A 288,358-nucleotide genomic window follows, 5' to 3' on the forward strand; every position below is an offset into this window, starting at 1 on the left:
GATTTCCCAGAAGTCTGCCAATGCAGGCTGTTCTTGTATAATTTCAAGTTGTGTTTCTAGAGTGCCGGACTTTGTGGCTGAGAGCTGGTCACCTGCCCGCTATGAACATCCAGATGGTATCCTGACAGATATACGTCAAGGAACCAGACAAATCCTTTACCCCCTCACTTAGGAACTATATTAGGTGCACTGCCCTGCTTAAGTCTAGGAGTGGTTGTTGCCCAGATTTCGCTTGCTGAAGTATCTTACACAACCTAATTTGGATTGAAAATAAATTCACCTTACAAACCCACAATTAAGATACCCACAAGCTGCTGAGTGAACGAATTAACCCTATTTGTCAAATTATCAAACAAGAAGTCAGACAACAAATCATGCACGAACAATTGTTTTTTGAAAAGATCAAAGTTATCACTACTTTAACAATTAAAAGATATAAATGATTATAGACCGGTTAACCTAGCAATTTGAATAACAAATAATCAATAGAGTTACTTAATTAAATAAATAACTGGTTGAAAAGGCAATTCAGTGGTGTCACCATAATTCAGCATTAACTTGATCGCTGATTATCAAATTATATATGAGAGTAGCATCTGAGACAGAAAAATTGGTGAGATGAAATTAGGATTAATTGCTTAGACATCATCATAGGCAGTCCCTTGAAATCGAGGAAGACTTGCTTCCACTCGAAAAGTGAGTTCCCAGGTGGCTGTACAGTCCAATGTGGGAATTACAGTCTCTGTCACAGGTGGAACAGACAGTAGTTGAAGGAAAGGTGAGCAGGGAGCTTGGTTTGCCGCACGCTCCTTCCGCTGTCTGTGCTTGGTTTCTGCATGCTCTCGGCGATGAGATTCAAGGTGTTCAGGGCCCTCCTGGATGCTCTTCTTCCACTTTGGGCAGTCTTGAGCCAGGGACTCCCAGGTGCCGGTGGGGATGTTACACTTTATCAAGGAGGCTTTGAGGGCATCCTTGAAGCATTTCCTCTGCCCACCTGGGGCTCGCTTGCCATGTAGGAGTTCCGAGTAGAGTACTTGCTTAGGGAGTTTCATGTCGGGCATGCGGACGATGTGACCCACCCAACGGAGCTGGTCGAGTGTGGTCAGCATTTCGATGCTGGGGATGTTGGGTGGGTGAGGACACTGACATTGGTGCATCTATCCTCCTTGCAGAGGCAGCGCTGGTGGTACTTCTCCAGTGCTTTGAGGTGCCTGCTGTATATAGTCCACATTTCTGAGCCATAAAAGAGGGCAGGTATCACTACTGCCCTGTAGACCATAAGCTTGGGGTCAGAGTTGAGGTCCTGGTCTTCAAACACTCTCTTTCTCAGGTGACCGAAGGCTGCGCTGGTACACTGGAGGCGTTATTGGACCTAGTCAGCAAGGTCTGCCCTTGCTGATAGTAGGCTCCCGAGGTATGGAAAATGGTCCACGCTGTCCAAGCCATGAATTTTGATGACCGGGCGGCAGTGCTGTGTGGCGGGGTCAGGTCCTTAGACAGCTGACAAATTAACAGTGTTGGATAGTGTAATGTATGCAACTGTGAGTATGCTCACAGGTTGGTTGAGCTGTTGAGTTGTGAGTGGCTTAGCCAGTCACGTGATGTTCACAAGGCTCAATAAAACCCCAGCTAGTTGGGTTCAGGGGGTCCACGATGAGGCAGCTGTTTGAACTGGTAATGTGTAGTGTGATTGTTAAACCGTTGCTAATAAACCAACTAGTTCTTAATAGCAATGTGTTGCTATGAATTCTTAAGCAAAGAACCCATGCAGCAAATACATTACAGACAGCCAGTCTGTTGAATAGAATCTGCGTGCTGATGATGAGTAATGCTTCCAGAGCTTACGGCAATGCCCTTATGAGAAGTGTGGTTGACTTGATCATCTTCCTCCCCTGGAATGGTGGTGTTAGCTTCTGAAATGTCGAGTCGATAAGTTTCTTCGGTGGCGGAGTTAGTTGTTCCACTCAGATCCCCTGCTCCAGGTGAGACCACCTTACACGAGTGACTGTTAAAGAAAAAAAAAGTTAAGGGAGGAGAAGTATAGAGGTAACAGAGGTAAAACTGATATATCCTTACTATGCAGTATAAATGCTCACGAGGCCCATACTTGAGAGAAAATCACTCTGTGACCAGTTACCTTTATTACCAAGAACTCAAGACACAGACGATGGGTGGAGCTTCCAGTTTTATACCGGAAAAGTCCAGGTTAGCAGTGTCTCCCACAAGTTCGCCCCCTGTGGTTAGTGTTCTCAAGGTGGACAACTTAGGTCAGCTTATATATGGGTTACAATGACAGTTGAATACATGACATCACCTCCCCCCCAAAGTCTTATTGGGATCAGAGGTTAAGTCTCTCTGATGGTTTACTCTCCCTTGTAGAGCGCCTGAGGCTCCGGTTGTTGGGCACTGGCCTGAGTGTCTGCTGTTTGCGGTGCCTCAGGCCTGTCCGGACTGCCCACAGTGACTGGGCTCTCCTCCACTTGGTTCCGGTGTTCGGTCACCTGTGGTGGAGTAAACTCTGCTTCTACTATGGGATTGCTGAACCTCCTTTTAGTTTGATCCATGTGTTTGCGGCAGATTTGTCCATTGGTAAGTTTAACTACCAAAACCTTATTCCCCTCTTTGGCAATCACAGTGCCTGCAAGCAATTTGGGCCCTGCAGCGTAATTAAGGACAAAAACAGGGTCATTGACATCAATACATCGCGCCCTCACATTCCTGTCATGGTAGTCATATTCTGACTGATGCCTGCTCTCAACAATTTCTTTCATAGTGGGGTGTATAAGGGATAACCTGGTTTTGAGCGTCCTTTTCATTAGCAGCTCTGCGGGTGGAACCCCTGTGAGCGAGTGTGGGCAGGATCTATTGGCCAACATGAGGCGTGATAAGCGGCTTTGTAGGGAACCCCCTTGGATTCTGAGCAACCCCTGTTTGATGATCTGCACTGCTCGTTTGGTCTGGCTGTTTGAGGCCGGCTTGAACGGTGCCGTTCTGACATGGTTGATACCATTGCCTGCCATGAAGTCCTGGAATTCAGTGCTTGTGAAGCACGGGCCATTGTCGCTGACCAAGATGTCCGATAGACCATGGGCGGCGAACATTGCCCGTAGACTTTCTACCATGGCAGAAGATGTGCTTGAATTTAAAATGGCACACTCAATCCATTTGGAGTAGGCGTATACTACAACCAAAAACATTTTTCCCATTAAAAGAACCTGCGTAGTCCACAAGGATGCGTGACCATGGCTTGGCGGGCCAGGACCAGGGGCTAAGGGGGGCTTCCCTGGGTGCTTTGCCCAGCTGAGCACACGTGTTGCACCTGCGAACACAAAGTTCCAAGTCTGCATCAATCCCTGGCCACCAAACGTGTGACCTGGCAATTACCTTGACAATGACAATGCCCGGGTGCTCATTGTGAAGTTCTCTGATAAACACCTCTCTGCCCTTCTGGGGCATGACTACTTGGTTTCCCCACAGTAGGCAATCGGCCTGAATCGAGGGTTCATCCTTGCGTCTCGGAAACGGTTTAAACTCCCCGTACGTGGCTGCCCAGTCCCCATTCAGGATACATTTCTTAACTAAAGACAGTAGCGGGTCTTTATTTGTCCAGACTTTAATCTGACGGGCTGTAACAGGTGAGCCTTCGCTTTCGTAAGCTTCAACAGCCATGACCATCTCAGCATCATGCTCAGCTGTCACCTCAGTGGTGGCTAGTGGTAGCCTACTGAATGCATCGGCACAGTTTTCAGTGCCCGGCCTGTGACGAATTGTGTAGTCATAGGCGGCTAACGTAAGTGCCCACCTCTGTATGCGGGCCGATGCATTCGCATTTATGGCCTTGTTGTCGGCCAAAAGGGACGTTAGGGGTTTGTGATCCGTCTCCAGCTCAAATTTCCTGCCAAACAGGTACTGGTGCATTTTTTTTTACTGCATATACACATGCTAGTGCTTCCTTTTCTACCATCACGTAGCCCCTTTCTGCCTGGGACAGACTTCTGGAGGCATAAGCTATCGGCTGTAACTGACCATTGACATTCACATGCTGCAACACACACCCGACCCCATAGGACGACGCATCGCACATTAAAACTAGTTTCTTACACGGGTCATATAACATTAACAGTTTGTTGGAGCATAACAAATTGCGTGCTCTATCAAAAGCCCTTTCCTGGCTGTCCGCCCAGACTCAATCGCGACCTTTGCGTAGGAGCACGTGTAGCGGCTCTAACAGCGTGCTCACTTTGGGAAGAAAGTTACCAAAATAGTTCAGGAGCCCCAGGAACGAATGCAGCTCCGTCGTGTTACGGGGTCTGGGTGCTCTCTGGATCGCTTCCATTTTGGACGCAGTAGGCCTGATCCCGTCTGCTGCTACCCTCCTCCCCAGGAATTCTACCTCTGGAGCTAAGAAGACGCACTTCGCCTTTTTCAGTCGCAGCCCTACCCAGTCCAATCTGCGTAGCACCTCCTCCAGGTTGTGGAGGTGTTCTTCAGAATCACGACCCGTGATGAGGATATCGTCTTGAAAAACCACCATCCTTGGAATCAACTTGAGGAGGCTTTCCGTATTTCGCTGAAAGATCGCAGCGGCCGAACGAATCCCGAACGGACATCTGTTGTACTCAAACAACGCCTTGTGTGTCGTGATGGTGGTCAGCTTCTTCGACTCACTCGCCAGCTCCTGGGTTATGTAAGCTGAGGTCAGGTCCAATTTTGAAAAAAGTTTGCCACCGGATAGCGTCGCAAAGAGATCCTCCGCTCTCGGTTCCGGTTCTAGTCTTGGAGTGACACCCGATTGATGGTGGCCTTGTAATCGCCACATATCCTGGCCGTCCCATCCGCCTTGAGCACTGGCACAATCGGGCTCGCCCAGTCACTGAATTCGACTGGTGAGATGATGCCTTCCCTCAGCAGGCGGTCCAATTCGCCTTCTATCTTTTCTCGCATCACGTACGGCACCGCTCTGGCCTTGTGGTGTACTGGCCTGGCATCCGGGTTTATGTGAATAACTACCTTGGTCCCCATGAAAGTGCCGATGGCGGGTTGAAATAATGAGTCAAATTTGTCCAGGACCTATGAGCATGATTCTCGCTCCGCAGAAGAAATTGCATTGACATCACCCCATTTCCAGTTCATGACAGCAAGCCAACTCCTCCCCAGTAGTGTGGGACTGTCCCCCAGGACAATCCAGAGTGGCAACCTGTTCTCCGAATCTTTGTGGGTCACGACTACCATGGCGCTGCCTAGCACCGGAATGATCTCCTTTGTATATGTCCGTAGCAGTGCGTCAATCGGCAAGAATTTTGGCCTCCTGGCCTTGGACACCAACAACCTTTCAAACTATTTGATCCTCATCAGGGACTGGCTGGCCCCCGTGTCTAGTTCCATTAGTACTGGGATGCCATTGAGGAGCACTTTCATCATTATCGGTAGCATTCTGGTATATGAACTTCAGCTTCCAGCGATTTCCCCCAGTATTCATTTGGCCTCATAGGGCCCGTCCTCCTCATACATCAACCTGGCTGCAGGCTTCCTGCACATATGCGCCAAGTGACCGCTGACGTTGCAGTTTCCGCAGGTATATTGCTGATACCTGCAAGCTCTGGCTGGGTGTTTGCTTCCAAATCTCCAGCATGAGCTGAAGGCCCCATTACCAGTCGATCGTCTCTAACTGTCTCTGTAACTGTCCTTGAGCGCACTATTAACAGATGTTGATGGCCCCATTACTGGCCGCATTGTCCATTGCGATGGCACGAATCGCCGTTCAGCTAGCCATTGTCTCTGCTGAATTCCCCCTTTGGGTTTGACCACATGCTGGGGCATGTCCGATTGCCCTTGTCTGCCTAGAGAACTGTGTGCCGCGTTAACAATGTTGACTCCCTGGTCGTTTGCCGCATTTGAGCCAAGATTTTTGCCATAATTCATTCTGGTCTCTTCCTCCCCTGAGATAATTGTCTGGGCTATCAGAGCCGCCGCTTCCAAGGTCAAGTCTTTGGTCTCAATCAGTTTCCTGAAAACCCCAGTGTGCCCGATGCCCTCAATAAAAAAGTCTCGCAGCATCTCCGCTCTGCATGCCTCTAGGAAATTACATAGGCTCATCAGTCGCCGGAGATCTGCCACGAAGTCTGGAACGCTTTGCCCTTCTCGCCGCCGGTGCGTGTAAAACCGGTGTCTCACCATGTGCATGCTGCACACCGGTTTAAGGTGTTCCCCGATCAACTTACTGAGCTCTTTGAAAGTCTTGTCCACCGGCTTCTCTGGTGCTAGAAGGTCCTTCATCAGCGAGTACGTTCTGGATCCACAAACCATCAGGAGATGAGCCCTGCGTTTGTCGTCCGAATCCTGTCCCAACCATTCCTTAGTGACAAAACTTTGCTGTAGTCTCTCAATAACATCGTCCCAATCATCACCAACACAGTACCTTTCTTCTGTACTGCTAGTGGCCATGCTCGTGTGGTTTAAATTCCAGTTTCTCATCGCCAATAATATGTCCTTGCTATACAGTATAAATGCACACGAGGCCCATACTTGAGAGAAAGTCACTCTGTGACCAGTTACCTTTATTACCACGAACTCAAGACACAGACGGTCGGTGGGTGGAGCTTCCACTTTTATACCAGAAAAGTCCAGGTTAGGAGTGTCTCCCACAAGTTCGCCCCCTGTGGTCAGTGTTCTCAAGGTGTACAACTTAGGTCAGCTTATACATGGGGTACAATGACAGTTGAATACATGACAAAAACCTACTAACATTCACAAGTCATTTTTAGCTGACATAACTCACACCTTGATCTCAGGTGTAGCTGTACAATCTGACTTGTATATCCTCTCTTACTCTCTTGTAATGTAGAGGTAGTTAAAGATTACTACAGAAGAGTAGAGAAGACAAAGAGAACTTATTTATAACTTTAAAAAGTGAGAACATCTGAGAGGTATGCCAAGCACCCTCTTACATACCTTAAATTCAAAGAAAAACCCTGTTTTATTCAACTGACCAGTCTGGGGAATATGTATCAGGAGATTTTAGCTCTTTACTTCACCTCCCCTCACATTTTCTTTAACAAAGGTTCTTACACAATATCAGATAAGGCACGACTTATTTAAGCCACCCCACTCCCCCATATTCACTTTAATCACTGACTCCATTTTGTGTGGCCACCTTAAGCTGAAACTTCATTTTGAGAACACATCTCAGGTAATTTATGGACCATTTTCCCTACACCTCTCATCCTGGGACTTTATCTATTGCCCAGAGAGACCTAAAGGGAGACGGGTAAAATAACAAAAAATGGAAAGGAAAGTAAAATAACTAAAGTTCTATTTTTTCCCTGAAGCTGTTTTTCTATAAACAAGGACAAGAATGCGGGGCACTTTTCAATAATTGACAACCCATGTAAATAGGTCAGCAATTATATAGGTCAACTAAATATAATCAACAGCAGCTTTGGCAGCAGTCACGAAAGCATTCTACAACATTCTCCAGAATATTATCTTAAGCTGTTTCCTCTGATCAAGCCCTGTGTCATTTAACTGTAACATATACAGAGTATTGTACCTATAAATTGACTCCAGACTTCTCCAAGAGCAATGAGTGCTGACAATAATTAGGCATTTCCCTGTATTGTTCCGGCATATCCTTAGTTCCTTTGCTGAATATTCCCACAAGTGGAATTGCAGCATGGTAACTTGATTATGGTGACATTGCTTTTATCATCTCGGCAATGTCAGGTATATCACACTACACAATTAGCTAAACAATGTTGCGTTGCAGACGCTCCTTAAAACATACAACTTTGATCAAGCTTTTGGTCACCTGCGCTAATTCCTACTTATGTGGCCTGATATCAATTTTTTTTATCTCATAATACTCCTGCGGAGCGCCTTGGGACAATTCATTACGTTAAAGGCACTATATAAATACAAGTTGTTGTTGTTGTTGTTGTAAACTCTGCCTCCATATAAGGTGTTGAAAACTAGGACCAGTTGTTGAGGAGAATTAGATGGAAAACAATAGGGGCCGAAATTTCCCTCTCCTTAAGGCCTGTTACCACCACAAAGCGGCGGCCACACTACGGAGTGGATTGGCCGCCAGCTTTTCATGGAATGGCTGCTGCAAGCCCAATTGCCCTTCCAAGTTTTCCCGGCTGTACCCCAATCCCCGCTCCCCCCATCGCTCCCCTGCAGCCGATCCGCGGTAAACGCGTCATCACCGTGAGCACCGCCGATCGAACCCCCCCCCGGCACCACCCCCCCGTGCCAAAACAAGCTTTCACCAGGTGGGCCAGTGAGGCTGTGGTCTTCTGCAGCAGCAGTGCGGCTTCCCTTAAAGGAGAGGGCCTACTGCCGCTGCTGCCATGTTTTTCTTTGTCGGCCGACTGCCCTGTCGGCCCAATTATTATGCCCCCGGGTTCGGCCGGGCCACCAACAGGCAGCCTGGCACCCCCTCTTGGATGCCAGGCCTGCTGGCCCAGCTGAAACCCTCCCGGGTGGCCCAGTAGGCTGAAGTTTTAACATTGCAAAGGCTCTCCCCTTTAAGTGAAGGGGAGAGCCGTGGTGTCGTGATGACGTCATCGGGGTGGTGACTCTGCTCCGCACCCAGCTTCCACCCCTCAGTTGCTGCCACGCCGCGTTCCGCCCCTCAACTGTTGTCATCACCCCCATTAAGACCGACTTCCGGATCCAAGCAAAAAAGAGCAGAATTTTGCTCTCAAGAGGCGACCTGAGCCACAGCTGCTGTAAAAAACATTCAAATGCGGTGCGCGCGCCCGTTTTGGGGCAGGGCAATTTTGACCCTTCGGACCCCGACCAAACTCAAATAATTGGGATTTTTTTGTTGTTTCTTTTCCCACTTACAAGTCAGGGGTATGGGACTACCAGTGATTTAAAAATACCTAATTATTTCATGCATTACCCATTTTATTAAATGAAATATCCTTGTTAGTCTACAATAATAATGCCTAGATGTTGGAGTGCAATGGAGGATTGTACAAATGGTTTTTATTGTGGTCATCATTGTGAGGGACGTTGAGGAATAAAACACTTTTGGCGATCAATGTCACCAAAGAATAAAGCTGCTTCTCACCTGCCCTAACAATGTGTCCTTATCTTTCATTGCACCAGTGTGACCTTTTTATATAATTTCTCTCACTCCCCATTCTTGATCAATTTAGTGCCAATTGATGCCAAATTATGAATGGATTTGTGCCGTGTTTCCATGTCCACCAGGATATGCACTGGCACTGTCTGAACATATACTGCTTAAGATCCCTACAGTCATCATAGAGTGTTTAGCGGGGCTTCTAACTACGCTGAAAGGTAGTTGTTGATGTTTGGAAGAAAGGTAGCTGTAACAAGAAGGTCTGTTGACCATTTAATCTTACGTTGAAAATGAGACTGGTCATGCAGCTAAATAGTTGGAGCTGAATTATACTAATATGGAGAAGCACTGTTGAGAGAACCTTTAAAAGGATCCCATGACATATTTGCAACCATTTAGTCTGATTCACCCAGGCAATATATTTTTCTTCAAGATTTTCTTGCAAGGAAGTTGCAACTATTGTTGACAATAGGAAATGTTGATCAGGGTAAATGTAAAGGTTTATATAAATATAAATAAGAAGGAGGGAGCTTAAATGGCATTATACCAATGCATGGATTATCAGGAATAAAATATTAGAATTAGGGACAGAGGAAGCGCGAGAACATATTGATCTTATTGGTATTTGAAAAATGTAGCACACAATGGACAATTGATGGAAAGTGCAGAATACTTTGCACAGGCTCATCAACCTAGGTGAAGTGGCATTTCTAGCTGTATTGTTTATGGAAATCAACACCAAAAGGCTGATAAATACAACAGTGGATGTGAAATTTCAGAGGCAATTTAGCTAGAAATTAACTGCCAGCTCCTATCAATCACCAACTCAAGGTGAACAGCTAGTCAGTATGGTTTGCAGGGTTTTTGGGGCTCCATAGTACTGGGACCTTCGTACAACAATAGCAATACTTATGCTGGCTGTCCTTCATTATCTTATAAAAATACTGACCATTTCAAAGAGAGCCCAGATTTGATTAACTGAATGGAAATGAAATTCTGACGATTGCTTTTAAAGTGTTTTATTTTGATTCAATAATGAATTCAAGTACCATATTGATTACAACCATCAGGCCAAATGGTTCTTAGAAACTTCCACTTTTCAGATACAAGCAAAAGTAATCAGTGTCTCAGCAAAGGAACATGCTTATTAATAAGGTGTTCATTAACTAATAAGTACTATGGGCCCAAGTTTCCACATGATTTGCGCCTGATTTTTAGGAGCAACTGGTGGAGAACGGACTATCTTAGAATCGCAATTCTCCACATTTTTTTTTCTGCAGTTCTAGTCAGGTAGAACAGTTCTACTTTGGAACAGAATTTTTTCTTCAAAAGGGGGCGTGTCCGGCCACTGACGCCTGATTTGAAAGTTTCCACAGTGAAAACATACTCCAAACTAAAGTAGAATGGAGCAAGTGAAGATTTTTGTAGAACTGAAAAAACCTGTTCTACACATTAAAAAATCAGGCGCAGGTTACAAATTTGGCGTCCAGAACGAGGTGCGGAAGGGAAGTCATTAAATTCTACAATAAGTCCTTATTTATACTTATACAAATATTATACAAATAAATCCAACCTGAATAAATATTTATAAGCAAAGAAAAAAGATTAAATAAACCATCTTCCTACCTGTGTGAAAGTGCTTGAGGCATAGAGAATGCTGCAGTCAGCCTGAGGCGCCCGTTCTTTCCCGCGGGGGGGGGGGGGGGGAGGCGCCCATTCTTCCCCGCGGGGGGGGGAGGGGAGAGGAGGCGCCCGTTCTTTCCCGCGGGGGGGGGGGGGAGGCGCCCATTCTTCCCCGCGGGGGGGGGGGGGGAGGGGAGAGGAGGCGCCCGTTCTTTCCCGCGGGGGGGGGGGCGGAGGCGCCCATTCTTCCCCGCGGGGGGGGGGGGGGGAGAGGAGGCGCCCGTTCTTCCCGCGGAGGGGGGGAAGGAGACAGTGAGAAGGCTGCAAGAAGCCTCAGTGCTGATGTGCTGATGGCAATGTGCTTTTATTAAAAAAATTTTCAAAAATTAAACAGCTACAAAGAACTACAAAAATGGCCGAGTGCCAATGTTTTTTTCACACTGAGCATACGCGAACACTCCAACGCGCACGTGCAGCGTTGCCGGCAGGAAAAAAACTAATTTAAATAGTACCCGCCCCCTCCCACTTACAAAATCGGCGCGAGTGTAGGCTCCGCCCCCCCTGGGCGCCGCGCCAGGCAGACATGGAGCTGCAGAACGCTCCAGAATCGCGAGGTTTTTTTAGGCACTGTTTTAGGCGCGAAAAACGGGCGCCCAGCTCGGCGCCCGTTTTTTATCGTGTGGAAACTTGGGCCCTATATATGGGAACAGAGAAACGTGAAGTGGAAGAATCCATGGGGACTCTCATATGTTAATCAATATGAATCAATGTATTTCTTAATTGAGCCTGACAAATGTCTCCATGAATGGCTGAGCTGCCAATTGCGAAGCTTCTGGCCTACAGCCAGTGACAGCCGACAGGAGCGGAGGAAAGAATGTAGCACTTCCTTCCAAGCACTCAGTCTTCACCAACGCCTTTGAGTAAAAGGTCACTTCAGCAATATCTATTTGTTGAAGGATAATCACAACACAATCTACTTTTCTCTCTTTCAAAGTTGCAGTGGCCAATGACCAGAAAAAGACACTTAAGGGTTTTATGTTTTCTGTACTTCTTTTCACTTTCACCATTAAACTCACTGGAAGGGAACCTACAAATAGCCCATGAAAATACATTCTCAATTCATTTGATGAAAATAAAATATATCTTCTGCCAATTTATTAATAACTATAGCATTATTATTTATTTTTATTACCTACCTTAAGCAGAATTGTGCTGAGGAATGTTTCAGAAGGGAGATTTTACTTTGCATATTCTGGTTGAACCCTATTATATCTGTCTCACTTTATCAATCTTGAGCTATTGCCATTTTATAATATGTTTTTTTTTCCACCCATCAGTCTCATTTCAGGCACGTCACAAACTGTGCTAACTCTTTCACCATTGGGTCATCCTTTTACTCCTGTGAGTTCAAAACAATAAAAGTGTCTAGCAGCAGCATAAAGAGCTTCTTCAAATGATTCCTACATTGGGCTCAAAATAGGAGTTGATCTGTTTTTTTTGGAGCAACTTGATTTTTCGGGAGTATCTTAAAAATCCCTATTTTGCACATTCAATTTGTGCAGTGTAAGTGAGTTAGTTAGGATTATTTTAGTTTAGTTTAGTTTATTTCAAAAAGGGACGTTACCAGCCACCTACGCCCGTTTTGGCCATTTAGGCCACTTTGGACAGCTAATAGTTATTCCAAACTAACTTAGGCCAGCGTATGTGACCACTTGTGGCCGAACAGAAACCCTTGCAGAGAGTTAAGAAATCAGCGCAGGTAGGTACATCGGAGGCCAGCAGAACTTAATGACTTGATAAAAGAATGTAAATAGGATCAAACAGCTATACAGGACATCATATGACAAACTTTCCAATGTTAATTTACAACAGAAGCATTCATGGAAGCTTAAACTACAAAATAAAAGAAGTAAAGAGACAAAACATATTTACATAATTTTTCAAAATATCCAAATAAAAAATAGAAGTACCTCCTGCTCGTAATTCTCCCAGCCGCCTAAGTTCACCCACCATCAGCCCGCCCCTTACAAATAACCCTACCTCCCTGGGTCGGGGATCAGAACAGCACCTGGGGTCAGAGAACGGATATGTCTGGGGATCAGATCTTCCCTAGAGGTCGGGGATCGGACTGCCTGCGGAATTGGAACCCCCCTACCCCCATGGGACCGGTGATGGAACCCACCCTGCAGTTCAGAATTCCTTCCCCCGACCCCCCCATGGGATCAAAACTCCACCCCGCCACCCCTGCACCCCCCCCCAACCCCGCCCCCCCAGGCTTGGGCCCTACACCAACCTGCTTGTTGTTGCCTTCTAGCCCGGGAAGGCAGTGGGTCGGCCTGTGCGCAGGCCACTCGGCCCGGGATAGGGGCGGGATGCATCGGGTCCCACGCTGCAGCACGCACACAGAGGCTGGAGGCAGGAGTTACTGCGCATGCGAGCACACTCCAATGCGCATGTGGAGAGCTACCAGAACTGTTTCTGGCGCAGGGCCCTAGCTCCGCCCCCCAATCGACTGGCCACACCGCGCCAAGCCCCGGGAGAGGCAACACAGCGGCCAGAATCGGGGGACATTTTATTGGCACCCTTTTCAGCCCATAAAGTCGCCGCATTTTTGGTGAGTGTGCCGATTAAAGGGTTGGGCCAATTTTGAGCCCATTAGGTGGAGAATTATTTAAATAGTTATTTAAAACAGCTGATCAAGTGAACATAGGAGATTGAAAGGACAGTTTGAACATTCTCAACCCAGAAAAATACCAGTACAGCCTAAATCATCAGTCAGGGACTGAAAACACACATGTAAACAGAATAATCTTCAATGTACGTATAGAATACAGCACCAGTACATGAGACAGACGCCAAGCAATAGGAAAGTTTATGTAAAGACATACACTTTATACAGTTTCTGCTCCTCATTTAAGGTGCTAAACAAATAGGAGCTGCTCCATCCTCTGACCAGTTGCATGATTTTCTAATAGCAAAAGGCACGGTAAACATTCAACATTTCCAGTTCGAGACATTGAAACATGTACGAAACTACACACATCAAACCACCCCAGACACATAGGAATCACTTTAGCTGATGTGTACATTTCTCCATCCTCTATCCACTCAGGTCTACTGTTAGCCTATTTAAAAAACAACTCAAAACACACAACATTCAGTTTGATCGGAAACAACTGTGATTCCCAAAGTTCAGAGTAACATCTTTTCATATTCAATTCATGCACCCAGTGATATGGAATAAGTTGAATGCATCAATGAAGTGTGACTTTCCATATAGAAAAAAAATTAGAGACACCTTATTTTTCGACAATTATACTGTGAATATCACTGAATAAATTGCCTGAACTGGAAGTGTTGCAAAGGCAAATAGGCAATACCGCTATCTGGTCCCTATCACATCCATTCTCTGAATAAAATAATGTATTTTACAATTTATATTAAATGAATACTCTATTTTGTATTTAATTTATGCTATAACTAATTTAGCAATGTTTGAAGCTGTTAATAGGAAAAGCTCCACATTCCCTAATACATAGGGCTTGAAATTCAGTTGGAGGGTTCTTAAGGCGCTGATGTCGGATGGTCACTAAATTTAGCACCGGAAAATGGTTATCAACGCGAGTCACAAAATTCAGTGGTTGGGCCCTGACAGTGGAGTGGTGCGCTAAGGGAAGCGTTCCACACCTATCTTAGGACGCTAGGCCGGGTAAGCAACTGAATATCCCTTGCTAAAGAGCTGGCTTCATAGAGCACTAAGACAGGCCTCTCTGCAAAAAAAAATCGGAACAAAAGAGACGAAAAAGATTCCCTATACAATACTCACCCCAAATAAAGCTAAATTGCAAAAAAAAAAACTATCAATGACACTTACCTCATGCAGTCATTCCTTCCCTTGGCGCCCCAGGACAGCTCTGCACACCAGCTTTCTCTGGCGGTGCCACTACGGGGCACTACGGGTGCAGCGCAAACCAAATATTGCACCTGTGTCGATACTGGGAACGTTGCACACCGCGCTATGCTCCCGGACAATACTCCTCAGCGCCGTGGGTATCGGCACACTGAATTTTCCGAACGCCGCTAATGCCGGCGCTCATGGCTGCAAACACTTTAGTGCCCCTTAACGCCCCTGCAACCAAATTTTTCCCTCTTAGATTCTTTACCTTGCTGACCGCAAGGATATAAGTTTTGGTCTTCAATGTGATGTGGGCCTCATGCAATCACCTGCATTCTTGCTTAGGTTCAGCTTTCTTAAACGGCATGCTCAGCACCTTCTTGGTTTTAAAATTGTAAATATTAATAGTTTACTCACACACAAAATCCATTACCACGATATCTGAACCATCTGCTGATGTGGGTGGGAACATCATGCTCTTAGCAAGGCTTTATTTTCACCACCAGAATGGAGCACTGCTGCTGCTCCATCTACTGTGCATTCTGGGAAGGATGACATCACTACCACCAATTTACAGTCTTTTATGCTAAACAACTTTGCAGCTCATTGAAAATAAAACTTTTATATGTGTAGCACGACCAGAAAGAAAAAGCTATTCACAGTGATGTCATCTTGCCCAGACTGTAGGAGGATGACATGATTTGTAAACTAGCAGATGGATGGATTTATTCACAAATCAGGAACACCTGTTCAAACCGTTTGACACAATACTTGTTTGAGAGTGTTAGTCAAATCCAATATTCCTTTTTTTTATTTTAACAGGATAAATTCCTCTTCAAAGCACTGTAGCATTAAGCTTTCCATTCCATAAGAATCTGAAATAAGCAACATACTGATGTTCAGCCTTTCATATACTGAATGGAATGTAATTAAACAAATCGTAACCAGCTCATGATATTAACATGTTCTGCTTTGCTTCATGGCACTTCTCCAACATGAAATTCGAAGAGCTGTAAACTTTCATTTGCTCTGTAGTATACTGACCGCACATACTTCTCTCAGGAAACGTTATCGTGAAGTGAAAGAGACAATTATTATTTCATTATTCTGGATTTTTAAAACTCCATCTCCATGTGCGGTATGTTTTCCATTTTAGGATCTTTAAATTCTTGAATTAGTCTTTGAGAGATTGTGGCAGCAGCTCAAAGCTCGAAGCATCGAAAGCAAGAGGAGAGGGACGACCACACAAAACGGAACCTGTGTCAAATTGTTAAATGACTGCAGTTCTAGATCTATGAGTTTGGGGGATGGCATTGATCTAAGTGCATTTATATAGAAGACAGTGCAAATTCTGAGGTGCTCTCAGCCCAATAATGGCACAGTTCTAGCGACAGGGAACGGGTGGAACCCAAACTTTCTAGGTTGTTGCCCCTTCGACAACTATAGAGGTAATTACAATTGGGAGAGAGGAGTGGCAGGTGCTTGTTCTGTCCACTCCCCTTGTGTCCCATCACTGATTTGGGGTGTGTCTGGGTTCATTCCCAAGTTGCCCCAAGAATCCTGCCAGTTGCACACGATAGGCCCAGTGGGACCCAGGCCTGTTGAAGGTTTGAATCTATTGCTACTGTAATGTATGCATCTGGGAGTATGCTCGCAGGTTGTAGAGCTGTTGCACCCAGGCCGCCTGTAATTTCTGCGGTCTAGAGGAGTCTGTGTTCCATGTCTACGTTGAATGTGCGAGGTTGCAGCCCCTCTTCCAATATTTGAAAGGGCTGCTCCTCAAATTATGATTGCACTTCAGTCCCACGCTCCTGATCCTTGGGCACCCTGTGCGGAGGGGAGCGGGCTGGTCGGAGGGCCTCCTCGTGGGCCTGCTCCTGCGCATGGCCAAGGTGGCCATTAACCGGTCCAGGCAGCGAGCGGTCGAGGGGGTCGTTCAGCCCACCTGACTGCCTCTCTTCTGTGGTTACATCTGAGCCAGGGTGTCCCTGGAGATGGAGCACGCGGTGTCCACTGGTACGCTCGTGGCCTTCTGCGAGAGGTGAGCGCCGGAGGGACTGGAGTGCATCATCACCCCCGACAACCAAATTTTAATTTGAATTAAGTTACTGTCAAAAGTTTAATTTGTTTAATGTGTCAGTTTTGGTGCCCACCTCCCCACCCCCTCTTTAATCAGGGGGCACTTGATTTATATTTGATTTACAAATGCAACCAAAAATAACTGTAGAGCTGTTGCATTGTGAGTGGCACAGCCAGTGATATGATGTTCAGAAGACTCAATAAAACCTCAGTCAGTTGGGTCTAGGTCTTCCACGATGAGGTATGCAGTTGTGAGCCTAGTGGATGAATTGGTAATGTGTAAGGTGATTGTTAAACCTTTGTTAATAAACCACCTAGTTCTTAATAGCAATGTGCTGCTATGAATTCTTAAGCAAAGAACCCATGAAGCAAATACATTACAACTACCAAGGTCTACCGTTCAGAAAACAAAGATAAAACAACAGTACACCCTTATCTTTCTTCAAAGTGACCTCTAGTCTCCTTTGTCTCCCCCTCCCCATCCTCAGGGTGGCAGATGCGCCACACATTGCGTGGATAACTGTTGTACCAATACAGGTGCAGCCACCCTCTCCTATTATTCAAATGACTAGTGGGTGTCAGCTCTGTGCGTTACAACAAGAAAGGAGGCAAACACTATCTTAGTGTGTATAGCCTGAGAGATACAGCATAAGTCCCAAATAGTAATACAAGTGGTGATTTTTAATTTGGCGGCCTTGGGGTCGGGCGGCATGAGGAGTCCTCACACTGCCTGCCCAAAGTCACTGGTGAGAGACCAGAGACATTTTACAGTAGGGTCTTATTTCATTCTCAGCAGTGAGCTGCAAGCACAGCACCAGTGCTCAGGTGAAGATTTGAACCTAACCCACCTGATGGAATTCGGATCGTATACCTGTGTTAAACCCCACCCGATTTATGCTCTATTGAAGTCAAATCGGGCTTTAAATCTGCATCTCTCAAGCTGTATACATTAATACCCTTTAAAGCCATTGTCCAGCCATTAAAAAGGATCCTTTGATCTGCTATTTGTTTCCGTAGACTGATTATCCATCCTTTTGTGAAAAGAGCATAGCTTTCATTTTAAACCTGGTATTCAAACCAAAATCCAAATTAAATACAGAAATGTGTCATACACAGAATTCAATATCAGTATTACTCAGAAACCTTTTGTCGAGGGCCACAATCTCAACCAACATCTCACTCAAAGACCATGGAGTAATGGAATGTAGATCTACACCTCGGATTGCCCACACAATCTTGCTTTCAATCATGCCATGAAGCGCAGGCAGCGGAAAGAGCGTGCGGCAAACCAGTCCCATCCACCCCTCCCCTCTATCTGTCCCAACTGTGACAGAGTCTGTGGCTCTCGTATTGGACTGTTCAGACACCAAAGAACTCACTTCAGGAATGGAAGCAAGTCTTCCTCGATCCCGAGGGACTGCCTATGATGATGATGATAAGGGCAGTAGGCAAGTGAAAGCTGGGAACTTCCCTGCAGGGAAAAGAAATAAAAAATGATGGCTCCAAATTTCCTCGGGGATTCTGTCAATTCCCACCATAACTATGGGAAGAGTCCAATGAAACCCACTGGAAAATAGCAGAAGCCCAGTTCTATTGAGCCTCCACCCTTTCCAGTATTTTCAAGCAGTGGTGTAAGGGGCAGAACCTTTACTTGCCAGGCACGGACTGCCTATGTCAGGCATTCCTACTTCCCCAGTTCATTTGGAACATAGCACAACACTGGAGATTTATAAACCCATTAGAAGAGATACACTGGCTTCCAGATGGGTGGAACTGGGGCCCATTTAGTTTGGGGGGTGGGGGGGGGGGCTGGGGGGAGCCAAATCAGGGAAGTGGTCTAGACCACAAAGACTGGAATTCATTTTTACAAAAAAAACATGATCCTTTTGCACAAACTACTTGGAGATTCCGTGGGATCTGGGTAGAGCCTAAACAATGACACCGCCATCCCCCCACCCTTCGTCGCCCCGAAAGGGAGCTGGTTGCCACATCTCGTGGCTGCATGGGGCAGATGGACTTTAGAGATACACCCATAGTGGCATGTTCACCCGTTGGTCCCATGCAAATGAGGTGATCCCCCACTGAACCCGCAAACTCCAAAGAGGTCAGTGCTGGACGGCAGAGATGGGCACAATCCCTGTGTAATTGTTAGGATCATGGCCCGTGGATTTTCAGTGTCCATACAACCAATAGTTCTGTTTTATTAGGCCCCTCTCAATCGTTGTATAGAAGGTGAGCATTTCCTTGCCACATTTTGTTGGACAGCAAGAAAAAGAGAGTTTCCAGCACTGAAAGCCAGCTGTCCTCAGTTGGACAAGATGTGAACAGAGGCTGAGGAGCACATGGAGCATGAGATTTGATGAAAGCCATAGGTGTAGACTGAGTGGCCCACACAATGGCTCTCAGACTCCCACATGGTGAGTACCATTGTCTATTCTGAGATCTGTAATATTTCACTGAAATGCATTCAATTATTGATTTTCAAGACCAATTGTCGACACACTCTGCAAAGTAACACTGATCAACTGCTTAAATCCAACCATTTTTCTTATTTTTATTGGTGAAGTAACTTGGGATAATTCTTTATATTAAAGGTCCTGTATAAAAGCAGGCTGTTGTGAAATAATTTAATAAATGATTGAACTGGTATTAAGAAAGAACTTGCATTTATACAGTGCCTTTCATGTCCTCAAGTTGGACCAAAGTCCTTTCGAGCCAATGAAGTACTTTTGAAGGGTAGTCACTGTTGTAATGTAGGAAACGTGGCAGCCACATTATGCACTGCAAGATCCCACAAATAGCAATGAGATAATGACCAGATAATCTGTTTTATTGACATTATTTGAGGGATAAATATTGGCCAGGACACCGGGGAGAACTCCCCCATCTCTGTAGTGCAGATTCCCAGGAAGCGGCTAAAGTGGCGTGCGACCCATTATGCTAATGGCTGCTTCACCACTGGGTTGACCAGACGAAGTGCCACCCACTGCAGTTCCAGCAACACAACAGCTTGCCAGGAATTTCTAGTCCGTTATCTTCAGCACGCCAGTGCTGTCCAATGTTGATATGTTCTTACTATACAGTATAAATGCACACGAGGCCCATACTTAAGAGAAGGTCACACTGTGACCAGTTACCTTTATTACCAAGACCTCAAGTGATGAAGATGGTTGGAGCTTCCCCTTTTATACCTTAAAGTCCAGGTTAGGAGTGTCTCCCACAAGTTCACTCCCTAGTGGTCAATGTTCTCAAGGTGTACAACTTAGGTCAGCTTATACATGGGTTACATAAGAACATAAGAACATAAGAATTAGGAACAGGAGTAGGCCATCTAGCCCCTCGAGCCTGCTCCGCCATTCAACAAGATCATGGCTGATCTGGCCGTGGACTCAGCTCCACTTACCCGCCCGCTCCCCGTAACTCTTAATTCCCTTATTGGTTACAATGATAGTTGAATACATGACATCACCTCCCCCCCCAAAGTCTTATTGGGATCACAGGTTGAGTCTCTCTGGTGGTTTACGCTCCCTTGTAGAGCGCCTGAGTTGGGGCTCCGGTTGTTGGGCGCTGGCCTGAGTGTCTGCTGTTTGCGGTGCCTCAGGCCTGTCCAGACTGCCCACAGTGATTGGGCTCTCCTCCACTTGGTTCCGGTGTTCGGTCACCTGTGGTGGAGTAAACTCTACGCCGTGTTCGTCCTCTGCTTCTTCTATGGGGTTGCTGAACCTCCTTTTAGTTTGATTCACGTGTTTGCAGCAGATTTGTCCATTGGTAAGTTTAACTACCAAAACCCTATTCCCCTCTTTGGCAATCACAGTGCCTGCAAGCAATTTGGGCCCTGCAGCGTAATTAAGGACAAAAACAGGGTCATTGGCATCAATACATCGCGCCCTCGCATTCCTGTCATGGTGACTGACTCCTGCTCTCAACAATTTCTTTCATAGTAGGGTGTATAAAGGATAACCTGGTTTTGAGTGTCCTTTTCATTAGCAGCTCTGCGGGTGGAACCCCTGTGAGCGAGTGTGGTCGGGATCGTGATAAACGGCATTGTAGGGAACCCCCTTGGATTCTGAGCAAACCCTGTTTGATTATCTGCACTGCTCGTTCCGCCTGGCCGTTTGAGGCCGGTTTGAACGGTGCTGTTCTGACATGGTTGCTTCCATTGCCTGCCATGAAGTCCTGGAATTGAGTGCTTGTGAAGCACGGGCCATTGTCGCTGACCAAGATATCCGGTAGACCATGGGCGGCGAACATTGCCCGTAGACTTTCTACTGTGGTAGAGGATGTGCTTGAATTAAGAATGTCACACTCGATCCATTTGGAGTAGGTATCTACTACAACCAAAAACATTTTTCCCATGAAAGGACCTGCATAGTCCACATGGATGTGTGACCATGGCTTGGCGGGCCAGGACCAGGGGCTAAGGGGGGCTTCCCTGGGTGCGTTGCCCAGCTGAGCACACGTGTTGCACCTGCGAACACAAAGTTCCAGGTCTGCATCTATCCCTGGTCACCAAACGTGTGACCTGGCAATTGCTTTCATCATGACAATGCCCGGGTGCTCATTGTGAAGTTCTCTGATAAACACCTCCACTGCCCATCTGGGGCATGACGACTCGGTTTCCCCACAGTAGGCAATCGGCCAGAATCGAGAGTTCATCCTTGCGCCTATGAAATGGTTTAAATTCTTCTAGGCATGCCCCGTACGTGGCTGCCCAGTCCCTACTCAGGACACATTTCTTAACTATTTCTCCAGACTTTAATCTGACGGGCTGTCACAGGCGAGCCTTCGCTTTCGAAAGCTTCAACAGCCATGACCATCTCAGCATTATGCTCAGTTGCCCCCTCAGTGGTGGCTAGTGGGAGCCTGCTGAGTGCATCGGCGCAGTTTCCAGTGCCCGGTCTGTGCCGAATTGTGTCATCATAGGCGACTAATGTAAGTGCCCACCTCTGTATGCGGGCCGATGCATTCGCATTTATGGCCTTGTTGTCAGCCAAAAGGGACGTTAGGGGTTTGTGATCTGTCTCCAGCTCAAATTTCCTGCCAAACGGGTACTGGTACATTTTTTTTACTGCATATACACATGCAAGCGCTTCCTTTTCTACCATCCCGTAGCCCCTTTCTGCCTGGGACAGACTTCTGGAGGCATAAGCTACCGGCTGTAACTGACCATTGGCATTCACATGCTGCAACACACCCAACCCCATAGGACGACGCATCACACGTTAAAACTAGTTTCTTACACGGGTCATATAACGTTAACAGTTTGTTGGAGCATAACAAATTGCGTGCTCTATCAAAAGCCTTTTCCTGGCTGTCCCCCCACACTCAATCGCGACCTTTGCGTAGGAGCACGTGTAGCGACTCTAACAGCGTGCTCAATTTGGGAAGAAAGTGACCAAAATAGTTCAGGAGCCCCAGGAACGAACGCAGCTCCGTCGTGTTACGGGGTCTGGGTGCTCTCTGGATTGCTTCCATTTTGGACGCAGTAGGTCTGATCCCGTCTGCATCTATCCTCCTCCCCAGGAATTCTACCCCTGGAGCTAAGAAGATGCACTTCGCCTTTTTCAGTCACAGCCCTACCCGATCCTGTCTGCGTAGCACCTCCTCCAGGTTGTGGAGGTGTTCTTCAGTATCGCGATCCGTGATGAGGATATCGTCTTGAAAAACCACCGTCCTTGTAATCGACTTGAGGAGGATTTCCATATTTCGCTGAAAGTTCGCGGCGGCCGAACGAATCCCGAACGGACATCTGTTATACTCAAACAACGCCTTGTGTGTCGTGATGGTGGTCAGCTTCTTCGACTCACTCACCAGCTCCTGGGTCATGTAAGCTGAGGTCAGGTCCAATTTTGAAAAAAGTTTGACACCGGATAGCATCGCAAAGAGGTCCTCTGCTCTCGGTAGCAGGTACTGGTCTTGGAGTGACACCCGATTGGTGGTGACCTTGTAATCGCCACATATCCTGACTTACCCATCTGCCTTGAGCACCAGCATGATCGGGCTCGCCCAGTCACTGAATTCGACTGGCGTGATGATGCCTTCCCTCAGCAGGCGGTCCAATTCGCATTCTATCTTTTCCCGCATCACGTACGGCACCGCTCTGGCCTTGTGGTGTACTGGCCTGGCGTCCGGGTTTATGTGAATCACTACCTTGGCCCCCATGAAAGTGCCGATGCCGGGTTGAAATAATGAGTCAAATTTGTCCAGGATCTGTGAGCATGATACTCACTCCACAAAAGAAATTGCATTGACATCGACCCATTTCCAGTTCATGACAGCAAGCCAACTCCTCCCTAGTATAATGGAACCGTTCCCCGGGACAATCCAGAGTGGCAACCTGTTCTCCGAATCTTTGTGGGTCACAACTACCGTGGCGCTGCCTAGCACCGGAATGATCTCCTTTGTATATGTCCGTAGCAGTGCATCAATCGGCAAGAATTTTGGCCTCCTGGCCTTGGACACCCACAACTTTTCGAACTGTTTGCTACTCATCAGGGACTGGCTGGCCCCCGTGTCTAGCTCCATTAATACTGGAATGCCATTGAGGAGCACTTTCATCATTATCAGTGGCGTCCTGGTATATGAACTGTATATATGTTCCACATGAACTCGCTGAACTTCAGCTTCCAGCGATTTCCCCCAGTATTGATTTGGCCTCGTAGGGCTTACATCGGACCCGTCCTCCTCGTACATCAACCTGGCTGCAGGCTTCCTGCACATATGCGCCAAGTGACTGCTGACGTTGCAGTTTCTGCAGGTATATTGCTGATACCTGAAAGCTCTGGCTGGGTGTTTGCCTCCACACCTCCAGAATGAGCTGGAGGCCCCGTTGTTGGAAACAAAAGGTCCATTACCAGTCGATCGTTTCTGACTGTCTCTGTAACTGTCCTTAAGTGCACCATTAACAGGTGTTGATGGCCCCATTACTGGCCGCATTTTCCATTGCGATGGCATGAATCGCCGTTCAGCTAGCCATTGGCTCTGTTGAATTCCCCTTTTGACTGCATGCTGGGGCATGTCTGATTGCCCTTGTCTGCCTAGAGAACTGTGTGCCACGTTAACAATGTTGACTCCCTGGTCATTTGCCGCATTTGAGCCAAGATTTTTTTATACATCATTCTGGTCTCTTCCTCCCCTGAGATAAATGTCTGGGCTATCAGAGCCGCCGCTTCCAAGGTCAAGTCTTTGGTCTCAGTCAGTTTCCTGAAAACCCCAGTGTGCCCGATGCCCTCAATAAAAAAGTCTCGCAGCATCTCCGCTCTGCATGCCTCTGGGAAGTTACATAGGCTCGCCAGTCGCCGGAGATCTGCCACGAAGTCTGGAACGCTTTGACATTCCCGCCGCCGGTGCGTGTAAAACCGGTGTCTCGCCATGTGCATGCTGCTCGCCGGTTTAAGGTGTTCCCCGATCAACTTACTGAGCTTTTCGACCGTCTTGTCTGCCGGCTTCTCTGGCGCTAGAAGGTCCTTCATCAGGGAGTACGTTCTGGATCCACAAATCGTCAGGAGATGAGCCCTGCGTTTGTCGGCCAAATCCTGTCCCAACCATTCCTTAGTGACAAAACTTTGCTGTATTCTCTCAATAAAGTCATCCCAATCATCACCAACACAGTACCTCTCTTCTGTGCTGCTAGTGGCCATGCTCGTGTGGTTTAAATCCCAGTTTCTCGCCAATGATATGTCCTTACTATACAGTATAAATGCACACAAGGCCCATACTTGAGAGAAGGTCATTCTGTGACCAGTTACCTTTATTACCAAGACCTCAAGTGATGAAGATGAGTGGAGCTTCCCCTTTTATACCTGGAAGGCAGGTTAGGAGTGTCTCCCACAAGTTCACCCCTAGTCGTCAATGTTCGCAAGGTGTACATTTTAGGTCAGCTTATACATGGGTTACAAAGATAGTTGAATACACGACAAATGTACTGTGTATCCTCCCTCAATATCCTTTCTTAAATGATGTCTGATTTGATACAAGGGGGAGACCAAATAGCAGTGAATTACAAGGCAGCGTAATCCCAGAGGTCAGATGATGTCAAACTGTGTGTTTGTCAGCTGTACAGCGAGATTGGATTTCTGCCTGTAATTTACTGATGGCCATCTAGCATCACTTATATATAGTGGATGATAAATCATTTTTTTTAATGACTAGTATTAATGTAACCAGTTTGATGTGATCTTCACTGAGCTCCCAGATGTGACTTTCAATGATGTAGATCCTCACAAGATGCTAGTAAAACAAAAACAAAAAAAAATCACTGTACTTACATACAACAATGTTACTCAATCTATTTCCCTGATGAATAACACGCTCGTCTAAATAAAATGAATCTCTAACATATCGAAATCTTAATTAGTGTCCTTCCTTAACTACCAAACAGAAGTTGACAGCAGGCAATTAAATATGAAATACTAAACACAAAGTGAATCCTCTGTGATGCAAGGGATGTGGAAATGAGTTAAATGAAAGACAAACTGTCTTGAATCTCTCAAAATAAAACACAGGACTCCCAATCGCTGCTTCTATTGTTGGAATGGTTTCCCTACTGTTTGAAATCTTCGGAGAGTTGCTGCTGTCTCTGATTACCCAACCCCTCCCCATGAGAGAGAAAGAGAGAGAGAGACTGAAAGCATGATGAATTGATTGCACAGTGCACACAAGCAGAATATTTGCAATCTTATCCTTATCATCTCAGTCAGGAAGCATCATGATTTCATCTCACAATATCAGCCAGTTCTGCATGTATGTGATTGCCTGCAGATTTTGATTAAAAAAAACAAAAAGATCTATTGTCACTGATCAATAACATAAGCAAACAACAAAGGAAGAGTCACAGGCAAGGGGGGCATTGTCAGGTGAGGCCGTGGACTAGCTGCTATGCGGTGACAGATTGCCAAGAAAGGAGAGCCAGACTTAAACAACTGCACTTGAAAGAGAGTGCAGTGACTCTGAGCTGAGGGAAGCCCGAAATCCAGAATGAACGTTGCAGCCGGTTGCTTTTGACTAACCTCCGACCCCACCATTGATGCCAGCATAGTCTGTGTCAGGTTGGGCTCGCTAATGACAACAGCGAGCATCTGAGCTCAGCTGTAAGGGCTGTCCGCTGGCTTTTGTATTGCCTTTCATCTGGATGTGGACTAGAATGGATTAACAAGACCACTGGGGAGAACGCAGCCAATTAAAATAGAAACATTAAAACATATTTCAAAGATTTACTGAGATTACATTTCAGACCGCAATAAAGCTACAGCCCTGACTAGAACCAGCCAACTGCAAACAGGTACAGAAATGTTCTTTGTTTTTATTCAAGCTTTTTTTGTTTTACTGTGCTGTAAAATCTGTTCCTCCGCTAACTGCTAGAGATTGTTGCCATGGTGATTTGTGTGTAGTTATTGGGTGCCAAAGTTTATCCAAGTAAGATACAGCAGCTATCAGTAATGTATACAAGGCACATGCAATTTTACTCGGACTTTGCCAACAGTCGAGGGAAAAAAGACGGCGGAGCTCTGGATCATTTACTATCACAATCTACAATCTGTGCCTGGGTGAATTTATATTGTAGCCGGAATCAAACAACTATTACACCTATTTGGTGACTTCCCTCGACCAGTGCTGTTCGCCGTGTCTGATCTTTGCAAGCGCTGCCTGATGTGATGCACAAATTGGAGGAATCGGTGTTTCCTACCTTACAGTATGTTTAAAATCAGTCTGTAGTTTCCAAAAAATATCTGTCGGTCTCTGTGGTGATGCTAATGTAACTGGGATGGAGTGACCTTTACTTGCATTGTTTTTTTATTCAGAGGCTTCTATTAACTTCATTACAATTCCATTTGAAATATAATTAGAATAAATGAAAGACATAAGAGGAATAGGACAAAATACAAATGCATTGCTATTGGAGAAGAGCGGGGAAGACCCAGGATCTCTTGTGTGTCGGTATATACATAACGATGTTCAGTCTAAATAAGAAGCAGACAGAAGGATCAAACTGTTTAACCTGGGGGAGGGGGGGGGGAGGTTGATATTTTATTAACATCAGCTATTTTAGTGCCCATTTTTGGTCACCAAAGTGGTGCCAGATTTGAAGCTTTATACCATGGATTTAATACTTCGAATCTTTGGTGTCTGACAGAATGTGGGCACACTGCGCAGACAGTGACACAGTGGGAGAATATCCTGTCTTGTTTTAAATGATTCTCTATACTATCCACTTAATGGAAAGTTTGATCATGCTCTTGAAAAATAAATATTTAATAGAAACTCATGTAGGATCTCCTCCAGGTCACATCTGGCGACCTGCAAGCTATTTTCCATGCTGAGGCTGGCTGATCCTTAACAAACTCTTATTATGGAGTGCATTGAGTAGGGAGGAGGATATTAACAGCTGCTCTCATGGAAACTGTCTAATTATTCCCTTTCATTGCAGAAAGTTCAGGCTCATTGTTAGTCCTGAGGTCTGGTAGTCGAAGTAAATAATTGAGGACTTCCAGAGTATAATAGTTTAAGTGATACCCATGTTTTTACATGTGACTAAACATTCAAAGCTCCTGCCACAGACTACAGCTTAATGAAATAACACAGGTGAGTGGGGAAGCAGATTAAAGATTAGATGCGTAGCAGGAAGAGGTTTTGAAATCCTAAAACAGTACCACTTGTAGATCCGAGCAGCCAGTAAAACCAAAAAGCCACTATTGTTTTTTTAAAGATGTTGCGCACATGTTATCCTTCACTTGGAAAGTTCCTGATCAAATCACTAATGCTGCAAAATATATGGCAACTTGTGATACTAAAAGGCAAGTGTTTATTATCTAATGGCAAACAATTCAAATGTTTGCTAAACATTTGTTACGGCATTATTGTATTTATGTTTTTGTGTCAATTAATACTTTGTTTTTCAGTTTTCAGTTTTAAAGATCAAAGTGAATGTAAATCTCACATTTGTAATATCTAGCAGTGTTTAAATTTTATTCAATACAGCTAACCTGTAGCCATTATAGTAGTACTGGACGACCCCTGCAACTCTGAGCGAAGGTTTTTACAAAATGTCTTCCTTAAATCCGTAAGCTGCAACCAAACAATGAGGTCATTAGTTTACAATGAACAAAAACAGATTAGTCCTTGATAGCTATGACAGATTAAATAGCATTCAGTAATAAGCGCATATTGCAGCCTAGAGCTCAGAGATGTATTTTCTGCTTTTAGTAATTCATAGTACAAGCTGGTGAAAACTAACAATTCACTCACGTTTAGCACTGTAAGGCTCAGATGTGTTTGAATCTGAATTCCTCTCTTGCAGCACGCAAAGGGTAAACAATAATGGTTCAGTTATCTAATACAACAAGATTTGTATCTGCCTCAGTGCACATATCAGATAAAAATAAAAGAAAGTCATTCACATTCAGTTTAATCCACTCCACAACCAGTATTTTATTTGTATCTTCTTGGCTGTTGCACATATCGCCTGTAAACAAGTAGGTTATGTGACTGCTGCAATAGATCGACCTATATCTGGGACAACAACAAGCTGTGTTGGTAATGGAGAAGCAGTGGCTAACTTTTCTCCAATGGGTACATTGCCTATAACAGTGTACATTGCCTGTGCAAATGGTGGAACACTCCTGCATCATAAGCATGTGATCCTGATATCAGGGTCACTCATTGTGGGCATGTATGTTATTTGCAGCAACTTTTACAATTGAAAAATCCAAGTGATGGGCTAAGACCTCGGCCAGGAATTTCCTCGGAGCTGCTATAAATTTGTCAGAAGCATGCCGGAAACCCCATTTATGTGTGTAAGCAGGATTTGCCCCACACTTCCTGGCAGAGCGGGAGCATCTCCGAAGAATCTCTGGGCCCCAGAAATGAAGAGAGTGGGACTGAAGATGAGATCAATCAAGAAGTCGTGTTGGATGGCACCAAACTTGGTTTTAAAAACCTGTAGATAATAACACAAAGAAAAGAGTGAGGGAGGTAAGCAGTATCACAGTTTTGGCATCTTGAGAAAGAGTGGGGAGATGAACCTTAATTCCAACATGGAGAGGTAGGGGAAATCAGGAAAAGTGAGATCGATGGTTTCTCCGGAGCTTAGCACAAATTACACAAGAATTGTAATAAGAATGACCATAACAGTATTGATAAGATACAGGCAAGAAATGTAGACACAGAGGTTGTGTGTTTGAAGTGAGAGAAGGTTTATCAATATGATAAGTTTTTCTTCTATCTTGTTCAGGAGTATGAGGAGCTTCCCTGCATATGGAAGCAATATTCAACTCAGGTGTATTGTTTTGGCATTTACCTATAATGCCTGAACTGAATTTTGTTAATTCATAATATTTCTATAATAATATTAAGGTTCAGTATTCCGTCTCATCAATAGCCAACAGCTGGAAGCTAGGCTGGATACTTTATTGTATTGGAATGCTAATTCGTAGACAAAGGAGGATCGTTGTGTATAATCTCAAGCACTTCATGGTATTCTGACGAAATAGTTCCCTAGTGACTCTTAAATTGACAGCTTTGTAATTACTTATTTATGGCAGTTTTTGTAGCTTTGCAACCATGGAAAAACTGCAGTACATTGGTCAGCTGAAATAGCTAGTCACTGCCAAGCATCTTATTCCTTCAGAAATGATTGTTTTCAATCAAAGTTGCTGGCGAGCTATTTTGGTTTAATTGAATGATGAGAGATATATTGTTTGCCCACCATTTTAGGGATGGAGCCCTCCGTGGCCATACCCTATCTTAAGGGGCTGTCTCCTTCTCTCTTTATAGCAAGAAGGGAAAATAACTGTGGCATGAAAGAGAACAAAGTTTCTTAGAGACAGTTTTAGTGATGTGCTTACACACACTGACACTGGATATACATAGCACTACATAGCAACACCCTCATGTCACATGCTATCTACATACACAATTGGAAATAGTACAAAACTGGTAACTCATCTAAACAGTGTCCAAAGTAAATTATCCCACATTTCTATCTTTTCTGTTCCATACTTTAGAACAAAATTTGACTGAGATTTGAAACTCCGGACAAAGTAGCTGTCTGTTTTTCCTTTTACTGTACTATCGGGGGCTGCCTTCATGGATAAAATCTTTTTTGTTCAGTTGTAAACAAGTGACTCACATTGACACTCATCATTGCGCCCCTGGCATGTGCCAGAAACTCTGCATGGCTCCTTCTTTTGTTCTTCACCAAACAAAACATGATTCACAAAACAACTTATCATTAAGATAAAGTACCCTATAGTCATTTTTTGCCTTTTCTATCATCAAAGAAGGAGCTTTGAAATAACAAGATCCTGACTGGGAAAAGTAGCTAAAGTAATAATGCACCATGATTGGTAACGTCTTGCTTGCAAGTGATAAAATCCTGTAGAGTAAATGTTTCCAGTACCAGTTAGTTTTTTTAGCAGCATGTTTTTAAAGGTAATAGCAAGGGCAGCATTAACCTCAGTCAGTGCTTATTGTTATAATCTTTTTTTAAATGTTTTTTTTCTTCTAAGATGTGTTCTTCTAACTAATCGTGTTGCATTTTGGAGCACCAATGCATGCATTTAGCAGATTCTCTCCTCCCTCCTCACCACTGAGTTGCCGGTCTCTGCTCAGACATTTCAGGGGACTGGTGAGGAAAAGCTACACGTCTCCTTCGTGGGCAGAGGGAAGAATTAGAATCATCACTGTATTGCTCTCACTAACCATCTTGTGACTGGCTTCAGGATGGCAATGACAGAAGCCTGAAGGAAGTTAAATTACCCACCCTCTCAGCGATGATTCATCCATAGAAACAGGAGATTCAAATAGGGAAAAGTGAGAAAATGATTTGACAACAGTAAACTTCACAAAAACGTCATATTTTTATCACCTTTCCACCATCTGTCACTAGTGGCTGAGGTAATGAAGCCAGACCACTGAAGGTTTGCTTCCAGTTTCTAAAGGATTATTGTCTTTGCGTAAAAGTGTTTGGTAACCCTTTGTTTCATTTGAAAACATGCAACGAAGTAATGTAAATCATGTTGAAGTACGCCATAGTGTTACTAGCAAAGAGAATAATTGTAGTGAAAATGATGCACAGCTTTTCCTACTCTTTGCCTTCCCCAGATTAAAATAAGAGTTTGCCAAACATTTTTTCCATGAGTAAAAGTGTCCAGTTAAAAACAAACAAACGAAAATGAATGGCAGGAAAAGGCCAACTTGTCCATCAAGCCTGCCCCACACTTATGATAGCTGAAACATCCTAACTAGACACTTCCTATGCGCCTCCCTCCCCCCCACCGGCAACGATGTCATCTCCTGAGAGAGACAATGAACAAAGAAAAGCTCGCAGCCATTAAGGTGGTTAAAAAAATCTCTGGAAAATTGTTCTCCAACCCCCTCAGGTAATCAAAACCAGTCCAGGAGATCATGTGGACCACGTGTCATCTGTTAATCCACTATATGATGTGATCTCTGCCCTGGTCAAGAACCGGTCCAGCTCCCCCATGAAGGCAGGCAGATAGTCAACCCATCCCACCAGCTGGCAACGCACTCCAAACCCAACACACCCAAATAGTGATATAAGGCAAGCTGCTGTGGGCTGAAATAGTTTACACGAGTTCCCTGAGGCAACAACCAAAAAAAAACACATAGGAGAAAAAAAAAATCACCATATCAAAGTACTCAAAACCAGATTTAAAAAAGAAATAAGGTTGTGGTGTCCCTGCACCGTACTACAAACTCACACGAGGCATGTACTGCAGACCCAGTCACTACGTGACCTTAACCTTTATTCCCAGAACCAAGGAGTCCTGACCCTGGGTGGGACCTCCCCTTTTATACCTGGAAACCCAGGTGAGGAGTGTCTCCCACAAGTTCACCCCCTGTGGTCAGGGTGTGCATTTCTAGGGTATAGGTACAGTGTACAGGAGTTGCATGAAGGTTACAGTTACATGAAGATTACCATTGCATGATGGTTACATACATGACAGCAGCTCCCCCCTTACGTCTTTTTGTGTCAAAGGTTAAGTCTTTCAGGTGGTCGACACTCTCTCATGGAGCGCCGCAGCTGTGGCTCTGGTGGCTGAGCCTTGGCATGCGTCTCTGTCACCTGAGGTGATTCCGGCCTGTCCGGGCTGGCCGAAGGGACTGTGCATGCTGTGGATTGTCCTCGTTGCTCGTCCACTGGCAGTGGTGTGGGTGACATCTCATGCTCTTCTTCAGGTTCCTCCGTGTCTATGCTGAAACTTTTCTTTACTTGGTCCAAGTGTTTGCGGCATATCTGCCCATTGTTTAGTCGGACCATTATGACCCCATTCCCTTCTTTGCCAATTACGGTGCCCTCAAGCCACTTGGGTCCCAAAGCATGATTAAGAACAAATATTGGGTCATCCATTTCTATACACCTCCCCCTTGAGTTTTGATCATGGAACTCGGTTTGGGACTGGCGCTTGCCCTCAACAATGTCTGCCAGGGCTGGGTGAATGAGGGACAGCCGCGTTTTAAGCATGCGTTTCATGAGGAGTTCTGCTGGCGGGACTCCCGTGAGCGAGTGCACGCGGGACCTGTAGGCCAGCAGGAGGCGCGATAGGTGGTACTGAAGAGAGGGTCCTTGGATGCGTAGCATGCCCGGTTTTATGACTTGGACTGCATGTTCCGCCTGGCCATTGGAAGCCGGCTTGAACAGTGCTGTCCGGACGTGTTTGATCCCATTGCCCAACATTAACTCCTGGAATTCATGGCTGGTGAAACACGGGCCATTGTCGCTGACCAGGATGTCCGGCAAGCCGTGGGTCACGAAAACCGTACGCAGACTCTCCACTGTGATGGATGTCATGCACGAGTTTAATATGATGCACTCGATCCATTTTGAGTATGCATCGACAACGATCAGGAACATTTTCCCCATGAACGGGCCCGCATAGTCTACATGAATACGTGACCATGGCCTGGTGGGCCAGGGCCACGGGCTGAGTGGGGCCTGCCTCCCTGGGGGCATTGCCCAGCTGGGCACACATCGTGCACCTGCGAACCCAGTGTTCCAGGTCTGAGTCAATCCCCGGCCACCATACATGTGACCGGGCAATGGCCTTCATTAACACGATGGCAGGGTGCTCGCTGTGGAGTTCCCTGATGAATGCTTCCCTGCCTTTCTGGGGCATGACTACCCGGCTGCCCCATAGCAGGCACTCGGCTTGGATGGAGAGCTCATCCATCTGTCTCTGAAACGGTCTGACCTCCTCAGGGCACGGCCTGTGTGCGGGCGCCCAATCCTCAGTCAGGACATATTTCATTATCATGGATAGGAGGGGGTCTCTGTTGGTCCAGAGTTTGATCTGGCGGGCTGTGGTGGGGGAGCCTGCAGTGTCAAAAGCCTCAACGGCCATGACCATCTCAGTGCTTTGCTCCACTGCCCCCTCAGTGGTGGCCAGTGGGAGCCGCTGAGCGCGTCAGTGCAATTTTCGGTGCCTGGCCGGTGCCGTATGGTGTAGTCATACGCAGCCAGCATGAGAGCCCATCGCTGTATGCGAGCTGACGCATTGGCATTGACAGCCTTGCTGTCAGACAACAGTGATGTTAACGGCTCGTGGTCCGTCTCCAGCTCGAACCGTCTACCGAAAAGGTACTGGTGCATCTTTTTCACACCGTAAACACAAGCGAGTGCTTCCTTTTCGACCATGCCGTATCCATGCTCTGCCTGGGAGAGTGACCTGCAGGCATAAGCCACCGGTTGGAGTCGGCCGTTGTCATTACCCTGCTGCAACACACACCCAACCCCGTAGGACGATGCATCGCACGTTAAAACCAGTTTTTTACAGGGGTCATACAAAGTCAACAGTTTGTTAGAACACAGCAGGTTCCTCGCCTTATTGAAAGCCCGTTCTTGACAGTCCCCCCCAAAGCCATTCACAACCTTTACGCAGGAGCATGTGTAACGGCTCCAACAATGTGCTTAAGTTCGGCAGAAAGTTCCCGAAATAGTTCAAAAGTCCCAGAAACGATCGCAACTCCAACGTGTTGCCGGGCCAGGGTGCCCGGCAGATTGCCTCTGTTTTGATTCAGTGGGCCAGATCCCATCTGCAGCAACCCTCCTGTCCAAAAACTCGACCTCTGGGGCCAAAAACATACACTTGGCCTTTTTCAGCCGCAAGCCTACCCGGTCCAGTCAGCATAGCACCTCCTCCAGGTTGTGGAGGTGTTCCTCGGTGTCTCGACCCGTTATAAGGATGTCGTCTTGGAATACGATTGTTCCAGGAATGGATTTGAGCAAGCTTTCCATGTTCTGCTGAAAGATAGCTGCCGCCGAACGAATGCCAAACGGACACCTGTTGTAGATAAATAATCCCTTGTGCATCGTGATGGTGGTCAGAAGCTTGGATTCTTCAGCCAGTTCCTGAGTCATGTCGGCCGCAGTGAGGTCCAGCTTCGTGAACAGCTTGCCACCTGCCAGCGTGGCAAAGAGATCCTCCGCTCTCGGGAGCGGGTATTAGTCTTACAGCGACACTCGGTTGATGGTGGCTTTGTAGTCGCCACAAATCCTGACCGAGCCATCTGCTTTAAGGACAGGAACGATGGGACTTACCCAGTCGCTGAATTCAACGGCCGAAATTATGCCCTCTCTGAGCACCCTGTCCAATTCACTTTCAATTTTCTCACTCATCACATACGGCACCGCTCTGGCTTTGTGGTGCACTGGTCTGGCATCCGGAGTGATGCGTATCACTACTTTAGTTCCCTTGAACGTTCCGACACCGGGTTGAAACAGTGACCCGAATTTTTGTAGGACCTGTGAGCATGAACTTCGCTCCACAGATGAAATGGCGTGCACATCCCCCCCATTTCCAATTCATCTCGGCTAGCCAACTGCTCCCCAAGAGCGCGGGGCCATTTCCTGGGATGATCCAGAGTGGCAGCCGGTTCTGTGATCCATTATGCGTTACCACCAAGTTTGCACTGCCTAGCACTGGGATGATCTCTTTGGTGTACGTCCGTAGTTGATTGTCAATGTGTTCCAGTTTGGGCCTGCTAGCTCTGTGTGGCCATAGTCTCTCAAATTGTTGGGCGCTCATAAGTGACTGGCTATCTCCCGTATCCAGCTCCATGCGCACCGGGATGCCATTCAATAAAACTTTCATCATCGTGGGTGGAGTTTTAGTGTATGAGCTGTGGACGTCGGCCACGTGAACCTGCTGAACTTCAGCATCCATGGCTTTTCCCCAGGCATCATAATGCATTGCAGACCCCTCGGCTGGTTCCTCTGTCTCGCAGATTAGCCTCGCCACAGCCTTTTTGCATATCCTGGCCAAGTGTCCACTGACGTTACAAATCCGACAGGTATATTGCTGGAACCTGCAGCTTTTCGCAGTATGTCTACCCTCGCATCTCCAGCATGAGCTGAGATTGTTGTTAACAAAGGGACTGTTACTAGGCATTCCTCTCTGCCCATTTGGTTGTTTCTAAGCACTCTGATGGTGGGTGTTAATGGTCCCATCACGGGACACATTGTTCCTCGTGATAGCGTGAATTGCCGATCCCCTTTCCATTGTCCCTGTTGCGGGCCCACCCTAGAGTCTGTTGCTGCCTGGGCGGTTTCGAAATGCCCTTGCCTGCATGTGGGGTCCCTAGCTGCATTCACAGTGTTAACTCCCTGGTCCATCGCCACGTTGGGACCAGGGCTGCACGCGTAAATTAGCTTGGTCTCCTCTTCCCCTGCCATGAAGGTCTGATCTATCAACGCCGCCCCTTCTAAAGTCAAGTCCTTGGCCTCTATGAGCTTCCTGAAAATCGCGGCATGATTAATGCCCTCAATGAAAAAGTCCCTTAACATCTCCCCCCTGCAGGCATCTGTGAACTTGGAGACTGGCCAAGCACTGCAAGTCCGCAATGAAGTTCGAGATGTATTGTCCCTCCCGACGCCGGTGTGTGTAGAACAGGTGCCGGGCCATGTGTACGCTACTCGCCGGCTTGAGATGCTCACTGATCAGCTGGCTGAGCTCTTCAAAGGACTTGTCCGCTGGCTTTTGGGGTGCGAGCAGGTCTTTCATCAGCGCATACGTCTGTGGTCCGCAGCTGGTCAGTAGATGCGCCCCTTGCTTGTCAGCCACTATTCGCTCCCAGTCAGTCTTTCATGACAAAGCTCTGCTGGAGTCTTTACACAAAGTCGTCCCAGTCCTCACCCTCCCAGTAACGTTCCTCTGTGCTACCGGTGGCCATCCTCGTGGTTCGGTGATTCCCGTTTCTCATCGCCAAATGTGGTGGCCCTGCACCGTACTACATACTTACACGAGGCATGTACTGCAGACCCAGTCACTACATGACCTTAACCTTTATTCCCAGGACCAAGGAGTCCTGACCCTGGGTGGGATCTCCCCTTTTATACCTGGAAACCCAGGTGAGGAGTGTCTCCCACAAGTTCATCCCCTGTGGTCAGGGTGTACATTTCTAGGGTATAAGTACAGTGTACAGGAGTTGCATGAAGGTTACAGTTACATGAAGATTACCGTTGCATGATGGTTACATACATGACAAAGGTCATAAATGTCCCAGTTGGTAAATGCAGAGCCAGTATGAGCCTGGCAGACTCAGTTGGTCCCAGCTCCCATCCCTGGATAGTGCCTGGCCAAGCTAAGTCCGATTGTGGTACTACCATTGGCTTCAGTGTCCCTGAGCTAGGGAAGGGGGTAAAAAAATAAAATCGGCTGGGTTTCTGCTCCCGATTGCTCGTGACCTGCCTGGGAAATGCATGTTTGTGGACATTAGCCGTGGGCAGATTCAGGCTTAGCCGTGTCACCCTGTAGGGTTGAACAGACGTATCAATGAGAAAAAAAAGAATATCTAGAGGGCTGAGATTGTTTTTTTGTACAGATCAATGGTGTCAGGGTATAACGATGGTAAGTTACGATCCTATAATACACATTTTTTAATCAGTCAGCTGTCAGGCACAATACATACCAATGCTTTAAATCTTTCACCACAGTTTTCTTTGTCATTACCTCCAATGTGTCCGTGATTCCAGGAAGACGACAGATGACATCGTTACTGCAGTTTTGCGAAGTGAGCAGGGACTGTAACAAGTGGCATTGCATCACTAGTGTGTAGTGAATGTGTCTGTGGCATTCAATCAGGCCAGTTACTGGGTCAGATATGCAAGCACTTGCAAGCAAGGAAGATTAGAGCTTCTACTACAAAAGGGAGCCTGCTTCCATGAAAGATTTATTGGTTAAAGTTGTTAAAGGACGTACATAAAAATGATCTGCATAAGACCTGACAAAGGGAGGCAAAGTAGAGGCCACTCGGAGGAGAAAAGAGAAAAATCAGCAGATGAGTCACCTCAACCAACATACGTAGAGTGTTTAGAATATGGATTCAGATCAGCATCATCAGAGGTCACCATTAGTCCTACTTTCACCATTTCATTGTAGAGGACAGTGGAAGCCTTGAGAAGGAACATGTAGCCGTGGGCTTAACAATATAGCAGCACTCAAAGGAGGTGAGCATCAGGCCGGAAGAGATTAGGTAATGAAGAGGTTAATACAGCGTTGCAGAGATTAGTAATGGGCAACACTGGCAACTTGCATTTATGAATGTAGGAAAAAGTCAGAAAGCGCTCCACAAAAGAGTAATAAAAATAAAATGAAGGTGGTGCCAAAAAGGGAGATATTGGATGGGGTGACCAAAGTTTGGTTCAAGAGGTAGGCTTTAAGGAAGGTGGATACGTGGAGTAATTTATGGAGGGAATTCTAAAGCACGAGGCCTAGATGGCTGAAGACATGGCCACCAATATTAGGGCAAAGGGAGCAGTGATGCAAAAGAGGCCAGAGTCAGAGAAACAGTGAGTTCAGATGGTGTAGAGTTGGAGGAGGTTATAGAGAAAGGTAGAGGTTACGCCGTGAAGACATTTAAATACATGGATGAGAATTTTAAATTTGTGGCATTGGGAACCAGGAGCCAATGTTGTTCAGTCAAGTACCAGTCAAGTACAGGGGTGGTGGATGAGTGGGACTTGGCGCAGGGTAGGATATAGGCAGCAAAGTTTTGGATGAGCTGAAGTTTGCAGAGAGTAGTGAATGAGAGGTTGGCCAGGAGATCATTGGAACATTCAAGCCCGAAGGTGACAAAGGCATGGATGAGGGTTTCATCAACAGAGTTGCTGAGGTAGGGATGGAGGCAGGCAATGTTTCATGGGTAGAAATAGGTAGTCATTGTGGTACAGAAGATAGCTCAGGGTTGAATAAGATGCCGAGGTTAAGAACAGCCTGGTTCAGCCTGAGACAGTGGCCAGGGAAGGGGATAGAATCAGTGACAAGGGTGGCGGCTGAAGATGATGGCTTTGATCTTCCTAATATTCAACTGGAGGAAATTACAGCTCATCAAAGAATGTACATCAGACAAGCAGTCTGACTACACAGAGGCAGTCTGTGGGTGATGTCAGCAAGAGGCAGCATGTAGATGAGGAAGAAAAGGGGGCCAAGGATAAATCCTTGGGTGACTCCAGAGATAACAGTGTGGAAGTGTGAAGAGAAGATTGGAGATAATCTGGCTATGGTCAGATAGGTAAAAGTGGACCCAAGCAAGGGCAGTCTGACTGACCTGGACAATGGAGAAGAGGTGGTGGAGTAGGATGGTGTGGCCAAATGTATCAAAGGCTGCAGAGAGGTGAGGGATGAAGCACCACACTCATATCACAGGGAATGCCATTTATGACTTTGATTAGGTCCATTTCTGTTCTGTGGGAGGGGCGGCCAGGGCCAGAAACCTGACTGGAGAGATTCAAAGAGAGAGCTGTAGGAGCGATGGGTGTGGATTTGGGAGGCGACAACATGTTTAAGGAGCTTGGAGAGGAAAGGGAAGTTGGAGATGGGACAGTAATTTGCAGTGACATGGGACTAAGAGGAGGCAATGATAACAGTTCTGAAAGAGAAAGGGACAGTATCTGAGGAAAGGGAACTATTTCCAATGCTAGCTAGCATGGGGACAAGATGGGAAGTTGAGTGGTTAGCATTTTAGTGGGAATGGGGTTAAGTGAGCAGGAGTTTTGAGGGAATCATGAGGCCCGAAATTGATGAAGGCCTCCGCCCGCCCAAGTGCCGCCCAAAGGACCGCCGGTGGCCACCGAGGTCCCTGATGGTCCTTTGGACGGGATATTCATGAAGAAGGTCTCTCGAAGGTCAGCAGGCAGCAAATGAGCAACTTACGGCACCAATTTGGGCAGCAGCCAGCGGGAGCTCCCAATCTCGACACCAAAGGCGCTTGCCGCCCAAGTGCCGCTGAGGATGGAGGCGGGGTCACGGAGGGTCGAAGAGCTGGAAAGAAAAAGCATCAACAAAAAAAAAAATCTGAAGACCTTCAGGGGATCCCATCCAGGTAAGTCCCTGTAAAGAAATAAATTACATTGGTCTGGAAATCGCGGCCTCCCCGGGTCCGTACTGAGTGTCTAAGGACCCGGGAAGGCATCAGAAAAGCCAGTTTTCAGCGTACAATGCGCATGCGCTGAAAACCGGCTTTTCCGATTTGTCATACTGGAGCTTGACAGATCCAACGCATATCGGGTGCGAGGACATTTACAAGGGCAAGATTGCGGGATTTACCCATATCTTGCCCAGCAAATGTCCTCAAAATTCTTGCGCCTGATAAAAGCAGCGTATAGCCTACTTTTACAGGCGTAAGAGTTTAAAAACATACAAAATATAATTAAATTACATTTTAAGAACACATATTATTTTTTAAACCCCTGCCCAGTACGTTACATTCATTTTTTACCATAATTTAAAAAACTTTTAAAAAATTCGCAAAACAATGTTTTCTCAGATATTTATTAACTTTAATTTCAATTAATTTTAATTATGTGAGGTGTGTTTTTTATTTTTTATTTATATGTGTTTAGTGTGTTTGGTTTTTTTTCTCATTAATATCAATGAGAACTCATAGATATGGAGTTCTCATTGCTATTAATGAGAAAGCTGTGGAATACTGTACCTCATTGGCTGAGCAGTCACACATGACTACACCTTCTGCATGGGAACCTGGAGGACGGGAGGGGGGTTCGCAGCGCAGGAAGAGAAGGCTTCCTCACCAGAATCCCACGCTCCTCCCGGACCACCAGGTAAATTCGTAGAAATGTTTCAGGTCGGAGGCAATTGCCCGCGGGAAGCCTCCGACCGCAATTTCAGCCCCAAAAAATTCACTAACCTTTTTTTCAGCATCTTCCTACTTACTGTCGGGGACAGACCAGCCTCCAGCCTGTGGTCCACCTCCGTTCTACCGCTGACTCCCGCCCACATGAATATCGCATCTCGGCGGGCGGGAACTCAGTTGCGCGACTCGGCCGTCCGCTGATGTCGGCGGGCGCTTCCCAGTGGCTCTCCCGCACGCTCCAGGCCACATCGAAAATGGCACTGGACGGATTGAGCAGAGGAATGTCGGTGGCAGTCGGCGGCAGTGGGTGGTAAAGCTGTCAATTTCAGCCTCGTGTAATATGAAATCAGAGTGCATGGGGAAAGCTAGGAGAGAAACTAATGAGAGATGGAGGTTTAGAGCTGGGTCAGGAGCTTTGAGAGGAGGTTACATGGAGAAAATAATGTGGAAACAGGATTGGTTGTGATGGAATGTATTAGACAATATTAACATCTGGCCCAGTCAGGAACAGGCACTTTTATTATATATTCAACAGTTCTGAAGTTTCAGGGTGGCTAAGTATCACAGCTCTTGATCAGAAAGGTTGTATGTTTGATTCCCTAGTGAACCTGACATTATAAGTAAGTTGGGTGAATTTGTCCACTTCTGTGGCTTAAAATGAAATGTGTGGAAAAGTGAGATGTTCTCTCTCAAGGTAGAGAGGGAAGAAAGGGACTTGAACCAGCTCATTATTTTCCTTCTCCTGCTGCCCAATTGTGGCAAGCAATGACCATGATTGTGGTGAAGCCCATTGCTCAGAACATCCCACCTCAATCGGACAAAGCATAGAAATATACACCATTTACATATAAAATATAGGCAACTTCCGAGCTGACCTTTGGATGGTCCTTTTATTTCTTTGTCACAATCCAGGCATAAAGACATCATTTTTGTAATTGGGCACAACAATCCTCGCTGATAACCTACATCAAACTCCCGGGCCACTGGATGTGATTTAATTTAATTTAATTGTACAGTTTAATTTTGCTGTTTGTGTAACTTGGTATTTGTTTGCACAGTAAGGGACTTAACAGAAGACTGTTCCTTTATAAACAAACAAGCAGCAACCTATTTGGTCATACCTAATTTAAGTGCTAGTTTGATATTTGTAAATGTATAAATAACATGCAGATAGTGAGAAAAGGAGACTGCTGGTCACTAAGTACATGACATTTCTATTCAGTACTCCCTGGGTATCATTCTGGCTAAGGATAATTGCCCAGAACAATTATTCAAACGATTGTTTTCAACGTGACTTGCTCAGGACATTATTTACAATCTTCCCCTAATGGCTCAGTTAATAAAGGCACTGAGCAAAGACACCAAGAAGTCCCAATGCTCAACTCCTGTCCAGGCTGTGTTAGTTGATCTAAGGTAGCGGCAAGGGTATTACAATTAGCCTAATACCCCCGTCAGATATTGTTTGATAATGCTTTTGTGAAGCGCTTTGGGACGTTTTGCTGTGTTAAAGGCTCTATATAAATGCACGTTGTCGGTTGTTTTCGGGAGAGGAACATTCTTCCAGGGTACCTGATTGTTATCTTGTGATTCCAGTTGGAAGGTGCATATTTATAGACTGCAGGTAAAGACAGGGTTTGGCTCTGAGCAATCCTGTGAACACTCCTCAAGATTCACACAAGAAGAATTACTTGGGTGACGTACTGAAATCTAACCAGAGCCAATGGAACCCAACTCCAGCATGAGTCAGTACTTCCACAGCAGAAGGGTGAAACTTGGAGAAAATGAAAACAGCTTATTTTTAAAAAAACACTACTAATATTGTCAGTGTGTAAGGGGTATCATCTCCTTGCAAAACTGACAAATTGTAATGTCTGTAAGCTTGTAATGTTTGTAGCTCCACAATGTGGATGTGGACATATTGTGTACTGCAATTGCAGAGTTAATCATTGAACAGGACCAGGCAGATTTCCGGAGGCTTCCGAGAGAGCTGCCTGCCATGTAGGGAGTTGTGTGTGCTTGTGCTCTGTGACTATATTACACAAACCTTCTGTCTTATTTGTGGATTGAGAGAAACCATGTATTATGTCTGTCACCCGGCCATGTGATGCATTTCAATTTGATTTATATCATCGCGTTGAATGATTGGTCAACTTTTTTAGAGTGGTTTTCAAACACATATCTTTGATGCAATGGGCTAGACACCTCTGCACCCTGGTTAAAATGCAGCCCAGACTAATAGGATGAAAGTTTTCTCTATTCACTAGCTGTACGGGGTAGAAATTGCCCCCCGCCCAAAACAGGGTGCTGCCACCCCTTTTCGATGGTTTTTACCGCAGCTGTGGTTCAGGTCACTTCTTGAGCAACATTCAGTTCTTTATTGTTTTTTTTTCCTTGGCTCCGGAAGTCGCTCCTAAAGGGGGCGGTGACAACACCTGAGGGGCGGAAGTTGGGTGACCGCCACGATGGCGCCATCATGGTGCGCATCACCACAGCTCTCCCGTTCACTTAAAGGGGAGAGCCTCCGCGATTTTAAAACTTCGACCCATTGGGCCACCAGCGAGGGTTCTGGCCCAAAGGGATGCCAGGCTGCCTGGCCGAACCCAGGGGCATAATTGTCGGGAAAGAAACAAGTTTTGACACCGCCGGGCGGGCCAAAGCATTTCTGAGGGGAATGGCGTCGTCAGGTGGGGGGGGTAGATTGGCGGTGCGCACGGTGATGACGCGCTTAGCGCAGATTGGCAGCAGCAGAGCGGTAGGGGTAGGATCGGGGCACCGCTGAGAAAACTCAGGAGGGCATTAGAGCTAGCAGAGGCCATTCAAGAAAAGTCGGCGGCCACTCCACTCCACAGCCTTAAGGAGAGGGGCAATTTCGGCCCCTAAGAGTCCTACGTGAAATGAGTTTGGGCAACCTCAATCTAGTTCCCAGAAGCCACAGGCCTACAGCTCAAAACTGGCCTAATTAAGCACTACATTGAAAATCTCACTCAAAAAGACACAGGAAGTGGAAAAACATTACACTGGTACCCAAGGAGGCGGACTCCTAACATGGTGTTAAGGGATATTTGGGGGACAAAGTAGAGGGAGCTGAACTGGGAGCATTGACGCTAACATTGAAACACTAACATGGCTCATCTTTGTAATTGTTTTTTAATTCATGAAAATTGTATCTCTTTAAAAATAAATATAAGGCATGTTGCTTTAAGGTACTTTTTAAATCTCAAATGAAACTTTATTGAGACTAGACTCCCAAGTATAATGTCAACCTCATCACTGTGGACCAGTACCTTATTCATACCTTTTAAGGGAAAGAGGCCATATCACATACCCATTGGATGAAATGGTCCACTGCATGTTCATTGAATAGAACCCTATTTATAGGGCACAGGGTTGAAAGTGAATAATTACAAGCTTAACTGCTTTACTTCTTGTGCTGAAATACTAAACATAAATAATTTCTAACCTCTGTAACTGGAATGACATTTTAAGCTATTTATTCTGTCAACTGACCCAACAGCACATTATATCTGTGCTAATTAGTCATCTATTTGACCTGTACTGTATTCTCCTCTTGTAGGGGTGCTACCTTAGAAACCTTACCTTGAGATAGATATTCTCAACAAATAAATATGTACAGGAAGGACATTAACTCAATGATTGGAGTTAATGGACTAGAACATGTGTAGCAAAACCAATATTTTAGAATCATGACTGTAAACAGAAATAAAGGTAACGGATTTTTTAACCTTAGAATAATTCCAAAAAAGCAATTGCTGCTGAGAGGAATTTAGCAGAAACTGAGATGACTCGACAAGCTGTGATAGCTTAGCTTCGCAGGAGTTGTCATATCTGCTCAATGCAGAAAAACAAATGATTGAAATAAAAACAGAAAATGCTGGAAATGATTAGCAGGTCAAGCAGCATCTGTGAAGCGAAAAACAAAGTTAACGTTTCAGGTCGATGACCTTTCTTAAATAAATGATTGGTGTGGCTTTATTCTCATTGGTATATCTACAGAGCCCACTTTGTTGGTTAGTTTTGAAAACTCTTGCACATTGATTGGTTGATAAGGAAACGTTTGTTGTGTACCGTGAGATTTTCATTAATATGTGGTGAAAGGAATACAGGTGTCAGGTGTTTAAATTCTGAGCATGTTATATAATGCCCATATAGAATGGTAATTGCCTCTCATGGGTTTTGTCTCATGACCTGAACAGTGGTGTAATAATTCCAGCCGCGTGACCTATAAATAGTCTGCTAAGTCTGCCAAATAACATGAAGTGGACCATTTCATTCAATGTAACATGACCCTACTTTAACACTAAATATAGAGAAAATATACATTGATGGTCAATAAATAACCTGTTTAGAATAGAATCATAGCATCATAGAATGATTACAGCACGGAATGTGGCCATTCGGCCCGTCGAGCCCATACCGACTCTCAGCTAGCCCCACTCCCCTGCCCTTTCCCCGTAGCCCTGCAAATGTTTTCCCTTCAGATAATTATTAAACTCCCTTTTGAAAGATAAAACTGAGTCTGCTTCCGCCACCCTTTCAGGCACTGTATTCCAGATCTTAATCACTCGCTGCGTAAAAAAATGTTTTCTTCGGGATCAGTGCTGGGCCCCCGACTATTCCAATCTTTATTAACGACTCGGAAGAAGGGACTGAGTGTAACGTAGGCAAGTTTGCTGACAATACAAAGATGGGAGGAAAAGCAATGTGTGAGGAGGACACAAAAAACCTGTAAAAGGACATAGACAGGCTAAGTGTATGGGCAAAAAAATTGGCAGATGGAGTATAATGTTGGAAAGTGTGAGGTCATGCACTTTGGCAGAAAATAAAAATCGAAGAGCAAGTTATTATTTAAATGGAGAAAAATTGCAAAGTGCTGCAGTACAGCAGGACCTAGGGATCCTGGTGCATGAAACACAAAAGGTTAGTATGCAGGTACAGCAAGTGATCAGGAAGACCAATGGAATCTTGGCCTTTATTGCAAAGGGGATGGAGTATAAAAGCAGGAAGTCTTGCTACAGTTATACAGGGTATTGGTGAGGAAACACCTGGCCTGGAATACTGTGTACAATTTTGGTTTCCTTATTTATGAAAGGATATACTTGCTTTGGAGGCAGTTCAGAGAAGGTTCACTAGGTTGATTCCGGAGATGATGGGGTAAACTTATGAGGAAAGTCTACTCCTTCATTAGGGATAGTGTTAAATCCAAGGCAGAGGCATATAAATTGTCCAGAAAAAGTAGCAAACCTGAGGACTGGGAGAAATTTAGAATTCAGCAGAGGAGGACAAAGGGTTTAATTAGGAGGGGGAAAATTGAGTATGAGAGGAAGCTTGCTGGGATCATGAAAACTGACTGCAAAAGCTTCTCTAGATATGTGAAGAGACAATGATTAGTGAAGACAGAATCAGGTGAATTTATAATGGGGAACAAAGAAGTGGCAGACCAATTGAACAAATACTTGGGTTATGTCTTCACGAAGGAAGACACAAATGACCTTCCGGATGTACTAGGGGACCGAGGGTCGAGCGAGAAGGAGGAACTGAAGGAAATCCTTATTGGTCTGGAAATTGTGTCAGGGAAATTGATGGGATTGAAGGCTGATAAATCCCCAGGGCCTGATTGTCTGCATCCCAGAGTACTTAAGGAAGTGGCCCTAGAAATAGTCGATGCCTTGGTGATCATTTTCCAACAGTCTATCAACTCTGGATCAGTTCCTATGGACTGGAGAGTAGCTAATGTACCACCACTTTTTAAAAAAGGAGGGAGAGAGAAAATGGGGAATTTTCGACGGGTTAGCCTGACATCAGTAGTGGGGAAAATGTTGGAATCAATTATTAAAGATGAAATAGCAGCGCATTTGGAAAACAGTGACATGATCAGTCCAAGTCAGCATGGATTTATGAAAGGGAAGTCATGTTTGACAAATTTGCTGGAATTCTTTGAGGATGTAATGCACAGGGCGGATAAACAGGAACCGGTGGATGTGGTGTATTTGGACTTTCAAAAGGCTTTTGACAAGGTCCCACACAAGAGATTAGTGTGCAAAATTAAAGCACATGGTACTGGGGGTAATGTATTGACATGGATAGAGAACTGGTTGGCAGACAGGAAGCAGAGAGTCGGGATAAACGGGTCCTTTTCAGAATGGTAGGCAGTGACTAGTGGGGTGCCGCAGGGCTCAGTGCTGGGACCCCAGCTATTTACAATATACATCAATGATTTAGATGAAGGAATTGAGTATAATATCTCCAAGTTTGCAGATGACACTAAGCTGGGTGGCGGTGTGAGCTGTGAGGAGGATGCTAAGAGGCTGCAGGTTGACTTGGACAGGTTAGGTGAGTGGGCAAATGCATGGCAGATGCAGTATAATGTGGATAAATGTGAGGTTATCCACTTTGGTGGCAAAAACAGGAAGGCAGAATATTATCTGAATGGCGGCAGATTAGGAAAAGGGGAGATGCAACAAGACCTGGGTGTCATGGTACATCAGTAATTGAAGGTTGGCATGCAGGTGCAGCAGGCGCTGAAAAAGGCAAATGGTATGTTGGCCTTCATAGCTCGGGGATTTGAGTATAGGAGCAGGGAGGTCTTACTGCAGTTGTATAGGGCCTTGGTGAGGCCTCACCTGGAATATTGTGTTCAATTTTAGTCTCCTAATCTGAGGAAGGACGTTCTTGCTATTGAGGGAGTGCAGCAAAGGTTCACTAGACTGATTCCCGGGATGGCAGGACTGACATATAAAGAGAGACTGGATTGACTGGGCCTGTATTAGAAACATAGAAACATAGAAAATAGGTGCAGGAGTAGGCCATTCGGCCCTTCTAGCCTGCACCGCCATTCAATGAGTTCATGGCTGAACATGCAACTTCAGTACCCCATTCCTGCTTTCTCACCATACCCCTTGATCCCCTTAGTAGTAAGGACTACATCTAACTCTTTTTTGAATATATTTAGTGAATTGGCCTCAACAACTTTCTGTGGTAGAGAATTCCACAGGTTCACCACTCTCTGGGTGAAGAAGTTCCTCCTCATCTCGGTCCTAAATGTCTTACCCCTTATCCTTAGACTGTGACCCCTGGTTCTGGACTTCCCCAACATTGAGAACATTCTTCCTGCATCTAACCTGTCTAAACCCATCAGAATTTTAAACGTTTCTATGAGGTCCCCTCTCATTCTTCTGAACTCCAGTGAATACAAGCCCAGTTGATCCAGTCTTTCTTGATAGGTCAGTCCCGCCATCCCGGGAATCAGTCTGGTGAACCTTCGCTGCACTCCCTCAATAGCAAGAATGTCCTTCCTCAGGTTAGGAGACCAAAACTGTACATAATACTCCAGGTGTGGCCTCACCAATGCCCTGTACAACTGTAGCAACACCTCCCTGCCCCTGTACTCAAATCCCCTCGCTATGAAGGCCAACATGCCATTTGCTTTCTTAACCGCCTGCAGTACCTGCATGCCAACCTTCAATGACTGATGTACCATGACACCCAGGTCTCGTTGCACCTCCCCTTTTCCTAATCTGTCACCATTCAGAAAATAGTCTGTCTCTCTGTTTTTACCACCAAAGTGGATAACCTCAGATTTATCCACATTATACTTCATCTGCCATGCATTTGCCCACTCACCTAACCTATCCAAGTCACTCTGCAGCCTCATAGCATCCTCCTCGCAGCACACACTGCCACCTAACTTAGTGTCATCCGCAAATTTGGAGATACTACATTTAATCCCCTCGTCTAAATCATTAATGTGCAGTGTAAACAGCTGGGGCCCCAGCACAGAACCTTGCGGTACCCCACTAGTCACCGCCTGCCATTCTGAAAAGTACCCATTTACTCCTACTCTTTGCTTCCTGTCTGACAACCAGTTCTCAATCCATGTCAGCACACTACACCCAATCCCATGTGCTTTAACTTTGCACATTAATCTTTTGTGTGGGACCTTGTCGAAAGCCTTCTGAAAGTCCAAATATACCACATCAACTGGTTCTCCCTTGTCCACTCTACTGGAAACATCCTCAAAAAATTCCAGAAGATTTGTCAAGCATGATTTCCCTTTCACAAATCCATGTTGACTTGGACCTATCATGTCACCTCTTTCCAAATGCGCTGCTATGACATCCTTAATAATTGATTCCATCATCTTACCCACTAGCGATGTCAGGCTTACCGGTCTATAACTCCCTGTTTTCTCTCTCCCTCCTTTTTTAAAAAGTGGGGTTACATTGGCTACCCTCCACTCGATAGGAACTGATCCAGAGTCAATGGAATGTTGGAAAATGACTGTCAATGCATCCGCTATTTCCAAGGCCACCTCCTTAAGTACTCTGGGATGCAGTCCATCAGGCCCTGGGGATTTATCGGCCTTCAATCCCATTAATTTCCCCAACACAATTTCCCGACTAATAAGGATTTCCCTCAGTTTCTCCTCCTTACTAGACCCTCTGACCCCTCTTATATCCGGAAGGTTGTTAGTGTCCTCCTTAGTGAATACCGAACCAAAGTACTTGTTCAATTGGTCCGCCATTTCTTTGTTCCCCGTTATGACTTCCCCTGATTCTGACTGCAGGAGTTTAGAAGGATGAGAGGGGATCTCATAGAAACATATAAAATTCTGACGGGACTGGACAGGTAGATGCAGGAAGAATATTCCCAATGTTGGAGAAGTCCACAGCCAGGGGTCACAGTCTAAGGATAAGAGGTAAGCCATTTAGGACCGAGATGAGGAGAAACTTCTTCACTCAGAGAGTTGTTAACACCTGTGGAATTCTCTACCACAGAGAGTTGTTGATGCCAGTTCGTTAGATATATTCAAGAGCGAGTTAGATATGGCCCTTACGGCTAAAGGGATCAAGGGGTATGGAGAGAAAGCAGAAAGGGGTACTGAGGTGAATGATCAGCCATGATCTTATTGAATGGTGATGCAGGATCGAAGGGCCGAATGGCCTACTCCTGCACCTATTTTCTATGTTTCTATGAAAGGTCGAGTAGTTTGGGCCTCTACTCATTGGAATTCAGAAGAATGAGCGGTGATCTTATCGAAACGGATAAGATTATGAGGGGCCTTGACAAGGTGGATGCAGAGTTGATGATAGGGGAGACTAGAACTAGGGAGCATAATCTTAGAATAAGGCACCGCCCATTTAAAACTGAGATGAGGAGGAATTTCTTCTCTCAGAGGGTTGTAAATCTGTGGAATTCGCTGCCTCAGAGAGCTGTGGAAGTTGGGTCATTGAATAAATTTAAGACAGAGATAGACGATTACTTAACCAATAAGGGAATCAGGGGTCATGGTGAGCGGGCAGGGAAGTGGACCCGAGTCCATGAAGGGGATCAGCCATGATTGTATTGAATGGCGGAGCAGGCTCGAGGGGCCGTACGGCCTACTCCTGCTGCTATTCTTATGTTCTTATGTTGCCTTTCGTTCTTTTCCCAATTGTTATGTATTTAATCCTTTGTAACTGCATTACGCCTGACCACCAGAGGGCCCACCTGTTGGAGTCCCAAGGGATCGCAGCATCCCTTGGGAGCACAGTATATAAGCAGGTCACCCACGAGGTACCTGCACTCTGGAATCTTATTAAAGGAGCTAAGGTCACACTTGCTCATTACACACAGTACTCAGTCTCACCATTTATTATGAGTGTAACAATTGGCGATGAGGTAACGAACAACTGCATGAAAATGCAAAGAACAGTCGGCATCTTGGAGAAGTTCTCAGAAGGAGATGATTGGGAGGCCTTTGTGGAGAGACTCAACCAATGCTTTGTGGGCAACGAGCTGGAAGGGGACGAGAACACTATCAAACGAAGGGCGATCCTCCTAACTGTGGGGCAACAACTTATGGCCTCATGAAGAATCTCCTGGCCCCGGCAAAACCAACAGAGAAATCCTACGAAGAATTGTGTATGTTGGTCCGGGAGCACCTAAATTCTAAGGAAAGTGTTTTGATGGTGAGATATCGGTTCGACACGTGTCAACGATCGGAGGGCCAGGAAGTGGCGAGCTATATCGCTGAACGAAGGTGCCTCGCAGGACATTGTGTGTTTGAGGGATTCCTAGAACAAATGCTCAGAGACTTTTTTGTACTGGGCATTGGACATGAGACAATCCTTCGTAAACTGTTGACTGTAGAAACTCCGAATCTGAGTAAAGTCATAACGATAGCCCAGGCATTTATGTCCACCAGCGACAGCACCAAACAGATTTCAGAGAACAAAGAAGTTTCGGCCAGTACAGTGCATAAAGTAACGTCGGTTTTGAGCAGAAATGTACAGGGCTGAACGTACACGCCAGCTGCTGTGACCCGACCTCAATTGACCCAGAGTCCGCCATCAACTGTTAATGTGAGGCAATTAACACCCTGTTGGCGGTGCGGAGGTGATCATCGGCCCCATCAATGCTGCTTTAAGCACTATGCGTGCAATGGTTGCAATACAATGGGACACCTCCAACGAATGTGCAGGCGAGCTGCAAATCCTGCAAACCACCACGTTGCAGAGGAAGATAGATCGACAGTGGATCAGACTGAATTGGAGACTCGTACTGAGGAGGCAGAAGTGTACGGGATACACACGTTCACGACAAAAAAGCCCATCAGCAATGTTGAAAGTTGAACTGAACAGCATTCCAGTATCTATGGAGCTGAACACGGGGGCAAGTCAGTCCATAATGAGTAAAAAGGCCTTCGACAGACTGTGAGGAAAGAAGGCACACAGGCCCAAACTCAGTCCCATTCACACCAAACTAAGGACTTACACCAAATAATTAATCCCTGTAATTGGCAGTGCAGAAGTCAGTGCCTCCTACGAAGGAGCAGTACATGAACTCCCACTGTGAATTGTGCCAGGGGATGGCCCTACGTTGTTTGGCAGAAGCTGGCTGGGAAAAATCTGCTGGAACTGGGTTGACATCCGAGCGCATTCGTCCGTCAATGACGCCTCATGTACCCAGGTTCTAAGCAAGGTCCCATCGTTATTCAAGCCAGGCATTGGAAGCTTCTCGGGGGCGAAAGTGCAGATCCATTTGGTTCCCGCTACGCAACCCATCCACCACAAGGCTCGGGCGGTACCGTACATGATGCGTGAAAAAGTGGAAATTGAGCTGGACAGGCTGCAGCGTCAAGGCATCATCGCGCTGGGCCAGTCCGATTGTCCCGGTACTCGAGGAGGACGGCACGGTTAGAATTTGCAGGGACTATAAAATAACGATTAACTGTTTTTCGCTGCAGGACCAGTACCTGCTACCCAAGGCCGACGACCTATTTGCGACTCTGGCTGGAGGGAAGACGTTCACTAAGCTGGACCTGACCTCGGCCTACATGACGCAGGAGTTGGAGGAGTCTTCGAAAGGCTTCATCTGCATCAACACGTACAAAGGTCTGTTCATCTACAACCGGTGCCCGTTTGGGATTTGGTCGGCCACTGCGATCTTCCAGCAGAAAATGGAGAGCCTGCTAAAGTCGGTTCCTTGCACAGTGGTCTTCCAGGATGACATATTGGTTGCAGGTCGGGACACCATGGAGCACTTGAAGAATCTGGAGAAGGTCCTTAGTCAGTTGGATCGCGTGAGGCTCAGGTTGAAACGCTCGAAGTGTGCTTTCCTGGCACAGGACGTCGAATTCTTAGGAAGTAGAATCGCAGCAGACGGCATCAGACCCACCGACGCCAAGACTGAGGCCGTCAAGAACGCGCCGTGACCACAGAACGTGATGGAGCTGCGGTCGTTCCTGGGACTCCTTAACTATTTTGGGAATTTCCTACCTGGGTTAAGCACCCTAGTAGAACCCCTACATGCGTTACTGCGCAAAGGAGACATTTGCGTATGAGGGAATTCACAAGAGGCTGCCTTTAAGAAAGCCAGAAAACTATTGTGTTCTAACAAACTGCTTGTCCTGTACAACCCATGTAAACGATTAGTGCTAGCTTGCAATGCTTCGTCATACGGGGTCGGGTGTGTGTTACAACAGGCTAACGAATCGGGGATTTTGCAACCAGTTGCGTATGCATCCAGGAGTTTGTCCAAGGCCGAAAGGTCCTACAGCATGGTTGAAAAAGAGGCTCTGGCATGCGTTTACGGGGTAAAAAAAATGCACCAGTACTTATTTGGCCTCAAGCTCGAGCTTGAAACTGATCACAAGCCGCTCATATCGCTATTCTCGGAGAGCAAAGGAATTAATACCAATGCCTCTGCCCGCATTCAAAGATGGGCGCTCACGCTGTCGGCATACAACTATGTAATCCGCCACAGACCGGGCACAGAGAACTGCGCAGTTGCTCTCAGTCGGCTACCATTGTCCACCACCGGGATGGAAATGGCACAGCCAGTGGACTTGCTCATGGTCATGGAGGCATTTGAGAACAAGAAGTCCTCCATTACGACCCGCTAGATCAGAATCTGGACCAGCTGGGATCCTTTACTGTCCTAGGTAAAAAAACTGTGTCCTCCATGGGAACTGGTCCAGTGTCCCAGTGGAGATGCAAGAGGCGATTAAGCCGTTCCACAGACGCAAAGACGAGTTGTCCCTGCAGGCGGACTGTCTTTTGTGGGGCAATCGCATGGTCTTGCCAAAGAAAGGCAGAGACACATTTATTTACGAACTGCACAGCACCCACCCAGGCATCGTAAAGATGAAAACCATAGCCAGATCTCACGTGTGGTGACCAGGTATCGACTCAGATTTAGTCATGCGTGTGCCAGTGCAACACTTCCTCTCAGTTGAGCAATGCACCCAGACAGGCACCGCTAAGTTTGTGGTCGTGGCCATCCAAACCATGGTTGAGGATCCATGTAGACTATGAGGGCCCATTCCTAGGCAAAATGTTTTTGGTTGTTGTGGACGCTTACTCAAAATGGATTGAATGTGCAATAATGTCTGCAAGCGCATCCACGGCCACCATTGAAAGCCTACGAGCCATGTTTGCCACGCACGGCTTGCCTGATGTCCTCGTCAACGACAATGGCCCGTGTTTCACCAGTGCTGAATTCAAGGAATTCATGACCCGCAACGGGATCAAACATGTCACATCTGTCCCGTTCAAGCCCGCATCTAACGGCCAGGCAGAACGGGCAGTTCAGACCATCAAGCAAAGCTTGAAACGTGTGTCAGAAGGCTCCCTGCAGACCTGGTTGTCCCGCTGGCAACTCAGCTACCACACCAGACCTCACTCACTCACCGTGGTTCCCCCAGCTGAACTGCTCATGAAAAGGACGCTTAAAACAAGGCTTTCTCTTGTCCACCCTGATCTCTGTGATTACATGGAGGGCAAGCGGCATCAACAAAGTGTGTACCATGACCGCGCAAATTTGTCACGCGATATTGAGATCAATGATCCTGTGTTTGTGCTCAATTATGGACATGGTCCCAAATGGCTCGCTAGCATGGTCACAGCCAAAGAGCAATGGACAAACCCACAGAATACAGTTGGACCAAATCAAATTGCGGTTCACCAACAGCTACGAACAACCCGAAGAGGACACCACCAACTTTGACCTTCCAACACACACACAAGTAGCAACTGACATCATAGTTGACCAAGAAACTGAACTGATCATCCCCAGCAGTCTGGCAAGGCCGGCTGCCCAACAGCCCAGTGAAGAGCTGACCAACCCACCCACAGCAGCATTTGTACAGAGACGACCAACAAGGCAGCGCAAAGCCCCAGATCGTTTCACCTTGTAAATATGTGTACTGTTGACTTCACGGGGGTGTGATGTTATGTATTTAACCCTTTGTAACCTGCATTACACTTATTGTGTTCCAAACACAGATGAGGCTGCACACAAGAAGGTTTAAGCAATAGTGACCTCAGTCTTTAATAAGACACTCCAGAGTGAGGAACAGGCCTTAGGGGCCGGCTTATATACAGTGCTCCTAAGGGATGCTGGGATCCCTTGGGACTTCAGGGGATGAGCTCCCTGGTGGCGGAACATGGGAGTGCATGCTTTACAGAGACACAACATCACTCCCCCCCGCAAAGTCAAAGTGAAAACTATTTACAAGGTGAGGCGGTCGGGAGCCTTTCTTTCCCTGGTGGACCGCTTCAGTACAAATGCCTGTTCTGGTGTGTTGGCTGTGCCTTCGCTGGGCTGGCGTGTTGTTGGCCCTGCAGAGCTGCTGGGTGAGCCTGGCCTTGCTGGGCTGTTGGGCATGATGGGTTCAATTTCCTGGTCTGGCGTGGTGTCGTTGATCCTTTGGCTGTGTGTTGTGGGCTCGAAAAAGGTGGTGTCTGCTGTGGGTTGTTCAGGGCAGTCTGTGAACCGCTGTCTCGTTTGGTCCAGGTTCTTTTTTGCAAACTTGTCCATTGTCTAGTTTGACTACAAACACCCAATTCCCTTCTTTACCCGCGATCCACTTGGGACCATGTCCATAGTTTAGCACATACACAGGGTCATTCAGATCAATTTCCCGTGACACAGTGGCGCGACCATCGTTTACATTTTGTTGCTGCCGCCTGCTCTCTACCTGATCATGCAGGTTGGGGTGAACCAGCAAGAGTCTGGTTTTAAGTGTCATTTTTTCATGAGTAGCTCAGCGGTGGACACCCCTGTGAGCGAGTGGGGTCTCGTGCGGTAGCTGAGCAGTACTCGGGACAGGCGGGTTTGGAGTGAGCCTTCTGTGACTCATTTAAGGCTCTGTTTGATGGTTTGTACTGCCCACTCTGCCTGCCCATTAGAGGCTGGTTTAAATGGGGCCGAGGTGACATGTTTGATCCCATTGCGGGTCATGAATTCTTTAAATTCGGCACTGGTGAAACATGGCCTGTTGTCACTGACCAGTATGTCAGGCAGGATGTCCGTGGCAAACATGGCCCTCAGGCTTTCAATGGTGGCGGTGGTGGTGCTTCCCAACATTATTTCACATTCAATCCATTTTTGAAAAAGCATCCACCACCACCAGGAACATTTTATCAAGAAACGGGCCCGCATAGTCGACATAGATCCTCGACCATGGTCTGGAGGGCCAGGACCACAAACTTAGTGGTGCCTCTCTGGGCGCGTTGCTCAACTGAGCACATACGCTACATTGCCGTACACAGGACTCTAAGTCAGAGTCGATACCGGGCCACCACACGTGGGATCTAGTGATCGCTTTCATCATTACTAAACCCGGGTGTGTGCTGTGGAGATCCGAGATGAACGTCTCCCTGTCCTTCTTGGGTAGCACTACGCGGTTACCCCACAACAGGCAGTCTGCCTGAATGGACAGCTCGTCCTTTCACCGCTGGAACGGCTTGATTGGCTCTTGCATTTCAACGGGGATGCTGGCCCAGCTCCCATGCAGTACACAGTTTTTTACTAGGGACAGCAGAGGATCTTGGCTGGTTCAAGTCCTAACCTGGCGAGCCGTGACAGGTGATTTATCATTTTCAAACGCTTCCATGACCATCAACAAGCCTGCGGGCTGCGCCACCATCAACAAGTTTGCAGGCTGTGCCATTTCCACCCCCGTGGTGGGCAATGACAGGCCAGGCACAGGTTCTCTGTGCCTGGCCTGTTGCGAAAAGTATAGCTTTATGTTGATAACGCGAGTGCCCATCTTTGTATGCGGGCTGAGGCATTAGTATTTATCCCCGTGTTTTCAGTAAACGGGGATATGAGAAACTTTGTGATCGGTTTCCAGCTTAAATTTGAGGCCAAATAGGTACTGATGCATTTTCTTTACCCCGAACACACACGCTAATGCCTCTTTTTCAATCAGGCCTCTCAGCCTTAGACAAGCTTCTGCAAGCATAGGCGACAGGTTGCAACTACCCCGCAACGTTAGCTTGTTGTAAGACACACCCGACTCCATACGACAATGCGTCACATGCCAGCACAAGTCTTTTACACGGGTTATACAATACAAACATAGAAACATAGAAAATAAGTGCAGGAGTAGGCCATTCGGCCCTTCGAGCCTGCTACACCATTCAATATGATCATGGCTGATCATTCACCTCAGTACCTCTTTCCCGCTTTCTCTCCATACCCCTTGATCCCTTTAGCCGTAAGGGCCATATCTAACTCCCTCTTGAATATATCCATTGAACTGGCATCAATGACTCTCTGCGGCAGGGAATTCCACAGGTTAACAACCCACTGAGTGAAGAGGTTTCTCCTCATCTCAGTCCTAAATGGCCTACCCCTTATTGTAAGACTGTGTCCCCTGGCTCTGGACTTCCCCAACATCGGGAACATTCTTCCTGCATCTAATCTGTCCCGTCCTGTCAGAATTTTATACGTTTTTATGAGAGCCCCTCTCATCCTTCTAAACTTCAGTGTATAAAGGCTCAGTTGATCCAGTCTCTCCTCCTATGTCAGTCCAGTCATCCCTGGAATCAGTCTGGTGAACCTTCGCTGCACTCCCTCAATAGCAAGAATGTCCTTCCTCAGATTAGGAGAACAAAACTGAACACAATATTCCAGGTGAGGCCTCACCAAGGCCCTATAGAGTTGCAGTAAGACCTCCCTGCTCCTATACTCAAATCCCTTGGCTATGAAGGCCAACATGCCATTTGCCTTCTTCACCGCCTGCTGTACCTGCATGCCAACTTTCAATGACTGATGAACCATGACACCCGGGTCTCGTTGCACCTCCCCTTTTCCTAATCTGCCACCATTCAGATAATCTGCCTTTGTGTTTTTGCCACCAAAGTGGATAACCTCACAGTTATCCACATTATACTGCATCTGCTATGCATTTATCCACTCACCTACCCTGTCCAAATCACCCTGCAGCCTCTTAGCATCCTCCTCACAGCTCACACCGCCACCCAGTTTAGTGTCATCTGCAAACTTGGAGATATTACACTCTATTCCTTCATCTAAATCATTAATGTATATTGTAAGGAGCTGGGGTCCCAGCACTGAGCCCTGCGGCACCCCACTAGTCACTGCCTCCCATTCCGGAAAGGACCCATTTATCCCGACTCTCTGCTTCCTGTCTGCCAACCAATTCTCTATCCACGCCAGTACATTACCCCCAATACCATGTGCTTTGATTTTGCACACCAAACTCTTATGTGGGACCTTGTCAAAAGCCTTTTGAAAGTCCAAATACACCACATCCACTGGTTCTCCCTTGTCCACTCTACTAGTTACATCCTCAAAAAATTCCATAAGATTTGTCAAGCATGATTTCCCTTTCACAAATCCATGCTGACTTGGACCGATCCTGTCACTGCTTTCCAAATGCGCTGCTATTTCATCCTTAATAATTGATTCCAACATTTTCCCCACTACTGATGTCAGGCTAACTGGTCTATAATTTCCCATTTTCTCTCTCCCTCCTTTTTTTAAAAGTGGTGTTACATTCGCTACCCTCCAGTCCATAGGAACTGATCCAGAGTCGATAGACTGTTGGAAAATGATCACTAATGCATCCACTATTTCTAGGGCCACCTCCTTAAGTACTCTGGGATGCAGACAATCAGGCCCCGGGAATTTGTCAGTCTTCAATCCCATCAATTTCCCCAACACAATTTCCCGTCTAATAAGGATATCCTTCAGTTCCTCCTTCTCACGAGACCCTCGGTCCCATAGTACATCCGAAGGTCATTTGTGTCTTCCTTCGTGAAGACAGAACCAAAGTATTTGTTCAATTGGTCTGCCATTTCTTTGTTCCCCATTATTAATTCATCTGATTCCGACTGCAAGGGACCTACGTTTGTCTTCACTAATCTTTTTCTCTTCACATACCTATAGAAGCTTTTGCAGTCAGTTTTTATGTTCCCAGCAAGCATCCTCTCGTACTCTATTTTCCCCCTCCTAATTAAACCCGTTGTCCTCCTCTGCTGAATTCTAAATTTCTCCCAGTCCTCAGGTTTGCTGCTCTTTCTGGCCAATTTATATGCCTCTTCCTTGGATCTAACACTATCCTTAATTTCCCTTGTTAACCACGGTTGAGCCACCTTCCCTATTTTATTTTTACTCCAAACAGGGCTGTACAACTGTTGAAGTTCATCCATGTGATCTATAAATGTTTGCCATTGCCTATCCACCGTCAACCCTTTAAGTATCATTTGCCAGTCTATTCTAACCAATTCACGCATCATGCTGTCGAAGTTAGCTTTCCTTGAGTTTAGGACTCTAGTTTCTGAATTAACTGTGTCACTCTCCATCTTAATAAAGAATTCTACCATATTATGGTCACTCTTCCCCAAGGGGCCTCGCACAACAAGATTGCTAATTAGTCCCTTCTCATTACACTTCACCCAGTCTAGGATGGCCAGCTCTCTAGTTGGTTCCTCGACATATTGGTCAAGAAAACCATCCCTAATGCACTCCAGGAAATCCTCCTCCACCGCATTGCTACCAGTTTGGTTATCCCAATCTATATGTAAATTAAAGTCGCCCATGATAACTGCTGTACCTTTATTGCACACATCCCTGATTTCTTGTTTGATGCTGTCCCCAACCTCACTACTACTATTTGGTGGCCTGTACACAACTCCCACCAGCGTTTTCTGCCCTTTGGTATTCCGCAGCTCCACCCATATCGATTCCACATCATCCAACCTAATGTCCTTCCTTACTATTGCATTAATTTCCTCTTTAACCAGCAACGCCACCCCGCCTCATTTTCCTTTCTGTCTATCCTTTCTAAATGTTGAATACCCCTGGATGTTGAGTTTCCAGCCTTGGTCACCTTGGAGCCATGTCTCTGTGATGCCAATTACATCATATCCATTAACTGCTATCTGCACAGTTAATTCATCCACCTTATTCTGAATACTCCTCGCATTGAGACATAGAGCCTTCGGGCTTATCTTTTGAACACACTTTGCCCCTTTAGAATTTTGCTGTAATGTGGCCCTTTTCGTTTTGGGCCTTGGGATTCCCTGCCCTCCACTTTTACTGTTCTCCTTTCTATCTTTTGCCTCTGTCTTCCTTTTATTTCCCTCTGCCTCCCTTCATAGGTTCCCGTCCCCTTGCCATATTAGTTTAACTCCTCCCCAACAGCGCTAGCAGCTTGTTGGAGCATAAAATGTTTCTGGCTTTCTCAAAAGCAATTACTTGGTTTTTTTCCCCATACCCAGTTCTCACCTTTGCACAATAACACATGTAGCGGCTCTAAAAGTGTGCTTAACCCTGGTAGGACGTTACCAAAATAATTGAGGAGTCCCAGGAATGACTGCAGCTCCGTGACGTTCTATGGCCTGGGCGCGTTCCTGATAGCCTCTGTCTTTGCGTCTGTGGGCCGAATGCCGTCCGCCGCGATCTTTCTCCCCAAAAACTCCACTTCTGTTGCCATGAAGACGCATTTCAACCTCTTCCGCCGCAGCCCTATGCAATCCAGTCGCTGGAGGATCTCCTCCAGGTTTTGTAGGTGCTCGGTGTGTCCCGACCCGTGACCAATATGTAATCCTGAAAGACCACCGTGTGTGGTACCGACTTGAGTAGGCTCTCCATGTTTCTCTGGAAGATCGCTGCAGCCGACCGAATTCCAAATGGGTATCTGTTGTAGATGAACAGTCCCTTGTGCGTGTTGATGCAGGTGAGGCCCTTCGAAGACTCCTCCAGCTCCTGCATCATGTAGGCCGAAGTCAGGTCGAGCTTGGTGAATGTCTTGCCTCCTGCCAGCGTCGCAAATAGGTCATCTGTCTTAGGTAGCGGGTATTGGTCCTGTAGCGAGAAACAATTAATAGTTACTTTATAATCGCCGTAAATCCTGACCGTGCCATCACTTTTGAGTACAGGAACAATCGGGCTGGCCCACTCGCTGAATTCCACTGGGAAGATGATGCCCTCGCATTGCAGCCTGTCCAGCTTGATTTCCACTCTCTGCCTCATCATGTGAGGTACCGCTCGTGCCTTGTGGTGAATGGGTTGTGCCTCTGGATCCGCACCTTCGCCCCGGAAAAGTTTCCAATGCTTGGCTCTAAAAGGGAAGGAAATTTGTTAAGAGCCTGGGTACATGAGGCCTCATCGACATGTGATAGCGCTCAGATGTCATCCCAGTTCCAGTGGATTTTGCCCAGCCAGCTCCTTCCAAGCAGTGTGGGGCCATCGCCCGGGACAATCCAGAGTAGCAGTTCGTGCAGCGTGCCCTCGTAGGTGACCTTGACCATGGCGCTACCCAGGACAGTGATAAGCTCTTTGGTGTACGTTCTCAGTTTCGTGTGGATGGGGCTCAGGGCTGGTCTGAATGCTTTGTTGCACCACAGTCTCTCAAACATCTTTTTACTCATGATGGATTGGCTAGCGCCAGTGTCCAGTTCCATGGCTACGGGTAAGCCATTCAATTTTACGTTTAGCATTATAGGTGGACATTTCGTCGAAAATGTGTGCACCCCATGTACTTCAGCATCTGCCTCCTCTCTCTGAGGCTCGAAATTGCTTTGACCCCAATGGACTGATATTTCTCTGCCACATGGTTGTTAGCAGGTTTTGCAGAGCTTGCAGCTCGTTTGCAAGCTCGTTGGAGGTGCCCCATTGTTCCACAGCTCTTGCAAACATACCCTTTGAAGCGACATGAATAGGCTGAATGGAAGCCTCCATAACGGCAACAAGGTGTGAATTGCCTTGCATTCATCCTTTTTTGGAGACTTTGAGTCATCTGGGCCACCTGAGGCCTGCTGGCAGTTGCAAACTTGTGGGTTCTGCCCTGTACATTTCTGCTCGCAAACACAGTTCCAGTTAATTTATGAACATTGCTTGCACTTGTGTGCTGAGAGATTTGTTTGGTGTTATCACTGGTGGACATAAACGCCTGTGCTATTGCAATGGCCTTACTGAGGGTCGGTGTCTCTACAGTCAAAGTTTTCGTAGGCTGGTCTCATGGCCAATCCCCAGTCCAAAAAAGTCTCTGAGCATTTGCTCCAGGTAGCCATCAAACTCACATTGTCCTGCAAGTCGCCTTAGCTCGGCGACGTAGCTCGCCACTTTCTGACCTTCAGATCGCTGGCATGTGTAGAACCGATACCTCACCATCAGCGCACTCTCCCTCGGGTTAAGATGCTCCCGAGCCAGTGTACACAGCTCCTCATATGACTTATCTGTGGGTTTCACCGGAACCAGAAGATTCTTCATGAGGCTGTAGGTTGGTGCCCTGCAGACTGTGAGGAGGACCGCTCTCCTTTTTGCAGCGCTTCCTTCTCCGTCCAGCTCGTTGGCTACAAAGTACTAGTCTAGCCATTCGACATAGGCTTCCCAGTCCTCACCCTCCGAGAACTTCTCCAGGATGACCACAGTTTGCTGCATCTTTGCGTTGGATTCGTATTCTCGTCGCCAGTTATTGTATTCCTGACACAGATGAAGCTGCACACAGGGAGGTTAAAGTAACAGTGACCTCAGTCTTTAATAAGACACTCCAGAGTGAGGAACAGGCCTTAGGTGCTGGCTTATATACAGTGCTCCCAAGGGATGCTGGGATCCCTTGGGACTTCAGGGGATGAGCTCCCTGGTGGCGGAACATGGGAGTGCACGCTTTAGATACACAACAACACTGACCACCAGAGGGCCCACTTGTTGGAGTCCCAAGGGATCCCAGCATCCCTTGGGAGCACAGTATATAAGCAGGCCACCCACGAGGTAGCTGCACTCTGGAATCTTGTTAAAAGAGCTAAGGTCACACTTGCCCATTATACACAGTACTCACACTCATAATAAATGGTGAGACTAACACCAATCACCTTAAATCTGTCTCCTCGGTTCGTGACCCTTCTGCCAATGGGAACTGTTTCTCTCTATTCACCCTGTCCAGATGCCTCATTATTTTGAACACCTCTATCAAATCTCCTCTCAATATTCTCTGCTCCAAGGAGAACAACCCCAGCTTCACCAGTCTATCAACGTAACTGAAGTCCTTCATTCCTGGAATCATTCTCGTAAATCTTTTCCGCACGTTCTCCAAGGCCGTCACATCCTTCCTAAAGTGTGGTGCCCAGAATTGGACACAGTACTCCAGTTGGGGCCGAACCAGTGTTTTATACAGGTTCATCATCATTTCTACATGTTTGTACTCTATACCTCTATTTATGAAGCCCAGGATCCTATAAGCCTTTTTGACTGCTTTCTTAACCTGCCCTGCCACCTTCAACGATTGATGCACACATACCCCCAGGTACATCCACTTTAGGATTGTACCCTTTAGTTTATATGTTCTCTCCTCATTCTTTCTACCAAAATACATCACTTCACACTTTTCATCTACCACATGCCCGCCCATTTCACCAGCCTATCTTTCTGTCTTCCTGAAGTCTATCACTCTCCTTCTCACTCTTCACTATTCTTCCAAGTTTTGCGTTTTCTGCAAGTTTTGAAATTGTGTCTTGTACACCCACGTCCAAGTCATTAATATATATCAAGAAAAGCAGTGGTCCTAGAATTGACCCCTGGGGAACACCACTGTATACCTTCCTCCAGTCTGTAAAACAACCGTTCAACACGACTCTCTGTTTCCTGTCACTTAGTCTTTTTCATATCTATGCTGCCACTGTCCCTTTTATTCCATGGGCTTCAATTTTGTTGGCTAGCCTATTATGTGGCACTTTGTCGAACGCCTTTTAGAAATCCATATACACTACATCAACCCTCTCTGTTACCCCATCAAAAAACCTCAATCAAGTTGGTTGAACACAATTTGCCTTTAACAAATCCGTGCTGGCTTTCCTTAATTAATCCACCCCTATCCAAGTGACTATTACTTTTGTCCCTCATTTCTGTTTCTAAAAGCTTCCTCACTAACAAGGTTAAACTGACTCACCTGTAGTTGCTGGGTTTATCTTTACTCCCTTTTTGAACAATGGTGTAACATTTGCAATTCTCCATTTCTCTGGCATCTGTCCCGTATCTATGAAGGATTCGAATATTATGGCCAATACCTCCGCGATTTCCACCCTCTAATCCCTCAGCATCCAAGGATGCATCCCATCTGCCCCTGGCAATTGATCTACTTTAAGTACAGCCAGCCTTCTTTATCTCTTCTTTATCAATTTTTAGCCTATCAAGCATCTCCACTACCACCTCATTCATTATGTCTATGGCAGCATCTCCTTCCTTGGTGAAGACAGAGGCAAAGTACTCGTTTCGTACCTCAGCCGTACCCTCTGCCTCCAAGCGTAGGTCTCCTTTTTGGTCCCTAATCGACCCCTCCCTTCCTCTTCCTCCCCATTTACTATTTGTATGCCTATAGAAGACTTTTGGATTACTGTTTATGTTGGCTGCCATTCTATTCTCACACCCTCTCTCTGCCCCCCTGATTTTCTGTTTCACTTATCCTGACCTTTCTATATTTAGCCAGATTCTCAGATGTATTTGCAACCTGGCATTTGTCATATGCGCTCTTCTTCTGCCTCATCATATTCTCTATCTGTTTCCTCATCCAAGGAGCTCTGACTTTAGTCACCCTACCTATCCCCCTCATGGGAATGTACCTCAACTGTACTCAAATGATTTCCTCTTTAAAGGCAGCCCATTGTCCCATTACAGTTTTGCCTGCCAATCTTTGATTCCAGTTTACCCAGGCCAGATCCATTCTCAGCCCACTGAAATTATCCTTCTCCCAGTTAAATATTTTTACTCTAGATTGTTTCCATAGCTAATCTAAACCTTATGATACTGTGATCACTGTTCCCTAAAGGTACACCTACTGACACTTGCTCCACTTGACTGACCTCATTCCCCGTTACCAGATCCAGCAATGCTTCCTCCCTCATCGGGTCGTAAACATACTGCGCAAGAAAGTTCTGCTGAGCACATTTCAGAAATTATTCCCCTTCTCTGCCCGTAACACTATTACAATCCCAGTCTAGATTAGGATAGTTGAAGTCCCCCATTGTTACTACTCTATAGTTCTTGTACCTCTCTAATTTCTCTGCAAATTTGCTCCTCTATATCTTTCTCACTATTTGGTGGTCTATAGAATACGCCTAGTAGTGTAATGGCACCTCTGTTATTTCTTAACTCTATCTATATAGATTCTGTCCTTGACCCCTTCAGGACATCCTCCCTCTCCAGCACTGCAGTATTCTCTTTAACCAATATTGCCACACCACTTCCTATTCTTTCCTTCCCTATCTTTCCAGAACACCTTATAACCAGGAATATTTAACACCCAACCCTATCCTTTTTTGAGCCAGGTCTCCGTTATTGCCACAACATCATGGGCCCAAGTTTCGGGCCGCGCCTAAAACTGCGCAGCCCGGACCTGGACGCCCGTTTTTTGCGCCAGAAAGTGCGCCTAAAAAAAACTTACCTATTCTCCGGCTCCCTACAGGTCCTCTGGCCCTCGGCGCGGCGCAGCACGAGCTGTGGGGGGGCGGAGCCATGTCCCTGCGCTGAAAACAGTGCCGGAACCTCTGCACATTCGCGCTACAGTGGGCATGTATGTGCAGTAGCTCCAGGCGCCCAAAACTGTGGGAGGGGCCCGAAGCACGCAGCCCCTAGCCCTGGCCGAATGGCCTCACTGGGGCTGCGTGGATAAGGCTCCTCCCACCCGACCGGACTCCATCCGACCCCCGCTCTCCCCCCCCGCCCCCCCCGGACTTCCGCGACTCTTCCCCCCCCCCCCCCCCAGACCTTCACGACTCTCCCCCCCCCCCCACCACCGAGACCCGACGCCACCTACCTGCAAATCCAGCCCGAAGTCTTGGGCCCGGCCGTTCAGCCTCCTTCTCTCCATTCCCCCCCCCATCTCCTTCCCTCCCTCCTCTCTCCTTCCCTCCTCTCTCCTTCCCTCCTTCCCTCCTTCTCTCCCTCCGTCCCTCTCTCCTTCCCTCCCTCCTCTCTCCTTCCTTCCCTCCCACCCTCCTCTCTCCTTCCCTCCCTCCCTCCTCTCTCCTTCCCTCCCTCCCTCCATCCTCTCTTCTTCCCTTCCCTCCCTCCCTCCATCCTCTCTCCCTTCTCCCCCTCTCCCCCCTTCTCCCCCTCTCCCCCCCTTCTCCTCCCCCCTTCTCCTCCTCCTCCACTCCCCCTCCTCCCCCAACCCCCCTCCTCCTCCTCCTCCCCCCTTCTCCTCCCCCCTTCTCCTCCTCCCCCAACACCCCTTCTCCTCCTCCCCCAACCCCCCTCCTCCTCCCCCAACATCCCTCCTCCTCCCCCACCCCCTCGTCCTCCACCCCCTCTACCTCCCTCCTCCTTCCTCCCCCTCGCCCCCCCCACCCCTCTTCTCCCCCTCCCCTCGCTGTCAGAAACACAGACACTGACAGACAGAGAGTGAGAGATACACACACAGACAGAGAGATAGAGACACACTGGGGGGGCCGTCCCAGCACACTGTTGGAGGACTCCCGGTGCTGCAGTCGGTAAGTAGAAAATGTTTTATTTATTGATTTTTTACATTTTTTTTATTTTTTATTAATTTTTTTTGATTGATTTATTGGTTGATTTATTGATATATTTATCATTTATTATTGATGATGGCTCTTTATTTGTAAAACTGAAGTGTTTAATGTTTGTAAACTTCCCTTTAAACCCCCCCATTCCCTACGTCTAATTTGTAACCTACGCCTGATTTTCTAAAGTGTAGACAAGGTTTTTTCGAACGTACAAAAATCTTCACTTACTACATTCTAAGTTAGTCTGGAGTAAGTTTTCACTGCCTAAACTTTGAAAGCAGGCGTAAGTGGCCGGACACGCCCCCTTTTGAAAATAAAATTCTGTTTCAAAGTGAAACTGTTCTAACTGACTAGAGCTGGAGCAAACTGAATGCCGAGAATTCAAATTTCTAAGATACTCCATTCTAAACCAGTTGCTCCAAAAAAACAGGAGCAACTCAGGCCGAAACTTGGCCCCCATATTCCGATGTGGCAATTTGTGCCTGCAGCTTACTTACCTTGTTTACTAGGTTTCGTGCATTCACACACATACACTGCAATCCCATCTGAGACCATTCTATATTCTCTCTTATTTGGATCCCACCTAATGCCTTACTATTTCTTACTTTATTGCTCTCTGCCTCCCTCAATCCTTTGAGCACTTTATTTCCCCTTGCGAATGTTACATCCTGGTGCCCATCCCCCTACCAATTTAGTTTAAACCCTCTCCAAAAGCACTAGCAAACCTCCCCGCGAGGATATTGGTCCTGGCCCTGTTGAGGTGCAACACGTCCGGCCTGTAGAGGTCCCACCTCCCCCCGAATCGGCCCCAATACCCAATAGGTCTGCACCCTATCGAATCCCCTACCACTATTGCTCTTGCACTCTTCTTCCTCCCACCACCGTCCCCCGCACACTCCCCCTCACATGCCCCAAGTACAGCTGAGCCATTCATGGTGCCGTGGACTTGGCCCTGGCTGTATTCCCCAGAAGAACCATTGCCCTCACCAGTGCTCAGAACAGAGAGCGAGATGCACTCAGGGGACTCCTGCACTACCTGCCTGGGCCTCCTTTTCTGCCTGGCGGTCACCGATTCCCTCTCTGCCTACACACTCCTTATATGTGGGGTGACCACCACCTGAAATATGCTATCCATGAAACTCTCAGCCTCACAGATGCAGCACAGTAACGCCAACTGCTGCTCAAGCTCGAAACCCCAGAGATTGAGCTCCTCCAGCTGACGACACTTCCTGCACACGTGGTTGTCTGTCCTGGATTTCCCACATGACACAGGATGTGCACTCCACTGGAGCGAGCTGCCCTGCCATTCGACTATTAACTAACTTTACAGAAACTTAAGACTATGATGTATCGAATTCAAGTTATTGATATAATATAGTATTACAGTTGCTAATTTAATATAGTAATAACAGTTACTAATCTCGAAGCTTTTGGTTTATCACTAATCAACTGTTTAACCCCGGCCTCTAACTTGAAAAAAGAAGTGTGACCTTTACCAACCAGTTACCAGCTATTCTGTGACGTCACTCCTTGTTTTTTTTCAAATCGTCGCTCAGCTCCCTTTATGCCTCCACTCCCGCTCAGCTCCCATTCCCTCCCGCTCCACTCCCGCTCAGCAACCATTCCGCTCCCGCTCAGCTCCCGCTCCCACTCCCACTCCCACTCAGCTCCCGCTCAGTTCCTGTCCACACTCTTTTGTTTGCTGAGCTGCATGTCTGCTCTCCCCATATGCCCAGTCTCGGCTTATAATTGTAAACAGGAAGATGCTCAACTCCCCAAGATCAGATATGGTTTACAGCAATTTAATCCCAATATTCACAATGGGATCTAATTTTGGAAACATGTTCTTTGATTTTAAATCTATATTTATCCCATCACTATTTTTAAAAGTTATTTATCTCTCCTTTTTAATTGCTTCACCCCTTGCACTATGTGCCATTCTCCAGACCTAGAGGTCAGATAGGTAACCTGTTCCTTGGCCTCTGTCAATGAGGCTCTGTGATCGGCCCTTTAAAAAGAATACCTGTGGGAAAATAACAGTCTCCATGAGTAAAATTGGGCATTTGCAATATGAGAATAACAGACACAACTTCCTGTTCCCTCCTTTCACAGCTCCACAATTCACCCCATGCTCTGGAATTCCCTCCCTAAACCCCTCCACCTCTCATCTCTTTCACCAAGTCTCTTTGGCCTGGAGTCCATTTTGTTTGTCTACATCACTGTGAAATGCCTTGGGATATTTTTCCATATAATTGCAAGTTGTTGTTACTGTTGCCTACCTGGAATACTGTGTACCACTGGGCTGCCTAATGCAATGCAATGTTTTATAAATTTAGCACATCATTTAATTACTACAGGTTTAATTCACGTATACTTTCCATTGCTGACAATTTCCCTTCAGTTCTTGTTTTTTTAATAGGGTTTAATCGTAATGTAACACATGCTCACAGATCAGTGTACTTAATCAAATGACAAGCACTAAAATGAATTAGAAGTAAATTAACAGAATAAGTGCCTTTAACATTCATCCACACAGAGGATTATTAGATCAGAATTTGCTGTAGCATTTGCCGTTAGTTTGGCATGCCCCTGCACCCTTTTGTTCAAAATAATTTTGCTCACTAAGTTGCTGAAAGTGCGAGCTGATAACAGTGTACTCATCATTACACGCAGTCCCTCAAAATTGAGGAAGATTTGCGTCCACTCTAAAAGTGAGTTCTTAGGTGACTGAACAGTCCAATACGGGAATTACAGTCTCTGTCACAGGTGGGACACAGTCGTTTTAGGAAAGGGTGGGTGGGACTGGTTTGCCGCACACTCCTTCCGCTGCCTGCACTTGCTTTTTGCATGCTTTCAGCGACGAGACATAAGGTGCTCAGTGCCCTCCCGGATGCTCTTCCTCCACTTAGTGTGGTCTTTGGCCAGGGACTCCCAGATGTTGGTGGGGATGTTGCATTTTATAAAGAAGGCTTTGAGGGTTTGAAATGTTTCCTCTGCCCAACTGGGGCTCGCTTGCCGTGTAGGAGTTCCGAGTAGAGCACTTGCTTTGGAAGTCTCGTGTCGGGCATGCAAACAATGTGGCCCGCCCAACGAAGCTTGTCGAGTGTGGTCAGTGCTTAGATGCTGGGGATGTTGGCCTGATCGAGGACATTAATGTTGGTGCGTCTGTCCTCCCAGGTGATTTGCAGGATCTTGCGGAGACAACGCTGGTGCTATTTCTCCAGCGATTTGAGGTATCTACTGTATATGGTCCATGTCTCTGAGCCATACAGGAGGGCAGGTATCACTACAGCCTGGTAAACCATGAGCTTGGTGGCAGATTTGAGGGCCTGATCTTCGAACACTCTTTTCCACAGGCGGCAGAAGGCTGCGCTGGCGCACTGGATGTGGTGTTGAACCTCATAGTCGATGTCTGCCCTTGCTGATAATTGGCTCTCGAGATATGGAAAGTGGTCCACGTTGTCCAGGGCCACGTCATGGATCTTGATGACTGGGGGGCAGTGCTGCATGGTGGGGTCAGGTTGGTGGAGGACCTTTGTCTTACAGATGTTTAGTGTAAGGCCTATGCTTTCGTATGCCTCGATGAAGATGTTGACTATGACTTGGAGTTCAGCCTCTGAATATGCGCAGACACAAGCATTGTCCAATGAGGGGAGCACAGCATCTGGGACCTGAGTGAAAAGGCCAAGCAATTAGCTTTAAGGATTGGGAACTAAACAGCGGATGGACTGAGAAGGAGAGGGAATTAAAGGGAGTGAATTCAATGTCAAATCAGGTACAGAAAGAGAACTATAGAGAGGTAAAGAAAGATTGGATTAAGAGAGAGAGAGAAAAGAGAAACAGAAAAGAAAAGAAAGAAAAAAAATTAACATTTTTAAAATCTCCTAAAAACATTTCTCAACCTGAGGAATGAGACTCCATTCTTATAATAGTTAATTTACAGTGCCACCTTCCACCTTCTACCTTCCACCTCTTGCCTCAATTGCCATCCCTATTCCACAGCGCCAGCCTCCCTCTCACACTCTGTGTTGTATATGCTATGGATGTACTCTATGTGTAGTCACTGTGAGATTGTATAAGGTGGAGACTTGTTTATCTGATGTACCATCAATAAGGTTCACATCGTGTACATACATGCTGGCACCACTAGAGGGTGCAGCTGGTGGAGACCGGGGTTTCCTGCCCTAGTGGCAGGGCCCTGTATAAAAGGTTGATTGACAGTCATTAACACTTATCACATCATTAAAAGGGTAGTTTTGCTTATAACTACTAGCTCTAAATATCTGAGGTGGCTTTAGTTCGCATCTACCATGCAAATTCAGCACATTCCTGCCATGGCCATGGTGAGGCAGACAACGAGATGCTGTTTTTCCGAAGCTAACGGTGTTCCACTTGCACCACCTAAACAACTACCCAATTTCTGCTCCATTCCCACCCACTGCACTTATCCAGCTATAACCTACCCGCTTAAACCATTACTAAACCTTCACTCCACATCAGCTCCAGCCCAGTCAATGGCTCCAACTACCCCTGAAGCAGCAACTATCTCTCTCACACCTCGAATCCCTGCCCGCCTGCTGCACTCATTCCTCACCCGACTTTCTTTTGTTCCCACTGCTCTACCTTCCACCTCTTGCCTCAATTGCCATCCCTATTCCACAGCGCCAGCCTCCCTCTCACATTCAGAGTACATCCATAGCATATACAACACAATGTGTAGTCACTGTGAGATTGTATAAGATGGAGACTTGTTTATCAGATGTACCATCAATAAGGTTCACACCATGTACATACATGCTGGCACCACTAGAGGGTGCAACTGGTGGAGACCGGGGTTTCCTGCCCTAGTGGCAGGGCCCAGTATAAAAGGCTGCACACCATGCTTGCACAGCACTCTGGAGTTTGGAATAAAGGACCAAGGTCACTACAGTTCAAGTACAAAACATTGCCTCGTGGAGTCATTCATAAGTACACTATAGACATAACACTCTGCACCAATGTTCCCTCTAATTTTTTTTTCACTTCAATGAGCTGCACAGTTCATTCAAAATCCCGTGCATATGCGGTCTTTCCATTTAAAAGCCGGCTCACCGGCTGCGCGCGACATGCAGAGCGCCTGCGCGGGTTAAAATGAACGCCACGCCACGTTCCTCCCTGTTATGGTTCTCCCTCTCATCTCCCACAACCAGATCCATCTCACCATCATGGACCTCCACCATGCCCGTGCCTGCTGTGCTCACCTGCTCCATTACTGCTCCCCCTCTCAGCCCACCACCAAGCCGCACTGACGCACCTTCCAGATCACACTTTGTTACAGATGCAAAGCATCTCTTAATTAAAAAAAACAAAACCAGTTATTTTCTGTTAGGTCCGTCCACTGCATTTAGGGTTAGGGTTAGAGAGCGACAAATTTACAGCCAGTTACATCCACTCTCTATTTGGCCCTCAGAGTTCACAAACAGCTACAATTGTTTAGATTTGCAAATTTAGATTACTTCCCCTCAGGGAATATTTGAGCAGTGGTCAGGTTCCACACTCCAGACCCCAGATCGCAAACAACACCACAGTAGTGTGACACTGTCATATAACAAATATCTCCATTGATGAGGCAGTCAATAACCTATTTGTTATTGTGACCTTGTCACTCATCAGTAAGGATGCTAGTTCATCGTAAATTATTTCAGGAAATTCTGGGATTTTTACTGATGCCTAAGGGATCATATCCTACAGTTTTCCATGAAAATCCCAAGTCAGTCACCTTCCTTGTGAGTTACCCTATCAATCTAATTGATAAAGATGATATTATGGCCCTGACTATGAGGGCTTCCATCCGACAGGATCAGGTTGGTAACGCCCCAAAAGTCACTTACTGCCCCAGTCCTGTTCCTACACAATGGCACTTTTGTTGAGACCTTCACATGTATGTTCCAGGTGCCCACCTGTTTCAAGCAGGAGTCGACTTGTAATAGGCTACTCCGGGTCCCAGGACATACATACATTGAGGTACAAATGGGCAAAGTGTGCATCGGGTATGCTCTATATATTGGTACCAGGCGTTGAGCAGCCTAACTGACTATTCTTAAAGAGATTGCCGAAAGCTGCTCTGAAAAAGCTAAGTATTACATTTATTAGAGCTTTTCATGAAGCCAGGAGAAACATTCTCCTCCTGGCCCCACAAAACTCCTTCATCCTGATGCCCGGCTGTTCAACACCCCTTCCCCCAGTGATTGTCATCCCTCCGACCCCCACCCCATCCCTGTCAATAACATGCCACTTCCTGCCAGAATTCATGATCCCCTCCCCCGCAGCTCGCCGGTAGTAAAAAAAAAAATGAAGGTTGGCCCTCAAGGACTCTCGCAAGGACTTTGGATGTTCAAGCACACCTCCCCCCGAGCACCCAAAGTCTGCTCAGTTAAAATCACCACTGGATGTCACAATTGTCTAATCTTAAAAATATAAGAACATAAGAAATAGGAGCAGCAGTAGGCCATACGTCCCCTCGAGCCTGCTCCGCCATTCAATAAGATCGTGGCTGATCTGATCTTGGCATCAACTCCACTTTGCTACCTGTTCCCCATAACCCTTGACTCTCTATCGTTCAAGAATCTGTCTATCTCAAACTTGAATATATTCAATGACTCCACAGCTCTCTGGGGTAGAGAATTCCAAAGATTCACGATCCTCAGAGAAGAAATTCCTTCTCATTTCCATCTTAAATGGATGACCTCTTATTCTGAAACCCCGAGTTCTAGATTCCCACATGAGGAGAAATATCCTCTCAGCATCTACCCTGTCAAACCCCTTCAGAATCTTGTATGTTTCAATAAGATCACCTCTCATTCTTCTAAACTCGAATGAGTACATGTCTAACCTGTTCAACCTTTCCTCACAAGACAACCCCTTCATCCCAGGAATCAACTTCGTGAATCTTCTCTAAACTGCCTCCAATTCAAGCATATCCCTCCTTAAATAAGAAGACCAAAACTATACACAGTACTCTAGGTGTGGTCTCTCCAACACCCTGTGCAGTTGTAGCAAGGCTTCCCTACTTTTATACTCCATCCCCCTTGCAATAAAGGCCAACATTCCATTTGCCTTCCTATTGACTTATTGTACTTGTATGTTAATGTTTTGTGTTTCATGTACAAGGACACCCAGATCCCTCTGTACCGCAGCATTCTGTAGTCTCTCTCCATTGACATAATATTTTGCTTTTCTATTCTTCCTACCAAAGTGGATAAACTCACATTTTCCCACATTTTACTCCATCTGCCAAATTTTTGCCCACTCACTTAACCTATCTATATCCCTATGTCGATTCTTTGGGGCCGAAATTCAGCCCCGCCAGAAACGAGCACACTTACCATTTTTGATCATTCCTGGTGGATTCAAGGTCTTCTCATGAAATTCAGCTCTTTTGCTTTACTTTTCGAGTGCGGCAGAAGTCGGTCATAATGGGGGTGGAAGTGGGGGTAGCGGAGTGTTCAGCGCTGTCAGTCATCAGCATAGCTGATGACGCTTGTGCGTCACCACATCTCTCCCCTTCAATTAAAGGGGAGAGCTGCTGCGAGCTCTGTGATTATTTTAGTTAGGTCCACTGGGCGACCAGTGAGGGTTTCGGCCAGGCCGTGCCTGTTGGCGGCACGGCTGAACCCGGGTGCATAATTGTCGGGCTGATCAGGCAGTCGGCTGACAAAAAAAAGTAAGATGGCAGCAACGGCAGTGCACCCTCCCCTTTAATGGCAGCCGCACTGCCATTTTTCACTCACTGCAAACACAGTGCACTGACAGAAAAAACAGTCAGGGGCACCAAGCGGCGGCCGCAAGATTTTATAAGGTGAATTTTGCTTGCAGGGCGGGACAGCGCTGGTGCGCACTTTGACAACGCACTTACCACTAGGGCGAATTTCGCGAGCAGCGGCCATTCGACTAAAAAATCAGCGACCATTCGACCCCGCTGAGTGGCCACTGTTTGCCGACAGTAACGGGTCTTATCGGGAGGCTGAATTTCATATAAGAACATAAGAAAAAAGGAACAGGAGTAGGCCATATGGCCCCTCGAGCCTGCTCCGCCATTCAATAAAATCATGGCTGATCTGATCGTGGACTCGGCTCCACTTCCCCACCCGCTCTCCATAACCCTTTATCGTTTAAGAAACTGTCTATTTCTGTCTTAAATTTATTCAATGTCTCTGAGGCAGCAAATTCCACAGATTTACAACCCTCTGAGAAAAGAAACTTCTCCTCATCTCTGTTTTAAATGGGCGGTCCCTTATTCTAAGATCATGCCCTCTAGTTCTAGTCTCCCCATCAGTGGAAACATCCTCTTTGCCTCCACCTTGTCAAGCCCCTTCATAATCTTATACGTTTCGATAAGATCGCCTCTCATTCTTCTGAACTCCAATGAGTAGAGGCCCAACCTACTCAACCTTTCCTCATAAGTCAACCCCCTCATCCTCGGAAATCAACCAAGTGAACCTTCTTTGAACTGCCTCCAAAGCAAGTATATCCTTTCATAAATATGGAAACCAAAACTGCATGCAGTATTCCAGTTGTGGCCTCACCAAAACCTTGTATAGCTGTAGCAAGCCTTCCCTGCTTTTATACTCCATCCCCTTTGCAATAACATCCAAGATACCATTAACCTTCCTGATCACTTGCTGTGCCTGCATACTAACCTTTTGTGTTTCATGCACAAGTACCCCCAGGTCCTGCTGTACTGCAGCACTTTGCATCTTCCACACAACTTGCTTTCCCACCTATCTTTATATTGTCAGCAAACTTGGTTACATTACACTCGGTCCCTTCATCCAAGTCATTAATATAGATTGTAAATAGATGAGGCCCCAGCACTAATCCTTGTGGCACCCCACTAGTTATTGTTTGCCAATCTGAAAATGACCCATTTATCCCGACTCTCTGTTTTCTGTTAGTTAGCCAATCCTCTATCCATGCTAATATATTACCCCCAACATCATGAACTCTTATCTTGTGTAGGAACCTTTTATGCGGCATTAATCGAATGTCATTTGAAAATCCAAATACACATCAACTGGTTCCCCTTTATCCAACTTGCTCATTACATCCTCAAAGAACTCTAATAAATTTGTCAAACATGATTTCCCTTTCATAAAACCATGTTGACTCTGCTTGATTGTATTGTCTCTTTAAGGTTGTTCGAAGATATCTAACAGCAGTATTGTTTGACATCTGTAACTAAGTCTTAGGGCTGGAAATTAATCAAAAAAACGCTATGGACTCCGCTATTAAGAACGGTGAAAAATTCATGAAAAAATGGAAAAAAATCCACCCGGCAGGAAAAATCAGCGTTGTACGAAGATGCGCGGTGGAACACACGATCCTCGTCAACTTTAGTCCGAGGCCGATTACCACTGCAAGTTGCGCCTAGGGAGTGGAAAACACCAAAAATATTTTTCCAAGAAACAAAAAATAAAAAAATCGCAAAACATTCACAAGACCCTTTTCTACTGAATCGCTGCAAAAGAATTAAAACAAAAAACGTTAACTTACCTTTTTGCAGGGCTCATACCTACTGCCGCTCCAAGGACTGTTCCGACTGGTTTTTGCCCGCCGCTTTTTTTTTCCATCTACGGGTCACCGCTGTGACCAAACTCTGGCAGTGGCGGTTTTTCCAGTGTTGCACGCCGGCGGTCCGCTCCCCAGTGGTATTTCAAAACACCCAGCGGAACGCTTCCATGAATTTCCCACCGGGTGGTTTTCCACCCAAAACAAAGAAATACCACCGAAAAGCAGGGCAGGCTGATGAAATTCCAGCCCTTACACTAGTTTTGAAAACTGAAACCAAGAAACGAGTTGTGTTTAATTTTCATTCCGAGTTTCTCTTAATTTCTTTCTCTTGTGCTCTCACTGCTTCTGATATTTTTGATCACATCTCAGTCTCCCAGTTAATATCTCTCCCAGTTCCTTTCCTTTCCTTTCATGTTCTTTCTCTAATAATTTTCCTTTATGAAAGTCAGCTAAACTTGCCATGTGCCGTCTCTTGTTCCCTCTGTGATATTATACCTGATTCAAAAAAAGAAAGCCTTGCATTTATGTAGTGCTTTTCATGACCAGCGGATGTCCCAAAGTGCTTTCCAGCCAATGAAGTACTTTTTGAAGTGTAGTCACTGTTGCAATATAGGAAATGGTATTTCCCCACGTAAGGATGATAACGGTTAGCTAAGTACGATCTCTCTCTTTGTAGGATCTAACTGGCTTCATCGTCTAGCTGATATGTTTTGCATCAACTACGGGAAATTGAAGATTTGGAATGCAAAATTAGCCCAGAATGACTGATGAGTCAAGTTCAAATAGAGCTGCTAATCTATAATTTTCAAATCTCTTTCACTCTGCACAGACCTAAATTCACTTTTGCAATAATTTACAAAAACTACAAAGCTTATTAACTACAGAGACATGCAGAATGAACAGCTGTGTATTGCTCAGTATGGCTTTTCAAGAAATGAAACAGAAAAAAGTATGAATATGATCAGGCAGAGAACCAATCTGACAACAGGCAAAGGGCAAGGTCCATTAACGATGTGCTTTTAGATCAGAACCCTATGTGTGGTTAAGTGACAATCATGTTAAGTGCAAGGGATCAATGAATGCGATGAGTTTAAACACCTGCAGAGACCAGAGTTGCCAGCAAAGAGGATGGTTGAGATAGTCCAGGCTAATGTACCAGCACTCTCTGCTTGATACCAGGGGAGAAAAGCCACTGAGACATTAAACTAATCGATACATGCACAATTTGGAGGACAACAATGGCACAGAATAGAGCCACTGGTAGCACTGAGCACAGCCAGCTCACAGCATTTGTGTCATTTTATGCTCACTTTTTATTGCAGGTCTCTGATAGCATTGCCCATATTGAGTCAAAGGATGCACTGTTTGTAATAATATGGGCGTTTATGCCATGTGGAGATAAGATTGGAGCCACTGATTTACAGTTACTGAAGAACTCAAATTCCATTTTTATTAAATAGCATGCTGGGGGTTTTACGGGTGCCTTAGGGATTGAATTCCATGCCTGTGGAATTATTGCCTTTGGTTTTATTTTATCAAAACCATAAATCAGTGGCCTGTATTTTATATACTAATCAATCTCTCATGACGTTGTACACAGGGAGTCAAGAGCAATTTGAGTCGTCAGGAGAACTGGGGTTAGTGGGCAGGGAATCAGGGGAAAAATTGCACAGTCATTATTCAGTTCTCATTTTAAAGTCATACATTCTGTCCATTTTTTTTATATAGTCCTTTGATTTTATTTGAGAATTTTTAGTTAAATATCAACATTTATCGCAATTTGGAAAGCGTTGGTAGGAGTAAGCAGAGTTTGATGCCTAACAGCAATAAGAGGAGGGGAGAGCATGCATTTGATAGCTAGGGGTCCAAGATCTGGTAGAACTCCTTTGTAACTTCCGAAGTTAACCACATTGGCTAGGATTTTGCCGGCGCTCAGAGGGTGGGTTCGGAGGCGGGGCCGCTGTCAAAATATAAAAGATTGACAGCAGGTTGGGATCCCGCTGTGAACCCGCCTCTATGTCAGTTTTCCAAGTGCCGGGTCTGCTTTACAGACCCAAAAATAAGTGGCGGGTGAGCCAATTGAAATGGTTAAGACCTTGTAAAAGGGGTCTTAAACAGCATTTTACCATCTACTTACTATTTTTCCAGTTTTTTCACGAGGTTCCCGATGCTCGGGGATCACGTCAGGTAAGTAGGTCAGGTTTTCAATTACTCTCCATTCTTCTGAAAAAGTGACAGCTACAAAAGTGATATAAAAGCTCCCATTTCTCAGCTGCTCACTTTCCAATGTTAGAAGCTGGAGCCTTCAGGATTTGTAACACATTTTTGAGCTTTGTGCAGCTTGGAAGTGTTTGGAGTAAACTTTCTATCCACTGTCACCTCCTTGGAATAACCTATCTCACCACTGACAGATCGCTTCTGTCATCTCAACTTCAGCTGCCATCTATTCCAGCAGATTCAGTGCCCTTGACAAAAGCTCACCTTGGTCCTCAGAATCCCACCACGATCAGCCCCAACAACAGCATCAGCAGGGACACTAGCAACACCAACAACACCAACCTTCTCCACAATCACCTGACGCTGCACAGGGCACAGGGCATCAGCACCCGACCACAATGCTGCCTGGGAGGCCAGGGCTGGTCTCACCGTGGCCAGATTTACTTCACTTGATGCTATACACCCTGGCTGCCACATGATTGGCCAGGCTGGCACCACCCACGCCAGCACCATAAAGCATCCCTGCAATGCCCAAGCCATTCCTTTCACACTCATCACCTTTGCAGGGGGTACCGTTATGTCTCACCATTCACTAAGCCACCTCCAAAGGTGCACACAAATCTGTCCAAGAAGGCAAAGTGTTGAAAATAAAGATTTCAATGTGTGACAACACATTAACAGAAACTTTACATGAACATTCGCTAAAAGACCCAAGTGCCTACCCTTGTGTGTTGTTAGTTGGTATGATTGGACAAGGATAAGGGTGAGTGTGAGGGGTGGCTAGTGAGATGGGAAAGTGATAATGTAGATAGAGGGGGATGGGTGGAGGTGCAAGGTAAGTTGGTGTAAGTAAGGATGTGCAGGAGTAGGGTAGGGAAGGCAGAATGTGATGTGATGAGTGGTACAGCAGGATGAGGTTGAGTGTGGCTTTACAGAAACGTTTCGTGATCTACTGAGATCATTGAAAGGTTTGTGCCACTGCAGCCAGTTCCTCCTGACAACAACCCTGCTTGTGCCCTCCTGTGCAATGTGCAACCAGGCTGCATTGGTCTCCTGGGGAAGTCTCTTCCGCCCTTTGAAAGGGAAGAGAACATCCCTGTGTGCTGTAACTCCCTCCATCATGGAAGAGCCTGTGTGCAGCTGTGCACCTCTGTGCAGAGATTGTCAGTGTTTGCAGCACTTCAATGCTGTAGAATACTGGCAGCACAATGGTCAAAATAAAGATGGCCATAGTCCCTTAAAGGAAACCGGCTGATGACCCATCATCAAATGACATCATCAGACCCGTTTCCTTGTCATTGGATGGGAACCTCGATGGGCGGGCTTAACAAGCTCCATCAGAGGAAAATTGTGGGGATAGCCGGCATGGAGACAGGAGCGGGGTTGGAACCCATCCCCCGATGTCACCCGCCTCACTCCCGACCTGGTAGGCGAAATCGCCGCCATTAAATCTAGGGGAGAATAAAAATTGAAAAAATTAGCGGCAGGTGCTAATATTTTTCAACTTAAAAAAAAAAAATCAGGGTTTGCGTTCCAGGAAGGAAGTGGAGCGCTAAATCAAGCATTCCGTTTCCCTCCTGGTGCGCAACAGGCCACAGGCGGGGCGGTACTTGTGCAACCCTGCACAATGGGCTGTGCAGCGCTGCCGCGTTAGGCACCTCCTTCCCTCCCTTAAAGGGAAAGGCCATCGGTACAGGCTCTGCAAGGAAAGGACTTACCTGTTCCCCGACAGCAGACACAATCCGGCCCGATCAGACCGAAGCAGCCGAGTGCCAGGCTAATCGATCGGGACAGAAGAGGCTTGAAAAAAGTGGAATTACAATATTGCAGGAATTGTTTTTACTTACCTCGGCCACCTCGCCTTTAGGTTTCACCCCTGAAGCACCTGACTTCCCGATGAATGCCTCTTGCAGCTTCTGGTGTTTCACCCGGCGATGCTGTAGGGGGTGGAACTGATGTGCATGGCGATGATGTCCCGATCTCCGGGCGAAGGAGTTCAGGGCGCAACATCCTTCCACCGTCGCAAACCTCCCGCCGAATTTAGCGGGAGTGGATCATCTCGCCGCGCCTGGAGGCGATAACAGGAGGTGCGAAGGAGGCCAACTTCTAGGCCTAATTGGTGTTTTGTGTTTGGTTCTTGGACGTGTATTTCTGTGTCTGTTTATCTCTCTGCATCTCTCCATTTGTCTGCCTCTCCCTAGCTGTGCGCCCCTCTATATCTTTGTCTCTTTTTGTTTCTCGCAGCTGTTATTAATTAAAATGTTTACATTTTCTGTCAACAAACACAAGTGCTAATCATATGATAATTAGAGGCTTTGGTTGTTTTCAAAATTCAATTAAATGTTTTAAAGTCAAATTAGGATGAGGAAAGACACTTTGTTTCTCCATCTCGGTCTCACTCTCTCTCCCTCTGTCTCCTCTATCTCACTCTCTGTACCTCATAGGTGTCAGTAATTAGAATGTTTACATTTTCTAACTAGTCAACCAAATGCAGGTGATTATTAAAGGCGATCTGTTTGCTTTCAAAATACAATCATTTGTTTGTATTTAAAATGATTTGAATTAAGATCAAGAAACTGCATCTCTCTCTCTCACTCTTTCAGCTTCTTTCATACTTTTTGAAATGTATTGTGTATTTATCAATCAAACACGAAATAAAGCTACAAGTGTGTAATCAGTACAACCAGACATGATTTTACTCTCGTTCACATACACAATCTCTTTCTTTAAAAAAAAACACCCACAATATAAATATACATTTAATCTGCCAGAAGCTTTTGAAATTTGTCCTCTAGCTTTTTTCCCAAGCCAGCGAAATAGATTTTATTAGAGGCTGAGAAAAGTGAACTATCGTTGGTTAGCTTCAACGGGAACAGTAGCGTACTGGTTATGTTACTAGGCTAGTAATCCAGAGGTCTGAACTAATGATCCAGAGGCATGAGTTCAAATCCCACCATGGCAGCTGTCGAATTTAGATTCAGTTAATTAAATTAATCTGGAATAAAAAAAGCTAGTATCAGTAATGGTGACCATAAAACTATTGGATTGTCGTAAAAACCCATTTGGTTCACTATTGTCCTTTAGAGAAGAAAATCTGTCGCCCTTACCCAATATGGCCTCTATGTGACTCCAGACCCATAGACATATGGTTGACTCTTAACTGCCCTCTGAAATGGCCTAGCAAGCCATTCAGTTGTACCAAAGTGCTACAAAGAACAATGGTTCACAAAGGCAGCTCACCACCACCAGCTCAAGGGCAATTAGGGATGGGCAATAAATGCTGGCCTTGCCGATGATGTCCACATCCCATGAACAAATAAATAAATACTGCTGATGCATCCTGGGAAGCTGTGCATTGCACATGTTAAGACTATAGAACTGCTTTCAGTGAACAGAGATACCACTCTGGGCCTAAGTAGTAAGTCCAAGCCTGGCTTTTGGGAGTGGCTGAGACCGCCAATTAAAAACTTTAATGAAGTTATTACAAGACACAAAAAACAATGGGCCAGATTTTACATTAGAACTGACAGTATTTACCGTTATTACAGACTAAATCAGATAGCAACTTCCGACATCTGCACATGCCCATTTAAACATGGAAATCCGTATGTTAGTGTCAGAGATACCCAGCTCCTCCACAGGCTGTGCTGTAACAGTCCTTGCTGATAGACTTGGCACTGAAATCAATGTAATGGTGTGAATTTGTGGTACTTACCCATTAGTTGCCCACTAAACACGTCAGAAATGGTTAGGGCTGTTGCATTCAGGAGTAAGTGAATTTTTAATGCATGATAAGTGATAATTGCTGCTAAATAACTTCTCTGTCCCTGAAAATTCCTTCAATTAAATTTTTTGTACTTTTTCTGATTTATATCGAATTTATACGTCCTGGTTTATATTTCCTGGTGTGTGTCTCAGTGAGGATTATTCATTTTGATTGATTGAAGAGCCTCGCTGTTTCTTGACCTGCTCACAGATGCCATTGATCCCTGTAGAGGGCGCCGAGCTGGAACAGATGTCCGATGACACCAAGGGGGAGAAATTGGGGGGTGTCCCGTTGACTTTTAAAAGTTTGGAAAATTAGCGGCAGATGGTAATGTTTTTAAACTTTACAAAAAATTGGCATTTGCGCTCCAGGAAGGAAGTGGAGCGCTAAATCAAGCACTTCACTTCCTTCCTGGAGCGTAATCGGCAGCAGGTGGGGCGGTGAGTGGAGCAGCGCAGCACACTGGGCCGTGCAGCATTGCTATATTGAAATGCTTCTTCCCTCCCTGAAAGGGAAGGGCCATCACTGCAGGCCCTGCAAAGAAAAAAAACTTACCTTCTCCACGACACCAGCTGCGATCCCGCGCATCAGCCCAGCACTCCAGCAGGGTGTGGGGCTGATCAATCGCAGGCAGAAACCCGTGAAAAAACCTGTAAGAGAGAAGATAATTTTTGTTTTACTTAACTCAGTCACCTCGCTTTATGCGTCGCCCTGAAGCGGCCGCCTGCCCGGCGATGTTGCAGGGAGCGGAACGCAATTTTGTGTCCAGGGCGCTACCGGGGCGATGCGCACGGTGATGACATCACAGTCTCAGGGCGAAGGAGATCCGGGTGCAGCGCTGTACCGCCGCAAAACTCCCACCGAATTTAACGGTAATCACTGCACTCGCCGCGCCCGGTCACAAACCTATTTACACCCCGTTATCGACCCCCAGCAGTGCTAATGGGAGGTGCAAAGGAGCCCAATTTCATCCCCTCAATCTATCCTCAAAAATTCTGTAGACAGCTTTCAGTATAGTGAATGGTGAGTACCATTCTTTCGCCGCTGACCACAGAATTCTACCCAATATATTCAACAGTGCCTCATAAATACAAGTGTCCTCAGTAAAATACACCCGTACAATCACACATACATTACCACAATCATTTTCTTGTATGCGCATAGCATATATATAATGCCTGTTCACGTAGTATATGACTTAAGCATGTACTTAGCATGTGGACATGTACATCAACTAAAAATTACATGTTCATGCCCATGGAGTTTTCACACCGAGAGACATTAGCATGAGCTCCACTCATTACATCACATGCATTTATTTACAAAGCCATCCCAGATGGGCAGCAGATGCGGACCAGGATTACATATGGCAAGAAACATGTCCTGCACTGGTGATTCCCACTTTGCCAGTCCCAATACATGTAACACTGTGCCTCTAATCAAGACCAGTTTAATCGTTTCCCTTGTCAGTTACTATTACAAGGTTGCTTTTGAAGCCAAAATTAATCAAAAGGGATTTTGAAAGAATAAAGCTTCCTCCAGAGCACAGGATTCTGAATATATAATCTAGCCAAGATTAATTAAAATACATCAAAGAAATCTTGTCAAAATATATTTATGGAAGAAAACATTTTCATAACACATTTGTTTTCAAGCAGATCAACAATGATTATATTACACACACAGGATGATGCCCTTCTTTGTTCCAGTTTTCAGTATTATTTATCTTTTCCTTATTTTGGCTTACATATTCATGTTTTCAATATTTCAGCTTATTTTTGCCCATTAATTAGTTTCAGTTTTTTCTTGCCTCGGTTTCTGATGCTTGTATCACAACTTGTTTTACTTTTTAAAAAGGAAAGCTAATGGTGTCGCTTGTTTCTAAAATGCTTTTATATATTTCACTTCTTTCAAATGGTTTTGTCTTGCTTCTTATTTTTGTTGCTGCTGAGTTTTTATTCCCGTCACCCCTACTATATTATAATTAACAACTCTGGGCTCGAAGTTATTTTCTGTTTTACGGGGGGTCTTGGGCGATAGCACAAACTGGACAATAACCAATCGGCAGTTTGATTTACACCCCGCCAGATGTATTTTTCCATTGAACCCAATGAATAATAAAATTGGGCAATGTGCAATTAGAATCACAAAATCATAGAATGGTTATAGCACAGAAGGCGGCCATTTGGCCATTCAAACCTGTGTTGGCTCTCTGCAGGAGCACTTCAGCTAGTCCCACTCCACCGCCCTTTCCCCATAGCCCTGCAATTTTTTTTCCTTCAGATACTTATCCAATTCCCTTTTGAAAGCCGTAATTGAGTCTGCCTCCACCATCAAGATATTACTAACCAAAACGGAGCTTTCCTATCACAGCCACAATTTGCCCTTAGTTCCAAATCTATGTCTCAGTCAATAATCTTTTATGAAATATGGCAGTAGGGACAACAATGACTGTGTGACTGTGGCATTTGTATTTATACCTATCATGACAAGGATTTCTCTTTAATATATAAAATAACCACATGCTGTTACAGTCTGGAAACTTTCCTTTCTGTTTCTCAAGTGCTGTCATATGTATACTGATAGTCATGGTCAGAATTCAATGGAAACACTATTCGCCCCTAAAACATTTATTGGCTAACATAACTGGTTATTTATGAGCATTGCTACCATTTGGATGGCGAGTATGATTATCATGGCTTCCCATGATTCTTGGTGTTGTAAGTAAATATTTGACAAGAGTTGTGAAGATAAGCAGCAATGGGCCAGCTCAACAAATAGAGAAAAGGTTTGCAGCCAATAGAATCTTACAGATTGTCAGCTCTCAAGAAATTCAGAATATATATATCCATCGACGTGACAGGACTGCTCTAATGTAGATCCTTAACTCAGACCCTTTCTTCGTCCAATTGAACATTTTTGAACACAATCCCCTTAACACTTAGGCATTTATGTAAATGCCAAGAAATGCATTAAGCTGATAAAAACCATTTCACCTCTGTTAAGTTAAACAATAATGGATGCACATGGGCAACTTTTTGTCAGATCAAGCATAGGATGGGTCACTAAAAGACTGGTCTTTCTTAATTATCTAATACTTCAGATCATGAATCTTTCAAAATCATCGTTAATTTGATAAGGCTGCCAACTCTATTACTACTATCAATATTTTTAATAATCGTTAAATTCCACAATATGCAAATGTCTTCAATCAACCAGCGGACAGCTATGGATTGAGATATGAATGTTGGTATTGAATTATGGCTGCTAAATCAAATCCCTACTTATCCTCATCTGCTCTAGGCAGGGTATAAATATCTATAGGTTAGAATTGCATCTGCAGGTCAAAGGTAAAGGAACGAGGAAGCTTCCTTCTGGCTTCTGAGATACTGCAATTATATAGGGCCCTGGTGAGACGGTACCTGGAGTATTGTGTACAGTTGGGTCTCCTTACCTAAGGAAGGATATACTTGCCATAGAGTGTGTGCAGCGAAGGTTCACCAGACTGATTCCTGGGATGGGGGGATTGTCCCATGAGGAGAGATTGAGTAGACTAGGCCTATATTCTCTAGTGTTTAGAAGAATGAGATTTTAGATCTCATTGAAACATACAACTTTCTTACAGGGCTTGACAGTGTAGATGCAGGGAGGATGTTTCCTCTGGCTGAAGAGTGTAGAACCAGGGGTCACAGTCTCAGAATAAGCAGTCGGCCATTTAGGACTGAGATGAGGAGAAATTTCTTCACTCAGAGGGTGGTGAATCTTTGGAATTCTCTAACCCGGAGGGCTGTGGAGGCACAGTCGTTGAGTATATTCAAGGCAGAGATAGATAGATTTTGGGATATTAAGGGAATCAAGGGATATGGGGATAGTGCAGGAAAGTGGAGTTGAGGGAGAAGATGAGCCAGGATCTTATTGAATGGTGGAGCAGACTCGAGGGGCCGAATGGCCTACTCCTGCTCCTATTTCTTATGTTCTTATGTTATTATACCAATTTAATGCAAACTAGCACTGAATAATGTACATAATTGTGCTGTCAGTTGCACCCATTGGAATCCAGATGGAGACTGCCCAAAATACATTTTGCATAGAATCCTTTAGCCAACAGAGACTAGAGATTTTTTATTCCATCGGTCTGTGGAGAATTCAAACCCAGAGATGAAAGGACAGTACACTACCAGGCCACAGAGCCCTGCAGTTCCAAATTTGATTAATTAGGAATTCAATAGAAGAGACATGTGTTGTAAATAGTTTGCTTGCTTGCTGGTTGTGATTATACTGCTGCTATTTGATTGAACTGTGGAGCCATTCCATCTATAATTAATACTGAAATACTGCTAATGATGCCATGGAAACAGTTGTGCAAATATACTCAGAGCTTTTCTGATCAGCTGAAAATTTATACCACCCTTAAAGAATATCATTTGGGAGGAGAGTTCCCTATATCACTACCTGTAAGCAAAAACACAGAATGATCAACATCTAACTTCAATAAACATCAATGTTGAGGCAGACTGATCATGTTGTACTGCAATGAAAGAGACCTGATGTTGCTTCATACTGCAATGTACAATATTGACCATTTTCAGCCTTGCTAAGCCATATTGGAAAGAATGGTGTTTTGAGAAGAAGCAGTGACAGAGATTACCATCCCACTGAAATGAATAAACCAGTCGGTCAGAAAGAAACAGATTGAATGACCTTACATTAATACTGACTGCGATCACGAGTGCGTGAGACTCGACAGAACAAGTACTTTAGCATTACAGTATAAAAGATAAGATGCAATACTGCATTTTCAAGGGACTTTTAGCGAGGCTCAGTTTCTGACAAAGTGGCACATGTTTACCACTGTAAGTTAATGTCATTGTTTCACCAATCATATTGTTGCATGATTTATGGTTTATGGGCAACAAAAACCCTTTTAAAAGTAGTAAAACTGAGCCGCACACTGTGCTGAATTAGCTGATCTCGGCTAGGATGGCAGTAGAACTGCTACTGTAGGCCTCAGAGGTCCTAGGCTAGTGACAAGAAAATCATAGAGTTCCTGCTCCTACAACCCCTGTAGGAAAATGTGCATGTGCACGTTGGGTGCGGACAAAATGGGCTCGGCTGATGCTTCTTCTCCACCACCCTGCACGTGAATAGCCAGCAAACACTGGTGTTTAGGCTTATATGTGAAGAATAGCCGCTTAGATTGGTAGTCCAACATGAGTAAGCTCACTCAGGGAAGGAGAACACTAGAAAAATATAAAATGCAGAATTAATCCACATAAGCACCAAAACGTTTAATCCATAAGCAGATCTTATTGTGTCCTGAACTGAACGTTATGGATAGTAAGCAATGGGAGCAGAAGTTCCCAACCACTGAACTTAAGTATGTATGAATGTCAGCCCAATGGCGTCATCCCTGTTTTCATCTCTATCACTTGATGAATGGAAAATAGGCCCCGATTTTAATTCTGGGGATTGCCTGCTCAGGCTGGAGTTAAAATTACAGCCTTGCCTCAATGATGTCATTGGACCGCAACATGCATATGTACAGAAGGACCTTGCTGGCTCCAGGCTCATGTCCTTGCTGCCTAAATTGCAGATGTTGCGATCATGGCGGCTTTCAGATAGACAAGAGCCAGAGCGATTTTAATTGCCCACCCGCCAGGTTTCTGCTGAGCGAGTAGGGTTAAAATCACCCCTAATCCTAATTTCTTTATGTTTCCTCCCCACAATTGCCATGGAAACAGAAGGCTATGCTTCTTTTTCACTAAAGAGAGAGCTCCAGCTATGAAAAGCATGAGAGAGTCCAGGCTTTCGTATGATTAGAAAAAGAAAAAAACAAACCCTCAATGAGTTAATTTCCTAATAGCTAAACACTGTTAGCTATCTGTTGTACCTTCAGTTCATTCACAAAATGCTAAAAGTAACCTATAAACAGCCAACCTTTCAAAGTAACCAATTCAATCTGAAGTACAGTAAACACTTGTTAACAGGCACCCTGTTGATGGAATATTCAGTTAAATTGAGCATTTGTTCAGCCGATTACGCATTCTTTACGCACGCTAATGGAAAACCTGCTGCTTTATAAGAACGATTTAGACTTGGGGGTGGGGATGTTGCAAACGAGAGACGGAATATTCAATGTTCAGATGGATTTGTTATTGCCGTGTGATCCTCAGCACAGTCTATCTGCTCCTTACCCTCAGCCTAGTTACCTGCATGCATGATTACAGTTTATAGAAGAGAATAGTTAATAGCAACTAAAAGCTACAAAACATGCCTAACTTCAGAAATGAAACAAACTGTAAGATAGAAAATATGTTACTGCATGGAGCAGAAATAGGTCAAATTGACATGAAGCAAAGCTGCATTGTCATTATAATGTGGCGTGGAGTAGGCACGGAGTCCGGTGTTAGCTGAGACAAACCTGCAGTATTTACAAACTGTCATGGTGATACAATGTTGTCCATCTAGTACCCATAATTCTCTGCAGCACATTCCACAATCAAAAGCCACATTCCAAATGTCAATGAACATCAAGTAACTAGTGTCATATATGTAACCTTCATGTAATAACACTGCAATACTGTATATACTTGAGAAATGCACACCCTGACCACAGGGGGTGAACTTGTGGGAGACACTCCTCACCTGGTCATCCAGGTATATAAAGGGAGAGTCCCATGCAGGGTCATCACTTCTTGGTCCTGTGAATAAAGGTGCAGGTCACAGAGTGACCTTGTCCATAGAATGTGCCTCGTGTGGATTTGTGGTATTGTGTAAGGACTTCACAGTGGCGACGAGAAACAGGAATCAACGACTCACGAGAATGGCCACCAGTAGCACAGAGGAACGGTACTGTGTTGGTGAGGACTGGGACGATTTCATTGAGAGGCTTCAGCAGAGTTTTGTCACGAAGGACTGGCTGGGCGATGCAGCGGCCGACAAGCGAAGGTCTACTGACCAGCTGTGGATCTAAGACTTACGCGCTCGTGAAAGACCTGCTAGCACCCGAGAAGCCGGCGGACAAAACCTTTGAAGAGCTCAGCAAGCTAATCGGTGAGCACCTCAAACCGGCAAGCAGCGTACACATGGCCCGACACAGATTTTATACCCAGCGACGTCGGGAAGGTCAGAGCATACCGGACTTCATTGCGGACCTCCGGCGCTTGGCCAACCTCTGTAAGTTCACAGATGCCTGCAGGGGGGAGATGCTAAGGGATTTCTTTATTGAGGGCATCGGTCATGCCGGGATTTTCAGAAAGTTAATTGAGACCAAGGACTTGACCTTGAAAGTGGCGGTGTTGCTGGCTCAGACTTTTATGGTGGGGGAGGAGGAAACCAAGATAATATACGCGCGCAACTCTGCTTCCAACGTAGCGATGGATCAGGGGGTCAATATCATAAACGCGACTCAGAGCCCAGCAGGCAGGCAAGGGCAGTTTGGCACACCTCAGGCAGCAATAGACCCCAGAACAGGTTTTCAACACAGACAATGGCAAACTGAACGGACATTTACACCATCCCAGTGGACAATGCGTTCTGGGATGGGGCCACTAACACCCACTAATAGGGTGCTCAAGAGCAGTCAAAGGGCCAATCAGCGAGGAATGCCTGGTAACAGCTCTTTTGTTCACAACAATGGGAATCTCAGTTCATGCTGGAGGTGTGGGGGCAGACATGCTGCCAGGACTTGCAGGTTTCAACAGTTCGCCTGCAGAAATTGTAACCTCACTGGCCATTTAGCCAGAATGTACAGGAAGCCTGCGATCAGGCTAATTTACGAGGCGGATGGACCAGAAGAGGGGTCTGCGAGGCAGGATGATGCGTAGGGCAAATCAATGAATGCTGAAGTTCAGTGGGTTCATGTGGCAAACATTCATAGCTCATATACCAAAACGACACCTATGATGATGAAGGTCCTATTAAACAGCATCCCGGTATGCATAGAGCTGGACACGGGGGCCAGCCAGTCACTCATGAGCATTCAACAATTCGAAAAGCTATGACCACTCAAAGCCAGCAGACCCAAACTAGAACGCATTGAGACTCAATTACGGATGTACACCAAATAAATCATTCCAATGCTAGGCAGTGCAATGTTGGCTGTCACAGACAATGGATCAGTGAACCAGCTGTCGCTCTGGATTGTCCCGGGCAATAGTCCTGCACTGTTGGGGAGGAGCTGGTTAGCTGAGATGAACTGGAAATGGGGGGATGTGCACGCAGTGTCATCTGTGGAGCGAAGTTCATGCTCACAGGTCCTACAGCAATTTGAGTCGCTATTCCAACCTGGAGTCGGGACGTTCAAAGGTACCAAAGTAGTGATTCGCATCACCCCGGATGCCAGACCAGTGCACCACAAAGCCAGAGCTATGCCGTATGTGATGCGGGAGAAAATTGAAAGTGAATTGGACCGTTTGCTGAGAGAGGGCATCATCTCGCCCGTTGAATTCAGCGACTAGGCAAGCCCCATTGTTCCCGTCCTAAAAGCGAATGGCTCGATCAGTATCTGTGGTGACGACAAGGCCACAATCAACCGGGTGTCCCTACAAGACCAATACCCACTTCGGAGAGCGGAGGATTTTTTTGCCACGCTGGCAGATGGCAAGCTGTTCACCAAGTTGGACCTTACTTCAGCCTACATGACCCAAGAACTGGCCAACGAATCCAAACTACTGACCACCATCACCACGCACAGGTACCCATTTGGCATTCGATCAGCGGCCGTGATCTTTCAAAGAAACATGGAAAGCCTGCTCAAATCCATTCCTGTTCCAGGACGATATCCTCATCATGGGTCGGGACACCAAGGAACACCTCCACAACCTGGAAGAGGTGCTACGCTGACTGGACCGGGTAGGCCTGCGACTCAAGAAGCCTAAGTGTGTGTTTTTGGCTCCCGAAGTCGAGTTTCTGGGCAGGAGGATTGCTGCAGATGGGATTTGGCCTACCGAATCCAAAACAAAGGCAATTCAACGAGCGCCCAGGCCCTGCAACACATCGGAGTTGCATTCATTTCTGGGACTCTTGAACTATTTCGGGAACTTTCTGCCGAACTTAAGTACATTGTTGGAGCCGCTACATCTACTCCTGCGTAAGGACTGTGATTGATTTTGGGGCCACTGTCAAGAACGGACTTTCAATCGGGCGCGTAACCTACTTTGTTCAAATAAGTTGTTGACCCTGTACAACCCCTGTAAGAAATTAGTTCTGACATGTGATGCATCGTCCTATGGGGTTGGGTGCATGTTGCAGCAGTACAATGCGGAGGGGCAACTCCAACCTGTGGCTTATGCCTCCAGGTCACTCTCTCAAGCTGAACGTGGATATGGGATGGTTGAGAAGGAAGCACTCGCATGTGTCTATGGGGTGAAAAAGATGCACCAGTGCCTTTTTGGCAGGAGGTCCAAATTAGAAACGGACCACAAGCCGTCAACATCCCTGTTGTCAGACAGCAAGTCTGTCAATGCCAATGCGTCAGCTCGCATACAGCGATGGGCTCTCACGCTGGCTGCGTACGACTACACCATCCGGCATCGGCCGGGCACTGAAAATTGTGCTGACGCGCTCAGCAGGCTTCCACTGGCCACCACTGAGGGGGCAGCGGAGCAAAGCGCTGAGATGGTCATGGCAGTTGATGCCTTTGACAGCGCAGGCTCCCCCATCACAGCCCATCAGATCAAAATCTGGACCAACAGAGATCTCCTTCTGTGATGTATGTTGCACTCAAATCACTGACTCCACACAGTCTGATGTTGTAGTAACTGCTGTGACCTTAGTCCTTTATTGTGCCTCTCAGGTGTGGTGGGCAGCCTTTTATACTCTGTCTTGCAGGTACTTTCAGATCTCCCACCACAGCACCCTCTGTGGCGCACCATTGTACTTATACATTTAATGTACCTGGACAATACATAACATCTCACTCTCCCCCCCACCAGTTCCAAAAGCCATTGCTGGTAACCTCGGCCTTGTTCGTCCTGGTTGATTTGTGAGTGTGAGTCCATGACCATCCACTTCCCTCTTCTCCCCCATGTGGAAATTATGCTTGCGATCCGGTGCAAGCATGTGGTGTTTGCAGTCCTTACATGGGTGATGAAGTACACGAGCATAACCGCCAACAGAAAGCAGGTATACATAGACAGTACATTTGTATGGTACATTTAATATGTGGTACAGATGTTATGTCAAAAGGTTGCAGGTACACTGAACAGTTATTTAATCCCAGCTCCTCTGGGTGAGGTACGGTGGCAGTATACTGCTCCTTTTTTACCCGAGGTAATGGGCTGCGCTGAGACAGGGTATCGCAACTAGTGCGTTGCCTCTGTCCTCAGAAAGTAGTCGCCTTGGCGGCTCATCTGCAGCCACTGAACCATTGCATCAATCACATAATTCGAAAATCGCATTAGCCCATTAGTCATGTTAGTCACAGATCCATTACCCTTTTACTTGTACTTCGTGGTATTAACTCTTTTCATAATTCATATCCATTATTTTAAACACAGCAACCATTCAGCATTAAAATATTAACTCTTATCATAAGTCCATCATCCTACATTCACATTGCTCATTTAGACTCACGCTTGCCTTACAAAAGTCTCTTTGTGGGGACCGCCAATGGTGTAAGATCCTTTTAAGACTCCCAGGTGCACTTCCCTTTTAAGACACCATCTTGTGTTTCCCACGAGGCTTCCACTGGGTGGTGCCATTTTAGTTGCTCTGCTTGCCTTTCTCTGCAGAACTCTGCTGCCACGAGGCTCGCCACTATCTTGAGCTCGCTGGCGAAGAAGGAACAGAAGGAACAAAGAAGAAAGAAAGAAGAAAAACGGCCAAGAACAACTTGATCTTGACTCTGGAAGAAGTGGTTCCCTGGACTCGATCAGTCATAGTCCCTGTGAGAGCGGCCTCCGTAATTGCTGCCGGATCCGCCGCTCTGGCTCGCGTTCTCCCAAGTCACACCAGCCGCCGCCATAGCCTCCGCCGCCGCTGTAGCCTCCGCTCTTGTCGCTGTCCCCGCAACTGCCGCCCCTCCTGCAGCCACCATAGCCGCCTCTCCTGCAGCCGCTGTAGCCGCCTCCACCGTAGCCGCGACCGCCGCCCGACTTTTCCTCTGCGTGGGCCCCCGGATTTGTCGGCCATCAATGGATCTCCTGCTCATCGCCCGCAGCGCGTCGCCAGCCCGCACCCCAGCGATCGGCCCGCACCTACAAAACTGCTCTTCCAGGGTCTGCTCGTCTGTGTGGGGATTTAGACTGCCGATGAACTGCTTCTTTCTCCTCCAGCTCGATTGGCGCTGCTTTTTGGGAACCCGGGGGACAGCGGTCTGTGGAGGAATGAAGTCTTCCCAGCTCCCATGGACCTTCCCCATCCACCTCCTGCCTAGTAGTGTCGGCCCATCGCCTGCAATGACCCACAAAGTTAAACCGTGCATCTCGCCCCCATGAGATACCTGCACATCCGCTCTGCCAAGAACAGATATCAGTTCCTTGGTGTAAGTACCCAGCTTCACCGTGACCGGGACCAGCTTGGGTCGTGCAGCTGGGTTGACCCACAGTTTATCAAAAGTTTCCTGACTCATCAACAACGGACCCGATCCAGTGTCCACTTCCATACTCACTGGGACTCCGTTAATCATGACTTCCATAATCACTGGGGGCGAATCGTCGGTACACGTGTACAGTCCAAACGCCTCATCTTCTTCTGCCTGCTCCTCGTTGGGATCCTCTACCATCTCCTCAGCCACACGGTGAGTCAGGTTTCTTTTGCACATACGCTGAAGGTGGCCTTTCGTGTGGCAGGTATTGCACGTATACTCCACAAACCTGCACCGGTGAGCCCCATGGCTTCCTCCACAACGCCAGCATGGTGCTACTCGATTAGCCCCCCTCGGCGGAGTCTGAGTTCCAGGACCCCGAGGTCCGTGCTCTCTGCCCTGGGCAGAGCCACGTTCTGCAGTTTTGTCTGTGGCGGGCGCTATCCTGTGAATAGTGCCTGCCAGGTTCGAGACTGTGTGGATCATCTGTTTGGTGCTGCAAATCGAGGTCATAAATGCCCTGCTGATTGTGATGGCTTGCTTCAGGGTGACTGTAGGTTCAGTGGATAGCAGCTTGTGAAGGAGACCTTCATGGCCAATCCCCATAACAAAAACATCTCACAACCCCTCATCAAGGTGTGCCAAAGTCACACGGCACCGCGCGTCTCCTGAGGTCCGCAGCATATTTGGTGACATCCTGGCCCTCAGGTCTGCACTGGTGGTAGAATTTGTGCCTGGCCGTGAGGATGCTCTCCTTCGGTTTCAGTTGGTCACAAATGAGTGTGATCAGCTCCTCATATGACTTGTCCCTGGCGCTCGCGGGTGCCAGCAAATCCCTGACGAGACAGTAAACCTCATCGCCACAACTGGAAAGCAATATCGCTTTACGCTTCTCTCTCAGTGCGTCTGTGCCCCCATCAGGTCGTTTGCCATAAAGTAGTACTCGAGCCTTTCTGTAAAGGCCTCCCAATCATTGCCCACCGTAAAATCCTTTAACGAGCCCAGAGTAGCCATGGTTGAGTGAAGCTCGTCCGTGTCCTCGTCGCCAATGTGATGTATGTAGCACACAAATCACTGACTCCACACAGTCTGGTATTGTAGTAACTGCTGTGACCTTAGTCCTTTATTGTGTAACTCCAGAGTGCCTCTCAGGTGTGGTGGGCAGCCTTTTATACTCTGTCTTGCAGGTACCATCAGGTCTCCCACCACAGCGCCCTCTATGGCGCACCATTGTACTTATACATTTAATGTACCTGGACAATACATAACACCTCCTATCTCTGATTAAGAAATGTGTCCTGACTGAGGATTGAGCGTCCGCACTCGAAGCATGCCCTGAGGAAGTCAAACCATTTCACAGGCGGATGGATGAGCTCTACTATGGGGCTGCCTACTATGGGGCAACCGGGTAGTCATGCCCCAGAGGGGCAGGGAAGCTTTCATCAGGGAATTCCACAGCGAGCACCCAGGCATCGTGCTGATGAAGGCCATTGCCCGGTCACACGTTTGGTGGCCGAGAATTGATTCAGACCTGGAACACTGTGTTCACAGGTGCATGACATGTGCTCAGCTGGGAAATGCCCCTAGGGAGGCCACGCTCAGCCCGTGGCCCTGGCCCACCAGGCCATGGTCATGCATTCACGTAGACTACGCGGGCCCGTTCATGGGGAAAATGTTTCTCATCGTGGTTGATGCGTACTCGAAATGGATCAAGTGCATAATTTTGAATTCGTGCACAACATCCACCACTGTGGAGAGTCTACATGCAGTCTTTGCGACCCATGGTTTGCCGGACATCCTTATTAATGATAATGGCCCATGTTTCACTAGCTACGAATTCCGGGAGTTCATATCGGGTAATGGCATCAACCATGTCAGGACAGCACCGTTCAAGCCGACCTCCAATGGCCAGTCGGAACGTGCGGTCCAAATCATTAAACAAGGCATGCTCAGGATTCAAGGTCCCTCCCTTCAATGCCGCCTATTGCGCCTCCTGCTGGCCTATAGGTCCCGACCGCGAAGCTCCTTATGAAACGTACACTCAAAACTCGGCTGTCCCTCATTCATCCTATCTTGTCCGACATTGTTGAAGGCAAGCGCCAGTCCCAAAACGAGTACCATGACCGTAATTCAAGGGGGAGATGTATAGAAATTGGTGACCTCGTATTTGTTCTCAATCACGCTTTGGGGCCCAAATGGCTTGAAGGTACTGTAATAGACAAAGAGGGGAATAGGGTCATCATGGTTAAACTTAACAATGGGCAGATATGCCGCAAGCATCTGGACCAAATTAAAAATGGTTTAGCATGGACTCTGAGGAACCTGAGGAAGATCATGAGATGGTATTCACACCACCGCCAGTGAAAGAGCAACAAGAACATTCAGCAGCATGCACAGTCCCGGCGGCCAGCCCGGACAGGCCGGAATCACCACAGGGGACAGACATGCAGGCCAAGGCTCAACAGCCAGAGCCCCAACTGTGGCGCTCCACGAGGGACTTAACCTGTGATCCCAATAAGTCGTTGGGGGGGGGGGGGCGGGGGGGCGGAGGTGATGTCATGTATGTAACCTTCATGTAACAACACTGCAATACTGTATATACTTGAGAAATGCACAGGGGGTGAACTTATGGGAGACACTTCTCACTTGGTCATCCAGGTATATAAAGGGAGGTCCCACGCAGGGTCATCACTTCTTGGTCCTGTGAATAAAGGTTCAAGTCACAGAGTGACCTTGTCCATAGAATGTGTGGATTTGTGGTATTGTGTAAGGACTTCACAACTAGAACGACCGCACTTAATCGAGATTATATGGGCAAGATATCACAGCATTAACTGAAACAACATATAGAAGCAGTGACTCACTGAGATTGCTTTAGCCCCTCAATCGCAGCAGTCACTTCAGTGTTTATTTTTGAATCAGTTTTGCAGATGTCTGGGACATATATTAATCACCTGGAAATCCGTACTGAGTGTCTACGGACCCGGGAAGGCATCGCAAAAGCCGGTTTTCAGCCCACAATTCGCATGCGCTGAAAACTGGCTTTTCCGATCGGTCAAGCTGGAGCCTGACAGATCCTCCCCATATGTGGAGCGAGGACATTTGCAAGGGCATGATTGCGGGATTTACCCATACCTTCCCCAGCAAATGTCCTCAAAACTCTTGCGTCTGATAAAAGCAGACACACAGCCTACTTTTACAGGCGCAAGAGTTTTAAAACACACTTAAAACATAAACAATAATATTTTAAAAACACATTTTTTTTCAACCCTGCCCACTAAGGTAAGTTTATTTTTAAGCTTAATTACAAAACTTTTTTTTAAATTAGAAAAATATATATTTTTTCTGGCATTTATTAACTTTAATTTCAATTAATTTTAATTATGTGAGGTGTGTTTTTAATTTTTTATTATGGTGTTTAGTTTGTTTGTTTGTTTTTTCTCATTAATAACAATGAGAACTGGCAGATACGGAGTTCTCATTGCTATTAATGAGAAAGCTGTGGAATACTGTACCTGATTGGTTGAGCAGTCACACGTGACTGCACCTTCTGCGTGGGAACCTGGAGGACGGGAGCGCGCTTCGCAGCGCGGGAAGAGAAGGCCTCCCCACCGGAATCCCACGCTCCTCCCGAACCACCAGGTATATTCGTAGAAATTTTTCAGGTTGGAGGCAGCCGCCCGCGGAAGCCTCCGACCGCAATTTCTGGGCCAATATTGCGTTAATCTCTAGCTAAAGGCTAATTCAAAAGCAAAATATTGCGGATGCTGGAATCTGGAATAAAAACAGAAAATGCTGGAAATCTCAGCGGGTCAGGCAGCATCTGTGGAAAGAAACAGAGTTAACGTTTCGGGTCGATAACAGTCAGTTCTGATGAAGGGTCATCGACCCAAAACATTAACTCTGCTTTCTCTCCACAGATGCTGCCTAACCCGTTGAGATTTCCAGCATTTTCTGTTTTTGTTCTAGCTAAAGGCTGTTGATTTTAAACTTGTATTTTAATTTTGAGAGTAATTCTCCTTTGTCAAATTTCTCTACTCCCCTCTTCACCCAAAGGTTTGACTCCTGAGTGGCACACAAGGCTATGGATTTCTTATGTTCTCCAGTAATGTAACACAAGTGACTATTTGTGGCCTTGACAGTCAGGCCCTGAAAATCCATGGGGATTCTATCACTCATTCTCCATAACTCTTAACAGACCAGCAGAGCCATTTGTGCCATTTCACTGGCTCCTGTCAAAGTTAAGATGGGACACTGGCAGAATCCGCCCAGAATTTCAGGGCCTCAGTATCTATGAGCTACTTGACAAAGGTGACCTTCACCCTCAAAGCCAAAACTATCCTCACTCAATGGTCACACGTCCATTTCCAGCGGGAAGATCTGGATAACAATCAGGATTAGGAACACTGGCTGCCTTTTCCCTTTCCTAACCTCAGGGAGTTGAAATCAAGTAAAGCACCATTACCACTGGTATAGCTGAGACCAAACAATTTGTATTAATGTACAGCGGCCCCTTTGGCTAGGCTCAAAGCCACACTATTCATTTTTCAAATGGCATGTTTCAATGACAGGTCAATCGACTTAACTGAAAATCCAAAATCAATGAGCTTTTTGTACTCAGACTTACATAGCCGTGGGGCCAACCTCAAATTACTGCATTGAGATTCAAAAGGATGTCAGGTCGGATTCTCAAAAGCAGAGGTTTTCTTTCCTCCAAACGTACATTCCCCAGCTCCTGAGACACAATATACAGAAAAACACATTTCATTACAGCAGCTGCTGCTTTCAGTTGGAAGTTAAAATGATGTACGAGAAACACACAGAATCAAGGAGGCAGAGAGATGCTAATTTATGCTAATAATGCTTGACATCATCTAAAAGTCATTGTGGTTGATTTCCATGCATACCAGGGTGTTATCTCGTCCTTGTAGAGAAAAAAAATTAGGGTTGTATATGTGACATTGGATAGAACTGCAGAGCAACTGAAGCAATGAATGAGGATGGCGTAGATGCTGCAAAGAATGCCATTCCAGAGTTGGACAATCATCCTATCCCTGTGGTATACTGACACACACACCACACACACATAAAACAGGCATAAATATGCCAACAATCTGCAGACTGACTCACCTTACTTCACTAGACTCCACGTTACAGTGAAGTCCAACAGCAGTATCTGAAGGGAGTTCTCCAGGTGTCCTGGCCAACAGCTTTCCCTCCATCAATTGGTCATTCTTCTCAGTGCTGTTTGAAATCTTGCCATGTGCAGAATGGCTGCTGCATTTGCCCGCACAACAGTCACCAAATTTCAAAGTAATTCAGTGTGAATCAATTCCTCTGAGAAACATGCAAGTCTTTCCTTTTCCCAAATTTTGTGATTCAACAGGTGAGTATTCAGAATGGGAACAAATCTTTGGACGTTCCATCAGCGTTCCGCCATATCTCCAGCAGAAACTCCCTCAAAATTGGCAGAGACTTGCTTGGTCTGGGTTTCCGCTACACCTGGGATTTGCTGTTTACTTTGTAATGGGCGGAAGCTCCGTCCATCCCTTACAAAGCAAATTACAGCAAGGGAGCAGAGCTAAGGTAAGGCCTCCATGCAACAGGAGCTCTCACTCCTGAGGCTGAGTTGAAACTGAAAGACAGCACACCCTGTGAGGTGAGGATTGCTGGCCTCCACTGACGGGGACCAGGCCAGACAAAGTGACTTTGATCCCCAGAGTGAGTGTTTCAAAAATATTCTCACAGATCAGCCTTCTTACTTGGGAGGCCATAGCCAGGATGATAAAGGGGCCTAGACCAAACCCTTCTCCCCCACAGGGCGAATGGGTGATGGAGTTTCAGGCTGACACTGGCAGGGAGGTGCCGGATATGTGTCTGAAGTGGCAGTGATTTCCGCCTGGCCCACAGTAATGAGGTGCTCCCACTGATACCACAAACTTCAGTGGGGTCAGTGCTGGAGGGAACCAGCTGGCACAATCCATGGATTTTCTGGCTACATCATCATTTATTTGAAGTTGTCAATTAAAAAACTATTTTTCATGAAGCATTGTTGCTTTAAAGTCCCTTCAGTCCAAAAGCTAAGTTTTCCTTTAATTTTGCGTAGATAAATCATTTGTAAATGTGTTTTGAGGGCAAGGCATCTGTTTGCACAACTCAATAGATCCTGTCATCAAGGGAAAATGGAAAAGAAAATAGTTTCTCCTTCAGAAAAAATGTCTGATCATAACATTCTGTTGTTACAGCAATTTTGGTAATAAAACAAATATTGTGTCTTTTGGAATGCAAGGACTCGCCAGTCATTTACATTTGTAGTGCTAATATTTTAGATTTAAAGGATTACATTATAGCACAATGTTTATGCCAAAAAAAACCCAGAGCTGCTGTAGCTGCCCTTCAATGTTCTGCATCAATCCACAGTGTCCACATAAAATGTCGGCGGAGAGTTACACTCACCACTTGTCCAACTCTACAATGTTCTCCCAGTCAACACCACCATCTATCCCTTGGGCACCAACGTTTGAATGCAGATTGGCCACATATTGAGCCAAGCTTGCTGCAGCACACATTAGGGTTTTGGGAGATTGGCTATCCTTTCCTACCCCAGTACAATTTCTCCACCAGAAACCACTGAGGTTAGTTTTGTTGCAGTTGTCTCTTGCTAGAGCCTGTTATTATTCCACCTAATATGCAGCATAATAATCAGGTGTGAGTATGAGATTATAATCTCATCATGCAAGCATGAAAAGAAGTGTGAGAAAAGACCATCAAATCTGTCTCATCCAGTTGGCAGTGAACCCGCACACATTGTTTACCCATCCCTTGGAAATATCTCCTGGAAGAGGCAAAAAAAGTAGAGAAAAACCTGCAGCCAATTGAGGAAAAAACTCATAGATTCCTTGGCTGACTCACTAGGACAATCAAGTAAGACCCAGGAGATTGTGATTGCCCATAACTCAACACAATCACAATTAACTAGCAACCTACTTTATGTAACTGAAACTGTCCCTTTTCTCTCCAGAACCTGTCCACTTCTCTTTTAAATGACTACATATCACAACAGTTGGTTCCAGAGGGAATGACTCTGTGAAATGAAATACTTCCTGGCATTTAGCCAACTCTTTGTCGATGTATTTTGTAGGTACAACCTCCACTCCGATCTTCCATTTCAAATAGCCTATCCGACCTGGTCCCTTCAGTAACTGAAAGCTGAAATACAATGAACACTATTGCTCAGGTTCTCTGCTACATAGAAATCAGACATCATTTAGGTGCTAGACTAGGCAGACGCAACTTTAAATAGCCGCAGCAGGCAATTTAAAATATGGGTTAAAATCATTATTTTTGATCTTTCTCAATTTCGCTACTGTTGTGCTCTCTCCTGTGGGGGTTCCATTTTTGCACCCCCCCCCCTCCCGCCCCCCAAATTCTAAAGAGGTCCAAAGGGAATTTCTACTGGGAATACCCCTTCATCTGCAATTCTTGGAGGAAGAAGAGGAGATAGATCAAACTAGTGAGGTACAATAGGAGGTATATAGTACGCACCCAACAGTACCCCTACTCCAAAATATAGAGACTCAGGAGCAGTGCTTGATTAAGCTGTGCTTCACAAGGGGAGCCATCAATGAGCTGCAACACATGCTGCAACTATCTCCACTCTAAGCACCACACTGTCAGCGACGTTGGAGGTCAATACCGCCCTGAATTTTTGTGCCGTCACTCATTCCGGGTTGATTCTGGAAGCATCAGTAGCATTACTCAATTGACTGTGCGTAGATGGAGAACGCAAGTCACAGGTACATTATTTGCTTAAGCTTCTCCCATGAACAACCACAACAGCATCACAGAGCATTTCAATTTTACCCACTGACAGGATTTTCCAAAGTACGAGCGGCTGGGATTTTCCATCCAGTGGCAGGATAGTGGTGGGACATTGAAACTTTAGAACCTATTCTCGTGCTCATTCAAGTCCTGCATGGGTGGGGAATGTGTGTGGGGTAGCTGGCTGCTGCCTCTCAATGTGAGCCTCTTGGAACTCGGCCCTCGTCTCATGGCAGCTAAGTCTGGAGAGGAACCTGCTGCAAGCTGCATCGGTGGCAGGGCGCACGTGTGCTGCTAACATTATGTGAACATATTTATACTATGCTGCTGGCACTGGCCACCGATCAGCAGGAAACCAGGCCAAATAGTCTGAATCACATTCAGCAAATGCCTGAGAAAAGGCTGTCAGCAACTCTCAGAAGCCTGAAGAGACAGCCGTCTCCAATCTGGTGCTCCACAGGTTTAAGGGAACAGTTTGACCATCCGTGTCAGAAGCTAAGACTTGGGTTTAGGACCTCTGTGGTGCAGGGTGGCCTGTGGTGCTGCGAAGCCATTCACCATGGTGCCACAGCTGCTGACGAGAGACTCCACCAAGTCCTGCCACTTGCTATACATTCTGGCAGACGATCTGCAGTTCCTGCACATACGTGTCATTCTCTGCAAGCACCAATCTTTCTAAAGCAGGACTGGATGCAGGTCCTGAAGCTCTCCAGCCGAGGGCCACTGCCACTTAATCTTCCGGTGAAGAATGCCAGCCCTCTCAACTTCTACTCCAGTTCCTCCTGCCCACCCATGCATTGTGCACCATGCTGTGTGCTCCCCACTGGCACACTGTCTCAGAGAGGTGGAAGTCTCTGCTTGATGTTTGGCAAGAAGATGAATGATGGCAAGTGCTATATATTTTCCAAGTCAGACACCATCTTGACTGGAGGAGAACTTGGAGGTGATGGTGTTCCCACAACGTTGCTGCTCTTTTTCTTCAGGGCTGGCATGGGCCATCAAAGTTAGTTTGGTCACTGTAAAGTCCTTACTCTGCAGTATGAAACCACACGAGGCACATTCTGGGGACAAGGTCACTCTTTATTCACAGGACTCCAAAGACGATGACCCTGCTTGGGACCTCCCTTTTGATATCTGTGTGATCAGGTAAGGTGTGTCTCCCACAAGTTCACCCCTTGTGGTCAAGGTGTGCATCTAGGTTGAGTGTATACAGTAATACAGTGGTGTTACATTGTGGTTACATATATGACATCCAAAGTTTTATTGGGATCATAGCTTTCGTCTTTCAGGTGGTCTACGCTCCCTCGTGGAGCACCGCAGTTGGGGCTATGGTTGTTGGACACTGACGTGAGTGTCTGTCACCTGTGGTGATTCCGGCCTGTCTGGGCTGACCGCAGGGACTGTGCATTCCTCTGATTGCTCTTGTTGCTTGTTCACTGACGGTGTTGTGAGCTCCATCTCATGGTCTTCAGGTTCCTACGTGTCGATGCTTAACCTTTTTTTTAAACTTGGTCCAGATGCTTTTGCCATATCTGACCATCGTTGAGTTTTGCCACGATGACCCTATTCCCCTCTTTGTCAATTACAGTGCCCTCAAACCATTTGGGCCCCATGGCATGATTGAGGATGAATACAGGATCATTTATTTCTGTACATCTCCCCCTCGAATTACAGTCATGGTACTCGTTTTGTGACTTGCGCTTGCCCTCAACTATGTCGGTCAGGACTGGGTGAATGAAGGACAACCGAGTTTTGAGTGTCTGTTTCATTAGTAGCTCTGCGGGCGGGACCCCCGTGAGCGAGTGCGGTCGGGATCTATAGGCCAGCAGGAGACACGATAGGCGGCATTGTAGGGAGGGTCCTTGAATCCTGAGCATATCTTGCTTAATGATTTGGACCGCACGTTTCGCCTGGCCATTCAAGGCCGGCTTGAACGGCGCAGTCCTGACGTGGTTGATGCCATTGCCCGACATGAACTCTCGGAATTCGTAGCTTGTGAAACATGGGCCATTATCATTAACCAGGATGTCCGGCAAGCCATGGGTTGCAAAGGTCGCACGTAGGCTTTCCACGGTGGTGGATGACGTGCATGAATTCAGAATGATGCACTCGATCCATTTCGAGTACGCATCTACCACAATAAGGAACAATTTCCCATGAACGGGCCCATGTAGTCAACATGAATGCGTGACTGTGGCCTGGTGGGCCAGGGCCACGGGCTGAGCGGGGCCTTCCTGGGAGCATTACCTAGCTGGGCACATGTCATGCACCTGCGAACACAGTGTTCCAGGTCTGAGTCAATTCCCGGCCACCATACATGTGACCGGGCAATGGCCTTCATCAGCACATTGCCTGGGTGCTCGCTGTGGAGTTCCCTTATGAATGCCTCCCTGCCCTTCTGGGGCATAGTCCAGATTTTGATCTGGCGGGCTGTGATGGGGGAGCCTGCGCTGTCAAAGGCATTGACAGCCATGACCATCTCAGCGCTTTGCTCCGCTGCCACTCAGTGGTGGCCACTGGAAGCCTGCTGAGCGCGTCAGCGCAATTTTCAGTGCCGGGCTGGTGCCGGATGGAGTAGTCATAAGCAGCCAGCGTGAGAGCCCATCGCTGTATGCGGGCTGATGCGTTGGCATTGACAGCCTTGCTGTCTGACAACAGGGATGTTAATGGCTTGTGGTCCGTCTCTAATTCAAACATCCTACCAAAGAGGTACTGATGCATTTTTTTTACACCATAGACACATGCAAGCCCTTCCTTCTCGACCATCCCATATCCCCGTTCTGCTTGAGAGAGTGACCTGGAGGCATAAGCCACAGGTTGTAGTTGACCCTCAGCATTGCCCTGCTGCAACACGCACCCAACCCCATAGGACGATGCATCACATGTCAGAACCAATTTTTTACAGGGGACGTACAGGGTCAACAACTTATTTGAACAAAGTAGGTTTCGCGCCCGTTGATCGAATGCCAAACGAGCACCTGTTATTAACCTGTTATAAACGAACAGTCCCTTGTGTGTGGTGATGGTGGTCAGTAGTTTAGATTCATCGGCCAGTTCCTGGGTCATATAGGCTGAAGTGAGGTCCAACTTGGTGAACAGCTTGCCGCCTGCCAGCGTGGCGAAAAGGTCCACCGTTCTCCAGAGCGGATATTGATCTTGTAGGGACACCCGATTGATGGTGACCTTGTAGTCGCCACAGATCCTGACAGAGCCATCCACTTTTAGGACGGGAACAATGGGGCTCGCCCAGTCGCTGAATTCAACAGATGAGATGATGCCCTCTCTCAACAGCCGGTCCAATTCATTCTCGATCTTTTCCCGCATCACATACGGCACCACTCTAGCTTTGTGGTGCACTGGCCTGGCGTCCGGGGTGATGTGTATCACTACTTTAGTGCCTTTGAAAGTCCTGACACCAGTTTGGAATAGTGAATCAAATTGTTGTAGGACTTGTGAGCACGACCTTCGCTACACAGATGACATTGCGTGAACATCCCCCCATTTCCAGTTCATCTCGGCTAACTAGCTCCTTCCCAACAGTGCGGGACCATTGCCCGGGACAATCCAGAGCGGCAGCCGATTCACTAACCCATTGTGTGTGACAGCTAACATTGCACTGCCTCGCACCGGAATGATTTCTTTAGTGTAAGTCCGTAATTGTGTCTCAAGACGTGCTAATTTGGGTCGACTGGCTTTAAGTGGCCATAGCTTCTCAAATTGCTGAACGCCCATGAGTGGCTGGCTGGCCCCCGTGTCCAGCTCCATGCATACTGTGATACCGTTTAACAAAACCCCCATCATCATTGGTGGCATTTTGGTGTATGAACTGTGAATATTCGCCACATGGACCCGCTGAACCACGGCGTCCATCGATTTGCCCCAAAAGTCATCCTGCCTCAAAGAACCCTCTTCTGGTCCATCCGCCTCATATATTAGTCTGGTTGCAGACTTCCTGCACATTCGAGCTAAATGGCCACTGAGGTTGCACAGTTCCTGCAGACAAATTGTTGAAATCTGCAAGATCTAGCTGAGTGTTTCCCCCACACCTCCTGCATGAGTTAAAGTTTCCATTGTTGAACATTCCGCGCTGACTGTCCCTTTGACTGCTCTTAAGTACCCTATTAGTGGGTGCCAATGGCCCCATCCCGGGCCACATTGTCCACTGTGATGGCGTGAATGTCCATTCAGCCTGCCATTGTCTCTGATGAAGTCCTACTCTGGGATCTATTGCTGCCTGGGGAGTGTCAGACTGCCCCTGCCTGCCTGCGGGGCTCTGAGTCGCACTGATGATGTTGACTCCCTGATCCATCGCCACATTAGAGGCAGAATTGCACGCGTATATTATTTTCATCTCTTCCTCCTCCTCCACCATGAAAGTTTGAGCTATCAACGCCGCAGCTTCCAAGGTCAAATCCTTGGTCTCAATTAATTTGCGGAAAATTCCCACATGACCAATGCCCTCGATAAAGAAGTCCCTTCGCATCTCCCCCCTGCAGGCGCCAAACGAAGTCCGGTATGCTCTGTCCTTCACGACGTTGGTGGGTGTAGAATCTGTGTCGGGCCATATGTATGCTACTCGCCGGTTTGAGGTGCACCTCGATCAATTTGCTAAGTTTTTCAAAGGTGTTGTCCGCCGGCTTTTCGGGTGTTAGTAAGTCCTTCGTGAGCGCGTAAGTCTTTGGTCCGCAGCTGGTCAAAAGATGAGCCCTTCGCTTGTCGGCCGCTGCAACCCCCAGCCATTCTTTCGTAACGAAGCTTTGCTGAAGTCTCTCGACAAAATCGTCCCAGTCTTCCCCAACACAGTACCATTCCTCTGCGCTACCGGTGGCCATTCTCGTGTGTCGTGAATTCCCATTTCTCGTCACCAATGTAAAGTCCTTACTCTACAGTATGAAACCACACGAGGCACATTCTGGGGACAAAGTCACTTGGTGACGACTCTTTCTTCACAGGACTCCAAAGACGATGACCCTGCGTGGGACCTCCCTTTTTATACCTGTGTGATCAGGTAAGGAGTGTCTCCCACAAGTTCACCCCTTGTGGTCAAGGTGGGCATCTAGGTTGAGTGCATGCAGTGGTGTTACATTGTGATTACATACATGACAGTCACAGTGCATCCTGTAGATACATACTGCAACCACAGTGTGCCGGTGGATTTAGTGACAGGGCGCCAATCAGGTAGACTGCTTTGTCTTGGATAATGCTGAGCTTCTTTGAGTGTTGTTGCACCCACACCCATCTAGTCATGTGGTGAGCAATCCATCACTCCCCTGACTTGAGCCTAGAAGATCGTGGAGAGGCTTTGAGGGGCCAGGAGGTGAGACATTTGCCACAAAGCATTCAGCTCTTGTAGCCACGGTATTGAAATGGCTGTTCCAGTTGAGCTTCTGGTAAATGCTGACCCTCAGGATGTTGCGAATGGAGCTCGGTGAGTGGTGCAGTTGAAGGTCAGGGGGAGCTGGTTAGGGCTTCTCTTTCTAGAGATGTTTATGTCTGGCACTTAAGTAGCATTAATGTTATCTGCCACTTGTCAGCCAAACCTGGATATTGTCCTCTGGCATGAGCTGCTCCATTATTGAGGTGGTGTGAATGGAGCTGAACACTATAGAATCATCAGCAAACAAAAGCATTCCTATCCTTATTACGGAGCGAAGGTTATTGATGAAGCAGCTGTAAATGGCTGGGCCAAGGGCACTATCCTGTGGAATTCGAACAGCAATGCCCTAGGGTTGCGATGATTGACCTCCGACAACCACGACCATCTTCCTACATGTCAGGTGTGACTCTAGCCATTGGGGTTTTTTCCTCTTGACCCTCGCTGAGCTCTGTTTTGCAAGGGCTCCATGATCCCGTACTCAGTCCAATGCTGCCTTCATGATATCTTTGGTATTAAAGCCTGCTTACACCCAAATTATTCCTCTTTCAATTAATTAACTTCTGTGCACCGAGGATGCCATATGCCTGCTTATTTGTTTAATTGTATTCATAATGTGAAATAATGTCTGGCTTCTTTGTTTTTATATGGTGCAACATTTCAATACAATTTCTGTAATTTGCTGTAAAGCTAAAATATCTATAATTTAAAATATACATTTAAAAAAAAAAATTAATTCATCTGAATGCATTTTTCTTTGTTGCCTCAGTGAAAGGTGTTCATTAGATTCAGCTCTGATTTTTCTCCCTTTCCTCTCTATTGAAATTTATCTTGTGGTCTAGTAGCAAGGTCCTTTATACTGTGGTTGTGATTTTATTAAATGCCGGTCTCCACTTGGCACAGTTATCATTTTATTGCTAATGGTGAGTGTATATGGCTGGTGTTAGTGTGTGCCATGTACTAGCCTGTTTGTCTGATATGTGGATGTTTGTCTATCGGTCAAGTCCACGGCTTCTGATACAGATGTTCCATCATTGCATTCAGTGCTTTATAGCAGGTAATCCAAGCAAGGCTATGAATGGATTTAAATAGAAGGATGAGAATTTAAGATTTGTAATCTTGGAGGATTTGGAGCTAATATAGATGAGTGTGAATAGGGGTGAAGGGAACTTGATGCAGGATCGGGTATAGATAGGTATAAGAACGTAAGAACATAAGAATTAGGAACAGGAGTAGGCCATACGGCTCCTCGAGCCTGCTCCACCATTCAATATCATGGCTGATCTGATCATGGACTCAGCTCCACTTCCCTGCCCGCTCCCCATAACTCCTTATCCCCTTATCGTTTAAGAAACTGTCTATTTCTGTCTTAAATTTATTCAATGTCCCAGCTTCCACAGCTCTCTGAGGCAGCGAATTCCACAGGTCCACAACCCTCAGAGAAGAAATTTCTCCTCATCTCGGTGTTAAATGATTCTAAGATTATGCCCCCTAGTTTTAGTCTCCCCCATCAGTGGAAACAGCCTCTCTGCATCCTGCATCAGAGTTGAGGTTTATGGAGGGTGGAGGATGAGCGACCAAACAGGAAAGCATTGGAATGGTTGAATGTAGAGGTGACATAGGCATTATTGAGGGTTTCAGTGGCAGATGGGCTGAGCTGGGGTGGAGGTGGCAAGTGTTGTTACATAGAAGTAGGCTGTCTTTGTGATGGTAAGGCTCAAGGTCAAACAACTCACTAAGGTTGCAAACAGACTGGTTCGGCCTGAGGCAGTAGTTAGGATGGCAAGGCTAGCAGTTTGTAAGCAGGGGCCAAAGAAAATGACTTAATTCTTCCCAATGTTTAGCTGGAGGAAATGATGATTTATTCAAGACTGCAAGTCGGACGTGTAATCTAATAGCACAGAGGCAGTGAAGCGGTTGAGATAGAGAGTGAAGAAGTAGAGCTGGGTGTCATTAGTGTACATGTGGAAGCTGATACCATGTCTACCAATGATGTTGTCAAGGGGCAGCATGTAGATGAGGACGAGTGAGCAGCCAAGATGGATCTTAAGGGGGTTGCCATGCTAATGGTGTGGAGATGGGAAAAGAATTGCTAGAGACGCGTTGGCTATGATTGGATAGGTAAGAGCGGAACCAAGTGTGCAGGAAGTACCACCGAGGAGAGGAGTTGGAAGGGAATAGTGTTATTAACCGTGTTGCTAGTTTTCTTCTATTCATTCCTGGAATGTGGGTGTTGCTGGCTAGGCCAGCATTTATTGCCCATCCCTAATTGCCCTGGAGAAGGAGATGGGGAACCGCCTTCTTGAACTGCTGAAGATACCCCCACGGTGCTGTTAGGGAGAGAGTTCCAGGATTTTGACCAACAACGATGAAGGAATGGCGATATACTTCCAAGTCAGGATGGTGTGTAACTTGGAGGGGAACTTGCAGGTGATGGTGTTCCCATGCGCCTGCTGCCCCTGTTCTTCGAGGTGGTAGAGGTCGCGAGTTTGGGAGGTGCTATCAGGGTGCTGTCGAATTTGCAGAGAGGTTGATGAAAATAAGGATGGATAATGCACCTTCCAACAATGTAGCACACCCTCAGTGCTGCACTGAAGTGACAGCCTTGGTTGCATGCTCAAGCCCTGGAGTGGGAGAGTCCGGAGACTTGTGACTCAGAATTTAGAGTGCTACTAATGGGTCATGGCTGACACCCTAGAAGTGCTTATAATGGTACTGAGGCATATGCTGAAGAGACTTGGTTAATTGGAGTGATAAACAATAAGAATAAAATTTCACATCAGACATTTTACTTTTCTAATTTTCTAGTGGTAAGAGTGTCATTGGCATAGACAGCTTTGATAATAAAGGCCTGGGATTGTACAATTTTGTGATACGATGTCCCAGGGGCTGAAATTGCCCTCTGACTCAAACGGGGCACACTTACCGGTTTGTTAAGTGTTTTCTTGGAGCGGAGAATCCGGCAAATTTCAGCTCTTTATTTTCTTTGCAGTGGAGTGGACATGGTGTCGTCAGTGGGGCGGAAGTGCGGGCGGGTCGGAACGGCCATCGCTCCTAGCCATCAGCGCCATGCTAATGATGTCAGCGCGATGTGGCCATGCCGCATTGCGTTCACGCGTCACAACATCCCTCGCCTTCAGTTAAAGGAGAGGGCTATTGCAAACTCTGCAGCCATTTTAGTGGAAAACACAGGGCCACCAAGGAGGGTTTTGTCTGGGCCAGTGACCCAGTACCTTAGAGGGGTGCTGGGCTGCCTGTTGGTGGTCCGGCCAAACCTGTGGCCATCATTGTCGGGTCGACCTGGCAGTTGGCGGACAATTAAAATAAATGCGGCCGAGGCAGTGCGCCCTCCCCTTTAAGGACGGACGCGCCGCCCAGCCACAAGAAGCTTCCCATTGGGAAAAGCTGTCGTGGGCACCGAGTGCCAGCCGATCCGCTCCCACGGGGCAATTTCCCACGTGGGACGGAAAGGGGATCGCCGCCAGTCGGTAAGGGGTCGGCGACAGTTGGTAAGCTGTCGGCGCCGGCCGGTAAGGGGTCAGCGTGTGCCCGACGGGCCAGGCAAAGGATCGGCGTGGTCCCGTACACAGCTCCAAAAATAATGGAGGGCAATTTCAAAATGGCGGCTCCTCCATGCCGAGCGAATGGTGAGTCCATACCGACCTATGGCCACCTCGTTGAAGCGGTCACAAGTCTTATAGAAAGGGGCAATTTTGGCCCCCCAGAATCTTAATCCCAATTTTCTTTGGGCCGATTTTCAGCACCTCACCGCCCACTGTCGCCAACATTCCTCCTGAAGATCTGCCCAGTGTCTTTTTCGGAGTGGCCTGGAGCAGGCGGGAGGGGAGAGCCGCCGGGAACCGCCTGCTGACGTCAGCGGACGGCCAAGTGGCGTAACTGAGCTCCACCCGCTGAGCTCCCAAATACCTGCGGGTGGGAGTCGGCGGTAGAACGGGAGTGGACTGCTACATGGAGGCTGGTCTGTCCCCGACAGTGATTATGAAGAACCTGAAAAAAAGCTAAGTGAATATTTTAATACTTTTTTTCAACAGCGACTTACCTGTATGGGGTCCTCTGAAGGTCATCGGATATTTTTTTATTTTTTGCTGGTTTTTTTCAGGTCTTCGACCCTCCGTGAGCCCGACTCCATCCTCGGCAGAACTTGGGCGGCAAGCGCTTCTGCCGCCGAGAATGCGACCTCCCGCCCGCTGCTGCCCAGATTGGCAGCGTACATTGTCCATTTGCCACCCGCCGACCTTCCTCATGAATATCCCGCTCAAAGTACCGTCCGGTACCTCGGCGGCCATCAGCAGCACTTTGGGAAGGTGGAGGCCTTGCTGAAAATCAGCTCCTTTGTATTTTATCATAAGCAGACTTGTGTCACCTATCCTGATTTCCAGCTTTAATAACTATTAATTAACAGGCGCTAGACTTACGGCACGTCATCACCCATTTAGCATATAAGTGCTGAGATTTAGGCTATCACCCATATTTAATGAAAAATCTTAACTAGCCCAGTTATCGCTGGCCCAACTTTCGGCATACAGGAATGAGCTACATTGTCGGCAAGCGTTACTTTTGGCATTTCGCCCATAATTCGCCCAAATGATCGTTCGCCCAAAAAGACGCTGAAGAAAAGCTGACTCACCTGACCTTAACCCGGCAGTGTGGATGTCACGGAGGATCTTTAATAAAAGGCTGCGTGAAGTGGTTGGGAGGAGAAGTAATTTGTGAATGATTTTAAGGACGTTTTGAATCTTGCCAATCATCTAATCACTGTTTTTGTTGAGGACAATTTAAGAAGACAGATTAGGGCATTTATAGTGATTTATAGTGATGGGGCCTGTAATTTGTCAACCAGTATTGATGACTACTCACATGCTGCAGAATAGAGATGGGAGAAGGTTCATTGGGCACATAATGCTCTTCAATCAAAAGGTGGCAGACTGCTGTGGAGGAGGAGACGTTACACCCAATGCATTTACAGGGATAAGCGATCATACCTGGACTTGTCCAATAACACGCGCATTAGGAGGCTGCGATTCCGAAAGGAGGTCATCAGTGAGATATGCCAGCTCATTAAGGGAGATCTGTAGCCTACCAGCACCATCAGGACTGCACGGCCCATTGAGGTTAAGGTTACTGCAGCACTTTCCTTCTACGCCTTGGACTCCTTTCAGGCCTCAGCTGGTCACATTTGCGGTATCTCTCAGCACGCCACACACTGCTGCATTCGACAGGTGACTGAAGCCCTTTACACACCCAGGATGGATTTTATAAACTTCCCTATGACCAGGGAGGCAAAGAGTGAGAGGGCTTTGGGATTCTCCAGAATAGCAAACTTCCCCGAGGTGCAGGGAGCAATAGACTGTACGCACATCGCCCTGCAAGCACCTTTTCAGGATACAGAGGTGTTTCACAACTGAAAGGGATTCCACTCCCTGAATATGCAGTTCGTTGTCAACCACAAGCAAATAATCATGGCAGTAAATGCAAATTTTCCAGGGAGCATCCATGATGCGCACATCTTGCGTAAGAGCATTGTCTCTAACTTGTTTAAGAATCAGTCACAAGGTCACGGTTGGATGCTGGGGGATAAAGGATATGACTTGCCAGCTGGCTCATGACCCCCCCCCCCCGCCCCCCCAGCCCCCGCGTAAGCCCCAGACAGAAGCCGAGAAGCGCTACAATGAAAGCCATATAGCCACACACAATAGCATCGAAAAGACGAGTTCTGAAGCAGTGCTTCAGATGCCTGGACCACTCAGGAGGCAACCTACAATACCACCCTGAGCAGGTCGCTGAGTTCATTGTGGTGTGCTGCATGTTGCATAACGTAGCTATCAGGAGAGGACAACAATTGCCAGATGGGACTGCCAGTCCACCTCAGGAGAGAGGGGAGGCAGAAAAGGAGGATGAGGATGATGACGATGACGAGAACCTCGGGGTGGACAATCAGCCTGGCGATGAACCCATACCCCACCCCCCACACCACTGGAAAAGCCCCGTAGTAGTTACACAGCTGCAAAACTGTTGTGTCAGCAGTTCATAAATGAATGCTTTGCATGAAGTTACGTTGGTGACAGTTACAGTTGCGTTATGTTTCATCCTTGCCTGGCCATAGCTACTATTTGCAACCCTTGTATTGATGTTTTACCTTATGTTATTAGAAGACACTTCACAACAATTGTAAGGTTGAATACATTTTTTAAATAATTTAACAACTGGTCTTAACTTATTTTTAACATATATAACACCAAACCCCCCCCCCCAACCCGCAACAATGAACAACAATTTTTTCACAAGAATATAACGAGTACACCCTCTCACCATCCCCAATAGTCAACAATCAACACATTTTAAAAAATAATAACAACACAAATAATATACAGCCCCCTCCACTCCCTACTTGCAACCACGCATCCCTCCTCTAACTTGACTCCGCCTCATTGTAACCCCCAGTTTCCCACTTAATACCCTAGTAACGGGACCAAGATGTCTTGCAGCAGAGCACCTCAAGGGCTGCTGCTGTGGGGTGTGGAGGGTGAATGATCTCAGTGGATCGAGGAGAAGACGTTTGCAAAGAAACATCTTCCAAGTCAGAAGGAAGTTCTTCCTCCTGTCTCGCATCTGTTGTGGTGGTTGGTGGTACGGCACCTTGGGGTGCAATGCCGTATTCTCAAACTAACGCGTGCCGCAAGGTATCAACAGAGTCGGTCGTTCACCCCATTGCCGCAACCATCTGCCCCACACCCTCCGATATTCTGGCAGACAGTGTGGTAACGTTGCCTGTCAACCCACCAAGTGCCTGAAGGAGCTCTCGATCCATGTCGACACTTGCCTTCGACAATGACACCGTGTCCTCATTTGCATCTGCCCATCGCAGCACGTGCCTACCTCATCGACTCAACCTCCGTGAGGTCGGCGTGGGCACTGGACGACTCGGAGTGCCCTGCTGCAAGCTGCTTGGCCCCGTTACTTCGTCCGTTGAGGATGACGTGGCCGCAGGTACCACAGATGAGATTTCGGGCTCATCATCCTCCTCCTCCTTAGTTGTATGTTCTTCTTCACCAGTGGTGAGCACGACCTGCAGCGGTACTGATGTTGCTCCAGGGGCCTCCCGTTGTGCCTGGGGAGCTGGAAAACATTACTGAGGTTAGTAGAAGAGAAGGGGAGACATGAGAATGCTTGCGTTGTACAGGCATATGTAAGAAGAGCAGCACTACTGCAATAACTGTGAACGAGCGAGGTTACATATGATTAACATGAGAGTACAGAAGAGTACAGAAGCTGCATGCATAACATTACATCATTCATATATTATAAGCAAATAGCATTAAATTACTTTAAATTACCACTGGTTTACCGCTGCTTTACACATTACTCACGTGGCGCAACAACGAGATCTGCACCATCATGGGTGGCAGAACGATTATGCCGACGCACTATTGCTACGGCAGACTCCTCGATCAGTGAGAGGGTGCAGGTCAGCAGGCCCTCCTCCGGTGTGCATCCGTTCCGCCTGACTCTTAGATATCTTCCTCTGCAAACGTGACAAGAGCATGGCATAAGCTAATTGACTAGATACTATTACGGGAACACAACAGATATTGTAATCCACAATTAGTCACCCCACATGCTATTCATCATTAATGTTAACGTTATATGCTAGTATGGTTTGTATCTAATGGATGCATGTTTATAACATCTATGTTCAGAGAAAATACTTAATAAGATTGTGTTTAGGAACTAATGCTTGACACCAAACATCTCGCGTACAATCTCCAGAAAAGGCCCCATCCACGGGCCGTGCCATTTGGCGTCTGAGGGGAGGGAGGCTGTTTATTGGAATCGATGGCGATCCCTGTTTGGGAGGGGTGGGTGCAGGCGGATCAGGACTGCTAGTGAGCTCGGCAATGAGAGGACCATAATGGGAGGGGGCACCGTGTCCCTGGGCTGTGCTCGGAGATCTCCGTGTGCCTGGAGTTAATGTCCCAAAGTGTCCCAGGGCAGACAGTGAGCCAGGGCAACTCTCCCCCAGTCCAGGCTTGGTCACTGTGTGACTGACAGCAGCCGGAGAGATTCACAGTCTGGGTAAAGCTGACCGGACCCCTCAGTGCTCAGTCGTGCCCCAACCACCAGCCGAACCAAAAAGGAGACGGTGCCCAAGTTGCTCACAGCAAACAAGCAGCGATAAAATTTAATAATTCTCCATCTAAACTAAAGTGGTAGAAATGCCGAGTGTTTAGAAACATAGAAACATAGAAAATAAGTGCAGGGGTAGGCCATTCGGCCCATCAAGCCTGCAACACCATTCAATAAGATCATGGCTGATCATTCCCTGAGTACCCCTTTCCTGCTTTCTCTCCATACCCCTTGATACCTTTAGCCATAAGGGTCATATCCAATGAACTGGCATCAACAACTCTCTGTGGCAGGGAATTCCACAGGTTAACAACTCTCTGAGTAAAGAAGTTCCTCCTCATCTCAGTCCTAAATGGCCGACCCCTTATCCTAATATTGTGTCCCCTGGTTCTGGACTTCCCCAACATCGGGAACATTCTTCCCGCATCTAACCTGTCCAGTCCCGTCAGAATCTTATATGTTTCTCTGAGATCCCCTCTCATTCTTCTAAACTCCAGTGTATAAAGGCCCAGTTGATCCAGTCTCTCCTCATATGTCAGTCCAGCCATCCCTGGAATCAGTCTGGTGAACCTTCGCTGCACTCCCTCAATGGCAAGAACGTCCTTCCTCAGATTAGGAGACCAACACTGAACACAATATTCCAGGTGAGGCCTCACCAAGGCCCTGTGCAATTGCAATAAGACCTCCCTGCTCCTATACTCAAATCACCTAGCTATGAAGGCCAACATACTATTTGCCTTCTTCACCGCCTTCTGTGCCTGCATGCCAACTTTCAATGACTGATGAACCATGACACCCAAGTCTCGTTGCAACTCCCCTTTTCCTAATCTGCCGCCATTCAGATAATATTCTGCCTTCGTGTTTTTGCCACCAAAGTGGATAACCTCACATTTATCCACATTATACTGCATCTGCCATGCATTTGCCCACTCACCTAACCTGTCCAAATCATCCTGCAGCCTCTTAACGTCCTCCTCACAGCTTACACCACCACCCAGTTTAGTGTCATCTGCAAACTTGGAGATATTACACTAAATTCCTTCATCCAAATCATTAATGTATATTGTAAAGAGCTGGGGTCCCAGCACTGAGCCCTGTGGCACTCCACTAGTCACTGCCTCCCATTCCGAAAAGGACCAGTTTATCACGACTCTCTGCTTCCTGTTTGCCAACCAATTCTCTATCCACGCCAGTACATTACCCCCAATACAATGTGCTTTGATTTTGCACACCAACCTCTTATGTGGGACCTTGTCAAAGACCTTTTGAAAGTCCAAAGACACCACATCCACTGGTTCTCCCTTGTCCACTCTGCTAGTTACATCCTCAAAAAATTCCATAAGATTTGTCAAGCATGATTTCCCTTTCATAAATCCATGCTGACTTGGACCGATCCTGTCACTGCTTTGCAAATGCGCTGCTATTACATCCTTAATAATTGATTCCAACATTTTCCCCACTACTGATGTCAGGCTAACCGGTCTATAATTAACCTGTTTTCTCTCTCCCTCCCTTTTTAAAAATTGGTGGTACATTAGCTACCCTCCAGTCCATAGGAACTGATCCAGAGTTGATAGACTGTTGGAAAATGATCACCAATGCATCCACTATTTCTATGGCCACTTCCTTCAGTACTCTGGGGTGCAGACCATCAGGCCCCGGGGATTTATCGGCCTACAATCCCATCAATTTCCCCAACACAATTTCCCACCTAATAAAGATATCCTTTGGTTCCTCCTTCTCACTAGACCCTCGGTCCCCGAGTATTTCCGGAAGGTTATTTGTGTCTTCCTTCGTGAAGACAGAACCAAAGTATTTGTTCAGTTGGTTTGCCATTTCTTTGTTCCCCATTATAAATTCACCTGAGTCCGACTACAAGGGGCCCAAATTTGTCTTCACTAATCTTTTTCTCTTCACATCTCTAAAGAAGCTTTTGCAGTCAGTTTTTATGTTCCCGGCAAGCTTCCTCTCATACTCTATTTTCCCCCTTCTAATTAAAGCCTTTGTCCTCCTCTGCTGAATTATAAAATTCTCCCAGTCCTCAGATTTGCTGCTCTTTCTGGCCAATTTATATGCCTCTTCCTTGGATCTAACACTATCCTTAATTTCCCCTTGTTAACCACGGTTGAGCCACCTTCCCTGTTTTATTTTTACTCCAGACAGGGATGTACAATTGTTGAAGTTCATCCATGTGATCTATAAATGTTTGCCATTACCTATCCACCATCAACTCTTTAAGAATCCTTTGCCAGTCTGTTCTAGCCAATTCACGTCTCATGCCGTCGAAGTTAGTGTTCCTTAAGTTCAGAGCCCTAGTCTCTGACTTAACTGTGTCACTCTCCATCTTAATAAAGAATTCTACCATATTATGATCACTCTTCCCCAAGGGGCTTCGCACAACAAGATTGCTAATTAGTCCCTTCTCATTACACATCACCCAGTCTAGGATGGCCAGCTCTCTGGTTGGTTCCCTGGTCAAGAAAACCATACCTAATACACTCCAGGAAATTCTCCTCCACCACATTGCTACCAGTCTGGTTAGCCCAATCTATATGTAAATAAAGTTGCCCATGATAACTGCTCTACCTTTATTGCACACATCCCTTATTTCTTGTTTGATGCTGTCCCCAACCTCACTACTACTGTTTGGTGGCCTGTACACAACTCCCACCAGCGTTTTTTGCCCTTTGGTGTTCCGTAGCTCCACCCATACCGATTCCACATCATCCAAGCCAATGTCCCTCCTTACTATTGCATTAATTTCCTCTTTAACCAGCAACGCCACCCCACCACCTTTTCCTTTCTGTCTATCCTTTCTAAATGTTTGAATACCCCTGGATGTTGAGTTCCCAGCCTTGGTCACCCTGGAGCCATATTTCCGTGATGCCAATTACATCATATCCATTAACTGCTATCTGCGCAGTTAATTCGTCCACCTTATTCCAAATACACCTCGCATTGAAGCACAGAGCCTTCAGGCTTGTCTTTTTAACACACTTTGCCCCTTTAGACTTTTGCTGTAATTTGGCCCTTTTTGTTTTTTGCCTTGGGTTTCTCTGCCCTCCACTTTTACTGTTGTCCTTCCTATCTTTTGCCTCTGTCTCCCTTTTATTTCCCTCTATCTCCCTGCATAGGTTCCCATCCCCCTGCCATATTAGTTTACCTCCTTCCCAACAGCACTAGCAAACACTCCCCCGAGAACATTGGTTCTGGTCCTACCCAGATGCAGACCGTCTGGTTTGTACTCATCCCACCTCCCCCAGAACCGGTTCTAATGCCCAAAGAATTTGAATCCCTCCCTTCTGCACCACTCCTCAAGCCACATATTCATCTGAGCTATCCTGCGATTCCTACTCTGACTAGCACGTGGCACTGGTAGCAATCCTGAGATTACTACTTTTGAGATCCTACTTTTTAATTTAGCTCCTAGCTCCCTAAATTTGTCTCGTAGGAACTCATTCCATTTTTTACCTATATCATTGGTACCTATATGCACCACGACAACTGGCTGTTCAGCCTCCCTTTTCAGAATGTCCTGCACCCGCTCCGAGACATCCTTGACCCTTGCACCAGGGAGGCAACATACCATCCTGGAGTCTCGGTTGCGGCCGCAGAAACGCCTATCTATTCCCCTTACAATTGAATCCCCTATCACTATAACTCTCCCACTCTTTTTCCTGCCTCCTGTGCAGCAGAGCCACCAATGGTGCCATGAACTTGGCTGCTGCTGCCTTCCCCTGCTGTATCATCCCCTCAACAGTACCCAAAGCGGTGTATCTGTTTTGCAGGGGGATGACCGCAGGGGACCCCTGCACTATCTGCTTGCACTGCTCTTACATTTGGTCACCCATTTACTATCTGGTTGAGTACCCTTTACCTGCGGTGTGACCAACTTGCTAAACATGCTACTCACGTCATTCTCAGCATTAGAAATGCTCTAGAGTGAATCCACCCACAGCTCCAGTGCCGCAATGCGGTCTATCAGGATCTGCAGGCGGATACACTTTCCGCACACATAGTTGTCAGGGACACCAGAAGCGTCCCTGAGTTCCGACATAGTACAGGAGGAGCATAACACGCGTCCGAGCTCTTCTGCCATGATTTAACCTTTCGATAAACTTAATTGGGCAATAACAATGCTAAAGGTTTCTTACTGGTAAAGAAAAGAAAAAGAAAAGCTACTTACCAATCACCAGCCAATCACTTACCCCCTTGGCTGTGACGTCACCTTTCGATTTCTTTCCACTTTTTTGCCTCCCTGCTGCAGCTGAACAAGCTGGGCCTTTAGTAGGCCATCTCGATCTCCCCGCTCAGCCTCCTCGACGAACGCTGCTCGAACTCCCGAGCCTCCCGACTCCTGGGCCTTTAGTAGGCCGCCTCGATCTCCCCGCTCCGCCTCCCCGACGAATGCTGCGGTCTGTCTGTTTCCAGTCATTCCTTTGGTCCCAATTTTCAATCAAAGCCATTAAATAATAATTAATACTGTCGATTAAGTTTAAGGCACTTCAGCAAAATTAGAGTTAAAGGGCGCAGGTTCCGACCCCAGTTCAAATCTTAATAGGGAAGCTACCCAAGATTACCTAACTTAATTACAATCTGGCAGATTTATATTCTAATTAATGAGTTAGTGCATCAATACAATTATAAATGTAATAATCTAATACGTACTCTTGCCGATGCGACAAGACTGTTCCAGCGCTTGCAGCACTTGTCTGCCTCACACCTATCATGGGCCACAGAAGAGACAAGAGCAGTGATATCCGCCCATATATGTTGATAAATCTGGGGTGGAGGTTTCCCACGCCCACCCCGGGTTAATTGGCCCCACCGAGTCTCGACCTCATTCATTAAGGCCTCATTAGCTTCTTCTGAGAAGGCGTTCGCACTCCTTCTCCCTGCAACCTCCTCCAGACTCTCTGCCAACTCCTCATGGGACATCTCCATCATGTAGATTGTTCACAGCTCCTGCAAAAAATACCTCTTCGAAAAGCTTCCATCTCTCTCTCCCTCCCTTTGCCTTCTGAGCATGCGCAGATGACCCCTGACCTCCCGAATCGTGGGAAAAGCAGGAGCGGGAGTCAGGAGGAAGCAGGAGCTGGCCATGGGAGGAGCCTTATTCACGCAGCCCCAGTGAGGCCATTCGGCCAGGGCTAGGGGCTGCGTGCTTCGGGCCCCTCCCACACAGTTTCGGGCGCCTGGAGCTACTGCACTTGCGTGCCCACTGTTTTCAGCGCAGGGACCTGGCTCTGCCCCCCTACAGCTCCTGCTGCGCCGCGCCGAGGGCCAGAGAACCAGCAGGGAGGTGGAGAATACGGAGGGTTTTTTTAGGCGCACTTTGTGGCACGAAAAACGGGCGTCCAGGTCGGGACTGCGCCGTTCTAGGCGCGGCTCAAAACTTGGGCCCTATATAATGAGTCTAGCAATGGAACAAAATCCCCATTCTAGCCCCACTCCACCACTGAGAAAGTCCGATAGAAACACAGTTTTCACACATAAACCTTTTGCAATTTGTTTTTTCACTGATTCTCTGGCCTGTGTCACCCAGCAACACTGTATCATTATACCCAAGATGTAAACTGAAAAATAACACCACATTATCCACTGGTAGGATGTCACTCAATGTCCTGGTTTATAAATTAACAGGAGGATTTAATATAGGTTCCAGAAATGGTCATTTGCGATTGAGTTAGACCCTAAACATTTTACAGTTTTCACGCTTTCCAATTGACAGTTATCTTTCACAGCACAAAATGCAATGTTATCCTCAATCATTTCTTGCTGATCCGAAAAGTGATTAAATATTGAAGAAATCAGGATAGTTTTTCACACTTAAGAATTGATTGACAACTTGAAATGAGTTCAAGATTGTTGGTCATATTCATTAACTCCGCATTGTCTGCATAAATCTTCATTCATTAGATTAATGTTACGAATGAGAAAGATAGATTGTATGTCTGCCTGTCAGTCTATCAGAATATTAAGAAATACAGTCGGATGGTGTAGTGATGCTGACTGTTAATGCTCAATAACATCAGGCAGGGATGGATCTGGGTCTAAGACCCGCTCCACTCTGAGTCATGTCTAGTGGAGATTGCAGAGGTCACCCCTTGTCCATCCCGCACACGCCCCCTCCGGCAGCCACCTACAGCAGACATTGGCAGTGCACTGGGACATTCCCACTGTACCGGTACCAGGTCAGATGGAAAAAGGACAAAGTTGCAGGATTAAAATTGATGATACAATTATCATGTGGAAAGATGTTCACTTTGTGTGTCAGTAATCATGAAGAGTTCTTCACCAGTATCTGGAGCCAGTGGTTTTTAAAACTTTTGAAACTGTGCTCAAATAGTAACAATGAACTTGGTATCTGCACTGTGTTGTAGAACAGAAACGAGGTCAAGGGGAAAACTTTCCCCTCAGATAGACTTGCCAATCCTTAATCCAACTGTGGCATGCAGGCAATCATCCATTTGTACTCCAACAAAAACTATCTGATCATAATATGAGTCTCTCAAAACTTAAGCTCTTGCAGCCTAGAAATCTCCCAATTTAACCTTCAATTTCTCTTTTTGAGAGTTTCCCCCCCACCAATCTTCTCCCTTCCCGTCCCCTTCTATAGGCTCTTGACTTATGCTGTTGTATAATTCAATGTATGCTGGACACCTTCTAGTTCCCTGCTCAACTGGCCATATCAAGTGGCCATTCTTCATCAGCAAGCCGAGTCAGTAAGTTGGCAGGGTATTTAACAGTAAGGGATAAGGGGTGGTGACTCAAGCTGGAGTACAGTTCCACAGCTATCAGCAGCCTTCTGGTGCCTCACACACATAGCGATGACTGAGTATAAAAACTGGCTGCTAAAAGCTGATGGTAGAATTTACTTTAATGGCCTGTAATTTGCGGTCAGCAGAGAAGCAGAGGCGTTCACCGCTGGCCCCGAAGAAAGCCGCCCACAGAGATCTCGTCTTTTTTGACATTCAATTGATTTCAGCGCTCTATAATGGAAATTCTTAGTGTGATACTGTAGTGACATCAACAAGCTGTTTAAGCAGCCAATCACATTGACAAATTCTCACAGACAGGAAACCAGGAATTGAGAAGCTGCTTTTATCCAGACTTTTTAAACATGTAACAGAGAGTGAAATAAAGATTAGTACTTTCACATGGGGATAAGGTAGAAGCTGAAAGCTTAAAAGTTTTAAAATTTGTCATTTTTATCAAGAGAAATTCGACACTCTACAAATAAAAAATTAGATTTTTAGGGCTAGAACATTTGTTTACCAGTCACTATACTGTTAAAATCTTAGTTACACCTAATCCAACAAGGCCTAACATTTAATGGGGTATTTAACAGTGATATTACTATGGAAAAGCCCAAGTTTTCATCAGTTTCACTGTTTTCCCTGATTACACTGATTGCCGACTATGGGGGGCACAGCGCAGCCTGTGTTGGAGCTGTGAATGACTGACCACAGCTTCAGGATACCGCATTTAGATGCACATGTGCTACATCCTGAAGTTGCGGTCAGTTTCAGAGGGGTAATGACGGCGAATGCTGACAGTTTCGCCATCATTACCCACTGCAAATTCCGGGATATTATTTATTGTGAAGAGCTTTGTTTAAAGATACTCCCATTCAGTAGGCTTTCTAAATGATGGCTCTGGTTGCTGATAGGCTGGAAACTTAATATTTCTGAATCTTACCATTTCCTTCCAGTCACATATGTGAAAGTCTTTGTTGAGATGCCTCACTATTTGTCATTGATGTATTCAATAAATATCTAAGTATGGACAAACCTACATAAGAGAGATTATATAGATGGATCCTTCCACTCAACCTATCATTCCTCATGTCATAATTGTGAGCTGTAGACAATGCCATTTTGTTTCTTTTAAGTTCCGATGTCAGGGTACACACTTAATATTCTAGACCACTTGTAAGGATGTGGGAATGGAAATATTATCTATAGAGATCGTCAACCATACATTACTCCCTCCAGGAATTCAAAGCACTTCAATCCGAAAGAACATCTCAATGTTAACAAATTGAAGAGCGACACCATTGCCAGGTGCCAACTCTTGTTTAATTAATGTAGAAGTTCTTTATAAGCAACATATTTTGCGATCGGGGCCATAGCTTTTATGGGAAGAACAATGTTAAACCAACCATAACAAGCTTAGTAATCCTACAGGTTCTTTGGAAATGCTCCATCTGTAATGCTGTCTGAAAGAAATGGCATGCAATTTTCTGCACCTGCCTTAAGACAGAATCAGCTAGGTGCAAGTACTGAATGGGATTCATTTTCCCTCGCCACCCAAGATTAGTGATGGAAATTTGGATTTTGAAGGTTGATGAGCTTCTAAGTACACTAACTAGAGGGAATTGCATGCACCCACTTTCTGGCTTTACACAAGTTAATCCTTTAGCTGGCACCGATCGCAAGGGAATCTTATGTTCTTTTCGCTGGTTGCACAGATTAGAGAAGATGACTTTCCTTCCATATTCTGCTTTAACTCCAATTTATGGAATGTGTTGCTGTCAACTGAGGATATTGCTAATAAAACTCAAAAATTCTGTACCCTAGCTAATTTTACTGGACAAGAAATTAGAAATGTTATGAAAAAACAAGCAACAAACGTTGACAACACAAATAGTTGCTTTACAGCACCCTGCAAAAATTGTTATTAAAATGGGCCAATTTTGTCTTTTTTAAATTAATTCAATGTATGTAATATTTAATACGAGTGCAGCTGTTTGCTGGAAAAGATCCTAATGCTTTCAGTTGACTTTTTGTATTGACAATAAAATATTTACAAATTTTTATTTTTAATGTGACAAAGTCACAGTTTTGCAATGTAAAGATAAACCCTGGGTTCTATTCTTCACTGTTAACCGTCTTCATAAACCCCTCTCCCCTGTCTCCACCCTCAACTCCGACAATAAGTGTGAGGAGCTCATGGACTACTTTGTCTCTAAGATTGAGACCAGGTTCAGCCGCCTTTGCCTCTTCTCTTCCTTCCCCTAGCCCACCGGGCCAAACTTCCTCTAAGGATCCCACCTGCCCTAGTCCCAACCTCACATCTTTCTCCAGTTTCTCTCTGATCTCCCCTCATGACCTCTATAAGCTCATCCTGTACATGAGACACACTTCCTGCTCCCTTGACCCTATTCCCACCAAACTGCTGACCACCCAACTTCCTTTTCTGGCTCCCATGTTAGCTGACATTGTTAACGGTTCTCTCTTCTCAGTCACTGTCCCTTTCTCCTTCAAATCTGCCATCATCACCCCTTTCCTCAAAAAACCAACCCTTGACCCCACCATCCTTGCAAGCTACTGCCCCATCTCCAACCTTCCTTTCCTCTCCAACGTCCTTGAACATGTTGTCGCCTCCCAAATCCGTGCTCATTTTTCCCACAATTCCATGTTTCAACCCCTCCAATCCGGTTTCTGCGCCTGCCACAGTACAGAAACGGCTCTCATCAAAGTCACAAATGACATCCTTTGTGACTGTAGCAAAGGCAAAATATCCCTCCTCGTCCTTTCCTTGACTTATCTGCAACTTTTGACACGATTGACCACTCCATCTTTCTCCAATGCCTCTCCACCATTGTCCAACTGGGTGGGATTGGACTCATCTGGGTTCCATTCTTATCTTTCTAATCTTAGATAAAGAATCGCCTGTAACGGCTTCTCTTCTCACCCCCGCAACGTACCTCTGGTGTCCCCCAAGGATCTATCCTTGGCCCCCTCATACTTCTCATCTACTTGTTGCCCCTTGACGAGATCATCCGAAAACACAGAGTCAGTTTCCACATGTACACTGATGACACCCAGCTCTACCAGTTATAATGGGTGACTTTAATATGCACATGGATTGGGCTAACCAAACTGGAAGCAATACGGTGGAGGAGGATTTCCTGGAGTGCATAAGGGATGGTTTTCTAGACCAATATGTCGAGGAACTAATTAGGGGGGAGGCCATCTTAGACTGGGTGTTGTGTAATGAGAGAGGATTAATTAGAAATCTCGTTGTGCGAGGCCCCTTGGGGAAGAGTGACCATAATATGGTGGAATTCTGCATTAGGATGGAGAATGAAACAGTTAATTCAGAGACCATGGTCCAGAACTTAAAGAAGGGTAACTTTGAAGGTATGAGGCGTGAATTGGCTAGGATAGATTGGCGAATGATACTTAAGGGGTTGACTGTGGATGGGCAATGGCAGACATTTAGAGACCGCATGGATGAACTACAACAATTGTACATTCCTGTCTGGCGTAAAAATAAAAAAGGGAAGGTGGCTCAACCGTGGCTATCAAGGGAAATCAGGGATAGTATTAAAGACAAGGAAGTGGCATACAAATTTGGCCAGAAATAGCAGTGAACCCGGAGACTGAGAGAAATTTAGAACTCAGCAGAGGAGGACAAAGGGTTTGATTAGGGCAGGGAAAATGGAGTACGAGAAGAAGCTTGCAGGGAACATTAAGATGGATTGCAAAAGTTTCTATAGATATGTAAAGAGAAAAAGGTTAATAAAGACAAACGTAGGTCCCCTGCAGTCAGAATCAGGGGAAGTCATAACGGGGAACAAAGAAATGGCGGACCAATTGAACAAGTACTTTGGTTCGGTATTCACTAAGGAGGACACTAACAACCTTCCGGATATAAAAGGGGTCAGAGGGTCTAGTAAGGAGGAGGAACTGAGGGAAATCCTTATTAGTCGGGAAATTGTGTTGGGGAAATTGATGGGATTGAAGGCCGATAAATCCCCAAGGCCTGATGGACTGCATCCCAGAGTACTTAAGGAGGTGGCCTTGGAAATAGCGGATGCATTGACAGTCATTTTCCAACATTCCATTGACTCTGGATCAGTTCCTATCGAGTGGAGGGTAGCCAATGTAACCCCACTTTTTAAAAAAGGAGGGAGAGAAAAAACAGGGAATTATAGACCGGTCAGCCTGACATCGGTAGTGGGTAAGATGATGGTATCAATTATTAAGGATGTCATAGCAGCGCATTTGGAAAGAGGTGACATGATAGGTCCAAGTCAGCATGGATTTGTGAAAGGGAAATCATGCTTGACAAATCTTCTGGAATTTTTTGAGGATGTTTCCAGTAGCGTGGACAAGGGAGAACCAGTTGATGTGGTATATTTGGACTTTCAGAAGGCTTCGACAAGGTCCCACACAAGAGATTAATGTGCAAAGTTAAAGCATATGGGATTGGGGGTAATGTGCTGACATGGATTGAGAACTGGTTGTCAGACAGGAAGCAAAGAGTAGGAGTAAATGGGTACTTTTCAGAATGGCAGGCGGTGACTAGTGGGGTACCACAAGGTTCTGTGCTGGGGCCCCAGCTGTTTACACTGTACATTAATGATTTAGACGAGGGGATTAAATGTAGTATCTCCAAATTTGCGGATGACACTAAGTTAGGTGGCAGTGTGAGCTGCGAGGAGGATGCTATGAGGCTGCAGAGCGACTTAGATAGGTTAGGTGAGTGGGTAAATGCATGGCAGATGAAGTATAATGTGGATAAATGTGAGGTTATCCACTTTGGTGGTAAAAACAGAGAGACAGACTATTATCTGAATGGTGACAGATTAGGAAAAGGGGAGGTGCAACGAGACCTGGGTGTCATGGTACATCAGTCATTGAAGGTTGGTATACAGGTACAGCAGGCGGTTAAGAAAGCAAATGGCATGTTGGTCTTCATAGCGAGGGGATTTGAGTACAGGGGCAGGGAGGTGTTGCTACAGTTGTACAGGGCCTTGGTGAGGCCACACCTGGAGTATTGTGTACAGTTTTGGTCTCCTAACCTGAGGAAGGACATTCTTGCTATTGAGGGAGTGCAGCGAAGGTTCACCAGACTGATTCCCGGGATGGCGGGACTGACCTATCAAGAAAGACTGGATCAACTGGGCTTGTATTCACTGGAGTTCAGAAGAATGAGAGGGGATCTCATAGAAACATTTAAAATTCTGATGGGTTTAGACAGGTTAGATGCAGGAAGAATTTTCCCAATGTTGGGGAAGTCCAGAACCAGGGGTCATAGTCTAAGGATAAGGGGTAAGCCATTTAGGACCGAGATGAGGAGAAACTTCTTCACCCAGAGAGTGGTGAACCTGTGGAATTCTCTACCACAGAAAGTTGTTGAGGCCAATTCACTAAATATATTCAAAAAGGAGTTAGATGTAGTCCTTACTACTAGGGGGATCAAGGGGTATGGCGAGAAAGCAGGAATGGGGTACTGAAGTTGCATGTTCAGCCATGAACTCATTGAATGGCGGTGCAGGCTAGAAGGGCCGAATGGCCTACTCCTGCACCTATTTTCTATGTTTCTATGTCTATGTTTCTACCTCACTACCACTTCTCTTGACCCCTCCACGGTCTCTAAATTGTCAGATTGCTTGTCCGACATCCAGTTCTGGATGAGCAGAAATTTTCTCCAATTGAATATTGGGAAGACCGAAGCCATTGTTTTCGGTTCCCGCCACAAACTGCGTTCCCTAGCCACTGACTCTATCCCTCTCCCCAACTTCTGTCTGAGGCTGAACCAGACAGTTCACAACCTTGGTGTCATATTTGATCCTGAAATGAGCTTTCGACCACATATCCGCAGCATAACTAAGACCATCTATTTCCACCTCCATAACATCGCCTGTCTCCACCCCTGCCTCAGCTCATCCGCTGCTTTAGCCCTCATCCATGCTTCTAGACTTACCTCTAGACTTGACTATTCCAACGCTTGCCTGGCTGGCCTCCCACACTCTACCTACATAAACTAGAGGTGATCCAAAACTTAGCTGCACGTGTCCTAGATCACACCAAGTCACGCTCATCCATCACCCCTGTGCTCGCTGAACTACATTGGCTCCCGGTTAAGCAATGCCTCGATTTCAAAATTCTCATCCTTGTTTTCAAATCCTTCTGTGACCTCGCCCTCCCTATCTCTGTAATCTCCTTGAGCCCCACAATGGTGGGCGTGTTTTCTGTTCCCTAGGCCCTGAGCCTAAACCTCTCTGCCTCTCTTTCCGCCTTCACAATGCTCCTTAAAACCTACCTCTTTGACCAAGGTTTTGGTCACCTGTCTTAATTTCTCCTTATGTGGCTTGGTGTCAAATTTCCTATCTTATAATACTGTGAAGCACCTTGGGACGTTTCACTATGTTAAAGGCGCTATATAAATACAAGTTGTAGTTGTTTTTCTACCTTACAGTATGACATTCATTGCAAAGAATCAAACTAAAAATACCTCACAGTTTAGCAAAGTTTCATCATGTAATGGAAATGCGAACACAATCTCAGAGCATTTAAGTGCCAACCTGGCCAAATTGAATAGTTTTAAAAGGGTTCCATTTTCATGAAAAAGTGTTTGGAAAACCTTTTTTTTTCATTGAATTCCAAAGCCATATACAATGATATAAATCATACCAAAATTCATCCTCATATCAGTTGGGCATTCAGCCATCAAGTTGAAAAGGGCACATGGCTCTTTTTCATCTCTAAACAAAAAAGGGTTGCCAAATGCCACCGAGGCAAAACGCAAATTACTGCAGATGCTGAAAATCTGAAATATAAAGAGAAATAGCTCGAAACACACCACTGGAAAGTCAGCCTCTGGGGAGAGGACATTTCAGGTGTGGCTCTTCTTCAGAACTGAAAAATAAGTGTTCGAGGCCAATGGCATAGCTATCAGAGTGAAAATGAGGAGGGAGGTTGAAGTGGTGAGTCACAGGTAGATCAAGGTCAGATTTGCAGATAGAACGAAGATGTTCAGTAAAGTTCATTGGCATTTGGTCTATCCAATGTCGGAGAGACTGCATCTGAATATTTTAGCATTTTTAACCATTTTTCTACAGTAAAAACTTGGAAAAGGAGTTAAGTTGAAATGTTTGTATTAAATCATGGTGTAATCAGGCATTAAAGGGTTTTGAGGTGATAGGTAGTTAAGGTGCTAATGAGCTAATATTGATCTTGTTTCCCTATAGACGATAAATAATAATTAGTTAGCTTGGCTCAATAATTGCTCATCAGCACACACACATTTGGTTGGGACATTGCTGGTCCCTGGTGTTCAACAGGGGTCTGGCAAGACTTCCCTACTGGCTATAAACAGTTAGAGATAAAATACCGACACGACTCCAACAGTCAGTCAGGTTTATAAATGAGAAAACCATGGGCTGTAATTTGCAGCCCCTATGGGCACATGCGAGGTGCGCGAAAACCCAGAATTTGCCCAACTTCTGCCCTATGAAATTCTTACGGCTGGTAAAAGCAGGCGTAAGGCTTTTTTTTACCAGCGTAAGAGTTTTAAAAAACATAAAAATACTTTATTTCATTCACTTAAACATTGCAACATAAACGTGCGATCTGATGAGGGTGAGACTTGGGTGGGGGAGGAGAGATATGGAGAGTGACAGAGAGAGAGTGAGAGAATAATGTAAGTAGAAAGAGAGAGATTGGGGAACAGTGACAGGGAGAAAGAGATGGAGGCGCAGAGAGAGAGAGATGGGAAAGATAGGCAGAGCGATGGAGGTAGAGAGAGAGACACCAACCCATTTCCAGGGGGCGGAATGTCAATTTAAATATTATGAGGGGAGAAGCCCCTTTTTAAGCTCCATTTTGTTCTTAATTGCATGTGGGTGGGTTTCACACAATTTGGGAAACCCAGCAGTTACGTCAAGGCAAGGACTGCTGGATCCAGGAGGTAAGGGACCCTACCTAACCTACCCTCTGCGATCAGAGACCCCGATACGAGACCTCCGATCAACCCCCACCAATGATGCTGAAACCAGCCACAATCCTCTGGTGGCCGGCCCCGATCTTCTCGTCACCCACCCTGATCATCTGGCCCTATCCATACTTCCTTTCCCCTCGCCCGATGCTCCGGCCCTAATTCTGTCACGCCTTCATCTCTGCCCGACACCCCCATCCTTTTAATGGCATGGCCCGACCCCCAATCGCTGGCCAACCACCCCATCAACCCTCATTTTAGTGGCACAGCCTTATCCCTGATCTCTGCCCGACCCCAATGCTTTTCCCAGCTCAATCCCTGATTGCTGGCCGATTCCCGCCCCCCCCCTCCCCGATCCTTTTCCCAGTCCGATCCCCCATTTCTGGCCGACCACCCTCCCATCATTTTAACGGCCTGGCCCAATCCCTCCCTCCCTCCTCTGTGCAGCTACAGGCCTACCTGTCTGTAGCCAGCCTCCCTCTCAATCTGGCTGGCTGCGGGAGGGAAATCGAGCTCTCGCATGCAAATCATGCCCTGCTGTTAAAGTCAGCAGGGCCTACGGGAACCCGTTCTCTTGGGTTTCCCACCCGTATCGAAGTCTCTCCCCTGCCCCCATGCTACCTTCCTCCTCAAAATTCTGGCCATAGTTTTTGTAAAGAGCTGTGACCCATTAAAGTTGGTGAGAAAGTTAATGGCAAACAATGGATGTGCGCAGAACATTACCGTGAATGGATCAATATACTTGGCTGAAGGTTTAGGTTGTAAGGACACGTTTTAATTAATAATTCTCATTAAGAATGAAAACAATTGGAATTATGAGGAGGTAAAATACTCTTAAACTCAGCCTGTTAAACAATAATACAATGATAGAAATGAAATTTAGTATTGCTGCCTTAGCTACGACCTCACAAACTGCAGAATAATTAGTGAATAACGGAAAATGTTGCCCTGCATTAGGTATTATTTATTATAATAGTTTTGTGCCTCAGCATCCTCAGTGAAACCCAATTGAATCCAGCACTGTATATCACTCAGTCACGAGGATAAGTCTGGTTGTCAAATCTGTTCCAGCTTTCTGATACTTAATTCAAACAGATGCTGTCAGTTAGACTTCATGCCTGTAGTAATAGGCTGCCGTGCACTAAGGCACCAGATGGGTAGAGGATAACTGCTGCCGTTGTGGCAATCTTTGACAGCAAAGTCTCTAGATGAGTTCAGCCACTAAGGTAATGGCAGAGCTAAATATAATTTTCGAAGAAGAAGCCAAGTTCATTAACTAACCTTATGGTTTCCAATCTCTTCATCAGTTTGAGGGATAGGGGTATCTTTTTTAAAAAAAATGGAAGGACAGTCAGAACTTTCAAAAATAACACGACACATGAATAAGGTGATGAAAGGTGTCAGAACAATTTCTTGACATTTGGGGAACTGTATTTCAAATCCATGCCAGACTGAAATAATCAGTCTCCTTACTGCGTGGGACTTAGTGCCACAGGAGGTCACAGCAACGTTCTTTCATTTGTTGGGACTAGCTTTAGATTCAGCCCAAATAGCAGGGGGAAAGGACTCCTCCAATGTGGCATTGGAAATGCCTATGCTGATGTGTGATCAAGAGTTAAGTGAACGCTTGCTGCTTCTTCATAGAAGAGAGGGAAACATTGAAAACCAGTGAAGATCAGCATTGGTAGAGGCCTGGACACAGATTCTCCACCTGACCCGTCAGCCAGGGTATAGCGTGTGCTGCAGATAGACCTCAAACCTTTTTAATCAAATGGACTGGGCATGGGGGAACGAAAGGGATAACAGCCAATTAGTAAAAGAAGAGAACTTGCATTTATATAGCACCTTTAATCATCTCAGGATGTGTCAAATTGTTTCAAAGTCACTTTTGGCTGTTATAATGTAGGGAAATGCAGCAGCCAATTTGAGTGCAGCAAGCTCTCACAAACAGCAATGAGATGATACGCAGATAGTCTGTTTTAGATGGTGTTAGTTGAGGGATAAATGTTGGCCAGGACACTGGGAGAACTCCGCCACTCTTCTTCACAAGTGCCATGGAAATGTTTATGTCCACCCGTGAGAGCAGACACAGCCTCAGTTAATGCCTCACCTGAAAGACGGCAACTTCAGCGCTCCCTCAGTACTGCACTGAAGTGTCACCCTAGATTATGTGCTTAGGTTTCTAAAGTGAAGCTGGAGCTGACCTCCAGCTTCAAAAAAACTGACAACTCAAAATCACTTTTATTGAATTATACAAATGAACAATGTTTGGCACTGATGGATTTAAAATTACTGAAGAGTGCTAAAAGCATGAAATTTAGGCCCCAAAATTCTCCAGGAATTCCGCTGCTCTCCGGCAGTAACTCTGACAGGAGTCTGGCCAAACCCACCAGAAAACAGCAGGGACCCAGTGTCGCCTGCTTGCCACTGCTTTTGGGCTTCACTGATGTGTTTCATAAGAAATGGAACCTATGTCCCCTCCACCACCCCTTACAATGTAAATGTAGTCTGGGAGAATGACCCCCTGTGCCGAGAGCTCCCTCTTGCCGGGCTCAATCGGAACATCTTTGCAGAAAAGTACATTAAGTGGGATGAGCCAAATGTCCTACAGGGAAGCGGCCTGGACATTTTCTTTAGGAAAAAGTATGATCAGCCCCCTTGCACACGGGGCCAAAAGGGACATTGCTGGGGTCTGCGTGTGGCTGGGAAAACCATACCCAATGGCAGGAGGGCAGTGGTGTCTCTAGCTGTAGGTGCACTTTACCCACCTACCCCCAGCCTTCAGATAGACCCCACAATTACTGGTAAAGTCAACATCGAGGGATGGTTGGGCATGCTTCGGTTACATCTTGATTTTAAGGTTGGTCTGGGATAATGCTCTCCCAGAAAATGCTGATTTTTGACACCTGATTTGGTGCCTTTTCTGGCATTTCAGAGGTAGCTGTAGTTCTGCATTTAATTCTGTATGTAAATTTCAGTGTCATTTCTTTTTAATTAAATAAGACCCATCATTACTCCAACTCCGCTCCCAATTTTAATTCCAAACCCTGCTGATTCTGCAATTGTACAAATAGGAATGCACAAATAAAGCTGGTTATTGCAGGAGTCATCCTGTTTATTGTAAAAAATAATCAGCTGGAAAAAAATAACCTTTTGCATAAGACAACAGCTGGGAATGCCCCACAAAGGTACTTTGAGGATAATGAAAAGCTTTCAAAGGCTGCATCTTAACAATTTATTTGGAGAGAGATGCTAAATAAACACACCTATAACTGCAACTCTGGGAAAACAGCAGGTTTTAAACATTTCTGTTTCAAGATGGTGTGTAATTAACAATGGGAGACAGTGCCTTTTAACTGATTGAAGCGGTGCACAAATTGGCTGCCACGTTTCCTACATTACAACAGTGACTACACTTCAAAAAGTACTTCATTGGCTGGAAAGCGCCTTGGGGCGTTCTTAGGTCTTGAAAGGCACGATATAAATGTCTTTTCAGTCATACCTTCCATCTGCCTGATTGATTCCAGTAGCCTTCAGTCTGACCCTCCAACCAATCTGATTAGTTTTTACAGGCACCAGTCCTTGCTTCCGAATGATCTGATTGGTTTTAACACTCTCCAATCTCTGCCTTCCAAATTATCTGATTGGTGGATTCAGACTTGGCATCATCAAGTGTCCCATCATTAATTACCACCTATAGCCATTCCTGCATCTCTACTGCTTCTAAAACAAACATAGTCACCCTTCAAGGATGCGCAGACTTAGCACAAAAACAGCTGCAGCAGCACATCCAATAGTTGTTGCATTACAAAAAATATATTTTTTTTTCTGGATAACTGATTAATTTCTTAAGATAACATTTTAAAAAATTATATTTTAGTACAGGCACAATCAGTGAGGGCACAGAGTTAGTCCCATTGCCCATCTTTTGATTCCAAACTCCTAGTGAAATAATATGTAAAGAACCTCCATCAAACAGGTTGCATGTCTTGTAGCTCACTGGATCTCAAATTAGAAGAGAAACTTTTAGGTACGATTGATCACAGCCAGACCCGCTGAACCCTCACCGAATCAGCTGTAATAAAATTCCTCATGGAAAATTCGCATCACACAGTCTCACTCCCTAGAAAATGAGAAGCAATTCCTTAGCAACTGTTTTAAGATACGGGTGGCGATCAGACATGACTGAACTCCCGAAATTGGCTAATGAACAATAAGATGTGAAATGCAAGGAAATTAAAGAGGCCTCATCATCATGAAAAAGTATTTGGCCAAGCATGTGACACAATGATGTCAGGTTGTCTCACGGCTTTTCAAATCTCTTCCCAAAATGAATTATCAAAGCACTTTTGATGGTAGCCGCTAGGGCTGCTGGATTGTGATTTGACTGAGGTATTGTACATCACACTTAATTTGTTTCAAATCAAAATTCAATTATAAAATAAAGTGACTGAGACAGAATAATATTCTATCCCTTAAGATCTCTCATACTGTCATCATTGATATTCATCAATCCAGACAGAAGAGTCATCCTTTCCTCCCCTCGCCCTTGTGCATCCAATCGATCGAGAATTGCTAAAAAAAAATAGCAAAGTCAACAAGATTGCAGGATTTTCGAGATATCAATAAATTCATACAAACAGCCCATTAGTGACAGGAGAAAGAGGTCCTCCATTGTACATGAATTGTGCTGTTGTAATTCTAATTCCTCATCCAGCAATACAATTTCCTGCGTACAGGACTAGGAGTCTTGACTTAGAATTTTTATCAGTCGACTGCAGAGCAACACAGAACACCTTTCATTTGCATGAAAATGCAATTGGCAGTAGAAACTTTTAATCGTGGCTATTTTGGAAGAGATGGTTCCGTAAAGTTCTGCCAACTTTAACAGATGCATTGCATGGCTGAGGTTACCTCGCTGTTGGAGATATTCCTTCAATCAGACTATTTTTAGTTGAAATATAAGGGGGCCGAAATTGCCCCTTTCTATAAGGCCTCTGGCCACCTGAAAGTGGCGGCCACGGTTTGGTGCAGAATGGCCGCCGAGTCTCAGTGGCGGGGTTGCCATTTTAAAAATTGCCCTTCCTCAGCCCGCTTTCCCGCCGTGGTGTGCACACGCTGACCCCGTACCAACCGGCGGCGACCCCTTCCCGAAATTGCCCCTTTCCCAGAATTGCCCTGCGCGAGCGGGGCTGCCGCTGGTCGGTGCACCCAGCAGCTTTTGCTGTCGGTACACTCTCTGTGGCTGGGCGCGGGGCTGCCCTTAAAGGGGAACTGCCGGCGATGCCATGTTATTTTTTTTTTGTCGGCCAACTGCCAGGTTGGACCAACAATTATGGCCGCGGGTTCAGCCGTGACACCAACAGGCAGCTTGGCAGGCTCGCTGGCCCGGCTGAAACCCTCCTTGGTGGCCCAGTGTTTGCCACGAAAATGGCTGCAGAGTTCTCAGTGGCCCTCCCCTTTAACTGAAGGGGAGAGATATTGTGACATTATCAGCGCGGTGCTGATGACTGGTTCGGGGATGGCGGACTCGCTGCAAGGGCACTTCTGCCCCACAGCCGCCACAACTTCCACCCCGAGCCAAAAAAATGTCAAAGTGCTGAATTTCTCCGGTATCTCTGCCCCATGCACTGGGACGGAGAAATCTTTCAAACACAGTAGCTGCACCCCGTTTGAGGCGGGGCTCAATATTGGCCCCAAGAAAGCCCGATGAGCCGCCCAATGGGCACCTGGTGTTGCATTAGATCCTCTCGATCTACCGGAGTTCATCCATCTAGAAAGGTAAACCTACATGGGGAAACATTTCATTGCGCACTGTTTGGGGGCAGTAACACTCGCCTCCCAGGAGAAATTGGGGTTACCACCCCCGAAAGGAAGTGGAGCGCAAAATAATGCACACCGCTTCCTTTCTGGGGCGGTAGCGGGGCGGATGCGTCAGGAGCGGGGCGCAGCGCTACGCACTGGGCCGCGTAGCGCTGCAGTGTAGGAGGGGCTCTCCCCTTCATTAAAGGGAAGGGCCCAAGCTGCAAACTCTGCAGTAGTGAAAGGGGAGCAGAGGTGCTAGAGTGCCGTGCTGACCGACCGCGGCACGGACCCAGCATTCAAAGCACCAATGGGGCTTTTTTTTAAAATGGCACACACCTCCCCTTTAACTTGCGAGCGGCCGGCCACCATGTATGCGCCCCCTGAAGCTGTCGCTGGCATCTCCCGGCGCAGCTTCAGGGAGTGGTACCCAATTTAGGGTCCAGGGCAATAACAGAGCGCTGCGCACAGTGATGACGTCGCAGCGGAGCAGGGGATTACGGATTACCGCCACCGCTAAAGTGCCTTGTAATTTAGCGGGAGTCATTAGCGGCGCTGCACACAGGGGCACTAACGGGTGGTACAAATGACCCAAATTTCTAGGCCACAGTCTCCCCTTCCTCCACTACAGTATCCACTGTTTTTTCAGAAAAAACAATTTTAGATTAACAAACTTCATCTTTAACAAATGTCTTTCATTTACGAGCCGACGTTTCCAGCAGTGGTGGAAGGACAGCAATCCGGAGTGAGGCCAATGGGCTAGGAATTATTTTCCACCTTATTGGCTATCCTAGCTGTGATCAGCTAACTCAGCACACACCAGGAATTAGACCTGACGTCTCCTGAGACTACAGCTCCAGCCTCTACAACTCTTTCTGGATGTCTATTCTAATCGTTGTTCAGGAGACGCCAGGTCTAATTCCTGGTGTGTGCTGAGTTAGCTGATCACAGCTAGGATAGCCAATAAGGTGGAAAATAATTCCTAGCCCATTGGCCTCACTCCGGATTGCTGTCCTTCCACCACTGCTGGAAACGTCGGCTCGTAAATGAAAGACATTTGTTAAAAATGAAGTGTGTTAATCTAAAATTGTTTTTTTTGAAGCGAAAGAAGAGCTGCAAGTCATTTTCATCATGGTAACATCATGTGCAAGGGATGCTATGACATACTTTGACCTGATTTGTGTCACTGTTCAGACTATTTGGAGGGCAGGTGTCAGCGGGTCACAGGCAAGGAGACATCTGCCTATCGGTTGCTAGGCACGTTTTTCACCGCGAATAAAGAGCACCTTACAATATTCCAGAGTGTCTGCCCTGTTTACCCCAGACCCACTAGTGTTAAGGAGATGGTGGAAAATCCATCTCAAAGTAAATGGGGGTCCATTTTAAAATAAACAACAACAAATGTCATGTGAACACATGGCTCAAGTCTCGCCCTGCTGAAGACTATGGACTCAATTTTCCCCAAAAGTTTTTTTATTGGCGTACTTGAAGAGTTACGCCCGTTTTTTGGGGGTCTAAGTACGCCAAAAAAAAAAATTCTAAGTTTCCCCGTTGGATTTCTTAATTTTGGCGTGGCCTAACCTGTCCTTTAGTTTTGGGGATGGAGCCTTGATCTGCGCCAAAAAGATCGGGCTGCCACAGTAACCAGGGACAGACAGAATGCGAGCTGAGGCTGCAAAGTGAAACATACAGCCAGCTCCCAACACATTAAAACACATTAAAATATATTACAGAAACTTATATGCCGGTCCGCTCCCCCACCCAACATCCCCAAAAATGGCATCCTGGTCCCGGTCCCAGTCCCGATCTCTCCCGGTCTCTCTCTCTCCCGGTCTCTCCCAATCTCTCTCTCTCTCTCTCTCTTACCTGCGCCGATTTCCTTACCTGCGCCGATTTCTTTAATTCTCCAGAAGATTTTTCTGCAGAGGCCACATACGCTGGCCTAGAAGAACTGGAGCAACTCTCAGCTGGCCAAACTTGCCTAAATGGCCAGATTTGGTGTGGGTGGCAGGTTACACACCTTTTGGCTGAAAAAAAAACTTACCTGAAAATATCGTAATTATCTGAGTTAAGCTGGTGCAAATTGATTGAGGAAACTGTGGTTTTTTAACTTAGGCCAAAAAAAGCAGCCTTCTCCAAAAAAACAGCACAAATCACTGAGGAAAATTGAGCCCTGAATGCTGTCGGTAAAGTTGGGTCGTCTCTTCCCGTTCTTCATCAGCACAGATCCACAGCGCAAACTGCACCTACATTTGGCACAAAAGTACCAAGCTCACTCAGCGATGTCCCAGGTCGGCTGGTGTGACAAACAGAACAATGGCAGTGGGGTCACTCTTCTGATATTCCAGCTGAGCCCCATTGTTGGGGGCAGGCAAACAAATATAATACTTGATTCTGACACCGGTTGTCCAAAATGGAAAACGTTCCATTTTCCCAGTTATTATTCTTCATCTTAAGGAGCAAAATAAATTCACAAAAGAAAGTTAGAGATAGAACCTTTATTAAATGATGGGGTGGTCATAAGGCCAACCCACACACAATTACCTATTCCATGTTCCATAGTAAGTCAATACAGCCAATATCAGTGACAGTGAAGATAGTTTCAGTCAGCCACCCTTACTACAGGTAGAACTAATTAAAATGCACACACAGAGAATGATTTAGAGCTTGACAAATGATCAATTGGTATCTAGTCCTGTCACTACGTGCAATCAATTACACAGAAAAACAAGTGATTACTGACCAGTTTCCAAAACAAATTAGTGTTATATCCATAAATACCTGTTCACCACACATATCCACATCTTACAGAATCATGTGTCATAATCATGCTTAACCGTGGAGTGCTTTTCACTCCAGTATATCAGACATTGGGGCCGAAATTCAGGTGCAATAGAAAGCTGGCGCACCTATGACTTTTTAGCTGTTAGTCACCGCTGGAACTCTTGGTGCAGTGAGTAGATCCACTTTCAGGACTTTAAAATTTTTTCAAAGTCCTACAGGAAGTGGATCATAATGGGGCGGACCTTCGAATCAAATCCAGGCTGACTGGCTGAAAATGGGTCGGTGGGGCCGTCCACCGCTGTCAATCAACGTGGTGACATCACAGCGTGTGTACGTCACCACGCTCTCTCCCTTCCGTTAAAGGGGAGAGATTCAATCATTTTTTCACTTGGCCACTGGGCCACCAGGGAGTGTTTTGGTCGAGGCAGCAGCCTGGCACCCAAGAGGGGTGTAAAGTCCTGTCCCCTCAGTACAGATTCACACGAGGCACATACTGAAGTCAAGGTCACTCAGGACCTGCACCTTTATTACACAGCTCTCGAATGCCACAGCCTGAGACCTGTCCTTATATACCTGTCTGGGACAGGTATCCAGTGTCTCATGCAAGTGCACCCCTGGTGGTAAGGTAAGCTTGTGGTTACAGATCATCTCTGGTTACAGTCATGTATAGCATGGTAAGATATAGTTATGTACAGTAGTGTGAGATACATGACAAGGGGGTGCCAGACTGCTTGTTGACAGCCCAGCTGAACCCGGGGGCAGTATATTGCCGGCCGATCAGCAAGTTGGTCGGCAAAAATGTTTGCATTGCGGCCGCGACAGTGGGCCTGCCCCTTTAAGGACCGCTGTGCTGCCGGGCCTCACTCAGTCTTCAGAGGGTGCACCGGCAGAAAAACCTGTCGGGGGCACCGCGCGGCGGGGAATCGGCGGATCAAGCTGAAACTGGATAGGTAAGTATTTATTTTATTTTAATTTGGCGGTGTATCTACTTGGGTGGGATGGGGTCCAGGCCGAAAAATCCCCGAGCTGAATTTAGATCAGATCGGCCTGTTGATTCCTGAGCGGCGGCCATTCGATTTTTAGAAATGGCCGCCGCAAACGTGCATTAACGGGTCTCTTTGAGACCTTGAATTTCGGCCCCATTGTCTATTCCAGGCAATCCCCACATAGGTTACGCTGACCTTGTTTACTGTGAGTGACGGTCCCCTGTGTAATGGCTCAATCGGTCTGTACAGAACCTGTGCAATATATTGACAAGGGCCAGTTACCTCTAGATGTTCTGCTTTGACCAGTCTGTGATGTTGTCTGTGAAAGTCACTGATCTTTTTAGTTTTGACAAACCAGACCTGCCATATTTAATGATCTGATTAGAACACAGAGATGCTTGCCTGATCATCCAGGCAACACATTGAACAGCTTGTGTCACTCCCTGCACAATGTTTCCATCAATGTCTGTCCCTATCCATGTAATGCTCCAATAGATCCTGATGTTCCCCATGTAGTGCTCTACTCAGCATCTGACACTCCTTCTGCAATACTCTTCACCTGTAATACACTGATCACTACCTGATAGTCTCTAGGCCATACTCTCATCACTAACTGATGCCCCTGTGTAATATTTAGGACATTACTTAATGCAGCCTATGAGATCTCTGATCACTCTGATCCATGTAATACTCTACGGGGCCGAAATTCAACCTCCCAAAAAGGCCACTTACTGTCAGGAAGTGATGGCCAGGTGGCGGAGTCGAGCGGCCGCCGACTTCCAGTCCAATGGCCGCCACAATCAAAATTTAGCTCGGGGATTTTTCTGGCAGTCATCACTTCCGCCCCGCTGCTGCCGACCATCCTAAGCGTGTCATCAAAGTGCACACCGCCAATCTCCCACACCTCCATTGCACCTCCCGCGAAATTTAGCTGCAAAAATCCATGCTCTGCCGCACGGTGCCCCAGATATATTTTTCTGTCAGTGCACCTTGCTTTTACGCTGTGAGCCATGGCAGCATGGTGGCTCTTTAAGGGGAGGGCACCCTGCCGCGGCCGCCATCTGTTTTTTTGCCGGACAACTTCCAGATCGGCCGATCAAATATGCCCCTTGGTTCAGCCGGGCCGCCAACAGGCAGCCCAGCACCCCCTCTTTGGTGCCAGACCGCTGACCCAGCCGAAACCCTCCCTGGTGGCCCACTGGACCAATGTTTCATAATGCCGAAGACTCATCCCTTTAAGTGGTGGTGACACTCACGTATCATGACATCATCTCTGCACCAGTGCTGATGGACAGCGGCAGAGACTTGGTCCCACCTCCACTTCCACCCATCAAGAGTACTTACCGCCCCACTTTCCGCCCCCATTATGGTTCCGGTCCACTGCAAAAAAAAGGACAAAGAGCTGAATATCGATCAAGAGTCGACTTCATCCTACCCGGCAGTGAAAACATTTCAGCCCCTACATGTTCTACAAGTAATACTTGGATCGGTAAATTACATTTGTACAGAGTTTTTCACAAGCCCAGGATATTTGAAAACGTCCCACAGATAATGGTAACCCCGAATTATGGTCACTATTGCAATGTAGGGAAACCTGAATGTCAATTTACGCACAGCAAGGTGCCACAAATAGCACTGAGGTAAATGACCAGATAATGTGTTTTAATGATGTTGATTGAGGGATAAATATTGGCCAGGCCAATGTTTGACCTCTCCTGCTCTACCTGATGCTCCCCATGTAATACTCTAATCAGTATCTGATGTACCTTGTGTCATGCTCTGAAGATTCTGATTTAAAGGTTTGCGGCCTGTCCTATATAAAGCTTTAATCATTTGTGATACTCTCTGTACTTTGGTCTGATCTGTACCATAGAGTCCCTGTGCAGTGCTCCCATGAGTCTGTCATGCTTTCTGAAGAGTCTGTTTAACTCCCTCTGATTGATAGTATGAGTCTATGCCGAGCTGATCTGTCCCTCCAAGGTAAAAATGAAATATTGGCCACTGTATATCAGGAGTTAGCTCACCAGTGATTGTTTTAACAAGAGCTGGAACTATGATTGGGTGACAAGACCCTGTTATACACACATTTTCTCCTTGATTACCATAGCCACTAGATCCTTTACCCCATTTACTGATACATTATTAAAAACCAGTGACTAACTTAAACATCAACAGATTAAAAAAGTTCAAGACTGCTAACAACAGAGGAACATTATTCTGAGTTTGACTTTGGTTTGATCAGTCTTGGAGGTACTGCCAGAATCTTTATAATTGGACAAGTAAAATTCTTGAGTTTTGAATGAGCTTCTCAGGAGAGTGCCACAGCCCATGATCCAGGGAGAAGCAGAAGATGATTAATAGAGACACACAACATAGCTGCAGAATCTGGTTCATTCTCACTTCCTACTTTAGTTCACCTGATCCCATCTCACCTTGCCTGGTATTTTTAGTGCCTGGGAGCTATCGCATGACATGAAACAAAATGACATTGTTGGCCCAGAAACTCTTAACCTGTTGTCAGTGATAGCTAGATGGCTGAAACATATGACAGCAGGTACCTGACAACTGTATCACTTCAAGAACATATCTAGTTTATACTTTGTGCCACATCCCTGCTTTTACTTGACTTACTGTTTTCCAATTTTCACTCTGGCTTATCCCCTCCTCCCCTGAGGGTGCTGACTCAAATTGAGGTACAGTTCCATGGGTGCTGCCCATCAGCCCTCTAGCAGCTCCTCAAAATAGCCAATTTGTGCCAGGGCAGATTGTTGATAGGCATATCCGCACATCCACATTGTCCAACAGGAGTGAACGGATAGCATTCAGGTGTGGCAATTCTGGCTAGCTTTCATCCATTTGTCATATATGAGGTGTCATAATAGCAAGATTAAGTTAAAAATATCTGTAACAAGGACAGAAGTATTCCACTGCTTGGTACTGGCATCCCTCACATTAACGAGTGAAAAAGAAAATCGCAAAAAAACAACAGATCATTCTGTGGATTCTACAGAATGTGCAACCTGAACTAAATCAACATCCTCGGTCCGATTGCATTGTATTTTAGCTGCCTGTAAATGAGGTTAAAGGAGTTGTGCATCTTCATTTGGGTTACTGACAGAAGAATCACTAAAGTCACAAAAGAGATAAGCAGCAATCTGCCAATAAAGATATACAATAGTTCCAGCCACCAGAAGTCTCTGCTAATCAGCTCTAAATTGCTCCTCCATAAACTGCCTGGAGTGACCTGACAGTTGTTAATTTTGCAGTTTGAACATTTCCAGACAAGATAATGCAGATTGCACTGGAATCAGCCACTACTAGCGCAAATTTAATCAAAAGCTGTATAAAACGTCCACATAAAACTAAAACAATACAGATTAGAAAAAAGCAAGACACCCTGGGGTGACAACTAAGCGGTATTATAACCATATCATTTGGACAGTTATAAATCAGCTTTGTTTGCCCTTGTGGATTACAGTGTGACCCGAGTCCCTCAGTGTTTTATTAATCTTTACTGAAAGTATCATAATTTTTCCATTAGTCGCTCAACAAATTTGCACCACAGTCATTCGGAATGACACCTGTCACTAGCAAACGAGGGACTCAAAACAGACCAAAACCACCAACACAAACCTTACAAAACAAGTTAATTAGGTGGGTATCATTGCAAGATACTTTTATGGTGCCATCTTAACAATGAGGTTACTGCCTTATAATCACTCTTGAATAAGCAGTAATCTTCTTGTAATTGATTAAAGTATCCACTATATTATTGAAACTATGCTTATTTTTTCTAACTTAAGTAGAGTTATTCTCTTGTTTCTCTGTTCAGGTCACCATTTTAAATGTGGACTGGCTCAGCAGGTGTTCCTGCCCAAGTGTAGCTTCACCTCGTTCCCAGGTAGTCGAGTCTCCACCAGCGTGATGATGTTCCTAGGAGTGTACCAGTGTACCTGATCTCACTCTACATTTATAACACATGGCACATAAGACTCATAGGAGCTTATGATAAACCAGTGTAACTTAAATAATCAGGTTATCATACAAGAATGGTCTGAATGCTCATCCCAAATATAACATTCCATGGCCGCGAAATTCTCCGTAGTAGCGCTGGCTGTTCAGGCCAGTTTTCTTTAAAAAGTGGCAGCCGCCTCGCTTCCAACCGCTTCTGGTGCGGGACACGGCCGCTGCCATTTTGGCGAGGTCAGCAGCGCTGCCGTTACCCGCACTTACATCTCCAATGTAAATATGCAGATTGTGATGTCAATCGGTGTGCAAAGCCTGATTTGACACACGTCGCCCTACGCCATTACACCCTCTCCTAACCACACACTAAAGAATGGTGTCCATGAAACTGCCGGATTGTCGGAAAAGCCCACTGGTTCACTAATGTCCTTTATGGAAGGAAATCTGCCGTCCTTACCTGGTCTGGCCTATATTAGATTCCAGACCCACAGCGATGTGGTTGACTCTTAACTGCCCTCTGAAATGGCTGAGCAAGCCACTCAGTTATACCAAACCGCCATGACAAAGTCAGCACTGTGGGAGTACTTTCACCACACAGACTGCAGCGGGTCAAGAAGATGGCTCCCAGCACCTTCTCAAGGACAATTAGGGATGGGCAATGAATGCCAGCCATGCCAGCAACACCCACATCTCTATGAACGAATACATAAAAAAACCCTCTGTTACTGTCCCTCACAGTGCTGAAATAAAATCCACCACAAAGCTATCGTTCCAATCCAACTTTATCCACATATGCATCCAATATTACATCAAAAAAAACAACTGATCACCTTTGTGCATTCCTTCCCTTAGTGACTGTCTTGTGTGTGCCTTTGCCTATCCTAGTGCTGTCACACAGTGCTGCCCGAGTGGCTGCAGCATGGTTGGTGCAAGGTTGCTGACTTACAGTGGGGGACTCTGCAGATGGCCTTGCAGGTTGACTTGGAGAAGCCTGTGGCTGGGAATGCGGAATTGAGTTACAGTGTTTCTTCTTCTCCTCCTTCTTCTTTCCTCTCCCTTTTCTTGGTCAACCACTGGCTGAGCAGGCTGGAATACTTGGTTGTCTGAAATGAGGAAGGCACAAGGATAGGGCTGTGCTGAGGGAAGGGTGGGGAAGCAAGAGCTGCATGCTTACACCATACACAGCTTGTACATCAGATGAGATTGTGGGATGAGGAGGAAGTGGGCTGTGAGAAGGAGGATAACATCCGAGTATACCAGCACCTTGAGTCCTGTCAGCCCTGCCGCTGGCCAGGGACTCAGCCTTGCCTCTGCCAAGAATGACCAGCACCGGCTCCTCCAAGGGGATGAGGTGAAGCTAGGAACGTGAAGTGTGTCTTATGTTTGGTAGAGATTGTTGGTAGGTGAGTGATTGGGTGGGGGTGGGGTGCGGGGGAGGGGTGGGGGTCGTGCATTGAGCAGTGTGTGAGGCTAGTGGTGCATTTAGTAGCAGACAGCTTTTGAAGATGCATTCACTGACCTTGACCACTCATCTGAGGACCTGAAACTTCTTTGGCACTTGAGCCAGGTTCTGGGGCGACACTGCTGGCATTGCAATCTGTTCCCATGAGTTTTAGGAGCTGAAGACTGCCTAGTTTGGAATGATTGTAATGGTTTTTTTTCAGCAGGCAGTTCACCTTTAAGGGCTAGTGACTGCCTATTTTGAATGATTTTACATTTTTTTCAGAAGGTCTAAAGGGCTCGAGACGGCTTTCTAAAATGCTAGCCTTGCTTTAAGAAAATGCAGCCTTGTTCCAGGGACGCGACATTGAGCCTCCTGCTGAACGCACCGCCTGTGTCATGTATGTAGACCATGTATGCTAACTGTATATTCACATAAGGTGTGCTACCAGAGGGCACTGCAGTGGGAGACCTGAAGGTCACCTGCATAGGTGTGCAGGGCCCAGTATAAAAGGCTGCCCACCATGCTTGTGCCTCACTCTGTAGTTACAATAAATGGGACTAAGGTCACAACAGTTCAAGTACAATACTAGGCCTCGTGGAGTCATTTATAAGAGTATTCATCATCATAGATAGTCCCTCAGAATCGAGGAAGACTTGCTTCCACTCCTGAAGTGAGTTCTTTGGTGGCTGAACAATCCAATACGAGAGCCACAGACTCTGACTCAGGTGGGACAGTTGAGAGAAGGGGTGGGTGCGACTGGTTTGCACGCTCTTTCCGCTGTCTGTGCTTGATTTCTGCATGCTCTCGGCATTGAGACTCGAGGTGCTCAGCGCCTTCTCGGATGCACTTCCTCCACTTAGGGCGATCTTGGGCCAGGGACTCCTAGGTGTCAGTGGGGATGTTGCACTTTATCAGGGAGGCTTTGAGGGTGTCCTTGTAGCGTTTCCGCTGCCCACCTTTGGCTCGTTTGCTATGATGGAGCTCCGAGTAGAGCACTTGTTTTGGGAGTCTCATGTCTGGCATGCAGACTATGTGGCCTGCCCAGCAGAGCTGATCGAGTGTGGTCAGTGCTTCAATGCTGGGGATGTTAGCTGAGTGAGGACGCTGATGTTGGTGTGCCTGTCCTCCCAGGGGATTTGTAGGATCTTGCGGAGACATCATTGGTGATATTTGTCCAGCAACTTGAGGTGTCTACTCTATATCGTCCATGTCTCTGAGCCAGACAGGAGGGCAGGTATTACTACAGCCCTGTACACCATGAGCTTGGTGGCAGTTTGGAGGGCCTGGTCTTCAAACACTCTTTTCTTCAGGCGGCCGAAGGCTGCACTGACGCACTGGAGGCGGTGTTGGATCTCGTCGTCGATGCCTGCTCTTGTTGATAGGAGGCTCCTGAGATATGGGAAATGGTCCACGGTGTCCAGGGCTGCGCTGTGGATCTTGATGACTGGGGGGGGGCAGTGCTGTGCGGTGAGGACAGGCTGATGGAGGATTTTTGTCTTATGGATGTTCAGTGAAAGGCCCATGCTTTCATACGCCTCAGTAAATACGTCGACTATGTCCTGGAGTTCAGCCTCTGTATGTGCACAGACGCAGGCATCGTCCACGTACTGTAGCTCGATGACAGAGGTTGGAGTGGTCTTGGATCTGGCCTGGAGACGGCGCAGGTTGAACAAGTTCCCACTGGTTCTGTAGTTTACGACGACATGCAGGCCGTGCTCCTTACCAATGGATCCATCACAGATCCAATTCACGCCTGGACCAGGGTCAAACAGGGCTGCATCGTAGCCCCAACCCTCTTCTCAATCTTTCTCGCTACCATGCTCCACCTCACAGTCAACAAGCTCCCCGCTGGAGTGGACCTAAACTACAGAACCAGTGGGTAAGAGTATTAAAGACATAACAACTGCCGATGAGATTACAAACTTTCACGCAAAAATGATTGACGTTGGTGCATTAGAAAAGTTCTCAGAGGGTGAAGATTGGGAAGCCTTTACAGAGCGGCTCGACCAATATTTCGTAGCAAACGACCTGGTAGGCGATGATCTGGCCACGCTGGCAGATAAGCACAGAGCTATCCTGTTGACCAGTTGTAGGCCTGTGGTCTACGGCCTTGTCAGGGACTTGCTTGCACCAGAGAAAACAATGACCAAGTCATACGAGGAGCTGAAAGTGCTAATTCGGAATGCGGGTCATGTATGTATGCATTCTAAGTCAAGTATGTAGATCATGTATACTAACTGTATAGTCACATAAGGTGTGCCACCAGAGGGCACTACGGTGGAAGACCTGAAGGTCACCTGCATAGGTGTGCAGGGCCCAGTATAAAAGGCTGCCCACCATGCTTGTGCCTCACTCTGGAGTTACAATAAATGGGACTAAGGTCACAACAGTTCAAGTACAATACTAGACCTCGTGGAGTCATTCATAAGAGTATTAAAGACATAACAGCCTGAAGCAGCGCGTTCATCACTGGGCTGTGCGTTTGAATGATTTAAATTAGCAGGCAGCACTAAAATAATATGCTGCCTGTGATTTTTAAATGGGCATAAGCAAATCTCGTCCCACAGTGCCACTGTCCATTTTCGGGCCTTATTGAATTTCTCGGCCTAGATTTCTTACATCTAATGCTTTCAGAGTGATTGCTTCTGACTGTGACATCTCAATTTTAAAAAGCTGAGTATATAAAATTGTGCAAGTCACTTTTATATTGAAGAACTATTATCAATAGCAGATACATAGCACTTCCACGATTGATAGCACTCGCTAATATAAAGCAGGGGACTTCTATAGTCTCAAGCACATTGCACATCCAGATTATCTGATACTCATGAATTGTCTTTGGGTGTCCACTTTTTCTCTAAATGCATGGTGCTGGATCCCATTCTGTCTTTAACTAGTTAAGGGTCTCCATCCTTAAATAAATATTTTGAAAGCTATCCATTTAGTCCAACTCCTCACTCCTTCCCTATAGCTCTGCATTTATTTCCTTTTCAAGTATATATCTAATTCCCTTTTTATAGTTGTGGTGTCCCTGCACCTTACTACAAATTCACACGAAGCTTAAATTGCAGACACAATCACTCTGTGACCTTAACCTTTATTCCCAGGACCAAGGAGTGCTGACCCTGGGTGGGACCACCCCTTTTAAACCTGGAAACCCAGGTGAGGAGTGTCTCCCACAAGTTCATCCCCTGTGGTCAGGATGTGTATTTCTAGGGTATAAGTACAGTGTACAGGAGTTGCATGAAGGTTACAGTTACGTGAAGATTACCATTGCATGATGGTTACATACATGACATCACCTCCCCCCTTATGTCTTTTTGTGTCAAAAGTTAAGTCTTTCAAGTGATCATCGCTCTCTCGTGGAGTGCCGCAGCTGTGGCTCTGGTGGCTGAGCCTCGGCATGCGTCACTGTCAACGGAGGTGATTCCGGCCTGTCCGGGCTGGCCGCAGGGACGGTGCATGCTGTGGATTGTCCTCGTTGCTCGTCCACTGGCAATGGTGTGGGTGACATCTCATGCTCTTCTTCAGGTTCCTCCATGTCTATGCTGAACCTTTTCTTTACTTGGTCCAAGTGTTTGCGGCATATCTGCCCATTGTTTAGTCTGACCACTATGACCCTATTACCTTCTTTGCCAATTACGGTGCCCTCAAGCCACTTGGGTCCCAAAGCATGGGTAAGAACAAATACCGGGTCATCCATTTCTATACACCTCCCCCTTGAGTTTCAATCATGGAACTCGGTTTGGGACTAGCGCTTGCCCTCAACAATGTCTGCCAGGGCTGGGTGGATAAGGGACAGCCGCGTTTTAAACGTGCGTTTCATGAGGAGTTCCGCTGGCGGGACTCCCGTGAGCAAGTGCGGGCGGGACCTGTAGGCCAGCAGGAGGCATGATAGGCAGTACTGAAGGGAGGGTCCTTGGGTGCGTAGCATGCCTTGTTTTATGACTTGGACCGCACGTTCCGCATGGCCATTGGAAGCCGGCTTGAACGGCGCTGTACGGACGTTTTTGATACCATTGCCCGACATAAACTCCTGGAATTCATGGCTGGTGAAACACGGGTCATTGTCGCTGACCAGGATGTCCGGCAAGCCATGGGTCGCGAAAGCCGTACGCAGACTCTCCACGGTGATGGATGTCGTGCACGAGTTTAATATGATGCACTCGATCCATTTCGAGTATGCATCAACAATGATCAGGAAGATTTTCCTCATGAACGGGCCCGCATAATCTACGTGAATACGTGACCATTGCCTGGTGGGCCAGGGCCACGGGCTGAGTGGGGCCTCCTTGGGGATGTTAACAGCTTGTGGTCCGTCTTTGGCTCGAACCGTCTACCAAAAAGGTACTGGTGCATCTTTTTCACACCGTAAACACAAGCGAGTGCTTCCTTTTCGACCATGCCGTATCCATGCTCTGCCTGGGAGAGTGACCTGCAGGCATAAGCCACCGGTTGGAGTCGGCCGTCATCATTATCCTGCTGCAACACACACCCAACCCCGTAGGATGATGCATCGCACGTTAAAACCAGTTTTTTACAGGGGTCATACAAAGTCAACAGTTTGTTAGAACACAGCAGGTTCCTCACCTTATTGAAAGGCCGTTCTTGACAGTCCCCCCAAATCCATTCACAACCTTTATGCAGGAGCATGTGTAACAGCTCCAACAATGTGTTTAAGTTCGGCAGAAAGTTCCCGAAATAGTTCAAAAATCCCAGGAATGACCGCATCTCCGACGTGTTGCTGGGCCTGGGCGCCCGGCGGATCGCCTCAGTTTTTGATTCAGTGGGCCGGATCCCGTCTGCAGCAACCCTCCTGCCCAAAAACTCGACCTCTGGGGCCAAAAACACACACTTGGCCTTTTTCAGCCGCAAGCCTACCCGGGGTCCAGTCGGCGTAGCACCTCCTCCAGGTTGTGGAGGTGTTCCTCGGTGTCTCGACCGGTTATAAGGATGTCGTCTTGGAACGATTGTTCCAGGAATGGATTTGAGCAAGCTTTCCATGTTCCACTGAAAGATGGCTGCTGCCGAACGAATGCCAAATGGACACCTGTTGTAGATAAATAATCCCTTCTGCGTCGTGATGGTGGTCAGAAGCTTGGAATCCTCTGCCAGTTCCTGAGTCATGTAGGCCGAAGTGAGGTCCAGCTTCGTGAACAGCTTTCCACCTGCCAGCGTAGCAAAAAGGCCCTCCGCTCTCGGGAGCGGGTATTGGTCTTGCAGCGACACTCGGTTGATGGTGGCTTTGTAGTCGCCACAAATCCTAACCGAGCCATCTGCTTTAAGGACAGGAACAATGGGGCTTGCCCAGTCACTGAATTAAATGGCCGAAATTATGCCCTCTCTGAGCAGCCTGTCCAATTCACTTTCAATTTTCTCACGCATCACGTACGGCACCGCTCTGGCTTTGGGGTGCACTGGTCTGACGTCCGGAGTGATGCATATCACTACTTTAGTGCCCTTGAACGTTCTGACACTGGATTGAAACAGTGACCCGAATTTTTGTAGGACCTGTGAGCATGAACTTCGCTCCATAGATGAAATGGCGTGCACATCCCCCCATTTCCCATTCATCTCAGCTAGCCAACTCCTCCCCAAGAGCGCGGGGCCATTTCCCGGGACGATCCAGAGTGGTAGCCAGTTCTGTAATCCATTATGTGTTATCACCAAGTTTGCACTCCCCAGCACTGGGATGATCTCTTTGGTGTACGTCCGTAGCTGCGTCTCAATGTGTTCCAGTTTGGGCCTGCTAGCTCTGTGTGGCCATAGTCTCTCAAATTGTTGGGCACTCATAAGTGACTGGCTAGCTCCCGTGTCCAGCTCCATGTGCACCGGGATGCCATTCAATAAAACTTTCATCATCATGGGTGGCGTTTTAGTGTATGAGCTGTGGACATCAGCCACATGAACCCACTGAACTTCAGCATCCATGGCTTTTCCCCAGGCATCATCCTGCATTGCAGACCCCTCGTCTGGTTCCTCTGTCTCGCAGATTAGCCTCGCTTCAACCTTTTTGCATATCCTGGCCAAGTGTCCACTGATGTTACAAATCCTACAGGTATATTGCTGAAACCTGCTGCTTTTCGCAGTGTGTCTATCCTCACACCTCCAGCATGAACTGAGATTGTTGTTAACAAAGGGACTGTTACCAGGCATTCCTCTCTGATTGCCCATTTGGTTGTTTCTAAGCACTCTGATGGTGGGTGTTAATGGTCCCATCGCGGGACACATTGTTCCTCGTGATGGCGTGAATTGCCGATCCCCTTTCCATTGTCCCTGTTGCGGGCCCACCCTCGAGTCTGTTGCTGCCTGGGCGGTCTTGAAATGCCCTTGCCTGCCTGTGGGGTCCCGAGCTGCGTTCACCATGTTAACTACCTTGTCCATCGCCACGTTGGGACCAGGGCTGCATGTGTAAATTAGTTTGGTCTCCTCTTCCCCTGCCATGAAGCTATCAACGCCGCTCCTTCTAAAGTCAAGTCCTTGGTCTTTATGAGCTTCCTGAAAATCCCGGCATGATTAATGCCCTCAATGAAGAAATTCCTTAACATCTCCCCCCTGCAGGCATCTGTGAACTTACAGAGACTGGCCAAGCGCCGCAGGTCCACAACGAAGTCTGAGATGTTTTGTCCCTCCCGACGCCGGTGTGTGTAGAACCGGTGCCGGGCCATGTGTACACTACTCACCGGCTTGAGATGCTCACTGATCAGCTGGCTGAGTTCTTCAAAAGGACTTGTCCGCTGGCTTTTGGGGTGCGAGCAGGTCTTTCATCAGCGCATACGTCTGTGGTCCGCAGCTGGTCAGTAGATGCACCCTCCGCTTGTCAGCCACTGTCTCTTCCAGCCAGTCCTTTGTGACAAAGCTCTGCTGGAGTCTTTCCACGAAGTCGTCCCAGTCCTCACCCACACAGTAATGTTCCTCTGTGCTACCGGTGGCCATCCTTGTGGTTCGGGATTCCCGTTTCTCGTCGCCAAATGTGGTGTCCCTGCACCTTACTACAAATTCACACGAGGCATGTATTGCAGACACAGTCACTCTGTGACCTTAACCTTTATTCCCAGGACCAAGGAGTGCTGACCCTGGGTGGGACCTCCCCTTTTATACCTGGAAACCCAGGTGAGGAGTGTCTCCCACAAGTTCACCCCCTGTGGTCAGGGTGTGCATTTCTAGGGTATAAGTACAGTGTACAGGAGTTGCATGAAGGTTACAGTTTCATGAAGATTACCATTGCATGATGGTTACATACATGACAATAGTTGTTATATTACTAATAATATTAAGCGCAAGAACAAGAACCAGTAGATGTTAAAATGAATAATCCTTGCAATTGTTTGAGTCTTAAATGAACCTCACTAGCAAGGCTGAAGCTTTTTTGATGTGTGTATGTTATTTACCCATAAATACATTTAGTGAGTTGCAATGGATGCCATATGATCTGTATTTAATTCCCCTTCCAACATCCCTGCAATGCTGAATTTTGCATTCTGCGTGCCATCCAGACTTTTAATGAACAGGACCATCACAGAACACCTGCTGACTCAGACAGTAAATGCACTGCATGCTGTGGCAGCCACTGACGTAAGGTACTGTGCAGCTGCCAGTATGCTTGGAAATGTACACAAGTATGAATCAACACTTTCAGGAGAGGAGAAACCATTGTGAGTGGGTGAAGAGATAATCAAATGTGCGACTTAGATTTTAAGAAAAATGTTGCAATAAAACATGAGATTATATTATTTGAATTTAGTGTTAAGTGGGCACCATCAAAAATAGTTTAAACATGGTCATCCTTCGCTGATATTACTCTTCAGAGCTCCAGGGCGAGTGAGGCTTAGAATGTTATTAATGGCTTCAATAATTCTTTTAAAATGAATCTGTAAACAACTTAAGCAGTCGTTGCAAATTTAATAAAACAAATTGCTGGTCACAACTGCTCTGTCATCTCATATTTTCTAACTGGCTTCTTTGAGAATCAAACTGTGAAGTAGTTCATCTGCCTTTTTGTAAATTAAATTCTTTCAAATTCACTCTTCTTGTCTTGAAGGGGAATATATTTGACATCATAAAAAACGAACCCTGTCTGCTGAATCCGGGGCTCTCAGTATAATTTTCAATATTCCCTTTTTGAAGGGCTTGAATGCAGGAAGTACTTTTAGCACCAACAGTCAACAGAAAATAACAAATAACAATAAAATTGTGCCTTTAACATAGTAAAATATCCCAAGGCACTTCACAGAAGCGTAATCAGACAAAGGTTTGACACCGAGCCAAAGGAGGAGATATTTGGTGGGGTGATTAAAATCTTTGATAGTCTTAAAGGAGGAGAGAAAGGTGCACAGGTAGAGAGGTTTAAGGAGGGAATTTCAGAGCTTAGGCCCAGGACAACTGAAGGGCAGTGAGAGAGGGGGGGAATGCACGAGAGGCCAGAGTTGGAGGAACGCAGAGTTCCTGATGGATTGTGGTTTGCAGGGAGGAAGTTACAGAGATAGGGAGACCATTTGAACACAAGGATGAGAGATTTAAATTGGAGGCATTAGGGGACTGGGAGCCAATGTTGATCAATGCACACAGAGGTGATGAGGGAGCTGAACCTTGTGCAGGTTAAGATACGGACGGCAGAGTTTTGGATGAGCTGAAGTTTATGGAGGGTGGAGGATGTGAGGCAGGCCAGGAGACCATAGGAATACTCTAGTCTGGAGGTGACAAGAGCATGGAAAAGTGTTTCAGCAGCAAATGGGCCGAGGCAGGGATAGTGACAGTGATGTTACAAAGGTGGAAGTAGGCAGTCTTAGTGCTGGGGAAGATATGAGGTTGTAAGCTCAGCTCAGGGTCAAATACAATGCTGAGGTTGCAAACAGTCAGCTTCAACCTGAGACAGTGGTTCAAGAGGTGGATGGAGTCGAAGTTTGTGGTGGAGTCCAAAGACGATGGCTTCGGTCTGCCTAATGTTTAGCTGGAGTAAACTGCAGCTCATCCAGGACTGGATGTTGGACAAACAGGCTGACAACACAGAGGCCGTGGAGGGGTTCGAGAGATGTGGCGAAGAGATAGAACTAGCTGTTCTAATGACATCTGGAACCTGATGCCATGTCTTCAGATGATGTTGCCATGCAGCAGCATGTAGATGAGGAATGAGAGGTGGCCAAAGATGGATCTTTGCGGCACTTCAGAGGTAATGGTGCCATTGCTGGAGATATTCTGTCTATGATTGGATAAGTAAGAGTGGAAGCAAGCGAAGGCAGTCCCACTGAGCTAAACAACGGAGAAGAGACATTAGAGAAGGATGTTTGGAGTTGAAAAGCAGGAAAGTTATGCTGAACTCATATTGAACCTTGGTTAGAGCACACTTAGAATACTGTGCACAGTTCTGGTTCCCATATTATAAAAAGGATACAGAGCCATTGGAGAGCTGCAAAAAAGATTTACATGGATGATACCAGAACTGCGAGGTTATAACTATCAAGGAAGGTTGAATAATCTGAGCCTGTTTCTCAAGAAAAGAGAAGGCGGAGAGGTGACGTGATAGAGGTCTTTAAAATTATGAAAGGATTTGATAGGATGAATGAAGAAAAGATAGTTCCTCTGTGAGGAGTCCAAAACTAGGGGCCATAAATGTAAGATAGTCAGTAATAAATCCAATAAGGAATTCAGGAGAAACTTCTTTACTCAGAGAGTGGTTAGAATGTGGAACTTGCTGCCGATGTTCCCTCCAATTTTTATTTTAGGTGCACAGTCCCTTTGTTTGCCACACGGCCGGGCGGCGCAGTATCTTTTCCAGCATTACAGCTGGCGAGCGGCTGGGGCATGACCTCCCGATCACTGCACCATAGAGTAGTTGAGGCAAATAACACAGAAACATTTAAGGGAGAAAGGAACAGAAGGTTATGTTGATAGGATGATACGAAGTAAGGTGGGGGGAGGCACATGTGGAGCAAAAACACTGGCATAGACTGGTTAGGCTGAAATTCCTGTGCTGTAAATTCTATGTGATTCTATATAACATATCAAGGGCTGTAGAATTGAGAAGGATGAGGAGGGACAGTGCACCATAGTCACAGCGGTTGTCATTTGTGACTTTAATTAGTTCTATTGCTGTGCTGTGGCAGGGGTGAAAACCTGTTTGGAGAGATTCAAACATGGACCTCTGAGAACATGTGCGTGGATTTCGGAGGCAATAACATGTTTAAGGACTTGAGTAGAAAGAGAGGTTGGAGATGAGGGCGGTAGTGTTCATGTACGGAGAGGTCAAGTCAGCAATGTTACTCCCGAGTTGGGTACAGCCCAGATTAAAGGAGAGTAAAACTCTTTCTTTTCAATTCCAACACTTTAATAGTGACTTCTAATGTACCAAGGTGACATTTCCATTTCCTCCATCAGCTATCCATGTGCTTGTGTGCAAGCTTAAAGATTCATGATATAGCCTAAGAATGGATAAGAAATTGATTTAAGACTAGCAATCACCTATTAGAGGAGTCATGTCAGGCAATGGGGGTGGCAACAGAAGTTATTTGAAACCCCGGTTTCTAATTTACATCCACGACTTGGATTCAAAGCTTAGTGCAAACTGATCAAATTCACAGATGATACCAAACTCATGATGGGAGGGGTGGAGAGGAAGAATTGAATCTGAGCAGGTGGCCAGGGACTTACAGAATGTGTTACACAAAATATAAGTAGATGGAGGGTGACATATGAAATCTGATGCCGATAAATATTACATTTTGAATAGAGGAAGAAAAATGAGTATCATGTATACTTCATGACGGATGTAGAGATAGTAAAGTTGAAAGAGTTCCAGGGCTATTAGTAGATTTAGTGCTTAATGCGTCCAATCACAGTGGAGCAGCAATCAGCAATGTCAGTAGAGTGCTAAACTATATATTCAAAGAAGAGTACAGGTCAATGAGGTAATGCTCGAAACGTACAGTGTTCTGGTCAGACCACACCTTATATATTGTGTCAAGCTCTGCTCATCAAGATACAGGAGCGACTGGAGAAAGTAAATGGAGATGATTGAGCGGACACCTCACATACGTATATAAGACAGTAAATGGTGTAGAAAGGGTAAATCTGGAATGGTACTTCAAATTAAACCATTAGAGTTGGAAAGGGGCCACAGGTTCAAACTACAAAAGTAGAAATTTAAGACTGATACCAGAAAATTCTTCTTCATAGAGTGGTTAACGAGAAGAATTAACTCCTAGGTCAGCAGTAGAGGCAAAACTCTAGAATCATTTTAAAATTGGCTGTAATGGGGGCGGTAAGTTTTTCCTGAATGGGTTAGCTAGGACAGGTTAAATAGCGTTCCTCAGTCATATCTATCTTATGATAGGCAGTCCCTCGGAATCGAGGAAGACTTGCTTCCACTCCTGAAGTGAGCTCTTTGGTGGCTGAACAGTCCAATACGAGAGCCACAGACTCTGTCACAGGTGGGACATATAGTCGTTGAGGGAAGGGTTGGGTGGGACTGGTTCACCACACGCTCTTTCCACTGTCTGCGCTTGATTTCTGCATGCTCTCGGCGTTGAGACTCGAGTGCCCTCCCGGATGCACTTCCTCCACTTAGAGCGGTCTTGGGCCAGGGACTCCCAGGTGTCAGTGGGGATGTTGCATTTTATCAGGGAGGCTTTGAGGGTGTCCTTGTAGCATTTCCGCTGCCCACCTTTGGCTCGTTTGCTCCAAGTAGAGCACTTGCTTTGGGAGTCTCGTGTCTGACATGCGGACTATGCGGCCTGCCCAGCAGAGTTGATCGAGTGTGGTCAGTGCTTCAATGCTGGGGATGTTAGCCTGAGTGAGGACGCTGATCATCCAATAGGAACTTGGCTGAAACAGTCCAATTTGTTTTCTTACATCCGCAGACTGTTAAAACTACTGCACTATCAAGATATCGACAGAAGCTGTTTAAACTTGAATATAACAGCAGGTTGATGATTACATGTTGCTTCTGATTATGGAGAACCACAATCCCAACCAATACTTTTCTCAAGGGTCACCCTCGGGAATGTTGCAACACTCTGCACCATGGAGTGATGGGATGCAGGTCTGTACCTGCCATTCCCCACAAGGTGAGCCCCTGACTTCAATTGGGCCACTTTGGCCAGTTGCAATGTGGAGACCAGGCACTTTCCCCACAGGAAGGAAAACACAACTATTGGAGCTACAGTTCTTTGTAATACAGCCATTTCACTGGCAGCTTGGAAGGTGGCATAACCCTGCCTCCCACAGCATTTTCTGGCTTTTTTTTTGCTGTAGAACCACACTGTATCTCAGCTCTGTTACTATCCCAAGGCCATGAATGCAAAAATGGCTGGGCTGTTAAGGTTTAGAGGTTTGCTTTCTTACAGATTTCAATTTAGGCTTAAGTTAGATGAAGGAATTGATCCCTGACTTCATGAATGGCAACCAAGAGAGCTATATAAGGGATAAGCTCAAAAAAACCTTCAAGAATTAATCTGCAGTTAGCAGAGGAAGATTAATAGCTATTAGAATAAGGTAATGGAGGTTAAGAAACTGGTTAAGAGGGTTAAATTAGAAAATGAGATAGCAGGGAACATAAAATGCAGTGTGAAAAACTTTAAAATATATATTTGTACCAAACAGGTTGCTAAGAAAATAGGTTTGGGAACGCGCTGAAGGATCCCAAGGGTTGTACGATATCAAGTGATCAACTGACTAGCAGAGTTTCTTAGGAACCAACATTGGGGCTAGTGCTGCTTGCAGTGTAGATGAAAGATTTGGAAGTGGGGACAGGAAAGAAGCAGTGACAAAAAGTTCACTGATGGGGGGTTGCAAATAGCAAGCAAGAAGCAGTCAAAATACAGAAGGATTTGGATAGACTGGGATTCCAGGTAAATAAGTGTCAAATTCCAGTTAATGTGAATGAGATTGGGGAGGAGAATAACCATTGAGAGTATGAACTAAATGGTGTTAGTCTACAGGACACAACACAGGAACTGAGTGATCTGGGATACTGATGAACAAATGTCTGATAACATCAACAAGATCCTGGGGTTGATAGAGAGAAGGAATATAGCAGACATCCCATGATGAGTTTGTATAGAGTATTGGTTTATCCACTGCTGAAGGTTTGCATAAAATTTCTAATCTGTACTGTGGTGAGGATATCTTGGCTTTGGAGAGAGTACAGTGAATGGCAAATACCTTGATACCTGGGGTGTGGTCTAAACACTACTGGGAAAGGCTATTGAAATTGGAAATGTTGATACCTAAGAAGAAAGGCTCAGTGGAAATGTTACTAAAATATTAAAAAACGTTTGATACTCTCCCAAATTATAGGATACGTGGGCTCAAATTCACAAGAGAAAGGGTGAACAGACTATTTAGATGTAATGACTTTGTACATCGGGTGGTGAATGTGCCGAGGGAAACAGATTGTGCCTTTGAATTTAAGAGGTTGCAGGCTGGATATTTGTCAAAGGAAGTAACTGAATTAAATGAAAGGTAGGACAGTTAATTTGGACTCTTCTATTCTTTTCCATCTTGGTGGTGTCCTGCATATTGGACATTGATCCTTAACCCGAGGTTTCAAAATATACAAAGCAAAGATGTTACCAACATCATACTGTTTCCCTGTGTGCTCAGTGAGCTAACACTGCCCATTGCATTAGATCCTGTCACCGAGTTAAAAGCACACTTTCTGCCAAGATTTCTGTAGCAACAACCAAATGTAGCACAGCTATTGGTTATTGCCATGGAAACATTTGATTATAACACATATGACAATAAACAAGAACAAAGGAGGTTATTAAAATGAATGCTCGATTGCAACATTATGATGTTTATGTGGCCCTTTGTGTGGTCTGCCATTTATTCAGCAACAGTACCTCTAGAAGATTTGATGTGCAGAGTTAGCAATGTGTAAAAATTTGTTGTAGGAAAAGTATCAGAAGTGGTGCCACAGGAGGAGAAAAATTCTCATTTTGTATTATTTCTTGTCAGAGCCCATTCTCCAAAGCACAGACCCTCTTCCTCAAGTTAAAAGCTACATGGAAGGAATTCTGAAGTTTCCCTTCAATTGAAGGATGTGAACAGATGTGCTGTTACTAAGCGAAAGCCACTGGTTGCAATTCATTGCACAGACACTTGCGTCAATTTTTTCCCCCAGGAGGTAGTCTTGATGTGCCTCAGTATACTGACATAAAAAATGGATTCACATCTGCTGTTTGTTCTATTGTTAATCCTAGTTGATGAGTGAACTCCTCACATGCACACATCATAGCAACAGAGCATGTTTAGCTTGTTAGTATCTTGAAAGGTACATCTTATTGTGAGGAGAGGCTAAAGTGCATTTGCTTTCTTCAGTAACAGGTAGACAGCTGTCTTCATGAATGAAATTACATCAATTTATAGATACACCATGCACAGAGGGTCACTCAATATAAATAATCAACCTGTTGTAACTGCAATAAATGAATCATTTCCCAGTCCACCACATCAAGGATAACACAAGGATGGAAGTGTATTACAGGCTATTTTTCTTGATAAGAAAACAAATGGATGTCCACGGCATCCTTTCTTTAGGGCTAACATTTTTTTCAAACAGCTCTCAATCTTAGTAAGGCCACTGAGTAATGTGCTGAGTGGAAGCCAGATATTCCTCTACAATGAGGGAGAGAGAAGTGACACACTGCGCCATACCCAACCAAGGTATTTCTACAACATGCTAATGGAGAGCAGCACTGACAGGTCACCAGCCTGCATGCTTGGCTATGGAATGGTTCCTGGTACCAGCAGAATCTAAACAAAGACAAAAAAACACATGAACAGGAGACAATAAATAAATATATCCAAAATGTAGACCCAACCAAATGCTATACATTGACTAATTCACCAGTGTGTTATTTAACGCTGGATAAATATCATCTCCAAATATTATTTTCTCTGATATGAATATCAAACAGAAATAAGTACAAATAATACTCAGGAGTTTCTATTAGGTAATACATGGTAATAAGTGTAAGGTTGATGTGATTAAGATTCAGATGTGATGCGATGTGATTCAGCATGTGGTGACGTCACATCATCACAGAAATGTGAAGCCTTTCCAAAGTAACAAACAAATATTATTGTTTAATAGTAGCAGTAATAGTGGTAGTAATGTTAGTTAGTTCCAGGGTATTTTAATTGATTGAATTAATCACCGTGGTTGCGATGAGAATGTTTGTTACAAAAAGCATTGTGGGTTTTATAACAAGCGAACATGTTCTGTTGTACCCATAGATTGAGAGATATAGTTCCATAAAGATTGTATATTATAGAGTAAACAATATAAAGAAAGATATAGGTACAATAACCATATTATTCCTTTGTGTTTCATTACATTTTATGTGCAATCAGGAGTCACTTTACTGATGCCGCACAACAGATTAAACAGCAACGCAATCTCTTTATAAAGCAGTCAGGTGCTTAAGTACTCAATTAGAAGTGGAAAATGAATTATGACTATGTGATCATCATTTTTAATAAATCATCTCCTGTGCTTACAGTCAATGAAGCTGTCAAGCATGTCCTACTCTGAGTTAGAAAATCAACATGTAAAATGCAAAGGATGAGGAAAAGCCAATTAGTCCATCTAAACTCACCCCTCTAGTAAATTAATGGCTGTTGCAATTTTTAGGCCATGCTAGATATTTCTCTTATGTTCAGTGCATACTCCTGTAAGTGTACCCAGAGTTCCCGACAAACTGACTTGTGCCCTTATACACACAATATTTGGCAATCTAGCATTGCTCAGGGTTGACGGGAACAGAATGCTCTTGTTACTGTAGTTTGATCACTGAAAATGACTCACGTCCTCTTAGTTTACCGATAACAAAAGAATAACCACTCTGCCAGACTTAGGCTACACTCTACAAATCAGTTTATTTAAGTAATAAAGTCATAAGTAAACAGCAGCAAAAGATAAACGGCTGACTCCACTAGTTTATAATATTTAATTTACAACTCCTTGCTTCAATGTCTCTTCAAGTAACAGTGAATGTGGACCAGCACCTGTGATATAAATTTTATATGTGAGGTTGAATCTCTGATGGAGTGACCTCTACACAGGCTGCAGTACAGTAGAGTGCAGAGCTGCTGAAAAGGCTCAAAAGTTGCCCTTTATATTTCTCTGTTGGGGCTTGGTGCAGTCAATCAGCACATCAAAAGGGGTTGGTGGTTATAGTTACTACAACAAACCCAATACCAGTGGCAGGAGGGCAATTGGCACTGCCTCTTCTCACAACTTTAAGAAATAGGAACAGGAGTAGGCTATTTGATCTCTCGAGCCTACTCCGCCATTTAATAAGATCATGGCTGATCTGATCATGTACTCAGTTCCACTTCCCCGCCCGCTCCCCATAACCCTTTATTCCTTTATCACTTAAAAATCTGTCTATCTCCACCTTAAATATATTCAATGACCAAGCCTCCACGGCTCTCTGGGGCAGAGAATTCCACAGATTTACAACCCTTTGAGAGAAGAAATTCCTCCTCATCTCTTTTAAATAGGTGGCCCCTTGAGACTATGCCCCCTAGTTTTAGTTTCCCCTATGAATGGAAATAACCTCTCTGCATCCACCTTGTCGAGCCCCCTCATTATATTGTATGTTTCGATAAGATCACCTCTCATTCTTCTGAACTCCAACGAGTATAGGTCCAACCTACTCAACCTATCTTCATAAGTCAACCCCCTCATCTCCAGAATCAACCTAGTGAATCTTCTCTGAACAGCCTCCAATGCAAGTATATCCTTCCTTAAATATGGAGACCAAAACTGTACGCAATACTCTAGATGTGGCCTCACCAATACCCTGTACAGTTGTAGCAGGACTTCCCTGCTTTTATCCTCTCTCCCCCTTGCAATAAAGGGCAACATTCCATTTGCCTTCCTGATTACTTGCTATATCTGCATACTAACTTTTTGTGTTTCATGCTAACTTTCTTAAACTATTTCCCAAAAGACTATTTTCTAATGTGACTGAGTTCATGGAAGTTATTGATAGTATCTGATTAGCCCTGCCTATTTTAAAACACAAATTGTCAGTGCATTTTTTAGTACAGTTGAGACCAACCAACCCTTACAGCACAGATATAACAAGTCAGAAGGAATGACTTTAAAGTGATAATCTCATAAGTTTTAATAATAATTAAAATATATATTACAAAGATTGCTATGATATTAAACAGAACATATTTCAATTTATCACAATGACACCTAATTGTATTTTAAATAATCCCAATGGCCGGAATGTTGTCTCCCTCAGCAGGTCTGGTGTGGGCAGTCAGCGTGGTGGGTCAGGACCCTGCTGCAGGCTCCATCCCACTGCTGAAAAAGACTTCCCCATAATAGGGCCTATTAAGTCCACCCAGCGCGTTACCCGGCCCAATTAAATGGAGCGGGTCTGGTGACGTCACTTATGACGCATTTTCAGCTGGGATCTTTAAAGGAACCGTGACCACATTAGATTTGAAGTTTTGGCTGGACAACACTGACAATGACTGCACAGAGGCAAAGGGCTGCACTTAGGTTCTCTGATGACTCCCTCCATTTGCTTCTGAAGGAAGTCAGAGAACGCAGGGAGGTCCTCTTCCCTTTCAATAGGTGGTTTCAGAGGACCTCCCTGCGTCCTCTGAGACCAAAACTGCCTGGTTACAGATTGCAGAGGAGGTCACAAGCAGGGATGTGTTCAGGAGGAGCTGGGTGCAGTGCCACAATTGTTTCAATCATCTCATTAAATCACAAAATGTTAGTACAAGCCACACTCAACTTCATCCTGCATTGCTTCTTATCAAATCCCCATCACTCTGCCTTCCATGCCCTACCCCTGCACACCCTTACTCACACCAACATATCCTGCACTTCCACCCATCTCTTTCTCTCTATCTATGTTATCACATCCCCATCTCACTAGCCATCCCAAACACTCACCCTCATCCTAGTGCAATCATACCAACTAACAACACACAAGGGTAGCCACTTGGGTGCTTTATCCAATGTTTATGTAAAGTTTCTATTAATGTGTTGTCAAACATAAAAATCTTTATTTTCAACACTTTCTGGTCTTGGACAGATTTGTGTGCACCTTTGGAAGCAGCTTAGTGAGTTGTAGTGAATGTTGAGACATAACAATAGCCCCCACAATGGTCATGAGTGTGAAAGGAATGGCTTGGTCATTATATGGATGCTTTACGGTGTTGGTGTGGGGTGGTGCCAACCTGACACATCATGTGGCAGTCATATGGGTATGCAGCATAAAGTTTACTAAATCTGGCCATGGTGAGGCAAACAAGGGCCCCTCCGGCTTTGTGAGTGTGCAATTTAAAATTGTTGTGGGTAGGATCGGAGCGAGAGCCAGCGGGTAATCTCCCGCTACATTTAACTGCCCCCTCTGTCCGATTTCCAGCGGGCAGGGGGGGTTAAAACGCCCCAATATGTCAAGATAGTAATTGACAGTGAGCAAGCCATCAGCCGCACAGTGAGAAACAAAACTTCTAAAAGATTTTCTTCAAGCGTAAAGCACTGTGTGAAGATACAAACGGTTATTTCTACTGCCTCGGGTTAGCTTTTATACTCATTACTTTCTAAGTTCATCTGTAAATAACGCCCCTTCTCCTACTTTTCTTCCTCGCCCCAAAGAATATTCAAAAAATATACTTATGTGTGGTACAGTTAAGAACACAAGGACATGGTAATTATTCGGGGCTGTCCATGCTGTCAGTGACTGTGGAATAACACCTACTTCGTTAGTGCTGCCGAGATTGACCCCTGTCTCAATCCGCCAGACGATAAACAAGCAGCACTATAGTGAGGGCTGCCTGCAGCGGTTACACCGGCACAGGACAGCATGTCCACTCAAAGCAGTTCTTGGATCAAGGCAGAATTCAAAATGCAAAGTTTTCCATGGATGTTAGGAACTTTTCAGCGATGTGTACCACCAAGGGATTTTGTAGCACGCCTCTCGATTTCTACCACACGGGACCCCAGGGATCGGGGAGGTGACTGAATTGGGAATTTCGGTCAGATCCCTGAAGGTTAAAACCTAATAGGTTCACAAGGCTTGAAGACATAATGATCTGGGTGGAAATTAAATCAGGTCCAAAGGTGCCACATCAGGGAACTCAGCATTGCCATTTTTCATTTTGTAAATGTGAATTTTTTTTAAAGAAAATATTCAGGATGGTTACTTCCTTCACTAAAAAGGTGAGAGCAAATTAGAGGAAGACAGAAGTGAATGAAAACATGCAGGAAAACATCACAAGTCATTAAAAAATGAACTATACAAACCATACATACCAGCAAAAGGTACTGTGACAACTCGATAGGCTTATCTTTATTTTAAAACTTTGTTTAAGTATACAAACTCTTCTTCCTCATATGTCAGAGAATTTCACAATCCGATTGAAGTCCTACTCTTTTTTTTGTTCACGGAATGTGTGCGTCGCTGGCAAGGCCAGTATTTATTGCCCACCCCTAACTGCCCTTCAGAAGGTAGTGGAGAGCTGCCTTCTTGTGTGAGGAGGACTTTGCAGGGTCGACTGGTCTGGGTGTGCCTTTGTTGTGCCCAGCACCTAGGTCGATGTCGGGTGGACCGTCCAATTTTATTCTTAGTCTAATTCATTTGGTCTCAGCCTGTCCAGACTGGAAGAGATGGTGGAGCCCAGAGCCCGCATGGCTCCAGTATGAATGCCCATTGTGGTGGCCACACCCTTCATGGATGATTGCAAAATTTTGATGCCACCCACCAGAACTTCTGACAAGTTGGTGGTGGGCTCCTCCACAGGATCCCAATGTACTGAGGAAGCTCTGTGGGAGGCAGTTCAATACATTGAGCAATTGGTGGTGTACAGAAATCATCCTTTTAAACAATATGTCCTTGAAATCTGCATTCCTGTCCTCTGCGTTGGAGCTAGGACCCAAGCTTGCCCTTAGGCCTTTCCTGGACCGTCCTTTCAGCTTATATCTGCTGCTGCTCACTTATGCTCTGTGAATCACCCAGTGCAGACCCTCTATAGTACGTGAAGTATCAATTTCTTAGCTCATGTTTGAGAGGGTAAGAGCAAGTGACAATACATCTTTGGTAGGGTTAACTTTGCGAGTATAATGGATGGAGACTTCTGATAGACCAAGAAAGAGGCAAGAATATTAACGGTCAGCATGTAGTAGCAGGGGTAAGCACTAGCAGATAACTAACAACATTATACACTACCAGGTTGCCATGCTGAATGTGTAAGAGAGTTCAGTATGAAGAGATAAAGAAGGGAAGCTGCTCTCCCTTTGCTAATGATGTCAATGGCAGCCTCCTCCATCAGTGCGAGCACTTGCATTAGGGCAGGACTCTCCTGTATGTGCAAGATTTTCCTGCAAGAGTGGAAGTGGCTTTGAAGAAGTATGAGGCAGTGTACTTGATGAGAGAAAACAGCGGCTGTGGGAAAGAGAGAGAAGTATTTTTGAAGTCAGGTGCAGGTCGGGAGTGTGCAAGTGCAAAGTGGTGGTGTCTTGTTATTGTGACAGAGGAGGCAGGAGAAGTGTGGGGAGGGAAGGTTCGGTAGTGCTGCAGCTAAAGTAGGGTGGTGCATGGCTGTGCAGGGAGTAAGGGAGAAGTGAAGGAGTCGTTAGGGGATTATTACCTTCAGAGCTCTGGTGAGGTCATTAATTTTTCCTGCTTTGCTGCCAGGTCCAGGAAACAATGCTCGTGGCATTTACCTGATCTGCCACCTCTCAATTGCTGCTGAGAAATTTGTCTGGGCACCCAATGCATTACTGGGGAGGAAGTCCTTCTTCCCCCTGCTCACTTGTACTTCATTGGCTGTAAACACTTTGGAACATCCTGAGATCCTCAAAGGTGCTATATAAATGTAAATCTTTCCTTCTTTCTTTCCTCCTGCTCACTTGCTCTATGAGCACCTCCACGGCATCATTCGAATACCTATGGGCCCTGGCTATAGTTATCTGGTCAACAGAATGTGAAAGATGTGATAAGTGAACTTTCCATTAAGAGGTGCAAGCTGCTTTTAAATAATGGCAACCCCACGAGAATTCTGCCCTCCCAACCAGCACAGCAAGCTGCCTATAGGGAGTGTGATTAGCGCTGAATATTACAATGAGGAGAATGGATTGGGATGCCCACTGACATCATTGGGCAGACAGAGAAGGCTGCCCATTCTATGTGATATACGAAAATCAATCCCACCATAACTGGCACTGGAAGCTCACTGTTGCGGCTGTCATTGGAACATAGGAACAGGAGTAGGCCATTTAACCCCTCGAGCTTGTTCTGCCATTCAATTAGATCAATCTGCAAATCCAGAGAGTAAGGAGGGAGAAGAAACAAAATCAAGGATTCTGTTATTTCAGCTCTTGTATGCATTTAAATTTAATTCTCATAAGGAACGAGAGATATTTTCAATGAGTTATCAAACACCTTCAGATAAAACTTGAGAATTGTCATTTGAGGAATTTTTAAAGTAAAGGAAAGTGGATTCCTACAATAAGTTGAGTGTGGGCAGAAGAAAATGGTTTGTGCTTTTTCCATAAGATTCTGCTTCACCAATATCCTGCCCTGTTTCTGATATGGCTGCTGCCAACTGTACAGGGAACGGAATGAGAGTCAGGAGTTAGGCTGCACTTTAAATGTTCACAATTTTACTTCTTACGAGACTCCACAAGAGCAGTAAAAAGAAAATGACCAAAGGATGGAGTAAAACCAATTTATATTCATCAATTTTTAAAAATCAAATTAATCTTACATTCCCATTGAGAGCAAAGTCCACACACAGACACAAACATTATCTTCTACTGTTAAGCCTGATATCAGTGGAGGATTCATCAATTAACTTTTGTGAAGTGACAATTGAACTTGACAATCAATCAAAACTGAGCTGCTCTTTCATTGACATATAATTATAATTATAAATGATTTCTCCTGCTCCAGCAACCAGGGAAATTATGATTTAGTGTACAGACCAAAGTCAGATAAAACGGCATGCAGTTTTCGTGTTCATTTTAAACTCCTTCGTTAACAGACAACTTTATCAAAAACCTTCTCTCATCCCGCAGTGGCTTAATGGTTAAATGAACTGCTCAATCTGGTATGCTGAGCCGTAGGGACAAGAGAAGTTCCGGGGTCCGTGTCTGGTCTGGGCCCAGTTAGCTGATATCTGCAGAGATCACAGTAGCAGTGCTACGACAGACCTTAGGATATCCAGGCCGGAAAGTGGAAATTCATCCAGCATTTCCACTCCTGACCTTTCTCCAGTGATCCCAGCTGGAAAGTGCCTTTAGATGCCGACTGAGACCTGGATCAGACCCAGCTGTGTTACTCTTATAGTTGAGTAGGCTGCTTACACTCACATGTTAAGATTAGCCACTCAGGCAAGGTACCCGAGAGCAGCCAGAGGAGAAAAAACAAATAACTTCATTCTCTAATACACTATGATCTAATAAGGTGCTACATAAACGCATTGAAACTTCGCAACCTGCTTCAGACAATTACTTCTTTTTGAAAAGCAGTGACAATTATATAAGAAAAATATAACAATCATTGTACCATCTATATAATTAAAAGTCTTGCTTCCAACAGGCGTCCATCATGTCCGTCTTTCAAAGGTGTTGCATTGCAAAGTGTCAGAAAGCCAGAGGGCAAAAAATTGTTAATGGCTCAAAACGCCATGTATTTATTCAATGACCTATTGTTACAAATTTAGGGTACTGCCTCAGGCATTCTCTCTGGTACAGCAGTGCGACTCAGTCCCATATGAGTCTGAGCACCTTATATTTAGGGATTTGCATGTAATGCCAATATTTAACTGTATGATAGCTTAACCTAGCAGTGTAACATTAGTACCACTTTGTGACATGAACCAGATACTAATGTCTGTCACCGAGTGCCTCTTCAATTTCTTCAAAGCAACAACAACAACAACTCACATTTATATAGTACTTTTAAAGTAGTAAAATATCCCAAGGTCCTTCACAGGAGGGTTATCAAACTAAATTTAACACCAAGCCACATAAGGAGAAATTAGGACAGATGATCAAATGCTTGGTCAAAGAGGTAGGTTTTAATAAAGGAGGAGAGGTAGAGAGCCGGAGAGGTTTAGGGAGGGAGTTCCAGAGCTAGGGCCTTGGCAGCTGAAGGCACGGTCGCCAATGATGAATTGAAGAAAATCGCACAAGAGGCCAGAATTAGAGGAGCACAGAGATCTCAGAGTGTGGTCGGGCTGCAGGAGGTTACAGAGAGAGGGAGGGTTGGGCCATGGAGGGATTTGAAAATAAAGATGGGAATTTTAAAGTCAAGGCGTTGTGAGACCAGGAACTAGTGTAGGTCAGTGAGCACAGGGGTGATAGGTGAACAGGAATTGGTGCGAGTTAGGACATGGGCAGCAGTTTTATGATTAACTCAAGTTTATGGAGGGTGCAAAGTGGAAGGCCAGCCAGGAGAGCATTGGAATAGTTGAGTCTAGACATAACAAAGGCATGAGGAGGAGTAGCGTCGAGTCGGGAGGCCTACAAGAGGCCCATCAGCAGCAGTCGGGGAGCGGGAGAGCAAGGAGGCGGAGCAGTGTCGAGTCAGGAGGCCTACAAGAGGTCAGCCGGTGCAGCTGCAGCAGGGAGAGAAGGCAAAAAAGAAGTAGAAAGAAATAGAAAGGTGACATCACAGCCAAGGGGGTAAGTGATTGGCTGGTGATTGGTGAGCAGTTTTTCTTTTTTCTTTTTCTTTTCTTTATCAGTTAGTAACCTTTTAGCATTGTTGTTGCCAAACTAAGTTAATCTAGGGGTTAAGTCATGGCAGGAGAGCTCGGACACATGTTATGCTCCTCCTGTAATATGTGGGAAGTCAGGGACGCTTCTAGTGTCCCTGATGACTACATGTGCGGGAAGTGCATCCGCCTGCAGCTCCTGTCAGACTGCATTGTGGCACTGGAGCTGCGGGTGGATTTACTCTGGAGCATCTGCAATGCTGAGGATGACGTGAATAGCACGTTTAGTGAGTTGGTCTTACCGCAGGTAAAGGGTACACAGCCAGATAGGGAATGGGTGACCAACAGGAAGAGCAGTGGAAGGAAGGTAGTGCAGGGGTCCCCTGCGGTAATCCCCCTGCAAAACAGATACACCGCTTTGGGTACTGTTCAGGGGGATGACGCATCAGGGGAGGGCAGCAGCAGCCAAGTCCATGACACCATGGGTGGCTCTGATGCACAGGAGGGCAGGAAAAAGAGGGGGAGAGCTATAGTGATAGGAGATTCTATTGTAAGGGGAATAGATAGATGTTTCTGCGGCAGCAACCGAGACTCCAGGATGGTATGTTGCCTCCGTGGTGCAAGGGTCAAGGATGTCATGGAGTGGGTACAGGACATTTTGAAGAGGGAGGGTGAACAGCCAGTTGTCATGATGCACATAGGTACCAATGGGATGAGGTCCTACAAGATGAATTTAGGGAGCTAGGAGCTAAATTTAAAAGTAGGACCTCAAAAGTAGTAATCTCAGGATTGCTACCAGTGCCACGTGCTAGTCAGAGTAGGAATCGCAGGATAGCTCAGAAGAATACATGGCTTGAGGAGTGGTGTAGAAGGGAGGGATTCAAATTCCTGGGGCATTGGAACCAGTTCTGGCGGAGGTGGGACCAGTACAAACCGGACAGTCTGCACCTGGGCAGGACCGGAACCAATGTCCTAGGGGGAGTGTTTGCTAGTGCTGTTGGGGAGGGGTTAAATTAATATGGCAGGGGGATGGGAACCTATGCAGGGAGACAGAGGGAAGTAGAATGGGGGCAGAAGCAAAGCATAGAAAGAAGAAAAGTAAAGGTAGAGGGCAGAGAAACCCAAGGCAAAAAGCAAAAAGGGCCACATTACACCAAAATTCTAAAGGGGCAAAGGGTGTTAAAAAGACAAGCCTGAAGGCTCTGTGCCTCAATGCGAGGAGTATTCGGAATAAGGTGGACGAATTAACTGCGCAGATAACAGTTAACGGATATGATGTAATTGGCATCACGGAGACATGGCTCCAGGGTGACCAAGGCTGGGAGCTCAACATCCAGGGGTATTCAACATTTAGGAAGGATAGACAAAAAGGAAAAGGAGGTGGGGTGGCGTTGCTGGTTAAAGAGGAAATGAATGCAATAGTAAGGAAGGACATTAGCTTGGATGATGTAGAATCTGTATGGGTGGAGCTACGGAATACCAAAGGGCAGAAAACGCTAGTGGGAGTTGTGTACAGACCACCAAACAGTAGTAGTGAGGATGGAGACAGCATCAAACAAGAAATTAGAGATGCGTGCAATAAAGGTACAGCAGTTATCATGGGCGACTTTAATCTACATATTGACTGGGTTAACCAAACTGGTAGCAATGCGGTGGAGGAGGATTTGCTGGAGTGTATTAGGGATGGTTTTCTAGACCAATATGTCGAGGAACCAAATGGAGGGCTGGTCATCCTAGACTGGGTGATGTGTAATTAGAAAGGACTAATTAACAATCTTGTTGTGCAAGGCCACTTGGGGAAGAGTGACCATAATAAAGTAGAATTCTTTATTAAGATGGAGAGTGACACAGTTAATTCAGAGACTAGGGTCCTGAACTTAAGGAAAGGTAACTTCGATGGTATGAGATGTGAATTGGCTAGAATAGACAGTGGATAGGCAATGGCAGATATTTAAAGATCACATAGATGAACTTCAACAATTGTACATCCCTGTCTGGAGTAAAAATAAAACGGGGAAGGTGGCTCAACCATGGCTAACAAGGGAAATTAAGAATAGTGTTAAATCCAAGGAAAAGGCATATTAATTGGCCAGAAAAAGTAGCAAACCTGAGGACTGGGAGAAATTTGTAATACAGCAGAGAAGGACAAAGGTTTTAATTCGTAGGCGGGAAATACAGTATGAGAGGAAGCTTGCTGTAACATAAAAACTGACTGCAAAAGCTTCTATAGATATGTGAAGAGAAAAAGATTAGTGAAAACAAACGTCCCTTGCAGTCAGCATCAGGTGAATTTATAATGTGGAACAAAGAAATGGCAGACCAGTTAAAGAAATACTTTGGTTCTGTTTTCACGAAGGAAGACACAAATAACCTTCCGGAAATACTAGGGGACCGAGGGTCTAGTGAGAAGGAGGAACTGAAGGATATCATTATTAGGCGGGAAATTGTGTTAGGGAAATTGATGGGATTGAAGGCCGATAAATCCCTGGTGCCTGATAGTCTGCATCCCAGTGGACTTAAGAAAGTAGCCATAGAAATAGTGGATGCATTGGTGATCATTTTCCTACAGTCTATCGACTCTGGATCAGTTACTATGGACTGGAGGGTAGCTAAGGTAACACCACTGTTTAAAAAAGGAGGGAGAGAGAAAACAGGTAATTATAGACCGGTTAGCCTGAAATCAGTAGTTAGGAAAATGTTGGAATCAATTATTAAAGATGAAATAGCAGCGCATTTGGAAAGCAGTGACAGGATCAGTCCAAGTCAGCATGGATTTATGAAAGGGAAATCATGCTTGATAATCTTCTGGAATATTTTGAGGATGTAACTAGTAGAGTGGACAAGGGAGAACCAGTGGATGTAGTGTATTTGGACTTTCAAAAGGCTTTTGACAAGGTCCCACACAAGAGATTGGTGTGCAAAAATCAAAGCACATGGTATTGGGGGTAATGTACTGACATGGATATAGAACTGGTTGGCAGACAGGAAGCAGAATGTCGGGATAAATGGGTCCTTTTCAGAATAGCAGGCAGTGACTAGTGGAGTGCCGCAGGGATCAGTGCTGGGACCCCCAACTTTTACAATATACATTAATGATTTAGATGAAGGAATTGAGTGTAATATCTCCAAGTTTGCAGATGACACTAAACTGGGTGGCGGTGTGAGCTGTGAGGAGGACGCTAAGAGGCTGCAGGGTGACTTGGAGAGGTTAGGTGAGTGGGCAAATGCATGGTAGATGCAGTATAATGTGGATAAATGTGAGGTTATCCACTTGGGAGCAAAAAAACGAAGGCAAAATATTATCTGAATGGCGGCAGATTAGGAAATGGGAAGGTGCAACGAGACCTGGGTGTCATGGTTCATCAGCCATTGAAAGTTAGCATGCAGGTACAGCAGGTGGTGAAGAAGGCAAATGGTATGTTGGTCTTCATAGCTAGAGGATTTGAGTATAGGAGCAGGGAAGTTTTACTGCAGTTGTACAGGGCCTTGGTGAGGCCTCACCTGGAATATTGTTTTCAGTTTTGGTCTCCTAATCTGAGGAAGGACATTCTTGCTATTGAGGGAGTGCAGCGAAGGTTCACCAAGGATGGCAGGACTGACATATGAGGAGAGACTGGATTGACTGGGCCTTTATACACTGGAGTTTAGAAGGATAAGAAGGGATCTCATAGAAACATATAAGATTCTGACGGGACTGGACTGGTTAGATGCGGGATGAATGTTCCCGATGTTGGGCAAGTCCAGAACCAGGGGACACAGTCTTAGGATAAGGGGTAGGCCATTTAGGACTGAGATAAGGAGAAACTTCTTCACTCAGAGTTTTTACCTGTGGAATTCCCGACCGCAGAGAGTTGTTGATGCCAGTTCATTGGATATATTCAAGAGGGAGTTAGATATGGCCCTTACGGCTAAAGGGATCAAGGGGTATGGAGAAAAAGCAGGAAAAGGGTACTGAGGGAATGATCAGCCATGATCTTATTGAATGGTGCAGGCTCAAAGGGCCGAATGGCCTACTCCTGCACCTATTTTCTATGTTTCTATGTTTCAGCAGCAGATAAGCTGTGGCGGGGCAGACGCGGGCGATGTTATGGAGGTGGAGGTAGGTGTGCTTGGTGATGGAGAGTATATAGAGTCGGAAGCTCAGAAGATTGCAAACAATGTGGTTCAGCCTGAGACTGTGAACAAGGAGAGGGAAGGAGTCGATGGCTAGGATCGTAATTTGTGGTGGGGACCGGAACCAATGGCAAACACTAAGAGCAAACACTTAGTGAGACAGGGCCACCAGATATGAATTGTTAAGTTGCTTTACTTAACAGTGAGTGAATGTATGAGAATGATTGTTATGATCAAATTCACTTTATTCAATCAGTACAACTTGCCTTTGCACAATAATACAAAAATCATGAATATGCTATGCTTCCCAACATCAGTGGGTCATCTGGACAAACACAGTGGCTCAAAAATTCTACAGAGGTTCTACTCGTCTCCCATTGTAACTCGGAATTTACAGCAAGATAATGTGAGAACTTTCATGGAATTTCAGAGCGAATAATTTTCAACTACTCACAACCGGCTCACATTCGTTACTAGGTCTGATTCCTCTCACAACTTTCTTTATATAAAAAAAACTGACCATCTTTGCAGCCTTTTTTGCAGACCACCTGCATCTTTGCATAATGTTTATCTCCCTCTGTTCACAGCCAGAAATGGATCAGAGACTTTCCAACATAATAGATGTGAGGTGTTTATCAATGGATAAGAATTGTTCATTGTTTACAGTCCTTGATGAAAACAACTTACTATTAACCACTTCTCATCTAAGTTCTATTTTTTTTCTAAACTTGTGTGAATACATTTTGCCTTAAAACACCCACATTTAAACATCAGTCTCATGTTTTACAAAAATTGTTCTGTGGAAAATTGTCAAAAAATTTCAGTATGTCTCCAATCAAAAGTCTGATTTTCTAAATGGGAATAACTCAAAAGATAATAACAAGGAATGAGCAACCAGCAGAAAATCAAACAATCATATCCCTCAATATTCTTTCAGACTACAATTCACATGTCAGCAACTACCACAAAATTGCCTAAATACATTGTTCAACTGATTTCTAAAACAATCACACTGATTCATCTGATGATTTCCTTTTTTTCAGGTAAGTGCATTTAGCTGGAAATAACAGTTATATCATTACAGACTGTAAAATTGTTGGGCGAATTGTATTACAGATACTGGGGGTTAAATTAGATAGCCCCCGAAAATGGGCACGGGGATCGCGATTAACCTGCACCCATTGCTTCCAATGCAGGTAGCACGCCAACTTCGTGCTGTCTGCTAATTTGCATGATTGGTGCGTGTAGCCAGCATTAAACACTGTTGAGTGGCTGCATGCCTCAGCTGGGGGCCCAACTTTGTGCAAGGCTAGCACCCTTAAAGCTAGCCTGCTCTACTTAAAGCCAGCCTGCACCTCTTAAAAGGGAAGTGCATTCTGGCTGGAGCAGGTGCTGGAACTGTTTGTGGAAGAGCGTCTGAGCAAGAAGAAGAGTGAATTATGCCGCAACAGAGGAGAGAGCGTGCTCCAAGGTTCTCTGATGCCTTGGTGGAGTTGGTGGAAAGGAAGAGCAAGGTCCTCTATCCATAGGGGACTAGGAGGCCCTCCAGACAAACTCTGCGAAGGCATTGGGAGGAGATAGATGTGACGGTCAATGCAAGAGTCAAGCTCCGAGGACCTGGATGCAGTGCCGCAAGAAGTTCAATGACCTCACATGAGTGGTCAAGGTCAGTGAATTCATCTTCAAATGTCATATCCTACCAGCTGCACCATTGGCCTCACACACTGCTCAATGCATCGCACCCCATCACTCACCTGCTAACAATCTCTATCAACCATGACTCGTACCTAACATTCATAGCTTCATCCCACCCTCACACATTTACCACTTCTGCAAGTCTCACACCCACATCTCTCAACTTACACACACTGCCACCAGACTGATTCCCGGGATGGCGGGACTGACCTATCAAGAAAGATTGGATCAATTGGGCTTGTATTCACTGGAGTTCAGAAGAATGAGAGGGGACCTCATAGAAACGTTTAAAATTCTGACGGGTTTAGACAGGTTAGATGCAGAAAGAATGTTCCCAATGTTGGGGAAGTCCAGAACCAGGGGTCACAGTCTGAGGATAAGGGGTAAGCCATTTAGGACCGAGATGAGGAGAAACTTCTTCACCCAGAGAGTGGTGAACCTGTGGAATTCTCTACCACAGAAAGTAGTTGAGGCCAATTCACTAAATATATTCAAAAGGGAGTTAGATGAAGTCCTTACTACTCGGGGGATCAAGGGTTATGGCGAGAAAGCAGGAAGGGGGTACTGAAGTTTCATGTTCAGCCATGAACTCATTGAATGGCGGTGCAGGCTAGAAGGGCTGAATGGCCTGCTCCTGCACCTATTTTCTATGTTTCTATGTCTATGTTTCTATGTTTCAACCATGGCAGATACATTACCCAACCAGTTTGCACACACATCTCTCTGTCTCCTGCAGGATAAGTTGGCGCATAACTGGAGGCAGCGGGAGCTAATGGTTGGGGCATAGCTGCAAGACCTTACTCTGATGGAGGAGATGGTGGTCACCATCATTGGAGTGGCTATCACTGAGGCAGTGGCCAACGGCGGGGCTGAAACCATCGAAGATGACATGATCCTCATACCTAATCCTCCTGCTCACATCTCACTTCCTCCTTATCCCACAATTTCTTCTTATTTACAAGCTGCAGATGGTGTAAGCATGCACCTCTTGAGGTTGTCCTCCAAGGCCTTCTGCCATCTCCTTCATTGAAATTCAGCAGCCTTCCACCAGTCATGCTGCAGCCACTGGGCTAGCACTGCGTAGGAGCACTAGGACAGGCAAAGACACACAGAAGACAGGCACTAAGGGAATGCATAAAGGTGATTAGTTGACGTTTGTATGCAATATGGCATGGTTTGATTATAAATTCGGTTTGGAATATTTATTTTGTGTTGGCTTTTATTTTTACATTGTGGCCAACTGGACGTTGTGATGGTCAGTGACAGAGGGAAGGTAAGATGTAGGACTGCTGGTGAATGGGAAATTGGAATTGCGATTACTGGTATCATACTCGGATGAGTTTGTCACGGACAGCCTGGACAGAAAGGGGCTGTCCAGGTTGCCTTCTCCCTTCCTCTTCCTCCTGCTCAGCTGCTTGCTGTATATGGCCTCCCCGTCCTTCTCCTCTCTCTGCCATCAGCTTGACCTGCTCTGTGTCACCTCTGCTCATTCTCCCTGTCGCGCTGTAGGCCAAGGGGAATGCCTACTGCAGCATCCATGTCTGGGAGCAAGTGGCCTGTGCAGAATCCTTGAAATCAGGATAAAGTCCTTCAGCATCTGCTACATCACACCCTGTAGACTTTAGAAACTGTAAAGCACTCTAGAAACCACCAAATATTTCTACAATCGAAGCAAGAGCCTGTAAAAATCAATCAGCAACCACCCCATAAGTACTTGATGATACTTTTAAATAGCAGTGGTGGGGGGTGCTTTCTGCAGCTGAATACATGCTCAGTTGCATGTGTTTAAGGGAGGATGTTAATTGGAGCGTTGAGCTCCAAAATTGCAGTGCTGACAACAAATCAGCATTACACGATGATTGAAATCACGATCTGCCTATTCTGCATACTTGCAGTGGACGCTCCGTGCCCACACGCTAACACACTCACCAAGATGGTGTCATGTATTCAACTATCATTGTAACCCATGTATAAGCTGACCTAACTTGTACACCTTGAGAACATTGACCACAAGGGGTGAACTTGTGGGAGACATTCCTAACCTGGACTTTCAGGTATAAAAGGGGAAGCTCCACCCACCTTCATCACTTGAGGTCTTGGTAATAAAGGTAACTGGTCACAGAGTGACCTTTTCTCAAGTATGGGCCTTGTGTGCATTTATACTGTATAGTAAGGATATATCATTGGCAAAGAGGAACGGCTAGCTGAATGGCTGTTCATGCCATTGCAATGGACAATGCGGCCAGTAATGGGGCCATCAACATCTGTTAATGGTGCGCTTAAGGACAGTTAGAGAGACAGTCAGAGACGATCGACTGAAAATGGACCTTTTGTTTCCAACAACGGGGCCTCCAGCTTAGGCTAGAGGTGTGGAGGCAAACACCCAGCCAGAGCTTGCAAGTATCAGCAGTATACCTGCAGAAACTTCAATGTCAGCGGTCACTTGGCGCGTATGTGCCGGAAGCCTGCAGCCAGGTTGATGTACGAGGAGGACGGGCCCGATGAAAGCCCTACGAGGCCAAATGAATACTGGGGGAAATCACTGGAATCTGAAGTTCAGCGAGTTCATGTGGAGCACATATACAGTTCATATACCAGGACGCCACCGATAATGATGAAAGTGCTCCTCAATGGCATCCCAGTATTAATGGAGCTAGACACGGGAGCCAGCCAGTCCCTGATGAGTAGCAAACAGTTCGAAAGGTTGTGGGTGTCCAAGGCCAGGAGGCCAAAATTATTGCCAATTGACGCACAGCTACGGACATATACAAAGCAGATCATTCCGGTGCTCGGCAGCGCCACGGTGGTCGTGACCCACAAAGATTCGGAGAACAGGTTGCCACTCTGGATTGTCCCGGGGGATGGTCCCGCACTACTGGGGAGGAGTTGGCTTGCTGTCATGAACTGGAAATGGGACGATGTCAATGCAATTTCTTCTGTGGAGCGAGTATCATGCACACAGGTCCTGGACAAATTTGACTCATTATTTCAACCCAGCATCGGCACTTTCATGGGGGCCAAGGTAGTGATTCACATAAACCCGGACACCAGGTCAGTACACCACAGGCCAGAGCGGTGCCGTACGTGATGCGGGAAAAGATAGAATGCGAATTGGACCGCCTGCTGAGGGAAGGCATCATCTCGCCAGTCGAATTCAGTGCCTGGGCGAGCCCGATCGTGCCAGTACTCAAGGCGGATGGGTTAGTCAGGATATGTGGCGATTACAAGGCCACCATCAATCGGGTGTCACTCCAAGACCAGTACCCGCTACTGAGAGCGGAGGACCTCTTTGCAACGCTATCCGGTGGCAAACCTTTTTCAAAATTGGATCTGACCTCAGCTTACATGACCCAGGAGCTGGCGAGTGAGTTGAAGAAGCTGACCACCATCACGACACACAAGGGGTTGTTTGAGTATAACAGATGTCCGTTCGGGATTCGTTCAGCGAAATATGGAAAGCCTCCTCAAGTCGATTCCAAGGATGGCGGTTTTTCAAGACGACATCCTCATCACGGGTCGCAATGCTGAAGAGCACCTCCACAACTTGGAGGAGGTGCTACGCAGACTGGACCGGGTAGGGCTGCGACTGAAAAAGGCGAAGTGCGTCTTCTTAGCTCCAGAGGTAAAATTTCTGGGGAGGAGGGTAGCAGCAGACGGGATCAGACCTATTGCGTCCAAAACGGAAGCGATCCAGAGAGCACCCAGATCCCGTAACACGACGGAGCTGCGTTCGTTCCTGGGGCTCCTGAACTATTTCGGTAACTTTGAGCACGCTGTTAGAGCCACTTCACGTATTCCTACGCAAAGGTCGCGATTGAGTCTGGGGGGACAGCCAGGAAAGGGCTTTTGATAGAGCACGCAATTTGTTATGCTCAACAAACTGTTAACGTTATATGACCCATGTAAGAAACTTGTTCAAACGTGCGATGCGTCGTCCTATGGATTCGGGTGTGTGTTGCAGCATGTGAATGCCAATGGTCAGTTACAGCCGGTAGCTTATGCCTCCAAAAGTCTGTCCCAGGCAGAAAGGGGCTACGGGATGGTAGAAAAGGAAGTGCTAGCATGTGTATATGCAGTAAAAAAAATGCACCAGTACCTGTTTGGCAGGAAATTTGAGCTGGAAACAGATCACGAACACCTAATGTCCCTTTTGGCCGACAACAAGGCCATAAATGCGAATGCATCGGCCCACATACAGAGGTGGGCACTCACGTTAGTCGCCTATGACTACACAATTCGGCACAGACCAGGCACTGAAAACTGCGCCGATGCACTCAGCAGGCTCCCACTAGCCACCACTGAGGGGGCAACTAAGCATGATGCTGAGATGGTCATGGCTGTTGAAGCTTTCGAAAGCAAAGGCTCACCTGTGACAGCCCGTCAGATCAAAGTCTGGACAAATAAAGACCCGCAACTGTCTTTAGTTAAGAAATGTGTCCTGAATGGGGACTGGGCAGCCACGTACGGGGCATGCCCTGAGGAATTTAAACCATTTCACAGGCGCAAGAATGAACTCTCGATTCAGGCCGATTGCCTAATGTGGGGAAACCGAGTAGTCATACCCCAGATGGGCAGATAGATGTTCATCAGAGAACTTCACAATGAGCACCCGGGCATTGTCATGATGAAGGCAATTGCCAGGTCACATGTTTGGTGGCCAGGGATAGATGCAGACCTGGAACTTTGTGTTCGCAGGTGCAACATATGTGCTCAGCTGGGCAATGCACCCAGGGAAGCCCCCATTAGCACCTGGTCCTGGCCCGCCAAGCCATGGTCACGCATCCATGTGGACTACGCAGGTCCTTTCATGGGAAAAATGTTTTTGGTTGTAGTAGACGCCTACTCCAAATGGATTGAGTGTGCCATTTTAAATTCAAGCACATCCTCTGCCACGGTAGAAAGTCTACGGGCAATGTTTGCCGCCCATGGTCTACCGGATGTCTTTGTCAGTGACAATGGCCCGTGCTTCACAAGCACTGAATTCCAGGACTTCATGGCAGGCAATGGAAGCAACCATGTCAGAACGGTACCGTTCAAGCCAGCCTCAAATGGCCAGGCAGAACGAGCAGAGCAGATAATCAAACAGGGGGTGCTCAGAATCCAAGGGGATTCCCTACAAAGCCGCTTATCATGCCTCCTGTTGGCCAATAGATCCCGACCACACTCGCTGACAGGGGTACCACCCGCAGAGCTGCTAATGAAAAGGACGCTCAAAACCAGGTTATCCCTTATACACTCAACTATGAAAGAAATTGTTGAGAGCAGGTGTCAGTCACAATGTGACTACCATGACAGGAATGCGAGGGCGTGATGTATTGATATCAATGACCCTGTTTTTGTCCTTAATTACGCTGCAGGGCCCAAATGGCTTGCAGGCACTGTGATTACCAAAGAGGGGAATAGAGTTTTGGTAGTTAAACTTACCAATGGACAAATCTGCCGCAAACATGTGGATCAAACTAAAAGGAGGTGCAGCAACCCCATAGAAGAAGCAGAGGAAGAACACGACATAGAGTTTACTCCACCACAGGTGACCGAACCAAGTGGAGTAGAGCCCAGACACTGTGGGCAGTCAGGACAGGACTGAGGCACCGCAAACAGCAGACATTCAGGCCAGCGCCTAACAACCGGAGCCCCAACTCAGGCGCTCTACAAGGGAGCGTAAACCACCAGAGAGACTTAACCTGTGATCCCAATAAGACTTTGGGGGGAGGTGATGTCATGTATTCAACTATCATTGTAACCCATGTATAAGCTGACCTAAGTTGTACTCCTTGAGAACATTGACCACAAGGGGTGAATTTGTGGGAGACACTCCTAACTTGGACTTTCAGATATAAAAGGGGAAGCTCCACCCACCTTCATCACTTGAGGTCTTGGTAATAAAGGTAACTGGTCACTGAGTGACCTTCTCTCAAGTATGGGCCTCGTGTGCATTTATACTGTATAGTAAGGATATGTCAGATGGCATCTGGCGTGGCTCACACCAGAAATATACATACGTGCTGTGGACACCAGTTTGGAGCCAAAGCAAAACTCCTACCAACGAAAAAACGGGCACTACAGAGCCGAATTTTGTGGCTATTATATTGGACAGACCTGCATTTTTCACTGTGAATAAAATATTGATATTTTCCCAGGGTCGTTATGTAATTTATTCCTTTAGTAAATATGCTGTACTACAGCAATGGATATATCTCTGTCACTTTCTTGTTGCAGAAAGACCATGGCAAGTAAGGGTACAACGTCCCGAATCCGGAGTTCTAGAAACCGGAATTGTCCAAAAACTGGATCGCTGAAGGAGTCGTCCGGAATCCGGAACTATTTCCCGAAAAATGGCCCTTTTTATTTTAAACGGCGCATCATGGAGTCGTCCAGAATCTGGAAATATGTTCCGAAAACCGGACATTTTTTTTTTAAATGGCGCAAATTCAGACCTGAGATTCGTCTGAGCCTTTCAGAATGCCCCACGACCCCTTCCCACATGCGACCTGAGCCCACCAGACCTAACCCACGTGTGACCCGAGCCGACCACACCTGACCCACCTACTCCTCGCAATCAGGCCCTACCCAACCTGACTCAAGCGCTGTGGTGTTTTTTCCAATTTAAAGGTCTTGTGAATTTGTGTTGTTTGCCATTGCAACCATGTCAAAAAGGTCAACAGATATCCCAATGGGTAATACAGGTAGTGCAAAGAGGAAGCATAATTCATTGTCAATTGCCAAGAAAGTGGAATTACTCCAGAGATTAGATAGAGGTGCTTCTGTGAGAAGACTGAGTCAGGAGTATGGTGTTGGAATGACCACCCTTTATGATATAAAAACACAGAAAAACAGATCATGAAGTTTTATGCAGAATGTGACATTCAGAAAGAAATGCGTAAGAGAAAAACTATGCATAAGCCTAAAAGTGATGAGTTGGATCGAGTAATGATAGAGTGGTGGCGACAGAAGAGATGTGAATAGATTCCTTTGTCTGGCCCAATGGTGATGCAAGAAGCCAAGATATTCCATGCCGACCTGGAGATTGAAACTCCATGCGAGTACTCTTCAGGTTGGCTAAACAAATTTAAAAGGCGTCATGGCATCAGGCAATTGAACAGCCTCAGCAGATCGTGAGGCAGCTGGAGGTTATATAGATGAGTTTGTTAAACTAATTGTTGATGAAAATCTTTCGGCTGAGCAAATCTATAATGCTGACGAGACAGCACTGTTTTGGCGCTATGTACCGAGAAAGATATTAGCAACAGCAGAAGAATTACAGCCAGCAAAGGTAAAAGACACCAAAGATAGACGTCGGCGGCAGACGGGAGCAGCGTCGAGGAGGTGCGTGGTGAGGCCTATAAAAGGCGTACCTGTGCAGCTACAGGGAGAAGGCAAAAAAGAAGTAGAAAGAAATCAAAAGGTGACGTCACAGCCAAGAGGGTAAGTGATTGGCTGGTGATTGGTGAGTAGTTTTTCTTTTTTCTCTTCGATATCAGTGAGTAACTTTTAACATTGTTGTTGCCAATTTAACTGTATCTAAGGGTTAAGTCATGGCAGGAGAGCTCGGTCACGTGTTATGCTCCTCCTGTACCATGTGGGAACTCAAGGACGACACCAGTGTCCCTGACGACTATATTTGCAGGAAGTGTGTCCACCTCAAGCTCCTGACGGTCCGCGTTGCGGAGTTGGAGCTGAGGGTGGATTCACTCTGGAGCATCCACGATGCTGAGAATGACGTGAGTATCACGTGTAGCGAGTTGGTCGTACCGCAGGGAAAGGGTCCACAGCCAGATAGGGAATGGAAGACCAACAGGAAGAGCAGTGCAAGGAAGGTAGTGCAGGAGTCCCATGTGGTCATCCCCCTGCAAAACAGATACACTGCTTTGGGTACTGTTGAGGGGGATGACTCATCAGGGGAGGGCAGCAGCAGCCAAGTTCATGGCACCATGGCTGGCTCTGCTGCACAGGAGGGCAGGAAAAAGAGTGGGAGAGCAATAGTGATTGGGGATTCAATGGTGAGGGGAATAGATAGGCATTTCTGCGGCCGCAACCGAGACTCCAGGATGGTATGTTGCCTCCCTGGTGCAAGGGTCAAGGATGTCTCGGAGCGGGTGCAGGACATTCTAAAAAGGGAGGGAGAACAGCCAGTTGTCGTGGTGCACATTGGTACCAACGACATAGGTAAAAAAAGGGATGAGGTCCTACGAAACGAATTTAAGGAGCTAGGAGCTAAATTAAAAAGTAGGACTTCAAAAGTAGTAATCTTGGGATTGCTACCAGTGCCACGTGATAGTCAGAGTAGGAATCGCAGGATAGCGCAGATGAATACGTGGCTTGAGCAGTGGTGCAATAGGGAGGGATTCAAATTCCTGGGGCATTGGAACCGGTTCTGGGGGAGGTGGGACCAGTACAAACCGGACGGTCTGCACCTGGGCAGGACCGGAACCAATGTCCTAGGGGGAGTGTTTGCTAGTGCTGTTGGGGAGGATTTAAACTAATATGGCAGGGGGATGGGAACCAATGCAGGGAGACAGAGGGAAACAAAAAGGAGGCAAAAGCAAAAGACAGAAAGGAGATGAGGAAAAGTGGAGGGCAGAGAAACCCAAGGCAAAGAAAAAAAAGGGCCACTGTACAGCAAAATTCTAAAAGGACAAAGGGTGTTAAAAGAACAAGCCTGAAGGCTTTGTGTCTTAATGCAAGGAGTATCCGCAATAAGGTGGATGAATTAACTGTGCAAATAGATGTTAACAAATATGATGTGATTGGGATTACGGAGACGTGGCTCCAGGATGATCAGGGCTGGGAACTCAACATCCAGGGGTATTCAACATTCAGGAAGGATAGAATAAAAGGAAAAGGAGGTGGGATAGCATTGCTGGTTAAGGAGCAAATTAAGGCAATAGTTTGGAAGGACATTAGCTTGGATGATGTGGAATCTATATGGGTAGAACTGCAGAATACCAAAGGGCAAAAAACGTTAGTGGGAGTTGTGTACAGACCTCCAAACAGTAGTAGTGATGTTGGGGAGGGCATCAAACATGAAATTAGGGGTGCGTGCAATAAAAGTGCAGCAGTTATAATGGGTGACTTTAATATGCACATAGATTGGGTTAACCAAACTGGAAGCAATACGGTAGAGGAGGATTTCCTGGAGTGCATAAGGGATGGTTTTTTAGACCAATATGTCGAGGAACCAACTAGGGGGGAGGCCATCATAGACTGGGTGTTGTGTAATGAGAGAGGATTAATTAGCAATCTCGTTGTGCGAGGCCCCTTGGGGAAGAGTGACCATAATATGGTGGAATTCTGCATTAGAATGGAGAATGAAACAGTTAATTCAGAGACCATGGTCCAGAACTTAAAGAAGGCTAACTTTGAAGGTATGAGGCGTGAATTGGCTAGGATAGATTTGCGAATGATACTGAAGGGGTTGACTGTGGATGGGCAATGGCAGACATTTAGAGACCGCATGGATGAACTACAACAATTGTACATTCCTGTCTGGCGTAAAAATAAAAAAGGGAAGGTGGCTCAACCGTGGCTATCAAGGGAAATCAGGGATAGTATTAAAGCCAAGGAAGTGGCATACAAATTGGCCAGAAATAGCAGCGAACCCGGGGACTGGGAGAAATTTAGAACTCAGCAGAGGAGGACAAAGGGTTTGATTAGGGCAGGGAAAATGGAGTACGAGAAGAAGCTTGCAGGGAACATTAAGACGGATTGCAAAAGTTTCTATAGATATGTAAAGAGAAAAAAGTTAGTAAAGACAAACGTAGGTCCCCTGCAGTCAGAATCAGGGGAAGTCATAACGGGGAACAAAGAAATGGCGGACCAATTGAACAAGTACTTTGGTTCGGTATTCACTGAGGAGGACACAAACAACCTTCCGGATATAAAAGGGGTCAGAGGGTCTAGTAAGGAGGAGGAACTGAGGGAAATCCTTATTAGTCGGGAAATTGTGTTGGGGAAATTGATGGGATTGAAGGCCGATAAATCCCCAGGGCCTGATGGACTGCATCCCAGAGTACTTAAGGAGGTGGCCTTGGAAATAGTGGATGCATTGACAGTCATTTTCCAACATTCCATTGACTCTGGATCAGTTCCTATGGAGTGGAGGGTAGCCAATGTAACCCCACTTTTTAAAAAAGGAGGGAGAGAGAAAACAGGGAATTATAGACCGGTCAGCCTGACATCGGTAGTGGGTAAAATGATGGAATCAATTATTAAGGATGTCATAGCAGTGCATTTGGAAAGAGGTAATATGATAGGTCCAAGTCAGCATGGATTTGTGAAAGGGAAATCATGCTTGACAAATCTTCTGGAATTTTTTGAGGATGTTTCCAGTAGAGTGGACAAGGGAGAACCAGTTGATGTGGTATATTTGGACTTTCAGAAGGCTTTCGACAAGGTCCCACACAAGAGATTAATGTGCAAAGTTAAAGCACATGTGATTGGGATAGTGTGCTGACATGGATTGAGAACTGGTTGTCAGACAGGAAGCAAAGAGTAGGAGTAAATTGGGGAATTTTCAGAATGGCAGGCAGTGACTAGTGGGGTACCGCAAGGTTCTGTGCTGGGGCCCCAGCTGTTTACACTGTACATTAATGATTTAGACGAGGGGATTAAATGTAGTATCTCCAAATTTGCGGATGACACTAAGTTGGGTGGCAGTGTGAGCTGCAAGGAGGATGCTATGAGGCTGCAGAGCGACTTGGATAGGTTAGGTGAGTGGGCAAATGCATGGCAGATGAAGTATAATGTGGATAAATGTGAGGTTATCCACTTTGGTGGTAAAAACAGAGAGACAGACTATTATCTGAATGGTGACAGATTAGGAAAAGGGGAGGTGCAAAGAGACCTGGGTGTCATGGTACATCAGTCATTGAAGGTTGGCATGCAGGTACAGCAGGCGATTAAGAAAGCAAATGGCATGTTGGCCTTCATAGCGAGGGGATTTGTGTACAAGGGCAGGGAGGTGTTGCTACAATTGTACAGGGCCTTGGTGAGGCCACACCTGGAGTATTGTGTACAGTTTTGGTCTCCTAACCTGAGGAAGGACATTCTTGCTATTGAGGGAGTGCAGCGAAGGTTCATCAGACTGATTCCCGGGATGGCGGGACTGACCTATCAAGAAAGACTGGATCAACTGGGCTTGTATTCACTGGAGTTCAGAAGAATGAGAGGGGACCTCATAGAAACGTTTAAAATTCTGACGGGGTTAGACAGGTTAGATGCAGGAAGAATGTTCCCAATGTTGGGGAAGTCCAGAACCAGGGGTCACAGTCTAAGGATAAGGGGGAAGCCATTTAGGACCGAGATGAGGAGGAATTTCTTCACCCAGAGAGTGGTGAACCTGTGGAATTCTCTACCACAGAAAGTTGTTGAGGCCAATTCACTAAATATATTCAAAAAGGAGTTAGATGAAGTCCTTACTACTAGGGGAATCAAGGGGTATGGTGAGAAAGCAGGAATGGGGTACTGAAGTTGCATGTTCAGCCATGAACTCATTGAATGGCGGTGCAGGCTAGAAGGGCCGAATGGCCTACTCCTGCACCTATTTTCTATGTTTCTATGTTTCTATGACTGTGCTTGCTGCTGCAAATGCGGCTGGGACACGTAAGTGTAAACTTATGGTCATCGGGAGGTTTGAGAGTATTGCCAGTGCATTATTATGCTAATAAGAGAGCATGGGCAACCAGGGTAATCTTTCTGAACTGGTTTGAGAAGCATTTTGTTCGCCAGGCGCATGCTCATTGCACGGAAGCTGGCCTTGAAGAAAACTACAAAATATTCTTGCTGCTAGACAATTGGTCAGCACATCCCGATGCTGTTTCTAGTAAAGGATAATGTCCATGGAATCTATTTACTTCTTAATGTAACATCACTGCTACAGCCAATGGACCAAGGAATTTTGAGATCAATTAAATGTCTCTACAAAAACAAATTCATGAGGTGTTTGCTTAGTGCTGTGAACAGAGGCATGGAGATAAAAGCGTTCTCAAAAGGTTTCTCTGTGAAGGACATGGGCAGTTGCGGATGCGTGGGATGAGATAACTATAGACACCTTGAACAATGCTTGGCATAATCTCTGACCAGCAACTATGTTTAGTGAAGATGATGACAATGCTGATGATGACTGACTTTGAAGGCTTTCATGTGTCCAGGGAGAAGGAAATGATTGCTGAACTTTTAGAATATTCAAAAGGGCTGACTTGTAAAGCTGCGCTAGCATTGAATGAAGACAATATCACAGAAGTCATGGACATAGACAATGATGCTCCCGTTGTGCATGCAGAGACAGATGAAGAAATTATGGGCATGGTTTTGCATCCAGAGGAAAAGGATGAAAACAGAGAGGATGACGATGCTGATGTTGATAATCAAGTCAAAAAGGTGTCCATTGACAAAGCAATCAGTCTTTGTCAAAAATTAATTAATGACCTTGAGCAACGAAACTACATAAGTGAAGAGGAAATAATGCAGGTGTATAAAATTCAGGAACAATTAATCAAATAAAATCCCAAATTACTTAAACAATTAAAATTTTTCGATATGTTTGAAAGGGTATCACAGCAGAGTACCCAAGACCTACATCCTACAACTACACCAGCAATTTCCACATTTGAAAATCCTATTGTTGGCCCATCTTCAGCTCCAGACATCATAGCTAAGCCCTCTACCGCAAGCACAACTTCCAGCCAATTGTAATCTGTACCTATTTCTGTGCAGCTTATTTAGGAAGTGGATTATAGCAAGGAAGAATATTATTCTTTATACATTACAGGGTACCTGTATTCTGTTTCATACCTGTACTCTGTTTACCAAATGAAAACCTTTATTTATTATATTTCATGCTTTGAGTACATTCTATTTCATATTTGAAGTATATTTTAAGCTGTACATACCTTTTCAAAGATAAATCCAAAAAAATACGCAAACCGGCACCGCCTGGCCTGGCCTCGAGGTTGCCGGATTCGGACCGTCGGATTTTCTGCTCCAAATTCCAGAAATGTCCGAAACTCGGCCCAAGGGTTTCTGGATTTGGGACGTCGGATTGTCTCTGAAATCCGGAAATACCTGAAAATTGTCCACATGGTTGCCGGATTTGGCATGTCGGATTTTCTTCTCCTAAATCCAGAAATACCCAAAAATTGACCCAGGGGTTTCCGGAATCGGGATGTCGGATTTCTTCTCCGAAATCCGGAAAAGCCCAAAAACTGGAACGGCCTCGGTCCCACGGTTTCTGGATTCAGGATGTTGTATCTACATCAGAAACTGCACTCCAGTGCCAGGACCACCTGTGAGCAACGTCACAGGAGAGCTACTGGTGTGTTACTTAAGTCTCTGTATCAAACTCTATAAAATAGCCTCTCTGTAACTTTGTGCAGTGTTTGCTACCATTCTTTTTCATGGCTTCTTCTGCGATAGAGAACCCACATAAAAGCCTCTCTGTGACATGCCCTTCTGTGCTACATCAGCAGCATATGGCTATCAGACATCAAAGAAAAACACACATATTCGCTTTCATTTCAGCACCTAAGGTTCAATATCTATCAGCAGCGTTTGAGCATATGTAACACTGTATGTCCATTTGATGAAACACAGATTAATATCCTCATAGAAAGATTAATAGCCAAATGCACTGCACAGTGGAAGCTTTAATATCTAATGTGCAAAAGGTTGTACTATGCATCGCCAATCTATGTATGAAAGGCAGGTTTTGTAATTCAAGTTCCTCGCGTTAACTTCCTACCAGAACTAGTGTTTTATTCTCAGCCATTAGTTTGTTTCAAAGATAAAAGAACTGGTTTTGTTTTAATGGCCCCTTCATCAAATTTTGTGGTGGCGGGAGGGGGGGGGCATGAAGAGAAGAGGGGAGAAGCCCCTCACAGCGTGAATGGATTGCAAATGCACGAGCAGTGCTATGAAATGTGTGGCGAGCAAGATAAGGTTTGGAAGCTTTTATTTCTAAAAACGATTTCACCTGGTGCTAGCCGAGGAAGCAAAAAATCCAATGTTGTGAATACATCTTGAAAGGGATCTCAGTCTGGCACCAGGATTACAGAATCTAGGCAAGCTCCCTGAACACAATTGATCACGAGACCAGTAACTGTGTAACGAAACAGGGCAATTAGAGAGGTGCATGCTCTGTGGGGAAGAGGGACAGCATGCTAGCAAGAAAGATTTGGAAAACACCTCGATATACTCTCTGCTGGGAGGAAGGGAGTGGCACAATAACACTATAATGTTCCACACTGCATTGTGTGGTCACTGGTTACTCAACATCCCTTTACCCTTGAAGGAGATATTTCTTTAAATGGAATATTTTAAGCAGATTAACTCTCCAATGTTCTATTAGTTTGTAGGAAGCGATTAGACTGTGGTTGATTATGATTTGCTGCTTTCTGTAATAATCTAACTGTATTCACACTATGTGCACTCTAACAGTATTTAAATGAAATTATCTTGACCTTCAGCAGTTCAGCCAGCACAGCCAGATCCCAACCCTGCTACAGCACAACATATTTTTCCTGTCAGAAGACAGACGCAGAAATGATATTTAGAATAATACGGTGTTTTTACCACACAGAGAATTAACATTTGCTTTTGTTGTTTATCCCCTAACCTTGGCTGCTATGGAAACCTCATTAATTATAATTGGGTTCCTGTGACAGATGATTATTTTTCACCCTGTTAATCCAGATGTGCATAATAGATATTAATTAAATCAGCCCACTCAGTCGAATAGCAAACCCAGGCACATTCTGATCCAGCAAACTGCTCTCCGCCATTCCCATTTCTACAACCTGATCTCATACACATTCTCCCTGCTATTCCCATTCCCCTCCACCTTGCTTTCTGATTAAAACTCCTCCCCATTGATCCCATGAGATCAATCCCTGTCGCTGCATTAACTGATCCTACTCACATCCATCCTGTATAAATCCGTTCCTCTGCATAAAGTCCTTGCCCAATGTTCCTATTTACTCCAGTTGTGTATCAATCCCAGTGGTGCATTTTCAGGCATCAGCTGGCTCTGGATAGTCCCCCAGGCTCATCTGGAATTGCAGGCCAAGTTAATCCGAGACACTAATAACTCCTCCCTATCACATCATGTTACCACAACAAAACATGCCTGGAGTAAAGCAAACCTGAAATAGTGGGTTTCCATTGGGCAAGAAACTTGAAAGTGTATGTTTTAAACATATATATATCTGTAAGTTTATTTTTTTCCACATAGACATTGGGAAAATACTTTGAACCGAAGTACTCCAAGCCGAAAATATTCCCCCAGACAATCTTACCCATTAAGAACACAGCTTACTGCAGCGAGTTTAAAAATTAAAGAGGTATCATTCTCACTATGGTGCAGCACGTTCTGAGATCCTTCTTTGCCGCAGGTCTCGTGTGATGTTCTTGTGCTGAGTCTCAGATTGTTGTTGAGTCTGCTGAATGGAGGTGCTGGTGCCTTGCTTTGGGAATAGGGCACATATGTCCACTGAAAGAACTTGGAAAGAAAGCTGGTCCCAGACACAGTGACCGAGTAAGACGGATGGGGTTTTTAAATTTCATTGCCGTTTTCTGCGTAATTTCAGGGCAAGTTTTCTTTGGCAGTAAAATGGGGAACCAGCTGTATACGCGCATTTTCTGCCCGAAATCGACCCCCTCCCAACAAATTCCCTTGTAGTTTCTGGCCCTTCCTGTAATCCACCTGTCAAATCCTGAATGAGCTCATGTATACATAAATATATATATAATATAACTTGCGAAGCACTTGAGGTAAATTGCACTCGGGATTATAAGGCACAGCTGTTGCCAGGGTCAGCTGAGACAGGCAAAATTAAGTTTATGAGCCTGAAGAGTGTGGTGAGTATCCATAGTGATTTCTGCAGCTGGGAACTTCATGCAGCAATATTTTTAGCTGTCTGCCTACACAGATCTGGACTTGTTTCTCGCTGCTTCTGACAGTGTATAACTACCAGAGATTGTCACACCCTCCCCCACCCACTGCAACAACTTCTCAGGAGCAGCTTTGGCACTCATAGGGGCAAACCCTTGCTTGCCATCATCATGGAGGAAGTGGCGGGGAAGGTGCAGCACAGAATGGAGCAAAGCAGAGTCAGGCAGAATTTAAGGAGAATTGACCCCAGCAGATATTACCACCACCCTCTCAGAAGAATATACAGGTTCTGTGAGACCTTAGTGCGAAGATGTGCCAGGAAAGAGTGAGCTTCACGAAGAGGCGATGGGGGAGCTGTGCCACCAACTGCAGGAGGACCTGCACTCGTGGTCATTCATCCACACTGCACTCTCTTGTGGCTATGAAGGTGACAACCACACTCCACTTTTATGCACAGGCTCATTTCAAGCAGCCATGGGGGAATCTTTGTAATATCGGCCAGTGTGCAATCTAGACATGGATTCAACAGACAACGGACACATTTTACAGGAGAGCTGGGGAATTCATCACCTTTGGCATCACAGCAATGCAGCAGCCTTTTTATGGGCTTTGCTGGTTTTTCCAGGGTCTAGCTCTTCTTCCTCCACCTGTGCCGCCCCATCCCCCACCCCCTCCATTACTGTGGTGGATCTGCACAGAAGGAGGGTACAAGCTGGGAATGGATGCGCATTAAGGGGATTAAGGAGACAGAGAAGGGGGTAGAAGCTTGTGGCTGTGTGGTGCTTGACAGAGATGCCAGCAACTGTGAGGTATTCAGTCACTAATCTGGCACTAGAAATATGCCCCTGACCTCACCCCCTCAATGGCAAGATTGGTGTGCCCACACCATGAGTTCTATGGCCTTCTCCTTGTGGACGATGAATTGTTTCAGGTTGGCAAAGACCCCTTCAGTGGCCTACCTCTCACAGGGATTGTGCATCATTTCCTCCTGCATCAAGATTGAGTGAATTACATAGAAAATACAACACAGAATCAGGCCGTTCAGCCCAACCAGTCCATGTTGGTGTTTATCCTCAACATGAGTTGAATAAGTTGGGGTCGTTGCTCTGATATAGCCAGAGCCAAGTGCCTTAGTCGGCCTGACGGAAGATATCGGGGGGAGGGGCACACTGGGAAGCTGGGGGCTCATTCAGGAGGGACTTGCCTGGGATAATAACAAGAGAGATGGGAGGTTGGGGAATAGTGATAAGTGGGAGGAGCAATTGAGGGAGGCACAATGCTGGAAAAGAGGGAGGATAAAGGAGGTGTGGTTGGACGAGAAGTAGAGAAGATGAGAGAAGGACACAGAGTGGCTGAAAAGGAAGAATGGGAGGTGGGAGAATCTCGGGGCTGGAATGGCAGCCAAAATTTGCATGCAAAATGTGGTTTGATCACACCATCATTTACATGTAATTTGAATATGTACACTGCTACTTGGCAGACATGTTCAAGACCTGTCAGAATTCCAGTGGATTATTGGGCAACTGGCAGAGACCAGCTGGCAGAATGGCACCGCCATCAATGTCACCCCCCCCATCCACCTTTGATCTGCCCTAAATTGGGCACAATAGACAAAAGTCCTGCATGGAGCATATGCTCACCCACGAGTTCCTGCAGAGACCCCCTGTCCTGTGTTCCTCTGCTTCAACCACCTGGCAGATCAAAGGTGGGTGGGGGTTGACATTGATGGCGGTGCCATTCTGCCAGCTGGTCTCTGCCATTTGCTTCTTTACTCCCATGCATGAGTTCAGATACATTCACCCAAGGGGAAGGGAATTAGACAGTGTCAGTGAGAAAGTGGCACCAGGTGATTCACAGCACACAAACAAGTTAAAGGAATGGGAAGTGGGTGAGAATGTGCCACCTTCCCAGTGGAGGCTGAGGAGAAGGCTGCTCCTGGCTTTGGAATCGTGGGACCCAGAACTCGTCATGAACACACAATGGATCTAAAATTGCTAGTTCAAGATGGTCTAGCAACACGGAGTATCTAATATCCATCCTGATGTGTTCTTATTCCATTTCAGTAAAATCATGAATAATTACAGTAATAGAATTATGTGCCATTAAGACAAGGAGAGCATTGGGGCCAACATTGAAGGCCTCCACAATTTAGATATATATATAGTCCCTTATGATACCTGTGCATGCTAAAACAATTAACACTGCAGTGAGGCCCCAGAGAGCTGCCACTGTTTGTGGAACCATACCTTGGAGAGATAAGTGGAGAAAATTGAGCAAAGAATATTCTGGAGCTGAGGTTGAATAAAATGGAAATAGCACACCCGTGTTACTGATTCAACAAACACAGAGAAATTGTGACTGTTTCATTATGATCTTTGTATAATTGAAATGATTTGAGTTGCATGGTGGTAGTACCATTTGACAGCTCTAACGGCAGCAGGTTACAGTCTGTTACAAGGCAGTGACACATTGAGGGGTTCAGGTGAGTGTTAGACATCAGTGATTGAGTACACTGCATAATGATAAGTAACAGAAATCCTGCCTGATCTTTTTCCTCTCAAGCCCAGAAGCATAATTATAGCAACCCCAACATTCCCTGGGACAGGAGGAGGTCAGCTAACGTAGCACAAATTGGGGATTGAACCAGGAATCTTATTGGTCCGTATAGCTCGATTCCACCTACAGCAATTACCAATTAAAAGAAAGAAAGACTTGCATTTATATAGTGCCTATCACAACCTCCGGATGCCTCAAAGCGTTTTTCAGCCAATGAAGTACTTTTGGAGTGTAGTCACTGTTGTAATATAGGAAACGTGGCAGCCAAGATCCCACAAACTGCAATGTGACAATGGCCAGATAATCTGTTTTAGTGATGTTGATTGAGAGATACATATTGGCCAGGACACCGGGGATAACTCCCCTGCTTTTCGTCGAAATAGTGCCATGGGATCTTTTATGTCCACTTGAGAGAGCAGATGGGGCCTCATTTTAATGTCTCATCTGAAAGACGGCCCCTCCATAAGTGTAGCGCTCCCTCAGCAGTGCACTGGAGTGTCAGCCTAGGTTTTTTTGTGCTCAAGTCCCTGGAGTGGGACTTAAACCCACAACATTCTGACTCAGGTGAGTGCTACCCGCTGAGCCCCAGTGGACACATTGAGCATTGCAGCAGCTCTTTAACAGGGGCTCTTTAATAGTTAGGGGAAGACATATTCTTGTGGTACAGGTATTCTTTCATTTGAAATGTAACAGAACAAACTAATGATTTGACTAGCGGTACGACAAAGAGGCTAACTTGCATAAAACATGGATGGGGGAACAGGACTAAGGGGTGCCCGATTACCCAGTCAGAACCAACACGAAAGATGGGCCCTGAATCTACCACGGCCTTGTTAGATTATAACTTTGTTCAAATATTGATTTATAAGCCATGATCGTTTAGTCCCTTGGCAGTTCTGTAACACAAAGAAATGCAACAGGTGGGTACTTTATTTTCTGTGTCAGAGTGTGTCCAAACATAATTACTTGATACTGTGATCAGGACAAAGTGCCATGTGTACAGACAGGAAACAGATGTTCTGTTCAAGCAGATCAGCAGGTCTCTGAAGTATTTTTTTTAAAGAGGCTGTCATTTTAAGTACTGCTGACAGAAACTGAAAGTTTCTGATTTTAGAATGAAAATGTTTTCAGTGCTTCATGGTTGAGTGCGAGTTATTAAAAATGAAATCAAATCCTTTTAATTTAGACCATTTTTCACAGCTTTAGCACATTAAAGCTGTTATTAGTTATAGTGCCACTGCTTAAGGTGATAATATTGAGCTAAAAACAAAGTATTACTTTAATATTAAAATTGTGAAATCTTGTTTGATTTATATGTACTTCTAGAGACACAGATGCTGTCTCCAGTTTAAAAGAGACATTGTTATCATGTTGGGGAAGATGGGGGATGCGGATGAGAGGATGTGATAAAGCTTAAAGCACCCTAAGTTAGCATGTGTCATGTGTTAAAGAATACCAACAATGGATATACCTGCATACAGCAATGGTACCATCCAACACAGTAATATCCAACAGAGCAATGACACGATCTAACACTGAGCTATCCAGCAATGTGATGACACTGTACAGTAAGCATTGACTGGTGATACTAACTAAACACAGCATAAGCAGTATTTCACATATTGGTATCCAAACCAATGATACCCAAACATAGTGGGGGTAATGTTAACTTTGGGCGATAGTGCATAACTAGTGAATCAATGGGAATGAAAAAGGGGAGAGATGTATAACGGGCAGCAAAAGAGTGACATTTTACACTGTTGCCCAAAGTCAAAATGACCCCCAGTGTGAGCAGTGTTTCACATAGTGATATCCAACCACAAGGCTGGCAGGATTCCAACATCATTGCAGTTTTATAAATTGATAAATGTGGGTGAAAGGCCAAGGCCCACAATGCAGGTCCCCACCAAGGTCGGAAAGAGTAAATAGAAGATTGGGTAAAATTCCTTTAAATTTCATTTATACTGCAATTTCCTCGTTTCTCTTCTCCCCCTTCCTCCCTCCACCACCCCACCCCCCCCCCCCGTCTCCAGATTGAACAGAATGTCAAGAATGATGGGCTGTAACATTCTATGACAATACCCAATCGAACTAATCTGGAGAATATAAATGGTCAGTACTAATTGGGTACTCGTGATGGCTCTTTTCCAGGATTCAGGGTCAATGTGGTTAGTCTGCAGTAGACATCACAGGATCAGCTTTGACTCCATATATACTCATTATCCAGGCTCACACATGAAGACTGGCAGCTTGAGTGACATGCAAAAGAGCTGACATCCATGGAAACATACCCCAACATGAGTCAGCATATTTGGGAGAGGAAGGGGGATTCCTCTCCTCCTCAAATTTATGTAGGAAGTACTTTACATCGAAAGTACTCCACTGTGTAGTAACCTAATATTTTAAAAGCCCATAGCAGTACCCACTCTACAAGGTGCATTACCTATTGCACCAGGTAAGAACATGATGATTTTTTTTTAAATGACAGATTTTGAGGATGAATCTAAGCTTGAATTGTGATGGTCGTTAGAGGACACCAGGCACTGGGTGATATTTCTGAAAGTGATGGGAGTAGAAGACTGAAAAAATATCAATCCCTTGTTTCCTCTTTTCCATCCCTTGTGTGACATCACCATAGGAATTTCACTAAATTAGCCATCAATGACAGAACACAGAGGATGGTTGGTGCAGGGGTTGGTGCCAACACCATGAATGTGAAATGGGTAAGCTTTCCATTTCTCAATGGTAAGATCCCATTAATGAACTCAAAATTGACAACCCCATTCAAAAACAAAGAAAGGACGAGGGTGGGCTAAACCTTCAACACTGCCCTTTCACCTCTGGGACCCATATTGGAATCCAGCCGATAGGATGAGTCTCCTCTGTCTTCTGCATATAAGAAGCTCATATGTTAAATGCATTTGGCAGACAACTCCCTTTTTGGTTGCACCAAATTGGCAATGCCCCACTGGTGCTATAGGGGGTGCTCTTCTGCAGGTGAGTTAAAGACAGTTAGCTATAATAGAACATAAGAAATAGGAACAGGAGTAGGCCATATGACCCCTTGAGCCTGCTCCGCCATTCAATAAGATCATGGCTGATCTGATCATGGACTCAGCTCCACTTCCCCGCCCGCTCCCCATAACCCCTTATCGTTTAAGAAACTGTCTATTTCTGTCTTAAATTTATTCAATGTCCCAGCTTCCACAGCTCTCTGAGGCAGCAAATTCCACAGATTTACAACCATCTGAGAGAAGAAATTTCTCCCCATCTCTGTTTTAAATGGGTGGCCCCTTATTCTAAGATCATGCCCTCTAGTTCTAGTCTCCCCCATCAGTGGAAACATCCTCTCTGTATCCACCTTGTCAAGCCTCCTCATAATCTTATATGTTTCGATAAGATCGCCTCTCATTCTTCTGAATTCCAATGAGTAGAGACCCAACCTACTCAACCTTTCCTCATAAGTCAATCCCCTCATCCCCGGAATCAACCTAGTGAACCTTCTCTGAACTGCCTCCAAAGCAAGTATATCCTTGCGTAAATATAGAAACCAAGACTGCACGCAGTATTCCAGGTGTGGCCTCACCAATACCTTATATAGCTGCAGCAAGACTTCCCTGCTTTTATACTCAATCCCCTTTGCAATAAAGGCCAAGATACCATTTGCCTTTCTGATCACTTGCTGTACCTGCATACTATCATTTTGTGTTTCATGCACAAGTACCCCCAGGTCCCGCTGTACTGCAGCACTTTGTAATCTTTCTCCAATTAAATAATAACTTGCTCTTTGATTTTTTTTTCTGCCAAAGTGCATGACCTCACACTTTCCAACATTATACTCCATCTGCCAAATTTTTGCCCACTCACTTAGCCTGTCTATGTCCTTTTGTAGATTTTGTGTGTCCTCCTCACACATTGCTTTTCCTCCCATCTTTGTATCCCATCAGCAAACTTGACTACGTTACACTCAGTCCCTTCTTCCAAGTCGTTAATATAGATTGTAAATAGTTGGGGTCCCAGCACTGATCCCTGCAGCACTCCACTAGTTACTGGTTGCCAACCAGAGAATGAACCATTTATCCCTAATCTCTGTTTTCTGTTAGTTAGCCAATCCTTTATCCATGCTAATATATTACCCCCAACTCCATGAATTTTTATCTTGTGCAGTAACCTTTTATGTGGCACATTGTCAAATGCCTTTTGGAAGTCCAAATACACCATATCCACTGGTTCCCCTTTATCCACCTTGCTCGTTATATCCTCAAAGAACTCCAGCAAATTTGTCAAACATGATTTCCCTTTCATAAATCCATGCTGACTCTGCCTGACCGAATTTTGCTTTTCCAAATGTCCTGCTACTGCTTCTTTAATAATGGACTCTATCATTTTCCCAACCACAGATGTTAGGCTAGCTGGTCTATAGTTTCCTGCTTTTTGTCTGCCTCCTTTTTTAAATAGGAGCGTTACATTTGCAGTTTTCCAATCTGCTGGGACCTCCCCAGAATCCAGGGAATTTTGGTAAATTACAACCAATGCATCCACAATCCCTGCCGCTACTTCTCTTAAGATCCTAGGATGCAAGCCATCAGGTCCAGGGGATTTATCTGCCTTTAGTCCCATTATCTTACTGAGAACCACCTCCTTAGTGATTGTAATTGTGTTAAGTTCCTTCCCCCTATGGCCCCTTGACTATCCACTGTCAAAATATTGTTAGTGTCCTCTACCGTAAAGACTGATACAAAATATTTGTTTAGAGCTTTTGCCATCTCCATGTTCCCCATTACTAATTCCCCAGTCTCGTCCTCTAAGGGACCAACATTTACTCTTGCAACTCTTTTCCTTTTTATATACTTATAGAAACTCTTGCTATCTGTTTTTAATAGAGGGGGCTTTATGCTGTAGTTATCCCACCCTATACCTGACATCAGATGCCAAAATTGGAAAAGTGTTCCAATTCCCCAAATTTACTCTCCTCATTTTGATGTCCATCCAAAAAATGAGAGAAAAGGCAGTGAACTGTGACCTAGATGTGTGAGTGGGAGTTGATGTTTTCATGGAAATAAACAACAGGATCCACAGAGATTACTTTATCAGAAAATGCCGGATGATTGCTTACATTAATAATAACGTCATTACACTATAAACAGGATTAACTATGCTGTTGAGAATCGCATCTCGCATTCACTGCATTTCTGCTTATCTGCACCATGCAATGTTCAGACTCACTTCCTGTTAACCCAGTCAGGGTTCAATGCCCTCTTGAACTTTTACAGTGTGCTTATCTTTCCTGTCATGCAACTTCTTCCAAAAATGATTTCCCATCAACAGTCCTGAACTGGGAACAGTATTTGGATTAACTTGGACTTTGGGTCCCTCACTTGGATTTGTCCAATCAAACACTTGGGTGGTCAGAATCGGAAGTGCAAGAAAACCAGGATAAAACTCAATGGGAAACAAGGAGAACTTGGTTGCTAAGGAATCTTGACTCTCCTAGAAAATGAGTGTATAATCAAGAAAAAGCTTGCTGATTGATAAGTGACTCTTCTTACCTATTATAACCTCTCTCCATTGCAACCTCTCTTGTTTTTCACTATCACTACTATTATCATCACTGCTCCTCTGAACTTTGCTCTTTCATTCCTCAACAGATCCAAAGATACTGTTACATGCTCTTTCTCCTCCTTTCAGTCCCACTGTGTTCAAATCAAGACTCATTACATAGTCTTTTGCTCTATAACTCATTTGTCTCTAGGATCACAAAACTATGGAACTACTTCCCTCCCTCAGTCTTCCGTTCCTCCTGTAAACTTCAGGCCTCTATAACAACAACAACTTGCATTTATATAGCACCTTTAATGTAGTAAAACGTCCCAAGGCCCTTCACAGGAGCTTTATCTAACAAACACCAATACTCAGTTTGGGTTCCGCCAGGACCACTTGCCTCATTACTGCCTTGGTCTAAACATGGATAAAAGAGCTGAGTTCCAGAGGCGAGGTGGGAGTGACTGCACTTGGTCAAAGATGTAGGTTTTAAGAAGCAACTTAAAGGAGGAAAGAGAGGTAGAGAGGCGGAGAGGTTTAGGGAGGGGAACATCCAGAGCTTAGGGCCTTGGCAGCTGAAGGCATCGCTGCCAATGGAGGAGCGATGAAAATCGGGGATAATCAAGAGGCCAGAATTGAAGGAGCACAGAGATCTCAGGGATTGTAGAGCTGGAGGAGATTGCAGAGATAGGGAGGGGCAAGGTCATGGAGGGATTTGAAAAGAAGGATGACTACAACTCTTATCAAACTTGGGCCTTAGATGTTCAATAATTTTTTAAAAAGAGGCCACCATAGAAAATTGATGTCTTGGATGGAGTGCAAATATAATAACAATATTAGATGGGTAGGAATCCTCCCTATGGTTCTAATCCCTTCCAATTGAGAAGTATCTAGCCTGTCCTCAGAGCCTGCTGATAGTAGAATGCTAGGATTGAGATTGATAACTCAACATGTGGCTGAAATTGCAGATACATACTTACCATGCTCTTGTACTGCCTGGGCTACAAAGGCACTTGCAGAATGTACCTAAATCTGAAAGCAATAGATATTTAACAAATTGGCCATTTTATCAAAGCAGTAACTGTATATTACTGTTATTGCCGCACTTGTGTGAATGGTTCCCATACTCACACAAGAATGACCTGTCATTATGCCAGGTTACCAGAAGTGTGATACATTCCAATAGTCAGCTGGCAGGCATTTCTGCAGCTGTAATTGAATAGTTCCATTGACATCAAAACCACAAGAGAAAAAAACCTGAACCGTTTATGAATGCCTGCAGAACTCCAGAGATTGAACTAAAGGCATAAAGCTAACTGCCAGCTATTTGCCATTGTAGAGAACATCCACTAATTATAGTCTTATGTTTTCCAAAAAATAATAATTTGCTTCTTTCTCAATGTGCAGGTGCAGTGAGCGCTGTTGCACTTAAAGCAGTGTAACGTATACATTACTGCCAGCACCTGGGGATATGAGGACATTATATATATAGGTTTTTCCACCCCTTAGCAAATGCAGACAAACTATTCAGTATATAATTTTTTTTAAAACAGAGTTTGGTGTTAGACTCCTCCCTTAGTACTCAGAAGCTTACAATGAAGCTTTAGGAAAACTCATCATGATGTGGCATTGACCACATGATCAATTATTAGCTGGTTCTACAATTGAGTGTGTATCCAAATCTAAAAGCTTAAAATAGCTCCAAGCTGCTAAGAATGCTCGAATGGCTCCCTTCCTTTGCCGGATTGGCTGACTGTGCGACTGCCATTGTCAAGGGGCTGTACAGAGAAGAGCACAGCAACGCCAGTGGCAATAATGAGTGTTGGTAACTATGCTTGCTCTCTGTGATTAAGTTACTGTCAAGACTGGCAGAACCCATTTATCCACAAAGTGCTATTCATTAAAAAAACTCAGAGTCAATAGCTTTAAACTTTTCCCACTCTGTTGGGAGTTTTGCTGCCAAATAACCCAGTTCTCTGGAACAATTTTAAAGTGTATTTTTTGATAGACTGAAATGGTGTTTATTCATCAGGAACAATTTAGCAGTCATCGGATCGGATAAGAACTGCCGCAGGGTTTAAGACATAACTCTTAATTACAGTGCAGTAAAAGCAGCAGTTTTATCCTCATACCCAAAAGGGGCAAGATGATGACAGGCTGTGAAGTCTACCTCACCCTTTTCAATAGCACAATTTGTTTTGTGTGAAAGTGTTTACACAGTGTACCATAAACAGAAAATGCAGGAAATACTCAGCAGGTCAGGCAGCGTCTGTGGAGAGAGAAAGAGAGTTAATGTTTCAGCTCTTTCATCAGAACCCATTTCGTCAGAACTTGCTTTTATATAATGGCTTTTACTACCTCAGGATGTCCCAAAGCACATTACAGACAATTAATTACTTTTGAAGTATAGCCACTGTTGTAATGTAAGAAATGCTGCAGCAAATGTGTGTAGCCAGGTCTCACAAACAGCAATGAGATAATGACCAGATCATTTGTTTTTATGATGTTGGTTGAGGGATAAATATTGGCCAGGACTCCCCTGTTCTTCGAAATAGTGTCATGGAATCTTTTACGGCCACCTGAGAGGGCAGACGGCAGACTGAAAGACGGCACCTTCAACAGTGCAGCGCTCCCTCAGTACTGCACTGAAGTGTAAGCCTAACATTTGTGCTCCAGTCTCTGAAGTGGGATTTGAACCCAGAACCTTCTGACGCGGGCAAGAGTGCTACCATTGAACCACGGCTAACATCAAGATCAGATCTTTGAAACACTGCAGCACTTAATGTTAGAGCTTATTTCCTGATCTGAATCATTCTCAATGGTGAGGAAGGTTCTAAGTTAAGAATGTGGAATCCCTTGCTGCATATGTAATTCAATGTTTACTGAAAACATTTGTTTCTCCATGGGACTGATTGCTAATAGATCTCTTTACAATTTTAATACTGATTTGAAATAGCTGAGCAGATTGTTCTTTCTGAATTCAATTATTCAATCAGGCAGTTAGTTATGTGACAAGCAGCTGGCCTGCATATGTAGCATTGACACTGATACATTTAAAATAAATAATTAAGACCTAAGCAGGCTATACCTCTCTCTACAGATGCTGCCTGGCCTGCTAAGTGTTTCCAGCATTTTCTGTTTTTATTTCTTGAACTAACCTCTCCTGTTTCCAGCTTAAATGTGTAATTATGGCATTATCAATGGATCTTAAAACAAAAGTTCTCTTTATTCTGGTGTCCCTTGGCGACGCTCTGAACAGCAGCAAGAGTGACAGTTGGCCATGTTGACAGATTCTGCGAAGGAGATAACTCTCTAGCAACAGTCACATGAAAGAAAATTGAAAAATGATCAGCTTTTGCCCGCAGTCCATCACCGTGGCAACAGTTGTCTTTCTGTTGCTTACAACAGCAGGTAGGAAGTTTAATGCGATTCATGAACATTTGTTTTTGTTAAAGGATGGAACATGTCTCCTAATGGAAGGACATGGGGGAAGAGAGACAGAGAGAGGGGAGGGCTTCAACATAGCTGTACAAGTTATAATAATATCCACAAAATGTTAGAATCTCCACAACGATCGAAGAAAGGGCTAAGATGTAAGTTTTAATGAATAGGAATAAAAGGTGGGGGCAGTAATATTTAAATTTTCACTTCTTTTGAGGGCAGTAGAATTTTGAAGACATGTTTATAAAAAAATGACCATTAATAAGTTAGTGCTAAAGTGCCCCAGCTTAGAAAGCCTTGCACCCCAAGTACATTATACCCTGGGGTAGAGCACAAGCTAATGCCTGCATTTCGGGTGAGTTGGAGAGCAGAATCCAGGTACTGCTCCACAGTGAGGAAGGAAAGTCACTGAAGACAGTCTCAGATACCACAACAGCCATTTAGAAAGCAATACTCCAAAAGCCTGGAAGCAAGTCAGTCAGATTTCTTTTACCCCTCCTTAAAGAGGGAGCCTTATTCTCAAAATGACTGTTTAGAGGATTATTGTACACTACAGTAGACTTCCTAACCAAAAGACTAATATTACTGTTAGACTCTTGAAATTATTTTGATCAACCTAATGTGTCAACCAGAACATTTGAAGAGATTCTCTCTCTATACTTTAAATAGGTTCCCTAAGCCTTGTGACATCAGAAGACAGTCACAGCAGCCCAAAGCCTTTTGGCCCATTGAGCACAAACACAAAAAGTTAGTGTAAGACATGCGACTAATTGTTAACAATTCCAGTTTTAGGTGTCCGAAAGCTTTAGTGGTTGACAATTGAATCAGGTGACTCCAGGTATATTATTTTAACAACAGATCATATCATCAAATGCCAGTTAGTAATGCTGCTCAAAGGATTTAGTTTTAGAGGAGCCTGCACCATGAAGCAGCGAATATGATGCATCAAATTTGGGGAAGAACCTGTAAATCGCTGTCTGATCTGGAGGAAGGGCTTTGGGCCCCGGAGAATTGTGCAGGAATGAACAGGTGTTACACCTATTAAGGTTGTATGGGAAAGAGATGGAAGAACAGCTGGCGGTTCAGTGATTGATGGAAGAAAGAGCCAGCATATCATGAAGGGAACAGGCTCTCTGAAAAGTGGAATCATGTTATAGCTGCTGGAAAGGACAGAGTATGATGGGGGCTAAATATGTAGGTTTGTAGGTGAAGACAAGGGGGCCCTGTCATTGTGGTGTGAGGGATGGTATCACATCTCAGGATTTTTTTACCATTTTCCACAGAAAGATCTTAGAAAAAAAATCATCACTTTAAAGAATGTGCTTTAAAGCACATTATACTCATTCAAGTTTTTTTTAATGACTTTCAGATGATAGATAGCAAAATGCTAATAAGATTGCTTTGATGTTATTTAGTCAAGGGTTGTATGTAATAAGCAATTCATTAGCTTGTCCTGGTAATTGGTAAACAAATGGTTTCATGTGCCATGGAAGGACAGCTGGAAGTTGAATAATATCCACAAAATATTAGAAGAATTTAACATCACCTTAACATGCACCTAACCGAATCCAGTGTTTTGCTTTCTTTGAACAGTAATCTCAGCACATTTCCGTGTTTGTGAGCCTTACGCAGACGTCAAAGGACGATACCACTTTGGTTTCCACTGTCCACGCCTATCGGACAACAAAAGCTACATGTTATGTTGTCACCATAACAGCACGACCTTCAAGTACTGCTGCAACGAGACGGAATTTCAGGCAGTCATGCAGATGAACATGACGACGCAGGCAGACGGGTACATGCATAAGTAAGTACTAGAGTTCCCGAGTCCAACCGGCCTCATTTGATCCTGATTAAAAAATTGCATAAATTAATAGTAGAAGGAGTACTGTATTATTTACATGCAGCAGATGAAGTAGGGAACATGAGCCTTGATTTTGGTCACCAGTGTATATTGGGAGGATAGTGTGCACAGCAATCTCAACACCCACCGCTGGTACCAACGAGACTCAACCATTTTGATTGTTGGGTTCCAGTTAAATTCAATTGGCCAGTTTCGAACACTGATGGGTTGGTTGTCATTGTGGGAGAGGTGGAACCCCAGCGGGGCAGCCACAGAACATGGGTTAAAGGGAAGGCCTAGGTTGATCTGAGGGTGGAGGGAAAGGAAGAGCATTATTGAAGGTTGTAGGCTTATCAACACCCTTCCCCAAAAGCAATACAAATTTGGATTTCATATCAGTCTCATTCTTAAAAAAAAAAAAATTGATTCAAAAGGTTTAATCCCTGGTCTGTGTTGCTCTCCATTCGTTGGCAGTGAGGTACATTGGCCCTGTGCCAGGGAAGCTAAATAAAAATTATCCAGGTTTCCCTCACCGATTTGGTATTTATTGTTGAAAATGTGCATATGGACATTATATTCAGTCGTGAACAGCTCAGTTGTGATGACTGTCCCATTATTGAATAGTAGTAGTATAGTATTAGACAGTCCCTCGTGTCGAGGATGACTCGTTTCCACACCAAAAAAAGATGAGTTCACAAGTGTTTCCATGAGGGACCTGACATTCCAGGTCCTGAACTACATCTTGAAGGGTGGAAGATGCCTGTGCGTGAATTCTTTTTACCGTGGGGTGGCCGTTCCACACCAGTCCCCACACGGGCTTGACAGAGCGAAGTCTTCATCCAGTGGCAAGGGTTAACCAAGACCAAGCTCCACAGCACAGGCCTAGTATGCACACATACTCCTACTGTCCTTGGTAGGTCGCTGTGTGGGCCTCAAGGCCTCATTGCTGGCCCGTGCTGCACCTTCCCTGGGCCCCGACCCCGACCCCGCTGTTGTTATACGCTGCGCCGCTCCTGGACCCCGACCTCCGCCGCTCCTGGACCCCGACCTCCGCCGCTCCTGGACCCCGACCTCCGCCGCTCCTGGACCCCGACCTCCGCCGCTCCTCCACTCCGACCCTCCGATTTTTAGCGCAGACACGAGTGAAAACAGGCTTGGGCGCCGTTTTTGTGCAGTTTGGGGATTTTGGCCGTCAACTGCCAACAAGTTCCGGAAAAAAAATACCTTCTGCGAACTTAAGCAAATCGGCGTGGCACACAAAAGGACATTGGGGCGAGGCAAAAGAAGACAAAGTAAAGTACAAAAGCATGGATTTTTTTGACAGGATATTCTGAGAATCCGAGTTTTTGGAGCAAGACAATTTAATAAACACATGTATAAATTTTTCGGAGGGAAATGGTATAAATCTGCTAGGTTCTTTTTCACTCAAATCGCGACTGTCCCAACACAATCATTGTTGGCCAAGCTCCAGGCACGAGTCGGGGGAGTGCCTGCCGAGCAGGGTCGCGGGCTCAGCCGGACACAAGCACCAGAGCCCGGGCTGCTTTTGAAGCTGAGCATTTCAAGCTTCAACTGGGGACGTATGCTCGATCTCGCCATCCATTGCTGCATTCGCCAGGTAACTGCTGCACTGTATACCAAAAGGAACCAGTTCATCACTTTTCCTATGACTATGCAGGCAATGCGAGGCAAGGCTGTGGGGTTCTCCAGAATTGCTGGCTTCCCCAGGGTACAGGCTGCCATTGACTACCAACATTGCAAGATTCCGAAGTTTACCGCAACAGGAAAGGGTTCCACTCCCTAAATGTGCAGTTGGTGTGCGACAATCTGCAGTGGATCATGGCAGTGGATGCCAAATATCCTGGTACCATCATAAGAGCATATCTGCAATGTTTCAGTAGCTGCCAGAAGGGCAGAGCTGGTTGCTCGGGGACAAAGAGTACGGGCTCACCACCTTGCTTATGACCTCCACACTGAGCATCAATACAATATGTCCCACATAACGACATGGAGCATCACAGAGAGGACAATTGGCATTTTAAAGCAGCGTTTCTGATGCCTGGACCACTCTGGAGGCTACCTTCAATACTCTCCTCACCACGTTGCTCAGTTCACTATCGTGTGTTGCATGCTGCACAACTTGGTCATCTTGAGGGGACAGGTACTGGACATTGAAGATCTTCCTGAAGGGAGAAGGAGGGATTCGGATTTGGAGGATGCTGACGAGGAGGAGGAACAGTAGCAGGAGGAGGAACCAGCTCAAGCCGCAGAAAGACGACGGAGGAGGGTGGGACAACCAAGGGGACCTCTGGCCAGTGCTAGAGACTTGCGTCAGTGGCTAATCCGTGAACGTTTTTCTGCCTGAAGGCTAAAAGGTGGCACGGGTGATTATAGTGTTAGACCATGTTGACTGTTCACACTTGTTTGCACTTTTAATAATGTTGTGTTGGTTTATGTTGGTTAAATTCACAAAATAATGCACTGATTCTGGTTAAATTAAAAGAATAGGTTTATTAGACATTTGTACATTTACATATCAGTGGAAACATTCTCTCTGCATCCATCTTGCCAAGCCCCCTCATAATCTTATATTTTTCGATAAGATCGCCTCTCATTCTTCTGAATTCCAATGAGTTTATATCAAACTTTAAAATTTTCAATTAACATGCATCAAACTTTAAACTTCTTGCAAACTTTAACATTTTCAATCAACAAAACTTTATTGTATCAAACTTTTCTATTAAAACAAGTAACAACAAGATACAAATATCTCTCCTCCCCCTCATTCAACGACCAATAGCGCGTAGTGCCCCTCTTGCCCATGCTGATGCCTCTACCCTTAGCTCTATTTGTTGGTGCAGCAGGCTTCCTCGGCCCCCCGCGGTGAGACCAAGGTTATATTTTTTTGTTTTTCGTTGGTGGGGGTGGACAGGGGCAGACCAAATAGATACCTTTCTGGAAGGCCTAGGTTCGTCTTCGTCTTTTTCAAGCTGTGGGTCACATAGAAACATAAAAACATAGAAAATAGGTGCAGGAGTAGGCCATTCGGCCCTTCGAACCAGCACCACCATTCAATAAGATCATGGCTGATCATTCCCTCAGTACCCCTTTCCTGCTTTCTCTCCATACCCCTTGATCCCCTTAGCCGTAAGGGCCATACCTAATTCCCTCTTGAATATATCCAATGAACTGGCATCAACAACTCTCTGCGGCAGGGAATTCCACAGGTTAACAACTCTCTGAGTGAAGAAGTTTCTCCTCATCTCAATCCTAAATGGCTTACCCCTTATCCTAAGACTGTGTCCCCTGGTTCTGGACTTCCCCAACATCGGGAACATTCTACCTGCATCTAACCTGTCCATCCCGTCAGAATCTTATATGTATCTATGAGATCCCCTCTCATCCTTCTAAACTCCGATGTATAAAGGCCCAGTTGATCCAGTCTCTCCTCATATGTCAATCCTGCCATCCCGGGAATTAGTCTGGTGAACCTTCGCTGCACTCCCTCAATAGCAAGAATATCCTTCCTCAGATTAGGAGACCAAAACTGAACACAATATTCCAGGTGAGGCCTCACCAAGGCCCTGTACAACTGCAGTAAGACCTCCCTGCTCCTATACTCAAATCCCCTAGCTATGAAGGCCAACATACCATTTGCCTTCTTCACTGCCTGCTGTACCTGTATGCCAACTTTCAATGACTGATGAACCATGACACCCAGGTCTTGTTGTACCTCCCCTTTTCCTAATCTGCCGCCATTCAGATAATATTCTGTCTTTGTGTTTTTGCCACCAATGTGGTTAACCTCACACTTATCCACATTATACTGCATCTGCCATGCATTTGCCCACTCACCTAACCTGTCCAAGTCACTCTGCAGCCTCCTAGTGTCCCCCTCACAGCTCACACCGCCACCCAGTTTAGTATCATCTGCAAACTTGGAGATATTACACTCTATTCCTTCATCCAAATCATTGATGTATATTGTAAAGAGCTGGGGTCCCAGCACTGAGCCCTGCGGCACTCCACTAGTCACTGCCTGCCATTCTGAAAAGGACCCGTTTATCCTGACTCTCTGCTTCCTGTCTGCCAACCAGTTCTCTATCCATGTCAGTACATTACCCCCAATACCATGTGCTTTGATTTTGCACACCAATCTCTTGTGTGGGACCTTGTCAAAAGCCTTTCAAAATTCCACTGGTTCTCCCTTGTCCACTCTACTAATTACATCCTCAAAAAATTCCAGAAGATTTGTCAAGCATGATTTCCCCTTCATAAATCCATGCTGACTTGGACCGATCCTGTCACTGCTTTCCAAATGCGCTGCTATTTCATCCTTAATAATTGATTCCAACATTTTCCCCACTACTGATGTCAGGCTAACCGGTCTATAATTATCTGCTTTCTCTCTCCCTCCCTTTTTAAAAAGTGGTGTTACATTAGCTACCCTCCAGTCCATAGGAACTGATCTAGAGTTGATAGACTGTTGAAAAGTGATCACCAATGCATCCACTATTTCTAGGGCCACTTCCTTAAGTACTCTCGGATGCAGACTATCGGGCCCCGGGGATTTATCGGCCTTCAGGTCCCATCAATTTCCCTCTCACAATTTCCCGCCTAATAAGGATATCCTTCAGTTCCTCCTTCTCACTAGACACTCGGTCCCCTAGTACTTCCAGAAGGTTATTTGTGTCTTCCTTCGTGAAGACAGAACCAAAGTATTTGTTCAATTGGTCTGTCATTTCTTTGTTCCCCATTATAAATTCACCTGAATCCGACTGCAAGGGACCTACGTTTGTCTTCACTAATCTTTTTCTCTTCACATATCTATAGAAGCTTTTGCAGTCAGTTTTTATGTTCCTGGCAAACTTCTTCTCGTACTCTCTTTCCCTCCTCTTAATTAAACCTTTTGTCCTCCTCTGCTGAATTCTAAATTTCTCCCAGTCCTCAGGTTTGTTGCTTTTTCTGGCCAAGTTACATGCCTCTTCCTTGGATTTAACACTATCCTTAATTTCCCTTGTTAGCCACGGTTGAGCCACCTTCCCCGTTTTATTTTTACTCCAGACAGGGATGTACAATTGCTGAAGTTCATCCATGTGACCTTTAAATGTTTGCCATTGCCTATCCACCGCCAACCCTTTAAGTTTCATTTGCCAGTATATTCTATCCAATTCACGCCTCAAACCATCGAAGTTAGCTTTCTTTAAGTTCAGGACCCTAGTCTCTGAATTAACTGTGTCACTCTCCATCTTAATGAAGAATTCTACCATGTAATGGTCACTCTTCCCCAAGGGGCCTCGCACAACAAGATTGCTAATTAGTCCTTTCTCATTACACATCACCCAGTCTAGGATGGCCAGCTCCCTAGTTGGTTCCTCGACATATTGGTCGAGAAAACCATCCCTAATACACTCCAGGAAATCCTCCTCCACCACATTGCTACCAGTTTGGTTAGCCCAATCAATATGTAGATTAAAGTCACCCATATAACTGCTGTACCTTTATTGCATACATCCCTAATTTCTTGTTTGATGCTGTCCCCAACCTTACTACTACTGTTTGGTGGTCTGTACACAACTCCCACTCGCGTTTTCTGCCCCTTGATATTCCGTAGCTCCACCCATACCGATTCCACATCATCCAAGCTAATGTCCTTTCTTACTGTTGCATTAATTTCCTCTTTAACCAGCAATGCCACCCCACCTCCTTTTCCTTTCTGTCTATCCTTCCTAAATGTTGAATACCCCTGGATGTTGAGTTCCTCGCCTTGGTCACCCTGGAGCCATGTCTCCGTGATGCCAATTACATCATACCCGTTAACTGCTATCTGCACAGTTAATTCGTCTACCTTATTCCGAATACTCCTCGCATTGAGGCACAGTGCCTTCAGGCTTGTCTTTCTAACACACTTTGCCCTTTTAAAATTTTGGTGTAATGTGGCCCTTTTTGCTTTTTGCCTTGGGTTTCTCTGCCCTCCACTTTTACTTTTCTTCTTTCTATCTTTTGCTTCTGCCCCCATTCTACTTCCCTGTGTCTCCCTGCATAGGTTCCCATCTCCCTGCTATATTAGTTTAACTCCTCCCCAACACCCTGCGGCACAATCCCTAGTTTGGTCTGGGAATGATTTGAGTGGCAGCAGTTGATGCCGCCAATTGGTGTTGTTGAGTGACAACCTGGGTATGTTCCCTTATTGGAGCAGCTACCTGCAAATTTCTGTCACATATGTCAGACAATTTCCCCATCAGCTGTCCTGACAATGCATCAAGTGCATCCACCATTCCCTCCCTAATCTGCCCTGCCAGTGGTGGTCCTATTCCTCCAGACAGTGTTGCTACTTCTCCTGACAGTCCCCGCAATTTCTACCCTCACCTCACCCCTGGTGTCTAGGAGCGACCTGGTTAGCTGCATACTTTCCCCACTCATCCCGATGAGCTGTACCATGTCTACCTGCTCTTGTGGTTCAGCTATCCTTTCCACCCTACTTCACCATCTTCTACCTGTGCCTTGTTTCTCGACCCTATTGGGCATCCCTCCCACAGGTGTGCGTTGCTGGACCACATTGGGACAAGCGTCCTGATCCATGGGCTCCACCAGCTGCAGGTCCAATATTACCATCTGATCAGTGGGGGGATCTTCATGCTGGCCTTCATCCAAATCGTCCTGCTCAAAATCAGGAAACAATTCTGGACTCTCTTCTGGATGTCCTTTGGGTGCTACTTCTGCTGGTACTTCTGCTTGTCCTTCTGGATCACCTTCTGCCTCTTCCTAATGCGCAGCTGCCGTAAAATGTATCGAAAACATCCAAGCTAGCCCACACAGTATTTAGCCAACCCACAGTGCAAATTGCATGGCTTACCCCATCTCTTTGACCTGGGCCCAGCATCCACATTGGTGGTGGATCTTCTCCAGTGAGCTTTAATCAGATCCTCTGTTCCAGCTGGCTCAATTGCAGCTTACTTGGTGGACACCCACCAGTACGATTCCTGTGGTTCCTGATCTTTGCAACTGCATTTTTCAACTGCAAAGATGAAAATAGAACTTTTTAAAGAGAGAGTCCTTTTGTGTGGTGGCCACACATACTCACACACACATTTACAAATGTCATTGCAGTGCACACTTACTTTAACTAATTGTCCTAGGTCCTGCCACTTGTTTTTCAACTGCCCGCCGATTCTCCGGGTGATAACTACTGCATTGTACTCTACAGCTTTTTCCCCCAAAGTTGCCAGCAGATTCCATTTCCTCTCAAAGCTATCTACCAGGGATACCACTTCGTGTGGGAGAAATTAAACGGCCCTTCCTTCTCCCCATTCGAATCCATCTTCCATTTCCCTCTCAACCATGTTTTGCAGGTTTTAATGCTCAAAAGTGCAGAAAGATCCAGCCAGCACGATCTGATCACAAAAGGGTGCTTTAAATATGTCTGATCCAGACCAGGAAGTTTATTTTTTCACGCATGCCCAGAGAGTTAAAGCTCCACGCCCCCACCCCCAGACAACTTCAGACAGCATGGCATCAAATTCAAATAATTGTTTGGTGAAAGTCCCAATTTTTCTTTTTCTGACACGAATGTACAAAAAAAAAATCGACGTTAATATGTGTGGGCGCCAAAAATGCAGCAAGTCGAAAAGAGGGGCTATTAGACCCCCAAACAGTCAGAGGGAGATAGAAGAGCAAATATACAGGCAAATTTCTGTGTATGCAAAAACAATAGGGCAGTAAAAGTAAGGGATTTCAACTATCCTAATATTAATTGGGATATAATTAGTACAGAGGGAGCAGAATTCTTGAAATGCATTCAGGAAAACTTTATTAGCCAGAATGTACAAGCCCAACGAGAGAGGGGGAAGTTCTGAAATTAGTTTTAGAAAATGAAGTTGCGCAGGTGGAAGGCACAGTGGGAGAGCATTTTAGTGGTCGTGACCATAATTCAGCATAAGGACAAAGATAGACAAGGTGTAAAGTTTCTCAATTGGGGAAAGGCTAATTTTACTGAGCTGAGATGTGATTTAGCAAATGTGGATGGGAAACAGCTACTTGAAGGTAGATCTGTGTCAGAGCAGTGGGAGGCATTGAAGGAGGAGATAGTGAGTGTCCAGAGCAAATATGTTCCCATAAAGAAAAAGGGTGGGACTCCTAAATCTACGGCTCCCTGGATGTCAAGGAACATACAGATACTAAGAGCTCAATAGTACTGAATGCCTAGAGGGGGGCAGAAAGTACAGGGATGAAATTAGGAAAGCAAAGAGAGGGCGTAAAAAAATATTGACAAATAAAATCAAGAAAACACGAAGAGGATTTATAAATATATAAAGAGCAAGAGAATAACCAAGGAAAGAGTAGGGCCTATTAGAGACCAAAAAGTTAACCTATGTGTGGAGGCGGACGTGGGTATGGATCTTAATGAATACTTTGATCCTGTCTTCACAAAAGAGAGAAACGATGCAGAAATTGTAGTTAAGGATGAGGAGTGTGAAATATTAGATGGGATAAACATAGAGAGAGAGGAAGTATTAAGAGGCTTAGCATCTTTGAAAGTAGCTAAATCGCCATGCCAAGATGAAATGTGTCCCAGGCTGTTTAGAGAGGCAAGCGAGGAAATAGCGGAGGTTCTGGCCATCATTTTCCAATCCTCTCGTGCTACAATTATGGTACTACAGGTCTGTTAACAATGTGCCATTGTTTACAAAGGGAGGAAGGGTTGACCATATATTCATATTTTATACAGTAATTACAGGCCAATCAGCCTAACCTCGGTGGTGGGAAAATTACTGGAAAAAGTTCTGAGGGACAGTATAAATCATCATTTAGAAAGTCACTGATTAATCCAGGACAGTCAGCATGGATTTTTTAAGAGAAGGTCATGTCTGACTGATTTAATTGAATTTTTTGAGGAGATAACAAAGAGGGTTGATGAGGGTAATGCATTTGATGTAGTCTACATGGATTTTAGCAAGGATTTTGACATGGCAGACAAGTCACGAAAGTAAAAGCCCATGGGATCCAAGGCAAAATGGCAAGTTGGATCCAAAATTGGCTCGGAGGCAGGAAGCAAAAGGTAATGGTCGATGGGTGTTTTTGTAACTGGAAGGCTGTTTCCAGTGGGGTTCCGCAGGGCTCAGTGCTAGGTCCCTTGCTTTTTGTGCCATATATCAATGATTTAGACTTCATTATAGATTAAGAAGTTTGCGGATGATGCAAAAATTGGTCATGTGGTTGGTAATGAGGAAGAAAGCTGTAGACTGCAGGAAGATATCAATGGACTGGTCAGGTAGGCAGAAAAGTGGCAAATGGAATTCAATCTGGAGAAGTGTGAGGTAATGCAATTGGGGAGGGCTAACAAGGCAAGGGAATACACAATAAATGGTAGGATACTGAGAAATGTCGAGGAACAGAGTGCATGTCCACAGATCCCTGACAGGTAGAAAAGGTAGTTAAGAAGGCATACAGGATACTTTCCTTTTATTAGATAAGGCATAGAACACAAGGTTATGCTTGAACTGTATGAAACACTGGTTAGGCCACAGCTACAGTTCTGGTCACCACATTACAGGAAAGATGTAATTGCACTAGAAAGGGTACAGAGGTGATTTACGAGAATGGTGGCAGGAATTTTAGCGATGAGGAAAGATTAGATAGGCTGGGGTTGTTTTCTTTGGAACAGAGGAATCTGAGGGGAGACCTAACTGAGATGTATAAAATTATGAGGGGCCTAGATAGAGTGGATAGGAAACATCTATTTCCCTTAGCAGAGGGGTCAATAATCAGAGGACATAGATTTAAAGTAATTGGTAGATGTTTTAAAGAGGATTTAAGGAGAACTTTCTTCACCCAGAGGGTGGTGGGGATCAGGAACTCACTGCCTGAAAGGGTGGTAGAGGCAGAAACCCTCATCACATTTAAAAAGTACTTGGATATGCACTTGAAGTGCCATAAACTGCAAGGCTACGGACCCAGAGCTGGAAAGTGGGACTAGGCTGGATAGCTCTTTTTCGATCGGCGCAAACACGATGGGCAAAATGGTCTCCTTCTGTACCGTAAATTTCTATGATTCCATAATGTACAAGAATATAACAAAACTGATAAATGCTGGCACTGCACAATTGCATGTTGCCTACAGTGAGCAGCTGGAGGTGCTCAATGGGGAGAGGAACCTCAGCGTCTCTGAGATCTATTAGCACAAATATGAATTTGATAAACATCATGTGTACTCTTATTTAAATAAAGTTGAATTCATTTGGAACTTTATTGAATGACCTCCACAGGTGACAGTAATGTATAATCTTTCAATTGGGAATCTTTTCTCTAAAAACAACAGTATTCACATTTAGATCTTTTCTCCTCAGCTCACTTCTTGCCCCTTTAAGGCTCACCTATAGTCACTGGGGCAGCACAACATAGTCGAGGGCTCAAACATCTCAAGTATAAAATTACCATACAGTTACTGGAATACGTGTTCATAGTGGGACTGACAGGTACTGAGCGCTCTTTTTCTCCTCCTCTCTTCCCCCTAAAGAGTAGAATGTTGCCAATTCCACTTGTACCAAGTGCTCCGGACTGAAGAGGGCAAAGCTGCACTCTCATGACACAATTTACAAAGGTTTTGGCTGAAGGGTGGCATCATGAGCTCTCCTGAGACACTTGCTTGGTGCACTGGCCAAGGAGATGACACACAACTGTTTCACAAGATGTTCATACCTGAGAGGGAGGGCATGTATTCAGGTTAATTTGGTGTTCACATTTATTTTCTCATTTCCTCCCATTTAAAAAAAAATCACCGACACCAGTGTTACCAGTGCAGAGAGACCATTGGAAGGAGTCTCCACGATTATCAGGGAAGTTACCATCTCCGTTGGATTGAAGTTCTGGTGATAAACAATGGGAGGAACTGTAAATGTATTCCATCAGAAGCTTAGTGAACTTTAAGCCTTAGTGGGGGGAAAGCAAGTCACATTAAAGTGGTTCTAAATAGCAGAGGGACAAATCACTAATGGAGATAAGGAGTCATTTTTTTTTACGCTCCGACATGTTACAATCTAGAAGGTATTGCCTGGAAGGATGCTGGAGCAGATTCTATAGTAACTTTCGAAAAGAAATTGGATATATACTTGTATAAGAGAAATTTGCAGGGCTCTGAGGAAAGAGCAAGGGAGCTAATTGGACAGTTCTTTCAAAAAGCCAGCACAGGCACAATGGGCCAAATAGTTTCCTTCTATTCTGTACAATTCTGTGAATTCACAGTACTTTACACATGGTACAAACTTCTATAGAAGACCTGCATAGGCTCCGCAAGTTCGGGACAGGAGGGGTAAGAATATGAAACAATCAGTGGGTAAATGAACATTATTCACACTTTTTTTTAATAGCTATATATAGATATAGACAGTTTGGGACATCCAACTGTGCCAAAAACTCCGATTAAAAACATTTTTAAAATCAGCACCACAAACCACGTGCTTTTCTATAGAGCTCCCCACCCCAGCCCCCACACATGCAGGATGACACCTGGGTGGGCTATAAGGGAGGAAAGGGATACGGTTTGACACTACACAAGGGGAAATGAGGGAATGCAGAGACTGTTCTGGGGAAGTAAAAGCACCATCAATGGAAATCTGAGAGGGAGGTGGCAAAGCAGAGGGCAATGGGTAGAAAATTCCAGAAGATTGAAGTGTAGTGATTGAACAAGCAGTTGCCAGCTATGGAGAGAAGGGAGCTTGGGAGGACAGGCAGTTGAGCCAGTAATAGAAAGCATCCAGCTTTCTATCAGTGCGAGCTCACTGTGGGTGAGCATCTACTCCTCATGAAATATATTGGTTTTGTGATGTTAATGTTAACAATGAATATCTGACTGGTTGATGATAATAGTGGACAAATGCTTGGGACATCCAGCGAACACTCGGAAAGTTATCTTTGTGGTGCTGCATGGAAATGAGGTAAAGATAACACATGACTGCAAGTAGACTCAATAACTTGCTGGCCACTGTTACTGGGCCCTTGAATCAATTTGTGGGGACGCAGATTGCAATCTTTGTTCTAGCACAAATGGTGAAATCAACAGTGGTGAGGTTTATGAATGGGGAAAGTCACAGGACAATCTGAAGAATATTGTCCCTTGTCTATAGAAAGACTTTAGCAGCTAGAGTTCTCGTACTGCTTAATCAGACTCTCAGTTCTTGCCCGACAAACAAATCATATCCCAGTTTCCCACAAGGAAATCTACTGTTGTTTGTCACTTACAAGAGAAAGCTGCCATCAAGAGAAAAATAAACTCTCAAACAGAAACTAGGAGTTTATCCTTTCTTAACACAGTGATTAAAATGGAAGACACTTGCCAGAACCAATGTTCCCTGTGAGCTGCACTTTGTCCTGCACAGCCTGTTTCTTTTTGTGCGTAATCCCTTTAAATTTCCGCACATGCGCGGGATTTACATGGTGAAGCCGGTGAGAGGGCTGCGCGGGACCTTTCCCATTAGAGGGAGCATTGGTCAGGACTTGGTGATGTAGTGAGTTAGAGTCCGTTGGGCGGGCCACATCGTCCGCATGCCAGACACGAGACTCCCGAAGCAACCGCTCTACTCAGAACTCCTACAATGGCAAGCGAACCCCAGGTGCGCAGAGGAAACATTTCAAAGACACCCTCAAAGCCTCCTTGATAAAGTGCAACATCCCCACCAACACCTGGAAGTCCCTGGCCCAAGATCGCCCTAAGTGGAGGAAGAGCATCCGGGAGGGTGCTAAGCACCTCGAGTCTCGTCGCCAAAAACAAGCAGAAATCAAGCACAGACAACGGAAGGAGCGTGTGGCAAACCAGGCTTCTCACCCATACTTTCCTTCAACCACTGTGACAGAGATTGTAATTCCCGCATTGGACTGTACAGCCATCTGAGAACTCATTTTTAGAGAGGAAGCAAGTCTTCCTCGATTTCGAGGCACTGCCTATGATGATGATGATGGGGTTAGTGTACTGTCCTTTCAGCCCTGCAGCCTGGGTTCAAATTAAACTCAGTTGGGACAATTTTAACCTATCCATCCAACTAAAACCAGGCAGTTAAAATCGCCTAAGTTGCTTACCGGCCCTGGAGCAGCCGGGAGCTGACAGGTTTGTATTTTAACTTGCTCTCCTGAGCTGGTGGCAACGACACTCGCCCGAAGATAACGGATTCTTTTTAACATCTGCAAGTTGGGTACCAATGATGTCATCATCAGCTGACAGCAGTTTTTACTGGGAGACCCGAGTGGGAACGGGCAGTGAGTTTCCCGCCAGACCAAACCAGCATAGGACTGGATCAGGGTCGTTACGGGCCTGAGACGGGAAGTCTAAAATTTCTTTTTTTTTTCATTTGCTTGTGAGGCTAAGAGGAGTAGGAGTGCTCCTCTGGGTCCCACAAGGAAATCCTAGGCCTTCCTTTCCACAATTCCTCTTCCAAATCCCAGGGACACCCCACACCCCACCACACAAGACGATCCCATGCAATTACCTCAGCGCCTGGCCTCCCGGCAGCACAAACTTGCGTCACGTCCTGCCCGGAACAGGTGGGAAATCCGCCAACCGCTTTGAAATGAGGCCCGGGAGTTACAATGAATTGACACTAAAACTCACCTGCCGAAAACTGTCCCCCAGATAAAATTGGGGCTAGTGTGATGGGATCAAAGTGTCCTCTCCTTGCTGACTATGGTCCTATGTGAAATGAGTTTAAGCAGTCTGAACTAGACTACTTTGCATTAGCCCAGACCAAAGCGATCATAATTTGACACTAATTGGGCATCTCACTCAGAAAGGCCATGCAGATAGCTAGTGTAGGAATTGGAAATGTCATATGGTGCTGCATTAAGACTCAAAATAAGACACATTGTTAGTTCATGTAGTGGGGACTTTACTTTGCAGTTAATCTGTGCTTGTGCAGCAGAGCTGGTCCCCAGTCGTCTTGGATAACCCTTGCCACTGGACCAAGACCTAGCTCTGTCAAGCCTGTGTGGTGGCTGGTGTGCAACAGCCACCACACGTTTAAAAAAAATCCATGCACAGGCATCTTCCACCCTTCAGGATATAGTTCGGGACCTGGACCATTATGTCCTTCTTTGAAACACCTGCGAACTCATCCTTTTTTGGCATGAAAGCAAGTCATCCTCGTTTCGAGGGACTGCCTATGATGATGATGAATCTGTGCTATACCCAGCCTGGGAGTGCTCGTTGTTGATATTCAATATAAACAGTGGAAATGTTTTCCTTTTTTTCAGTATTGACGTCTCTTGCCTTTGAGAGCACAAGATTCACTAGGCAGGAGGTGGGAGGAAAACGAGACAAACCCTGAATAGCAAATTACCAAATGAAGATGCAGTGGCATTTTGCCCTTGTAATTCTTTGTATGACAACAAAATTAATCCAAGTGACACTGATTCCAAACTGAATAGTATCTCCAAAGACTTAAAGGACCACAATTTGCTGTAGGAGGGAATCTAACGGTAACTGCTGTCAGTTAGACTTGCCCCTCCCCATTTAATCACAACAATATTTTGCACCGCAAGTTGCTTAAAAACTCGCAGCGAAGGAAACAGGACATCTGGGATCCGAGCGAAAAGTGCAAACAACTGTGTATCTCCTGAACCAATCCGATTGAAGGATTGACCAGGAAGTGTAAATTTGAGTGGGTGAATTCAATGCCAAATCAGGTACAGAAAGAGAAACAAAGAAAGGGAAAGAAAGATTGGATTAAGAGCGAGAGACAAAGAGATAGGAAAAGTGAAAGAAAATGTTATTTTAAATTTCACATTTTTTAAATAGCCCAACAATTAAAAGCCATAAGGAATGAGTCTCCATACTTACAATAGTTAATTTTCTGTGCCAGAGGTTTATTGGCAGTAATTAACAATTCGCACATTGTTAAAATAATTTCTGACAGCTAATCCAGGCTTAATTAAATAGCATGGACCATAAATGGCTCCAAAACAGGCTCTTTCATCATTTCAGAGCAGCTCTAGCTTTCTGTGGTGAGTTTAGTTTGTATTTACCGTGCAAGTACAGCAGCTTCACGCTGCTCGATGCATTTCAATGGTGAACCAGACAGCGAGATGATGTTTTCGTGAAGCTAACAACGGAGCGGCGCATCTCGGACACCAACTTTTGGATTTCTGCATTGAATCGCACACCTGCCCTTGCCTGAAGCTGCTACAGCGTTTGCACATAAATAACGGCGAGCACTATTAGCCTTCAGATATCTGACTTTTTCTTTATCTATTGACTTACTGAAACATTGGGTGGAACTTTAACCCCAAAAATGGGTGCGCTGGGAGCAGGTGGGGGGGGTTATCATTTTTGATTGGGATGTAACCTGGCTCCAACGCGCCTACTTCCGGGTTTAACGGAGGTGCGTTTGGATGCCAGTGAGAAATCTACTTGGCAAGGTCATGTATTTAATTATTGCAAGCCAGCAGGTACTTACTTGAAAAATTAACATTCTTAGAAGACATTAATGAGGTCTCTGCAAATTGTTTTTAACCTTGCTCCAAATTTAACTTGAGCAACAAGGGTTTCCTGGGGCTCGGGAAACTGACCAGAGAAATGGAGGTGAGAAGTGGGAGCACTTTGAGTGGTGTTCCCACTTTCATATCCCATTTCGGCATCATCCTTCTCCTGGGCCAGCGCTATACTCCTAACACTCTGTTGCACACCAGCTTGGTGGAGATCAGTGATGCGTTATAAGGCCACAGATAAGGTATCTGTCATGTCGTGTAAGGTGGTAGACAAGTTGGCACCCAATCTCTGCACGGCTGTGATCATGGCCTGCACAGACACATTTGAGAGCCGTGCTTGAAGCTCCATGGAGGTGGCCACTCTCTCCATGGCAGACTGTGTTGTAATTCCCTGCGCCACCAATCCACTGGGGATTGAGTTGGACCCCTTCATCCTATTGCGGAGAGTGTGAATGACACATTTGTCAGTACCTGGCTAAGTTACTGATGCACCTCGAGCATTATCCTTCTCAACAATAGCCCCCAGGGTTCTGCACTGTGTCCAGCTGAACAGAGCTTGTAGAGCATTGCACCCCCCCCACGCAGACACTCCACAGCCGTCCCTGTCACACCCCCCCCCCCCACCCCACGCAGACACTCCACAGCCGTCCCTGTCACCGCACCCCCCACGCAGACACTCCACAGCCGTCCCTGTCAACCCCCCCCACGCAGACACTCCGCAGCCGTCCCTGTCACACCACCCCCCCCCACCCCACGCAGACACTCCACAGCCGTCCCTGTCACCCCCCCCCACCATGCAGACACTACACAGCCGTCCCTGTCACCCCCCCCACGCAGACACTCCACAGCCGTCCCTGTCACCCCCCCCCCCCACGCAGACACTCCACAGCCGTCCCTGTCACCCCCCCCCCCACGCAGACACTCCACAGCCGTCCCTGTCACACCCCCCCCACGCAGACACTCCACAGCCGTCCCTGTCACCAACCCCCGCCCCACGCAGACACTCCACAGCCGTCCCTGTCACCCCCCCCCCACGCAGACACTCCACAGCCGTCCCTGTCACCCCCCCCCCCCCACGCAGACACTCCACAGCCGTCCCTGTCACACCCCCCCCCCTTGCAGACACTCCACAGCCGTCCCTGTCACCCCCCCCACGCAGACACTCCACAGCCGTCCCTGTCACCCCCCACCCCACACGCAGACACTCCACAGCCGTCCCTGTCACCCCCCCCACGCAGACACTCCACAGCCGTCCCTGTCACCCCCCCACGCAGACACTCCACAGCCGTCCCTGTCACCCCTCCCCCCCACGCAGACACTCCACAGCCGTCCCTGTCACCACCCCCCCCCCCCCACGCAGACACTCCACAGCCGTCCCTGTCACCACCCCCCCCCCCCCACGCAGACACTATACAGCCGTCCCTGTCACCACCCCCCCCCCCACGCAGACACTCCACAGCCGTCCCTGTCACCACCCCCCCCCCCCCCCACGCAGACACTCCACAGCCGTCCCTTTCACCACCCCCCCCCCCCCCCCACGCAGACACTCCACAGCCGTCCCTGTCACCACCCCCCCCACCCACGCAGACACTCCACAGCCGTCCCTTTCACCACCCCCCCCCCACCCACGCAGACACTCCACAGCCGTCCCTGTCACCACCCCCCCCACCCACGCAGACACTCCACAGCCGTCCCTGTCACCACCCCCCCCACCCACGCAGACACTCCACAGCCGTCCCTTTCACCACCCCCCCCCCACCCACGCAAACACTCCACAGCCGTCCCTGTCACCACCCCCCCCACCCACGCAGACACTCCACAGCCGTCCCTGTCACCTACCCCCCCCCCCCCATGCAGACACTCCACAGCCATCCCTGTCACACCCCCCCTCCCCCACCACGCAGATACTCCACAGCCGTCCCTGTCACCTACCCCCCCCCCCCCACGCAGACACTCCACAGCCGTCCCTTTCACCACCCCCCCCCCCCACGCAGACACTCCACAGCCGTCCCTGTCACCACCCCCCCCACCCACGCAGACACTCCACAGCCATCCCTGTCACACCCCCCCTCCCCCACCACGCAGACACTCCACAGATGTCCCTGTCATCAGTCTCTGCTCTTGCTCACTTGCAAGGTATGAATCACCAGGTGAAAACCCAACTAACTATCTAAGTGGATCCACCAAAGTGCGACTATCTGCGATGGTGCATGGCTGTACGTCCCATGATGGTGCACCCTCAGAAGGAATGAGGTCCTCTGAGGAACTGTCCTCATGAATGTCCTGCCGTGACACTTGCTGCATGTGTGAAGACTTTGGAAGACAAAAGGAAGTGATATGATTTAGTTGTGGCAAAGTCACAATCTTGACAATCACCATACTCAGTTTTTTCATTGTTCAATCATTGATGAATTAATGTGTGTCAGATATATGTGTAATTCTATCACTAGCTATCTGCAAGCTGCCTGTCTCTCCATCTTCAATTGAGAGGTCCTTCTCTGCATCTCTGACCTGGACTATTTATGGCGGCCCATCTCCAGTCCCCTCCCTCTCTCGCGCGCTTTGCGCTCTCTTCTCCTACAAGGGGGAGAAAAAACAGACGTGTGAGTGAGTAAAGGTGAGGTATCCACCCAGTGGATGCTGTGCATTCACTGAGGGTGACTATGAGACATATGCATCACATTTTATAGAGATCGGGGTGAGTGTCAACAGTGGATGGATAAATGGGGAGGTGAGGAAGTGCTTAGAAAGTGAAGACTGGATGTTGATGTAGTTTGAGTGGGTGTGAGGAGTGATGTGTTGGAGAATACTTAGCGGGACAGAGTGCGGAGGGGGCTCTTAAAGCACAAGTTGTAGGTGAATCAGCAAATGTGCTTACTTTTGCTGACTTGGTTAGATCATTAAACCGCTTCTTACATTGCAGCCAAGACCTGGACACCACGATCCTGCTGCTCAGCTCCTTCACTACCTCCAACAACGCCTTCTTCGTGAGAGCAGCAGGTTTCTTCCCATTGCTGAGGAAAATTATGTTTCTTCTGCTCCTGACTGCACCCAGCAGTAGTTCCAGTGTGGCGTCATTAAATCTGGGTGCTGCCTTCCACCATCCATTCTGAATACCTTCCATTCCCATTTGTACATTGCCCCTTTAAATACAGCTGAGATTGCAGCCTGCGGGCATGCATCATACCTGCTGCACAGCTTGGAGACAAAAACCTGGAAGTCAAAATTAATTGATACAATTGAGTTGAAATCGCAGATTCTGACTCCCTCACTCGTGGTGTACAAGAATGCAGCCCAGCCCAGGGGTAGCAATAACACACACAGATATCTATTGTGCATCACAAAACCTGAGCCATCATTTTGATGCTAAAAATGTTGGATGCCATCATGATAGGGTTTTGTTTCCTGTTGCCTTCATATGTTAACAACCAGCCCATAGAGACACTTGGTACACTTTTTGTTTTAGCTCCTGCTATGGAATTATTTTTGTTGTAACAGCATTTATGCCAAAATTTGTCAATAAGTAGAAGTATCGTGACAAAGAATTTCCTGGAAATTGGTGTTTAGTGGAATTTTATATATAATATACTGTTCATACTCCTTGTGGTGTTTATTGCATATAAAACTGCATTATTGTCATCATCCTCATAGAACTGTATTTTTGTTTCAGTAATTACAGCGCACTGGTTGGAGTATGGATTTATGGCTTTTTTGTCCTAGTCCTGCTTGTACTGGACCTTCTCTACTACTCTGCCATGAACTATGAGATCTGTAAATTTTACTTGGCAAAATGGGGAATCCGAGGCAGCTGGCTGAAGCAGGATGAGGGCCAGTGGAACAGCTCTACTCAGGGACAGACCCAGGCCCAGTCATCACAAGCTATGCAGACACTGAAAGCAGATGTTCAGAGCCCAGCCTTGGTGTCTTTTCAAAGTTCAACTGCATGGTGAGTAAACATAGCTTTAGTGTTTAACTTTCAACAGCCAGATCACAAACAGCTTTTGAATATGAATACTGTATTAGCAATTCTTAAAGGCCTGTGAAAATAATATGTTATTTTCCCTGGCTGTCCAAGAAGACGCCCCTTTCTCCTCTTTATCTGACTTCCTTTAGTACCTATTTTTTTTTAATATATAATTATAAATCAGATTTCCCAAACCTAAATCTAGATGGAAATCACCTCCAAATAATCCATTGACAAGGCAATACCAATGACTCAGGTCACAATCAGATGAAATCCAGTAGACCCCACAGTTAGACCTCCTCTGCTCAACTTAAATGTAGACCATCAGTAACATTGATAAACTCATTAAATGACACAGAAATGAGAAATCAGACACTGCGGCCACATCACTGGGCTGCAGGATCACACAGCTTTAGTCAGCTCAACCCTGGCATGATGCATATTAGCAATTCTTTTGTACTTGCTCAAAATGTTTTAGCTGCTGTGTAATAAATAGGTGAAGGATCAGATTTTTTTTTTAATTGGTGCAACTTTCAAAAAAAAACACAATGCAGTATGCGGCTGAATATTTGTTAAACAGATAATTACAGGGGTTGGGAGAAGAGTTGAACAGCGGTAAAATCATTTTGGAACAGTCACTTTTTTTCTCAAAAGAGCCAAACTCTCAGAATATAGCATTGCACGTCAAGGTTCCCAGATTTTATTTTAAAACTTAGTAGTTTTTGATAAACAATTTATCATAGGACCATCAGGAAAAGGGTTCATATCTCAATAGGCTGCCATAGGTTGGAGTTATACTGTTGCCTACGCACAGCAGTACAGATGTCAGTCTTGGCTCAATAGTAAAACTCTCACCTCTGCAGTCAGAATATCTCTAGAGATTTGAGCACATACACTCAGCTAACATATTGGTGCAGTACTGATGGAGTGATGTGGTGTCGAAGGTGCCACCTTTCACATGAGATGCCTTTTGTGGATGTAAAAGATCCCACGACACTATTTGATGAAGAGAAGGGAATTTCTCACATTGTCCTGGCCAACACTTATCCCTCAACCAACATCACCACCGATTATCTGGTCATTTATCTTTATCTTAATCTTATTGCTGTTTGTGGAACCTGACACTGAAATTTGCTGTGAAGCTCTTTGGGACAGCCTGCAGGTGTGAAGGGGGTTATATCAATGCAAGTTCGTTCTTTCTTACTAAAATGCAACACAAATAACACTTTGCATTAAACACCTACATCTATTATTATAGCTTCAACCACTGACAGCAGACTTCCTCCTTGATCTGAATTGGACAAAAACACGTGTATAAAATGCTTAAAATTTGGCTCAAATGCACCCTGATGACCAACAGTAAAACTTCATCTGATGATAAGAACTCGCGGGTCATCAGTGTGCTGCATTGTAGTAATCACATGCCTGGAACACAGCTGCCCACCTCTGTACAACAGCTGAGTTGTCTCAGGTTTTGCTGGAATAAGGTATGGTCGATTAGTGGCATCATTATGCTTTACCAATGCTGAGCAAATGGACAGTCTCTGTTGGACCACTAACTCATCTCAGTTTATTTTAATTTAATATGAATGGAACAAGTAGCATTTAATTCCAAGTACTTATTTATAAGAATAATTTAAAAAAATGCATTTAGCATTAATCACATACACAGACTTCCCACTAATTTGCACTTGCCTATAAACAATCTGTCATTGTTCAGACAGAAACAAAGTTAACACAATGAAGGCTTTGTTCCCTTTCTACTCTTTCTCTCTCCTCCCCCACCTTTCTCTATAAGCGTAGGTTTCTCACAGAGGTTCTCTGTAACACAACCCGACAGGAACACAATTAAGGAGGGATTTTACAGCCAATGAACCCTGCTGCCTTTAGAATTAAATCAAGCAGAGCGTGCATATTTTAATGAAAGCAGACAGTTGAAATAAACCTGGTTTCAATTATGGACATATGCTCCCAGTAAACAAAAATACAAATATATAATCAAAAAGGGAATTAGCAGCTCACACTACTGTAGCCTCCTTCACAAAAACACAGCAAGCTGAACCAGTAAGAGTCTACAGGGAGAATCTCGCTCTCTGGTTGGCATCACTTCCCTCCCCTTGACTAGGCACCGCACACTTTTAATTAGAGAACTATAAATTATGCACACCAGTAACATTTAAATAGCAATTTTGAAAAAAAAAACTTTTATTGCATTCATTTAAATGCATTCATAAAGCAAAGAGTAAACCTCCAGCACAGTAATTGTTATTTTACTATCATATGTCCTGCAGTGGTGAACTGCTTTATATGTAAAATTTAATTAAAAAAGTTAAGCTCCACTTAAAATAGAAAGAAAATCTATTGTCGGTGGCAGCAAGTCAGGGGCAAGTTTTGCAATGTAAATTGATGGGTTCACTCCTTGGAACATGATTAAGTTAATGGGAGGGCTCCTGTATATGGTTGCAGAAAATGCAGGCCTGACATGATCTCAAATCTGCCGTTACTGCAAGCAACTGGAGAAATGGTCTCTCATTTAAAAAAGAAAAAGTAATTTATAAACGATAACACTTTGGAAAAAAAACAGTTGTTATGCACCCAAGATGATTGAGAGAGAAAACTCTAATTTTACCGAGAATTAATTATAGAAAAAGGAAGCCCAACCCTTCCTTCTTCCCCCCCCCCCCCACCAGCCCTCCGCCCACTGTGTTGTAAAAAAAACAATACAAGTCTATAGAGCTGGATTTTTGGTTAATTTGCGCTCCATTTAGCTCCTTGGCGGGGTGCAAAAATGTTTTTCTGGGCGTCAAACAAGGCACACAAGATTTTGTGCCCGGGTGGAACTTTCGCCAATGGTGTTGCGGCGGTACCAAAACTTACTGCCCCACCGCTGTCTTGACCGTTGGGAAGACGTAAATCGTTGTGCATCGTTCCGCCCCGGGCGGAACTTTCGAGCATTTTGCCCGATTTAGCGTCCACCCGAGAAACCACCTAGAAAACCCAGAGGGACCCCGGGCGCACCAGGCGCTAATGGCGCCATGTTGAAAGCGACGGAAGAAATCGCAGTTGTGAGTGAATAAGACCATTGCGAGAAGAACGCTGCATTACTGCATACTTTTAATTGTGAAGTTTTATGTGAGTTTCTGAAAGGATATTTAAGGACATTTTAAAAGATGGGGGCAATCCTAGGTCGGGAGCCATTCATCCTGGCTGCTATTACCATACGGCTTCAAGCTAGAAGGCGGTTTATTGTTGATCATTTGCAATATAATCAAAGAGGTCGTAGACGTATGGGGAGGAGGCCTTACTCCCCATGAGTTTACAGGGAACATCGCTCATACCTGCAGCTCTCTGAGGCACAGTGCATTAGAAGGCTGCGCTTCTGAAAAGAAGTGCTGACACAGATATGCCAGCTCATAAAAGCAGACCTACAGCCTACCAGCGGCAACAGGACTGCACTACCCGTCGAGGCGAAGGTGACTGCAGCACTTACCTCCTATGCCTCCGGCTCCTTTCAGACATCAGCGGGGGACATACGCTCCATCTCGCAGCACGCTACACATTGCTGCATTCACTAGGTGACTACTGCACTGTGCACACGCAGGATGGACTTCATATACTTCCCAATGATCACGGAAACCCAAAAATGGGAGGGCTATAGGTTTTGAACTATTTGCTGGCTTCCCCAAGTTTCAGGGTGCTGTTGACTGTACGCACATCGCCCTGTGAGCACCTTTAGAAAATCCAGAGGTTTTCCAAACCGAAAGGAATTCCACTCCCTGAACATACAGATAGTCTGCAACCTTACTCAGCACATCATGGCAATCAATGTCCGACATCCAGGGAGCATCCATGATGCTTTCATTTTGCACGAGAGCAGTGTCTCACGCATATTCCAGCATCAACCACAAGACCAGTGCTGGATGCTCAGGGACAAAGGTTACGGCCTCGCCACCTGGCTCATGACCCCCCTCCGGAACCCTCAGACAGAAGCTGAGCATCGCTATAATGAGAGCCATGCAGCCACACGCAACATCGTCCAACAGATAATTGGAGTGCTGAAGCAGCGCTTCTGATGCCTGGACCACTCTGGAGGCTGCCTACAATACTCCCCTCAGCAGGACTCTGTGTTCAGTGTGATGTGCTGCATGCTACACAATATAGCCATCATGAGGGGACTGGAATTGCCAATGGGGATCGCAGGATCATCTCAGGAGAAAGAGGAGGAGGAAGAGGAAGATGAGAAAGAGGAGCCTGGCGAGGAACCCATGTCACCACCACCACAACCACAGGGGAGGCAGGGTGGAGATTTTGCCGCTGCAAACGCCTTACGTCGGCAGCTCATAAATAAATGCTTTGCTTGAAGAGTGAACAGCAGGTTTGAGTGTTGCCTGGCCACTCTACCCACCATGTTGACTATTCCCCCTCTTATTCTGCAAATGAGACACTACACAGGAATGGTTACGGTGAACAAAAACAATTATTAAACATTGTAACATTGTAACCATTTTAACCTTCATTGTGATACTTAAATTAAATAAAATAATGAGTTACATCCAGCAGTGTGATAATTCATCAACATGTTAGGAACATAATCCAGCATCAAGAACATAATCCAGCAGTGCGATAATTAAATCAATTTGTGCCCCACTATTTTTTTCCCTCCATCTTTTGCCCCTTTCCCTTCATCCCCCTCCCTTGCCTGCTGCTCCTCATCAAAGTGGCACCAGGGCATGCAGTATGGCTGCTAGAGCGCTGCTGTGTTGGGGGGAGAGAGACAATGGAGACGGCATCTGGGGACGCACTGGACCAGCTCGTGGTGTGGGAGGCCCGGCTTCTGACTGGCTAGCCTCTTTATCGGCATCGCCAGTCACAGGTGGTTTGGGTGACAACCGTCGCTGATGCTTGATTGGCAACTGAGTGGGGGGAGACGGAATGCTGTCATCCGGAGTAATGACACCAACTCCCATATCCCTGCAGCTATTCAGTCGCCAACAGGGCTGACCCCTAGCAACCAGAGCATGGTGTAAACTAACACCTTGCTGACCTGCTTCATAACCGTCACTTCCCCGTGTGACAGTGAGGAACGCAGAGAGTATGGAGGCAGGCATGGACTGCATCACCTGCCTAAGCTGAAGCAGAGCTTGTGCCTGTGATGTGCCATATTCTGCAAGGGCTCACTCCACACTTTCCGGAACTCCACTGTCACTGCTGGAGGCCACCAGCCTCAATAGGCCTCGATAGCCTTGATGGCCTCGATAGTATCACTGACAATCTGCGACCCTACCTCCGTAATTGTCACTTTCAGACTGTCAATTCTCACGGGAATCCTTCCCAAAACATCAAGGAGCTGACGGCTGATTAGGATGCTCTCCCTGGACATTCCCAGCATGTCCAGTTCCATATTTGCCTGTCTGTCAGCAGACCAACTTTGCCGGAGAGATGGTCTGCGGGATTGAACCCTGCACACCACTGGTCCCAGGAGCCTCGAACCCCAAGAGCGTTGTCCCAGAGGAGCTGAGTGTCGATGGTGGAGCAGAGGTCGTCGGATGCTGCACTAGAGTCGGCTCATCCGTATCCTCCTCTTCCTCCAGATGATGGCCTGACGTGGAGGGGTCCCTTGAGGGATGCGGCGCCTGTGGCTGGTCATCTGGAAGTAGAAAGCAACAGATGAGCGGTTAGCAGCAGGGGAGGGGGCAGGGTGATGTGAGGAAGGTCGCATAGCACAGACTCATTTGAAGGACCGCCACTACTCCATTATATCTAGTCCAGAGACACTGTAGGACATTTCCCCAACTTATCCCAGGGAGTGTGCAGGACTTACCCTCAGTATCCGAGCAGGGTTCAGCACCCTCAGTGGCAGCTGCCCGACCTGTGATGCCGATGAGGCTTGCCACTCTCTCCTCAATGTCAGTGAGTAGCAGGGTCTGAGGCGGACCGCCGCCTGTCCGCACTTGCTCGCAGCGATTATGAGACTTCTTTGCCTGCGAAGATGAAAATGGGAATGGTTACAAGAGGGTCCATCTGCTCCTGTGGCACAGATAGCCATCAAACCACTTATGCCATACTGTCTGAATGTAATAGAGGCTTCTGTTTAATGGCCTTGGAAGTTGCATGTGGTTTATCAGGAGGACATCAAAGTGGGGAGTCATCTTATGAGATCTCAGAAACCAATCTTAATAATGTGCAAAGATCATTCATGGCAGATAGAGTGCCGAACTAAGCCTACCTATGTGTCATGCATTTTATGAGGCAACCCACAGAGTGTTGAGAGGCACCAACAACATGAGAACAAATAGTGTGTCAGATTTATCCTTGAAGTAATGAAGGAGTGCATAAATGAAAATGGTTCTCACTCTGATGAACCTGGTGAGATCATTAAATTTCTTTCAGCATTGTGTGCCAGTCATCACCGAGGCAGAGACCTCCTCTGCTCTGTTTCTCCAAATTCTCTTAAAGATGGGGGGTAGTGGTCTAGAACCACCCCAAAGATACAACTTCTGCCATCTCCATTCCACAGCCCCCGCTAAAGCTTCGTTAGCCTCGTGGCTGAAGCGCCTGGCACGCTGCCTTCCCTCGTCCTCCTCCATCATCAAATTAAAAATCTAAACTGGCTGATTCAGCCCCAGTTGTACTGTACATGCGCACCCTGGATGTGGCCGCGTCCTGCATTAGTGTTTGCGACAGGAAACTAGAAGGTGGCAGCGCGGGGGGAAAAGTGCATGTGCAAAACGGCAGATTGTGCCAATGCCGGAACTTCCGGCTCCGGCGCACAGAGTCTGTGTTGTAACGCTGGAATTAACACTAACGCTCCTCGTTAATTTTCATTTGGCGAAAGTTCCTCGCTCTGACTCTAATGTTATCCCGGCGCTAAACTTTTCGCTCCACCATGAATTGCGCCCGGAATGGCTCAAAAATGCAAAAAAACTAAAACTCAACCCATAACATGCCACCATCTGCATTTTACATGGACATTCTGATTGGTACCTAATGTCTTTATATCTGAACTTGCAGGTAAACTTCCTGTTGTGCATTAAAGCCACCATATGAGTTGCAATGGTTCAACTCTGCTCATGATTCTGCTGCTCATTGCCACACCCAGTCTAACCTGATATTTCTGATACCAACTCCACTGTACTTTGAAGGAAACAACGATGATGACCAGACGTGACAGCAAACAAAAGTGGCCTATCTGTTTATATCAAATTATAACAAACTTTCACACCGAGGACCGGGGGGCGGTGGGGGTGGGGGGGGGGTGACTAGCAGAAATTCCTCATCGTGTGATAGTTTGGGCACATCTGGAATCTTTTTTAAAAATTAATTCATGGGATGTGGGCATCGCTGGCAAAGCCAGCATTTATTGCCCATCCCTAAATGCCCTTGAGAAATAGTGTGCAATAGAGTTCGATCCTTGGACTGGTGATGCAGAAATGGTGATGAGGAACAAATTTGGGGATGAAGAATATTTTCATGAACTGGACGGTAGGGAGAAGAACAGGAAGGAGCAGAGGAGTGCGAACTAGAACTGGAAAGATGGGTGGAAAGGATCCCACTGTTAAATCAGATTCAGCAACATGGACTATCAATGCATATTTAAAAGAGATATATTTCTCAGTAAGAAATAAGGGAAAATCCCCATAAACGCTGCAACAGTTGTCTGCGATACGCAGACAATGTTATGTTATAAAAAGCCCATGAGCAACTGCATGTGCAGTGTGACTTCATGCCATGGACCCAAATTGAGGGCAGAGATGGCAACTGTTCACATTAACTGCAGATATTAGCATTCTGGAGGCCCCGTCTGTACATCCACATTCACAGACCAAGCTCTAGCCCAGGTGCTGCTGCAGAGCTCCGACCAGCTGGCACTCCTGCTGTGCTCTGATGTAAGTTTGGCATCTCTTGCCCACAGTGTACAACACTGTTGATCACAGCAGGAGCAACAGTGAGCCGAACCTTGATTTAACAAATTATTTTCATAATCCAGCAACAGTTGATGTTCTTGACAGTGGCAGTTATTACCCAGTCCTGTATTACAATATTTCAAAAGGATGTGCAATGCTGGGCACTGACTGCCCCATTGAAGTACTGAGCTGTGCACTCATAGACAAGATGTCATTGCAGCAGCAAACCACACCCTTGAGCAAACAGGTACTTTGGACTTTGTGTCTCATGAAAAAGGCAGCCTGCTTTTATAATAAATGTTTCTTTCCTGTCAGCTCTACATCAGGGGATGAGGACTGGCATTAGCATTCATGCATCAAACTGCACTGTGGCCAGACATTATAATGACCTAGAAAATGATCATGGGAACCCTAAAATGGCATGTCCCCCATGATAGCTTTTCTATCGCTAGAATTTAAATTTTGCAAGACAGGATTGTTGTTTACAGTTCTAGTTCGAAATTTTATTTACAGAATTGCCAGGTACATGGGGGGGCCCATAATTATGATCCTTGATGATCTTCCATGGTTCTTTAAAGTAGCAGTCATGTAGAAATGGTTGTGAGCTTGTGTGATCATGCAACAGCATGGGTGAGAGAGACATTATGGGAGAGATACATTGAGAGGATGAGTTAACATGTGAGGGAGAACATGTATGTATGAGAGTGACTGACAGAGAGAATTTGTGTGTGTGTGTGTGTGTGTGTGTGTGAGTGTGTGAGAGAGAGAGCGAGAAAGAGAGAGAATGTGAGAGAAGGTGAGTGTGTGCTTGAGAGAGAGACTGCGTATTAGATAGCAAGCGCATAAGAGAGAGAGAGTAAGAGAATAGGAGTACATATAAATGACAGTCTGAGAGAGAGGATTTTCGTGTCCTGAGAGTAAATGCACAGGCGAGAGTGAGTGCGCAAGACAATGTGCCAAGGAGTGTGTGTGTGTGTGAGAGTCAGCATGTCAGAGAAAGAGTAGGAGGGATAGAGATAGAGGCCGAGATCTTCCTTACCTTGGCGGGTCCAGGGTAGGCGATATCAATGGCGGATCTCGACCCCGCTGCTGACTCCATCCCGCTCATTAAATGATCTTGCTTTGATAGGGCTTGTTAAGCCTGTCCTAGCGCGTCTCCCAGTTCAATCAGAGGAAGTGGGTCTGGTGACATCATTCTTGATGCGTCATCACCCGGTTTCCTTAAAGGGATCCTGGCTAACTTTCTTTTAACATTTGTGCGGTTCGTGTTCTACAGCATTGAGGTGCTGCAAATCTGATGGTCACTGCACAGGGGTGCAGGGCTGCAGCCAGGTTTCCCATGGCTCCCTCCATATGCTTATGGAAGGAATCACAGCACATAGGGAGGCTCTCTTCCCATGGCTGGAAGAGACTCCCCCAGGACACCAACATAGCCTGGTTTCACATTGTACAGGAGGCCACAAGCAGGGATCTCGTCAGGAGTCCTGGGTGGAATGACGCAAATGATCTCAATGGATCACAAAACATTAGCACAAAGCCACACCCACCATCCTGTTGTGCCTTTCATCACATCCACATCACTCTGCATTCCCAAATCTCCTCCTGCACATCCTTATTCACACCAACTTACCTTGCACCTCCACCATCCCTCTTTATCTACATTATCACTTCCCCACCTCACTAGCCACTCTTCACTCACCTTCATCCTAGTGTACTCATACCGACTAATAACACACAAGGGTAGCCACTTGGGTGTTTTATCTAATGTTCATGTAAAGTTTCTGTTAATGTGCTGTCAACCATTGAAAACTTTATTTTCAACACTTTCCGTTCTTTGGAAATGGATTAGTGAGTTGTAGTGAATGGTGAGACATAACGGTACCCCCACAATGGTGGTGAGTGTGAAAGGAATGGCTTGGGTATTGTAGAGATGCTTTATGATATTGGTGTGGGGTGGTGCTAACCTGGCACATCATATGGCAGCAAAGGCGTACAGCGTCAAGTGACATAAATGTGGCCTTGGTGAGGCCATCCCTGGTCTCCCAGGCAGCAATGTAGTCGGGTGCTGATACTGCACAGGACACAGGGTATCAGTTGATTGCAGAGAAGGTTGATGTTTTTGTTGGTGCTGCTGGTGTTGGGGCTGATCGTGGTCAGAATCTGTGGGCCAAGATGAGACATTATAAAGGGCACCCATGTTAATGGAATAGATGACAGATGAAGTAGAAATGAAAGAAGCATTCTGTCAATGGTGAGAGAGTTCTTCCAACGAGAGTGGATGGAGAGTAGAAAGTGGAAAGCCTGCAGAATCTGTGCTGGAAATGAACTGAGAAACAGCTTGTGGCTGAGGAAAGTGATGCTCTGTCAGGTGGGATATTTTACTGTTCATTTGAAGCTGTCAAGTAATCAGGTGGAGTAATAGCCACTGAACTCCCGCGTCCAGTTGACAGCTGTGGTTCCCGAATAGTGTGGTTCCCGTGGCCATTAAGTTAAAGTGAAAAGGTAAGCTTAAAAAACCTGTTAATGATCTGTCAACTAGATACTAATGAGTTTAATTAGGTCTCCCGCCGCTGCCTGTCGGGTCTGCTCAGCGCTGACAGACCCGACATTGGCAAAGGTGTGTTGTGTCAGGTTGACAGTGGGGCCCCGACCTGCTGCCAAAAAAATCAAATTTCCCACCCGACCTATCACCGATCCTGCCCATTGACCCCTTGGAAAATTCCAGCCGGCATGTGAGGGAGAAAATGAATGTATGAGAATGTGTGTGTGTGTGTGTGTGTGTGGGAGGGAGTCAGCATGGGAGAGATAGCGATAGTGTGTGAGACATAGAGATAGTGTATGAGGTGTATTTTGTAGTCTCTTGAACACTCTTAGTTCAACTTAATTCTATTTATTTGGGAGATCTCGCAGACAGCTATGTGAAGCTTAAGATGGCGTTCCTTCACAGACCCTCTCTCTCAATACAGCCCCCTATACCTCCTAGCTCGAGGGTGCAATACATTATAATGATACCTCCTAGCTAGAGGGCACTATACATTATCTCGTTACATGAGGGAGAGCAAGTGAGAGTGACTGACTGAGAGTAAGGGTGTGTGTATGCATGCTTTGGCTCTTCATTCTACAGATTCACCCATGTACTTTGTAGAGAAAATTTCGGAGTGGTAACACAGAATAGCTGCACATGCATATCATGAATTCTTTGTCAGCAATAGTTGGGGAAGATTCATTCAGTTCATCCATGTGTAAATGGCATACAGGATCTCATAGTGCTCAAAATATATGGCAGCCAGGGGACTGCAGCACTGGTACCAACAGGCATTTATGTTCATTACTGAAGCACAGAGTTTAATTTGCTCTTGAAATGATACTTTTTGTAGCTAAGGGCACTAGTGCTGTCCCAATTACCTTCGATTTATTGCGCCATTAATCTGCAGGATGTTATATTCAATTAGATACTGAGTTTTTAAACTGTCCATTCACCTAATGTTTCACTCTCAGCCTTTTGATGTTGAGTGATATTTGGTGCTAAAGGTGATGCAGTTTTCTCTTCTAAAAGGGAGTGGGATGTTTTGCAAATCATGTTACAAGTTCTAAGCTTTAAAGAGCCCCAACTCCACAGAGGAGACATAGAAACGTAGAAAATAAGTGCAGGAGCAGGTCATTCGGCCCTTCGAGACGAATTAGATTAGAGTAACACTCATTGAAAAACTATATTAAGAATACAATCTAACATTTCATTATTTATAAATTACAAGAACATGATTTTGCCGTTGTAATAGAAGTGATCATTCCAATATATATTGATACGACAGCAGGAGAATCATCACACACTAACTTTTGTTTCCGATTTAAGATCCTGTCTTTCACAACCATATACAAAAATATAACGTGCAGTGTTAGGAATACCCTGGTACCTAAAGTTCCCAGCAGCGTTTTAAACTTTATCCTGTTACTTTATACATGGACTGGCAGACAGCCACACAAACAAAGGAACAGTGTTACACATTATCTCAAAGCATCAACATGGATGGCAGTGAGAGCATCTACAGGTCAGAATATTGCTGTACACCTCAAGGGATTGGCAGATTTTATCTGTGGAAGAGACTTGCTGGTGAACTGTTCACCATGCCAACTCCTCCAGGTGATGGCAACGCCCTCAATACACTTCACCACCCAGGGTATCTTATGACTAATGCTCATCTGAAAGAACAACAAGACATTCACGGCAGCAACAGTTCAGACATCCCTGAACTATCAACTTGTTCAGTCCCTCTTTTATCCTTAAGGGACACCCAGGCAATGTTAGTAATGCCTTTAATTGATTGGTTAATATTCTGGGGAGGGATTAAACTCTAGTAGCACTGTTTGTGATGGAAAGTTTCAACATTTTTCAATAGTTAAATATTTCTGTGCTGAGATCATAAAGCAATATTTACATAGAACCTCAAATGCCTGTCATTGCAGAGGGCGTCTCAACTTGACGTGTCTCTCAATGTTCATTGCTCTCCATCATGTTTAAGAGTTTGCAAACCAAGCTACTGAGATATTGACACAGTGGAGTTTCTGTTTGCCTGATATGGAGTGCAGACTCCACACGTGAAGATATCCTGCTTACCTGTGCCCAGAGAGATTAGGTGAAGATTTCCTTTATCCCTTTCATGAAGTGTCAACTTGTCTTTTGCAGATGCAGAATAGTGCCTGGATATGGAGAGAATACAAGAGGGAAGCATTGAAATACAGCAAGAGGATCATCTCAGTGACACATCTATAGAGTGAAGTAGCTGATAGAGGACATGGTGCTTGATCTTGGTCCTGACTGTACAGATATTCCCAATGGACTGAACTAGTAGCTCATGTGATCGAGTGTCTGGTAGCCAAGTGCGATATTGGGAAACGTGTTTACTCAAATTGAATGTGACGTGTGAGCAATAGTCTTCATGTAGAACAAACACAGTAAACTGTGTGCACTCCAGAATATTCACTGGTACCTGCTCATTAGTGTTCCTCGAGGCCGTGCAGAGTTACATTTCTATAGCCTGGGCACACTCACCATCTCCTCTTCACTGACTTTCTGATTGCATGGTGAATGAACAATAGTTGGGGGTGTTTTCACAGATGAAACATTCTCTTTGGGCCAACATAACTTCTAGGCTGCACAGCTTCACCCTCATTCTATATATCATACAAAAACTTGAGTCATGGAACACATTTCCAAACATCTCTGTTTTAATCATCTATAACTTGTAGTTTAAAAAAACATCTATTTGGAATGTTATCTTTAGTTACAGTTCCCATTAACACCATCATTAACCTGCTGAGGTTACTGTGTGGGACCATGGCAATGTTACATGACAGGAACAGGCGGTGTTTCTACAACAATATAAACACTGGAACAAGGTAATAATAGGTCAGCTGATAGAAAGAAGGTATTTAACTAAAATATAATACCCTCTGTTTTACAGATTGTGTCATTCCTGGAGGTCAGGGGTAAATTACAGAACGTGCTCTTATATTGACTATGGCCACTATGTGATTGATTGTTTTGCCACTCAAATATATTAATCCAAAGAAAACAGGGAGTCCACCACTTCTGCAATTAATTCTTTATTCTTCTAATCATTTTATCACCCATGCCCAATTTGTCATCTGTCTCCAAATTCCTGTTGTCCTGATCTCTTGTGTCTCAACCCTGTTAACGCATGCCTTGCAAGCCCTTCCGCTAACACAAACCAGCCCCGGCCTCTTCCTTCCATTCCTGTCCTCCGTCTCAGATCCCCACAAAAACTTTTATCCAAATGCAATTCTAATAAAAAGCTAGTGCAGGAATTAAATCAAAAAGCTTAAAGACCCTTGTTCATTACATCATCACTATCACCCCAAATCAAGTTCGAGGTAGCAGTATTTCATTTCGGAATAACTATAGTGTTGCTGGAGGTACCTGTAGTGGGAACTTGATGCATTTCCCTACTGACTAGAAAGTCACAGACTGCAGGCCAGGGACTTCCCGTAATTCAGAATCTCCTGTCTGAGTCCGCTGACTATCATCAGTTATTGGCCAGTTAACAAGATGGGGCAAAGTACAAAAGTGAGATATTCCACCTCGGCAAGAAGAAAGTAAGGACTAACTGACTCACCCAGTTCCAATCACAAAGCAGAGTGTGAAGGAAATGCCTTGATGACAATGCCCTCTAAATCCAATATAAACCTCAAACTGAACGAGACAGGCCGGAGTTTGATCAACCTATTGGTCAGTGATGGAAAGAACATTATTGGCACAGAAGAATAGGAGTGTTTATTACACCTGTGGACTGACACCCCATGAGGCCCATCTGAAGCACAAGCCTGAGAAAATGGCAGTGCCTAAACCCCTTCCCATTAATGTGACTTGCTGGCGGTCCTCAGTAAGTGATAACAGAAGTCAGCCACTGGAGTTTAAAGCATAGTGTATGAAGGATGACAGAGTGAAATAATCACTTTGGGGTTTGAGGTGTAGTAAAACTCCCTTGGCGTCAGAGATTGGCCGTCTGCAGGTCATAAGCAGCAGAAAATATTCCATTGTGGACCTGACAGACCACAGAATGTATCGGAGGCGATGGGGAGGGAGGAATTAATCAGCTCACAAAGTGTCTTTTTATTGCAAAATATGTTATTTGTCAGATAAACAGAAATAGTAGAAAATGGCAGTGGAAGAGAAGTGAAAAGCTCCCCCAACCAAAAATTAAATGTAAATGTGAAAAGAAGGGGTGAACGAAGGAAGAGTGGAAGGTGTAGCAAACACCAATGTTTCTGGTGATTACATTATATGAATCAGCAATGTGCAGTTCAGAACCAGAATTTTCTCTGCTTTGTCCTGGATCAGTAACTCAGGAAAACAGCAAAAAGTCGGCCGTTGGGTATAGGGTTCCAGACATGACTGTTGGCATTTATTGATGCCCTTTAAGAGTTTGTTGCACTAATCCACACCTGAAGTCTGTATTTGTATTTTAATGTGTTGTGGGTAGCAAATTGTGGTGCCATTCACTTTTTAAGAATGACCTGGGAAGACAGCTAGTGTTTGGTGAGGTCAAATGTCACACAGCACTAACTTTACTGAGCCACCCTCATCAAAGGAATTGGTTACCATTCACACAGCACTAAGGCACTTACTATCCCCTACATATTATGAACAATACTAGACAACTGTTAATGAACTGCAAAACAATGATTCCATTAGGTGGGGAGGGGTGGGTGGGAGATGGTTATTCAGATGAAAAATATTAACCATGGGAGTGCCATCAGAGCATCCTCTATGAATGTAATTTATCTGGGAAGACTGAAATTAACTTTGTGCAGCCTTTCAAGCAGGAACAGTTGAGAAATGGTTTGACAACGCCACGTCTGTCTTGTCACGCTCAGTGTTTGTGAAGTAGTCTGAGCTTTAAGCAGTACACACCAGATATACAACACCATGCTGTGGAGAACACTGTGTAGCTTTCGCTAAGTATTGTGGTCATATCGACCATGAATGTACAGATACTCAGTAATGGTACAGTGTTAGGCGTAAGAACTGGGTTCTATTAGATAATACTGGTCAGAGATGTCACAGTATGTTATATTGTACCTGATGTATACAAATGTCATGAAGTGTAACAACATGGAACATAACAGTGCCATGACACAAATGTCTTGAACTAGATTATTTATTTCAGTGTGTGTGTGTATGTGTTTGCATTTGTCAAACTCACAGTTTTAATGGGAAACAGAAACGTTATACGCCAACAATCTGTTTGTGCGATAGACTCTGCTTAAATAAACACACGTTAAGTGAATATATCCATTAAAGTGACAAGATATTGTAAACCTCAAACAATTTTGTCTCTATTCCCATTGCATTCATTCTTGTCAATTGAACCATTGAACCGTTAAGGGAATCAAAGCTTTTTTCATTTTTTTTCTTTAATTATTTTCTAAGTTTACAGTTTGAATTGCCCACAGTAACATTCGATATGACAACTTGTTCAACAATTCTGATTCATTCTTTCCTAGGACTTTGAAACTGTTGGACACCTGCACTCTTCCTCCCTCCTCAGTCATTGCTACCTTCAACAATCTAAAGACTTAAAAACCACAAAGCTTTCGTCATTTAATCACCACTTGTTGATTTACCCAGTCTCAGTTCTGTAAATTTAGAACCTTGTTGCTGTCACCTACTAAGGGACATTGGCCCTCAAGGCTACTCGATTGTAAAAGAAAACTCATTGCTCACTCTCTATTGTCCTTGCAGTCTATCACTAATTTGAATGCAATAAATGTATGACATTTACATTTCAGTGGGCTTTAGTTACAGCATTGGTTATAAGCAGTTTATATTAAAAAATTTGTGAGAAATGGTGCAACAGATAAAATGTTGCTTCATACTTCATATTGAAAATCCATTTAGCAAAGTTAATAAAATATCGTCGTAATCAGGTTAATTATTTTCCTGTTACTGGTGACAATTACACTACCTAAAATGACATAAGACATAGGTTCCTTTTTTGGTGTATTATATAGAATCATAGAATCTTACAGCACAGGAGGAGGCCATTTCGGCCCATCGTGTCCGTGCCGCCCGAAAAAGAGCTATCCAGCCTAATCGCATTTTCCAGCTCTTGGTCCATAGCCCTGTAGGTTAAGGCACGTAAAGTGCACATCCAAGTACTTTTTAAATGTGGCGAGTGTTTCTGCCTCTACCACCCTTTCAGGCAGTGAGTTCCAGACCCCCACCACCCTCTGGGTGAAAACAATTCCCCCTTAAGCCTCCTACCAATTACTTTAAATCTATGCCCCCTGGTTGTTGACCCCTGCTGCCAAGGGAAATAGATCCTTCCTATCCACTCTAGCTTGGCCCCTCATAATTTATACACCTCACTAAGGTCTCCCTTCAGCCTCCTCTGTTCCAAAGAAAACAAACCCAGCCTATCCAATCTTTCCTCATAGCTAAAATGCTCCAGTCCAGGCAACATCCTCGTAAATCTCCTCTGTACCTTCTCGAGTGCAATCACATCCTTCCTGTATTGCGGTTACCAGAACTGCATGCAGTACTCTAGCTGTGGCCTAACTAGTGTGTTATACAGTTCAAGCATAACCTCCCTTCTCTTGTATTCTATGTCTTGGCTAATAAAAGCAAGTATTCCGTATGCCTTCTTATCTACCTGGCCTGCTACCATAGCGAGGGGATTTGAGTACAGGGGCAGGGAGGTGTTGCTACAGTTGTACAGGGCCTTGGTGAGGCCACACCTGGAGTATTGTGTACAGTTTTGGTCTCCTAACTTGAGGGAGTGCAGCGAAGGTTCACCAGACTGATTCCCAGGATGGCGGGACTGACCTATCAAGAAAGAGTGGATCAACTGGGCTTGTATTCACTGGAGTTCAGAAGAACGAGAGGGGACCTCATAGAAACATTTAAAATTCTGACGGGGTTAGACAGGTTAGATGCAGGAAGAATGTTCCCAATGTTGGGGAAGTCCAGAACCAGGGGACACAGTCTAAGGATAAGGGGTAAGCCATTTAGGACCGAGATGAGGAGGAATTTCTTCACCCAGAGAGTGGTGAACCTGTGGAATTCTCTACCACAGAAAGTTGTTGAGGCCAATTCACTAAATATATTCAAAAAGGAGTTAGATGAAGTCCTTACTACTAGGGGGATCAAGGGGTATGGTGAGAAAGCAGGAATGGGGTACTGAAGTTGCATGTTCAGCCATGAACTCATTGAATGGCCTACTCCTGCACCTATTTTCTATGTTTCAGGGATCTGTGAACATGCACTCCAAGGTCCCTTTGTTCCTCGATACCGCTCAGTGTCCTACCATTTAATGTGTATTCCCTTGCTTTGTTAACCCTCCCCAAATGCATTACCTCACTCTTCTCCGGATTGAATTCCATTTGCCACTGTTTTGCCCATCTGACCAGTTTGGAATACCAATATGCTTGGCATTGGATGGCTGTTCAAGATATGGAACACTCTGGATTTTAGGCCCATGGGTTAGATTCAGAGAAAACTCAGTCTGCTTACACCAAAAATGTACCTGCACTTTACCTTTAACCAGAGGAAAGCGCCCCTTACTGCACTAATGGGAGGTTTCCGTTAATTGTCGATTGTGATAATTTGTGAATCCAAGGCGCAAATCATTAATTTTATTATTCACTGCCAAACAAGCATCCACAATTCTGCTTCCACTTACAGAAAAAGTAATCATTTAGAACAAAACAGCAAATTAGAGGGTAGCATTTACAATGCAGTTAAAATATGATTTGAAGGACGGCATTGCTATAGGGCAATGTTTTCAGAAGCACCAGCAGATATTCAAAGAAATTAGGGAGGAGATAGCAGAGGCACTAGTATATATATTCAAATTCAATTGATAAGGATCATATGAAGTAAATTTTCACTTGATCACAATATGCAACAAGGTACTTGTATGGGAGGAATTACACACGGCAGGATCAAATACATTATATTTTGAACAGATAGATCGCTGTACTGTTACTGCCTAACAAACATGTACCATATTATCAACCAAGTTACATAGAGAATAGGAGTTAGAATTATCAGAATGGTAGTCCTATGCTGAAGGACTGCCGAGCTTGACATAGGGGACCCCGAACTTTATTCCAGGGCTAAAGTAAAAAGGAAGAGAATGAGGCTGACATTTAACTATATGTCTCCCAGAAGGCAACACCTGAAGATAGAAAGTTATCTCTCCTGTCCAGTCTGTCAATTCAGCTTTTCCAAAGGAGCCATCCCCATATTTTGGTTCATCAACTAGTGCTTACCTCTTGATTCCTCTCCCTATCAACAAGCTCTGTATTAGGACATATGATTCTATCTTGGCATAATATTAATTGTGGGCCCAAATATACTTCCCTGAGGGACTCTTATAAACGATAAACATATATTTATCATGGCCTTTGATGATGTGATTTATCTAATTCAACAGCACAAGCGATATTTTATTTAGTATACTCTAGAAAAGTCAAGGACTACCCTAACCTATTCTGTACATTGAGACAATCACTGCACCATGACATTGAGTATGTTGCAAGTCCATCAATTTTCCTATGAAGCAATTTTACAACCAGATGTGTGATTGAGATTAATATTTAAGATTATACTACTCAAAATGCTAATAGAATTATGTGGGGGAACTAAAATCCCAAACAGCTAACAGATTTTATAGCTGACATGGATGCATCCTAGGATGCTGAGGGAAGTAAAGGTGGAAATTGTGGAGGTACTGGATATAATCTTCCAAACCTCCCTAGATAGTGGTACCAGAGGACTGGAGAATTGCAAGTGTTACACCCTTGTTCAAAAATGGGTGTAAGGATAAACCCAGCAACTACAGGCCAGTCAGTTTAACCTCGGTAGTGGGGAAGCTTTTAGAAACTATAATCCGGGACAAAATTAACGGTCACTTGGAGGAGCGTGGATTAATTAAGGAAAGCCAGCATGGATGTGTTACAGGCAAATTGTGTTTAACTAACTTGATTGAGTTTTTTGATGAGGTTAGAGAGAGGGTTGCTGAGGACACATGAAGTGCCACATAATAGGCTTGCCAACAAATTTGAAGCCCATGGAATAAAAGGGACAGAGGCAGCATAGGTACAAAATTGGCTAAGTGATAGGAACCAGAGAGTACTGGTGAACAATTATTTTTCAGACTGGAGGAAGGTATACAGTGGTCGGTATTGGGACCACTGCTTTTCTTGATATATATTAATGACTTGGATGTGGGTGTACAGGGCACAATTTCAAAATTTGCAGATGACACAAAACTTAGAAGTATAGTGAACAGTGAGGAGGATAGTGATCGACTGCAAGAGGACATAGACAGGCTAGTGGAATGGGTGGACATGTGGCAGATGACATGTAATGCAGAAAAATGTGAAGTGATACATTTGGGGGGGGGGAAGAATGAGGAGAGGCAATATAAACTAAAAGGTACAATTCTAAAGAGGGTGCATGAACAGAGAGACCTGGGGGTATATGCGCACAAATCGTTGAAGGTGGCTGGACAGATTGAGATCGTGGTTAAAAAAAGCATACAGAATCCTGGGTTTCATAAATAGAGACATAGCATACAGAAGCAAGGAAGTTATGATGAGCCTTTATAAAAAACTGATCCTACCTCAACTAGAGTATTGCATCCAATTTTGGGCACCGCACTTTAGGAAGATTGTGCACTTAGAGAGGGTGCAGTAAAGATTTACAAGAATGGTTCCAGGGATAAGGGACTTCAGTTACGTGAATAGACTGGAGAAGCTGGGGTTGTTCAAAATCATGAGGGGTTTAGACAGAGTAGATAGAGAGAAACTGTTCCCATTTGCAGAAGCGTCAAGAACCAGAGGACACAGATTTAAGTTGATTGGCAGAGAACCAAAGGAAAAACTTTTTTAGGCAGCGAGTGATTAGTATCTGGAATGCACTGGCTGAAAGGATGGTGAGGGCAGATTCAATCATGGCTTTCAAAAGGGAATTGGATAAGTAGAATCATAGAATCATAGAAGTTTACAGCATGGAAGGAGGCCATTTCGGCCCATTGTGTCTGTTATGTCTCAAATAAAGCAATGTGACAGAGTACTGTAGACTTGAGTAAGTGTGACCTTAGTCTCTTTATTCTGACTCCAGAGTGCCGGCACAGCATGGGAGGCCTGTTTATATGCAGTGCTCCCAAGGGATGCTGGGATCCCTTGGGACTCCAACAGATGTGTCCTCTGGTGGTGGTAGAATGCTGGTTACAAGGTGTTGCATGCATAACATCACCCCTCCCCCCCCAAAGTCAATAGTACACTTATTTACAGGGTGAGACCATTTGGGGCTTTCCGCTCCCTAGCCGATCGTCTCGGTACAAACAGGTGCAGGTGAGTTGGTTGGGCCTTGCTGGGCTGCTGGGGATGGGAAGTTCAGCTTCGTGGTCAACCGTGGTGTCGGTTGCCACTTGTGTGTGTATCGGAGGTCGAAGTTGGTGGTGTCCTCTTCAGGTTGCTCGTGGCTGTCTGTGAATCACAGTTTGGTTTGGTCCAAATGCTTTCTGCAAGTTAGTCCATTTGCAAGTTTGACCTCAAACACCCTACTCCCTTCTTTGGCTACGACAGTGCCAGCAAGCCATTTGGGACCATGTCCATAGTTGAGTAATAATACAGGGTCATTGACTTCAATATCGCGTGACAAATTTGCGCGATCATGGTACATGCTTTGTTGATGCCGCCTGCCCTCGACATGATCATGGAGATCAGGGTGGAATAGAGAGAGCCTTATTTTGAGAGCCCTTTACATGAACAGTTCGGCAGGGGGAACCCTGGTGAGTGAACGGGATCTTGTGCGGTAGCTGAGCAGGACTCGGGACAGGCATGTCTGCAGGGAGCCTTCCGACAGGCGTTTCAAGCTTTGCTTGATGGTTTGGACTGCCCGTTCTGCCTGGCCGTTAGATGCGGGCTTGAATAGGGCAGATGTGACGTGCTTGATCCCATTGCGAGTCATGAATTCCTTGAATTCAGCACTGGTGAAGCATGGCCCACTATCACTGACAAGGATATCAGGCAGGCCGTGCGTGGCAAACATGACTCGTAGGCTTTCGATGGTGGCAGTGGACATGCTTACAGACATTATTACATACTCAATCCATTTTGAATAAGCATCCACAACAACCAAAAACATTTTGACTAGAAATGGGCCAGCGAAGTCAACGTGGATCCTAGACCACGGTTTGGAGGGCCATGACCACAAACTTAGCAGTGCCTCCCTGGGTGCATTGCTCAGTTGAGAGCAAGTGTTGCATTGGTGTATGGAAGACTCCAAATCTGAGTCGATGCCGGGCCACCACACATGGGATCTGGCAATAGCTTTCATCATTACTATGCCTGGGTGGGTACTGTGTAGGTCGCGTATGAACGTTTCCCTGCCTTTCTTAGCAAAATCACGCGATTGCCCCACAAAAGACAGTCCACCTGTACGGAGATTTTGTCTTTGCGCCGCTGGAACAGCTTGATCTCTTCATGCATCTCTACTTGGACACTGGACCAGCTCCCTTGGAGGAGACAGTTTTTTACAAGGGACAGTAAAGGATCCTGACTGGTCCAGGTCCTGATCTGGCGGGCCGTAATGGGTGACTTTTCATTTTCAAACTCATCCATCACCAAGAGCAAGTTTGCAGGCTGTGCCATTTCCACCCCGGTGGTGGGCAATGGTAGCCGACTGAGAGCATCAGCGCAGTTCTCTGTGCCTGGCCTGTGGCGAATTACATTGTTATATGCAGACAGCATGCGCGCCCATCTTTGGATGCGAGCAGAGGCATTGGTATTAATACCTTTGCTCTCTGAGAATAGCGATATGAGCAGCTTATGGTCAGATTCTAACTCGAACTTAAGCCCAAACAGATACTGGTACATTTTTTCACCCCGTAAACGCATGCCAGAGCTTCTTTTTCAATCATGCTGTAGGCCCTTGGACAAACTCCTGGATGCATAAGCAACCAGTTGCAATGTTCCCGATTCGTTTGCTTGTTGTACACACCCGACCCTGTACGAAGACGCATCGCAAGCTAGCGCTAAACATTTACATGGGTCATACAAAACAAGCAATTTGTTGGAGCATAACAGATTTCTGGCTTTCTCAAAAGCAGTCTCTTGTGATTTCCCCCATACCCAGTCATCTCCCTTGTGTAGCAACATGTAGAGGTTCTAGCAAGGTGCTTAACCCAGGTAGGAAATTACCAAAATAATTGAGGAGTCCCAGGAACGACCGCAGCTCTGTCACGTTCTGTGGTCTCGGCATGTTCTTGATGGCCTCTGTCTTGGCGTCAGTGGGTCTGATGCTGTCTGCCACAATTCTTCTCCCTGAGAACTCGACCTCTGGCACCAGGAAAACACACTTCGAGCGTTTCAACCCGAGTCCCACATGATCTAGCCAACTTAGAACCTCTTCCAGATTCTGCAAATGTTCGATGGTGTCCCGACCTGTGATCAATATGTCGTCCTGGAAAACCGCGATGCGCAGAACCGACTTTAGTCGACTCTCCATGTTGCTTTGAAAAATAGCCACGGCTGATCGAATCCCAAACGGGCATCTATTGTTGATGAACAGACCTTTGTGCGTGTTGATGCAGGTGAGGCCTTTCGAAGATTCCGCCAGCTCCTGCACCATGTAGGTCGAGGTCAGGTCCAACCTGGTGAATGTCTTCCCACCTGCCAGCGTCGCAAATAGGTCGTCTACCTTGGGTAGCGGGTACTGGTCCTGCAGTGAAAAACGGTTAATCGTTACTTTATAGTCCCCACAAATTCTGACCGTGCCGCCGCCCTTGAGAACGGGAACAATCGGATTGGCCCACTCGTTAAACTCAACTGGTGCGATGATGCCCTCTCATTGCAACCTGTCCAGCTAGATCTCCATTTTCTCTCGCATCATGTATGGCACCGCACGTGCCTTGTGGTGGATGGGTCGTGCACCGGGAACCAAGTAGATCTGTACCTTCGCCCCAGAGAAATCTCCGATGCCTGGCTCAAACAATGATGGGAACTTGCTCAAAACCTGGGCACGAGGCATCGTGGACGGACGAAAGCGCTCGGATGTCATCCCAGTTCCAGCGGATTTTTCCGAGCCAGCTTCTGCCGAACAGTGTGGAGCCATCTCCTGGTACAATCCATAGTGGTAGTTCGTGCACCGCTCCACCATGGGAGATTTTTACTGTTGCACTGCCAAATACAGGGATCAGCTCTTTAGTGTAAGTTCTCAGCTTCGTATGAATAGGGCTCAGCTTGGGCCTTTGTGCCTTGTTGCACCACAGCCTCTCGAAGGCCTTTTTGCTCATGATAGACTGACTCGCATCTGTGTCCAAATCTATGGATACTGGAATTCCGCTCAGTTCAACTTTTAACATGATCGGTGGACATTTTGTGGTGAAGGTGTGTATGCCGTACACTTCTGCCTCCTCTGTTCGAGTCTCTAGTTCAGTTTGATCCGCCATGAATCAGTCTTACTCTGCATCGTGGTAGTTTGCAGGGTTTGCAGCTCATCTGCACATTCGCTGGAGGTGTCCCATTGTTCCACAGTCTTTGCACGCATAGTGTTTGAAGCGGCATTGATGGGCTCGATGATCACCTCCACAGCGCCAACAAGGTGTTAATTGCCTCGCATTCACACGATGGCGGACTCAGTCATCTGCGTGGTGCAGCTGCAGGAATGTACGTTCTGCCATATGCATTCCTGCCTAAAAACGATGTTACTTTGTGCACAGCACTTGGTAATGCATCTTTATGCTGTGAAATCTGTTTGGTGTTATCACTGGTAGACATAAATGCCTGGGCTATCGTTATGGCTTTGCTCAGGTTCGGTGTTTCAACAGTCAATAGTTTGCGAAGGATAACCTCATGGCCAATGCCAAGCACAAAAAAGTCTCTTAGCATTTTCTCCAGGAATCCACTGAATACGCAATGTCCTGCAAGGCGCCTTAGTTCGGCGACATAGCTCGCCACTTCCTGGTCTTCAGACCGTTGACATGTATAAAATCGAAACCTTGCCATCAGAACACTCTCCTTCGGATTTAGGAGCTCCCGGACCAGCGTACACAGTTCTTCATACGATTTGGTTGTTGGTTTCACCGGAGCAAGAAGATTCTTCATGAGGCCATAGGTTGTTGCCCTGCAGATGGTGAGAAGGATCGCCCTTCTTTTGGCAGCGTTCTCATTCCCTTCCAGCTCATTGGCCACGAAGTATTGGTCGAGTCGCTCCACGAAGGCTTCACAATCGTCACCTTCTGAGAATTTCTCCAGGATACCAACAGTTCTCTGCATTTTCACGTGATGGTTCATTATCTATTACACGTCACCAGTTGTTATGTCTCAAATAAAGTAATGTGACAGAGTACTGTAGACTTGAGTAAGTGTGACCTTAGTCTCTTTATTCTGACTCCAGAGTGCTTGCACAGCATGGGATGCCTGCTTATCTGCAATGCTCCCAAGGGATGCTGGGATCCCTTGGGACTCCAACAGATGCGCCCTCTGGTGGCAGTAGAATGCTGGTTACAAGGTGTTGCATACATATCAGTGTCCATGCCAGCCAACAAGAGGTTATCCAGCCAAATCCCACTCTCCAGCTCTAGATCCTAACCCTGCAGGTTACGACACTTCAGGTGCACATCCAAGTTTACTTTTTAAATGTGGTGAGGGTTTCTGCCTCTACCAACCTTCCAGGAAGTAAGTTCCAGACTCCCACAACCCTCTGCATGAAGAAATTTCCCCTCAAATCCCCTCTAAACCTTCTACCAATTACTTTAAATGTATGCCCCCTGGCTGTTGACCCCTCTGCTAAGGGAAATAGGCCCATTTCTATCCATTATATCTAGGCCCCTCATAATTTTATACACCTCAATGAGGTCTCCCCTCAGCCTCCTCTGTTCCAATGAAAACAAATCTAGCCTATCTAATCTGTCCTCATAGCTTAGATTCTCCACTCACGGCAACCTCCTCATAAATCTCCTCTGTACCCTCTCCAGTGCAATCACGTCCTTCCTGTAATGCAGTGACCAGAACTGCATGCAGTACTCCAGCTGTGGCCTAACCGGTGTTTCATACAGTTCAAGCATAACCCCCCTGCTCTTGTATTCTATGCCTTGGCTAATAAAGGCAAGTATTCTGTATGCCTTCTTAACCACCTTATCTACCTGGCCTCCTACTTTCAGGGATCTGTGGACATGCACTCCAAGGTCCCTTTGTTCCTCTACATATCTCAGTATCCTACCATTTAATGTGTATTCCCTTTCCTTGTTAGCCCTCCCAAAATGCATTACCTCACACATCTCTGGATTAAATTCAATTTGCTACTGTTCTGCCCACCTGACTAGTTGGTTGATATCTTCCTGCAGTCTGTAGCTTTCTTCCTCATTATCAACCACACAGCCAATTTTAGTATCATCTGCAAACTTCTTAATCATACCCCCTATATTCAAGTCTATATCCAAGTACCCGAAGGAAAAAAAATTGCAGGGCTACGGGGAAAGGCTGGGTGAGTGGGACTAGCTGAAATGCTCTTGTTGAGAGCCAGCATGGGCTTGACGGGCCAAAAGGCCTCCTTCTGTACTGGAACCATTCTATAATTGTACGGTTAAAGGCTGTGACTCCCAAATTGCTTACAGAAGAATTGCTTATCGTGGCCAACATGACCATTGTCTCTCCATTGCTGATAGAATGACAGTAGGATTCTTAGCAGCACCAGAAACAAGATGGTCATGCTCCATAACTAGCTAGTTTCTCTGGCAGATTGCCTTTTCCGTTTAAATTGCAGTGACATTGAAAAGAAGTGTGAAGTTGGAAAGATGTTATACATTCAAAAACAAGTCTTGATTCCAGTAAAAAAAAAAGCATTGTTATTTTTAGCAATCCAATTTCTTCCAGACATTTGGTATTCTGTCTGTCATTCTTGAATGAGACCTGCTGATCTGTGCATGTCCCCATGTCAAATTAGTCACATCTTTACTGGAGAAAAGCTCAAATCGAGGCATTTGTTAAAGGCGAAAGAGTTTCAGGTGTGACAGTGAAGCAACAGATGAGAACACAGGGATTCAAAGTGTATTAAAGCGGGGGAGCTCCGCTGAGGATAACTGGAGACTCGCTTGCGTTGAGTTTGACCCAATGACCCCAATTTACTGATCTTGGAGCTCCAGTCCAACCATTCGCAGCTGTGGATGTTTATCTGCTGATTTCCAAGTCTTTGGTTAAACTTCTACATTTTGTGGAAATATTCAAAAATGCACGCACACATAGAAAATACAAAAGGCTGATCTTTAATGAACATGTTAATTATCCTCTTTCTAAAGGTTAAATGGTAATGAATGAAGGTCAGAATTAATTTCTTCAAATGCTCTAATTGCAGAGTAGCTGTCAGTTTTGGAGGTTTTCAGCATTTAAAGCTGAAACTTCCAATATAATGTTGCATCCAAACCAACAACAGAACAATGTGAATGAACAATTAACAAGACAAATACACTACACCATTCTAAACATCAAATTAAATTTTTATTTGTGGTTGCTAACATATTGTAATAACTCAGTTAGTGCAAACCCAGCCTGTAATTATGTAGTGAGATTGTTTTTCTAAATCAGTTTTCAGTAAATAAAGGTAGGAAACCCCAAGGATGGGATTATCCTTTCCAGCATGGAAAGACCTTTTCCGTTTTCAGAATACGTAAATCTCTTCCTTCACGTAATATTTGCAAGAAAGAGTTTTGGCCATTTTTAACCCTAAATATTATAAGGTGGAATTAAAGAGATGTGCATAATCATTATGCATTTGTTTAATTCAATATATTCTTGGAATAAACATCTTTTAAAGTATAACCTTGTCACTATTTCTTAATTTTGATCCAAAATACTACAGTGGTCATTGAAGGGCTATTAATAATGCAGATAGTGTAGAAGCTGCAGTTTCTGTCATTCTGTCATTAGTGTACCTTGGAAATAGAATATAAAGATTAATTAATACATCCATTGGTAGTTAAAGACAACTACACAAAGTATTTTTCCAATGTCTCCCTCTCCTGAAGATGCTTATCGATGCTGGGGTATGGTTCCACAAGCATCAGAAGCCTTTTGGTACCTCACTAAAATTGACACTCTTCAAGTGGATGCCTCGATAGTGATGTATCACATCCAAACTTGACCTGTCCCCACCTAAAACTGACTTGTGCATTCTTTTGCATTAGGACTCTTGGACAACAAATGTGTTTCTCCTGCCTGCTTCTGGGGCAGTGAGACCAACTGAAGTCATCATCATCATAGGCAGTCCCTCGAAACGAGGATGACTTGCTTCCATGTCAAAAAGGAATGAGTTCACAGGTGTTTTAATGAAGGACCTAATATTCCAGGTCCCGAACTACATCTTGAAGGGTGGAAGATGCCTGTGCTTGGATTTTTCTAACGTGTGGTGGCCGTTGCACACTAGCCACCACACAGGCTTGACAGAGCTAGGTCTTGGTAATGTAATGCCTCTGTTTAAAAAAGGGGGCAGACAAAAGGCAGGTAACTATAGGCCGGTTAGTTTAACATCTGTAGTGGGGAAAATGCTTGAAGCTATCATTAAGGAAGAAATAGCGGGACATCTAGATAGGAATAGGGCAATCAAGCAGACGCAACATGGATTCATGAAGGGGAAATCATGTTTAACTAATTTATTGGAATTCTTTGAGGATATAACGAGCATGGTGGATAGAGGTGTACCGATGGATGTGGTGTATTTAGATTTCCAAAAGGCATTCGATAAGGTCCCACACAAAAGGTTACTGCAGAAGATAAAGGTACGCGGAGTCAGAGGAAATGTATTAGCATGGATCGAGAATTGGCTGGCTAACAGAAAGCAGAGAGTCGGGATAAATGGGTCCTTTTCAGGTTGGAAATCGGTGGTTAGTGGTGTGCCACAGGGATCGGTGCTGGGACCACAACTGTTTACAATATACATAGATGACCTGGAAGAGGGGACAGAGTGTAGTGTAACAAAATTTGCAGATGACACAAAGATTAGTGGGAAAGCGGGTTGTGTAGAGGACACAGAGAGGCTGCAAAGAGATTTAGATAGGTTAAGCGAATGGGCTAAGGTTTGGCAGATGGAATACAATGTCGGAAAATGTGAGGTCATCCACCTTGGAAAAAAAACAGTAAAAGGGAATATTATTTAAATGGGGAGAAATTACAACATGCTGTGGTGCAGAGGGACCTGGGGGTCCTTGTGCATGAAACCCAAAAAGTTAGTTTGCAGGTGCAGCAGGTAATCAGGAAGGCGAATGGAATGTTGGCCTTCATTGCGAGAGGGATGGAGTACAAAAGTAGGGAGGTCCTGCTGCAACTGTACAGGGTATTGGTGAGGCCGCACTGGAGTACTGCGTGCAGTTTTGGTCACCTTACTTAAGGAAGGATATACTAGCTTTGGAGGGGGTACAGAGACGATTCACTAGGCTGATTCTGGAGATGAGGGGGTTACCTTATGATGATAGATTGAGTAGACTGGGTCTTTACTCGTTGGAGTTCAGAAGGATGAGAGGTGATCTTATAGAAACATTTAAAATAATGAAAGGGATAGACAAGATAGAGGCAGAGAGGTTGTTTCCACTGGTCGGGGAGACTTGAACTAGGGGGCACAGCCTCAAAATACGGGGGAGCCAATTTAAAACCGAATTGAGAAGGAATTTCTTCTCCCAGAGGGTTGTGAATCTGTGGAATTCTCTGCCCAAGGAAGCAGTTGAGGCCAGCTCATTGAATGTATTCAAATCACAGATAGGTAGATTTGTAACCAATAAGGGAATTAAGGGTTATGGGGAGCGGGCGGGTAAGTGGAGCTGAGTCCACGGCCAGATCAGCCATGATCTTTTTGAATGGCGGAGCAGGCTCGAGGGGCTAGATGGCCTACTCCTGTTCCTAATTCTTATGTTTTTATGTTCTTATGTTGGTCCAGTGGCAAGGATTAATCAATGCAACTGGAGACCTGCTCTGCTGCACAGACCTAGTGCGCACACATATTGCAGTGTGGGCTGGCCCGTGCTGCCCCTGGGCCCTTGTCTCTTCTGGACCCCGATCAGGACCAATTGAAGTACTCTTATTCTGATGAAGGGTCATCGACCTGAAACGTTAATTCTATTTCTCTCTCCACAGATGCTGCCTGACCTGCTGAGTATTTCCAGCATTTTCAGTTTTCATTACTCTTATTACTATCCCAGCTAATAAGATAATTCAGCATAGACTAGGGGGCCGAAATTGGCGGCCACGCTGCAGAGTGCAACGGCCGCCGACTTTTTGTGTAATGGCCACCATTATCAAAATTCCGCTCCTGCGGTATCTCTGCGGTGATCTGCTCCACCCTCCTACTGCTCCGCTGCTGCCGATCCGTGCTAATTGTGTCATCACAGTGCGCACTGCCGATGTACCCTGCCCGACGGCAAAATTCCGCAGTGCAAATCTTCCTCCTGTCGTGCGGTTCCAAAACCTGCTTTTTCCCAGCGGTGCTGTGAGTCTGTGGCATTCTGCAATGGCGGTGTGGCTCCCAGTATAGGGGAGGACGCACTGCCACTGCTGCCATGTTTGTATTGTTGATGGCCAACTGCCAAACCGGCCTGACAATTATGCCCCCGGGTTCGGCTGGGCCGCCAAAAGGCAGCCTGGCACCCTCTCTTTTTTCCCCTGGGAGTCCAACCTGGGACCTTTCTATTCTGTTTTGGTAATCCTAAATCCTAAAACTCATTGTGTGTTTGCGGAAGATTGTTCCCCAACTTGAAAAACAAATCCTATCCCACCACTGTTGAGCAGATAGATAATGGCCCGGATTTTGCTGTGAGCAGCGAAGGAAGTTGTCCACAGACTTTTAGCAGGTTTGTCAGTGGAGATTTCCACTCTTCTGCTGTCTGTTTGAATTTGGCGCCCTCTACAGGGGATCGGAGTCTGTGAGCAGGTCAAGTAGCAGGGAGGCTGTTCAACCAATCAGATTGAAGAATCCTCACTGAGTCATGTAGGCAGCAAATCAGGAAGTAAAAAAACAGGAAATATAACTTAAATTTAAATAAGTGTACAGGAAACAAAATAAACATTGGAATATACACATGGGGTTAAGGGAGAAACATTAAATAGAAAAACAGAAAACCTTTTTTTTTAAATTAATTTTAACTTTTTTAATAATCTGCAACATTAATTATTTTCTGACTGAATGAGACTCCACACTTGTAACGAGAGGTTATCCAGCAGTATATTTCACTTATTATGCTGTTAAAATCTCAGCTACTCCTGATTCTACAAGCTTTAACTTTTCCATCTGTCTTTAGAGCAAGAATAGTGGGTAATCACCCTAAACTCACACCATTACAGTGATTTCTGTGCCGATTCCATCAGTAAAGACTGCAACAACGCAGCCTGTGGAGGAGCAATATATCACCGACAGTGTATTCGGCGTCTAACTGCAGAGGTGCAGACGCCAGAAGTTGTGTCAGTTTTACTCAGTAATAACGGCGAGTGCTGATAGCCTGGCTGCTATGAGCACAGCAAAATCCAGGCCATGATGTTAGAGTTAAAGGAGTGAATGATGAGGGAGCTGCAGGAAAGTGGGGAGAATTTGCCCAAATTTAACAGGTGAATCTTGCGATTACTTGTGGGGTCGCCAAAAGTTCTTCCTGCCTTCCAAAATAAGATACCAGAATGGCCACGATTCTGATGAAGGACAAGAAACATTCTGTGCTCACTGTACTAGATATTTTTGTACTTGGTCGGCAACAGACTGCTCCAGGTCAGGTATTACAGGGGTTAAATGTTGGGCAAAGCTTTTTCTGCACGGTCTCCATACGGTTCCTTATACCAACATTATCACATTGTTGGATCAGCATAATGGAAAGCATCGAGAACCAGTTGCTGTATGAGTTGATATATTTAATTAATGGCAATCATGACAATTTTAGGTAATGGACTGAAATGTGTCAAGTGTTGTTTTGACCCCTCAGCTCTTAATAAATTAAAACTGAAAAAAATGAAAAGATAGTTTCATTGCCTGAAGACACGGTTACACAGTTGGATAGCTTTTATGTGTCTACGTGTTGGCAGGCTTTAAGGAAAATTAAAATAATGGCTAAACCCATCGGGACAAACAGGATGTGTACTTCATTTTACAAATCATACGCTTTGTATCAGACACTTTAAAAGAATGGCATTACTGAAACACAGTTGAATGCTGTGTGTTAAATAGGCTCCTATGACCTAGTTCTTTTAACTCTTCAATTTGCCTATTTGGAGGTTGATAGTATTTCAAAAAACATTTTATTCAAACTGAGATGTTACTTGCAAAAATGCATTTATACCCTCCTACTCAACAATTGTAGACACTGTTCCAGCCATAATGAAAACAGCTGTAGGCAGCATATTCATTTAAATATGTTTCACCTTTAGAACAGTGCCAATGAGTATATTTAAAAATACATCAATAAATAATAAAAATCCTTACCTGGGAATGAGCAAGTATCCGCTGAAAAGATCATTATGGTTTTTAGAACCAAATAACTATTGTCAGTAAGGTTGTTACTCGGAATATTCCTCTTCGTCTTTCTCCACACGCCCCCACTCCCCCCACCCCAAGTTTTCCCTTCTCCTTCCCTGAAGATAGTGACTGTGGCCCAATTACCTTTCCAAAAGTCCTGGCAGGCCTCCAGTACTTCATTCAAGGAGTCATTCTTAATGTACCACTAGGCCCCGATTTTAACACCAGGCGATTCCCTGCTCAGGCCTTAGTTAAAATTACAGTCGGGTCTCAGTGATGTCATTGGGCTGCAGCATGCATCTGAAAAGAGGGACCCTGTTGGCTCCGGGCTTGTGTCCCTGTGGCCTGCTCAGGAGAGCAAGTTAAAGTAGCAGATGTTGCGATCATTGCAGCTTTCAGACAGATAAGAACCAGGGCGATTTTAACTGCCCACCCGCCAGGTTTCAGCTGAGTGTGAGGGTCAGCGGGTCATTCGACCATGAGGGGTTCACTCATTAAATCAGGAGTAGGAATCATGGCTGATTCTTTCAGCCTTTCCCAGTCAGAGCACTCTCACCTCTGAGTTTTGAGGTCAGCTTAACCCACTGGTAGCGCTCTCACATTACAACAGTGACTACACTTCAAAAGTACTTCTTTAGCTGTAAAGCACTTTGGGGCATCATGAGATCATGAAAGGTGTTATATAAATGCGTCTTTCTGTCTTTCATTCTCACCACTAAAGCAGGTTGGGGGCCGTGGGTTCAAGCCCAACTCCAGCGACTTGAGCACATAATGTAGGCTGACACTTCAGTGCACTACTGAGGGAGCACTGTATTACCAGAGAAGTTGTCTTTTGGATGAGACATTAAGCTAAGGCCCCATCCATCTGTTCAGGTGAACGTAAAATATCCCATGACATTATTTGAAGAATAAGGGAGTTCTCCTGCTGTCTTGACCAACATTTATCCCTCAACCAACACTACCAAAACAGATTAAATGGTTGCTTATCGTGTTGCTGTTTGTGAACCCCTGCTGCGGATAAATTAGATGGCATATTTGACTACATGACACCAGTCTACACTGGAAAGTGATTTGGGACATCCTGAGGATGTGAAGGGAGCTATATAAATGCAAGTTCTTTCTTTCTTACTGCTCTGCGATACTAAGCCTAATTGTTGTGCCCTCACAATCACTCTGGTTGAGTTCAAAAGGATTTTCTGATTTGGATCTGTAGTAAAAATAAACATAAAAAATTAATAAAAGAATATTTTCATATAAAAAGGGAAAAATAAATTGACTTTGGATTGTCTGAATTCAAAAGAAATGTCTGCAAGGTCTGCTGAGCCACGCCTCATGGTTGATACAAAAGAAGGACTAATCACCATGGAAACCTGCATAACTGAGCCACGTCGAAGACAGAGGTGTCAATCAATCTCTGAACTGTATTCAAACGAGCCAATCGAGATAAGAAATCTCAATACAAACCATATGTGGAATCAGAACCAGAAATTCTGCAACTAAGGAGAGAAGCCTACAGGTAGCAAATAACTGCCTTAAAGATGTGGTCCCAGTCAATAGGACTATAAAAATGACCATATGGAGGAAGCTTTCTTTCTGTGCCCTGCTGCTTCTTCCAGCCTACCTCCTCCGCAGCTAATCCTAAGATAACATGTGCTACTCCAATACCCATGGCATTATAACATCTACAAGGCCTCCACAGACCTCAAAGCCTGAGCCAATTCTATAAATATTTATACAAAAGCAAAATACTGCGGATGCTGGAATCTGGAATAAAAACAGAAAATGCTGGAAATCTCAGGCAGCATCTGTGGAGAGAAACAGAGTTAATGTTTCGGGTCGATGACCCTAGGACTGCCTGACCCGCTGAGATTTCCAGCATTTCCTCTATATATACACTTAAACTTTCTTTTCTGGGGTTAGCATAATATAGGGCTTTTTCTTTAATAAGGGTATGCATTTTGGAGTGAGAAGGTTTTGTTTTAAAGCAATTCTAATTTTCTTGAACTTCTTTTAACTCCCAATTGTGTATAGACTGCAGATACTGTTTGATTCCAGGTAAGTATTTTCCTGGTACAAGTTGAACCTCCCTTATCCAGGACTCCCTTATCCAGCACCACCCCTCGTCCAGCACCATTCCCGGCCGCTCTGACATGAACAAATTGAAGTCCTTCCTCACTACCGACTCCTGCAATCGCTGGCCTGACCCCTGACCCCACGATACACCACCAGCCCCCCCCCCCCTCCGCCTCCAGGATTTCTCTACCGCACTCCCAGCCCCAAGCCTGCCAGCCCCAATATCCCCTTGCTCAGTACCTGTACCATCCAATTTAATGTGACCTCCCCTCATCAGGAAAAATCCCTTATCCGGCACAGGCCAGGTCCCGAGGGTGCTGGATAAAAGCAGTTCAACCTGTATGTAATAAATGTACTTAGGTGATGCCATAGAAAGTTATATGTCCAAATTTGCCAATGACACAAAGATCGGCAGCATTGTAGTCAGTGTAGATGAAAGCACAAAATTACAAAGGGATATTGATAATTAAGTGAATGAGCAAAACTGTGGCAAATGGATTTCAATGTAGGCAAATGTGAGGTCATCCACTTTGGACCTAAAAAGGATAGAACATACTTTCTCAATGGTGAAAAGCTAAAAACAGTGAAGGTCCAAAGGAACTTGGGGGTCCAGATACATAGATCATTAAAATGTCATGAACAGGTAAGGAAATAATCAAAAAGGCTGATTGAATTCTGGCCTTTGTATCTAGAGGACTAGAGTACAAGGGGACAGAAGTTATGCTGCAGCTGTACAAAACTCTAGTTGGACCACACCTGGAGTAGTATGAGCAGCTCTGGCCACCACACCTTAGGAAGGATTAAGTGGCCTTGGAGGGAGTGCATCGTTTACCAGAATGATACCTAGACTTCAAGGGTTAAGTTACAAGGAGAGATTACTCAAATTTGGGGTGTATTCCCATGAATTTAGAAGGTTATAGGGTGATCTGATTGATGGTTTCAGGATATTAATTGGAACAGATAAGGTAGACAGAGGGAAACTATTTCAATGGTTGGGGAGTCTAGGGGCATAGTCTAAAAATTAGAGCCAGAGATTACAGGAGTGAAATTAGGCAACACTTCTACACACAAAGGGTGGTAGAAGTTTGGAACTCTCTTCCACAAACGGCAATTGATGCTAGATCAACTGTTAATTTTAATTGGGGATTGATAGCATTTTGTTAACCAAGGGTATTAAGGGATTCGGACAAAGGCGGGTTTATGGAGGTAGCTCGCAGATCAGCCATGATCTCATTGAATAGCCGAACAGGCTTGAGGGGTTGAATGGCCTACTCCTGTTCCATGTTCCTAAATAATCTTTTTAAAATCCCATCAGTTATGTCTGGAGCTTCTTATTAGAACAAAGAGCCATTCAATTAAAAATAAACTGTAAATCATGAGGGGATAAAAAGGCATCTCTCCAAATTAAGTAAAGAACAAAATTACATTGTGCCTTTTGTCTCTACAGATCCGTGCATGAAAAATTGGTGCACGTATTTGCATAAATAGCTGTGTATAGGCCAAATGCCTCAATTGAGCACAGAACTGATTCAGAGAGGAATTAGGTCATATTGTTCCCAAATCTGTCTACATGCCAAATCTGTAAGCATTTTAACATATTTATCAGCGTGTTACTGTGTCACAAGGAAAATGTGTTGTTTTTCATTGGATGGAGCTTGTCAGTATCAACTAGTCAGATATATTGAAAAGCAGGACTGAAGCCGACTGAAACTAATCACACAAATTCTTTCTCCCACACAAACACAAACTTTCGGTAGAAAGGTTTTAAGATAAATTGATAGGCTGTGAGTATCGCTGTTACAGGTGCATTTACTATTTTTTTTCAGAAAGATTCTATATAACAAACAAGCTCCTGCAGTCCAGCTTTTGAAACCTTTTTTAGTTTCCTCAAAGGGACACACTCCGTTGTTGTCTTATGGGATGGTTTATTTTCTTCAAGATTGATTACAATCTTTTTTATTTCAAATATAAGGAAGATGTTCCCTGCTGTGAATGCATTTATTTGAGCATTCCTGTCACATTTACAATTACTGTCACTTATGGAATTGGCAGGATTTTAAGATAAAAAAGAGAATAGGGTTGGAATAATGAGGAGTTTTACTTTAAAAAATACTATATTGAGGATGCATTTGCACTATGGGCATAGTTCTGGTGCAAAGCAGTTTCACTTCCTACCAACACCAGGGCTGGTGCAACCAATAGGAGAACTAGGCGGTCGCCTAGGGCAAAAAAAATTTGAGGGGCGCCAAAAAAATTGGGGCACAAAAATGGGTACTCAATAAAATAAAATGTTAACATTAACTATGCAGTTTTAACTGTATTATATATTGAATATTGTGCAGGCTGCTCGGCTGGGAGTACTCCACTGAAGTGTCAAAAACATTCACTTATTTTCAGTATACTGTACTTCTTTGAAAATTTAAAACATCTTTTAATACATAGATATCGGTGGCAAATAACGGGGTTAGATCGTTGCTATGACTTACCACTGACAGAGTTGCCAGAAAAACTAAAGTGGTCACTGACTCGCTGCTGGAGGGCGTTTATACCTACAGACTAGGTCACGTTAAGTATTCTTGGGGTTAGTGGCCAGATTACTTGGATCTGTCACTGCCTGCAGCTGCCCAGGTTTTTTATGATCAAAGTTTCCGCCCTTTACCCCTCAACGGTCAGGAAGGGTCAATGGTGCCACCATGGCGGTCACTTTGATATTAGGTTATGACAATTGTCAGGTGACTCAGGTCATCAATGTTACCGACGCGGTATTGCCGACACCACCTGACAACGTGATCAGAGTCAACCTGCCGTTGCACAGTACACAGAGAAGTGTCAAAGTCATCAGCTTCAGTGCGACAACATAGTGTCATGGGTCAGGTGACAGGTTACATATAACAGGTCTGTTGCCAGCAAGTCACTTCAGTTTTGGGATTGACTCCATACTGACAAGTCAACTGAATTTGTGGATTTATGTTATTAGACTTCAGGACTGGAAGGCATAAGGTAAAAAACACACAATTTATTTCAGTAATAAATACAATGTTTTTCTATATGATGTGTAGAGGGTTAGGGTTGGAAGGTATTCCTCATACAATGAATTAAGCACCTCTCATCAGTGGGGGAACAAAGAGCTGTATCCGCTACTGGCTGGTCTCTTCCATTTCCTTATGGGTATAACAAAATAGAAACATAAAAGTGACTTTTTAAATTTTGTTGAACAAGAAAGGGTGGGTTCGCACGAAACCGTCGAACCACCCTTGGTGTCCCCTCAATTAAATTTAAAGTTGAAAAATTAATAAGGCCCCCTGTAATGCCTGGACTCATATTGTGTTCTTATATTTATTAACAAAATATTATTATAACATTTATTATATACAATATCAATGCTGCCAGCAGGTTAGCCACTGCATATTTTAAACCTTCTCAGACTCATCCCAAAAGCATGTACAATATTGTACACTGCCCATAAGGCATGTACAATATTTTAAATGCCTCCGGGATGAATTTGGGACAATGTACAATATTGTACATGAATCTGGGATGTCTCTGGAACTATCTACAATTTATACATGCTTCTGGGATATCTTTGGGACAGTGTACAAAAATGTACATTGTCCCAGAGGTATGTATCATATTGTACAATGTCAAAGAGTCATGTACAATATTTCAAATTATCCCAGAGACATCCCAGAGGCATGTAAAATAACTGAAGGTAAAGCACACCGTCATGTATGTACATTCTGTTTATAGTCACTAAACGGTGTCATTGTTGGAGGCCACTGAGCAGCACGCACATGATGCTGCTCAGATATAAAAGGCCAGCCATTTTGAGAGTCAGGCACTTTGGGCCTAAATAAAGCAGAGCCAAGGTTGTACCTTGCTTAGTTAAACAGTACTCAGTTTGAACCTTTATTGCATACATAACATTTGGCGATGAGAATACAAGAACCTTTGTTTGCAAAATGAGCACGACTGGATTTTTAGAGCGATTCGTGTAGGGAGAAGATTGGGCAGACTTTGTGAGCCGTTTGAACCAGTACTTCATGGCCAACAAAATGAAGGGGGTCGACAATGCAGATCGGCGCTGGGCCGTGTTCCTCACTGTGTGCGGTTCAAAGATCAACAGTCTGATAAAGAATCTACTCATGCCTAGTGATCCAACAGAGAAAACATACGAGGAGTTGTGTACTTTGGTACAGGAGCACCTCAAGCCAGACGACGGCATCATCATCTCGAGATACAGGTTTTATACACACGTTCGATCGGAGGGCCAGAGTGCGGCGGAATTCGTTGCCGACGTGAGACGTCTAGCGGGACCGTGCAAGTTCGGGACGATGTTGGCAGACATGCTGCAGGATCGGTATCAACCACGGGGTGATCCTGCCCAAACTTCTGGCGGTGGAGGAGTTGGATTTAAAAAGGGCCATCCAGATCACTCAATCAAGTATGTCGACCGACAGGAGTCTAAAGCAAATAGCGGTGAAGAACTGAACCTCGGCAAGTACTGTAAATGCGACTGATTCGGTGTTCGGCAGAGCGGCACATGGCAGGGCCTATCCGGTTACGTTCCCGAAACCTGTGGCTGCCCAAAGTCCGCCAGCGGGAATGTATCCGACTTCTCCGTGTTGGCCTTGTGGGGGAAATCATCCGCACCAGCAGTGCTGATTTAAGCAATATAGTTGCAAAGGCTGTCTGAGAGTGGGGCATCTCCAGCGCAAGTGTCCGCAGATGAGCAAGCGAGCTGCGACACACCATGTGGAGGATGAGAGTCAGACTAGCGCGGATCCGGATACGCAATCCGAGTTGCCAGAAGAGGAAGTGTATGGACTGTACTCCTTCATAACCAAGAGTAAACCAATTTTGATTAATGTGAAATTTAACAGGATACCGGTATCGATGGAACTGGACAATGGGGCGAGTCAATCGATCATGAATGAGAGGGCATTTAATAAGCTGTGGTATACAAAGACTGTGAGGCCCAGGCTGAGCCCTGTTAACGCCAAGCTGCGCACGTACACCAAAGAACTGATAAAGGTGATTGGCAGTGCACTAATTAATGTGACATATAACGGTGCGGTTCATGAGTTACCGCTGTGGATTGTTCCAGGTAATGGCCCAACACTGCTGGTTGGAGAAAATCAGATGCGACTGGAATGACATAAAGGCGTTGTTTGCTTGGCTGCAGCAATATTCCAGAGGAATATGGAAAGTCTACTGAAGTTCATTCCCAAAACCGTCGTGTTCCAAGATGACATCCTGATCATCAGTCATGACTCCAAGGAACATCTGAACAACCTGGAAGAGGTTCTACTGCATTTGGATAGAGTGGGACTCAGACTGAAACACTCGAAGTGGTCTTCATGGCATTGGAGGTTGAATTCCTTGGGAGGAAAATCGCCGCTGATGGCATCAGACCTACTGATGTGAAAACCAAGGCCATCAAGAGTACACCCAAGCCGCAGAATGTGATGGAGCTGCGTTCGTTCCTGGGTCTACTCAACTACTTTAGTAACTTCCTACCTAAATTGAGCACTTTACGAGAACCTTTACTAGAACTTTATTCAAAAAGGAGTTAGATGTAGTCCTTACTACTAGGGGGATCAAGGGGTATGGCGAGAAAGCAGGAATGTGGTACTGAAGTTGCATGTTCAGCCATGAACTCATTGAATGGCGGTGCAGGCTAGAAGGGCCGAATGGCCTACTCCTGCACCTATTTTCTATGTTTCTATGTTTATAACCACTGCACATGCCATTGAAAAAAGATGACAACTGGGTGTGGGGCGCATCGAAAGACAGAGCTTTGAGAAAGACACCAATCTGCTTTGATCGAACAAGCTGCTGGTACATTATGACCCATGTAAACGTCTAGTTTTAGCCTGTGACGCATCGTCATATGGAATTGGTTGCGTACTCCAACAAGCCAATGAGTCGGGGAAACTTCAACCTGTCACGTATGCATCCAAAAGTTTTTCTAAAGCAGAAAGAGCCTACAGCATGGTAGAAAAAGAAGCTTTCGTGTGTGTGTTAAATACCTATTCGGTCTGAGGTTCGAATTAGAGACTGATCACAAGTCGCTCATTTCATTGTTTTCCGAGAGCAAAGGTATCAATACCAACGCTTCATCCCGCTGACATTATCCGCCTATGATTGTCATTCGCCACAGACCTGGCACTGAGAATTGTGCCGATGCTTTGAGCCGGTTGCCGTTGCCCACACCGGAGGTGGAAACACCACAACCGGCGGATCTAATGTTAATTATGAATGCTTTTGAGAGTTAAGGAACCCCTGTCACAGCTCAACAAGTTAAGACCTGGACCAGCCAGGACCCAATTTTATCAGTGGTAAAGGGTTACATCCTCAACGGGGATTGGTCTGCCATACCTAAGCAAATGTGCGAGGAGGCCAAACCATACATTCGTCGCAAGGACAAACTGTCTATTCAAGCAGATTGTATATTGTGGGGCAATCACGTTGTAATGCCCAAGGGAGAGAGAAGTTCATGTGTGAGTTACACAGCACACATCCTGGTATAGTGATGATGAAGGCCATCGCCAGGTCCCACGTATGGTGGCCAGGAATTGAGCTGGAAGCATGCATGCATCAGTGCAACACCTGCATGCAGCTCAGCAAAGCACCAGCGGAATCGTCGCTGAGGCTGTGGTTGTGGCCATTCAAACCTTAGTCCAGGATCCATGTAGATTTTCAGGTCCCTTCCTGGGCAAGATGTTTTTAGTGGTGGTGGATGCTTATTTGAAGTGGATAGAATGCATAATCATGTCATCCAGCACGTCCACGGCAACCATAGTGAATCTCAATGTCATGTTCGCGACACATGGTCTTCCTGACATAGTGGTGAGCGACAATGGGTCGTGCTTTACCAGTCAGGAGTTTCAAGAGTTTGTGAAACTTAATGGCATAAAACATGTAAGGTCAGCACCGTTCAAGCCTGCGTCCAATGAGCAAGCTGAACGTGCAGTACAAATTATCAAGCAAAGCATGAGGAGAGTAATCCAAGGGTCACTGCAGACCCACTTGTCCTGCATACTGCTGAGTTATAGGCCAAGACCCCACACACTCACAGGGGTCTCACCTGCTGAACTCATGATGGAGAGAGGTCTTAAGACCAAGCTATCTCTGGTACACCCGGATTTAAATAATCATGTTGAACACAGAAGACAAAGTCAACAAGGCTACTACGATCGCGCAATTGTGTCACGCAAGATTTCTGTTAATGATCCTGTATAGGTGTTGAACTATGGTCAGGGTCCCAAATGGATCATTGGTACGGTCATGACCAAGGAGGGCAACAGAGTATTCATTGTTAAGCTCAAGAATGGGCAAATTTGCAGGAAACACATAGATCAGACAAAGCTGAGGCACACAGACGAGCCAGAACAGTCGGAAGAAGAAACCATCGACGACGAACCAACCTACCAGCAGTTTTCAGAGGACTCCAGGGTCATCATTGAACCCGGAATTTCCATCACGGACCTGTTCAATAAAAATGGACTTGCAATTCCTGACATGGCCACTGCCACCCCCAACAAGTCAGTCATCAGCCACAACAGACCCCGCACACTCACCCAAGGCTGGAATCGAACTGAGACGGTCAACCCGGCAACACAAAGCACCGGACCATCTCAACCTGTGACAGACTGTGATAAGATCTCAGAGGGGGGTATTGTCATGTATGTACATTCTGTTTGTAGCCACCAGATGGCGTCATTGTTGGAGACCACTGAGCAGCATGCACATGGTGCTGCTCAGGTATAAAAGGCCAGCCATCTTGTGAGTCAGGCACCTTGGGCCTAAATAAAGCAGAGCCAAGGTTGTACCTTGCTTAGTTAAACAGTACTCAGTTTGAACCTTTATTGCATACATAACACACACATACATAATGTGCATTACCTTGGAAAGGAAATACAGAATGAACTGACTCAATTCTTAGCAAATGTTGTTAAGGAGAAAATCTTAGAAGCTGCACATTCTGCAAAATATTTTTCAATAGTTTTGGATTGTACATTAGATGAGAGTCATTTTGAGCAAATGACAATGACGCTTTGTAGATGGGAAGTCTTTAGATATGGATAATGCTGAGGTATCGATAAAGGAACATTTTGTGGGGTTTATAAAGTTGAAAAAAACTGGTGCTTTCATGACTTAAATCCTTTTACAACAGCTTGAAGGAATGTCATTATCTATTGAGACCTTACGTGGCCAAGGCTATGACAATGTGAGCAATATGAAAGATAAAGACAATGGTGTACAGAAGAGACTAATAGACATTAATCCTCAGGCTTTTTTTTGTTCCTTGCACTGGAACTCTCTGAATTTGGTGGTTCCTGATACTGCTCGATGTTGTTTGAAGGCAACAAGTTTCTTTGATCTAGTGCAAGGTGTTTATATATATTTCTCAGGTTCAACATGACATTGGAAAGTTCTTAGGTGCCATGTGCCTACTCTAACTGTAAAACTGTTGAGTGAAACAAGATGGGAGAGTCGAATTGATGCTTTGAAACCTTTTCACTATGAGCTTGGCAATATCTATGATGCACTAATTGAAATTTCTGATGATACTACCTTCACAGGTTCATCTGGCAATACTGCACGTGCTGATGCAAAAGCTCTTGCAAGTGGCCTTTGCAAATTCAAATTTGTTGTTGCACTTATTCTGTGGTATAATATTTTTTTCGAGATCAACCTGACTAGTAAACAACTTCAGGCAAAGGATTTTGACATACATTCTGCTACCCAACAACTGGAATACACCAAGAACTTTTTTGTGGACTGCAGGAGTGACAAAGGGTTTGAAGAGACACTGGTAGATGCTCGTGAACTTGCTGAAGAGTTAGAGATGCCAACAGACTTTGAACCAGTACGCATTCGAAGAGGAAGCGGTTTATATACGAAACAGAAGATGAGCCAGTTCATGACTCAAAACAAAAATTCAAAGTAAGCTTCTATTTTGCTGTCCTCGATACTGCAATACAGTCAGTTGAAGAACGATTTGAGCAGGTACATAAACTTAACTCTGTGTTTGGTTTCCTCTACGATATCCATAGTTTACAAAATAACACGTCAAAACAGATAATGGGACATTGCGTGAATCTAGAGTTAGCTTTGCAACATGGAAATTCCAAAGATATCGAGATTTGTGCAATGACTTGCAGTCTATTGCACGGCGATTACCAAAGCGTCTTACACCTCAAGATGTACTGAAATTTGTTTGTGAATATAAAGTGACAGACTGTGTTCCCAACATTTTCATTGCTCTCCGCATTTTTTTGAATCATCCAGTTTTTGCTGCCGGGAGCGTAGCTTTTCAAAGCTGAAATTGATCAAAACATACCTTCGTTCGTCAATGCTGCAAGAGAGGCTTGTTGATCTGGCCACTGTGTCAATAGAACAGGAAAGTGCAGAAAAACTTGAGCTTAAAAAACTAGTTTCTAAATTTGCAAAACTGAAAGCACAAAAAATAAAGTTATAATTTTTGACACAATTGTTGCGAGAAAAATTGAAGTGGAATTGAAGGGTGTGCAACTGTTCCCATTGCGACACCAGCAGAAGTTTCGACAAGCACCCGACCCGTACACCGCGAAACGTGTCCCGCGATGACCGCCAGGGGAAACCCAGCGGTCCAGCTCTGCCGGTGGTGGTGAGTTGGATAAACTGCAAAAAAGGTAAGTTCCAGTGTTTATTGTTTTATATTTTTGCAGCGATTTGTGTGGTAAGGGCGTTGGCAATGTTTTTGTGAATTTTTTTTGGCCACCCCCTCCCATGGCCTCTCTCGGAGCGCTCACGGCCCTGCACTAAAGTTGGTGAGGTTTGCGTTTTTGCGCCGCGAAAGTCGTACAACGCCTCCCTTTACGCTAAGGTGCCAAATGACAAAGGTTGCTCCACACAGCGCCAACGTTAATTAGGCGGTAAATTTCCCGCCCTGCCTCCGTTTTCACCCTGAAAACGGCAAAGCCGAAAATCCAGCCCTTGGTTTATTTATGTGTGGATGCATTGCTCATTCTGTAAGCTGCTTATTCACTGAAGAAGGCCCTTTCGTTACCATGCAGTATCCAGGGAGAGAGCTTGCAACACCCATAGTGAAGCAGTCAGCATCCACGAGGAAATGTTAAGAGTGGCATTAATAATTGTAGATTGTACACCGCAGACCGAATGCACTCAGTCGTGACCAACTGACAGCACAAACCTCAGCTCCTATTTTCTGTTCCTTCAAACCACATTTTTTCACACATTCGCTTTTTTTAATAGATTGTTTTTTTTTATTGCAGAATAAGAAAATAATAAACCTTTTGACAGGATCAAAAATGAAACCTATTGTAAAAAGTGACTGTGGGCGAGAATAGCAGGTGAATGTAGTGCATTCATATGACATGCCTTTGTCTGTTACTTTAGCAGAGCCATTAACCTGTTCATTTTGTATGAGTTAACGTCTCATTACAACAGGCAACAAAGGAACATCATATGGGCATGTTAAATATTCTTCAGCTAATAATTTCTAGTTTCATGCTTTAATGTTCCAAAAACAGAAAATATTTAAAATAGGCAACAGGTTGATCATCGTCTAAAATAAGAAAAGATATTGGGGCCAAGTTTCGGCCTGAGTTGCTCCTGTTTTTTTGGAGCAACTGGTTTAGAATGGAGTATCTTAGAAATTTGAATTCTCGGCATTTAGTTTGCTCCAGTTCGAGTCAGTTAGAACAGTTTCAGTTTGGAACAGAATTTTTTTTTCAAAAGGGGGCGTGTCCGGCCACTTCCGCCTGTTTTCAAAGTTTAGGCAGTGAAAACTTACTCCAAACTAACTTAGAATGGAGTAAGTGAAGATTTTTGTACGTTTGAAAAAACCTTGTCTCCACTTTAGAATATCAGGCGTAGGTTACAAATTAGGCGTAGGGAATGTTGGGGGGGGGGGTTTAAAGGGAAGTTTACAAACATTAAACACTTCAGTTTTACAAATAAAGAGCCATCATCAATAATAAATGATAAATACATCAATAAATCAACCAATAAATCAATCAAAAAAAATTAATAAAAAATAAAAAAAATTTAAAAAATCAATAAATAAAACATTTTCTACTTACCGACTGCAGCACCAGGAGTCCTCCAACAGCATGCTGGGATGCCCCCCCCCCCCAGTGTGTCTCTGTCAGTGTCTCTATCTCTCTGTCTGTCTGTGTGTGTGTTTCTGACAGCGAGAGGAGGGGGAGACGGGGGGTAGGAGGGGGAGACGGGGGGTGGGAGGGGGAGGGGGGGAGACGGGGGGTGGGAGGGGGAGGGGGGAGACGGGGGGGTGGGAGGGGGAGGGGGGGGAGAAGGGGGGTGGGAGGGGGAGGGGGGGAGAAGGGGGGTAGAAGGAGGAGAGGAGGGGCGAGGAGAGGGGGGAGAGGGGGAGGGGAGGAGGAGGAGAGGGAGGGGGAGAGGGGGGAGGGAGCAGGAGGGAGAAGGGTGGAGAGAGGGGGAGAAGGGAGAGAGGAGGGAGGAGAGGGATGGAGAGAGGAGGGAGGGGGAGAAGGGAGAGAGGAGGGAGGAGAGGGATGGAGAGAGGAGGGAGGGGGAGAAGGGAGAGAGGAGGGAGGGGGAGAAGGGAGAGAGGAGGGAGGGGGAGAAGGGAGAGAGGAGGGAGGGAAGGAGAGAGGAGGGAGGGAAGGAGAGGGAAAGAGGGAGGGAGGGAAGGAGAGAGGAGGGAGGGAAAGAGAGAGGGACGGAGGGAGGGAGGGAGGGAAGGAGAGAGGGAGGGAGTGAAGGAGGGAGGAGAGAGGAGGGAGGGAGGGAGGGAAGGAGAGAGGAGGGTGGGGAGAAGGGAGAGAAGGAGGCTCAACGGCCGGGCACAAGACTTCGGGTTGGATTTACAGGTAGGTGGCGTCGGATCTTGGTGGGGGGAGTCGCAAAGGGGGGGGGTGGGAGAGCCGCGGAGGTCGGGGGAGAGAGAATCGCGGAGGTCCGGGGAGGGGGCGCAGAGGTCGGGTCGGGTCGGGGGGGGGGGGGGAGCGGAGGTCGGGTCACTGGGGGGGGGACGGGGGGGGAAGCAGAGGTTAAATCGTGGGGGGTGGGGGGAGCGGGGGCCGGGTCGGGTCCGGTCGGGTGGGAGGAGTCTTACCCACGCAGCCCCAGTGAGGCCATTCGGCCAGGGCTAGGGGCTGCGTGCTTCGGGCCCTTCCCACAGTTTTGGGTGCCTGGAGCTACTACACGCGCGCACACTGTAGCGCGCATGTGCAGAGGTCCCGGCATTGTTTTCAGCGCAGGGTCCTGGCTCCGCCCCCAACAGCTCGTGCTGCGCCGCGCCCAGCTCCAGAGGGTCTGCAGGGAGCCGGAGTTTTTTTTAGGCGCACTTTGTGGTGTGATAAATGGGCGTCCAAAATCGGCGCAGCCCGAAACTTGGGCCCAATGTTTGGGTTTGGCCCTTTGTCAAGCTTTGATCTAAAGTTATGTTATAATGATATTGACTCACTCTTATTTCTCCTGAAGCTACTTAAAATGAGAAGTATTTGGGCTAGACTTTCCACTAGGGGCCATCGCCCCCAAAAATGGGCCTTGTTCCAGTGATGGAGGACGTCTCAGCCTTACTGATTGCTGGTACATGGCCCATTTTTTTTTTGCGATTTTCCACTCGGCCCTAGCCCGGCGATGTGGAATGGGCAATCTCATTTTCGGCGATGTCACGTTCGCCCTCCGAAAATAGGAAGTCCAAAAAAACAGCTTCCCGAGCAACGGCCTTGTGCGTATGTGTGAATTTTTATTCGGCTGATTTTTTTTACCGCGTTTTGGGAGGTCAGAGGTCATCACACATGCTCAGAAAGCAGAGAGAGAGATAGAGAGAGTAGTTTGAGAGAGAGGAGGAAGACAGAGTTGTGAGAGTTTTTGAGAGTTTATTGAGAATTTATTGTTGATTGTTTATTGTTGATATTGTTGATATTGAAAGTTTACAGTTTATAGTTTAATTAATAGTTTGAGTAATTGATTAATATAGTGTGATTATTATAAATGTCTGAAATAATGTCAGATTCTGAGAGGAAAAGGGCGAAGCCTTTCAGCGACGAGGTCAATGAGGCCTTAGTGGATGCGGTCGAGTCACGGTGGGACAATTTGACTTGGGGTGTATATTGTAAAATATGGGTGGAGATCGCTGTGGTGGTGTCCTCAGTGTCCCATGAATCGAGGGGACCTGACCAGTGCCATAAACACTGAAATAGTTTGGTGGCTGCAGTGAGGGTAAATTGCATCTTATGCTTTAATGCTTATATTTTATATTTTACTGATGCATGCAAATTTTTATTAGAGCAATGAATCTCCTGCATTGCATGTAATTCTTTAATGTTTTACTTAAACCATGTTAACAGTAAATTGCAAATAATAATTTAAAAATTAATATTTAATGTTTGACTTTTGCATGTAAATGTTTTTATAGCAATGAGTGTCCTGCATTTAATTCAACTTGGACATTCTATTGTGTTAAATAACAACCCTTGACCGAAACTGTTTGTCATTCTTAAATGTGTTGCGTGAACCAGCAGCATGTAACATTTGAAACTATTTAAACTGTTGTGATGTCAAGGCACTACCTAATCCAGTAACTTATGCCATGCCATGCCATGCTCTATTCTCATTTGCAGAAGAAGATGCCTGTCAATAAGGCCAAGCGAAGGCGGGCCGGGGGCGGCCCTTGACTGCAATTGAGGAGTATGCGGCCGCTCTGGTTGGCCGTGAAAGCCGTGCGGCCACTACCCGTGGTCTGGCTGAACCCAGCCATGCATCTCATGAGTAATTTGTAATTTGTAGCACTGTATTAAAAACAGTATTAAAAACTTTATGCTACTGATCTAATGTCCTGTAATTAAAATGCAAAATGCTATAATTGTTATGTGCTTATGGTGTACTAAAGATGTCATTTCAGTTCATGCATGCAGAAGAAGCATGGCATATGAAGCAGGGATTGCAGCAGTTACAGCTTTCTGGGATAGTTGATAGTCTCTTGGTAATGTTCATCGTTATGTTCTAATGAGATATGTAAAAATGTCATCGTGCGTTTTTAAGGTAAACCGTCGGCACCAGGACTGTCACCAACCCCAACCCATCTGTTGTGCTGGATGATGATGAACCTGATGAGGAGCCAGAAGGAGATGTGTTTCCCAAGATGTATTTCGAGGAGCAAGAGCAGGAGCAGGATCGGGAGGATGAGGAGGAGCTGGAGCTCCAGCACGAGGAGGCCGTCGATGTGTGGGGGGGCTGCGGGCGGTAGATGAACCTGCGGTCATCTCAATTGAGAACGATGAGGCACCGGGACCAAGCGGTGTGCAGCTGGTGACGCCAAAGCGCGACATCTTGCACACGCCAACCCCATGGAGGACGGGTCAGCAAGGTGAGCAATCGCCTATCTCGGACGGGCAGACGGAGTGCTTGATCTCCCTCTGCAGGGAGACGATCGCGATAGGTCGCGATCTTATCCAGAGGTTCGATGAGTTCTCCACGAACTGGAGCCAGTTCAACACGAACTTCTCCAACTGGTCTGCTGTGCAAACGGAGTGAGCACGGCAGATCTTGGGGGAGACTCGGGAGCAGATCACCGCAACCAATGCCCTTCGGCATGCGTTGCTGGCTGGACACGGCGCTGCATCTCAAGGTGTCGTGTCGGCTAGGAGCGCGACCCCTCGCACTCAAGTGAGTACGGAGGATACAGTTCCTCCTGACTCGGAAGAGGAGCCTCAGGCTTTGGCTTCCAATCCGTCACCTCCACCATGGCAGGAAGTCTTGCCGTCGCACGCCGCACACCAGCTTCGTCTCGGTCTGCGGAGACCAAAACAGGCGGGTGGTGTTAAAACACGGAGTGGGAAAGGATCTGGAGGGAAACGTGGCCGCAGGTAGGGAGGGGGGTTTGTTTTTCAAATTAATAATTTTTATAAAGTTCATTCATTCGTTCATGGTTGTTTGGGTGGGTGGGTGGGGGGGGGTCGGGGAGAGTGTTGATAAAATATTTTCAATAATTCGTTGTGTTAAATAAAATTTTTTATTGAGTTTAACAATTGTTGTGCCTTCTCTCTTAGTTAGATTAAGCATAACATTTTAACAATTATTCTGCATTACTTGAGCATTGTATTATTGTAACAAACGTTTACCTAACTTAAGCATTAACGAAAATGCCAGGGAACTGCTGGCAAGGCAGAAACGTAACTCTACACAAATGCGACTTTTGCTTAACTATAAATGTAAATGTAAATGTGACTATCCACAATGAAAGGTCATAAAAACATTCATAAATGAGCTGCTGACGCAACAGCTTAGCAGCCACTTAACTGCCACTGGGTACTGGTCTTCGGGGGGGGTGGTGGGGAGTGGGGTGGGACCAAGGCTAGATCGCCAGGTTGATTGGCCTCCCCTAGGTCTCACCAGCCTCTTCTTCCGGCTCTTCCTCCTCGCTGGCTGGCTCTTCCATCTCCCCTCCTTCTGGAGGTGGACCTGCAGCCCCATCTGGCATTAGTTGTCCTCTCCTTATAGCTAGGTTATGCAACATGCAACACACCACAATAAACTCAGTGACCTGGTCAGGGTGGTACTGCAGGCTGCCACCAGAATGGTCCAGACATTTGAAGCGCTGCTTTAGGACTCCAACTGTCTTTTCGACGATATTGCATGTCGCTATGTGGCTTTCATTGTAACATTTCTCTGCTTCAATGACAGGATTAGGGAGAGGGGTCATTAGCCAACTGGCAAGGCCATATCCCTTATACCCCAGCATCCAACCGTGACCTTCTGGCTGATTGAGAAACAGGTCAGAGATAGCACTCTCACGTAGGATGTGCGCATCATGGATGCTGCCAGGAAATGTAGCATTTACTGTCATGATTATTTGTTTGTGGTCGACAACAAGCTGCACATTTAGGGATTGAAGGCTGATAAATTCCCAGGGCCTGATAGTCTGCATCCCAGAGTACTTAAGGAAGTGGATGCATTGGTGATCATTTTCCAACAGTATCGACTCTGGATCAGTTCCTATGGACTGAAGAGTAACTAATGTAACACCACTTTTTAAAAAAGGAGGGGGAGAAAAATTGGGGAATTATAGACCAGTTAGCCTGACATCAGTAGTGGGGAAAATGTTGGAATCAATTATTAAAGATGAAATAGCAGCGCATCTGGAAAGCAGTGACAGGATCGGTCCAAGTCAGCATGGATTTATGAAAGGGAAATCATGCTTATCTGTACACTAGAGGGTGCTGCTGCTGGAGACCTAAGGGTTACCTGCACACAGCAGGTAACCCAGTATAAAAATGAACTCACAGCTTGTTGTCCTCACTCGAGGAGCTGCAAATAAAGAACTACAGGTCTACACAGTTTAAGTAGCATACCCTGCCTCCTGGAGTCATTACTAAAGGTGCCTACATACACTACAACTGGCTACGAGGTCACGAACTAAACGCTCAACATGTCTAACCTCAGCAACTTTCAGTGATTTACAGAGGGGGAAGATTGGGATGCTTTTGTGGAAAGATGGAACATTTCTTTATAGCCAACGACCTGGATGGGAATACACCGGCTGCACGACCGAACAAGCACAGGGCCATCCTGCTTAGCAGTTGTGGGCCCTCCATCTATTGCCTCGTCAGGGACTTGCTAGCCCCAGCGAAGACAACCATCAAAAGCTATGAGAAACTTGTAACAATCATACAGGAACAACTAAAACCGAAAGAAAGCATCCTCACAGCCAGGCACCAGTTCTACACTTACCAGCGACCTTAGGGCCAAGAAATTGGCAAGTATGCTGCACACCTAAGAAGACTAGCTGCTCTATGTGATTTTGGAGACCACCTAAATTAAGCCCTAAGGGACATATTCATCACTGGAATCGGCCATGAGGGCCTCCTGCACAAGCTGCTCCCTGCTGACATCACGGTCACCCTGCAGAAAGCAATTCAAGTGAGCCAGGCCTACGTGGTTTCGGCCAGCGACTCCAAGCGAATACTGACCCAGGACTCTAAACAGGCAAGCGCAGTGCACCGCATGGATACTTCTAAGGGCAGAAATGCTGCCCCGAGTCCCGCAACCCTGAGTTTGCCACATGGGGCAAACCGGATGGCCCCATGCTGGCGCTGTGGAGGAAACCACAGGGCCCACCTGTGCTGCTACAAAGACTATACATGCAAAGGCTGCAAAGAAAAAGGGCACCTTCAGAGAATGTGCAGAAAAAGCTGTACTCACCACTGCTCTGATGAGTTGGCTGATCAACCAGGCTCCGACACAGATGAAGGTGAAGTTGCTCAAACCCTGGAAGAAGATAATGGAATCTATACCTGCTCCACCGAAAGTTCTCCATGGACGATGAAAGTAGACATCAACGGGCTCCCAGTCTCCATGGAGATCGACACAGGGGCGAGCCAGAATGTGATGAGCCAAACGACCTTTGAAAAACTTTGGATAAATCTTGCCACTCAACTAAAATTGTCTCTGGTCCAGGCGCAACTCCTCACCTACACCAAAGGTAAACTCCAAATCGTTGGCAGCGTGGACGTTCAGGTCTCCCAGGGCGGCATGATGAACGAACTCTCCCTGTGGATTGTAGCCGGCGACGGCCCCATGCTGCTGGGCAGAAATTGGATGAACCCGGTCCACATCAGGCGAAGTGGCGACGGCCTCTGGTCCCCAGCAATCGACCTCAAACATGGATCCAGCACTGCGTCTGGAGGTTCCACTGTGCAGCTCGACAGTGTGGCGATGACTCCACAGCACCACGGCGAAATCTCCAGGACCGAGGATCCAAACTCCACTTTCCGGGCCGGGGCAGGACTCCAAGAGGTGAACGGCGTCGAAAGAAATGGATTCCCGATGTCCAGGGTCGAACCTGTGGAAGAAAAGACCACCACAGCCTGCCTGCAGGCGAGACAGAAAATGGCTGCAGCACCAGCACCACGAGGAGAAAAACCTAAAATCAAAATGGCCGCGGCCATACCAGAGTGAACATGGAGGAGCGACACGTGATACCGAGCGGCCAATCGAATTTGAAGGCTCCCTTAAAGGAGACCGGTAACCAAAGAAATTTAAAGGAGAAGTTTCAACTATTTGAATAAACGGACTTTAGAGCTAAAGGTGCAATTAAAGCGTGCACGTATGAAAATATATGCAATGTAACCATGAATTGTGATGGTGGTTTAACTAATATGACTGATGAGATGAATACAGGTGTCAGTAAGGTTAAGAACAAGTTTATTATGCTTAACAATGATGATAGAGAACATGAAATACCTAATGTAACCATGTCTGTTGAAACCAGGACACCCAAAAGTGATGCAAATGATAGAATGTACAATGTAGGCTCGACTATGTGTGATCAGAGCCAAGGTGTCATGTATACTGGTAGGTCACTGCCAAAGGACATTGGGTCCTACAGGGACCATGCTGATGCCAATGGAATTCCCCTGTGGGAGACCCCAAGGTCCAGCAGGCTACCTGACCATGTAGCCTGGACCTTTGGAACGAATGTGACGCCCCTTGCAGGACACACACACAGCCAGTGGGAGCAGACCCACTACAGGGACAGTGGTCAATGGGCAGCACAGCCACCACCAATGGTAACCTGCACCAGACCAGCCCTACAACCCCTGGCCACCAGGGCCAACACCAGGAGCATGAGGCCAATACCCTCCAGCTTCCCTGGCAAACTCTGGGATGACCTGACCCTCATCCCAATTGGTGGACAAGGAGCCCACCCAGTCTTGTGGCCCTGCCCACCACCCCACAACTACCCACATCACAGTGTATACACACCACCCACTGTTGCCGTGGCCACCCCTCCTGAGGGATCCCACAACCTCCCATAGCCCACCACTGATCACCCCCCCCCCTAGTCGTGACAATAAGGATATGAAAAATGCTTACGGGGGAGTGTTGTTGTGTATGCATGCCTGTTTACTGTGTGATGTCTGTAACACTGTTATGCAACACTGAATGTACCCTTACACTGTACACACCTTACCTGTACACCAGAGGGTGCTGCTGCTGGAGACCTAAGGATTACCTACACACTACAGGTAACCCAGTATAAAAAGGAATTGGAATTCACAGCTTGTTGTCCTCACTCAGGAGCTGCAAATAAAGGACTACAGGTCTACACAGTTTAAGTATCATACCCTGCCTCCTGGAGTCATTACTAAAGGTGCCTACATACACTACAATCTGAATGGTGACAGATTAGGAAAAGGGGAGATGCAACGAGACCTGGGTGTCATGGGACATCAGTCATTGAAAGTTGGCATGCAGGTACAGAAAGCGGTGAAGAAGGCAAATGGCATGTTACCTTCATAGCGAGAGGATTTGAGTATAGGAGCATGGAGGTCTTATTGCAGTTGTACAGGGCCTTGGTGAGGCCACACCTTGAATATTGTGTACAGTTTTGGTCTCCTAATCTGAGGAAGGACATTCTTGCTATTGAGGGAGTGCAGCGAAAGTTCACCAGACTGATTCCGGGATGGCAGAACTTACATATGAAGAAAGATTGGATCGACTAGGCTTATATTCACTGCAATTTAGAAGAATGAGAGGGGACCTCATAGAAACATATAAAATTCTGATGGGATTGGACAGGTTAGATGCAGGAAGAATGTTTCCGATGTTGGGGAAGTCCAGAACCAGGGGTCACAGTCTAAGGATAAGGGGTAAGCCATTTAGGACCGAGATGAGGAGAAACTTCTTCACTCAGAGAATTGTGAACCTGTGGAATTCTCTACCACAGAAAGTTGTTGAGGCTAGTTCGTTAGATATATTCAAAAGGGAATTAGATGTGGCCCTTACGGCTAAAGGGTTCAAGGGATATGGAGAGAAAGCAGGAGTGGGGTACTGAAGTTGCATGATCAGTCATGATCATATTGAATGGTGGTGCAGGCTCGAAGGGCCTATTCCTGCACCTATTTTCTATGTTTCTATGTTTCTAAATGGTACTTTTGTATATGTTCGATGTTCTTCCCCTGCAGTATGGTGAAGTGTTAGATCTACCTTCAGTTTAGATAATAACAAGCCCTTGCTCCACAACATTTTCAGTCTAATTCTCTGCCTTTGCATATTCAGGACTGTTTTTGAGCTGTCCCGTTATTTAATAGGATGGCAGGTACAGACAACGTTTGTTTTCCCTCAATACTTTCCCTTTGCGCTCACATAAATGAAAAGACATTAGGAAAATTTAAAACAATATTATTCTTCTGATATTTTTCGAAATAGTAAAGAGAATCACTTCACCTGATTGAAACTAGCATATCTCATTAGCTCAGCAATAGACCCCATGGGCTAGACTTCCCACTTTTGTGCAAATTGCCCAAAAATGGGCGTTATTTCCAGCATTGGCGGTAAATATAGGTTTTGAGATCGCCGGATTATCGCCCATTTTCGAAACCCATACTTTCCATTTCATTAAATGCGCATTACCGCGAGGAGGCAACCCAGCATGCTGTGAAGACTGATGCTGGCGAAAGAAGTGAGGTGAGAGAGGAACAATTGGGAGGATGCAAACGAGCGAGGAGATTCTCCGACGAGGCAAATGCCTCCCTCCTGCAGGAGGTGGAGTCAAACTGGGGTCAATTGACCCAGGATGGGCGATGAAAGCCGACCCCAAAGGTCTACCAGAGGATAAAGACTGACATAGCCGAGGTAGTCTCGTCGGTGACCAACGAGGTGCGTGAGGGCAACCAATGCTGCAAGCGCTGGAACGACCTTGTCGGTTCCACCAGAGTAAGTATTATATTTATTTACATGTACTTATATATTTATATAATTTGAATTGTAAGTGTAATGATTGATTAAGATCAGATGTGATGTCTTGCACTTATACCGGGAACGTTTTACTCAAAGCCTGCGATACGTCTTTAGGTAAAGAATGATTATGATCATAATAATCATGATTACATCTGTCAGTTATGTGTTGTATCAGTTTCTGTGACAGTACCTAGCAATGATCTCATGCAATGATCTCAATCCATGTCATGCTGGTGTTACCTTTTGCAGAAGAAGCTTTCGAGGAATAGGGCCGAGCAGAGGTGAACAGGTGGCAGGTCACCAGTCATCATCGAGCTCACCAACATCGAGGAGCGGGTGCTGGCACTAGTGGGGACCCAGCTCCTGGTCAGCCATGCATGCAGCTGCAGAACCTGACGTGATGCCACGTGAATAAAGTATACACCATTGTGTGCTGTAAAGTCAATAGATGCCACACCCACTCATATCCGACCAATAATATATGATACATGATTGATAAAATTGTTCCCTAAATAATGATGGCCTCATGAGAATCATTGCAATGCAGAATTTGGTCATGAAATGTGATGTCTGTGATGATTTTTAATAGCGGTGGTGCTTTTGTCATGCATATGCTGTGTGTAACGTTGGAATCACCTTGTGACCCTAGCACCCTCTAATAACCTCATTTATGCTTTGTAGCTCAGCCAGCAGCATGGCGCCATGCAAACCACTGAGTCCAGAAGCTGGGGGTGTGGATCTGGAGTCGCCAGATGATTGTGCATCTGGTGCTGAGGAGCCCCGATTCTCGCCTGTGGAGCTGCTGGGTGCCTTCTCCACCAATGAGACTTTGAGGAGCCTGCATCGCCAAGTTCCATAATGCAATTGACACCCATGACATAGTACTCCTGCGGCCATTCCCTCCACTATGTAGGTACCGGGCCCAAGCAGGGCACCCGAGATGTCTCCAGGACGACGCCGACCACGCGGAGGTTGGTTCAATGCAACAGGTCTGCTCCACCAGCGGCAGATCTGAGCGGCGACATGGTATATTTGTCCAGGAGGAGTGTTGACATAGGTCAGTAGATCCTACAGACAATGGGGGGCATATCCCAACAGATGGCCAGCATGTCTGCCACCATGAGCAAGTACGTGCCGTGGATGACAGAGGCCCTGGAGGTGATAGCCAGGAACATTGGTGGCAGAGGCCTCCCAGTGGTCCTGAAGCGCAACACTGGACCCAAAGGTGCCGCACCCTCATTGCCAATGACACGAGAGCCAGGAGGAAGATCTTGCTTCTGGCTCGGAGCACGTTCCCACCTCGGGACTGTCCTCTCCCATATCCATCCAACCAGCGGTTCTGCCATCATCCCCCCCAAAGAAGCAGCGTCTGAGGAGCTCCTCGGCCAGGCGGCTTGGAGTCAGGAGGGGAAGGGATAGCAGTGGGGAGGAGAAGCAGTGGGCAAAAGGAAAGCGAGGTGCATGACCGCAGGTGTTGTCTTGGTCACAGTATTTTAATATTGTTGCTATTTTGTTGGGGGGAGGGGGGCACCTTGTTTTTTTGCATTTGTGTTCTATGTTTATGAAGTGTTGTTGGAAATGTTCAACACTTAATGAATGATATAAAAGTTATAAATTTGTTGTGGGGATGGGGTGGGGTATTTTTTACACTTATAATTAGGATTTCATACAAATGTTCTGATTAAATGTTTTTTATTTAACATAACCTTGTTGTGCATTGTCTCAAATAGCTGCATCATTACACACTGGTGATTCCTTAATATGAAAGGGGATAATTAAACTTAACTTGAATCAACTTAAACTTTAACTGTCACCAAGGCAATGCACAGCATCCATGTATGAGCTGCAGACACAGCAGTTTTGCAGCTTTTTAAATACGACCAACGTTATTTCAAGCAAAGCGCTCATTTATGAGTTGCTGACGTAGGAGTCTTGCAGCTATGTAGCCACCAAGGTCTAGAAGGGAGCAGCAGTATGGCTTCATCGTCAGTCTGATTGTCTGGCCCAAGGTCAGCGTCCACCTTCTCATCCTCCTCTTCCTCTCTCTCCTGAGATGAGCCGGCAGTCCATTCTGGCAATTCTTGTCCCCTCCTGATAGCCAAGTTGTGCAGCATGCAGCACACCACCACGAATTGAGCTACCTGCTCAGGGTGGTATTGTAGCTCAACTCCTGAGTGGTCCAGGCATCTAAAGCGCTGCTTAAGCACTCCAATGGTATTCTCGATGATATTGCATGTGGCTCTGTGGCTCTCGTTGTATCGCTTCTCGGCTTCTGTCTGAGTGTAACGCAGGAGGGTCATCAGCCAGGTGACGAGGCCATATCCTTTGTTGTGGCTGATTGGTAAACATGTCAGATACAGCGCTCTCACGCAGGATGGGAGCATCATGGATGCTGCCCGGAAATTTTGCATTTACTGCCATTATAATTTGCTGGTGGTCGACAACGAGTTGCACATTCAGGGAGCAGAATCCCTCTCGGATCCAAAAAACCTCTGCCTCCTGAAAAGGTGCCCGCGTGCTGATGTGCGTACAGTCTATTGCTCCTTGCACCTTGGGGAAGTTTGCAATTCTGGAGAATCCTAGAGCCCTTTCAGTCTGTGCCTCCCTGGTCATAGGGAAGCTGATAAAGTCCATCCTGCATGTGTAAAGGGCTTCAGTGACCTGTCGAATGCAGCAATGTGTGGCATGCTGAGATATAGCGCAAATGTCGCCAGCTGAGGCCTGAAAGGAACCCAATGCATAGAAGGCAAGTGCCACAGTGACCTTGACCTCGACTGACAGTACGGTCCTGATGGTGCTGGCAAGCTGCACATCTCCCGTGATGAGCTGGCATATCTCACTGATAACCTCTTTGCGGAAGCGAAGTCTCCTACGGCACATGTTATCGGACAAGCTCGGTAAGACTGCTTCTCCCTGTAAGTGCGTGGGGTGTAAGGTCTCGTCCTCCTCAGCAGTCTTTGATTGGGCACATAATGGTGTTGAATATACCTTCTGCTATCTCTAGTCTGCACCATGTGCATGGTCATCAAGACAGGCTGCAAAATTACAGGCCCCATTCTGAAACTCTCAGTATTATACCAATTGTTCACAAATAATAAATTTACCTACTAAGACACAAAAAATAACTTCAAATTGTCCACAGTATGATAGGATGTTTGTTCAGTGTTCAGTGTTCAAATCACCTTAAAAGACCTCCAGAGTACATCAAAACCCCAGAAGTTGAAGCAGCCTTTTATATGAACCGACCTCCGATTTACAAAATGGCGTCCATATCTCTGGATTTAGTTCAGGTGAGAGCAACTTTTTCTCAGTGGGTTTTTCGGCAAGCGATATTTTCGGCGATATGTGACCAAGGTGCTGAAAATAAAGCTCGGCGATAAAACGGGCGTTAGTTTCGGCTCTTCTGATCTTTACAACAAAAAACAGTGGACGAGCGGTATTATTACTTCTCAGCGTTAATTACATGCCAAAAGTAACGCTGGTCGATAAGTGGGCGTTAGTTTCCATTTTGTGCCTAAATGGACGCTATCTGGGCGTTATACCCCATCTCAGCGTTAAAATGGACGTTAAGTGGGCAGTATCGATGCAAAAGCAGTGGAAAGTCTAACCCTTCGTGTTGTAAATTGCTGTTTTGGTGAGGCTTGGTTATTTGCCATGGAGGATACATGTAGCCTGTTCTGTTCTACACATGCTGTAATGTCCAAGTTTTAAAATAACTTTGACCTAATAATTGAACACCAACTCTCTCTTGCCTTTATGAATGACCAATTTTCTTGATTTTCCTTTCCTTATCCTTGGAACATCGCAGGCCTAGGCGTGGTGCAGCAGAAGCAGTGGGGGGCGGAGCCAGGTCCCAGTGCGGAAAGCAGTGCCGGGACCTCTGCACATGCACGCTAGAGTGTGCACGGGTGTGCAGTAGCTCCTCGCCCCCAGAATCTCTGCGTGTGCTCTGCAGGCTGTGTGGGAGGGGCCCAAAGCACGCCGCCCCTAGCCCTGGCCAAATGGGCTCCCTCATCGGAGGCCACAGTGTGCAGAGCTTGCTATAGACTCTGTACAACAGTACCCAACCACTTGTGTTTTTTTGCAGTAAAGCTTTGCTGAAGGTAGGACTTCTATTTTTTATTTGTTTATTTATTTATTTATTGATTGATTATGTGGTCCTAAATTCTTGTTTGATTTACATTCAAGTTTACTCTTCATCTGCTTTCAAAAGGAATTTTGTAAAATAGTTTGGCTGAAACTCTTATTTACAGGACTTGCTATAATGTATTTGCTAGTTTACCAATCCATTTTTAATCTAGTTGTTTAGTGCTTTGTAAGTCTTGGTGCTAGGTGCAGGCCCTCTCAGCTTTCTTGTATTTTTTATTATTGAATGCTTATTTTTGTGCTTTGTTTAGTGCTTGGTGCTTTAAATGTACTTATGCTTCTTTAATGTTGTTGTGAAGGTGTTTAATGCTTTGCAAGGTCCTCTCACTTCCCTCTCCCCACCCATCTCTGGCTACCTGCACTGATTTCCTAACTCAAGGTTTTTCTGTGCAGCCGCAAGTGGCCACATAAGCTGGGCTAAGTTAGTCTGGTGTAACTTTTAGCTGTCTAAACTTGCTTAAATGGCCAAAACAGGCATAAGTGGCTGGTAATGCCCCCTTTTGAAAAAAAACTAAACTAAAAAAAAACCTAACTAACTCACTTACACTGGAGCAAATTAAATGGGCAGAATTGCAATTTTTAAGATACTCCAAAAAAAATCTAGTTGCTCAAAAAAAACAGAGCAACTCCTGGGCAAACTTGGGCTCTGTAACCTTATATGTGTTAACCAGTGCTTCACTCAGGATAACAACTACTACATGTCCTATAAATTATGCAAAGCAGCTTCCCTGATAGTGTTGTGAGTAATTACACCGCATGATAAAGGACTAAATAATCCTCAGACAGTTAGCTGATCTCACCTGGATCAATAATTGGGCTACTACAATTGGTTTCATTCCTTCTGTACTGGGAAGGGAAGAAAATTAGTCAAGGTTCCTGTCAGCAACAACCATCCAGAGACTGTAATTGGAAAGTGGGTGTGGACAGAGTGATTCATCCTTGGTCACTCTGTAGTTGAACAATCTGCCAACACTCTGACTCTAAGACATTTGGTTGGAGAGCTGCCATCACAGCACCTTGAGGAAAGAATGGGAGAAAAGGGTTCACAAATTTCAATGTGCAAGACTTTTTTTTTAACAAGACCAGTACTTATAGAATCATATAACACAGAAGGAGGCCATTTGGTCTATTGTGCCTGTGCCGGCCCTTTGAAAGAGATATCCAATATTGTCTCAGGAACGCTGTAAAGTTCTTAGCAAATTTTGATTGTTAATAAAAATGAACAGCCATAAATTGTACTTCAGTGAAGCTCCCAAAGGTTTTTTTTATGTATCTGGCTGTTGGCACTACTTCGTCTTCCAGCTACTTCTGAAGTAAGGTTTTGGCTTTGAGTGGATTTTTCTGGCAGAGCCGTCAGTGAAAGCAGCTCTGGGAGCTTTACGTTTTCCAGACACACATTTCAATGACAATCCACTGCTGGAAACAATTTACCAGCAAGAACTACTGGTGCATTTACAATTGTTTCAATAAACTCATTTTCCCATGCAACCATCCCACATGACTCAAATGTTTAATTTTCAATCTCACTAGCCAAGTCACGCAAATGCATTTTTTTAAGTATGTTTCCATTTTGAAATTGATTATTTTAAAATAATCTAAATATTTTAAATGTAATAATAATTTAGTTAATTTCATTATATTTATCCTTTTAGGTCCCTCGCTGTCATATCATCTGTTTTATAAAGAGAATAACATCAACTTGCATTAATATAGTTTTAGTGTAGAAAAACTTCCCAAGGTGCTACATTAACTCACAGTCACCCAAAGCCTTGAATTTCAAATTCTCATCCTCATGGTTAAAACCCTTCATGGCCTTTCCTTTCCCTATCTCTGTAACTCAGTCAGCCCAATGACCTCCCCGCTCCCCAAACTCTGCATTCCTGTGACTCTGTCTTCGTGTGCATCCCCTTTCCCTCCAGTAGTGCCTTCAGCTGTCTATATCCCAAGCTCTTGAGATTCCCTCCCTAAACTCCTCTCTCCTCCTTTAAGATCCTTCTTAAAACCCACCTCTTTGACAAAGCTTTCAATCACCTCCCGCCCCCAATATCTCCTTATTTGGCTTGGCATCTATTTTTGTCCAATGACACGGTCCGGAGGGTGTGCATCCTAGGTAATGAGGGAAGTGTCATGTATGTACATAAGGTCTGCCCACCAACAGGGGGCACTACCGTCGGAGGTCCTAAGGTCACAGGTACACTCGTGCTGGGCCCGGTATATATCTTGAACTTCACCTTTGTATCTTCACTTCTGGAAGCATTAAAGACTGACCAGGTTACACCTAGTCACTGGCTCACAGTACGGAGTTCATTGTATCATTTCATAGACTACAACTGGCGACGAGGCAAATACAAACCCACGTAAAAGCATGGCGAGCACAGCACGAAGTACGATCGAGTACTGTTGGAATTCTCGAGAGATTCAAAGAAGGAGAGGATTGCGGAGATTTCATGGATCACCTTGACCAGTATTTCGTGGCAAGTGACCGAAACAAAGGCAAGGATGCAGAGAAGCGCAGGGCAGTTCTTCTCACCATCTGTGGCCCCACGATCTATGCACTCATCAAGAATCTGCTCTCACCCACTCTTCCGACAGAAAAGGATTACAAAGAACTGTGTACTCTAGTTCAGGAACACCTTAAACCCACAGAAGGAATCCTCATATCCCGATATCGCTTCTATACGCATGTTCGTCCAGAAGGCCAGGACATAGCGGCATTTGATGCCGACCTGAGACGTCTTGCAGGGCTTTGCAAATTTGGACCTGCGTTGGAAGATATGCTGCGTGACTTTTTCGTGATCGGGGTCAACCATGAGGCGATCTCAAGTAAGCTGCTGGCTGCGGAGACGCCGGACCTCAGCAAGGTCATCACCATCGCTCAGACTTGTATGTCCACGCAGAAAAGCATGAAGCAGATATCGAGACAAGTGGAAATCCATGGCAAGTATTGTGTACAAAATTGTATCGACGGCCGGCAGAGCTGCACATGGCAGGGCCTACTCGACTGCGTCTGCAAGACTGGGAGCCGCTCAAAGTTCGCCATCGAAGGCCTACTCGACTGCATATGCGAGAACGGGAGCCGCTCAAAGCCCGCCATCGGGCGCAAATTCGAGCTCAACGTGTTGGTGTTGCGGGGACAATCACCAACCCCATCAGTGCCACTTCAGGTAGTATGTATGCAGAGGGTGTGTGAAGACAGGGCATCTTCAACGGACGTGTCCACAGCAGAGCAAGCGAGCTGCAACACACCACATGGATGATGATCAATTCAGCGTGGATTTGGCGATGCAGCCCGAGGCATTTGAGAGCTCCGAAGAGGAAGTGTATAGCGTATGTACGTTCGTAACAAAGAGGCAACTGATAATGATGGAGGTAAAATTAAACGGTGTGCCGGTATCCATGGAATTAGACACGGGTGCGAGTCAATCGATAATGAGCCAGAGGACTTTCGAAAAGCTGTGGGAGACCAAGGCAGAGAAACCCAAGCTGAGTCCGATAAATGCGAAGTTGCATATCTACACCAAAGAGCTCATACCAGTGATCGGTAGTGCAGCAGTAAGAGTATCGTACGAGGGAGTGGTTCATGATCTACCATTATGGATTATCCCGGGTAACGGCCCATCGTACTTCGCCAGGAGTTGGCTCGAGAAAATAAAATGGAAATGATACAATAGCAAAGCTTTGTCATCAGCGGATGATGATTTGTGTGCTCAAGTGCTGAGCAAATTTCCCTCACTGTTTGAACCAGAAATTGGCAGCTTCAAGGGAGCCAAGGTGTAGATTCACCTAGGCCCAGACTCAAGGCCCATCCATCACACAGTCAGGGCGGTCATGCACATGATGAGAGAAAAGGTCGAGCTCGAATTGGACAGGCTACAACGCGAGGGGTTCATCTCACCGGCCGAATTTAATGAATGGGCCAGCCCTATTGTTCCGGTGTTAAAGAGCGATGGCACAGTCAGGATTTGTGGAGACTACAAGGTCACAATCAACCGAGTTTCGAAACAAGATCAGTACCCGCTACCGAAGCTGATGACCTGTTTGCAACGCCAGCCGGGGGAAAATCATTACCAAATTGGATCTAACATCGGCCTACATGACACAGGAACTGGTTGAAGGTTGAATCATCAAAGAAACTTACGTGCATCAACACGCACAAAGAATTGCTTATTTACAACAGGTGCCCTTTTGGCATTCGTTCGGCGGCAGCCATATTTCAGAGAAACATGGAGAGCTTATTGAAATCCGTCCCCAGGTCCATGGTATTCCAAGACAACATCCTAGTCACAGGTCGTGACACGCCGAGCACTTGCACAATCTGGAAGAGGTTCTGCGTCGTCTGGATAAAGTGGGACTCAGGCTGAAACGTTCGAAATGCATTTTCATGGCACCAGAGTTCGAATTCCTTGGACGAAAGATTGCTGCAGACGGAATCAGGCATACAGACACTAAAACAGCGGCCATCAAAAATGCGCCCAGGCCCCAGAATGTGACGGAGCTGCATTTGTTCCTGGGTCTTCTCACCTACTTCGGTAATTTCTTACCCAAATTGAGCACAGTATTAGAGCATTTGCACAAGCTGCTCAGGAAAGGAGACGACTGGGTGTGGGGTGAACTTCAAGACAGAGCCTTTGAGAAGGCTAGAAATTGGTTGTGTTCCCACAAGCTACTGGTACTGTATGACCCATGCAAGCATCTAGTTTTGACCTGTGATGCGTCGTCCTATGGGGTCGGCTGCATACTCCAGCAAGCCAATGAATCCGGCAAACTACAACCAGTTGCATACGCATCTCGAAGCTTGTCCAAGGCGGAAAGAGCCTACGGCATGGTAGAGAAAGAGGCTTTAGCATATGTTTACGGGGTAAAAAAAAATGTACCAGTACCTGTTTGGGTTTCGCTCAAGCTTGAAACCGATCACAGGCCGCTTATATTGTTGTTCTCAGAACATAAAGGTATCAATACCAACGCGTCGCCCCGTATCCAGAGGTGGGCGCTGACATTATCTGCCTATGATTATGTCATTCGCCATAGACCAGGCACCGACAACTGCGCTGATGCATTGAGCCGGTTACCGTTGCCCACACCGGCGGTGGAAACGCCAATGCCCGCAGAGCTACTCATGGTCAAGAATGCCTTTGAGAGTGAAGGGTCGCCTGTCACTGCTCATCAAGAGATTTGTACGGGAGTTACGTAGTACACATCCTGGTATTGTCATGATGAAGGCCATCGCCAGGTCCCATGTTTGGTAGCCTGACATTGATGATTTAGACGAGGGGATTAAATGTAGTATCTCCAAATTTGCGGATGACACTAAGTTGGGTGGCAGTGTGAGCTGCGAGGAGGATGCTATGAGGCTGCAGAGCGACTTGGATAGGTTAGGTGAGTGGGCAAATGCATGGCAGATGAAGTATAATGTGGATAAATGTGAGGTTATCCACTTTGGTGGTAAAAACAGAGAGACAGACTATTATCTGAATGGTGACAGATTAGGAAAAGGGGAGGTGCAAAGAGGCCTGGGTGTCATGGTACATCAGTCATTGAAGGTTGGCATGCAGGTACAGCAGGCGGTTAAGAAAGCAAATGGCATGTTGGCCTTCATAGCGAGGGGATTTGAGTACAGGGGCAGGGAGGTGTTGCTACAGTTGTACAGGGCCTTGGTGAGACCACACCTGGAGTACTGTGTACAGTTTTGGTCTCCTAACCTGAGGAAGGACATTCTTGCTATTGAGGGCGTGCAGCGAAGGTTCACCAGACTGATTCCCGGGATGGCGGGACTGACATATCAAGAAAGACTGGATCAACTGGGCTTGTATTCACTGGAGTTCAGAAGAATGAGAGGGGACCTCATAGAAACGTTTAAAATTCTGACGGGGTTAGACAGGTTAGATGCAGGAAGAATGTTCCCAATGTTGGGGAAGTCCAGAACCAGGGGTCACAGTCTAAGGATAAGGGGGAAGCCATTTAGGACCGAGATGAGGAGGAATTTCTTCACCCAGAGAGTGGTGAACCTGTGGAATTCTCTACCACAGAAAGTTGTTGAAGCCAATTCACTAAATATATTCAAAAAGGAGTTAGATGAAGTCTTTACTACTAGGGGAATCAAGGGGTATGGTGAGAAAGCAGGAATGGGGTACTGAAGTTGCATGTTCAGCCATGAACTCATTGAATGGCGGTGCAGGCTAGAAGGGCCGAATGGCCTACTCCTGCACCTATTTTCTATGTTTCTATGTTTCTATGTGACTTGGACTTAGAGTCACGCATTAATCAGTGCAGCACTTGCATGCAGTTAAGCAATGCCCCAAAGGAAGCTCCGCTCAGTCCATGGTCATGGCCATCCAAACCGTGGTCTAGAATCCACATCAACTTTGCGGGCCCCTTCCTCGTTAAAATGTTTTTTGTGGTGGTGGATACATACTCCAAATGGATAGAATGTGTGATCATGTCATCCAGCACTTCCACTATCACTAATGAGAACCTGAGAGCCATGTTTGCCACACATGGTCTGCCAGACATCGTTGTCAGCGACAACGGACCGTGTTTCATGAGCCTGGAGTTTCAAGAGTTCATGAAACGCAACGGCATAAAACGCGAGGTCAGCCCTGTTCAAACCAGTGTCCAATGGTCAAGTGGAGTGGGCAGTTCAAACCATCAAGCAGATTCTGAAATGCATAACTCATGGTTCCTTGCAAACACGCCTGTCACGCATACTGCTCAGTTACAGGGCAAGGCCACACACGCTCACCGGGGTCCCACCTGCGAAATTATTGATGGAAAGGCCTCAAAACCAGGCTCTCTCTAGTCCATCCTGACCTTAACGATCATGTCGAAACCCGACGTCAACACTAGCAGTGGTATCACGACCGCGCCACAGTGTCACACGACATATCTGTAAATGACCCAGTGTATGTACTTAACCATGGTCAAGGGCCCAAGTGGCTCCTGGGCAATGTTACAGATAAGGAGGGCAACCGGGTGTATATGGTTAAGCTCAAGAATGGGCAGATGTGCAGGAAACACATTGATCAAATCAAGCTAAGACACACTGACGAACTGGAACAGTTGGAAGAAGACACCACGCGCGTGGATGACCAACCAACTCACGTCCAGCCATCAAAAGAACCCACTGTGTTCAACGCCCAGCCCCAAGTCGTGAGAGACTCAGAAAGCACTGGGATTGTACTGAGACGGTCAACCAGGGGGTGAAAGGCTCCGGACTGTCTGAACTTGTAATATGGACTTGTGCCAAGAATGGGAATTATGTAATGTATGTACATAAGGTCTACCCACCAACAGGAAGCACTACCGTCGGAGTTCCTAAGGTCACAGGTACACTCGTGCTGGCCCCGGTATATAAGTATCTTCACTTCTGGAAGCATTAAAGACTGACTAGGTTACACTGTCACTGGCTCACAGGACGGAGTTCATTGTATCAGTTCATTGTATCATTTCATACACGATAGGAAGTAAGGGTGGAAATTGCGGAGGCTCTGGATGCAATCTTCCAATCCTCCTTGGATATGGGGGCGGTGCCAGAGGACTGGAGGATTGCAAATGTTACACCCCTGTTTAAAGTAGGGGAGACGGATAAAACTGGCAACTACAGGCCAGTCAGCCTAATATCGGGGGCAATAATCCGGGACAAAATTAATTGGTATTTGGAAAAGTATAGACTAATAAATGAAAGTCAGCATGACTCGGCTAAAGGCAAATCGTGTTTGACTAACTTGATCAAGCTCTTTGATGAAGTAACGGAGAGGGTTGCTAAGGGTACTGCGGTTGATGGTATGCATATGGAGTTTCAAAAGGCATTCGATAAAGTAACTCATAATATACTTGTTAGCAAAATTAAAGCCCATAGGATTAAAGGGACAGTTGCAGCATGGATACAAAATTGGTTAAGTGACAGAAAGCAGAGAGCAGTGGTGAACAGTTATTTTACAGACTGGCGGGAAGTATACTGTGGTGTCCCCCAGGGGTCGGTATTAGGACCACTACTCTTTTTGATATATATTAATGACCTGGACTTGGGTATACAGGGCATAATTTCAACGTTTCAGATGACGCGAAACTCAAAAATGTAGTAAACTTCGTAGA

The 288,358-nt window shown here is 45.6% G+C and overlaps 1 protein-coding gene and 1 long non-coding RNA gene across 2 annotated transcripts; both read left to right on the top strand.

The window, feature by feature from the left end:
* Positions 1-25,920: 25,920 nt before the first annotated feature.
* Positions 25,921-221,378, top strand: LOC139280832 (protein shisa-like-1). Its single transcript, XM_070900564.1, has 4 exons — positions 25,921-25,968; positions 199,933-200,084; positions 201,708-201,921; positions 221,099-221,378. Exons 2-4 carry the CDS (start codon positions 200,018-200,020, stop codon positions 221,376-221,378), a joined length of 561 nt encoding a protein of 186 aa, XP_070756665.1. The 5' UTR covers positions 25,921-25,968; positions 199,933-200,017.
* A 43,515-nt stretch (positions 221,379-264,893) lies between these two features.
* Positions 264,894-270,298, top strand: LOC139280829 (uncharacterized). The gene is made up of 3 exons (XR_011596782.1): positions 264,894-265,059; positions 265,663-265,740; positions 269,002-270,298. It is a non-coding gene; the product is annotated as an uncharacterized lncRNA (long non-coding RNA).
* The last annotated feature ends 18,060 nt before the right edge of the window (positions 270,299-288,358 follow it).

This window comes from Pristiophorus japonicus, chromosome 15, assembly GCF_044704955.1.
Source record: "Pristiophorus japonicus isolate sPriJap1 chromosome 15, sPriJap1.hap1, whole genome shotgun sequence".
In the NCBI taxonomy this organism is placed as follows: domain Eukaryota; kingdom Metazoa; phylum Chordata; class Chondrichthyes; family Pristiophoridae; genus Pristiophorus; species Pristiophorus japonicus.

Coding starts and splice junctions, on each gene's coding strand:
- LOC139280832 (XM_070900564.1), top strand. CDS start 200,018: ATGATCAGCTTTTGCCCGCAGTCCATCACCGTGGCAACAGTTGTCTTT. Junction 200,085..201,707: donor TCTGTTGCTTACAACAGCAG/GTAGGAAGTTTA, acceptor TTCTTTGAACAG/TAATCTCAGCACATTTCCGT. Junction 201,922..221,098: donor GCAGACGGGTACATGCATAA/GTAAGTACTAGA, acceptor TTTTTGTTTCAG/TAATTACAGCGCACTGGTTG.